General features: G+C 40.0%; 4 protein-coding genes, 2 non-coding genes and 1 pseudogene across 6 annotated transcripts; 3 read left to right on the forward strand and 4 right to left on the reverse strand.

The window, feature by feature from the left end:
- Positions 1 to 4,451: 4,451 nt before the first annotated feature.
- PAK2 (p21 (RAC1) activated kinase 2) lies at positions 4,452 to 97,324 on the reverse strand. The gene is made up of 15 exons (XM_037037719.1): positions 97,018 to 97,324; positions 53,763 to 53,971; positions 39,829 to 39,929; positions 36,471 to 36,618; positions 34,642 to 34,673; positions 33,387 to 33,488; positions 31,923 to 32,052; positions 31,382 to 31,445; positions 28,114 to 28,162; positions 27,299 to 27,411; positions 24,370 to 24,487; positions 21,669 to 21,768; positions 18,841 to 19,037; positions 9,173 to 9,310; positions 4,452 to 8,750 (listed from the first exon to the last, which is right to left on the reverse strand). The coding sequence occupies exons 2-15, from the start codon at positions 53,947 to 53,949 to the stop codon at positions 8,664 to 8,666; spliced, it is 1,566 nt and encodes a 521-aa protein (XP_036893614.1). The 5' UTR covers positions 53,950 to 53,971; positions 97,018 to 97,324; the 3' UTR covers positions 4,452 to 8,663.
- Positions 23,219 to 23,325, forward strand: LOC118980997 (U6 spliceosomal RNA). The gene has a single exon (XR_005065249.1). It is a non-coding gene; the product is annotated as a U6 spliceosomal RNA (small nuclear RNA).
- LOC118980973 (60S ribosomal protein L18-like) lies at positions 25,557 to 26,209 on the reverse strand (annotated as a pseudogene).
- LOC118980989 (U2 spliceosomal RNA) lies at positions 51,240 to 51,439 on the forward strand. Its single transcript, XR_005065244.1, has one exon. It is a non-coding gene; the product is annotated as a U2 spliceosomal RNA (small nuclear RNA).
- Positions 97,325 to 110,111: 12,787 nt separating the features above from the next.
- Positions 110,112 to 145,006, reverse strand: PIGX (phosphatidylinositol glycan anchor biosynthesis class X). The gene is made up of 8 exons (XM_037037476.1): positions 144,996 to 145,006; positions 141,673 to 141,952; positions 141,373 to 141,568; positions 136,518 to 136,581; positions 126,856 to 126,997; positions 115,196 to 115,409; positions 113,467 to 113,567; positions 110,112 to 110,526 (listed from the first exon to the last, which is right to left on the reverse strand). The coding sequence occupies exons 1-8, from the start codon at positions 145,004 to 145,006 to the stop codon at positions 110,383 to 110,385; spliced, it is 1,152 nt and encodes a 383-aa protein (XP_036893371.1). The 3' UTR covers positions 110,112 to 110,382.
- On the forward strand, positions 141,563 to 148,143 carry CEP19 (centrosomal protein 19). Its single transcript, XM_037037487.1, has 3 exons — positions 141,563 to 141,931; positions 145,462 to 145,658; positions 145,981 to 148,143. The coding sequence occupies exons 2-3, from the start codon at positions 145,529 to 145,531 to the stop codon at positions 146,337 to 146,339; spliced, it is 489 nt and encodes a 162-aa protein (XP_036893382.1). The 5' UTR covers positions 141,563 to 141,931; positions 145,462 to 145,528; the 3' UTR covers positions 146,340 to 148,143.
- Positions 148,144 to 210,004: 61,861 nt separating this feature from the next.
- On the reverse strand, positions 210,005 to 240,696 carry NRROS (negative regulator of reactive oxygen species). Its single transcript, XM_037037533.1, has 3 exons — positions 240,474 to 240,696; positions 216,752 to 216,872; positions 210,005 to 212,203 (listed from the first exon to the last, which is right to left on the reverse strand). The coding sequence occupies exons 2-3, from the start codon at positions 216,857 to 216,859 to the stop codon at positions 210,233 to 210,235; spliced, it is 2,079 nt and encodes a 692-aa protein (XP_036893428.1). The 5' UTR covers positions 216,860 to 216,872; positions 240,474 to 240,696; the 3' UTR covers positions 210,005 to 210,232.
- Positions 240,697 to 288,358: the final 47,662 nt, after the last annotated feature.

Raw genomic sequence — 288,358 nt, forward strand, 5'->3', positions numbered from 1 at the left:
GAACCATACATTGACATTTCTCTCCCTCTCTCCTTCTCTTCCCCTCTAAAGATAAATAAAATCTTACAAAAAAAAAAAAAGAATTCGCCTTTTCTGGTCACCACTCTCCCCTTCTAATTGCTAAGTTCACAAAGAGCTGCTTGCATATTGTATATTCAAAGGTGAGAACTGAATCCTAATGACTAAAAGCTTACCAAACTGATACCCACATCACTACATCATATTCTGGACCTTACCCTGAAATAAATGCCTACTCATAGCATTTTAAAAAGGCTAGGAATATATCCTGACAGGGTGGCTCAGTTGGTTGGAGTGTCATTCACATACTACAAGGTTGTGGGTCTGATTCTCAGTAAGGGCAGATACCGAGGATGGGGGCTTGGTCCCTGGCAGGGCGGCATACTGGAGGCAACCGATCAATGTTTCTCACATTGATGTCTCTCTCCTCCTTATTCTAGTATCAATAAACATATCCTTGGGTGAGGATTAAAAAACAAAACAAAAAGCTAGGAATAAATGCCCTGTATTTCACAAGAATCTTAGAAATTCTCAGAAACACCAGTGAGCACACTGGTTAACAATTGAGGGAGTCATCTTTTTGATGTTTTGAGAATCTCCTAGAAATTTAGCAGTCACTGGTGATGTTGATAAGTAGAGTTTCAATGACATGTTGAGGACAGATACAATATGCTAACAGAAAAACAGTAATTCTGATCTCCTCTCTCTGGAAGTTTAGGTAAATGAAAGGAAGTTAGTCTAAAAGGAAAACATGTAAACATGTTTTTGCTGAGGGACAGATGAGTCTGGGTAAGTAAGTAATCTGAGGACATGGGATGTGGTGAAAGACAGATCTTTGGTGGGGTTCAATGCTGAGATGAACAACATCTTTCAATGAGACAAAGGAAGAAGGCAAAGAAACAATCCCAGAAAATTCTGGCACTAGGGTATTACAAAGTGTTGAGATAGTAGAATAAAAGAGTTGGGAGTCATCAGAGAGAGCCTGCAGGAAGGAGAGGAAAAAATGTCCTAGGAGCAAAATGATTGACTGGTGAATAGCACTAAGAATCCAGTTGAGATCTGAGAAAAATTAATATGGAAATGAGTTAGCAATTGTTTAGTACAGTGCCAGGCTGTTACAGTAGTGTTGTTACAGAACAGCATTAATCTGTAAGTATTCACCAGACCTCTGTCAAAAAAAAAATCTTTATGTGAGAGTTAAAAACAAAAAGCCCTGGCTGGTTTGAGCGCAGGCCTGTGAACCAGAGGATCGCAGTTCGATTCCCAGTCAAAGCACATGCCTTGGTTGCAGGCTAGTTCCCAGAGGGAGACACATGAGAGGCAACCATACATTGATATTTCTCTCCCTCTCTCCTTCCCTTCCCCTCTAAAAATAAATGAATAAAATCTTTAAAAAGAAAAAAAATACATTAAGAAAATAAAAAGAACCTAGGAAAAACAGTTTGAAACTGGAAAAAAAAGAAAACCAAACCCTCAAAAAAAAGACCTTTATGGCTTCAATGTTTGCACCTCTCCAAATTTATAGGTTGAAGTCCTAATCCCCACTGTATTGGAAATTGAAGCCCTGGCTGGTGTGGCTCAGTGAACTGAGCGCCAGACTGCGAAGCAGAGGGTCACTGGTTTGATTCCCAGTCAGGGCACATGCCTGAGTTGCAGGCCAGGTTCCCCAGCGTGGGGATCGCAAGAGGCAACCACACATTGATGTTTCTCTCCCTGTCTTTCTCCCTCCCTTCCACTATGTCTAAAAATTAATAAATAAAATCTTTAAAAAAAAAGGGAACTGAAGATGAGGTCTTTGGGTGGTAATGAGGGTTAGATGAGGTCATGAGGGTGGGGCTTCATGATGGGTTGGTGTCCTGTGAGACACCAGACACTACTCTCTCACTATGCATGTATATAAAAAAGGTGTCCTGTAAGCACACAGCAAGATGGTGGCAGAATGAAGCCTACCTTGTCAGCATTTTGATCTTGGACTTCTGCACCTCCAGAACTGTGAGAAATACATTATGTTATTTAAACCAGTTGGCCTGAACAGACCAGGAAAAAACTCTTAAAATACCTCAGGAAAGATACTGAATTTATGGAATAAGAACAGAAGGCTACAAGAAGGGAGACCAGAAAACAAGAATGAGCTTTTGGAAATTAAAAACGTGATACTCGAGCCCTGGCTGGTGGTGTGCTTTAGTGGACTGAGTGCCAGTCTGCAAACCAAAAGGTTACCAGTTCGATTCCCAGTCAGGGCACGTGCCTGGGTTGTAGACCAGGTCCCCAGTTGGGGGTGTGCAAGGCATCTGATCAATGTATCTCTCACACATCAATGTTTCTCTCCTTCTTTTTCTGCCTCTCTTCCATTCTATAAAATCTTTTCAAAAATGTGATATTTCACATTACGTTAAAAAATGGATCAGGTAAAAGGAAAAGATCAGAGGTCAGATCAAGGAAATTCTCTCAGAAAGTTAAAAACCAAAGGTAGAAATCAGGAGAGAAAGAAAAATGGAAGATCAACAATGGAATTCCAGAACAAAAAGACGGGGGGCAGGTGGTGGTGGAATGTGGCAATTATTATAGAAATAATACAAGAATTTTCCAGAAATGAAGGAAATGAGTCTGACCAAGACAGCCTGCCAACTGCCCAAAGCTAATTCAAACACACACCTTCACCAAGGCATTCCATGGTAAAATTTCAGAAGAAAATCTCCTGAAGCAGAAAAATGGTTACGCACGAAGGTGGTATCAGAAATGGCAGATTAAAAGATAATGAAGCAGTGGCATCAAAATTCTCAAGGAAAATGATTTCCAACCAGAAATCCTGTAGTATAGCAGTTTCAACATAAGCTATTTTTAGACATGCAAGTTTTTGGAAATCTTACCTCTACGAACCTTTTCTCAGAAAGCTAGTAAAAAATGTTCTTCTCTAAAATGAAGGAATAAACAAACAACTAGATATGGTGTTCAGCAAACAAAGACTCTAACTTAACTCAGGAGAAAAGTGGAGTCTGAGATGCTGGGGCATTTGCAGGGGCATTTGCAGGGGCATTTGCAGGGGCAGAAGGCCTGCAAAGCAGGGGCCAGTCCAGACCACAGCCCTAGGCAAGTTCCAGGAAAGGAGGTTCATTATCTGAGGCTGTATAGAAAATAAGTTTTCAGAGGGCTTTTGGAATTTTTTGGTGATTTTGAGAAGACTCAGTGATAGGAACACAGAAATTTCCAAAGGAAACTAAAAGAAATTAATAACAGGAAAAGCAAAAAATTTTAAAAGAAATGACATATAACCATAACTTGACTCAAATGAACAACACTCCCACTTAGTCATGAGGTAAAAACCATCTACGAATTGAATAAAAAAACTGCCCTCTCTCCTAACTGGGAGACTAAAGGGATCTAGATATGGGAGAATGGGAGGGTAATGATAGCACCCAAATTCCTAACTGCCATAACAGGAAGTTACTAAAGTAAAATTTAGAAACATCAAGAAATACCTGTATAAATACAGAATTTAGAAAGGTGAAGATCAATGCATGCCAGAAACAGCTCAGAATTAAAAACACGCTTTTATGGAGCAGGACTGGGCAGTGGGGAAGTTTAAAGCTGGGATATCACACTGTTCATTACAAGTACTTTAAGATTAGTATTAGTTTTTAATCTATGTACATTACTTGGTTAAAAACCTAAAATAACTAGACCTAAAAAGGTCTTTTCCCTTCATTGCTCTTCTCCCCCTGCTCTTTAAGACATAAAACTTGAGGTTGGGAATCTAAGACAGAAAACTGTACTTGAACAATAATTAAATAAATCTAAAAAAAAAAAAGACATGGTGGGGAGCATGGGGGGTGGGATGGGATGGGAGTAATAGACAGAAAACTGTACTTGAAAAATAATTAAATAAAAAAAGAAAAAAAGACATAAAACTGGTTAAATAATTCAGCATAAAAAGTAATTTCTTAATTTAAAATGCCACAAATATCAGCCCTGGCTGGCGTAGCTCAGTGGATTGAGCACAGGCCTGCGAACCACACAATCGCGGTTGGATTCCCAGTCAGGGCACATGCCTGGGTTGCAGGCCAGTTCCCTGCAGGCCAACTCCCAGCAGGGGATGCACAAAAGGCAACCATACATTGATGTTTCTCTCCCTCTCTCCTTCCCCTCTAAAGATAAATCAATCAATCAATCAATCAATCAATCAATCTTTAAAATGCCACAAATATCAAAGTAGTAGTAAAGCATGCTTTTAAGCTCATACAAATGGTGCTTTACAAAATCAATCTTTTACAGGCATTTTTGTAACTTCTTAGGCAACTATTTTAAGTATTTGCTATGATTCTAAAAATACAAATATAATAGCACTGAACAGCTTCACAACAAATGCATTTTACGTAGTCATTGCTGATGCCTCTAACTGAATGCTAAAAAAAAAAGTGTAATTTTGGTTTTTCATAGTGAAACTACACTGCAACTGTTCTCTGTCAGGGTATCCAACACTGGAACTTAAAGTGTATAATGAAGTGATGCCTTAAAGTACTGCACTTCTAAAGTTTTCTTATGCATTCAACACAGAAATGCTAGTAAGATGCTTATTACTTTAGCCAGGTAAGCATTAGAATTTCAGGCCAAATTACTGGAGGTATCAAAAGTCAGAAGTGTGTTCCTTGGTCTGACAGCCAGAACATTTCTAAGAAGTTTACTCAGAACCTGGTTTGGAAGGGGGAAGGCTCATGCTTACCACTCCTAAATTTCCGGATACCTTTTTCATTTGGGCTTTGTAATACATTCAAAATAGTGCCATGAGATGTTTAAAAGACATATCCTTAAAAATACTAGAATGCTCTCTGAAAATTTATTACACTTACTCTTTTAAGGTATTCTAACTTAAAGAAGTTTAGAAAAGGGAAAAATGAACATAAAAAAGTTTATTTCTAGCCCTGAAAGAACAAAGTTATTGAACAAAGTCATCAAATACAGCAGTTAATGTCAATGTAACAATTAAATAATTAAAAGGGATTAAATTAAAAATGTCAATATAAAATTTGAAGACAAAAGCTGCTTTCACTTAATTACATTTCTATCTACCAACAAACACAGAAAGCCCCCAAACCCAAAATAAAACACATCCCTACTAAAAACGTTCAATTCTAAATATAATTCTCTGCTTTTCTTAATACAGAATGAAAATTTGCTTGCCACATTTTCTTTCTCCCTCTCATGTGGCGACACTCTAGAACGGTCAGAAAGACTTCCATTCTGTCAAGGTCAGGCCAGTGTTGGATTCTCTTTTGTAGTTCCCACAATACCTACCACAGTGTTTCTGCCGGAGTGGTCAACAAATATGTTGAGAAAAAAATGTATTTGTCTGTGTATATTTTTCCTTTCTTATACACATGCATATACAGACACTGTGAAAAAACGAATTTGGATTGTTTAAATATCTGTTGTGGAAGTAATGAAGACAGTCTTTTTTATATTACTATGAAATCCACTGTAAACAAAACAAAACAAAACCAAAACGAGCACTAATCTGGATTTTGTCTATATTTTAGAATTAATTTTTTGACATTTCACTAGATACAGATCTCAGTATATTTAAAACATTTTAGATTAAAAAAAACTGATGCAAATTCTTTAAGTACTCATATTTTTTATTTCTAACGATAGATAGCTACTGCTTGATCAGATCTAGACTTATCCTGGCTAGAATACAGTATATTTAAACAAACATATTTATGTGAGATAGCCCTTAAAGAAATACTCATAGGTAGTTTTAATTTGCTTATTAAAGGCACAGGTTCATTTAGGGCTGGTGGTAACTAGATAAGCAGCTTAATATTTATAAGTGAAAGGGAAGAGAATTATGTGCCAGGCTTTCAACATATGAAGAGAGTTGAAGAGAGTTGTGTCAGCCTTAGTTTCTGACGCTGACACAATCACTCTACTTGTTTACAATTCCAGGTAGAATAAAATAGTCAATATTTTCATGGTTTCCCGGTTTTAACTGTCCCTAACAGCAGCAAAAGGAACAAAAGGAGAAGTAAAATTTAAGACTGCTAGAGTCTAAAATATAATAAATAAGTACTATAGTAATACTGCCCTAATAATATAAGAGGACTAAGGTAATTTTTAGATTTCAATGGGAATTTTCATTCTAAAGTGATGACAAAAAGGGTAAATACAAAAAACAGTTATTTAAAAAACGTGAATCTTGATTCAGATATAAATTTTTCTTTCAACAAGATCTAAGCATTTTAATTTAAAATTAACTAATATAATCACAATTCTGTACTGCTTTTAAGGTTATTCTGTTTAAAAATGACACATTTCAGAACCAAAGTATATTTCTATTACAAGTTAGTTTATCCAATTAAGTAAAGAATAAACCACAGTGTAGTTCCCTTAACCTAGGAGTCAGGTTTTAATGACAAAGTCCGTTGCCAGCAATGGACATGCAGGTAACCATCCAAAGTTGTAAATACAAACCCCAAACTGCTTCTATAAACCAAAAAGACCTTGGTTGAGTTGTAAGAATACAAACGGGGCATTGGCACTGAGGTCGATGAACATGGTCTCTATGACTACGCACGAGGTGCCAGCTACAGCGGTCATGATCATCAGTCTTATCATCTAGTTGGTTTTCACTGGTAGCATCTTCTTCACCATAATTAATCCAGAAAACTATTTACAAAGAATGTTCAAATCTGGAATTCAAAGAGGCAGTGTGGCTTTCCACCAGAAATAAACCAGCTTGTTCCTGTAATTCAGTAATAGCTATAGAGGCCAATAAAATCCAGAGAAACATGAAATCAAGAATCGAATTGAAAAAAGAGACCATTAAGTGCTCTAGATAAAAATTTCATTAACTCTTTTACTCATTTCTGTGAAAAAACTTCCTGCATTATCAATAAAAAACCAGCCATTTCTATTCTTATACCTGTATCTTATACACAGATGACTGGAATGATAGGAAATAAAACTGTGTTATGCTCCCGCCCCCCAGGTACTCCCAAACATCACAACTGTTTTTATTCATGATCTGTACTATTACAGGTTGGCAAGCAGGCGTGAAATAGGAGAATGGTGCAAACATTCCCATGTTCCAAAACAAAACCATGGATTTTCCTCTTTTATGTGGCTCTTGGCATGTCAGAAAGGACAATACTGCATCCAAATACAAAACAATAAAGAAATAAGGAGAGAGGAAAAGGAGAGGAAGAGACCAGAAGCAGCGGTGTAGGTGGGGGGAGGGAGACTCTAATAATTAATGCTACAGGTCACAGACCTTTTAAAATCTTTAAAATAAAAAAATCACTATCAATAAGGACATTTCATTTTTTCTTCCTTTCTCCAGTTTTATACCTAAACATCATTTACTTATTTAAAAAATACAAAGTAACTCAACATCTCAAATGATCCACGAATTTATCAAGAACTATGGTCAGTTCTCAGACAGTGAAACGGTGGTAATGGTTTAGGTACAATGTTTTTAACAAATCTCTACAGTTTACTGGTCGGCAGCTGCATCTCCATGTAACTGACAAGTCTCTTTCAAGAATACAATCTCCTCTAGTCATCTGACAGCTCAACAAGGTTCAAGGCTTTTCCACTTTGTCTCTACTAGCTCCAAATATTTTCTCCTTTAAATGGAAAAAGAGTTAATTCTGAAAATTCAATGGTTATTACATTATTTACTATGGTAGTGAGGGGGAGTAGGGTGAGAGAGGGTTAATTAAAAAACAAACTAAAATTACAACATATACAGAAACTTATTTCCAAAATGATGGGGAAAAGGGGAAGAGGAAAGTAGGGACACTAACAAAAATTGGAAGAACAAATCCTGAAGCCAAATCTGAAGAGGAAACAGTCAAAAAGAAAACAAAATCATAAAGATGTACAATCAACAGGATTCTTTTTCTGTCTCAATGATTTAGTTATAAATATAGATTATTAGTCTTCTCTTTATACATGTAACAAATGCCAAGCACTTCACTACCATGATATTTCTAAAACTGACTTTCACATTTGTTAAAAAAGGTAAAAATCACATACTTTTCTTCCCTTCCCCCAGTTCAAATTCTGAACTGAAATATTACAACAGCTGGTTCTAAATGCTATACAAAGCTAAAATCATATTAATCTCCTTTGCCAATATAAGGAGTTACATAATTTCTATCAAACTTGCCTCAAATTTAGGCCTAAGAAAAATTTCTCAAAGCAACTCAAAAAGAGCAATTCAAGAAAAAAGAAAGCTACGAAGAGAGAAAAGAAGACCAGCAGATGAGACAAATAACTGAACAACTCGAATCTATCATTCAAGTACTGAAAATACCCCAAAAGGGACAATGAATGGAATCTATTACAATGAAGTCAGCAAAATAAAATGCAAATCTCAAGCATGATAAGTGGCCCTGATGGGCTGTCTGCTGAAAGAAGGCTAGTGATTCATTCCACAATTCCTTTTGGACCCTAAAGAAGGGATTCAATAGAAGGTTGTCATTCTGTTTTGCAATTTTTCTTGGTTGTCTTCAGGAAGTAGTTGTTTGTTTTTTCCTCTATGTTGCACAGGTCATTTCCTTAAAACCCGAAAGAGTAATAATTTTCATATATTAAAATACTTCTTTTAGAAAATGGAAAAGGAACATGAGGCCATGGCAACAATGTTAACGATTACTCTTCATTGCTTCTTTAGCTGCCATAATCAGTGGTGTCAAGCTAGATAATGGTTTGGCCAGTTTCAGGAAAGGATGCTGCCAAAAAGAGGAAAAAAAATTTTATAAATGTCACCAATTTAGAAGCTAAATATTTCCTTTCAATAAAGCCCCAAAGATTTTAAAGGGCCATGGTTTATTTAATAAACACGTATTTCAATACTTGCATAAAATCGGCATAACCAACACATCACTTCCTTTATAAAACGTCAGTTAAATGACCCAGATACCCATGCCAGCAATGAACTGGTCTGAGAACTGATAATATGCAAAAATTCACATACTTATTATAATATGATGGGTATGTTAGTCCCAGCAAATGAAATCCTAAACTGTGGCAACTGCCATGCTTCTGCTGATGAATGAGCATTGAAATGTAACTAATAAACCCTATGTAAACTTTCTGCTGGTTACTCAAAAAAGTCTACTTTTTCCAAAGATAGTATAATTTCCAAATTCACCTGTAACAATTCTTTGGCCGAACCCCTTTTCTCCACATCCATCTCCAAACATCGATTTAAGAAATCCCGAAATATTGGCGAAAGTTTCTCTGGGTTCTGAAGCTCTGGAGTTCCATTAGTCGCTATCAGGTACAAAGCCTTTAAGAAAGAACACCTGTTACGCACCTCGGGTAGCAGCTCAGCCCAGAGATAAAGCGCTTTGTAACATTCATTGCCCTTTCACTTCGGTAAAGACCGTCACCAAGAATACTACCATGAGGCCAGGGTTCTTTCTACCCATCTGGGATAGACATTTTTCCCTTTGTTTTAAACATCACATTTCCCTAACTTCTTTCTCAAAAACTACCTTCATCTTTTTGGTGGGTGGGGGCAGGGGTGGAAAGTAGAGGTTATATGTAATACATAATGATAAAAGAACTGTAATATGTAAAGGAATAAAGAAAATGACCACAATCCCACCATTAACATATATAATAGCATTCCCTTTACCTGTCTCAAGCTTTTTTCAAGTCACACCACATTTCAAAACAATGTAATTTATTAAAACTGTTAAAAAAAACTAGTTATATCTATGTAGCTAGAGATGAAGAGGCAGAGGACAGAGGATTTTGGAACAGTGAATGCACTGTATGCTATAATAAGGGACATAAGTTATTCATCATACATTTGTCCAAACCCACACAATGGGCACTACCCCAAGCAGGAACCCGAATGTAAACTATGGACTCCGAGTGATGATGATGTGTCAGTGCAGGGTCACTGACTGGTAAGAAACGTAAGCTCTGGTGAGAGACGCCGACAGTGAGGCTCTGTACGTGTCATGGGAGGTGAGGTGGGTATACAGGAAATCTGTGCCTTCCCCTCAATTTTGCTGCGAACTGAAAACTCCTCTTATAGAAAGTTTAAAGGAAAAAGCCAAAAACCAAAACTAGCTATATCATCCCTAGCTTCATCATTACTAATAACTGATTAGAGCTAGAAAATTATTTCAATGGTTGAATTGACTAGTGTCTTTAATTATATGAATGTTTTATAATTTTAATCAATCACCTTTGGAAAATCCTTGTATTCTCTATGTACTCTTCTGATTATTTTCTTTAAATTTCTAGAAATGGAATTTTAAAAAATTTAATGAACTATTTTTATAAGTTTTAGGTTTATAAAAAACTGAGTAGATAATAGAGTTCCCATAACCTACCCCACCCCTCAGTATCTTACATTAGCAGATGTTGGGGCTCACTCTTTGTACTGTACAGTTTTATGGGTTTTGACAAATGCATACTGTCATGTAACCATCATTTCAGTCTCACAAAGAATAATTTCCCTGCCATAAAAATCCCGCGCTCCCCATATTCATCATCCCCATACCCTCAGGCCCCCGGAAACCACTGATCCTTTTCACTCCATAGTTGGAACCATACAGTATATGCAGCCTTTTGAAACTGGATTCTTTCACTAAGCAATATGCATGTAAGGTTTTTCTAACTCTTTTTGTGGTTTGATAGCTAATTTCTTCTAATCTTTTTAATGTTATGGAACAACATTCCATTGTATGGATGTACCACTGTCTATATACTAATTTTTTTATACAGTATATTTATACATTTCACAAATTGGTTGTTTCCAGGTTTGAGTAATTCTGAACAAAGACATAAATACTTGTGCATAATTTTTTTTATTAAAGGGAGAGAAACATCAATGTGTGGTTGCCTCTCATGCGCCCCATACTGGGGACCTGGCCTGCAACCTAAGTATGTGCCCTGACTGGGAATTGAACTGGCAACCCTTTGGTTCACAGCCCGCGCTCAATCCACTGAGCTACACTAGCCAGGCTGTATGTAATTTTTTGGTACGGATCTAAGTTGTCAACTCATTTGGATAAATAATAAGGGGCAGGATTTGGGGTCATATATTAAAAGCATGTTTAACCTTCTAGGAAACTGTCAAATTGTGTTCCAAAGTGACCCCTACCATTTTGCATTTCCACCAGCAATGAATGAGAGTCCTGTAGCTCCTGGTCCTTACTCGCATTTGGTATTATCAGTTTTTTGGATTTTAGGCCATTCTAATAGGTGTGTAATAATATCTTTGTTGTTTTACTTTTCAAAAGATTTCCTTTAGCCCTGGCTGGTGTAGCTCAGTGGACTGAGAGTGGGCTGTGAACCAAAGGGTTGCCAGTTCGATTTCCAGTCAGGGCACATGCCTGGGTTGTGGGCCAGGTGCCCAATGGGGCCACGTGAGAGGCAACCACACATTGATGTTTCTGTCTCTCTTTCTCCCTCCCTTCCCCTCTGTCTAAAAATAAAAATAAATAAAATCTTTAAAAATATATTTCATTTATTTTTAGAGAGGGGGAAAGGAGGGAGAAAAGAGAGGGAGAGAACCGTTGATGTGGAAGAGAAACACTGATCAGTGGCTCTCACATGCCCCCAACTGGGGCCCTGGCCTGCAACCCAGGCATGTGCCCTGGTGGGGATTCCAACTGGTGACTTTTTGCTTTGCTGAATGACCCAACCCAGAGCCACACCAGGTAGGGCTGTCTTTGATCTTTTAATTTAGCAGTTCTGTAACAACACAGTGCTGACCATCTTTTCCTATGTTCATCTGGTATCTGAGTATTTTCTCTGGTGAGTTGTATGCAGATCTTTTGCCCATTTAAAAAATTTTTACCCATGATACTTTTATTCAGTCTAATTATTATGTGTGCAATGTAAATTAATCTCCACTTCATATTTTGTCAAAATCTTTTGTCCATTTTAAAACTGGACAAAAGATTGTTTCATTTCCTTGCTGTTGAGTTTTGAGAATTCTTTGTATGTCTGGATAACAATCCCACATCAAACAGATGTTTCGCAAACATTTTCTTTAAGCCTGTGACTTTTTTTCTTCTTTTAATAGCATCTTTCTCAGAGAAGGTGATTTTAACTTTAACAAAGACGAATTTATTCTTTCATGAATTGTACTTCTGATGTCCTATCTAAAAACATCACCAAACCCAAGTTCACCTGGAATTTCTGCTGAGTTATTTAAAGTTTCTGCTATCTTGCCCTGACTGGTATGGCTCAGTTGGTTAGGCGATGCTCCACAAAGTGAAAGGTTGCTCGCTGGTTTGATTCCCAGTCAGGGCACATGCTTAGGTTGTGAGTTTGGTCCCAGGTCAGGGTGACTGCAAGAGGCAACCAATCGATGTTTCTCTCCCTCTCTTTCTCCCTCCCTTGTTGTCTCTCTCTAAAAGTAAATAAATAAAATCTTTAAAAAAAGTTTTTTGCACCCTGGCTGGTGTAGCTCAGTGGACTGACTGTGGGCTGCGAACCAAAGGGTCACGGTTCAATTCCCAGTCAGGGCACATGCCTGGGCTGCGGGCCTGGTCCCCAGTGGGGGCCATGTGAGAGGCAACCACACACTGATGTTTCTCTCCTTCTCTTTCTCCTTCCCTTCCCCTCTCTAAAAAGAGAAAATATTTTTAAAAAAGGTTTTGCCATCAAAAAAGGATACGAACTGACACTTGAACCATCAGTACATGAGTGTGCCCATTTCCTTGTCAGTTAAAATTCACTCTTCTTTATAAGACATTTTTCCCCAAATTTTCATTCTAAGAAATTATCACTGAGATATCCATTGATTTCAAGTTAAGATCATAAAACTACTGTGAGCCTCAATACATCCATTAGAAGGGATTAAATAGGGAACTCCATAAAAACAAGTACTCAACCAAATACTCAACAACCTTTTTCTACTTTAGGATAAATCTTATTACACTCCACCTTCATTTATGTTTGTGATTATAAGCAACCACCACTCCCAATCATTTCCTCAGCTTCTCCATTCTAATGCCCATGTGACTCTGCACATTCTCCTTTCTAGCCTTAATTTTTTCATACTCGCTCTCCCTCCTTCTCAAACATCCTCCTTATTGAGGCCTGGCTCTCCCTTGAGGAATGCAATCCTTCTGCAGCACTCTCCAGTGGTAGCTTTTCCTCTCCCACACCTTTGCATGGCTCTGGAGACCAGTGTTCTTTTGGCTCCTTATTACCTCTTGAGGCCTGTTTCCCTCCTTTGTAACTCCTGGGCTTTTAAGCTCCTATCTATCTTTCCTTGCTTCAAATATCTACCAAACACCGTTATCATCTCTAACATTATTCATAATTAATTCATGGTGATTTCAATAGTCATAAAGAAGCTTGTTACGATTCCTGATTTCTTCTCCGATGCTCTTGTCCTTTAGCCTACCTCAGCCATGCACACCCATGCCCACGTTCCACACCTTATCAGTACCAATAACTGCAACTCTTGGATCTCAGTTGTACTCCCTCTCTTTTCTTTTCACTCCTAGTACCGTAAAGCCAGTGATCCCTGAACTCTGCTGGGCCTGAATCAATCCTACTGGTCTTCCAGTGTTTGTCATTCTTTTCACATAATTATTTCTTTGACCCTCCTGCACTTCATGACATTCAGTGGCTGAAACTCTGCCTATACCTTGTCTGTACCTACCCAGCTAAGTATGGTGAAAGAGAAAAATATCTCTCTCCTGACTGGCATCATTAACCTCATACCCCTGGCGTCTCCAACATTCATACCAGATTTCTCTCACTCTCTCACTCTTCTCTTTTTGTTCTTATGACATTTCTGTGGGCTCCCCTTGACTGTTACAATTTCTTGAACTTAGCTTTCCTTCTGATGACCCTGAAAGTTTGAATGGGTACTGATCAGTTATCACAAGATGCCCGTCTACTGGAATTTGATGTTTTCCTCATGTTTAGACAGAGATTATGGGTTTTGGGGAGGAAGATCACAGTCAGAGTGCCATTGTCATTGCATCCTATCAAAGGTGCATCCTATCAACACAACTTAGGACTGTTCATGTTCACCTTGTCACTAGCTAAGGTAGTATTTGTCAAGTTTCTTGACTGCAGTTACTTTTATCTCCCCCTTTCACACTAGGCTCTTTGGAGGGAAGTCACTGTGCATAGCCTACATGTCAGGAGTGGGAGTTACACTCCATCCCCTCCTGCAGGGCAGGGCATCCACAGGAACTATCTGGAATTCTTCCGTATAGGAGATCTGATGCTTCTGCACCATCTGTTTATTTATTCAATCACTTTATTTATACCAGTATGGATTCATAAATATCATACTTTGGGTCATAATCCCAATACTGCTTTGTTAAAACTACTGCACTCCGGCCAGTAGAGCTCCTTCAGTTTGGCTCTTGTGCTCCTCTGACACCCCCCCCACCCCCACCAGTGGGCTTTACTCTTTTAACTCCATGTTATCTACTTATTAAGTTTTAATTAAAAAGCTGAATGTTTTATTACTAAACTTCCTTACTTCCCTGCAAAGCTTCCACTTTGTTATAAAAAAATAGCACCAGCAAACGCAGTACACTGCAAAATTAAGATAGCAGTACTAAAAGAACTCACTCGATTCCACTCAAAGAAGACAAGCAACCCGATTAAAAAATGGGCAAAGGACTTGAACAGACATTTCTCCAAGGAGGACATACAGAGGATCCAGAGACACATGAAAAGATGCTCGATATCGCTAGCTATCAGAGAGATGAAAATCAAAACCACAATGAGATACCACTTTACATCAGTCAGAATGGCTATCATAAACAAAGAAACAACAAGTGCTGGAGAGGTTGTGGGGAAAAGGGGACCCTAGTTCACTGTTGGTGGGATTGCAGACTGGTACAACCATTATGGAAATCAGTATGGAATTTTCTAAGAAAACTAAAAATGAATGTGCCTTTTGACCCAGCAATTCCACTATTTGGAGTATATCCTAAGCACCCTGAAACACCAATCCAAAAGAACCTATGCACCCCGATGTTCATAGCAGCACAATTTACGATAGCCAAGAGTTGGAAGCAACCTAGATGCCCATCGGTAAATGACTGGATCAAAAAGCTATGGTACATTTACACAATGGAATTCTATACTGCAGAAAGAAAGAAGGAACTCCTACCCTTCTTTCATGAGATCAAGAAGGATCTCTGTTGAATGCTCAATGGGGATTTTCCATAAATCCTGGGTCTTGTCTCTGCAAAGGTTTCTCCACTCCTGTACTCTGTGTCTTGTGAACTCCAGAGGCTGGGGTCGCCCCAGACTCTCACATCCACGCCCTCAACTCAAGGAGTCCCTGTGCCCTACCTGGATTGTCCCTCCCTGTGCATGGCTTGGAAACTCTCAAAACATCAAGCTGTAACAATTGTAGGGCTCACCTCATGCCTTCCCTGTTTTTAGATATCATTATTCTTCATAGTCTGATCTCCAAGTGTCTTGAAAACCATTGTTTCATATATTCCAGTAGAAGGGTTAATCTGGTTCCTGTTATTCCATCTTGACAGGAAGTAGAAGTTCCTGTTTCCCAAGTTCCACCAATTACATACACAGTGCCAATTCCAATGCTCAAGTCAAAGTTTTCATCTTACTTAATTGTAGCTTCTGACAAGCTGATATTTCCAACACTTTCTGGATGTAGATTCCAGGGCATATGTTTATTTGGTTTAATCTACCTCTCTGGCCATACCTTTTCAGTATCCTAGTCTGACACATAACTCCTAGTCATGGAATGTCTCAGGGTGTAAACTGAATCTCCTCTATGGTCTGTCTATGCCCACTGGACCTGGTGATCCTATGTAGTCTCACAGCTTTATAGTAAGTCTCAATGTTATATCTCTAGCCTGGATCCCAAACTTGCACACCTAACAGTCTATTCAATATACCCACTTGGTATCTTCACAGGCATCTCAACAAGTCTAAAACATGTTAACATGTGATCTCCTGATCTCCTACCTGCCACCCTATCCAACCCCACTCTACCTGTACCCTTCTGCATTTCAGTTCAGGTGAACTGAGTTCAACTTCATCTTTTCAGTTGCTTAGTCCCAATTCTTGTGGTCATCTCTCTCTCTCATGTAGGCTCTCCTTTCAAAATACATCCAGAATCCAGAATACCTTTTCCCACCTCCACTGATATCATCCTCGTCTAAGCTACCATCTTTTCTTCCTGGATTATTGCAGTACTCTCCTAATCGTTCTGCTTTTGCCTTTATCTCACTTGAGTCTTTGCGACACACTAGCCAGGATGATCCTGTTAAAATATAACTAAAATCATTTCACTTTTCTGCTCAAAACTGTCCATTGGTTTCCCCATCTTACTTGTGTGGAAGCCAGAAACCTTAGAGGCCACACACAGTGCGGACTCATTTCTTCACTATCTACCTTTTTTTCTCTTGCTATGTGTTCACTGACTGTGAACTATGCTGGACCCCCCAATGGTTTTTTAATACATCAAGAGTGCTCCTGCTTTAGTGCCGTTGTATATGCTGTTCCTTCTGATTAGAATGTTCCTCCTTTAGGTAACTCAGTATCATCACTCTCTTACTTCCCCTGTTCAAATGTCAACTCTGTAAAGCTCTCCTCAAAGCACTCTTTTGAAAATGAACTCAACTTCTGACTTCCTGCCTACCAGTCCCGGTACTCAAGAGTCCATCATCATTTAATATACTACATATGACTGTTACTGTTTATTGCTTCTCTCCTTCTACTTCTACCTCTCCTTCGTACTAATTTATGAGTACAAAAATTACGTCGGTTCTTTGAGATAATGCCTTGAACAGTGCCTAACAGAGCAGATCTTTGAGTTAATATTTACTGAACAAATCAATAAAATTAGAAGATTTTAGCTCTGCCTGGCGTGGCTCAGTTGGTTGGGAGTCGTCCTGCAAGGCACATGCCTGGGTTGCGGGTTTGGTCCTGGTTAGGGCGTGTATGAGAGGCAACCAATTGATGATGCTCTCCCTCCCATCCCCTCTCTCTAGAAATGGATAAATCCAATCTTAAAAAAAAATTAACAGGTTTTAAAAATCATTCTGAAAAGTGTTCTAAAGTTCTTTACCTCTATAAAAGTACTTTAATTGCTTACTTGACTGCAATTTTTGCAAGAAGATAAAAAGCATCCAGGAAAAACAATTAAAATTCATGTCATCTACACAGGGAATCTCTTACACATACCTGTTACCTTGGCCTCAGGAGCCCATTTAATAGTGTGTCCAACTTACTTGGAAAAAAATTCTTTTAAATTTCTGGCAATAAATTGTAGTCATATACAGCAATTCAAAATCACCCTTTATTTATTTTTTTAAAAGGTTTTATTTATTTATTTTTAGAGAGAGGAAAAAGGAAGGAGAAAGAGGGGGAGAGAAATACCAATGTGTGGTTACGCCTTGCACGCCTTGCTACTGGAGACCTGGCCTGCAACCCAGGCATGTGCCCTGCCTGGGAATTAAACTGGTGACCCTTTGGTTCTCAGCCTGCACTCAATCCACTGAGCTACCCCAGCCAGGGCTAAAATCACCTTTTAAAGTGTACAACTCAGTGAACTGAGTTATAGTACTGATGGCTGTGAGTTCAATGTTAGTCAGTCAACAATATATGCTAAGTAGTGTGTCTTGAAACAGAAAAATACATAAAGCAAGGTTGACAAAAATGTGATCAGAGGCTTACAAAAACTTAACCCTGTCTTTCCCCTAGACACAATGGTTCAGCATTCATTAAGTCAGTGTTTGCAGCTTTACAGAACTAAACTACCGTAAGAATCAAATATAAATGGAATCATATGATGTGATCTTTAGGGTTTGACTTCTTTCATTTAGCATAATGTTGTCAAAGTTCAATGTTGTATGTATCTATACTTCATTTCTTTTATCTTGGCTAAAAAAGATTTCATTGCACGGATATACCACTTTTGTTTACTCATTCATCAGATGATAAGACATTTGGGCTATTTCTACATTTTGATTATTATAAATCAAATAAACATTTGTGTACGAGTTTTAGTGTGGATATATGCTTTTAATTGTCACAGGTATATACCTCACACTGGAATTGCTAGGTTAACTCAATGCTAACTTTTAGAGGAACTGTCAAATTGTTTTTCAAAGTGCCACACACACCACTGTACCACCTTTCCAACTAAGAGTTCCAATTTCCCCACAGTCTCACAACACTTATTACTGTTTATCTTTCTGATTACTGTCATTCTTATAGGTGTGAAGTGGTATGGCACTGAGCCATAGATAATAATTTAAAAGCAGAAGCAGCAGAAAAAAAGATAAAGAAACAAAAGGGAGGAAGTTAGGAAGCAGGGAAAAGAGGAAAGGGAGAAAGGGAGGAACCCTGAAACTCTCTGTACCCTCAGCGGCTGAATATTCAATTGTTTAAAGTTGACTGACTGCACCTGTATCTCAGGACCCTCACTCTCTTGTTTGAATACGGGCTTTAACATTACCATTTGCCTAACTTTAACATGTGATCTTGCTTTCCTCTTCTCTGTACCTAGTGCTACCAGGGGCCAAGGTTCAAAGTTAATAACCTGAAGGGTGTATCTAGGGGCCCTTAACTATCTAGAAAAGTGAGAAAATTGTTACTTATTGTGTCAAATTAGAAACCATTCAACTTGCTAAAAAATCTACAAACTCTTTACCTAACACATTCAACTCACCCCAGAAGCAAATGATTTTTTAGGAACAGAGTGAGGAAAATGACTAGGCTTTTATCAACTTTGCATCCTAAATTCTTGACCAGTGCTTGGTATAAGCAGGTACCACATAAATGTTTTAAAGAAACGTGTTTTTCTTAAGATAAGGCTGGTGTTTGTCTTACCCTCAAGGGATTTTCATTGAGGTATGGAGGCTCTCCTTCTACCATCTCAATAGCCATGATACCCAAAGACCATATGTCCACTTTGGGGCCATAAGCTTTCCGTGTAACCACCTCTGGTGCCATCCAGTACGGCGTGCCAACCATGGTACTTCGCTTGCTCTGCTCAGGAGTGATCTGGGCACAGAAACCAAAATCAGCTAAAAAATAAAATAAAATAAAAAACATCTAGAGTTAATGGTGTCCATGGGTATTTTTATCTAGAGTTCACTTTAGATGACTATAATTGCATTTGACTACTCAGCCACTCGTTTCTTAAGATTATATTAATAAAGCCAACCGCATTGGGTTTACAAATATTTTGATGACATTACATATTCTCACTTTCTCGCTTTTACTTCCCATAAGCAGAGAGCCAATTATCAGGAAATATTTTATTCTAAACAATTAAATCTAACCAGAGGGAAAAAGAGGTGGGGGACGTATGAGACTATAAAGAAGAGATAAATAGTGATGGAAGGAGACTTGGCTTGGGGTGATGAACACACAATACAAATACACATGATGTGTTATAGAATTGTACCCCTGAAACCTATATAATTTTATTAATCAATGTCACTCCAGTAAATTCAATAAGAAATTCTATCCTATAGATTTTAATAAAGTTGAAGAAGGTCTAAAAGCCAAAACGCTGTCAAAAAACAACTAAAATTCAAACTAAAACTAAATTCACTTCAAAATGAAACTAAAAGTCAAAACTAAACACTGTGAATCAGGCAAAGGTCAGAAAATGGTAACTATGTTAGAAAAAAAATAAACAGAAGCTAATCACTAAACATTCAACTTAGCAAACTATAGAAAAAGAGAACATTTAGCTGCAACTGCACCTACAAGATGCTCACCAGCATTACTCCAATCACCTCATTTTAAACTAGCATCTAGTTTAGTATCTAATACTTTTCATTTACTGGCAAAGTCAGGATAATAATCTAGAATTTTTCCTACCCTTCTACTGTTAAACCCATTCTCTTCCATACATAACTACTATTAACATTTGTTTCTAAGCTTTCTGTTATATATTTACACACATACAAATTATACATTTACACACATACAAATAATACCTGTGAATGGCTTGCTTCTTTCTACTTAGTTTTAAAACTGTTTTTTAAAAACAACTTTTAGAGATCTTTCCACATTAATACATTGATGTACCTCATTATTATAACTACCCTGGCTGATGTTGGCTCAGTGAATTGAGTGCCGGCCTGGGAATTGAAAGGTCACTGGTTTGATTCCTGGTCAGGGCACATGCCTGGGTTGCGGGCCAGGGCCCCATTGGGGGTGTGTGAGAGGCAACCCATCAATGTATCTCTCAGACATCGATGTTTCTCTCCCTCTCTCCCTCCCTCCTTTACCCTCTCTCTAAAAAAAATAAATACATAAAATCTTAAGAAACAAAATATTGTAACTTATTTAACAATTTCCATACTGCTAAACATTTAAGATATTGTTTTTTCTTCACAGTGCTGCAGAGAACATCTTTGTACTTACGCACATGTTTCGAATAGAAGCACATAGAAGCAAATCATAAAAGAGTAATTGTTAGGTCAAATATGACTACTGACAGCTAAAATGAAAACTTATAAAAAAACAGATATTGTTTCTAGTACCTTATAAGAATTAACACATCTAATCCTCATGATAATTCTATTAGATAGGTACGTTGTTATCATTCCTGTTTTATAAATGGGGAAACTGAGGCATTTAAATTTTTAGATAACTTAACCAAGATCACTCATCTAGTAAGCGAAGAGCCAGGATTAAACATTATCCAAAAAAGTCTAATTCAGTTTGTAGGTGTATTCACCAAAAATTAGACATTTTTAACTTGCCTACTAAGATTAAGAGTAATAATTTTGTATTCTGACCATCTAGTTTCTGACAGAAACTAGACCTTCTTTCTTGTGGTTGAGGGTTTGATTCCTGGCCAATCTCACAGAGATGTTAAAAAAGGAGCAAAACTCGGTATAATTTTTTTTACAGAAATTCTTAAATCATATAGAGGGCATAGATGGAGCTGAGAAATTACAGCTAGCAGAGGAAAAAAAACTTGTGATTTCCTCCCCATGACTCGTTTTTTCCCTCATCATCTCTGAGGTCAGGGTCACATAGCCCTCCCATGATTAGGCCACACTGCCAAATACAATGAAAGCTGAAGAGCACGACAAAAATCTACCCTGAAAGACAGAGACAAATTCAAGTTTATCTTTTGAAGACAGCACCAAAATTATGACAGTCCTAGGTACTGTTCCCCAGTGTTTCAGATTTAAAATAAATTTAAAACAATATATACTTACTAACTTTAGAGACAAAGGAAGGAACACAGGAAGGAACCATCAGTTGGCTGCCTCCCATATGTGCTCCGACTGGGGACTGAACCCACAATCTAGGTGTGTGCCCTGACTGGGAATCAAACACGACCTTTCTGGTGTATGGGATGATACTTCAAGTAATTGAGCCACACTGGCTGCAGCTCAGCACTTTAGATTTTTAATCCTCAGAAGAATTCTTTGAAATAGATACTATAATTTATGTATGTTTAAATGAGAAAATAAACACAGAGATTAAGTAACTCACCTAAAATTATTGAGTAAGCACAGCAGATTTGCTATTTGCTGTCCAGCTGAGAGACCATAATCTTTACCACTATTCTCCCTCCCTCTCCACATACTGTCATAGAAATATTAATAGCAGAAGTGGTTTCTGCTTAAACAAAAGGTAGAAAATTATAATAACAAATAAATGTTACGTGCTTATCTTTTACTCACTAAGTTTAACTGATCCTTCCATCCCCAAAAGCACATTGTCACTTTTGATGTCTCGGTGGATCACTTGGTTAGCATGTAAAAACTCCAGCGCCTGTAAACACTGAACAGAAGAAAAAAAAAAACGATCCATGAAACAGTCTCTGGGAAAGTGCAAGGAAGGCTCACATGTGGTGAACTTAGGGCCTGAGCATTCCTTCTAGTATCTAGCAGAAGATACTCCAATACTTACACTTATAAAGAAAAAACATTCTTTCATGTACAAAGTTATAAAAATAAGACACCTTAATAAGATCCCCCATCTCTCACCCTCTGGTCTTACCCAGTGATAATTATTAAATGATATCTTAACTAGTCCTATCATTCAGTCTTCAATATTTTCATTTATAAAATAATGGGTAGATCTATATAATTTCTAGGACTTTTTAGGTTTAAATGCCTCAATGTATACAGCACTTGGCAAACACATGCACAAGATTCTTTAAAAATCACTTCAACAGTAAAGGATAAACTTGTGATTATTCCCATATGAATCTCAGATACTCAAGTTCAATCAACGTGCCAAGAAAAGCGGGCAAGATCCTGGGTAGTCTGGTTCTATCTGGCTGTTTATCAATGTGATGTAAGATGTCTTCATTTCTTCTATGGTGAATTTTATATAAAGACATATTTACAAAATTGACGCCAATGATAAAGAAATAACTTTCTTCTTACGCTAATGTTTCAGAAAGCACTGAATTCAAACTGAGAAAAAACGCCTCTTCCTTAAAAGTAAAAATGAGGCTGGATTTTAAAAATCTGCATGTCCGTATGTTTTTAAATATAAAGTGTGCATAAATTATAAAAAAGTTGTTTTTATTTCTCACCATCAGAGTAGAACAAAAAAAACCCTGTATATCATTTAAAGAGTAAAAATATCATTAAAAATATTCTATTCAGCCCTGGCTGGTGTAGCTCAGTGGATTGAGCACAGGCCTGCGAACCAGAGGATCGCGGTTCAATTCCCAGTCAGGGTACATGCCTGGGCTGCAGGCCAGTTCCCTGTAGGCCAACTCCCAGCAGGGGATGCACAAAAGGCAACCATACATTGATGTTTTTCTCCCTCTCTCCTTCCCCTCTAAAGGTAAATAAAGAAATAAAAATCTTAAAAAGAATCTAAAGAACTTGAGACACGTGGTTATAAACTAAGGGGGGGAGAATGGTGGGGGAGGGAGTGTGCGGGTGGAGGGGAATAGAACAACTGTAATGGTATAATCAACAAAATATATTAAAAAAATAAAATAAATAAATGATTGCAAAAAAAAAAAATTCTATTCATTCAAGGAAAAAACATATAAACTATGTACATTGTTACACTACATTTACCAAGCATTTAAGCACACTCCTGGAGAAAAAAAAAAACCCCAAACAAATTCCCAGAAAAACACTTGTACAAATACAAACTTGCCACAGTTGAAAGAACTCCTAAAATAATTTTATAACAACTAAGAAAAGCTACTAGAAAAACAAATTAAGTATAAATACATAAATTCTTATTAAGATTTACCAGCTTTGTGCTCACTTCGGCATCACATACTCTAAAATTAGAACGATACAGAGAAGATTAGCAGGGCCCCTGTGCAAGGATGACCCGCTAATTCGTGAAGCATTCCATATTTAAAAAAAAAAAAAAAAAGATTTACCAGCTTTTAAGTAACCAACATTTTTTTGTTAGGAGAAATGTTATTAAACTATTATATTCATTAAGGAATTCTTATTTCCTGCCCTACTAAAACAACCAAGCAAGCTGTGCCCCTTAGGTGGGAAACAATTAAATCAGAATTAAAATTTTCCAAAAAAAAACCCCATTATATGTACTGTTCCTACCTGAACAAAGTTTCTAATTCATTTATGTATCACTACAAAAATGCTAAAAGCCAAACCACAGAAAACATTAACTGTCTTAAGAACTTTCATAATTTTGTCCTTTGTGACAATGATACCTAAGATATTCAAAAGCAGTATCACAGATTCAATGACAATAGGTAAATCATTAACCTAAGTCTTATTTGTAGAAAATGTTAGGTGAAGGAAGAAGGCTTCTTATTTGATTAGACACAGGCAATTTAGCAGAATTTAGGATTTAAAAGCAAACAGCTTCTTCACCTTCAATAAAGCCAGAAGCAGATGTATTAACACTTGAAACTAGCATGTGTGCTGCTTTGCCTGAGAGTCATTTCCACTGTTGAGTATTGCATTAAACATTTTGTTTAGACAATGAATTATTATGATCACAGCACTGAAATTCACCTGTGAGTTCAGCACTTCAAAGGTCCATGCTTCATTTCAAAATTATCTTACATATAAAGGGTTGAAATGCTCATGTAGGATGAAATGGTATGGGGAAAACTTGCAGAGAATGTGTACAGAAAAAGTACATTACATAATAAAATTAACCTGTGTGACCCTGGCTGGTGTAGCTCAGTGGATTGAGCACAGGCCTGTGAACCAGAGGATAGCGGTTCGGTTCCCAGTCAGGGTACATGCCTGGGTTGCAGGCCAGTTCCCAGCAGGGGACGCACAAGAAGCAACCATACATTGATATTTCTCTCCCTTTCTCCTTCCCTTCCCCTCTAAGATAAATAAATAAAATTCAATCTGTGTGGAAAACTTTCTCTTTTTTTATCTCCTGCTACCCATAACTTATCAATGGGAGCAAACTCACCTCTCTGCATACAGCAGCAATCTGTGCTTCATCCATGCAGGTTTCTGTTACAACATCAGTAAGTGATCCCCCAGCAAGGTACTCCATTACTACAAACAATTCATCTCCCACCAGGTAACTAAAAAAAAAGAACACAAAATACACTCATGCTTTTACTTTTTCTAAGCACATGGCACTGTATGTTGAAGAATTCAAAGTTTAGATATTCTCATAAGAAAACTAGAAAGCTGGTAGCTTTGAGTGAGAGGAAGACAACTGGAAAGCTGCTATGTAACAGCACAGAAAAATAACTGAGGGTGATTACGATTTTCCTGAATAATTGTAAAGTTTGTCAACAATTGTAACTTGAGGTAGCTTTGTTCATCCTGTTTTTACAGATGAACAGACAGAAGTCTGGAATGGTTAAATTTGGAGAGCTTAAGGTCACATAGTAAATGACAGAACCAGAATCTGAAGCCAAGTATAAACTGATTTCAAAGCTCATGGCTTTTCTTTCGGCATCCAAAATTTTTTTTAATTGATTTTTTTAGAGGAAGGGGGAAGAGGGAGACGAGAAGGTGGGGAGAAAGGGAGAAAGAGGCATCAATTTGTTCTACTTATTTTTGCATTCGTTGGCTGTTTCTAGCCCTCACTAGGGATCAAGCCCATAACCATGACATATGAAGACAATGGTTTAACCAACTGAAGTACCAGGTTTGGCCCACCATCTAAAATCTTCTTTTTTTTTGAAAATATCCTCACCTAAGAACATTTTTTTATTGCTTTTAGAGAGCGAGAGGAAGGGAGAGACAGAGAGAGAAACATCAATGTGAGAAACATCAATTGGTTCTCTCTCATAGGTGCCCCAATTGGGGATCAAACCTGCAACCTGGGTATGTGCCCTGACCAGGAATCAAACCCGTGACCCTGTGGTCTACTGAATGATGCTCCAACCAACTGAGCCACACTAGCCAAGGGCAAAGAAAATCTTTTTATTTATTTATTTATTTATTTATTTATTTATTTATTTATTTTTAAGATTTTATTTATCTTTAGAGGGGAAGGAGAAGGAGAGAAACATCAATGTATGGTTGCCTTTCGTGCGTCCCCTGCTGGGAGTTGGCCTGCAGGGAACCGGCCTGCAGGGAACCAGCCTGCAACCCAGGCATGTACCCTGACTGGGAATCGAACCGCAATCCAAGAAAATCTTTTTAGTAACAAGGTAGTATCTGGGGTTAGTTTTTCTAGCCATGGTGGGCCCACTGGCCTCTTGGGTACTCAAACATCCAGCCCTGGGATGTAGGAAGGGTTTGATGTGGCTGTGAGGGATACTGGGGTCTTGCCAAAATGACTATACATCTCTCGGCCCTTCTGAGGACCAGAAAGCAAGATGGTGTCATAGCCCTCGGGGGAGTCCAAGGCCAGCAGACTGAAGGTGAGGATCTTGCCCTTGGCCTGGAGAATGTGGCTGCTCACATGAAGTGCATAAACCTTCAGTCTGGGTACCTTCTGGACACGCACATAGGTTATAGTCCCTACAACCTCAGTGGTTCTACCCTCCCTACTGGGAAGCTTCATTTTCCTGATCATCTGGGAAAGGGACAGAGGTGGTTGGTTGGTGCAACCATGAACAACCTCTTCAGCACCATTTGGTTGAAGGTGAAGTTGTTTCCTTCGGCCAGAGACCTGTATAGCTTGTCCAACAGCCTTAGGCAGATGTCATGGCTCTTGGGCTATCTGTGCTGAAACTTTCAGTCTTTGTTGTGGTGAATGCTGACTCCCATGATGGCGCCTTCTACTCCCACCACATCTGGAAAACGGATGGTTTTTCTTAACTACCATGATATACTGACTTAAAATACTATTTTTTAAAAGATTTTATTTATTTATCTTAGAGGGGAAGGGAAGGAGAGGGAGAGAGAGAGAGAGAGAGAGAGAGAGAGAGAGAGAAATATCAATGTATGGTTGCCTCTCATTCATCCCCTGCCGGGAACCGGCCTGCAACCCAGGCACGTGCCCTGACTGGGAATTGAACCGCAATCGTGTGGTTCGCAGGCCCGCGCTCAACCCACTGAACTACACCAGCCAGGGCTTAAAATACTATTTTAAAAATGTTCCTGGAAAGTTTATTTCTATGGGCATGGTCCTAATTATTAGGGCTAAAGTCTAAAAATGGGTTATCATTACTCCATTCAAAACAAATTTAAATGTGGAAGAAAATCACCTATCTCCAAAACAATCACTATTATAGTTTTTATTATTTTTATAACTATTTCATTTATATACATGTAATTGCTTTAGAAAACACATATAGTAGTAAAATATACTTTATAAAGAAAAAATCCTCACTCAAAGATGTTTATTAATTTTAGAGAGAGGAAGGAAGAGGGAGAAAGAGGAACAGACAGAAATATTGATGTCAGAGGAAAATATCAATCAACTGCCTCTTGTATGTACCCTAACCAGGGACTGAACGGGTGACCTTTTTGGGGTACGGGATGACATTCCAACTGAGCCACCTGGCCAAAGCATAAAATATGCTCATTATTAACATCATTCCTAAATTAAATGTTTTTGATAAGACATATTAGTTACCCACGAGAGCATCTAAAATAAAAATTCATCCAAAAGTTTAATAACTGTGTGACCCATCACCTCTGTTAGTCAAGATATGAATCACCTTACTGTTTCTACTTCTGAACATTTGTAACTAACATGAGCACCAGCAGCAATGTCCTTCATTTAATTGCCTTCTCTCACTTGCCAAGTGGTGCCTATGTAGAAAAGGGGACTGTTCAACTGCAATGTACAACTTTTACCTCTCTTTCAAGCTTACTTTTCAGCACAGATATTCCACTCTGGTCCAACTAAAGTGGCTACCCACCCGAAGCCACAAGATTTAACATTTCCATATTTTTGTCTCAATACTTGAGCAATATTCATTATTTACCTGTCCAAGAAGTTAACTATGTTGGGATTCTTCAATTCTTTCATCACCAAAATCTCATTAATGATCAATTCCTTCTTTGGTTGTTTCTGTAAATTAATCTGTTTGATAGCAACCTATAATGGAAACAGAATAAAAATAATCAAACAAGTTTCCTAATTCTCTTAACAAAATTACAAATACCAATCAGGTAATAATAATTCAATTTACTATAAATATTACACAATGAAATTATAATTTACTAGTTGGCAGTACTCTGATTTCCATACTGCCTATGACAATGCTTTATAATACATAGAGCCCAAATATTTTTAAAGATTTTATTTATTTATTCTTAGAGAAACAGGAAGGGGGAGAGAAACATCGATGTGTGAAAGAAACTTCGATTGGTTCCCTCTTGCACATGCCCTGACTGAAGACCGGACTCACAATCCAGGCACGTGCCTTGACCCGGAATTCAACCAGCACCTTTTGCTCTGTGGGATGACACCCAACCAACTGAGCTGTATCAGTCAGGGCGAGCCCAAAAATTTTTTAGATTTCTCTTGAAACTGATTAACCAACCCAAGGATAGCTCAGTGCCTACAATTAATTTTCCTTTTCATTCAAGCTGGGAAAAAATTTTGCTTCTTCATAAAACAACACATTAAGTCCTTCTTTTTTCTCCTTAATAAGTGTCATAAAATTACACAAAATAATTCTTTCAACAGATTCAACTGAAAAAGATATTTCTATTGATTATTCATTCACAGGTTTGTCTAGCGTCCTCCTACACTAAAAGCTAATGATAACACCCAGAACAATGAAAAAGTAGCTACCTCCTGTCCCAATGCCACATCAGTAGCAGTGAACACTGTACCAGAAGCCCTAGAGGGAAAAGAAGACACAGCCAGATTTAAGGTTTCTAAATCACTACCATTTATAACATCCAAAGGCTCTATATTAGAACAAATGAAAAAGGATTAAGCATTTAAGACTTAACATCTATAACAAGAGTAAAAATAAAAACAAAAGCAGAAAAAAAATAAGAAAAAGGCAATCCATGTGGTCAAAACTTAGGTTAGAAATGTCACAAATTTCATACCTTCAAAAATATAAGAAAAAGATAAAGGAAGTAAAGACAAAAAGTAACATATACTCATGGATCTGTCTCCTTGCTTAAGAAAAACAAAGAATTACAAATAAACTCTAAGGTTCTTGTGTGGCATTTCCAAAGGCATCCTCCTTGTTTCCCCAAAGTAACCTGTAAGTATTGTTCACATTGCATTTCATGTACGTCAGTTCCACCCATCTCTCTATACTTTATCTAATTTCACTATGTATTTTTCAGCAATTTTTAAATTTAATATTGGATTTGGGATGATCATCCATATAAAAGAGACGTTATTCTTATTTTTTTATTGCTTTTGTTAGATGCCATTCTTGTTTATTCATAATTATTATTACATATATTAATCAATATATTATAATTTATCCATTATTGTAAAAATGTTAAGATAATTCTCAAAATCTTGTTTTTAAAACCAATGCTTAATGTGAATTTAGTTTTTGAAAAGAAATTCATAAGGAAACTTTCAGAGAAAGACTTCAGCTCTTTCTAAATTCACAGAACATTTTCCAGAAATTAACAACATTAAAAATCCCAGATGTTCGTTTCCAAGCAACAGAAAAAGCTCAGTTAATATAATTAACAATACAAATCTGTATAGTTAAAAATACAAATTACTTGAAAAAACACAGTAGACTTAAGATCAGTAGACTCAACATCAACACTTTATGGATGTGATGAAAATTCATGTTTTTATTGCCCATACTCTTACGGCACAGGTGTCAAACACAAGGCCTGAGGGCCATACCTGGCTCTTCAGGTTGTTTTTATCTGGCCCGGCACCTTGTTTCTACCCGGCGGCAGCACTGAACTCCTTTCCCCTAGTTAAGGAGTAGTTACATTTGTACAGTCCTAAAATGACATTTGGCCCGTTGAAGGCAACCCCAAGGCTGATGTGGCCCCTGGTGCAAATGAGTTTGACATCCCTGCTCTTACAGTCTTAAGTATTTTTTTAAATATATTTTACTGATTATACCATTTCAGTTATTCTATTCCTCCCCTTCATTCCCCTCCACCCACACACTCCCTCCCCCACCATTCTCCGCCCCTTAGTTTATAACCACGTCTCAAGTTCTTTAGATTCTATATTTCCCCCACTATTCTTGCCCTATCCATTTTCTGCCTACCATCTATGCTATTTCCTGTACCTTCTCCCCCCTTCTCTTCCTCCCACTCCCCTGTTGCTAACCCTCCATGTATTCTTCATTTCTATGGTTCCACTCCTGATCTACCTGTCCTCTTGGTTTGCTTCTGTTTTAGGTGTGGCTGTTAATAACTGTGAGTTTGCTGTCCTTTCACTGTTTACATTTTTCATCTTCTTTTTCTTAGATAAGTTCCTTTAGCATTTCATATAATAAGGGCTTGGTGATGATGAACTCCTTGAACTTGCCCTTATCTGAGAAGCACTTTATCTGTCCTTCCATTCTAAATGAAAGTTTTGCTGGATAAAGCAATCTTGGCTGTAGGTCTTTGGATTTCATGACTTGGAATACTTTTTTCCAGCCCCTTCTTGCCTGGAAGGTCTCTTGAGAAATCCACTGACAGTCTGATGGGTACTCCTTTGTAGGTGACTGTCCCCTTATCCCTTGCTGCTTCTAGGATTCTCTCCTTCATTTTCATCTTGGCTAATGTAATTATGATGTGCCTTGGTGTGTTCCTTCTTGGGTCCAGCTTCTTTGGGACTCTCTGAGCTTCTTGGATTTCCTGGAAGTCTATTTCCTTTGCCAGACTGGGGAAGTTCTCCTTTATTATTTGTTCCAATAGGTTTTCCACTCGTGGCTGTTTCTTTCCCCCTTCTGGTACCCCTATAATTCGGATGTTGGAACGTTTAAAGATGTCCTGGAGGTTCCTAAGCCTCTCCTCATTTGTTTGAATTCTCATTTCTTCATTCCTTTCTGGTTGGATGTTTTGTTCTTCCTTCTGGTCCATTCCATTGATTTGAGTCCCAGTTCCCTTTCCATCACTATTTGTTTCCTGGACATCTCCCTTCATTTCAATTAGTTTAGCCTTCATATGTTCCTCTAATTTGTGACTATAATCAACCAGTTCTGTTAGCATCCTGATAAACAGTGTCTTGAACTGTGCTTCTGAGAGGCTGGCAATCTGTTGGTCGCTTAGAGTTATCGGCTCTGGGACTTTGAGTTCTTCTCGCGCCATCTTTTGGGCTGTTCTTGCCTGTTCCGTAGCAGGATCGGAGCCCTAGGTGTTCACTAGAGCAGGGCAACTAAGTCGCTGGGGTGTGACGCTGTATGTGGGGGCGGGGTCAAAGAGGAACAATGGCATCCCTCTGCCGCCTCCCATTGCGGCCCCCACAGGTGGCCGGTGCCGCAGCTGCCACCGTCACNCGTGTTTTGTCCCACTGCACGCGAGTGTGCCACCGCCATCAGCCCTCGCCCCCTGGGGCCTGTGTGGTCCCTCTCACTGTGCACGAATGTGTGGCCGCGGTCAGTCTGCCCCACACCCTGACTGGGTCCGGGCCACTTGCGCGCCTAGGTTGGGGGATCTGTCCTGCCTGACCCTGCTGTGCTGCTGGCTCCGCCCCTCTTATCGTCCCGGTTGAACGGTTAGTTGTTGTCAGACTTCTGTATAATTCAATTTTCTGTTCTTTGGCTGTGTCTTTGTTCTCCAAACCTTTGTTGTATTCAAACTTGGTTGTGGGAGAAGGCACAGTGTTTCCACCTATGCCTCCATCTTGGCGGAAGTCCCAGTCTTAAGTATTTTTAATGAGCAATTTTTCCAACCATCTAATCTCTTACCACCAATAGGCAATAACACTTAAGAAGAAACAATGTACCACCGTGGCTAAGTAGTAGTTTTTTAGAAGCATCTAGAAATAAATGCATTACTTATTTACACAAATCTAAGGATATCACTCATAGAAGTCTGAGCGTGCTCAATGTCAGCAAGCTAAAGCAGTAATCATGCAGTACACCTAGGAAGTATTGAATACTGTGATAATGTAAGTCACAAATACTTACCCTTGCCCAATTTTTTCATATCTTGTGTATTTTTTCTTAGGGTCACCTATGCTTACAATAGTTCCTATTTAAAACAAAACAAAAAAAATACAAAAAAAATTTATAAGCTCCATCAAGCATTTGAAAATTATAAATTAATTCTGGCATCATTATTCCTTTTAATAAACTCCAATATTTTGTTTAGTTACTTATGGCCATTTTGTATTCTCATATGGAGAAGCTATAGGTATGCATAAATATATACAAACTTCCTTTGAAAAAGTTTCTAACTATGACCCTTAGATTCGGCCCTTTGGGAAAAAGAGTTGCTCCCAAAAGTACTGAGTGTTCTGGAGACGTTACTCATTAGTCAACACATAATAAATAAGCAAAGAAGAGTGTTTTGGGGCTTCACCAAATTTTAATTGAAGCTATTGTTCCTAAAAGAAAACAATTTCTTTGTCTTAAGCCAAAATATAGGGTATAAATTAAAATCTATTTGGGCCAAAGGTTACAAGAGCAGTTAACAATTCTAGAATAATGTAAAATGCAGAAGACATACTTAATTTCTCCATGATCTCTTCATCTGTCATTTTAGTCTTCTTTTTCTGTTTGTCAGAAGACTTGGCACCATCAACATTAGAATCACCAACTGGGGCAGGAATAGGGTCAATGACAGACCGTGTATAAATCTGCAGAGAGAGAGAGAGAGATAATTACTGATATTTGAGAAAAAACATTTTTATGTATTCTTATTGGCACACCATTCAGTTCTTTGATTTTTAATCAGAGCTAAGTTGTCTCCAGTGTTCCAAATAAAGAGAGTATTTCCAGACCTGTCTTATAAAAGACTTGTAACTAAAGAGAACAAATGTGAAATTTTTCTGTGGCACACCATACCTAACTTTTAAGTTTTTGTAGCAAAAGAGCAGGTCTGTGAAAGAAATTTAAGTGTAACCAGATCTAAAATGATATGCAAGCAATGAAGCAAAAAGAAGTTTAAAATCATGTTTTTAACAAAAAAGAGCAATAAAGAGCAAAATAATACAAACCCTGATATTAAAATAACTACTAATCCTCCCTAAATTTTAGTACAAATATGATTTCTATCATTTCCTTTCCAACAGCCAGTTCATAGGAGAGAAAGAAAATAGAGGCCTCTACCATCAGATCAGGAGGCTATGGCCAGCCTCAGAGCCTCACCTGCTGACTGCACCAGCACTGCCTCAGAGGCCAATGCACAGCACCCTCCCCCAATTTACTTATAAATATCAGCACAAGAAAAGGAATCTGTCTCTAAGGTCACTACTGTTAAAAATTCTCTTATATCTATATCTGGTTTGGAATTTATTCTTAGCAGCCTCTTGAATGACACCAAGGCTTTGAGAGAAATGTAAAATCAGAGATAAAATATATAATTTGGGTATGAAGACCTAAGTTTTAGACACAGCAGTTATCTGAATTGAGATAAACAGAGAAAGTCAGAGCAATATACGAATTCTCTGGAAGAAAGGTTTAGTATAGGTAGAAAAAACAATATGAAGTGGAGAGGGGCTTGCAGGGCTGGGTGAAAAAGGTGAAGGGATTAAATAAAGCCCAAAACAAACAAACTCACAGACACAGACAGTGGGGTGATTACTAGATGGAAAGGGGGCGGGGAGGTAGAAGATGGAAAAGGGGGATGAATTGTGATGGAAGGAGACCTAGGATTAAGTAGTTACTTCTGATGTGTTCCAGAATTGTACACCTGAAATCTGTAACTTTATTAACCAATGTCATCCCAACAAAATCAATAAACGAGAAAAAGAGAAGTATTTTAAAGAAGCCATTCAATTTTAACTTTCCAAAAAGCTAGTGTTTTCCCAAGTGGTCTTCAGGTAAAGATCTCCTAGTCAAATTTCCCTACACTAAAATATTTTAAGCATGAAGGCTTTTAAAAATTGATCACTGGATGTTAAATACAGACTGCTTTTTAAAACACACATGCACAGACACACACAGCCCAATTCACCAGTAAGACACTCACTGATTTTGTATGATCTGGTCGTGGGGCAATAACAGGAGGAGCAGCTTCTTCATCATCATCATCTTCCTCTGTTGCTAATGTTTCTGATCCCTTGGTACTCAGCTGTATTTATCAATGAGCCAAGTTGAGAAAGACAAGTCAAATATAATAATACATTAACATATGACTCTTTTAAAAAATATGTATCTGAAAAAATATATTGTAACAGCTCATTTCATAATGATAAATTCTCACTGGCTCTACTATAATTATTTAAACAGTGAACACAATTTTCTAAGTAAAGAAAGTTTATGAAATAAATATGATAAATATCCAGTATTCTTGAGAGAATTTACACCCAAATTTATATAGAGAATTTTATACCCTTTAAATAAACCCTAAAAGTAAACAATAAACCCTGGCCAGATAGATCAGTTGGTTAGAGAGCTGTCCTGATGCACCAAGATTGCAGGTACGATTTCTGGCCAGGGAATATACAAGAATCAACCAATGCATAAACAAGTAGAATAACAAACCGATGTCTCTCTCCCCCTCCTTTCCCCTCTCTCTCTCTAAAATCAATCAATAAAAAAATTTAAAGCAAACAATGACTATTTGTTAAGACCAAAAATAAAGATCCTCTAGGGTCTGAATAAGTCAGAGTCATTTTCAGGAATTTAAAACAGCTACATTCACCAGAAAAAAAAAAAGGTGGCTAACGAAGCAACAAAGGAAGGTATTAACCTTTACATAGATAGAAATTACTATAAGCCATGTGTGTATCTAGGTGGGTACTTTATAAATTATCCCATTTAATCTTCAGATAACCCGGGACGCTATTTCCTTCTAACTGAGGAACTGAAAATAAAACAGTGACTTTGTAGGAGCATGATAACTTAGATAAAGTTTCAGAAACTTTGAAGACTGATAAGGCTTCTCTATTGTTCTGTATTTCTCCATCATCTATATTCAGTAGAATGGTGCCAGAGGAAAAGACTAGCGAGTTCTTTGTATTCATGTTTATATATGGAAACATTACCACAAGCAGCTAACCTGCTCTCGAGTGTAAGTTTTAGACACTTTGAGTTTATATTAGGGACATTCTATCTGTTTCACATGGCTTTCTCAAATAATCAAGTGGCTAGCTAAAATATATATGAAGGAGTGTTTTATTTCTAATGGCTGTAATTCATTTTAGAAAGCAAAATAAAAACTGAAATTTGTTTTGAGTAACTTAATGAGAACAAGAGCTTTAAGAAATAACATATTAACTCACTGCTGGTGTTCCAGAAGGGAAGCCATCTTTCTCTAAATGTGAAAAAGAAAATAATGCTAAGTTAATATTTCAAATCAAATAAATGTCTAAAAAAAGAAAGATGATAAAAAGCAGAGCAAGTAAAATGTTTAGACTGATTTTAAGTTGAATTAAGTCTTGAGAAAAATAACAATATCAATATTCAAACAAGAATTTGTATTAGATTGAGTCAACAAATCTCCAATCTTAATGAAACTAAGTTTACTAAAAATTATTGAATTGTATACTTCAAATGGGTGAATTTTACTAGCATGTAAATTATACCTTAATTAAGTTATTAAAAATTTACTTGAAGCTACACCTGTCAATCTGTATTTATTACTCTAAACAAATTTATTTATAATACTTTCTCCAGAAAACTGCCTATTGGAGAACTTAAAGCAACCATGAAGACAATGACAAGTGTGCAAAGAACAATTCTTGACATAAACTGTGACCAATATGACTGCCCTGGCTGGTGTGGCTCAGGGGATTGAGTGGTGGCCTGTGAACCAAAGGGTTGCGGGTTTGATTCCCAGTCAGGGTACATGCCTCAGTTGTGGGTAAGGTCCCAGTAGGGGGCATGTGAGAAGCAACCACACACTGATACTTCTCTCCCTCTTATTCTCCCTCCCTTCTGCTCTCTAAAAATAAATAAATACATACACACATAAATCTTCAAAAAAGAAAGAAAGGGAAACCAATCCCTGAGGGTCAAACAGTTCATGAAGACTAAATGTTCAAACACTCCTTCTGGAGTTTAGAACATTAAGTTGTGTTCTGTTTTACATTAAAAGTAATATATATGTAGGAAATGTATGATTTTCTGGTGCAACATTGATTTTTAAAAAAGATTACTAATTTACAAACTTACTAGTTGACAGAAAAATTCTGGGGACAAGTACAACTTTTTGCTAAGATGTACTAACAAGGTAAAAAAAGGTCAAAATCACTTGCCAAGTGGTTTTTCTGCAATGATGCAATCAAATTAAGTACAATAAAAACCACATGTATGACTTTAGCTCAATCACATTGTTTAAAAATATTACATGTATGACTTCAGGAGACAGAGGAAAACATTAAATGTCATAGGATGTAGTTAGTAAAATCCATGCTAGGGGAACAAGACAAATGATCTCATTTCTTTAACAACTGCAAGGAAAAAGAGATCATGAAAACCAGCATGAGATAGGAGAAGAGTAAGCATAAATATCAAAAAAGATTCAAGAGATATAGCAATCAACTGAAACGTATAAACTTTATTATGATCCTGATTCAAACAAATAAACTGTTTTTTAAAATCTACTATTCTCCAGTTCTTACCTGATATTTATATTTTGAGGTACGTATTCTTTTAGTCTAATGCTTATTTTGCTTATATATTTGGTAAGTTTCAATTTTTGAGTGGACTTCAACATTTTTACTCCAAATTCTGTGCATTTATATGGTAAAACAACTGTCCTCCTGTCTCACTAACAATAAATATATTTCCAATATGAACTATCAGAATCTTTCCCCTTATTTCTGGTAGTCATTCAAAAGCAATGAAGAGGAAAATAAAATAAGCAAAAGGCTAAATCATCCATTTCTGTCTAAGAGAATAATATAATTCCCAGATTCCAAATTATGCACAAAAGCTGCTCCAATTAGTTTATAAAAGGTAGATCTATGCAAGGGAAAAAATGGAGACAAAAACCATAGCTTAGTTTTCATTTTGTTTTTTTTTAAGAAGGAATTTTTAAATCTAGAACAGCATCACAACTCTGCAATCTCATCTGAATTAGGCCTTTTAGAGCTGACTGATGTCTTACCTGGAGGAGTAAAGCTCAGATATTTTTGCTTCACTGTGTTGGAGTCATAGAACTTTAAGACATCTAACACAGCCTGAGGATTCTTCTTTTGCTCTAGTTTGGTGATATTGGAAGTCTGTAATAATCGGGCCCATTGTTCTGGCATGCCCTAAAAACAAGATAGTCAGAAATTAGTTAATCTGAGTTGCTCTAATAAAATCAATTTCCTGAGGCAAATGACAAAACACAATGGCAAATCAATCTACATAACTACAGGTTTGACTTAATTCTTCAAAGCCTAGTTTTTGATCATCACTTCCATGCAAGATGGCGGCACACTTCAACACAGCTTGCCACCTCCCACAACCACATCAAAATTACAACTAACTACGAACAACCACTGTTTGTAACTGCCAGAAATAGAGTTGAATGGAAGTCCCACAACTTCAGAAGTAAAGGAAGCAAGCACATTGAGATTGACAGGAAGGGTAAAAATGCTGAATGAGCTGGTCCCACACCCACATGTGCTGGACAAGAATAGGGAGGGATATCTCAGGAGCAAGGGGTCCCAGCCCCACAACAGACACCCCAGCCCAGGATTCCAGTGCTAGGAACACAAGTCCCCAGAGCTTCTGGCTGTAAAAACTAGAGGGGATTGAGGCTGTGGAAGACAAATTGCTAGAGTCCCAGGCAGTTCTTTTTACAGGGCTTGCACCTAGACTTACTCTGGTTTATTTCCTCTGAGCTTCGGCATGAGGGCAACAGATGGAAAGGCACCAGAGACATACAGGGAGGAACTGAAGTGTCTGGCATCTGGGTGAGAGGTGGGGGGCAGCTTTCTCCCAGACAGAAATGGTGGCAGAGGCCACTGCTCCTTTTTTGGGCACTCCCCCGACAGGGCTGGCTGGTGGGTGCCATATATGAGACTTCATCTACCTGACTCACACTGTTTGCTGCACCCTGTCATTCCCCAAGGCTCCATTACCCAACTTTCGAGGCCACCCAACCTGTTTCCAGTGGCTTTTCCATATGAATGGCTTTCTCTTGAGTCACACTTCAGATTCTCTTAAATCAGGGATATCAAACTCATTTTTACCGGAGCCCATATCTGCCTCTAGGTTGCCTTTAAAGGGCTGAATGTAATTTCAACACCTTAGCAGTTAGGAGTAGTTACATTTATATAGTCCTAAAATTATTTCGGCCCTTTGAAGGCAACCTTGAGGCTTATGTGGCCCCACTAAAAAATGAAGTTTCATACCCCTGTACTAAATTCTCTCAAACAAGCAGCATCTAGCCTCAGCATGCCCTGTGCTAATTGCTAAGTGGCCCTAGGCCTGGTACTAGCAGCAGCTGGCCTTGGGTCACCTCCAAACCCAGCACGAGTAGCAGCCAACTGCAGATGGCTTTGTAGGTTATGCCGGGTAGCCTAGGGCCGAACACAGGTGGTAGCTAACCTTAGCTTCCACCTCCTGTGAGGCCCCAGAGCTTGTGCACCCTGGTCTGTGGACAGCTACAGACCAAACTGGAGCACCACCTCCATGAGTGACAGTCAAAAAGGTAGACTCAGTGGGCACCAGAGTCCTGCTAAAGTAAGTCCTGCTCAGCATGGGTCTCTACCCAGCTGGTCCTCGATGGTGGTCAGAGACTGGTGGTCAATGGTCACTGCCAGTCCTTAGTCCTTACAGTTGGTTGGCCCAGATAAACCACTCCCATTGATCTGCCAACAGAAATCAAGGCTCAACTACAACATAGGGATGAACATCATCCACATGGTGAGCACACCTTGAGTACCCAGCTTGGGTGGTAGGGGACACTGTACCACTGGACCCCACTCTTCCAAGACAGGGAGTCATAGCAGTTCTGCCTAATACACAGAAACAAACACAGAGAAGCTGCCAAAATAAGGACACAAAGAAACATGGGTAAAATGAAAGAACAGAACAATATTCCAGAAAAAGAACTAAACAAAATGGAGATAAGCAATCTACTAGAGCGGAGTTCAAAACACTGGTTATAAGGATGCTCAATGAACTTAGTGAGAACTTCCAACAGCATAAAAAAGGGCACGGAAACCATAAAAAAGAACCAGTCAGAAAGGGAGGATACATTAATTAAAAGAGAAAACAATTTACAGGGAGTCAACAGTAGAATGGATGAAGCTGAGAATCAAATCAACAATTTAGAATATAAAGGAGCAAAAAACACTCAATCAGAACAACAAAAAGAAAAAAGAACCCCCAAATTGAGGAGAGTGTAAGAAGTCTCTGAAACAACTTCAAGCATACTAATTTTGCATCATGGTGTTGCCAGAAGAGACAGAGAGCAAGAAATTAAAAACCTATTTGAAAGAACAATAACAGAAAATGTCACTAAGTTGATGAAGGAAACAGACATACAAGTTCAGGAAGCACAGAGAGTCCCAAAGAGATGAACCCAAAGAGGCCCACACTGAGACACATCATAATAAAAATGCCAAAGGTTAAAGACAAAGAAAGAATCTTAAAAACAGCAAGAGAAAAGCAGTTAGTTACCTACAAGGGAACCCCCGTAAGACCGTCAGATGATTTTTCAAAAGAAACTTTGCAGGATAGAAGGGACTGGCAAGAAATACTCAAAGTGATGAAAAGCAAGGACCTACATCCAAGATTACTCTACCTAGCAAAGCTATCATTTAGAATCAAAGGACAAATAAAGAGCTTCCCAGACAAGAAAAGGCTAAAGTTCATCATCACCAAACCAGTAATATAGAAGTGTTAAAGGGCCTTCTTTAAGAAGAATATCAAATATATGAATAAAATGGTAATAAATATGTATCTATCAATAATTAAATCTAAAAAACAAAATAAACAAAGAAGACAAACAGAAATCACAGATACAGAGAGCATTCTGATGGATGCCAGATGGAAGGGGAGTAGGGTAGATGGGCAAAAAAGATGAAAGGAGCAGGAAGTACTAATTGGTTGTTACAGGAGAGTCACGGGGATGTAAGTACAGCATAGGGAATATAGTAGCCAAAGAATATATATATGCATGAACATGGACAATGGTGTGATTACCTTAGGGAGTGTGGGCAATAGGGTCTGGGCAGAGGGAGGCAAACAGGGAAAAAACTGGGACAAGTGTAACAGCATAAGTAATAAAATATAATTTAACATAAAAGGCCTAGTTTTATAAAGGCCTATTTGTCCAAATCTATTTTGCATAATTATAATTAATAGGCCCCGCTCCCTAGGAAAAATATACATCCATCCACAAACATTTTTAGAAGAGAAATGCATTAAGAACTCAATATGTACACTAGAAAGTTACTTTCAAACTTAAAACTGAGTGGAAAAGCTTGAGTGATGACATAAAAGTGAGTCCCAGCAGGTAAACTTACAGTGAATTCCCCAGTAACAGCATCAAAGCCAACATGGATGGTGTGCTCAAAATCAGATGGAGGAGAAATTTCTGGCCGTTCCTTCTCTTTCTTCTTACTTCCTAAGGAGCATTAATAAAAATGAATAAGGCTATTTAAACAAAATAATGATGTTTATATTTTTTCTAAAACAGATTAGGAATGAAGTTATTCTAGAAAAGAAATTTCCCTTAAAGACAGTGCAGTGATTGATAGAAAACGGATAAATGAAGCCAAGTAACCAATCCTGTCATCAGGCGGGGGTGGGGACGACCAGTGTCCAGAGTAAGAAGCACACAGATTCCCAGCACTAGGCCTGATTAAAAGGGCTCAAGGCAGAAGAGACAGCCCCTTAGGACACTGGTTCGTTCATTCTCTCATAAGTAAAGGGTTATAAACACTGAGTAATTTGGAAAATGTCTATCAAATTCTACTTCCATTTGGTTATATTCATCCAGAAAAAGCAACTTATATTACTATGACAATATAGATTAATAGGCACTGTATACTTTAGTTTACAAAGATCACATCAACCTTTTTTTGTGCAACTCTAACCCTTTTTTTCCTAGAGGAAATATTTATTTTATTTTTAGAGAGAGTGGAAGGGAGGGAGAAAGAGAGGGAGAGAAACATCAATGTACAAGAGAAATATAGATCGGTTGCCTCTCCCATGCCCCCAGCTGGCACCTGGCCTGCAACCCAGGCATGGGCCCTGGCTGTAACTGAACTGCTGATCTTTTGCTTTGCAGGATGGAGCCCAACTCACTGAGCCATGCAGGCCAGGGCCAAGCCTTCCTCCTTTTTACTGAAATCAGTAATCGCTTCATTTTAAAGTTTCCATTTTTCTGTGGTTCCACCAATTATTTTTGCAACATTTCCACAACACACCTATCAATATTCTCTGTAAATTTGTTTCCTTTACTAGTCATTTCACTCTCTGCTCCCTGTTCTTATCCGCAGTCACTTATGCCTAGGTTTCTGGTATAGCTGTCGCCCTGGCCCTTTTCTCACCTTTGTCCTGTGCTAAAATCTACGGTATTTTCTGGGTCCCGTTTTTTCCCCTCTTCTTGCTTCACTCCTTCGTAATTTCTGACTATACATATATTTAGGTGAAAATGTTTACCCTATTCAAAATTTCTTTTTTTCAAAAAATTTTTTAAAGATTTTATTTATTTATCTTAGAGTGGAAGGGAAGGAGAGAGAGAGAGAGAAATATCAATGTATGGTTGCCTCTTGTGTGTCCCCTGCCAGGGGCCGGGAACTGGCCTGCAACCCAGGCATGTGCCCTGACTGGGAATCGAACCGTGATTGTGTGGTTCGCAGGCCCGCGCTCAATCCACTGAGCTACACCAGCCAGGGCTCAAAATTTCTAATTTCCAGTGCCGCCATATGTAACAGGTCAATGCCATTCTGAACCACTGTTGGCTCTATTTCTGGATGCTAAACTTTATTGCAATGTTCTCTTTATCTGTATGCCAATGCCAGACTGCCTTGATTACTGAAGTTTTAAAATAAACATTGAAACTATGTGGTATGAGCCTTGTAACTTTTTCTTCTTTTCAAAGCTTCTTGGCTAGGTCTTTTGCATTTCTGTGTAAATGTTTGAATAAGCTCAACAATTTTATTAAAAAGCCTGCTGAGATTTTGACTGGGGTTGCACTAATCTATTTTGTTCAGTATTAATATAGCCAGTCCAGGTTTCTTTTCACTGTTAGCATACTTTTAAAATTCTTTTATTTTAACCTACTTATGGGTTTTATTTTTTAAGTGGATTTCTTGTAGACAGCAAGTCATTAGGTCTCCTTTAGCAATTTAATAATGTCTGTGTTTTAAGTGGGATGTCTAGATCAATTACATTTAATTATGATTATTAATATAGTTGGGTTAAACTCACCATCCTATTATTCACTTTCTAACAGTCTCTATCCAGTCTTCATTTTTACTTTCCTCCTTTGGATTAACTATTTTTAAAATAATTGCCTTTATCTCCTTTGTTCATTTTTTCAGCTATAACTCCTTAACCGTGCACAGGTCGCAGCTGATGTGAGAGATACAAACTCTTTTCTTAAATACTGTTACATACAGCAGGTGTATAGGTTCCAGGTCATGGCTAACTGTGCGTCTGTGACTAATGTTAAGCCATAACATTTAAGCCATCGCTTTGGTCACAATATGTTTTTCTTAAGGGTGTGTGATATTCGATTGTAAATTGTATCTGAGAGAAATCGTGAACTCCAAAGCCAGTATTGATGTTGTTTATTTATTTATTTTTCTTTGGTGAACTTGGAAGTCAGTGTTGTGCTGTTGCTTTTTTTTTTTATTTACCGTTGGAAATAGCTAGAAAAACACATCGATTTGATAATGCAAACAATGCTGAAGAACTTCAGCAAATGCAACTCGAGTCCAATCATGAGAATGAGTGTTGAACATGAAAATGAAAGTGATTTAGAAGATGGAGATTATGTGGAGGTTCATTCAGAAGATTAGGATACCAAGCAAGATATTTCTAGTAAAGAACATGAAGATGAATTAGACATAAATGAAGAATATTTTTTGGAAAGGATAAAGAATCAAAATGGAGGAAAAATCCAGTAAGAAGAAAATTTAGAAACAGTTGCAGAATATTTTGTATAAACTTCCATTAGTTTGGCCAAACGCAAAAAATGCCAACCCAGTAAATATGGTAATGCCAATTTTTGCTATGGGCAATTCAAAAGTATTTTACACAGGAAATCTTGAAATATAGATACTGGTAAGCAGCCCGAAAGCCGTTACTTGATTAGTAATAAACCAGCAGGTGAAATCAAGAGACTTGCAGACCCCATTTACTCACCAGGATGTAGTATTACAGCAGGTAAGCGTTCACAGATACAATTCTCATCTCTGACTTGAAAAAGGAGCAACTTTCACATGTAGGTACTGTTCATAATAATAACCCCTAACTGCCTCTGAATTTGTGTCTTCTAAAAACAGACCAGAAAAAATCCAATTTATTTGCTTTTGGTGCAGATTACACACTTATATCTCACATACCCCCAAAAGGGAGAAACATAACTTTGATGTTATGCATTTCGATGACATGATAAATCCAGATCTGCAAAACCTGACATGATACAACATTGCAATCAAATGAAGTCAGGAGTTGACACTGTGGACCACGTGGTAGGTACACAGGCCAGGAACACCAGAAGATGGCCTATGGTTACACTATATACACCACAGGTGACAAACACAAAGCCCAAGGGCCGAATCTGGCCCTCTACCTTGTTTTATCCGGCCTGGCACCTTGTTTCTACCCAGCGGCAGCACCAAGTTCTCGCTTACCTATTAAGGAGAGTTACATTTATACAGTCCTAACATCACATTTGACCCTCTGAAGGCAACCTCAAGTCTGATATAGCCCCCAGTGAAAACGAGTTTGACACCCCTGCTCTACACAATTTTGAATATTGCGGGAATAAACGCTCAGACTATTTACATGCTACTCAGCAATGTGAAAATAAGGTGCAGAATATTTATTAGAAATCTCGTAATGCAGTTATTGTCAGGACAAATAAAAAGGCATTCAGAAATCACCACAGGTGTGCTTAAGACCTTACACCTGAAACTTCATCAATTTCAACACAAATTGAAGGAAATTCTAACATAGATACAGCTTCCTCAACAAGCAGAAAAAGATGTGTTAGGTGCTGTGCATTTGAAATGAGTCACCTATCACAATATTTCTGCAAATGTTGTGAAAAGTATTTATGCCCCGAGCATAGCAATATTGCTTGTGATGACTTACAAATGTTTTGCAAGGCCAAGTATTAGAGATTTTGATTAATGTTAAAAGATACTTTTTGGTTGTTTTTTAAGCAATATCCATGTTTCCAAGATTTAAAAAGAAAATTATTTATGTTTTTATATTTCTTTAACAATGTCTAGATTCTTAACTAAAATAAATAAAAATAATGCATTTTAGCATATAAATATAGTAAATGCACATTTTCAGTTAAAATTTTTTTCCCACATTTCAGCACATACTAGTAATGAGTGTATCTCTTGGATAAACATGACCCACATGTAATATTTTTGACTATAACTTCTGTGGGATTAAGTACCATAAAGTTCACTTGTTTAAATTATACAATTCAATGGGTTTTAGTATATTTATAGAATTGTGCTGCCCCTACCATGATCTAACTTTGAAACATTTCCATCATCCCTAAAAGAAACCTTATGCCCGATAGCAATCCCTCTTTTTTTCTTTATAAGTTTTTAAAAAACATTTTATTTTGTTGTTTTTTTAAAATATTTTATTTACTTATCTTTAGAGGGGAAGGGAAGGAGAGAGGGAGAGAAATATCAATGTATGGTTGCCTCTCGTGCATTCCCCGCTGGGAACTGGCCTGCAACCCAGGCACGTGCCCTGACCGGGAATCGAACCCCAATACTCTGGTTTGCAGGCCCGCGCTCAATGACTGCTACCAGCCAGGTAGCAATCACTCTTGATTGCTCCCTCTTCTCCACCCCAAACTCTGGGCAGTCACTAAACTATTTTCTGTCTCCACATATTTGCCTGTTCTGGTCATTGCATATAAATGGAATCATATGACATGTGATTATTTGTAAATGACCTTTTAACTTAGTCTTTAAGGTTCATCCATGCAATAGCATGTTTCTGTGCTACATTTCATAGAAACTCAACTGATTATCTTTTAAAGAGATTCACCTGCATACCTTTATGTTTCCCTCCTTCTTTCTTTGAGGATTACTGCTTTAGAGATTTTATTGAGAAAAAACAATCACCATTCACATTGATTTTCATTCCTTTAAGCAGATGCACATTTCAATCTGACACCATTTTCCTTTTGTTTAAAGCATTTGGTTTGTTTCTTGCACAGCAACCCTGCTGGTAGTAAGTTTTTTCAGCTTTTATATATTTTTAAGTCTTTGTTTCCCCTTCATTTTTGAAAGATATTTTCACAGGATATAGAATTCTAGTTTGACAGATTAAAAAAAAAAGATTTTATTTATTTATTTTTAGAGGGGAAGGGAAGGAGAGAGGGAGAAAGATATCAATGTATGGTTGCCTCTCATGTGTCCCCTGCTGGGAACTGGCCTGCAACCCAGGCATGTGCCCTGATTGGGAATCAAACCGCAATCGTGTGGTTCGCAGGCCCACGCTCAATCCAATGAGCTACAACAGCCAGGGCTTAACAGATTTTTTTGTTGTTGTTCATAAAGATGTTGTTTCTTGGCTTCCACCTTGCATTGTTACTTACATCAAGTTTTTTGTCATTTTTTTTGTTCCTCTATTGTAGTGTGTCTTTTTTTTCTGGCAGATTTTAATTTTCTGGCTTAAAACAGTAAGCATTTTAAAAATAAGACTTTATATTTTTATAGCAGTTGCAGTTCACAGAAAACAACCAAGAGTTGGAAAGTTTTAAAGATTTTTCCCTTTATCACTGGTTTTAAACAACTTGGTTGTGTGCCTTGGGGTAGTCTTTTTTTTTTTAAGCTTCTTTGCTAGATTTTAGTCTCCTTGAGGGTTGAAACCACATCTTATATTGTATTCAACTTTGAACATATTTGGAACTAAGAACATATTTAATTAATATCTACTTTAATTTAGGTAGTTTTGATGTAGAAGATATATAATTTAAGATATAAGCAATGAAATAGATTGATATATTCCCTGGCTGGCGTAGCTCAGTGGATTGAGCACGGGCCTGCGAACCACACGATTGTGGTTCGATTCCCCGTCAGGGCACATGCCTGGGTTGCAGGCCAGTTCCCGGCAGGGGACATACCAGAGGCAACCATACATTGATATTTTTTTCTCTCTCTCTCTCTCTCTCTCCTTCCTTTCCCCTCTAAAGATAAATAAATAAAATCTAGAAAAAATTTTTTTAAAAAAAGAAACACATTGATATATTTACTCTCTAGTTGGGAACCTAATTTCAATTAGTTTTCATTTGCAAAATAATTTTCACTAAGACTTTATGGTAAAATGAAAATTGAAGGAGTTGGCATTTTAATTTTTTTCCTGCTTTATTTTTTAATAGTTCATTTATTATTATTTTTCCCATGACCATTTATTCCCCCCTACCCTTTCCCACCTCAACCCCCTTTCCTTGTTTTCTGTACTTGAAATATCGAACTCTTGAATCTGAGTTTAGTTTCCATTAAATGTGGACATTTTTTTAAAAGTATTTTTTTAACTTTTCCCTTTCCACTTCTTTGGAGACTTCAATTACACTTGTATTAGTCTGCCTAAGCTGTCCCATAACTGTTCATTTTTGTTTTGGGTTTTTCCCTCAGAGTTTTATTTTGGATGGTTTCTATTGCCATGTTTTCAAATTCACAATTTTTTTAATGCAATGTCTAATCTACTGTTAGCCCCATCCACTGTATTTTCCACCTCTAGAATTTTGATTTGCTCTTTTTCAAATGTTCCATTGCTGCTTCTTAATATTCTGAATTCTTTTGAATTCTTCCACATATCGGACACAGCTATTTAACTGTTTTAATGTCTTTACCTACCAATTCTATCATTTGTGCCATTTCTGGATTGATTCCAATTGGTGAATTTTGCTCATTATGGGTCTCTGCCATGTATGAAAATTATTCACTGGATGACAGACATCGAAATTTTATCTTTGTTAGGTGTTAGATGTTTTTGTATTCTTACAAATGTTAGTGAGTTTGGGGACACAGAAAGATTTTTTTTGCTGTTCCCTCATATAGAAGAGAAACAAATTTAGAAAGTTGATTCTTTAAGGTTATTACTTTTAAGGTTTCCTTAGGCAGGACTGGAGCAACATTTACCCTAAGGCTGATTCTACCCATTACTGAGGGAAAATTCTGTCATATAATGTTTCACAGTCTGAATGGTGAGAACACAAAACACTCCAGCCCCTGTATTCCCAGTGGCCCTCACTCTAGCTTTCGATAGTTTCATCACATACTCAATACACGTGCAACTGAGGGCACAAGGGTGACCCTCTGCAGATCTTTCTCTCCCTCTCTCTAAATGTTTAGCTCTTTACTTGCTGGTATCTGTACCATCGACTAGCTACTTTTGCATTCCCCACTTCCCAGCGATTTCTCAACTCTAGGAGAACACCTAAGTGGCCCCCTCCTGTACTTCAACTCTCCAGACAGCAAGCTCGATTAATCATAGGACTTACCTCACTTGTTTTCTATCTCTTAGAAATCTCTTTCCTTTATTGTCTCATGTACAATGCCTTGAAAACCGCTGTCTTGCATATATTTTCCCCCAGTATTTTAGTTCTTTCAAGTACAGGAGTAAATCTAGTCCCTGTCACTTCCTCTTAACTGGAAGTAGTAACAGGTTTGGCCACCTTACCTGTAATGTAATGTAACTTTAGAATGTGATTTGATGTGCTCTTCGTTCATTAGTGAAGAACACATCCAAGTGTGTGCTGAGTACTCAGTGAGCGCTTCTATCTCGAACTCATATTCTCAACACCTAGAAACTTTTTTCTATTATTTATTTCCTTCTATTTTCTTGGTTCATTATTAGTTTTATCAGTCCATCTTGGTCTTATTTTACAACTGTTATCTTTTCTCTCATCTTTCTTTCATCTCATCTCTCATCTTTTTCTCTCTTCTCTCATCTCTCATCTCATCTCTATTCTTTATCTTTGCATTATTGTTTAATGATCTGGGAGAATTTTATTAACCATCTCCCACTCTTTACCTATGAACATGTTGTTTGTTTTGGTTATTTGAAAAGTTGATTTTCCAAAAATTATTCTTTATTGTTCTCTGCTGATTCTTTTTTTGAGAATGCTTATCTTGTTTCATGGATACAATTTATCTTGTTATGTGGTTTATGTGTGTGTGCGCGTTGGGGTTTTTTCCCTCCTACATTGCCTGTTTCTTCTACATTCTTTTTTTAGCTCCTGTTGTTTTAGCTTCTATTATGTTAAGGGTTTTTGGTAAATGCTTGGTAATCCTTCACTATCTATTCCTATATAAAAGTATTAACAAGTTAACTGGGAGATAAGTCAGCCTTTTCAATAAAGATGGGGGCAGGATGTGGGAAACCTAAAGTATTTTTTTCCAGGGCATTCTGTTAATCCAGAGAAAATCTTCCCAACTTTTATCTGAGAATTTTGAGTCAAGCTATAAGTATTCTGCAAACAGGGCAGCAAAAAGGGGTTTAGTGTGTTAATTTCCACTGAATCCACTTTTTTTATTCTGGTACTATCTTTTCCTGACTCCTCTGACAAGAAGAGGCCTCTCAGATTTAATTTCTCCTCAAATAAATGTAAGTTTGTTCTTTTGTGGTCCCAGAGAATGGAAGTTACATTTGCACAGCTAGATGGGGCACAAGAGGATTCTAAGGTCCCCTTGACACTTCTTATATAGATTTTCAACTAATTCCCTGCTTTCAACCTGTTTATTATGCCCCCCCCCCAACACGCACACAAAATTGTGTGCCTCTAAATCCTGAGCCTCTGAGATTTTTACAAGGTTCGCTTCTCACAGACATTCCACTCTGTAAGTGCTTAGGAAATATCTTCCTCCGTTTTGCTTAGTTCCCCCTTCTCCACAACTTCTACCTTCCAAATATGTATTGAAATCTCTTGTGTAGTACTATTCCCTCTCCAATTCACTTTGTTCTTGTGATATAATTTTCCCCTATTTTTTTCACTTATCATTTTAGTTGGGTCTGGGGAGGGAGAGTAAATACAGGCATGTGGTTACCACCCTACTATGTTTAATTAGAAGGTTCTCCTAATACAGAAGAGCTAAAAGTCAAGCTGCTTCATAGGTCTGTACATGTAAAGTTAGAGTATGTTCTGTTCACTATCCTTTGTTTACAAAGTTGCTACTGACCTACCATAAGTAGGAAACATACTATTCTTTTGGATTAGTGATGATAGATTTGTGCTCAGATGTCCATGTCCTCTCTAGGTCTCCTGGGCACATACAGTATTTACTTACAAGAGGCCTAGCTATGGTAAATGGGCAGGGCACACTGGTCACAAAAAGGAGCACAGGAAAATGCAACAGTTAAGCCTAGTATAAAAGTTGCTATCTTTACTGAAATGCACCATTACACCTATCATAAACAACCTCTCATTTCCCAGTGGAATTTGAGTAATCTGAGGATGCCTTCTATTTCTCTTTGTGTCTCTTGACTTCTCAGTATCCTGCGTAAGAGAAAATATTTATTAACCAACTCTAAGCTACTAGCTTACTTTTCAGGCAGTTCTGAACTGCTTACCAAAAAATTATACCATTTCATGTACTGTACTAGTGATTGTTTTTTTCTTTAAAAACAATCTGCTCTGCATCCTATTTCTGATATGCCCATGGTGGGGAATGAAGCTATTTTCTTATTTATGACCCTGATCACAAATGACTTGTCCAAGGCAGCTGTCTGTCTGAGCCACGTGAGCCACAGTTCCCCACATACTCCCTGCCAGTTAGACTGGTTCAGGGGTGAATACCTGAACTAAGCGAGAATCGGTCTCTTATAACTAAATAAAATTACAAGAAAAAAGCACAGTAACTGTTGCAGGCCATTATTTCCCAACACACAGGGGAAAAAAAGGCTGAAATAAGAAAGAAATATGATCAGATACACAGAAAGGGAAAAAACAAGACATATAGCAAAACAATTCTGGTTCCTGTTGTGTCTAAGGCCCAGCCATATTTTTCAACTCAGGACCACTAAGTTTAGAGATATAGATTGAATTAAGTTTCATACATGTTAGGAATATAGAATAAAAAGTTAAAAGAGGTAGAAAATAATTAAGAACTTGAAACATATTTACATGCATTAATCCACTTAAAAGAAAAGGACACCATATCCTAAAAATCTATTTGATTACATTTCTTTTTACATAAAACACATATATAGCCCTATGTTCTAGTAGTCTGAGTATGGTAATATTTTTTTTAAGTATCTAAAATAAAAACCTACTGAAGCATGACTCAAATCAAAGTGCTGGAAGGATACTGCTATGTAACGGAATCGCTGCTTAAACTCTGGAAGCCAAGAAGTAGAAAGGCGACCACCACCAACAAATCCACATTTTATCCACAGAATTCCACCAGGCAACTGGATCTCTTGGTGGGAAGTAATGGACCAATGGACATACAACTTGTTAGTGTACTTGGAGGAAAAGAGATTCTTAGAATCATTTTCCAACTTCAGGAGATCACAAAACAAGCTGGTGGGCAAACTTCAGCCACCGCATGAGCTCTCTAAGCTGTGTGTTGCACAAAAGGAACTTAAAAGAATCAGGTATGCCATTCCCACATCCTTTAAGGTCACAACCTTTAAGGCTACATTTGAGCTAGAGTCTAGGGTAAAAAAACAAAACGCCCACCTCTTTAAAGGAAGACACTTCTATCTCTCATCTAAAACCACCAGTGATTGATTACCCCTTTGTTCTTTTGACCCCAAACAGCTTCAAACTGGTGAAACTAAACTTGTTCCATCACACGGAAGGCTATTCTCTGGGAAATAGGCAGAGGTGTATGGGCTACTATTATTAATGTTAGAATAAGATTTTTAGAACAAAAGGGATATTTACAGTTTTGAGTCTATCATCTTCATAGGCAACCAAGGTGCTTGCTTATAGGCTAAATAATTAAGCGTGAAAATTGTTTTAGTTAAAAAACACTGTACCTCTCAAAACTAACTAACCAGAGCTTTTAAAAATAAGCCAAGATAACAGACCATTGTCAGTTTCACTAACAAAACCTATTTTCTATACAGCTACAAGTATCTCTTCAAGACAAAAATGTGACCAGGTCTTTCTTGTTTAAAATTCTGTAATGGTTCCCCAGGAAACAGTAAAATGTGAGCTTTGTAGCATGGAACACAAGGCCCTTTATGACCTGCTTCTTGCCTACCTCACCTCCACAACCCCTTTTTGCTGTCTGTAGTTTCCTGCATTCATACCATATAACTCTCTCTCCGTCTCTGCTTTTAAATCTCACTGGACTGTACTCAGCTCCATGAATATGCTACGATCACTCCTGCGTCTGGACTACTAAAATTCTTTTCTGGGCACACTTTTTAATTATCAAAATAAGTCCTATTTTCACATAGTCCTACCATCCGTTAACCTTCGACTTAAATGTCACTACTTTAGGACAGACATCTCATACTGTCCTTATCATCACGGTTCAGTTTGTAATTATGTGCTGTAGTTTTTGATTTGTGCCAGGAGGACAGGGACACCATCTGCTTTGCTTATCACCGTATCTCTGATGAGTCACGGTACGTATGATACATATTAGAAGGGGTGGGAAAAGATTTGTTCAATTAAATTGCCACAAGAGGCATAATTTCTAGTCTCTTAATTTACCCAGTGACACTGATTAAAACTAATAATGAATAATTAAAGATAACCCAAAGTATCGCTTCTTGGCCTTTTGGCTAAGATCAAGTGTAGATAATCCAAAGTCATTCTTTTTATTTTAAATGAAAATATTAGCTGTTTGCTACCAACAACAGGATCATAAAGGGATGTAAATTTGAGAATAAATATCTCTAGATCAGACTTTATATTAGAGATGGCAAAAATCTTACAGAGTCATTTTTATTTTTCAATCCTCACCCAAGGATATGTTTATTGATTTGAGTGGGGAGAGTGAAAGAGAGACACACAGACAGACAGACAGACAGAGACATCAATTAGTTGTTCCACTTAATTTACGCATTCATTGATTGATTCTCCTATGTGTCCAGACTGAGGATTGAACTGGCAACCTTGGTGTATCGGGACAATACTCTAATCAGCTGAGCTACCCTGCCAGGGCATATCACACACGTTTTTAACGGCATCTGGAATGGTGACTCCTTTTCAAGGGGTTTCCAATTTACTTTGCCCAGACCCATCAGAGGACTCACTATTGATCGCAGCTAGAGACTTACAAAATGTATTTTTTAAATCCTAAGCCTTAAGGAATAATAAGAGGAGTAATCAGAATTATTCCTTGATCCATGGGCTGCAGAATGGATGTTGTGTTAACAGGTATAAAAACAATATTAACTTCGTTGTACATCTCCATCAGAGCTCTGGGGTGACCAGATGCACTATCAACGAGCAGTGGTATTTTAAAAAGAATCTTTTTCCCTTAGCAGTAGATATCAACAAGTGGGCTTAACTATTCAGTAAACTACGCTGTCAGTGGGTGTGCTGCCCACTAGGCTTTGCTGTTCCATTCAGAGAGCACAGGCAGAGTAGAGTCAACATGAATCTGAAGGGCCCTAGATCTACAGAATGATAAATGAGCACTGGCTTCAACTTAAAGTCACCAGCTGCACTAGCTTTTAACAAGAGAGCCAGCCTACCCTTTGACGCCAACACTGACTTCTCTCTAGCTATGGAAGTCCTATATAGATGGCACCTTCTTCCAATATAAGACTGTTTCATTTACATTGAAGACCCACTGTTTAGTGTAGCCACCTTCATTCATTATTTCAGCGAGATCTTTTGAAGAATTTGCTGCAGCTTCTACCACAGTAGTTCCTGCTTCACCTTGCACTTAAACCTCATGAAACAACCTCCACTAGCTTCAAACTCTTCTTTTGCAGCTTCCTCACCCCTCTCTACCTCCGTAGAAGTGAAGAGAGTCAGGGCCTGTCTCTGGATTAGGCTTTGGCTTATGGGAATGCTTTGGCTAGTATGGTCTTCTATTGAGATTACTAAATCTTCTTCCATATCAGCAATGAGGCTGTTTCGCTTTCTTATTCATATATTTACTGGAGTAACACTTTAAATGTCCTCCAGGAACTTTTTCTTTGCATTTACCACTTGGTTAACTGTTGGGCACAAGAGGCCTAGCTTTTGGCCTACCTCAGGTTTTGACACACCTTCCCCACTAAGCTTAATCATTTTTAGATCTGATTTAAAGTGACAGACATGCAACTCTTCCTTTCATTTGAAAATGTAGAGGCCACTGTGAAGTTATTACTTGTCCTGATTTCAATTATGTTGTGTCTCATGAAATAGGGAGGTCCAAGAAGAGGGAGAGAGATGGCGGAATGACTAATATGAATACACACAACATTTATCTATTAAGTTGTCATCTTACATAGGTATGGTTTGTAGCACCTAAAAACCATTAGGTTAGTAACATTAAAGATCACCAACAACATCACCATAACAAATAATAATAATGAACAAGTTTGAAATAGTGTGAGAATTATCAAAATGTGACATGTAGACACAAAATGAACAAATGTTGTTGGAAAAATAGTGCTGACAGAGTTGCTCAATGCAGGGTTGCCACAAACCTTCAATTTCTCTTAAAAAAGCAGTTATCTGGAAACAAAATATAAAGAGGTATCCCTGGCCCTGGCTGGGTGGCTCAGTTGGTTGGAACACCACCCATGCACCAAAAGGTTGTGAGTTCGATTCCTGGTCATGTGTGCGTGAGAGGCAACTAATAGACGTTTCTCTCTCCCTTCCTCTCTCTGAAACCAATGAACATATCCTTGGGTGAGGATTAAAAGAGGCATGTCTCTACAAACAAAACTAAAACAAAACAACTCTTTGTTGAAACAACTCTTTCACTGTGTGCAATCACACTGAAGTTGAAAAACCTTGGACTAGACTCTTATTTGCTGAATGAACATATGTTAACACGCTGACTACTGAGTGATACCTCAGATGCTTCTGTGGGCATTACAGAACATATGATAAAAAGACAGTACTACTCTCAAAAATCATAAAACCTCAATTCCAAAACACAGTTGGCTCCAGGGATTTTAGACAGGGGGCTGTAGACTCTATTATCACCATTCTTATAATAGTAGCTCTTTCTGAAATACCAGAAATTTCACTAATGTTGGGAAGCCGCAACTGTAGCCCAAGTCTCTGAAAATGAAGGAGAGTACATAACAAGTCAGCTGAGCACCAACTTCAGCTATTTACCTTTCTCTGTGCCTGAGAATATAGAGATGATTTTATTCCGGGGCTTTTTTTCCTCTGGAACAGAGGGCAAAGGTTTCAGACTGTGATTAGCTGACAAAGGGTCTTTGCCTCCGGTGCTAAAAATGGTACTGCTCATTCTCACGGGAGGAGCCGGAGGCTTGTCTTCCAGTTCTCCGTTATCAGACATGATTCAGAATTACGGTTACGGCCTGAAACAGATAGGCAAAGATTTACAGTTAATAACAAGGTAAAAAATTGTAGGGACAAGCACAAAACAGTAATAATCCCCTTCCAATTCTGAATTAGAAAATGTTATCTATTTAGAGTAAAACATGCAAGATCTGTAAACTCAAAGAGTAGGAAATGAAACTGGTCACCCATGAAGTATGGGCAACCTCCTCTAACAAACTTAGTGAATGCTGAGGGAATGTCTGAAAAGCCATCCCCAGATCAGAGGACACGAAGACACTAATATATCGAAAGATTTATCTAATCGATTAATTCTAAGAGTAAATGTTTTTTAATGAAAACAGACAACGTAAGTCTTAAAAAAAAGGAGAGAGATTTCCAAAGAGGAAGGCTATTTCCTAACCAGCCAATCAAAGCGTAACAGATGTGGAACAGGGTTCAGAACAGGGTGTTGGCTGAGAAGCTTGGGGGAGGGGGGGCGGAGAGAACGAAACTCCAAACCTCCGCAGACATGGCTGGGGATGAGGAAGCAGAGGGCACAGTGGAGAGGGACTCTGCAGATCACTAACAGCTGGCCAGTGTTATAGTTATGCTGAATAGCTGTGCTGCCAGGGAGGTGGGAGTGACTTTGACTCAGGACTAGCTGGAGGGGCTAGAGGCAGCTGGCAGCTGGAGGAAGGCAGAAAATATGGGAACGCAGATGTAGCCTACCGTGTGGGAGAAGTCAGAAATGGGGTTACGAAGGAGGTGCAGGGTGAGGATTTAAACTTAAGTGCAGCACCCATTCTTGCGCATGATCATGTGGTGTGAAAGAGAGCAGTGAGTGGGGAGAAGCAAGCAGGCAGCTATGTAGTTTACAGTGAGGAAGGAAGCTACATGGCCTGGACTAATAAGGAAGGAGATGCTATTGCTATGACGCTGCTGTGATTGTGCCTGCTCGGGCTGACTCGGAGCCACTAAGGACTGCCTTGCAAGACCCCGTCCTGCTGCAAATGTCCTATCTGGATTTACGCTGGACTATTAAGATCCGTGCCTTTCCCGAGTTTCGCCATGATCCAGAGTAACACGGCACCTGCTTTTCTGGTCTATTCAATGGAAGCTGATGAACATGTACCCCAGATCCTGCAGGAGAGAGCTGCTGTGTGAGGATAGTTACTTTGGAACCCTCCTGAGGGGCTGGAGAACTATTTTTGCAGCTGGATTAAGAAAAGGAAACAGGGAACTTCCACTTTTTGGGCTTCTGGCTTTTAACCTGGTGGGGAGCATGGGAAGTGCTAGGTCTCCTGGGAAAGGAGGGCTCCAAGCTGAGGTGGTCTAAGCTCCCCCAAGGTTGGAAAGTTGCAAATAAAGACCTGCTCCTTCCAGCATTAATTGTTGGGTCATTCACCAAGGCACCACACAAAGGCCCCAGTCTGCTCAGTAAAAAAGGATACATCTTTGCCATGTCTCCATTTCTACAGGAGACAGATAGGACATTTGCCATTAAATAGATCAACCAATTCCCCCCCCACCTGGGAATCTGATTCCCTGACCACTAACTAGCTTTGTGATTACAACTTACCATTCATATAAACCTTCCTAAAGGATACAAATGTGCCACTACAAATATGCAGTGTTTGGTTTCTCAGAAAATCTGACATTCCAATAACACACCTTAATCCCTTGCAAGTTTGCAGATAGGGCCATAGAACTCCATCGATCCACTTGGAGGACTGACAAAAGTAAATCCAGAGCTTGGCGAAAAAGCAGAGTATGGCCACATCCCAAGGGTCTATCGTCCTGTGGTGCCCTTTTCAGGCAGTCAAGTAACCCCTCTTAGCCACACACAAGGCTAATTTAACCTTGTTACACATATGTATATATTTTATATCTATAAAAAAGTAGATTATACACATTTAAAATCAGTTAAGGGGAGGGGATGCCTAATTTACAGATGAACTGATACAAAACAACATATTTTAGGAAACACTACACTTCTCCACTAAACAAGGTTTTGAATGGTAATTAAATCCTCATTTATTATAAAGTTATCTAATGCTTGTAAGTGAACAAAACTTTGTAATATATACAATGACCAAGTATGCCAACTGTATTTACATAAAGTTAAAAACAAAATTATTTTTTAAAATCTAGTGTGAATGCTAGTACCCAAAGAAAAGCAGGTATAATTTGGGAAGAACCGAGAAATGAAGACACTATTGTACCTACTTCTACTCCAAACCGGACAGCTTTTGTTTTCTTTGACAGGTTATGCCACTAGAACTGCTGTGTATTTTATCTGCAATAATGACAGTTGTTTTACAGCCTACAAAAGGAGAATGAGAGAAGGGGAAGGGGGAAAACATATATTTCTGGGAATAACTACTACAGAAGGGCTGGGAAAAAGGAATAAAAAAAGATTTATGTCTATGTGTGAGGAAGACTCTGCCTGAAACGAAATGAAACTATTGGTGGTCAAAGGAAAAGAGAGATGGAGGTGAGACCTAAGAAGGTGGACATCTAGCCAAATGATTCTTCCAAACCAGCTGGTCCCACCCTGTGGGGTCTGTTCTGTTTTGGGGGTGGGATGAGAGCAGGGTGTGACTGGCTGTCCTTAAGGGTGTGTGGGCTGTCAGGTGTGGATTACCAGACAGGACTTACCTATTGCTACAAATGCAAGAGAGAGGGGCTTAGTAACAATATTTTGAGGATTATTTGATAAAGAGATAAATCAAGACTCGTTTTTATCTCTTATGTGGCCATAGCATTAGACGAAATAGATAAACCTAGAGCAGCTTACTTTCATCTTTATCACCAGTGATGAGAACAGAAATGACAGGATCAGATTCTGGTTACACTTTGACCAACTATCACCTATATGAATGTGTATCAAATTTAAACTCAGTATAACAAAATTTTAAAATACATTTGTATGCACACATAGAGGGAAATGCACCTAAATATTAAGTTATCAGTACTTTTTACAATTGTGGTTAAAAAGTCAATATAAAGTCATCAAGGTACAGTAATTATTCAGTGTAAACTGACTACAATTCTATCCTCAAGGCTGGCTCGTAGATGGAACATGACTAGAAACTGCCAATGTACCTTCAGCTGTATGTTGTCTAGTGTAGTTAAGAGCATGAGTTGTGAAATCAGATCATTTTGATCTGAATCCTGGTTCTATCATTAATTTAAGGGTGACCTTGGACAATCACCCTTGGACAATTTACTTAACAGCGAGTGCCTCAGGGCTCCTTGGAGAAACAGATGGTTCTGGGCCAAGAATACGAAAAATAAAAGATGTGTCCAGAGCAGCAATTTTCCGTCTTTTTCATCTCATGGAACACATAAACTACTAAAATTCTGCAGCACATCAAAAATTGTATTTTTTGCTTATCTGACAAAAAATATGGTTTTGACTCATTCACACTGGGTGGCTATCGTGTTGGCTGCTGTCATGTTTTTACTGAGCAATCAAAGAAAAAGACATCAGTGCCCCTGACTGAATAGTCAGATATTGCACGTTTTACATGTTTTAAAAATTCTTGCAGCACACCAACTGAAAATCACTGGCCTAGAGCATCTTATAGTGACAGAAGGTAAGGAAATACTTAAAAAGGATAAGGGCATGTCAAAACACACAGAAAGGAATTCCAAAAGAGCAATGCTGGAATGATGTGAGCAACCAAATTAATAAAGCAGTATTGATCATAACCCAAAGAATAAAATAAATACGTATAATTTGTATTAATACAAATAAATGAAGAAATAATCTGGGGATGGGAAAGGAAATCTTCCTTACAAAAGAATTACAAATAGTACATGTAGATAACCCCCTCTAGGAGTTAAAGTTTAACTTTCCTCTACACTTGAGTGTAGGCTGGACTTGGTGACTCATTTCCAAAGAACATGGAAAGGGAAAAATAACTTCAAAGTGGAAAAATCTGACAGTGTGTTGATGTAACAAACATCCAAACCTGCAGAGAATGCTTATAAAAAATTTAAGCCAAAAAGACATACCTGGAAGCAAGTTCTCAACAGATTGAGATAAATGCTACAGGCAACAACAATTTGCAGTTTCTTTTATGCATTTGAGATTAAGGAGGAAACAAGATTACATAAAGGTGGGAGGAAACAATTTGGGGTTGGGATTACAGGACAGTCAAGGTATGTGCTCTCTGGGGTAGTTATGGTTTATTTCAAAGTTGTATTAACCTAGATGCACAGAAACAGGGTTTGCCTAAGGCAAAGATGAGCCTTTTATTAAAAAGTTACACGCCTGGGGCGTGACTACACAACATGACCTGTTCAGTTAGGAATTTATGATCAGATCATCCTCTGAGGTTTTCCACAGAACTGTTTTTTCCTTTGTCACAATTGCATTAATCATATGGTTAACATAAGTCATGTCGGTATCACTTGCCCCCTAACCTAACGTGATGAGAAAGAAGCACACGTCACCTCTGTGAGCTTCTTCCCCCAAATCTGTAACCCAGTCCGATCACGGGGATAGCATCAGCAAACTCAACCTGAGGGACATTAGACAAAGTTCCTGACCTCAAAACTGTAAAGGAAATGAAAAAGAAGACATGACAATGTGGTATCCTGCAACAGAAAAAGGCACTGGTGAAATCCAAATAAAATCTAGATTTTAGTTAATAATATACCAACGCTGGCTTCTTTGCTTTGATGTACATTTTATGGTTTATGTAATGTTAACATTAGGGGATGATGGGTGACAGACAGCTATACAGGAAATCTACTAACCTTGCAACTTTCTGTAAATCTAAAATTATTCCCAAGTAACAAGTCTATTAAAAAAGAAATTACTAAGTTCTTCAAAAAGTTAAATATGTTATTTACCATATGACCTAGCAATTCCACTTCCAGTATACACCTAAGAGAACTAAAAACGCATGTCCACATAAAAACTCATATAACAGCCCGGACAGGATAACTTAGTTGGTTAGAGCATCATCCGGATACACCAAGGTCGGGGGTTTGATCCCTGGTCTGGGCACATACAAGAATCAACCAATGAATGAATGCATAAATAAAAGGAACAAAAAATCAATGTTTCTCTCTCTCCTCCTCTTTCCCTAATTAATTAATCAAAGACAAACAGCCCTGGCTGGTGTGGCTCAGTGGATTGAGAGCTGGGCTGTGAAGTGAAAGGTCACTGGTTCGATTCTCAGTCAGGGCCATGCCTGGCTTGCAGGCCAGGTCCCCAGCTGGGGGTGCGTGAGAGGCAACCACACATTAATGTTTCTCACCCTCCTTCTCCTCCCTCTAAAAAGAATTAAAATTGAAAAACAAGTGAAAAAAAAAACCAACCACCCTTATATATAAATGTTCATAGCAGCATTATTCTTAACAGACAAAAGATGGAAACAACCAAAATATCCACCAATAAGTAAACAGACAAGGCATGGTATATCCACATAGTGGAATATTATTCAGCCATAAAGAAGTGCTGATATATGCTATAACATGATGAATCTTGAAAACGTAAGTGAATAGCCAGACATGAAAAGGACCATATATTACACGATTCCATTTATAGGAAATAGCCAGAAGAGATAAATCCATGGAGAAAGTAAAATGGTGGTTGCTAGGGGGTGAGGGGAATGGGAAGTGACAGCTGATGGGTGTGGACTTTCGAGGGAAGGAAAATGTTCTGGAATTAGACATTGGTAATGGGTGCACAATCTTGTAAATATGTTAAAACCACTCACTGAATTGTATACTTTAAAATAGTAAATTTTAGCTATGTAAATTACATCTCAATTTTATAAGAAATTAATAGTTACTACATAACATAAAGATCAAATGAGTTAATAAAAATGAATGTTGCTGCTTCTACTATCATGATTATTATTATTTGTAAGATCCTGTGCTAGAAGCTGGAGAAATAAAAGAGGACCTAGTTTTCCAGGAGTTCATAATCCACACATTCATTATAAATTAGGTCATGCATGCTCTCTATCAATCTGTTCTCAACACATGCATTTGAAAAGACACTTTGTTTCTTCAAAGTAGCACTGCTCAAAACATTTTTGCCTTAGGACCCTTTTAGAATTCTTTTTTAAAAAAATATTTATTTATTTTTAGAGGGGGGGGGAAATAGAAGGAGGGAAACATCATTGTGAGGCTGCCTCTCACGCACTCTTCACAGGGGACCTGGCTCACAACCCTGGCTCCCATGTGCCCTGGCTGGGAATTGAACCAGTGACCCTTTGGTTTGCAGGCCACTGGTTAAATCCACTGAGCCTTACCAGCCAGGGCTGGAATTCTTAAAAATATTAGAGAATCCCAAATAATTTTTGTTTATGTGGAATTAAAACAAGTTAAGTATTTATTTTATTAAAAAATAAACCCATTACATGTAAATATAAATGACACTCTTAGGAACTATAATAAAATGAAATGAATTTGAGAAGAGTGGAATTATTTTATATTTCTGCAAATCTTTTAAATGTCTAGCTTAGTAGAAGACAGTTAAATTCTTATTATCTGCTTCTGCACTTAGTTTATTGTTATATTTTGGTTGAACTGTATGAAGAAAATCCAGTCTACATAGATATGTAGCTAAAAAAGTATTTTTTAATTAAAATTTTTTAAAAAGCATTAGCTTTCAGATAATTGTAAATATTTTTGGATATTACCCCAAATTCAATCTTCCTAAAAGTTAATTGTGGAATCTGAAACCACAGCAATAAAATTTTTTGTACTCAGTTATGTTAAACACATTCACTTTGCTTGCAGTGTGAACGAATCTTTTACCCAGGCACAAATTTTATGTGAGAAATTGATTATTTAGAAAATATCGATTCACCAAATTATGAAGACATTCCATATGTCTATCACCACATCAGTTGTGATACTAATGTTTTTTTAAATCACATTAATATCACCACTGATAGCATAAGAAAAGTCTAAGTATTGGGAAACTTAATAAAGTAGATAAAAGTTTTCTAAAATTCTAATTTTCACTTGAAAACTTGAATCACTTTGTTTCTGAGAAAATGTCTGCCAAATACCTAAACAACCAGAGTTTGTGGGACAGTTGTTCTTTCAAATAAAAATGGTATTCCATTAAAAAGGGGTAGTTTAGGTCAGTCACTGAAGTGGTTTGCTGCAAGACAACCCTTCCTACTTTGTAACTGCCTGATGAGTACTTCCCACTTTGCCATATGAATATTCCAAAAGTGAACTGAAAAGTTCACTGAAAGTGAACTTTTATTGAAGTGGCAAAAGACCCACCGTTATTTTACCAGTGAACTTTTCAGTGAACTGAAAAGTGATATAAAAAAACTAGTGATTTCACTGATTCAAGTGCATTCTTTTTTTAAAAAAATTCATCTTCCAGCACTCTTTAATCAAAATTCCATCATCAGAAAAGTCCTGGTAGCACACGATGATGCTGGAATGGGCATGTCAACTTGTCCTACAAATGGAACTGCCACAGGTTTGCACTTTAAACATGTATGAAAAACAAAACATAATATTTAGCTTTATAGATGTCCCCATTTAATCACTTTATCTTTAAAATAATTACTACTACCTCTGTCCAATAAATTAATTAACCTGGAGTCACTAGGCAAGTATCAGCCCGATGACACCGATGTCCTAAACCAGTTCTGAGGGAAACACTTCAGACACTCAAATGCTCACAGGAACCAACATGAATTAAAACTGGCAAATCTTGAGACTTCCAGCCAAGATGGAGGCATAGGTGGAAACACTGTGCCTCCTTGCACAACTAAGTTTAAAGACAACGAAGTTTTAGTAACAAAAATGCAGCCAAACACAAAATTGAACTGTACGGAAGTCCAACAACGAACCATTCAGCCAGACCGGTAAGAGGGGCGGAGTCAGCAGCAGAGGCGGGTGGGGCAGGAAAGATCATTTGCTCGGATAGACCCAGGAGCCCAGGCCTCGGCAGTTGGTGGATCCCAGGCGTGGGGTGGCGACAGGCAGGCCCAGGAAGGGCGCAGGGCGGCTGGCTGACCGTGGTCACATATTCGCGTGCAGATAAACCACGCAAAGGAGCAAACAGCGACACAGACTGCTCAGGCCAGGGCCCCAGAGACGGGAATTAGAGCCTGAAAGCACCAATTGGAAAGACTTTCGGGATTGAGGTGCCGGGAAAGGCTCCCAGGCTCACAGAGAGTTTATTAGGAGAGACCCACAGGGTCCTGTAGGGTACACACACCCTGGAACTAGCACCAGAAGGGCCCAATTTGCTTGTGGGAAGCCGCAGAGGGGACAGAAATCTTAGAGAGAGCGCAGCAAAGTTTTTTCCCCCTCTCTAACCCCGCCCCCACGTACAGCATCTCAACCTAGCGACTGGGTCGCCCCGCCCTGGTGAACACCTAAGGCTCCACCCCTCATACCTAACAGGTGCGAACAGACTGAAACATTATGGCTCAAGAAGACTTCAAAGCCCCAGAGCCAATAACTCTAAGCGACCAAGAAATAGCCAACCTATCAGATGCACAGTTCAAAACACTGGTGATCGGGATGCCCACAGAACTGGTTGATTTTAGTCACAAATTAGAGGAACAAATGAAGGCTAGACTAATGAAAACTAGTTAATCTCTCACAGTGAGGTGAGACATCAAACATAGGAGCCTGCTAATGACTGTTCTTTTACATTGGGAAAAATAAATTCCCCAAACCATACGGAGAGGCGGTAAAAGCTGCAATGGAACTTTTGGCACCATTCGAGAAGAGAGGCCTTTCAAAGTCATACTCAGTGACAAAGGATTAGTCTGACAGAGAGGTGACAGAGGGGAAGGGACAGCTGCCTCAGACCTTCTCCATTCTGAGTTCCCCCTACCGGCCCCCTCTTTGGGGCCACAGTTACCCCCTCCATCTCAGAGAAGGCAGGGCACTGGCTGGGCAGCCTGCACTCTTCAAGCTTACAAGTTCCTCAGAGGAAAGAACTGTGGGGGTAGGATTGGGGCAGGGGCTGCTTTGCTACATGCTCAATGGACAGCAGAAAGTACTCAACACATAAGGGACACGGCCAATGCAGTGGATGGCTGCACAGCCTGAAGTGCATTCTTAAGTGAACATGGCTTTAAAAAAACCCCCACAGCCTGACGGCCAATGTCTTCCTCTGTGTTAAAGTACAGGAAGTTGAACTCACCACTGCTTTTGCACCATCAATGTAAATATCAACACGGTGTAAAGGCAAAGATGTCTTAGTATTATTATGAAAATAGGTTTTGACCCCACAGACCAGAGACCACACTTTGAGAACCCCAGCTCCATACCTCACCTTCATACCCCCAATTCTTTCTGATATTTTATTGAAGTGGCAAAAGACCCACCGTTATTTTACCCTATACTCTACAGAACATATTTTTTATTTTTTGTTCTCTCTCTCTTTCTTTCTTTTAAAGATTTTACTTATTTTTAGAGAGAGGGGAAGGGAGGGAGAAAGGGGGAGAGAAACATCAATGTGTGGTTGCCTTTTGGGGGCCCCTCACCAGGGACTTGGCCTGCAACCCAGGCATGTGCCCTGAGTGGGATTCAAACCCAGAACATATTTTTAATATAGGAAAAGTAATCAATGGCTTAATAGCCAAGCTAGGGCACAAAACCTAACCAAATCTCTAACATGGATGAAAATCTATGTATGTGCAATGGTATCTACTATATTGTTTTTTGTAACAAAAACCAGTAAAATCATCACACTGTGGGCTAGCCAGATAGACTAACTGCTCTTTAAATGAAAAACACCACCAAATTCTAAGCAAATGACCTTACACGGCAACTTTCAGAACACAGACTCTCCTTATATACTTTGGTTATCACTCCCACCAAAAAAAATTTTTCCCTTCACTGCTCTATTTTAATATACTGCATAGTACCTTTTTTATTTTCTGTAGAAACTAAAACAGAACCAAAAAGGAGTTAATATGTTGTCTGTTTCAGAACTTTCTTCTTGGTGACTGTGTATTATAAATTTGAGTTAGCTATCTCTCAAAGAAATCCCAATGAACATAATATACTCTGTAGGTAACATACACTGAAACGAAACCCAAATTTCATACTCAACGTATGAGCCACAGATGTCCCTCCTGAAATTACTCAAGATGAGAAACATGATAGCAAAAATTCTAAGTTATTTGCCTCATAAATGATTAAAATTTAGTGTAAGCAAAATCCGTGATACACCATTGATGACTGACTACTCAGCCACCAGCTTAGCTGAAGACTTTTATTTTTTATCACTTCATCGCAGGGTTTCTCTTACTAGTCTCTATGTCTTCACCTGCTACGCAGAGGAAGAGGTTAGAAGAAGCTCTAACTGGCTTCCTAAGGAGTTTCTATGCACTGAGACTTTGTTTAGAGAAAGAATCAGAATTGGTTAAACACATAGCTAGCTACCCATAACCATCAGACTGAGGCGTCAACACTGGCATTTAGGGACATTCACTACTAAATCAATCTGATCTCACTTGAATGCAGTACATAAATCCTACATTTCACGTTCCCCAAATATAACAAAGTCTTTCCTGGCCTAAATCATCTTTGTGAATATATTTCCCCATTCTCAAATTTTCTTCATCCTTTTCTTTATCCAACCAAATCTTTCAGTGTCATTTAAAATAATTTTCTATACAAGGTCATTCCTGTTTGCCTATACCTTCTTAAAACAACCCCTCATGTTCTCAGAATATGACTTACATAGAAAAATAAATTCAGAGAGTAAGTTGGAAAAGGATTAGAATTTATCTGGTCCATCTTCCTTATTTTATTATATGTAAAGAAACTGATGCACAGAAAATGAGCAGTCTGCCTGAAGTCACAAAAATCTAATTACTATAAAAATTAAGACTAGAATTCAAGTTTACTAACAATTCTTAATCATATGATTTTTTTCTTAGTTATGTTAATACATTGGACCATTCCTTGGCAATGAATTCTAACTGTGCATCATTAATTATAACTTTAGGGGTCCTTCCTCCAATGCTTCAAGCAATTTAAAGGCAAGGACTATACTACTATATCTATTATTATTACTATTACTACTGCTACTATTGATATACTATTTTACTATCTTCTACAATGGTTAACATAGATGACTGCATGCATTACACAGTAGGTTTTACTGATTTTATGGTACACACTCTGCCCAGATGAAATATTACACTTCCTGAATTTATTCTCTTTTCAAAGAGCATTTCACTAACACAACATATCAACTACCCTAATATTAAAAAATTGGGGGGGGGAAGATTTAGAGTTTTCCCCTAACAACCAATTCACGGCCTTAGTCTTTCCATAAAGCAGTGTGTGTTTTTGTGTATTGTTTCTACTGATGGTGTCAGCTGCCTAGAAAGTGCCAGATGAGGATATGATAAGGTTTTTTACATATCACATTTAGCTCGAAACAAGGAATGCACGAACAATTCATGATAAAGTACTGATTTACCTATATTTTGTTCTATCATTACTAAAAAACGTTTTATAAAAAATGGACAAATGAATTAAGTAGTGCCTCTCTCCAAATTTGTTCAAACATTTTTTACTTTTTCTCCTCTTCAGTGAAAAACAAGTTGGCCGAACAAAAAGTTGCCCAAAACACACTGTACCCTTCTAACAGGCCCATTGTTTAACTGTGACACAACTCAAAGACAAACAATTCCTCGATTGTCAACTGAAGGAGACTAGGGGAAGCTAAATAAACAACAGAAATACAAAAAGGAGTGGTGTCTGGAACCAGGCAGTTCAACCTGTATAAATGACTAAATTTATTATCTAGTTGGATCAATTATGATACTCCGACTACAAATCATGTACTGCTGAAAAGCATGATTTAAAAGTACCATTTTGTTTTCTTCTTTTACTTACATTTTATATAAGCAAATGGACCTTAATTTTCAATACTGTATGGATGTAATAATACAGCACTATTTAATAAGATGTCTAACAATCTTTCAATAAACTATGAGAGCTCCAACACTGCTGGCCTTTTACTCTCCCTTCCCTCCCAAAAAAGCTTCAAATGCCTTTGAGAGCAAAAGCAGCAATAAAAATGTCCCAAATCGAAAACAAAAAAAGAAGGAAAAAAATCCCAAATCATTTTAAGTTGGACAACACCCATTGTAAAAGGGAAGTTCACACATTACAATGAAAATGTTTTTATTTGATGGCAATGCCCACAACATCAGGCCTACTAATAGCAAAGCCAGAAAGGAAAAAGGGAAAGTGGGGAAGAGACGTAGAAAATACAACTGGGGGACTACTAAAGAAGAAAAATGAAAGGAAACTCTGATTCCCACTCAAATAAACAAAGGACTGGATAACATCAAATCTTTAAACATACAGCCATTAATTTTTTTTAAATGCATGGATAAGTAAGTTAAGATGAAAGAATATTTCCATACAGCCCCCAAAGGAGTGAAACCAGGAACAGAGAGTAAGCAATTTACTGATGTTGTTATTCTTGAGGAATTTTTTACTAAACTCGGGAGACCATAAACTTCTGCTTTGATAGCTCTCACAGGGGGCAGGTGAAAAATCCACCAAATATTCCTAAAGAAAAAAGGGATAGGACCTAAAAGGTCCTATATAAAAATAAACCAGAAATAAATCCCTCTGGGTAAAAGAAAACAAGCAAACCTTAAGTATTTTAAGCCCAGTGATAATGAGAAAGAGGGGAAAATCTGAGAAATTTTAACAAAATGCACATTTATGATCTGAACTCATTCCACCTATGGTATCCCCAAAAATCCCAAATCGGTTTCATTGAATGTGGCAGTACTCCCTAGTGAATGGCAGAATGAAATATAAATATTAAGCCTCCCTGGGAGAAAACAACTTCAACACAAGCCTCAAATAACACCCAAAGGTAAAACTCCAAGAAAAGGAAGACCTCATAGTAAAAACTGAAGACAGACAAGGTACCATGAAGGAGAACTAGCTAAAGCAGACTGGTGAAACAATGATCTGACACACAGCATGCTCTAAGCTTGGTGCTGGCAGGAGGAGGCAGAAAAAAAAGCAAATATAAAAAATGATACAGAACTTTCAGTAAGAAAAAAATACCTGAAAATTAAAACCCAACATTTGAATTAAAAAGCAGCAGAGACTCAGCAGAAGAGAGAATTACTGCAGTGGGAGATGTATCTGAAGAAAGTACCTAGAATGCAGGACAGAGACTAACAGAAAATATGAAAGAGAAGTTAGATGAATAGGTTGAATGGTCTAAGAACATCTATTTGGAGTTCCAGAAGGAGAATATAGAATGACTGAGGGAATGGTTCATCAGATAAACTAATAGCTGAGAAATTCCCAGAACTGATGAAAGGTACAAATTCATAAGCTGAAGAAACCTAATGAATAAAAAGCAGGATAAAAAGTAATTTATGAGCCCTGGCTGGTGTAGCTCAGTGGATTGAGCACAGGCCTGTGAACCAGAGGATTTCAGTTCAATTCCCAGTCAGGGCACATTCCTGGTTGCAGACCAGTTCCCAGCAGGGGATGCATGAGAGGCAACCATACACTGGTATTTCTCTCCCTCTCTCCTTTCCTTCCCCTCTATAAATATATAAAATTTTTTTAAAAAAGTAATTTATGNACAAATTCATAAGCTGAAGAAACCTAATGAATAAAAAGCAGGATAAAAAGTTTATGAGCCCTGGCTGGTGTAGCTCAGTGGATTGAGCACGGGCCTGTGAACCAGAGGATTTCGGTTCAATTCCCAGTCAGGGCACATTCCTGGTTGCAGACCAGTTCCCAGCAGGGGATGCATGAGAGGCAACCATACACTGGTATTTCTCTCCCTCTCTCCTTTCCTTCCCCTCTATAAATATATAAAATTTTTTTAAAAAAGTAATTTATGCCCAAAGTGAAGATATAGCATAGTGAAATTACAGATATCAAAGAGCAAAGAGTTCTTAAAACCAAAGGAGAAAAGGGGGGAAACTTCACAGACAGCTGGATCTTCAGCTTACTTTTTGAAACCGACAACGAAAGCAAGGACACATGGGAATATCCAGCGTAGTGAAATAGTTGCCGAGATAAACTGCCAATTCAACAAAACTATCTTTCAAAAATTAGGTTGAAATAACATTTTGATACAAAAAAAATTTGGAAGAAATTGTAATTACCCAATACTTCTAACCAAGATCAATTACGTTGGAAATCAGTAACAAAAAGGTAACTAGGATAAAGCTCCCTAAATTTGGAAACTTAAGAGACCTCTAAAAAATGTATGGTTAAAGAAAGATCACAGAAATTAGAAAATACTTAGAATTGAATAAGAATAAAAAACTGTGTAACAAAACTTGCAAGACTGAATAAACAATGTGGTATATACATATTGCAGAATACTATTCAGTTTTATTTTTTTAGAGGGAAGGGAAGTGAAGAAGATAGAGGGAGAGAAACACAGATGTGAGAGAGAAACATCGATCAGCTCCCTCTCACACATGCTCTAATCAGGGACAGAACCCGCAACCCAGGCACCTACCCTGACGGGGAATCGAACTGGCAACTTTTCACTCTGCAGGGATGACACCCAACTGAGTCAAACCAGTCAGGGCTACTGGTTCAGTTTTAAAAAGGAATAGATTTTATTTTATTTTATTTTTTATTTTATTGATTATACCATTACAGTTGTTCTATTCCCCCCCTTCATTCCCCTCCACCCGCACACTCCCTCCCCCACCATTCTCCCCCCCTTAGTTTATAACGTGTCTCAATTTCTTTAGATTCTATATTTCCCCCACTATTCTCGCCCTCCTCCCTATCTATTTTCTACCTACCATCTATGCTATTTTCTGTGCCTTCTCCCCCCTTCTCCTCCTCCCACCCCCCTGTTTCTAACCCTCCATGTGTTCTTCATTTCTATGGTTCCACTCCTGATCTAGCTGTCCTCTTGGTTTGCTTTTGTTTTAGGTGTGGTTGTTAATAACTGTGTGTTTGCTGTCAAAAAGGAATAGATTTTAATGCCTGCTCTAACAAGGATGAACTTTGAAACCGTTAAGTAAAAAAAGCCAAACACAAAAGGACAATTACTGTATAATTTCAGTTATTTGAGGTATCCACAGGGGTCAAACTCATAGAGACAGAAAGTAGATAGAGGTCACTGTGGCCTGCGAGTGGAGGTAACAAGGGGAGTTACTGTTTAATTGGTACAAAGTTCCTATTTGGGATGATGAAAAAGTTTTGAAAATAGATAGTGGTGACAGTTGCTCCACATCATGAATGTAGTTAATGCTAATGACTTATACACCTAAAAAAAATAAATAAATAAAAATGGCAAATTTTATGTCATGTATAGTTTACCACACAAAACTTGCAGGATGTAATTAAAGCACTTGAGGGCACTTATAGTTCTAAATTTTTACTTAAAATTCCTCTAGCAAAATTAATCAAGAAACAGAGAGAAAGCAAAAATAAACACAAATTGTAATGAAAAAAGATTCTACTAGTATTTATAAAAGCTGTGTTTTACAGTTTTAATACACTGAATTTCCCAATTACAAAACTATGGAACCAAGAAGAGCTTGTACTTTGTTTTGCTCAGTTTTACTCATCACTTGGAGTATCCTGTCACCAAAAGCAGAATGCCCATGCTGGCTGAGTTATCAGTGGCAGTATACCCTGCACAAGATTGCTCTGTGGCTAAGCCTCTGCACAGATACAGGCTTATGAGCACTTCAAAATGACTTTTAGAGTAGTTGTGATCATGTATTTGCAAACAGAAATATACAGGGTCCGGGAGAAGTAAGGCCTGCACGAGTGTGGTTGGGAGGGTAACAATATGGGTGTAATAATTTATAGTTTTAATTTGAACATTTTACCTAAAATGTCATCTGGAGTGCTTGAGTGTGATATTGTTATGTTACAAAATTACATGCTTATGATTTTGTAATTAAAAAGAAGGGCGTTATTTGTACTGGAACCTGTGTATTTTATTATAGTTTTCCTCTTATTCTCCATTATATATTCATTTTATCCCTGAAAATTGATTTAGGAAATTGAGTTAGGGCATTATATTGACACCCCCCCACCCCCCGAGAAAAGAGAACAGGTTAAATAAACCTATTATTTGTCTTTCATAGGAAAGCAATATAACATAGTGTTTTGGAGCACAGGTCCAGATACCCCATTTCTAGGAATCTATTCCAAAGACACACTAGCAAGAATACAGATAGACACATATACTAAACTGTTGCTAAAGTACTACCTGAAACAACTAAAGACTGGAAGTATCTTGAATGGCCATGATTAGGGGACTTGTTGAATTAACTATGGTACATCAGACCGCTGAAGTATTATGAAGCTATAAAAATGAATGAGAAAATCATTCTACATACTTCCATGGAGGGGTCTCATGATATTCTACTAACAAAACTGCAATATGGGGGGAATGTCATGTCAGTGCAATCTGCATGCTACCCCTTGTTTAAGGGGTGGTGGTGCTGCTGCTGGAGAGCGTATCAATACACATACATTTTTTACTGGAACCATAAACCATAATTTTTTAAATGGTTACTTGGGGGAGAGAGGGAACAAAATGAAGAGGACTGAGCTTTGCTAGACTTCTCTGAATACATGTTGCTTTGTATATTTGATGTTAGAACTCTGTAAATTACATATAATCATCAGTAAAAGTAAATAAATATACTACTTATAATAAATATACCACAGAGATGTAATCTAATTACCCATTGCCTGTAACTATATCTGTGTATTTTTCATTTTGCAGACAATACATGAATCTTAGTTTTACAATTAAACTGAACAAAGACCAAAAACACTGAACACAGTATTATGTGTAAATTGGCAGTGGTTAAAAATTCACATTTTATTCTGTTCTTACACCTTTAGGGATTACGACACCTACGAGAAGTTTCTACATTATTCTATGTATTCTATTCACACTTTTGGCAAATATTCATGAGCCAGATCATGACCTTGCCTCGATTATTATAACTGCTATAATGTATCATTATTTTTTCAGGTTGTTTCCTTTTAAGTATCAATTTTGAAAACATTTTTTAATGTTGTTCAAGTACAGTTTTCTGATGATGTATCATTATTTCCTCTACTGAACTCTACTTTGTGAGAAAGTACTAATAGTATATCTTTTTATTCCCAAACAGCATCTAGAAAATGTTCAGAGATCTGTGGATTTCCAGCCAAGATGGAGGCGTAGGTAGATATACTGTGGCTTATCGCACAACTGGAAGGACAGCAAAAAAATTAAAAACAAAAACATCCAGAACTGACAGAAAATCAAACTGTATGGAAGTCCAACCACCAAGGAGTTAAAGAAGACACATTCATCCAGACTGGTAGGAAGGGCGACAGGCAACCGGGTGGAGAGGAAGCATGGCAAGGCGGCAGCTGGTGGACCAGGCAAGGCGGCAGATTGTGGACTGCATGGTCCCACATCCATGTGCAGATAAACTGGAAGGGACAACTAGGGAGTGAGACAGACCAGGCAACCCAGAGTTCCAGTGTGGGGAAATAAAGCCTCAAAGCCTCTGACTGAAAACTCCCGTGGGGGTGGAGGTAGTAGCGGGAGACAACTCCCAGCCTTACAGGGGAGTTCACTGGAGGGACCCACAGGATCCTAGAACATACACAAACCCATCCACCAAGATTAGCCAAGATTAAAGATAAGGAGAGAATCCTAAAAGCATCAAGAGAAAGGAGAGAGTTCCCTACAAAGGAGGTCCTGTAAGACTATCAGCTAATTTCTCAAAAGAAACCTTACAGGCAAGAAGGGGCTGGAAAGAAGTATTCAGAGACATAAAAGGCAAGGACCTACATCCAAGATTACTCTATCCAGCAAAGCTATCATTTCAAATGGAAGGGCAGATAAAGTACTTCCCAGATTAGGCCAAGTTCAAGGAGTTCATCATCACCAAGCCCTTATTATTTGAAATGTTAAAAAGACTTATCTAAGAAAAAGAAGATAAAAATATGAACAGTAAAATAACAACAAACTTAGAGTTATTAGCAACCATACCTAAAACAAAAACAAACACAAACAAAGCAAACAACAAAAACAAGAACAGAACCACAGAAATGGAGATCATATGGAGGGTTATCAGTGGGGGAGTAGGAGTGGGAGGGGTAGGGGGAAAGGTAAAGAGAATAAGTAGCATAAACAGTAGTTAAGAATAGTATAGGAAATGTTGAAGCAAAAAAACTTATATGTATGACCCATGGACATGAAGTAAAGGGGGGGGGAAATGGGACACCTGTAATAGCATAATCAATAAAATACATTAAAAAAAAAGAAAAAGTATTTATATACATCAACTCAAATTATTTTGTAAACAAAAATGTTAGTCAGTTTAGGCAAATAAACTACTACCATTAATCAAGTTGTATACGGAAAGCCAAATCATTCATCTTTCCGTCCCTTGATTTAATCACCTAGAAAATGGAAATACCTCAATTACTGAGGTATTACTCAATTACTCAATAACTACTGTTAACAGTGAGTGGGGATGGGAGAATACAGCACAAGAAAGGTGCTTGAAAATTTTTAGTCTCAATTTATTATCACTTTTTTCTCCATTATTTTGCTATATTAGAAGAAACAGGGATCATTAATTGCAAATGATAAGACTGCCCACAAAATGCAAACAATACTATGATAAACCCTCCTTGGGGCATGTCCACTCGAATTTCCTTTTTAAGTGAATGTGCTTCCTCCTAAACCCTGAGGGCCCCCACGAGGACTGCAACCAGGGTGGCAGTAACTAGTCCTGAACTAACACCCTGGACCTGTCTCCAAAGCCCCTTTTCCACTGACTCTCCAAGGAGGTGACAGCAACCCCACCCTGCCTCACTCCTTCCCCAGACTGGTCCTGGAGAGCCAAAGCAGCCCACTGAGGCTCTCTGCTGTTGCTTCTTCTACCCAAGGCCCAGGCTTGTATCACAGTCCCCAGTTTTAATACAGATACTCTAAAAAAAAAAAAAAAACAAGCAAGAACTATGATAAATTATTAGCATAAATACAAATTTAGCAAATTGGCAGAATAAACAGGAACATACAGAATTCAACTGTACTTTTGCATACTAAACAGAAAATGAAATTGGAGGGGGGAAATACCATTAATATCATAAAAAAATACGAAGTTCCTAGGACAGAAATTCCCAAACTTACTTCCTTTACTCTCAGTAATTACTTCACAGTGCTCCAGGCCAACAGAAATTCCTAACAGTTTCATTAATTTATTAGCTAGGTCTGAATGACTTCATTAGTATTCATTCATGTCCTAAAAACTTAGTGATTATTTTAAAAAGCATACCCATAAACTGAAAAAAATATACTTTTATTTCTTTCTTAATCACTTACAAATGGGAAATAGTCATCTGATGGCCAATATTTTCTAACAATGTATATTCGTAAAAATGCAAAGATACTGAACAACATCTGAAACCCTGGACCCCGCCCAACCTTACTTTCTGTGCCACATTGATTTTCGTACTTTCATTCTCAGCCAACTGTTTCACAAAGATAGATATTATCAAATGTAAACTGTGGAACTTCCTAAAGCTAGGAGTCCACAGTGTCCAACAGATGTGAATCACTGTTTCTCTCTAAAATTTAAAATATCGGTGTGATGTGGCTGAGCTCAGAGGCGTACAGCACTCTAAGGAAAAGACTGATAAGTGTGACTACATTCTACATCATAGAACAGACAAGCTACAAACCAGGAGCTATCTGCAACAAAAGGTCACTGAAGAAACTGTATACAGAATATATAAAGAATTCCTACAAAGAAATAAGTAAAAGACACATAACCCAACAAATAATAACCAAATGACACAAACATTCATTTCATAGATTCCTAACAGTAAATAAATACATAAGAACATGAGCATAAGGAAAAGTGAAAATGTGAATTAAGTTCATTAACAGGTACCATTTACACCTTTTGTATGGGCAAAAATTAAGAAGGCTAATCAAAATCAAGGGTTAGCAAGGATGCAGAGCAAAGAGGTTCTTTTTATTTTATTTTATTTATTTATTTTTAGACAGAGGGGAAGGGTGGGAAGAAAGGGAGAGAAACATCAATGTGTGGTTGCTTCCCATGCATCCCCTACTGGGGACCTGGCCTACAATCCAGGCATATGTCCTGACTGGGAATTGAACTGGCGACCCTCTGGTTCACAGGCTGGCACTCAATTCACTTAACCACACCAGCCAGGGCAAGCAAAGAGATTCTTATACACAGCTGGCGAGAGAGTAAATTGCTACTACAACTGGTATTAGTTCTAAAGTTAAATCTCTGTCTGTATATTCTGCAACTCAACAATTTTAATCCTGGTCATAAATCCAAGAAGCTCTTGCACATGTGCAAATAATAAGAATATTCATAACAGCACTTGTCATAACAGCAAATGACTGAAAACAGTCACTTGGGAAAGCTAAGCTAGACTAGGCTAGTCTATGCCTCAGTAAAAAACATGTTCCCAAACCCCAATGGTTAATACGACAAAGGTTTTATTTGTGGTGGACACTAAGCATGAGGAAGTTAGCTAGCTATTCTCCTTAAGGAGATTTAGGGATCTGGGCTATTGCCTTTTTTAAAAAAAAATATTGATTTTCGAGAGAGAGATGAAGAGGGAGAAACATCGATTTCTTGTCCTACTTATTTATACGTTCATTGGTGCCTCTCCTATGTGCCCTGAAAGGGGATCAAACCCTCAGCCATGGTCTATTGGGGACGATGCTCTAACCTACTGAGCTACCTGGCCAAGGATGAGGCTGCTGCCACGGTAAGTTCCACTATCTTAGTAAGTCACCACCCAAACAGGAGGGACTGAGGGTCTATGTGGCTCTTGACTGTCTCAGTCCACAGGTGGCATGCCTTACTTCCTCTTATAGTTCAACACAGCCTGGGAGGCAATAAAAAAAAAATCGATTAAATGAATGCATGAGTACAGAGGAGTCAGAGATCACTTCTTCTAACACTTCAACACGATTTGTGAAAGAGTGTGGCTGTGACTTGATAAACGATATAAAGGACAGTTTCCATGGATAAAATGTGGTGGAAGGACAGCCCATGTACTTTCTGTAAGTCACGAAAGTACTCTGAATGATCCAGAGTAGCTGGCTGCCACATCTTCCTGCAGGCTGTGATGGGAAGAACACAGAGGCTGCATTCCACTTACGGGAGGGTTTGAAATAAAATAGGCAGAGACAGACAGGAAAAGAGAAAAGAAAGAAAAGAAAACAAAACAAAAAACCACCTTTCTTCACTTAAGAAAAATGTTTTGTTTTTTTTTAAAGTGAGAGAAGTTTTTAAAAAGAATGTTCCTGAACAGTATCAAATTGCAGACAGAGGTTTTTTGTAAAAGGGAACACAAGTTTCCCTTTACATCCACCACCCCTCCCTTAACCCCAACTAGATTAAACTGCTAATAACAGGAATTATATTTTATTAATCTTTGCCCCCCCCAGCACATAGTACATAGCTTGACACACATATGTCCTCAACAGATGTGAATTAAAGTGAACTAAGACTAGATGTGTAAATAGTTATGGAAACAGACATCACTGGGGAATATGGATTTTTAAAAGATAGAGAAGAAATTTATCTTTGTCAAATTTTTGTAAGTACATCAGTGACGTATTGAAAAAAAATCCCAGTATTGAATTATGGTATTTTGGGAGTGCTATATCATGCAGACAGGCCAACCCTGAATGAGAATTTGCTCCTAATGTTATATTCAAATATGTGTCTTCTTTAAAATATTTTGCTTATGAAGTAACCCTTCTGTAAACTGTGCTATCTATTATGGGTGGCCATGATAGCCATACATAGCTACTTAAACTTAAATAAATTAAAATCTAATAAAAATGAAATTCAGTTTCTTAGTTGCACCAGTTACAGATTTCAAGTACTCGGTAGTTACCACATCGGATGGCACTATTCTAAACCTTCCATACAACTGCTCATACAGAGGAAGGATGGTTATTTCTAAATCAAAGACTGTACCTAAAAAGTTTTAAAACTGAACTTTAAGTTTTAGTTTTTCTTTAAATTTGTCAAAAACAGGACAGCAAACAATTTACTTCTGTGCTGACTTGATACTAGTCTGAAAAACAGCCTAACATTATATATCCTAACCATTTATATGAACTCAGCTGTAGGCTAACACCCAAGAACTCTGTTTTCATCCTCTAGAATTACCATCCAATTTTTAATGTGTAAGCTCCAATAAACAGTGATAAGGCTATATAAAGTCTTTGTCTTTCATGAGGATCCTATAGTCTTTGGTATCTGGGGAAAGATTAGTCCCTATACCACAAGGGCAAAGTTCAGCTTGTAGTTTGTTTCCCCAAGTGAAGTCTGCTACAACCCTGTTCCTGAGAGGAGCATTCACATGAAAATATTTGAACAAAGGAGAGAAAAGCAAGCTAGACTTCTAAGATACAACATTCCACCAGTGTGATTTCAACAGAAAATCCCTTCCTAATGGCAAGAGCCCTAAACTAATGTCTCGTGATTATCTATTTGACATGCTACTTAAAGAAGTTACGTAAATAACACTGAGGGGCCCCTTAACCTCTCTTTGGACCTCTACTTCCACACCTTGGGTTCTAAAATAAAACAACAATGTTAGAACACACACACACACAGAGTAGTTATGTAAATAAATGTCATATAAACACTACAGAAAGTTCCTCAAATGCCAGTTTATATTATTTAGCATTATTATAACATCTCAATGCCATTTTTTCTGTAAACAAAGATACAAAAGCAGCAGCAAGCATCATCATAAAAAGCTTTCCCTTTCTACTATAACCACAAACTAGCAATGTTTTATCAAGCGATTAACACTGGTGTCTTTATGGATAATAAAACTGAGTGGTTTTCCCTTATTTCTACAATATAAATGGTAGACAAAATATTTATATTCTAATTTTAATAAAATTAGCATGTACTGTTTTTGTGAGGAAAGGCAACTGAGCCATCTTCAATTAGAAAGAAACCTACTCATCTTACAAGAGCTCTGTAAAATACCACTTCTCCTTTAAAAAAAAAAGATTTCATTTATTCATTTTTAGATAGAGGGGAAGGAGAAAGAAAGGGAGAGAAATATCAATGTGTGGTTACCTCTTGCATACCCCCCACTTGGAGGCCTGGCCTACAACCCAGGCATGTGCCCTGACTGGGAATTGAGCCCGCAACCCTCTGGTTTGCAGCCTGCACTCAATCCACTGAGCTAGACCAGCCAGGGCCCACTTCTTCCGTTTTTAAAAAATATTTTACTTATTTTTAGAGAGAGGAAGGGAGAAAAGGAGGGGGAGAAACATTGATGTGTGAGAGAAACATGGATCAGTTACCTCATACACACCCCCAATCAGGAACCAATCAGGGCCATGTGCCCTGACCACAAATTACCCCTGCGACCCTTCAGTGTGCAAAATGATGCCCAACCAACTGAGCAACACCAGTCAGGGCAACCACTTCTTCATTAACTGTTATAATCTAATATGATCTCTACTTCTTCTCTGAGCTCCTAGAACACTAAATAGCATTCCCATGACATTTTGTAATTCAGTGTTTCTCAATTCCAAATTCATCCTTTTTGCCTACACTGAGAATGGATATAGACCTTTAAGGTTTTTTTTACTTTGCCAGCTGGTATTGTTAAATTTTATCAGTAGAGGGCGCAGGAGAGACACTGCAAAAGAGGTTTTATTTCCTGGTTTCAATGCACTTGCTCACCAGGCTCCTCCTCCCAGGCTTCTACAGGGAAGGTGGCCAGCACTGCTTTGTGAACAGCTTTCCCTGGCACCCTAGAGGGCAGAGATCTGCCAACACAGCATCACGATACCTTCTCTGCCATTAAATGATCCACAGTCTCCAACAAGGTCTGGATCTCAGCTCCTGGAGGAAGGATGGCTCTTCCCTGTGTGCTCTATCTACCTCAGCCCTGGCAATAGCAGAGGCCTCTATTTCTGCCATTGCCATGTTCTTTAGAGTTACATTTACTTCCTACTAGGTAATTCCTAATTATTCCATTCTCCCGTTAGAGTCAATAATTCTTTCCCTGTTCAAATTACCCTGCGGTTTCTTTCCTGATTGGAGCCAGAATGATATGGTCCCATCCATTAATATGACACATACTTCCAACTTTAGTCAGCGGAATTCTAACTTTACTTCTCTTTCTACAAGATTACAAACTCCCACCAGGAATTTGAGGGAACACTTCTCATACTTCTCTATCTGACATCAACATAACGTTGTTGTCACAGAGGTACCAACAAATGTTTAAACACACATTTCAAATGATTCCTACTCTATATACCTTCATTAGTTTAAGGACACTATAAACAACACTTGTCTCTAATAACCTACTTTATTCCAGAATTTTTACCACCAAAAGCATAAATAATTAGGATAACATGAGAATGTATTCCTCAGTGTCCTAGACTCTAAGATTTCCAAGACAAGATCAGCCTGCATGCTTAAACCTCACAGACCTTGTAAAGTAAGAGATAATGAACTGCTCACCCTCACAGGCTGTTCAGGCTACAGGGTCATAATGGGGCTGAGCATGAATGATGCCTATTTTCGCCTAACTATGTATGAACAATGAGGTAAGAAATTATGTCCCCAACAATGATGTTACAGCCAGGTGACAAATCACTAACTTACAAACAAATAAGACAAGTATGTTGGAATTTCGGGGTGACATGGTTGGTAAGAACTTTATGGTAAACTCTGTGCTTTTAAAAACCTAGCAGAAGACCGCCTTCAAAAAGCACAGTATCAGCACCCAGCTTACCTCCTATGAGGAAAACTGGAGGAGGTTCAAAAGGCCATCCTCACTGTTCCTGAGCCCAATTTGCATTGTCACCTTTTGCTCAAAGGGTATCCCTCCAGCTTATCCCAATAAAATGTAACTAGCTTGTTTAAAATCTGTATAAAGCAGTACTTGCTTTCATCAACCCTCAAAACCAGCCCTCTGTGAAATTATCTCAATAGTAAATTAGAACTGGGAGCCATACCTGAAAGCACAGAAAATCCAAGAATCAAGAAATTGCCCCGAGTTCAAACACTGAAAAAGCTGCTCTATTTTCAAATGCCTTTTAGTAACTAAAGCAGAGCCACAGAAACAGTGGAATGTGCAGTACTTACTACCAGTACTCAATGAGATACAAAAACCAAGAAAAAGGATTTAGAAACTGCTCCGACAGAATAATTTGCTGTTGACTCTAACAAATGGGACTTGATTTTGTATGTCTGGTTTTTCTTTCATTTTCATTTTATGGCATCTTATAAAAGTGATTATAGTTCATTACAGAAAGTTTCTGAGGTACTGATCAAAAAGCTTTCCTAAAGGATTTGCACATACGTTTCTCCACAGATATATACAAATAGCCAATAAGCAAAAGACATTCAGCATGATTAGCCACCAGGGAAATGCAAATTAAGACCATAATGAGACTCGACTTCACATCTACTAGAACGACTGTAAAATCAAAATGACAGAAAGTAAATTTAGCAAGGACATGAAGAAATCAGAATCCTCACACAGTTGGTGGGACTGCAAAATGGTACAGTAACTTTCAAATATGACCTGCTCAAAGGTTAAACATGGAGTTATCATATGACTCAGTGATTCCACTCCTATGCATACAACCTAAAAGATATAAAAATAAGTTCACAGAAACCTATACACAAATGTTCACAGAAACACTATTAGTAACAAAAAATAAAAGGGAGCATTTCAGATCTTGTTTCCTGGCATGTATCATCAGTTTGGCTCAAATAAACTCTTATAAAATTCCTCCCAAAACCCCTCAAAACAAAAAGCAAACAAAAAAGAAAGCAACCCCCAAATTTCCATTAACTGATGAATGGACAAATAAAATTCGGATATATCCACACAATGGAATATTATTTAGCCATAAAAAGGAATGAATTACTCACACACGCTACAATATGGATGAACCTTGGAAACACTGTGCTAAGGGCAACCAGTCACAAAAGACTACATATTGTATGAATCCACTTAGATAACCCACTCATATATCCAGAATTAGACAAATCATAGACAAAAAACAAATTAGCAGTAACCTGGGACAAGGGGGCACAGTCTGGGATCAAATGAGTGACTGCTACTGCATGAAAAGAGTTCTGAGGTAATGCAAATTTCTGAAATTAGTGCCGATGGTTGTATGACCTCATAAATATGATTTAAAGAACAACTAAAAACCATTTAAGGGTAAATTTTATCATACATGTATTATATCTCATTTCTTTTTTTAATTTAAGGAAAAGAAGGAAACCATGGTGGGGCATATGTAGACACAGAGGGCAAGGAGGACTGATGGAGCCCTGACCTGTGTGGCTCAGTCGGTTGGGCGTCATCCCATGAAGCAAGGGGCTGCCAGTTTGATAGGACACATGCCTGGGTTGTGAGCCAGGTCCCCCAGTGAGAAGCATGCAAGAGGCAACTGATCGATATTTCTTTCACACATCAATGTTTTTCTCTGTCTTTCTCGCTCCCTTTCCCCTCTCTCTAAGAATAAATAAAATCTTAAAAAAAAAAAAAAAGAAGAGGACTGATGGAAGCAGAGGCAAGGATGGAGAGTTTGCCTCTGGTAAAGACGACAGATACTGAAGAATATGCTGCAGTCTCCTTGAGTAATTCAAAGAGAAGAGTACTAAAAAAATGACTTGAAGAATGGAAACATCACTGGAATAATCACATGACCTTTTAAACAGGACTACTCTGGAAGCGACAAAACCGTTTATAGGTTTTGTTGTGTTCAGGAAAAGAATCACTTGCACGACTTTACAGCCATACCACCTATATTCTATGCTGTTGTTCATATCTGAAAAAGACTGATAGTCATTACTTTTAAAAAAACCACCCTGCTGTCTGGATTACTCATTCTTCTAGTAAAATTTTTATCTGGTAACAGAAAAACATGGGAGTAAAAAAATATGTTCTTTTTCCATTTTAAAGAAATTAATGTACTTGGAGGAAAACATTTAAAAAATCTTTTGTTTCTATATTTCTTACCTCTATCGTAATACCCAATTTCCAAAACTAGCCATGCCTCCCAAAACAGCCCCCTGGAACTTCAAAAGTCACTGCTACCCAGGACTTAATCATTGTTACTTAATATCCCCAAATCTACTTAGTCCCTCAAAGTCTATTTTCCCCACTGCAGGGAGAGACCTTAAAACATATTAAACTCTGGCACTTCGGGTCTTAAGATAAAGCCATTAACTCCCTAGCTTTTCACTCATCTCTCTGTAGTCTTTCCCTCCACAGGCTTTAACTTTTATCCATTTTTTTATTTTCTGTAAATAGCCATCTCGGGTCTTTACACATGACCTTACTGGAATGATTGCTGTTGAGCGACCAATGATTCCATTTGCCTGGGACTGAGGGATTTTTCTGGGGAACATGGATTGAATCAGTCACTTTTCCTGTCCACTACCTTCGCCTGTCTAATACTTCAAGTTTTGGTCTAAATATCACTTTCTCAGGAAACCTTCTCTGACATACTTCCTCACTCCCAATTCGTGCACATTAGCTTATTCCCTTTTGCCTTGGAATTCAACATACTGGATTTGCTTTTTAAATGTCTTCTACATTATAAACTCCACAAGCATGGATCAAGGGAGTATTTTGTGGACATTATGTCACTAGCACCTAGCACTGTCTCTAGTCCATGTATCTATGAGATGAACAATTATTTGTTGAATGAATAAATTAATCAATGAAAAGGTTTATCTGTGATGGAATCTTTACGCTAGGGGAGACCCAGGAAAATTTGAAGATACACTCACTATTCCATTTAAGGTTTCTATTTTAGAAAGCCAAGACAATTAAATGCTCCACTTAGCAACCATATATTCAGGATAAGACCAGCAGGACATTAAAAGTCTAAATTCTCACTCGTCAATCTCTACAAGTATTACAAGTATTCCTCAATTTACAACAGGTCATATTCCTACCCAGAAGATGGGATTCTACACAATAGGAACAACTAAGTATGACCTAGCTCATGAGATAGCCAAGGAGATACAAGGGCATAAGGCAGCAAGAAGTAGAGAATAAGATTATTGAGTAGGGTTGGAAAGACGCAGATGCTGGGTGGTGGACACCTAGAAATTTGAGAGATTTGGTTTTAAGTTTGTTTTTTTTTTAATTCTCATAGTAACAGTACCTGAGGAGGGAGGAGGTGGGGAGAGGTAGAAGAGGGTATGGAGGGGAATAAATGGTAATGAAAAAAACACACAAAAAAGTTAGTATATGAGCATTACAAAAGATAAAACAAAACCAGAATAAAATATACACTAAAAAACAATCCATAATTCCACTTCCCAGAGGAACCTGCTTTTTATATTTTCACATTAGAAGCAGGGAAACTAAATCTAAAAAAAAAAAAACATAGTAAGTTTCTACTAATTTGAATATTTATTTAGTGTTTACAGCGTGTCACAAACTGGAGATCAGAGATGCTAAGGTTTAGTTCTCATTTCAGCACAGCACCCCGCAAGTGGGAACACAGTAACACAAGAAGAGCACAGGGCCACTGACATGAACTGATACGAATGAGTGAGTGGATCGCAATGGAAAAGAGGGCCCAGAGCTCCTACGTATATGAGAGTAATTAGGCAAAGAAACCAGAAGAGGCTTTTAAAGGATGAAAAGGAATCTGCCAGGCAAAGAAAGAGAGGAAGACCTCTGTATAGAGAGGAAACTGTGTAAAGAAACTCTGTAATCTATATGTAATCCTTCTTTTTTTCCTTCTCCCCCGCCTTGGCCTCCACCCAATCATTACACTAGAAAAGTGAAACAAAGACCAAGCAGGAGACTTAGTAAATGCTTCAAACTGCCTCTAAAGTAGGAAACTGGAAAGCAGGGAACAAAAAGTAATCAAAGATTATAAATAAACAAATAAAATGTAGTAAGAAGAAATAAGTTCAACAGTATGAAGTTTATATTTCTCCAAAAGGCAATTTAAAAATCAAGGGGTAAAGGTAATAAATATGTTAAAAGTGTTCACCTTGCCCTGCCTGGTGTGGCTCAATGGATCAAACGCCAGCCTGGGAACCAAAGGGCTGCCGATTTGATTCCCAGTCGGGGTATGCGCCTGAACTGCTGACCAGGTCCCCAGTAAGGGGATGTGCGAGAGGCAATCACACAATGATGGTCTCTCTCTCTCTCTTTCTCCCTCCCTTCTCCTTTCTCTAAAAATAAGTAAATAAAATCTTTAAATATATATATTAGCTAGGTCCTGACTGGTATAGCTGGGTGGGTTGAGCGTTGTCCTGCAAACTGAAAGGCAGCCGGTTCAATTCCCAGTCAGGGCACATGCCTGGGTTGCAGACCAGGTCCCAGGTTGGGATGCATGTTGAGAGGCAACCCACTGATGCTTCTCTCTCATGTCGATGTTTCTCTCTCTCTCTCTCCCCCTCCCTCTCTTCCTTCCCCCCTCTCTAAAAGTAAATAAAATCATTTTTAAAGATTTTTTTATTTATTTATCTTTAGAGGGGAAGGGAAGGAGAGAGGGACAGAAATATCAATGTGTGGCTGCCTCTCGTGCGTCCCCTGCTGGGAACTGGCCCGCAACCCAGGCATGCGCCCTGACTGGGAACCGAACCCGTGATCCTCTGATTCACAGGCCGGCACTCAATCCACTGAGCCACATCAGCCAGGGCAAATAAAATCTTTTTTACAAAAGGTGTTTAGGACAGTTCTAATCACTTTTTCCCCTTGTTGTCACTGACTATAGTCTTTTAAAATATCTTAAATTTATTGAGGGTTTCTTTGTGATTTAAAGCATAATCTATTTGGCAAGCATTCTTTGGAAACTCAAAAAGAATATTTTCTGTGTGCAGGGTACCGTGTTATTTATCTGTTAATTAAACTTTATTCAGATTATCTTTGGTTTATTATTTAATAGTTCTTATTAATTATATGACTTCATCCTTATTAATTTCTTAATCTTAATCTGTCAAACACTAAGTGGCAGCACTGTTTCCAAGAAGCCCGTTTTCAAATTGGGAATTTTTGTCTCTTCTGTCCGAATACTATCTTCCCCTCATATGTAACAGTTTGGAAGAGGTCTTTCTTGATCAGCCATCTAAAATGTCTAAAATGGCCTCAACCTAATTCACTAACTTCTTGCACTTCCGTGTATTTCTCATTTTTTTATTCTAATTATATTTTGATTATGCATGTTTTTCTTTACAGCACTTCCATCTGAATTTATTTTTTAAACTTACCTATTGTTTTGTTATTACTCTATTCAGAGCTTAGAACAAGTAGGTATACAGTAAGTGTGTTGGCTGAGTAAAAGTATCAGTTTCTTTTATTTCTAGTGATTCAATTTTTAAAAAAATTAAAGAAATTTTAGTTTCCCAGCAAATCTGAGCAAAAATATAGAGTTCCCACATACTTCGAGCTCCCTTTTCCCGAACCTCCCCCATCATGATCCTACAATGTGCGACATGTTTGTTGCAACTGAAGAACCAACAATGACAAATCAGTATCAACTGAAGTCTGTAGTTTACATTAGAGGTCATTTTGGGTGTTTTATAGGCTGAGTGTGGATAAGTGTATAATGGCATGTATCCACCATTATGCTATTATTGAGAATAGTTTTCCAACTCTTAACATCCCTTGTGCTCAAACTATTTATCTTTCTCTCCTCACTAGAACTCCTGAGAACCACTCATGCTTTTATTGTCTCCACAGTTTTGCCTTTTCCAGAATGTCATATAGTTGGAATCCTAAGTATGTACAGATTTTTATGAACTGTAAGACGCACTGGACCATAAGACGTACCTAGGTTTTAGAGGAAAGTAGGGAAAAATTTTTTGAAGCAAAAAAACTTGGTAAAATATTTAATAATGTAAATAACATAGGCTGCCCAACAGCAAGCCAGGCAAGCTACATTCAGACTATGAGATGTACCCCCTTTCTCCTCAAATTTGGGGGGTGATTCTTATAGTCCAAAAATATAGTAACTTTCTCAACTTGACTTTTCTCTTAGCAATATGCATTTAAGTTTCCTCTGTATCATTTCAAGGATTGATGGCTCATTCCTTTTTAGCACTGAATAATATTCTATTGTTCAGGTATACCACAGTTTGTTTACCCATTCACCTCCAAAAGAATATATCGGTTTGCTTTCACATTTGGTGGTTACAAATTAAGCTGCTGTCAACATTTTTATTTAGATTTTGTGTGGGCATACATTTGCAGCTGATTTGAGTAAATACCAAGAACCACGAGAGCTGGATTGTATGGTAAGAGTATATTTAGTTTTCTAAGAAACTGCTAAATTGTATTTCAAAGTGGCAAAATAGTAACTTTGCTTTCTCAGTAACAGTGAATAAAAGTTCCTGTTGACCAGCCATTTGATGCTGTCAAGTGTTTTCTACGTCAGCCATAGTAGTAAGTGTGCAGTGGTATCTCATTGCTTTAATTTTTTTCTTTTCTTTTTTTTGAAATTGTGCCCCCCACCTTTTAAGATTTTACTTATTTATCTTTAGAAGGGAAGGAAAGGAGAAAGGGAGAGAAATATCAATGTATGGTTGGTTGCCTCTCACGCATTCCCCACTGGGAACTGGCCTGCAACCCAGGCATGTGCCCTGACTGGGAATTGAACCGCGATCCTTTGGTTTACAGGCCTGTGCTCAATCCACTGAGCTGCACCAGCCAGGGCTCACTGCTTTAATTTTTAATCCCCTACTGATATATGATGTTAAGCATCTTTTTGAACATTTCTTTGCCATCTGTAGTATATGTTATCTTTGGTGAGTTATCTCTTCAGATCTTTGGCTCATTTTTAATTGGGTTGTTCATTTTCTTATTGTTGAGTTTTAAGAGTTCTTTGTGTATTTTGAGTAACCATTCATTATAAAATCAGATATTTCTTCTGAAAATATTTTCTCCCCATCTGTGGTTTATGTCTTGTTCTCTTGACTTCAATGCTTTTTATCATGTGTTTCATACAGCATTATTTGGTGCATGTATAAGTTCTATACCACTAAAGATTTTCATTATGATCCCACCTCATCAATAAAAATTACTGTCATATTTAATTTTTTAACCTTGTACTTTACTTGCTGTAAATTCCTTTCCATACGTTATTTATTCACTTATTTACTATCCAACTTTGTCCTTCCATGCCATTTTTAGTTGTATCTTTATAAAATCACGTGTTTACTTCTGTTTTAATCCAAAATGAATGTTAAAACATTCATATTCATTGCTAAAATAAATTCTCTTGGGTGTGTTTCTGTCATTTTATTGAATGCGTATTGTTTTTTAATGACTGATCAGTACTTAACTGATGTAAAATATACATAACACAAAATTACCATCTTAACCAATTTTAAGTATACAGTTTTTTGGCATTAAGGACATTTACATGTTGTACAACCATCATTAACAGCCATCTCCAGGACTTTTTCATCTCTTCCAAGTTAACATCTACACTCATTAAGCACTAACTTCCCATTCCTCCATAATGCAGCCCCCAGTTCTTCCATGTTGTAGGATGTATTACATACCTCATTCCTTTTTAAGGCTAGATAATATTCCACTGTATATACTACATTTTCTTTATCCAGTTATCTCATGTTTTTTATTTGTTTATAGATTACTTGATTTGCTTTTATCTCCGATATTTGGAAATGTATATATCATTTTTAAAGTACATTAATTTATAGTTTAAATGAATTTGAGTATGTATCTAAATTTTTAAAAAGTAAACTTTTCTGATTTGTCAACCTGAAAAAGAAAATTTTACTTGACTACCCAAATATCTGAAGACTTGTTTTTCCCCCCACTAACCCATCCTAGGTTTATTTCCCCTTCCCTCTCTATGACCTCAGAAGATGGTCAGATTATTTTGGGTACATGTCATGCTTTTAACTTCATCTTCTTTCAAGACTTACCCTGGTAATTACAGTCAATGTTAACACAAATTATTTAGAAACACTTGAAATTTTGTTTCCTAGTAACTTTCATCAGTTTGGCTCAAATAAACTAAAAAAATTCTCAAAAAATTACTTAAACATTATTGAGATGGATTCAGTATTCACTGCCATTTTTCTCAATCTTAATCTTTAAATTGATTCATTTACATCAGCTAGCATATATTTTTAGCTAATTTTTAAAAGACTTTATTTACTTTTGAGGACTTCCGCCAAGATGGAGGCATAGGTGGAAACACTGTGCCTTCTCCCACAACCAAGTTTGAATACAACTAAGGTTTGGAGAACAAAGACACAGCCAAAGGAGAGAAAATTGAATTATACGGAAGTCTGATTACATCTAACCATTCAACGGGGACGGTAAGAGGGGCGGAGCCAGCAGTGAACAGAGTCGGGCGGGACAGATCCCCCAACCTAGGCGCGCAGGCAGCCCGGAACCAGTTGGGGTGCGGAGCAGACTGACCGCGGTCGCACATTCGCGCCCAGTGAGACGGACCACGCAGGTCCCAGGGGGCGAGGGCCGACAGCAGTGGCACACTTGCCTGCAGTGGGACGAAACAAGTGGACCCGGTGACGGTGGCAGCTGCGGTGTCAGGCGCAGATGGGACACCATTGTTCTTCTTTGACCCTGCCCCCACATACAACGTCACAACCCAGCGACTTACTTGCCCTGCTCTAGTGAACACCTTAGGGCTCCGATCCTGCTACAGAACAGGCATGAACAGCCCTAAAGATGGCACAAGAAGAACTCAAAGTCCCAGAGCCGATAACTCTCAGCGACCAACAGATTGCCAGCCTCTCAGAAGCACAGTTCAAGACACTGGTCATCAGGATGCTCACAGAACTGGTTGATTATAGTCACAAATTAGAGGAACATATGAAGGCTAAACTAATTGAAATGAAGGGAGATGTCCAGGAAACCAATAGCGATGGAAAGGAAACTGGGACTCAAATCGATGGAATGGACAAGAAGGAAGAACGAAACATCCAACCAGAAAGGAATGAAGAAATGAGAATTCAAAAAAATGAGGAGAGGCTTAGGAACCTCCAGGACATCTTTAAACGTTCCAACATCCGGATTATAGGGGTACCAGAAGGGGGAAAGAAACAGCCACGAGTGGAAAACTTATTTGAACAAATAATAAAGGAGAACTTCCCCAGTCTGGCAAAGGAAATAGACTTCCAGGAAATCCAGGAAGCTCAGAGAGTCCCAAAGAAGTTGGACCCAAGAAGGAACACACCAAGGCACATCATAATTACATTAGCCAAGACTAAAATGAAGGAGAGAATCCTAGAAGCAGCAAGAGATAAGGGGACAGTCACCTACAAAGGAGTACCCATCAGACTGTCAGCGGATTTCTCAAAAGAGACCTTACAGGCAAGAAGGGGCTGGAAAGAAGTATTCCAAGTCATGAAATCCAAAGACCTACAGCCAAGATTGCTTTATCCAGCAAAACTTTCATTTAGAATGGAAGGACAGATAAAGTGCTTCTCAGATAAGGTCAAGTTCAAGGAGTTCATCATCACCAAGCCCTTATTATATGAAATGTTAAAGGGAGTTATCTAAGAAAAAGAAGATAAAAAATATGAACAGTGAAAGGACAGCAAACTCACAGTTATTACCAACCACACCTAAAACAAAAGCAAACCAGGAGGACAGCTAGATTAGGAGTGGAACCATAGAAATGAAGAACACATGGAGGGTTAGCAACAGGGGAGTGGGAGGAGGAGAAGGGGGAGAAGGCACAGAAAGTAGCATAGAGGGTAGGTAGAAAATAGATAGGGGGGAGGGCAAGAATAGTGGGGGAAATATAGAATCCAAAGAACTTGAGACACGTGGTTATAAACTAAGGGGGGAGAGAATGGTGGGGGAGGGAGTGTGCGGGTGGACGGGAATGAAGAGGGGGGAATAGAACAACTGTAATGGTATAATCAATAAAATATATTTAAAAAATAAAAAATAAAAGACTTTATTTACTTTTTAAAGAGGGAAAAGGGAGGAAGAAAAAGAGGGTAACATCAATTGGTTGCCTCTCACAGGCACCCCAGCTGGGGATGGAACCCTCAACCCAGGCATGTGACCTGACCAGGAATGAAACTGCTGACCTATCACTTTGCAGGACAATGCCCTACCAACTGAGCTGCACCGTCACAGCCTAAACACCTCTTGAGTCAAGGAGAAAATCAACCTAGAACTACCAATTACTTGTTTGGTGACTATAAGAATATCATTCTTGTAAATTAGAATGCAGCCAAAGCTACACTCAGAGGTAAATTAAGAGCACTAAATGGCTTCACTATTTAAAAAAAAAAAAAAAAAGAGTATGAATCTGAGTTTTAAAAAAAGGTATAACAAAAATAATGGGGAAAAAAGCAGGAAGAGCAAAATAAAGAGAAGAATAGAAATCAGGGAAACCAACAGAATAAATCTCAAAGCTAATTATAAAAATATAAATCAAGAAAAATAACAAAATCACTAATAAAAGATAGAAACATCAGATTTTAATAAGAACATATAATATACATCTATATACAAAATTAGAAAATTTTAAAATAATGTACCATCTTTGGAAGAAATTACCAAAACTCACGAATAAGATTCTCAAAAGGCTACAGAAATAACTGCGAAAGTCCTGTATACTCTCATTAAACTAAATTTCTAGGACATTCTCTATCCTTTCAATAAATTCTGTACACTTGACTAATATGAGTGGGATTTTGATTCCTCATATGCCTTTGGTTACCAGCAAATTTATTATACAACCTATCAGCAGTTAAAAGAAGAAAAACTTTATCATCTCCTAAGTGTTAATTTTTTTTTGAAAAAATTCAGAAGTCATTCTTATTTTGTGTGATGTAGGAACAGAAAAATAATAAAGACTCTCTCTCTAAAACTAAGGGCTGTCATCACTGTTAATTTTAAGAACACCAGAGATCTTATATTCCAGGACAATCTGTTTTATTTAACCATGTCTTTGAGATTCTGCCCAATGTAATCAAGACATAAAACAGAAATAAACATTGTGACTACTGGAAAGGAGGCAAAAGTTACTATTATTTTCACAGACAATAAATCAGGAAAACAAAAGTAAATAAAATTTTATTGAAGTCCAGAAAAAGAATAAAGATAACAGTAAACACAAATATCTATTACATCTATGTACTTTTCAAAAATAAAATAAGATTCACATTTCTAGTGATAGTACACATCAAACCTCTCTGAGGGTTAATTTAAGACTTTTAAATTCCATACTTTTTAAATCAGTAATTCCATTTCTTCAAAAATATTGTAAAGTTGTAATCAGGAATATTCACCACAGCATTGTTTATATAAAATATTGGAAAAATGCCCTGGCTGGTGTGGCTCAGTGGACTGAGTGTCAGCCTGCGAACCAAAGGGTCACAGCTTCAATTCCCAGTCAGGGTACATGCCAGGGTTGCGGGCCAGGTCCCCAGCAGGAGGCACACAAGAGGCAATCACCCACTGATGTTTCTTTCTCTTTCTCCCTCCCTTCCCCTCTCTAAAAATAAATAAAATCTTTTTAAAAAATAAGTTACATATTCAGCAACAGGAAAATAATAAAACTAAGACACAGCTTTACAACAGTATGTTACGTAAACATTTAAAATCATTTTTAAAAAGAATTCTTAGAAGTAACAAAGACTTTCAAGATTTAATGTTAAGTAAAAAGAGCAAGATAACAAATTACACAGAATATGATTCCAATTTTATAAAAGTAAACTATGTGTCCACACATATATATACAGAAGAAAAAGTACTATCAGGTAACATACCAAAATATCAACAGTAGTTATCCACGGATAATGAAACAAGTATTTTTTTTAAAAGTTTAGGAAAAATTTACAACAGACATACTTTATCAAACATCTGGCTATACTTCTAGTACTGTATCTGCCAATGTAATGTCCTACTAATAATTTGCTCTCTAAAGCACCTGAAATTTTTGTCTAAATGCTTTAGCCCATCTCTTAGTGCTTATGTGTTTATTATGTAACAATTCTGCTTCATTTGCAAGTCTGTAAATTACTAAATAATCTTAAAATTAAAACAGGAATTTCTAAAAGCCAAGATTACATCTTAAAATACAGCTTGCTCTTATGAAACAAATGCGAAATAAAAACTATCTTTCCAGAGCCTTTTAAACATTTACATAAAAAATATAAAAGTACCCTGTACATATATGTATAGATGTGGATAACTGGGGTTTTCTTTTTTTTTTTTAATTTTTAGAGAAAGGGGAAGAGATAGAGAAGGGAAGAAGCATCAACGTGTTGTTGCATCTTGCACGGCCCTAACTGGGGACCTGGTCTGCAAACCAGGCATGCGCCCTGACTAGGAACTGAACTGGCAACCTTCCAGTTTGCAGGCCAGTGCTCATCCACACCAGCCAGGGTCATGCGGATGAGTTTTACCCAACACTACTGAGTATTCTTACACCTCCCTCTTAGATTAGTTTCAACTGGCAAAAATTGAGAAACTTGTTTCGAGATAAATAACTCATGTTTTTAGCACATTACAAATTAAGGTTACAGATCAGCATGTTAAGAAAAAAATAAGAACAGTAAGAAAAATATAAGAACACTAAGAAAATCAGCTTTTGAAGCCGATTTTAGAGAGAGAGAAAGGGAGGAAGAGAAAGAAACATTGATTTGTTGTTCTACTTATTCATGCATTCATTGGTTGCTCCTAGTATGTGCTCTGACAGGAGAGCCAACCCACAACCTTGGTGTATCTGGAAAATGCTCTAACCAACTGAGATACCCAGCCAGGGCCAAGAATATCAAAATCATAGTGGAGATCAGGAAAGACTCCCAAAGAGAGCTATAATGAGATTTGAAGGATGAGGATAAACTAAGTAGGTGACAAGAGATGGGTGGAAGGAGTATTTTTTTTTCCTTTTCAGATGTGATGCTTACAGTAAAGCTATTACCATATTACTTTCTGAATCCATATAATGCAACTAATCTTCACACCACCCTCAAACTCCTAAAAAATTTTTTATCTATATTTTATTTCAGTAGCCAAACTATTTTATATTTTTATAACTCTCTGCCTTGGCCACGTGTCTCAGTTGGAGTGCCTTCCTGTACACCAGAGGGTCGCGTGTTCGATTCTGATCAGGGCACATACCTAGGTTGTAGGTTCCATTCCCCTCCCCAAGCATGTATGGAAGGCAACCCATCAATGACGTTTCTTTCTCTCTCCCTCCCTTTTTCTCTAAAATCAATTTCAAAAACAAAAACATGTTAAAGAGAGAATCTTAAAAGTAGCAGGAGGAAAGGAGAGAGTTACCTACAAAGGAGTTCCTGTAAGACTGTCACCTGATTTCTCAAAAGAAAACTTACAGGCGAGAAGGGGCTGGAAAGAAGTATTCTAAGTCACGAAAGGCAAGAACCTACATCCAAGATTGCTCTATCTGGGCAAAGCTATCATTTAGAATGGACGGGCAGATAAAGTGCTTCTCAGATAAGGCCAAGTTCAAGGAGTTCATCATCACCAAGCCCTTATATGAAATGCTAAAGGGACTTATCTAAAAAAAAGTAAAAAAATATGAACAGTAAAATGGTAACAAATTCCCAACTATCAACTGAACCTAAAAAAACAAAAACAAGAATTAAGCAAACACCTAAAACAGGAACAGAATCACAGAAATGAAGATCACCTGGAGGTTTATCACGGCAGAGGGAATGGGGATGGGGGAAGAATGGGGGGAAAGGTACAGAAAATAAGAAGTGTAATTGGTAGGTACAAAATAGACAGCGGGAGGTGAAGAACAGTATAAGAAATGGAGAAGTTGCCCTGGCTGGCATAGCTCAGTGGATTGAGCGCGGGCCTGCGAACCAGACGATCGAGGTTCGATTCCCAGTCAGGGCACATGCCTGGGTTGCAAACCGGTTCCTTGCAGGCTAACTACCAGCAGGGGATGCACAAAAAGGCAACCATACATTGATGTTTCTCTCCCTCTCTCCTTCCCCTCTAAAGATAAATAAATAAATAAAATCTAAAAAAAAAAAAAAAGAAATGGAGAAGCCAAAGAACTTGTATGTACAACCCATGGACATGAACTAAGGGGGTGGGGATGGTGGAGGGAAGGAGGTGCAGGGCTGAGGGGAATAAAGAGGAGGAAAAAATGGGACCACTATAATAGCATAATCAAGAAAATATATTAAGTAAATAAAAGAAAAAAAACATGTCCTCAGGTGAGATTAAGAAAAAAAAGAATTAAACTCTCTTACTTGCCCTACCCAAGAACAAACAAATGCCCAGGACTAAGATGAAAATACAACAATTATTAAAAGTTCAAGACAATAAAGAGGAACAGGTTTTTGATAAAGGGGAAAAAAGAAAGTTCTTAAACAGAAGGCAAATGATTAATATATACCGTGTATAAACAGCATCTACGATTCAATAAGTACAGCTTTAAAAAAAACTTTCATTATTTTATAGAGGGAGGGGGAGAGAGAAAGAGAGAAACACTGATGTGCGAGAGAAACATCAATCAGTTGCCTCCTGCACATCCCCAAGTAGCGTGCGCTCAACCCACTGAATCACAGTAGCAAGGGTTAGACAGCCTTTCAGGAAGGCAATTTGGCATCTATTGAAACTTGAAATGTACATTTTAGAATTTTTTAGTGGAAATACTTGCTTACATATGCATGTGCACAAAGTTATAAGAAGTTCATTAAGGCTTTAGTTTTAGTTGCTCAAAACTGAAACTAACCTAAGTGACGGTGAGTAATTAAGGCACAACTATACAATGGAATATCTCATGAGTGGTGAAAGATGAGATTATAACTATCTGTATCAATATGAAAAATAATGGAAATTAACCAATTTTTAATTTTAAAAAGGTAAAAACTACACACATGGTACTTATTTCTAACTACATAGATAAAACAAAATTAACAGTGGAACTAGAAAGTGAGAAAAGACTAATAATTTTCACTTTTTACTCTAAATAACTGACTTGCTTGAGCCTTTTACAATAAGCACGTTCCTCTTTTGGATTTTAACTTTAAAACAAAGGAAAAAACACTGGTCTGTTATAATAGTTATCCTTGAGGGCTGAAAATAAAGTGATTTTTGTCCTGTTCCTTAATAATTTTCATTACTTGCAAAATTTTCTATGAGAAATTATGCTTATTTTTAAAATATGAGTAGCCTATAGTCCAAAAAAACTGTATCTTATTTCAGTGGTGAAACTAATTTTTTTCCTGAAAAGATAATTAACATCTTAAATAATTATGGTCTCAAAAACTTGGTCCTGAGATTCCAACCTCTTTCAGAAAGTAGTCTGAAATCTAAGTTTAGGAGTAGAACATTTGCTGTAGAAGCAATTAAATGTAAAACTCATTTTAGAATGGAATATTAACTAACATTTATTAAGCATACATTTACTAAGTACTTCACCTGCATTATCACATTGCTCTAGAAAGCCCTATGAAATCTGTATTATACCATTATTATTCTTCCCATTTTACAGATTAAAAAATATCAGGTCTCGAAAAGAATGTATATCTTGGCCAAGATCAAACGGGAAGAACCAGGATTTAAACCCAGGGCCCCAGCTCCTAACCACCTGGGATACATGAAATGTGTAAGTACTAATGAACCTCAGAGAAAACAAATTAAAACTCAAATCCTGCGTGAGTGTCCAGATTGACTCCTGTTAATCAGGTTAGTGATCCTAAAATGAAGAAGTAGGGAAACTCAATTCTGATCATAGAAGAAAACAATCAGTATTCCTTCAACATACAGGAGTTATTTTTTCCTTCTCTTTTTGCTTCTACCAAGGTACAAGAAAGATAAAAGGGACAACTCAGGTGTAAAACACCACCTTCTCTCTGGTTAGTCTGGAAGTAGGCCTTTGAAAACAAATTGATCAGAACCCTGAAGCTTTAAACAGGGCCCAGTTTCAAATGTTCATTGCCCAAAGAAACCTTATACTTGATTATTAGAATAATCAATATTAACAGATTAAACATAGGAATAATTTAATAGTACCTATTTATTTTATCCTTATCTATCTGAGTAAGTTCTCTTTTTTAAAAAAGTATAATTGAAAACTTATCCTTAGCTACCTGAACAAGTTCTAAGTTTTCTCTTTAAAGAAGTATAATTGAAAAAGAAATATACACCCTGTTAACCATGCGTACTTGGAAACTGGCCTATCGCAAACATCACAGAAACATAGGAACTCCTATTCATTGTTCAGTAGATATACTCCAACTACAAACTCACTGTTACTTTATGAATTTGGTATTAAATGTCACAAAGTCCAGAAGAACTCTCTCTTTGAACAATTGGTAAACCAGGAATCAAGGCCCTAAGGGAAACACCACACACAGGCGCCCTTCCTTACTAAAGATATGCTTTATAGAAAGAACTAGCAGAGAAGCTGCTGTCACAGACCAAGTTTTGAATGCCAACATTCCATATCTTAATGCCTCATGCCAACAAGACCTCTCATTAGGTTGAGGACAACTGACAGTACCAAATAATGACAGTACTGAAGCTCAGTACTAAGTCTAAGGTAACAATGGACTGTTTAGTGAAAACACAAAATTCACTAAATTTAGGTTAATATCTTTCACCAAAGCCTGAATGTGGGTTCAACATATATTACAGGTGAAAAACATTAAGGTTCACTTTTCACAATGTAAATCAGTGTTCTCTGTAAATCAGATTTAAAAGCCAAGGATGGAAGACCTACCTTAAATCAACACCCTAAATAGGAGACCATAAACAAAGCTTTCATTTAGATATATGTATACTTTTCACATACATATAAAACATAAAAATGAGTATGAGTATGTTTCACAAATGCCACAGGGCATCTGGAAAAGTTGACAAGTTCTAACCTGTTTTAAAAATTATTATTCACCGCCTTCACCCCAATCTAACTTCATTTAATGTTATTCTTTTGGATAACCCTACGAAAACAAAACCCCCAGAACAAATTCTTGTACATTTCAATATCCTGTCTACTTTATAAGAGCGGAAGAGTCGAACTGAGCAGGGGAAAAAACGTGACGTGAGCAACCTTGATCCAAAACACAGCTCGTCGTAGTCTAATTTTAGGCCTAACCATTTTGATTGTCTTTTTACAGAGGTTAAAAAAGAAAACTATAGAGCGCTTGTAAAGCAGAACTGAAATGATTATGTCAATGAGAGCTGGCATTATTTATGAAGGAGGAAACAAATCACGTTCAATCCAGAGTATTCCCATTTAGTAATTAAGATACAAGAAAGAGTACAACCCTATAGCAACTGACAATGGCAATTACTTTTAACACTTCAGTTCTTGGATGAACTTTAAAGAATTGGTCAAAACGTTAAGTCCACTGAGAAATTTGTGGAAACGTTGTGTGTGTGCGCGCGCGCACTGGTGTGTGTTGTTTTGAAGAAAACCAAACATGGTTAAAAGTCAGTCTACACCTAAATTACCTAAAGAAGCAAATAGTCACCTTCTGGCTGAAGATTAGACCAGAAGATCTAAGACCAAAAACCAGAAGATCCCAAAGTCCTGTTCTTAAGGGCAGGCCCTCAAACTCTCGGAAAACTGTACACTTTCACGAATGCGAAATATGGAAGAGATTAGATTTTAGTTTAGAAACAGGACTCGGGACAATATGCCTAAGCAGTAAAACTGGGATGAACAGAGTGGGCTAGTAAGGAGGGGCTGGGACTCAGTAGGACAGGAAAAATCCAGAATAAAAACCGAGACGGCTGGTCGAACACTGAAGTAAAGGGAGAAAAGGAGGTTGAAACGCGAGGGAAAGACCAGCAGAACAGAGCCCGCGGCGCAACACAGGGCAGGGCTGGGTCCAGGAAGAGTTAGCCCTCACCGGCCCAGCAAGCTTCCCACTTCGGGCAAAAGTAGAGAAAAAAAACAGCCCTAGGGAGCAGACAATGAGCCACCGCCCCAGCATCCGCGGCTTCATGCACGCAGGTGGCGGCGGCCCTAGCCCTGAAAAGAGCAGGTCGCCTGCCCCAGGCCGCCAGCGCCCGCCAGGCCGCGAAGAAGGAAAAAGGAAGGAGAGCGGCGCCCCGCATCCCGGCCAGTGTGCACACTTACCCCTGGCGAGGAAAGGTCCCCGCCCAGCGAAGTGCCTCCGTCCGAGTTCCCAGCAAGCTGCGGCGCCGCCCGGGCAAGCGCGCGGGGCGGGGTGGGGTGGGGACGGAAGGGGGAGCAGGACGGGAAGACGAGCCGCGCTGCAGCGCAGCCGCTGCTATCGCTAGGCCGAGCGAGCAGACGCCGGGAGGGGAGGACAGGGAGACTTCGGCAATGGCGACGGCCCGCGCTAGAAGGGAAGCGGAACAACCGCCGTCCCAGCGCGTGGCCACAACCCTGGGGGAGGGCCAAGGAGGCGAGCGGGGAGGGGCGGAGCCAGGACACCCCCACTGCCGGCCTTTAGGCCCCAAGCTCTAGGGGGCGGAGATAGACCTTGCCTCCCAAATGGGCGGGCGCGCGTGAGGGCCGCTGGGAGTTGTAGTCGGAAATGTGAACAACCCCACTTTTTTTCGAGGGCGGGGTGAGGTATGCTTTATATTGAGACAGCCAGCCAGTTCCTCGTCTAATTCAACTTCGTCTGCCTCAGTTCCATACCAACCAAAGATGCTGACAGATGACTGCTATCACATGAACCTGCTCCAGGACATTTGTGGGAATTTATCCATTATCCATGCTGCTTTTTACCTACGAACTCATCTATATTATGCTGCTAAGTTAAGTCTCACCTCCTTAAGGCCTCCATGTTTTATCCTCAGAGAAGTTATCAGTGTATCCACTAACAATACAAGTGTTTGTCTAATATGTGCCAGAAGTCCTCAGGGATATAATGGTGAACACGAGTCACTGCTCATGTAGTTTACAAATATTAAAACACAGCAATAGCCCTGGCTGGTGTGGCTCAGTGGATTAAGTGGCTGCCTGCAAACCGAAGGGTCCCTGGTTCCATTCCCAGTGAGGTCACAAGCCTGGGTTGCAGGCCAGTTCCCCAGGAGGGGGCGCATGAGAGGCAACCACACGTTGATGTTTCCCTCTCTCTTTCCCTTCCCCTCTCTAAAAATAAGTAAGTAATTATTTTAAATAAATTAATAAAGCTATATCTGATATAAGGAGAAACTGGGGAGATTACTTTGGATAGCTCAACCAGAGAAAGAATCTTTTTTTTTAATCCTCACCTGAGGATATGTTTATTGATTTCAGAGAAAGGGTAGAAGGGAGAGAGAAGAAAATCAATGTTAGAAAAGAACAGCCATTAGTTGCCTCCTGCATATGCAGGATCAGGGATTGAATCTGCAACCTAGGTATGTGGCCTGACATACCTAGGAGCAGTATGGAATGGGAAACATTTCTGTGCACAGGAGGACACTCCAACTAACTGAGCAGCCTGGCCAGGGCCAGAGAAGTCATGTTCAAGGAGGTGACATTTAATCTGAGGACAGAGAGCACTACAAGCAGCACCAAGGAGAAAGCATCTCAAGCAGGAGGAAGAAAAGGCTTGCTAATTTCAGTTAAGGACGACTGTGTACCTGAAACTTAGGGCAAGAAAGGTAGTGTAGTATGAAAACACTAGAGTAAACAAGATTCAAATCAGGAAGGATCTTTGAATGCCATGGTAAGGAGTTTGGACTTTATTCCAAGAAATTATTTAAGCAGGGAGGCAATGTTATCTGGATTGCACTTCAAGATCACTAGATTTCTATGTGAAGAATAGAGTACAGAAATGCAAGAATAGAAGAGAAATGGACTAGGTAGGCAGTAATCATGACTGATACAAGGGAGATAGCAGTGGAAATGAAGAAAAGTAGACAGATTGTTCTTATTTATAGTATAGAGCAAAAAACTCAATTGATATGAAGAGGACAAGTAAAAGGAATCAAAGAGCAACATGGCGCATTATTACATAACCTTCAAAACAATCTCATCATTAAAAACAAAAATCTGGATAAACTAGAACATCTTTTCAAAGGCATAACCAAGCTTTCAAGAAAGGAAGAGGAATATCTCTGATAGTCTTCCAAACTTAGCCCAAAGAGGAAGCAAGAAACCAGAGTAGTAATCAGGGCAGTGAAGCCATGGTGGTGTAAAGGGTATCTACTTATCTCAAAAATCTCTTTTGTGTCATGGACTGCAAAAGAGACAGGACGCCAAAGACAGTCCTAACTCCTTGGGCATGTAGGACTAATTCCTAAGGAATTAGGATTGTGTCCTGGGAAACTCAAAGGGCTATACCCCCCAAAAACAAACTGGGGGAAAAATTGCTATACCCATCTGGGGAGACAACATTTCTATGTTTTAGCCTGGACTTGGCAAGGAAGGGATAACAAATTTCCCTTTAGATGGCATAACCACAAAATTTCCTTAATATGAGTTTGAAAGTTCAAGTTTACAGTTCCTGTAGTATATACAGGAACTGTATACTCTATACACGAAACCTGAAGTCAAGAAAGTGGTCCCAGGCTGGTAGTACTTAGAGGCCTGGAAGAAACAAATACAGAGCCTCATTGCACAGGTTCACTCAACCCAGGTCTGAAAGACTTTCCACTGATAAAAAGGGTATCAAACCAAAAATATAATTACAATATTCCTAAGGAATAAGCCACCATGAGTAAATACAAACTACATCCAGAATAATGAAGCCTATGAACTTTATTTTTTAATTTTTTTGAGTATATGAACATACTGTGTATGTATGTATGCGAATACTGTGTATATATTACTTATTTATTTATTTATTTATTTATTTACTTTTAGAGAGAGGGGAAGGGAGGGAGACAGACAGGGAGAGAAACATCCATGTGTAAGAGAAACATTTATTGTTGCCTCTTGCACGCCCCGAACTGGGGACTTGGCCTGAAACTCAGGCATGTGCCTTGACTGGGATTGATCCAGTGACCTTTAGATTTGCAGGCCGCACTCAGTCCAGTAAGCCACACAGCCATGGTGCCCATGAACTTTAGATATTAGAATTATTGTTTATAGAATAAAACAAGTTTCATGAAATGATTAAAGAAAATAAGACATGAACATGAAACAAGAATCTTTTAAATTATATTTCATTGATTATGCTATTGCAGTTGTCCTGATTTTTCCCCCTTTGCCACCCTCCGCCCTCCACTCAGTGCCCCCTACTCCCCAAGCAGTCCCCTCACCATGGGTCATATGTATAAGTTCTTTGGCTACTCCATTTCCTATAGTATACTTTACATCCCCACGGCTAGTCTGTAACTACCAATTTGTACCTCTTACTCCCCTCACCTCTTTACCTATTCTTCTGTCTCCCTCCCATCTGGAAACCTTCTGATAACTAACTTCTTTTCTCTTCCTTTTAAGAGTCTCTATCTTTAACCTTTGGCCTTTTAATAATGATGTGTCTTGGAGTGGTCCTCTTTGCATCCATTATAATTAGGATTCTCTGTGCTTCCTGTACTTGCAAGTTTATTCCTTTCACCAAATTAGGGAAGTTTTTCTTTCACTATTTTTTTCACATAGATTTCCAATTTCTTGCTCTTTTTCTTGTCCTTCTGGCACCCCTATGAGGTAAATATTGGATCTCTTAAAGTTGTCCCAGAGACTGTTTATGTAACAGAGTGCAGCCAAGGGGGGACCCCCAAATAGGGATTTGTAATGGGGTCCAGAACTCAGGGTGTCCAGGAAATATTACAAAATACGTACATAGGATGTCCTCATCCCTGCAAGTCTAAACTGAGGGATGGGACACATGGAGCAGGGCAACTGAGAGTTGTTCTGCATAACAACAGTTCAGCAAATAACCTCAGACATGGTCAATTAACATATCTACAACTTTTAACTGGTTTCATGGATATATTAAATAGCTGTGGCCATGCTTTGAGCCAAGGGAATGGAAGTGACTTCAATCCATGATGCAATTGGGAGGCAACTCCCCCTGGTTACAGTGCCTGTGTAAGACCTTGGAGATGATTGGCTCCACACCATGGGGGCCATGCCTGCCTGGACTTACTATGGCAGCCCAGCAAAGCTGGAAGAATACAGGAATGCTGGCAGTAACTGATTGTGGGAGGAGTCAGAAATGGGGCTGCAGAGGAAGATTGGCACTGGGATTTAAACCCAGGCATGGCAGCAATGTTGGGGCTTTCTTTTTTGGGACCATGCCAGTTTAGAATACTCTCTTTTGCCACGTGGCTTAGGAAGCAGGAGAGACTTTGCCTGGAAAAAAAGGGGGTGAAAGGACTCTTGCTGGTGGGCCATGAGAAGGTGCCACATGGTTTTGGAGTAACTAGAGATCGTAGTGACAACACAGCTGATGGTGCCGGGAACCTGAGCCATGTACTTTCTACTTCTTTTCCTGAGATATGGTACCCCGGACTGGGCAGAGGGAGAAGGAAGGACTGTGTGTGCCTGAGGGTATTCTAAAGGACTTTAGTATTTTAATGAAGACATTAAGTCATTACTCTGAGTCTGTATAACTTTTTAAATAAGTAATTCCTTTCCTTTTCACTAATCTCTGGCATTGAGAGACATCTTTCACTGGCAGAGGGCAAGGTGAACCTAGTATGGAGTGGGGGGACCCCCAGAGCAAAAGGGAGGGTCCTTTCAGTTATAGTACATCATTCACCCGTCTCCCACCCGGTTCTGTTTTGTAATATTTATACTATCATTATTTTTTTCAGTTTCTTTTTTCTTTTGTTCTACATGGTTGTTTTCTGGTTCCCTATGTTCTAAATCATTGATTTGATTTTTGGCTTCATTCATTCTACTGTTGTTTCCCTGTAAATTGTTCTTCATTTCATTTAGTGTATTTGTTTCTGACTGGGTCTTTTTTATGCTGCTGGGGTCCTCACTAACTTCCTTGAGCATCGATATGAACAATGTTTTGAACTCTGCATCTGACGGATAGCTTATCTCCATTCGTTCAGCTCTTTTTCTGGAGTTTTGATCTGTTCTTTTGCTTGGGCCATGTTTCTTTGTACCTTCATTTTGGCAGCCTCCCTGTGTTTTGTTTCTATGTATTAGGTGGAGCTGCTTTGACTCCATGTCCTAATGTAGTAGAAGGTGTCCTATAGGGTCCAGTGGCACAGCCTCTTCTATCATCCAAGCTGGGTACTCAAGGTGCACCCTTCATGTGGGCCGAGTACACCCTCCTCTTGTAGTTGAGCCTTGGTTGCTGTTGGCAGGTCAATGGGAGGGATTTACCCAGACCAGTCAGTTGCAAGAATTGGCTGTGACCACTGACCATCAACCTCCACCCTCTATGGAGGATCAGCTCTGCATGGGCAGGATGGTGGTACTCTGACGTGGTCTGTAGCTGTCCACTGGATGTGTTGGCCCTGGGGTTTCCCAGGTGGTACAGGCCAAGGTAAACCCCCACCTGTGTTTTGTCCAGGGCATCCTCCCTGAGCTGCAAAGCAATCTGAGATGGCTGATACTTGTGCTGGGCTTGGAGATTGGGAGAGAAGCCAAACTGTGACTCTAATCTGGCTGCTGTTAGGGCTCACTGAAGCCCTGCTGTTGCTTATTTGATAGGATTTAGGAGCCAAGACCAGCTATTCTTATGGAAAAGCAGCTTGGGTGGGTCAGTAAGTTCGGTAGGGTAGAGCTCCTAGGAATCTCCAATGTGAGTCACACTGGGTTAGCTAGGTTGATGGAGATTCAGATGTGGCACCAGCCTACTGGCTCTGTGGGGGGAGGGCTCAGCAGAGTGACCATGGCCTCTGCTCACGCTGACGCCAGACACTTCAGTCTCTCCCTGTATACCTCTGGTGCCCTTCAAGCGGCCACCCCAGTGCTGGAGCTCAGGGGGAGTGAATCTGAGTAGGTGAGTCCATGTGTGGGTTCTCCAAGAGGAACTGCTAAGTGCTCTAGCAGCCTCCTCCACCAACTCAATTCCCTGCTGGTTTTTGCAGCCAGAAATTGTGGGGACTTATCTTCCTGGCACTGGAATCCTGGACTTGGAGGTGTGGTGTGGGTCTGGGACTCCTTGATCCTGAGATATGCCTCCCAAATTTTTATCCACGTGGGTGTGGGGCCATTCTGTTCCACATTCACGCCCTTCCTACCAGTCTGGATGGAGTGGTTTCTTCAATTCCATAGTTGTCAAACTTCTATCCAGCTAGATTTCTGACATTCCTGAGTCATGGTTGTTCTAGATTTTAGTTGTAATTTTGGGTGTGCAAAGCGGTGAGCCATGCCTGCCTACGTTGCCATTCGGACTGGAAGCCAGAATCTATTTTTTAAAGCTGATCAAGTGGATTTGAAAATGAACTGAGTAGAACTTCAAGAACTTTATTAAATACTTTATTTAATAAAGTATTGTATTCTTTATTAAATAAAGAATATAATACTTCAGCCCTGGCTGGTGTAGCTCAGTGGATTGGGTGCGGGCCTGTGAAGCAAAGGGTCGCCGGTTCGATTCCCAGTCAGGGCACATGCCTGGGTTGCAGGCCAGTTCCCAGCAGGGAACTTACGAGGGGCAACCATAGATTGATATTTCTCTCCTTCTCTCCTCCCCTTCCCCTCTAAAGATAAATAAATAAAATCATTAAAAAATAAAAAATAATAAAAAAAGAATATACTTTAGGCTCTTGCCGGGTGGCTCAGTTGGTTAGACCATCATCCTGATGGACCAAGGTTGTGGGTTCAATCCCCAATCAGGGCGCATACAGGAATCAACCAGTGAGTATATAAATAAATGGAACAACAAATCAATCTCTCTTTATAAAAATCAATTTAAAAGATGGTTTCTTAAAAAGAATATAATAATTTAAACCAAAGCCAATGTTTGGGTTAAATCATGGATCATACACAGTTAAAGAGATAATTCATAAAGTGGAAGACAGAGCTAAGGAAATAATAACTGAGAGCAGTCTAGAGATAGAGAAAATATGAAAGAAAGATGAAGAGACATGGGAATAGACTGTGATTACCATAAGCCTAACGAGAATTGCAGGAGGAAGAAGAAAACAAAAATGGCAGTTTATGCCCTGGCTGGTGTAGCTCAGTGGATTGAGCTTGGGCCTGCGAACCACACGATCGCGGTTCGATTCCCAGTCAGGGCACATGCCTGGGTTGCAGGCCAGTCCCCGGTAGGGGACTCATGAGAGACAACCATACATTGATATTTCTCTCCTTCCCTCCCCCCTCTAAAGATAAATAAATAAAATATTTTTAAAAATGGCAGTTTATGATCAGATAATAGAACTTTCCAGAATTTATTAAAGACAAGAACCCTCAGATTCAGGAATCAAATGAATTGCAACCAGGCTAAATAAAAGAAATCTTTTCAAACACATCAAAGTGAAATTGCAGAACACCAAAGGTAAAGCCACCAGAAAGAAAAGACATACTTTATTAAAAAAACAACAACTTAAATCCACCACAAATTTCTCAACTGCAGCAATATTGTCCATTGACAATGAAACAATTATCTTCAAATTATCAAGAGAAAATAACCAAATTTAAAAATGTACACCCAGCTAAATTATCAGACATGCCAGTGAAGGGAAAATAAAGACATCATTAAACAACAGATACGTTACCAACAACAGAGACTTACTAAAGGAACTCCTTAAAAACATATACTTCAGAAGAAAAAGGATTCTAAAAGTAAGGTGCCAGATAAAAAAAATCAGGTTAATAACTAAACCCACCATCCTATCACCAATTACAACAATGCTGAAGAGCATACTTAGTCCATATTATTTCACTGTCTCCCAGCCTACCAAACCCTTCCATATTCAATAACCTGACAATAGCATATTTTGTGAGTTAGGTATTGGTTGCTTGACTCCAATTTCTTTATCTCCATATCAATCAGAATCAATTATCAAAATATAGATGAGTAGCTTGAAAAAAATAAAATTTCTGAGTAGAATAATCCTTAAACTCATTATATTTTGAAATAATTAGTGCTGTCATACATTTTTCTAGTTCCCAAGCCATGTATTTACCAATTTCCATAAGAAATGGCTAAAATAGCTAAGCTGCTCATAGAGTGGCTGAAATACACTCACACACACACATCTCTGCTCTCTGACCTTTGAGTTATCCTATTATTTTCACCCAAAAGAACATAATAATACAATATGTTAGTGGTTCAATGGATTGAGTGCCAGTCTGTGAACCAAGGGGTCACCGGTTCAATTCTTAGTCATGGCACATGCCTGAGTTGCAGGCCAGGTTCCCAGTTGGAGCATGCAAGAGGCAATGAAGTGATGTATCTCCCTCACATCAATGTTTCTCCTCTTCTCCCTTCCTTACCCTCTCTCTCTAAAAATAAACAAACAAAAAAGAAAAATAAGCAATAAAAATTAAATACTGAAACATAAAAACCAAGGGAATAGTGCCCATTTTCTTGGCCTTAAAACAAAAAGGCAATGCACAGAAATACAAAACTGATTTTAATAAAGTACTTACTCACTTTTAAAATAGCCAAAAAAGATAAGTCCAAAATCAGAAGTAATGTTTTTCAAGTATATTTTATTATGCTATTAGAGTTGTTTCAATTTTCCCCCTTTGCTCCTTCAGCCTGGTACCCTGCTTCCCTCCAGCAAGACCTCCCTCCTTAGTTCATGTCCATGGATAATGCATATATAAGTTCTTTGGCTTCTTATATTTCCTATACTATTCTTAACCTCCCCCTGTCTATTTTGTACCTACCAATTATGCTTCTTATTCCCTGTACCTTTCCCCCACTTCACCCCTTTCTCCCTCCCAGATGATAACTCTCCAAATGATCTCCATGTCATTGATTCTGTTCCTTTTCTAGTTGTATGTGTAATTTGTTTTGTTTTTTTAAGATTCAGTTGTTGATAGTTGTCATTTTAATGTTCATACTTTTTGTAAAAGATTTTATTTATCTTTAGAGGGGAAGAGAAGGAGAGAGGGAGAGAAATATCAAAGTATGGTTGCCCCTTATGCGTCCCCTGCTGGGACCTGGCCTGCAACCCAGGCATGTGCCCTGACTGGGAATCGAACCTTGATCCTCTGGTTCACAGGCCCATGCTCAATCCACTGAGCTACACCAGCCAGGGCTAATGTTCATACTTTTGACTTTCTTTTTTGTAAGTCCCTTTTAACATTTCATGTAATAATGGCTTGGTGATGATGAACTCCTTTGGCTTTAGCTTGTCTGGGAAGCACTTTATCTGCCTTTCCATTTTAAGTGATAGCTTTTCTGGATACAGTAATCTTCATTGTAGTTCCTTGTTTTTTCATCACTTTGACTACTTTCCATCCCTTCTTGCTTGCAAAGTTTGAGAAATCAGCTGAGAGTCTTATGGGAAGTCCTTTATAGGTAACACTCTTCTCTTGCTGCTTTTAAGATTCTCTCCATCTTTAAACATTTATTTATTTATTTATTTCCAGAAAGAGGGGTAGGCACAGAGAGGGAGAGATACATTGATGTGTGAGAAATATATCAAGTGGTTGCCTCTCACACACCCCCAACTGGGGACCTGGCCCACAGCCCAGGCATGTGCCCTAACTGGAAATTGAACCACCGACCTTTAGGTTTGAAGGGCAGCACTCACCCCACTGAGCCACACCAGCCAAGGCAAGATTCCCTCTTTAACCTTTGACATTTTAACTATGTGTCTTGGTGTGGCCCTCTTTGGGTTCAAGTTGTCTGGGACTCTCTGTGCCTGGACTTGTATTTCTGTTTCTTTTGCCAAATTAGGGAAGTTTTCTTTCATTATTTTTTCAAATAAGTTCAGTTTCTCGCTCTCCCATGTCCGACATCCCTTTGATTCTGATGTTGGCACTTTTGGAGATGTCCTAGAGTCTTCTATACTGTCATTTAAAAAAAAATTCTTGTTTCTTCATTCTGTTCTGGTTGAATGTTTATTCCTTATGTTACAAATTAATTTGAATCCTGGCTTTCTTCCCTGTAGATTTTTCTTTTTCACTTAGTGTAGCCTTCATTTCTTCCCTTATGTTTTTGCTGGACTCTAACATTTCTCTGAGCATCCTTATCAGCAGCGTTTTGAATTCTCCATCTGATGAGTTGGCTATCTCCACTTCACTTAGTCCTTTTTCTGGGGTTCTGTTTTCATTTGGGCTGTATTTCTTTGTTTCCCCAACTTGGCAGCACCGTGTTTGTTTCTGCGTATTAGGGAGAGCTGCCTTGACTTCCTGTCTTGGCAGGCCAGTTAAATTGTAAGGGTTGGAGCCTTAGGTATTCACCAGGGTGGGGCAACTTGCTTTTCTTTGTGGCACTGTGAGGGGAATGGAGTTGGAGAGGGGACAATGCCGCTGCTTGACCTCTAGAGGTTTTCCTGGCACTTGTTCCATTTCCAGTCTCACTTCACCCACTTCCTGTATGTGACTGGCTCCCTTCTAGCTGCTGTCCTGTTGAAGACTCCCATAATGGGTAGGTTTGCATACCCTCTAGGAATGGCAGTTTCTTTAAATGGACTCTCTTTAGAAACCTTAAGTTTCTTCTGCCACCCCAACCCCCACTAACTTTTACAGGCAGAAGTTGTGAGGCTTTTATCTCCCCGGTGCTGGAACCCTGGGCTGCGTGGTCTGGCCTGGGCTGGAATCACTTGCTCTCCAGGATATCCCTCCCAGTTTTTATCTGCTACACATGAATGTGGGACCACCTGTCTTGCCACCACCACCACCCCTCCATGCTCACCTCTATCCTCTCTGCCCCGCTACCCATCTAGATGAATGTGGCTTCTTTAAATCCTTGGTTGTCGGACTTCCACACAGTTCGATTTTCTGGCAGTTCTGGGTGTTTTTTGTTTTGAGGTTAGTTGTGATTCTTCTGGTTGTGCAATGAGGTGAAGCATGTCTACTTATGCCTCCATCTTGACTGGAAGTCTCAAAAGTAGTGTTTTCTGCAACCACTTACTAGGCAAGAATGGTCATATCAAAGTATTCTTCACTTACCTTCACTATTTTTTATATTTTTGAATATCTGCATAAATGAAAAAAAGTCTGAATCATGAACCAAGCCATAATCTCAGATAGTACCTTTAACACTTGTTTAAATACTGATGAAGTTTGGTTCTGATGTGCAAAAGAAAATAAAGATACACAACACACACACACTCTTAAGAGGTTAAACAGTATCATGTTAAGCCTACCTGTCTAACCATTTTATGAAGTGTTGTCTATTGCTGTTACTGAATTTTAACTGACACATAATCCATTTCAATGCCAATTTGTTAATCCCATTGTGAAAAAAATGCTAAAATGCCTGTAAAACATGGAATTCTTTCTCACAAGAAAACATTAAACAAATATAAAACCAGACTAGGTTGAAATTTTAGTCATGTTAAAGATTTCTAATATATGTTTTTATGGTACTGGGTTGCCGTTTTTAATATCTAAGTTCTCAAACACAACTCCAAAAAAAAATGTTATGACAAGTCATACATGTCAAATTATGAAAGATTTATTTCCATAAGAACACCAGAAAGTTTTAGAAAATTAAGCTGTTATTTAATTTACAAAAATTTATATCTGAATTCATATATATAATATATATATAAACATATAGCACATCCTATTACACTATTTAAAACAAACAATGCCAACATACCCTGGTTCATTGGCCTCTGTTTTGGAACATGCTTGCCCTTTTATTTTTTAATTAGTTTATGCCACTTACTTTATTTTCTAATATTTTCCCAAAGAAAAACAATTAAGGCCACTTTAAAAAATATCAGCAATATTATTTTAAATACAGATGTGGTACATATTATTTAATTACAGCATGGCAGATATTCTAGTTAAATAAAATTAAAAACCTTTATTTTTCCCCACATAAAGTTACTAAATTAATGTCTCCAAAGAAAATATAACATGGTGAAAGCTTTAAATCACACCATTATGCACCAAAGGATTTATGATTTACCAATTACATATTCCATCCCTTTGGCAAAAGGATGAATTTTTTAAAACCACTCATAAACATAACATAGCAAAGACTGTATATATTGGGTTGACCAAAAAGTCCATTTAGTTTTCTCTGTAAAATAAAAGATACATTTTCATTTTCACCATTAACTTTATTGATCTGGATATTTTGAATATGTCAGCTATGTCGTGTTATAGAACATTGATTGTTCTGAATTAATACCTCAATTTGATTGCTATCGACTTCAACAGATCTACCACACCATGGAGCACCACACAGCAAGAAATCTCCAGTTCAAAACTTCGAAAACCACTGTTAACACATTCAATTAGCCACGGCACCTTCTCCATACACTGCATAAATCCTTTTTTTTGAGTTTCAGTTATATTTTTACCTTTCTTGAAATAACAAAACATAACATGCCGAAAATGTTCCATATTTTCTTTCATCTTCAATATTAAAAGGCTACACAAAAATTCCCCAGTTTTGATTTTTTTTAGAATGCATGTGTACATAACAGCTATCACAATACAATACAGTTGTTTCAAATGAAGTTAAAGATAACTAAGCACTAGTACAGCCATCTTATGGATAAAAACAAATAAATTTTTTGGCTAACCCAGTATCTCCATATTGTACTTTTTTATATATATAAGAATAAAACATTAAAGTCAAATGTCCTGTAAATACTAAGAACAGCACAAATTTGTCACAATTAAACTTAATAAAGAAGCTGATAAGAGGAATATTAAAAATATAGAAATGTAACACATATAAGTATACAATGCCAAGATTGTATCAATAAATTTTATATACAGAACAATATACTACACTATTTTAAATTTTTTAGATTGTTGTGTCTATTAGTACATGTCTTTGCTTCTAAATCAAGACCTTTTTTTAATAAAGAAGGTCACTTGAAGATACAAAAGATTTTTTGTAAATGTACTTTCTGACCTGTCTTCCTGGCAAATTCAGCACTAAATCACAACTAAATCTTAATACTTAGTTTCACCAAGCTCTTTGACAATTCCTATATTCAAAAGCAATATAAAATATAAAAGGAGAATGAAAATATTTTAAGCAATAATCAATTTTGATATTAATGTTTTCTTAGCTATTCTATTATACTTTAATAATTTTCTTTGAAACACTAAATAATTTCAGTATTCTCATAAAACTAACAATAAACTCATTCATCCAAATTATTTTATACTATTTATGACTTTCTCAATTTTTATCTTAGATTGAAATGTTTCTATTCACAAAATGAGAATAATTTGTCTCTAATACATAAAGTACTCACTTTTATAACTCAAATGAAGATAAAGTCACTTCTCACAAAATAAATAGACACTTAACAGAATTAACTTTCCTCTTTTGGCACTAGATGCTTCAAGATTATCAAAGATCTACATAATAGCACAATAAATTTTGGAATTAGTTGAGAATAATACAAAATTTCTACTAGCAAATATAATTTTATCCAAAAATGAAGACAAAAGTAATGACAATTCTAAAAGAACACTTGTAGTCACAAATGATTAGGTCTTACTTGGGTTTATGGAAAGCATTTAATTGCATAAAACTTATAGGGTAGAATGGCCATGTTTGAAGACAGCCACAAGAATCAAAGTAGAACAAAGGATGGTAATAAGCAGAGTCACAGAACATACTAAAGAGGTATGTGTAGTCAGTCCCACTGGAACTTGTAAAGTCACATTCTCATATACCTATAAAGCGAGATGGAGAGAGAAGTTAGAAACATTTAAAATGCATGCTATAAGTGAGAACACTATTTCTTTGTTTTTACGTTTTTTAAAAAGTATCTTTCAGCCAATGCTACACTATATATAACTTTATTGTTTGAATGATTCTTTTGGATTGAACATTTCATTTAGTATAATAAAATCAGACTCATCTCCCACAATAATTCTTAAATTCTCATTAGTTTTAACTTTTTGTACCTTTTACATAGAACTGAGTCTATTCTTTTTTAAAAATGCAGGCTATATCCCAATGTCACCTCTGTAATCAATATAATATATTTCATATTAAATTACAGAATTCTAAATTGAAGCCTTAAAGGAAAAATACTAAAACAACAATAAAACTAAAGTATCTATTCATTTTGTTTTGCTGTTTCTCTTTCTAAATAGCTTTTAAAAGTTTGTTGTTCAAAAATTATATAATTGAATATATCTTTTATTATTAGCACAATATTAAATAGTTGTGACTATTTAATAGTCACACTATTGCTAGTCATGACTAGCAATGAAAAAGTGCTCCTATGTTCAACTTAATTTATATTTTCTATTTGATTTTGAACATAAAGGGTTCAATTAGAAACTTTGGAAATTTTTATGGTTTAAAAATGGGTTTTTAAATACGTTAAAATTGGGTAATTTGGGAATATATTTATTTTTGGCTTCTTTTTATAAATACCGACATTATAACTTCATATACATTATAACTTCATATCCAAAAAAGATTATGATACCAACACAATCTGTAACAAAGTACTATTTGAAAATTATCTTTCAAAAAATGGCATCTTAAACAAACAAACCTTGGTATACATCACCACCTTACTAATGGTCACCTGTTTTCTGCTATACATAAAGAAGATATGTAGCACAAAGTAATTTTTAAAAATCAAACTGCTTTTTAAAAAAGATTTTATTTAATTATTTTCAGAGAGAGGGTAAGGGAGGGAGAAACAAAGGGAAGGAAACATCAATGTGAGAAAGAACACCAATCAGTTGCTTCTTGGATGAAAACCAAACCTGCAACCTAGGCATGTGCCTTGACTGGGGATTAAACTGGTGACCTCTCACTTTGCAGGACTATGCCCAACCAAGCCACACAGGTCAGGGTTAAAAAATCAAACTGCTTAATTATGACCTTATTTGAAGTTACATGGTTTTAAAAGGAATTGAATTAAAAATGTTTTAACAGGGTAATTACTTATTTTACAGCAATGCACATCACCAATTGTTAAAATAAATAATAAATAAACATTGATCATACTCTTTATTTTTTTTAAATTTTGTTTTTTTAGAGCGAGGGGAAGGGAGGGAGAGAGAGAGGAAGAGAAACATCAACGTGTGGTTGCCTTTCACATTGCCCTCACGGGGGACCTGGCCAGCAACCCAAGCGTGTGGCCTGCAACCCAGTCAGGCCCTGACTGGGAATCGAACCAGCGACCCTTTGGTTCTCAGCCTGTGCTCAATCCACTGAGCTACACTAGCCAGGGCTCATACTCTTTATTCACACAAGAAAATCTAATGCAATTCTCCAGATGTATTTTAGAATTTGAAGAAATTCAAGTAGCATGTGATACTGTGATTTATATAAGAAATACGTATTTGGTTTTCATTCCCCTTCCTTGCTTAAACCTCCCCACACTGTTGGAATTTCTTAAATGTTGAGAGTGACCATGGTGCCTTTTATGATGATGAAGTCACTTTTGAAAAGCACCTAAGGATGAAAGCTGCTTGCCAATGGAGCCAACCACAGGATAACAGAGTAGGAACTCTAAGTCACACCTCCTGACTTCCAGGAAGAGGAGAGGGACTGGAGGTGTTGTAAAGACTTAACCTTTGAAGAGAGGAAAGAAGTAGACTATGTTAACTAAAGAAGGTAAAAAGAGCCCTGGCTGGTGTGGCTCAGTGTACTGAGCACAGGCCTGCACATCAAAGGGGCATTGGTAGGATTCCCAATCAGGGCACGTGCCTGGGTTGCAGGCCAGGGCCCAGTGCGGGGTGTGGGAAAAGCAACCATCCGTTGTTTCACTCCTCTTTCTCCCTCCCTTCCCCTATTTAAAAATAAATAAATAAAATCTTTTAAAATAATTAAAAAAAATAAAGGTGAATAGAAAACTGTAGACTTCTTAGACAAAACCAGTATTAATCAATTATTAATACCTAATTTAGTAACTAAAAACAAGTTAGGAGGTCAAAACTATAAAAATGGTCTGAAGCAGGCTAGATTTAAATATATAATAGTGCCCTAGCCAGTGTGGCTCAATTGGCTGGGCACCATCCCACAAACAGAAGGGTCACAGGTTATGGCACAGGCCTGGGTTTCTAGGTCGGTCCCTAGTCGGGAACGTACAGAAGGCAACCAATGGATGTTTCTCTCCCTCTCTTTCTCCCTCCCTTCTCCCTTCTCTGAAAAAGAATAAAAATAAAATAATAGATATATAATAGTAATACAACTGTCTAAAACTGAATCACAGTTGAAATGATTCTACTTTAAGTTTTATTTTCCCTTTTTCACTTGTTCTGTGTAACACAATGAAGGTAACGACTTTATTTTGCTGTTCAAAAAATGAATAAAAATTTCTAAATAAAGTTTTAACCAGATGGATATACTACTATTTTTCTTAGCCATTTCACACCTTTAAAAAGCCTATCAGCTCCACTTAAGATCTGGACCAATGAGGTATGGGATTAATGCCCAATTACCAGCCCTCAAAGTAAATGATTCAATGACTCTCTAAAGGAGAAACCACTGTTGCCATCAGTAGCAAAGAAACAACATTAATAACAAAAAGACCCCAGCTTTCTATGGTAGAACATAAAATTCTAATCCCTTAAATGTGGCAGAAACATTATAGAAAGAATTTTAGATGAGGCATTACGATCTAAAAACATAAAATATTAACTTACTGATTTATATTTCATATTGTTCCACTGGCAAATATCCTTACTCTTCAAAGCACAAGGAGCTGCCACTTTTGACTGAGACCAACATTTCAAAATTGGAAACTCTAAGAAAAGTGGTAAAAGATGGTATTAGAAAACCTGTATCCAGACTAGAGGCTAGGCCAAACCAATCAGTTCTGTTGATGATATTCAAATATTTTAATACACAACATACATGATTTGGATGTATTACATGCTGTTTTATTTTAATAGCCTATTCTAAGTGAATGCGTGAGAAATTATAAAATTACTTCTTAACAAATCTCAAACTAGGGACTACTTTAAAAAATTTTTAATTTAAACTATTTCTTGAAGTAGGTAAAACATACTTAGAACAGTGCACAGAACCTAAGCATACAACTCAGTAAATTCCCAAGACTAAACTCATCCATATAAAAAGCACTCGGACCAAAAAACAAAAAAATGCCAGAACCTCAGATTCTTTCTCCAGAGGGCACATTTTTTTTCAAACTTTACTTCAGATATGTCAAAGGTTCAACTAAGACCTGGCCAAGTAGCTCAGTTGGTTAGAGCATTGTCCTGATAAGCTGTGATTGTGGGTTCGATCTCTGGTCAGGGCACATACAAGCAGCAGTCAATAAATGCATAAATAAGTGAAACAACAAATTGATGTTTCTTTCTCTCAGCCTTCCTCTCTAAAATCAAAACTTTTCTTTTAAGGCACTACTAATAGAAACAGAAAGCTAGGTTGGATGAACAAAGCTAACACAGTTGAACATGTTTTTTATTTCCTCATTATGAAAAATATGATGGCAGCAAATGTATGGATTAAACATTTCATATCTGTCAGTCTTTAATAATCATACTACCAACTTATGCAAACATTCTAATCAGCCAAAATCTGGAAACACAAAGAACCAAAATCTGAAAGGAATTTCTTAAAGTCTTGATTCTAAGAAAACCAAAAATGGTGAAAGCATAGTTTTTATTTATTTAAATCTACACATAAATACAGAACTATACACAGAACCAAAAACTCATGGACTATGTTTACAGCAAAACTAGGTGATAAAGTACCCCCTCAAAAACTAATAGCTGCAGTCCTGCAATATCAGCACGAGTAAGTGGAAAGCAGCCGAGGGGAAATGAGGACCAATGTCTGAAAAAAGAAACACACCAGACATCATATATCTACTCATAAAAGAACACGGCACCATTCATAGTCTTGCCAAAAGAAGTACACCTGAATCAATCACACCTCTGGAGCCAGCTGCCAACTTCCAGGAAATAAAGAAATCAGATGAACTACATGAATACTGTCACCAAAACCCCACCTCTGAGAAAACTTTTTAAATGGGTAAGACTAAATGAGTGTCTGAGAATGTCCATGTGGTTGATAAAAGTATAAGAAATATAAGGAAGTGATTAAATGTCAGGATAGTGGGTTTAGTCTTAAAAGACAGGAGGTAGCCATGACGGAGACAGGAAACATGGAACTGTTGCTGGGGTGGCTGGCAAAGTTCTATTTCTTGACCTGGGTAGTAGTTAAAGGATATTTGCCTTATAATCATCCACTGAACTATGTATTTGTGAAGTTTTTTATATTGTGCTTTATTTTATAATAAAAAGTTAGAAGAAAAAAAGAAACACGCTTTGTTATCCCTTGACTTCAGACCTGCCACCATACCTTTATTTTTATTTTCAACCTTCAGAAAAGATGTGCAGCCCTCACCTTGGTCACAATACATCAGTAAATCAGGGTTGTTGACTACAATAAAGACTTCTCCATCTTCACTATGTGGCTGATGATAGCGGTAGTGCACAGGCAAAAGAGCTTGGAAACAATCAGTGCACTGTGAATCCCGTCTGGCATAAATGAGAACTTCAGATTCCTCAGATAAATAGTTGGGAGCTTCTATATTAAAATCTTCTGAAACCATCACTGCCTGTCAAAAAGAAAATAAATATTAACCCAATAGAAGAAAAATGAATGAGGAAGATTTAAAACTCAAAACCAGAAGACTGCTGGTTTTGAGAAATGTCAAATTCACCCCCCTTATAAACAATTCCATTGCCCTTCCATCTTCAACTTTACGAAAATACAAGATATGATGATCTGTGTTTAATAAAAGTTTGTTTACTAAAAGTAAAGTGAAGAAACTATACTGATGCAAAATTTTCCCCTAACAAAAATTATTTCTATATAATTTATCAATCTTTGTTTAGGTGATAGAACAGACACCAAGAAAAATTTTGTGCATAAATATAGCATTACTTGATAAGTATGAAAACCATTATATAAAAAAGTTAACCCAGTATTGGGTTAAAATGATTGGTATCATTCTAGTCATTTCCTGTTCTTCAGGGAAGCAGGTAAGATGGTAGTGAGATAAAGCACTGTGTCAGGAAGTCAAAGCAAAGGTCAGTACTCTTTCTATATTAGTTATAAAAAGGTAATGGAAAAAATGGTAATAATTTCTACAAGAAACAATATGGTAAAAACCATTTTAAAATAAGTATTCTACAGTAAAAGTAAAAATGTACATGTGGAAGAAATTAGTCCTATATCATAATACGCATGTTTGTATATTATGTATGTATCCATATATGAACACATATTGATACAAGTATGTAGGCATTACATACATATTTGTGTTTGTGTATGGATGTATTCACACATACAACTTCTCTCTAGATTATCTATGCAAAGCCCTGACATATCTCAGAGAACAAAGCACCATTAACTTCTTCCCATCCCAGCAAAAATACTAATTCTCCTGTTTGATGACACCAACTGCTGTACTTTGTTCACATGCTGTTGAACTCAATGGCAAAGGTCAAGGGATTATAAAATCTTATGAGTCATAAGGAAACTCAGATGTGATCAAATTAAACTGCTGTCCCAACAAGGATATTTTTCAAGTATCCAACCACTGTTTGATTATTTTCAATGACTGAGTTATTTCATTTTATCTAATGTTAAAAGGTTATTCTTTTCCTATGAGTAGAAACTTGATGCTCTGGCCTATAACATTCACCGACTGTCCTTGCTTACAATATCTGCAATAAATCTGTTCCTCATTTCACTAAGGATCTTTAAACATCAAAAGTCCCCCACCACGCTGCCTCTACTACATTTTCTCCTCCCCAACAAAATATTCAGCTCTCTCCCTTTCTCAGAACATGGCTTCCAAACCATTCATCATAATAGGTACCTTTGGAAATACTCAGGAACTAGGATAACAATATTACCTTTTTTAGCCAAAAATTACATTAGCTTTGTAGCAGCCCTATTTCAGTGTGATATCTAGCTAGCTAGCTAGCTATAGATACATTTTTAAAAAATTAATAGACTTTAAGAGCAGTTTTAGGCTTACAGAAAAAATGAGCAGAAAATACAGCATCCACATATAGCCTACTCACCCTTCATACAGTCACATAATTTTTTCTATTATTAACATGGGTGTAGTATAGTAATTTTCAACTGGTGTGCTATGAGAATTCTTTTTTTTTAAAGATTTTATTTATTTATTTATCTTTTAGAGGGGAAGGAGAGGGGGAGAGAAACATCAGTGTATGGTTGCCTTTTGTGCGTCCCCTGCTGGGAAATGGCCTGCAGGGAACCGGCCTGCAACCCAGGCATGTGCCCTGACTGGGAATCGAACCGCGATCCTCTGGTTCGCAGCCTTGTGCTCAATCCACTGAGCTATACCAGCCAGGGCGAGAATTCTTAAAACATGCAACACCTAACTATTTAGTCAGGGGCACAGACCTCTTTTCCCTTACATTGTCAGATTAAAAAAATGACAAAAGCCAACACAACAAGAACTGTCCAGTGTGAATTAGTCAAAATTATACCTATTTTTTGTCAGACTGGCAAAAAATTTAATGTATCTTTCGGTGTGCCACAGAATTTTAGTAATTATTTTATGTTTGCTACCTCTGGTGTAGTACATTTGTTATCATCGATAACCCAATATTGATATGTTATTAACTGAAGTTCATAGTTTTAAAGTCAGGGTTCACTATTTTGTATAGCCTATGATCAACAAATGTAAAATGACACATATCCATTTATTGCAATATTATACAAGATAGTTTCAGTGACCGTATGCTTTATCTACTCATCCCTATAGTTTTCATTTGAACTTTTTGCAGAAAACTTTAGGTAAGTTTCATCCTACTTTTTCAAGTAATTAACTCAATCAATTAAATGCAGGGCTTTAGACTGATCTCTATTAAATTTTATCTTTTTGGCTACATACAGTCTGTCTTTTTCTAGACCGTTGAGATTTAATTGAAATCCCAATCTGTTAACCAACATTTACCTAATATTTATGAACATGGTAACTATGTCTTCAGGATTTTTAATCTAAGGACAAAAATGATGACCAGGAAGGTCAAGAGAAAAGTCCTAAGGAATATTACTAAAGACGTTCCACTAGAAATTTTTAAACAAACTCTTTTGGTACAAGATACAAATTAAAATAACACAGCCCAAATTTTTCTATCTTGTCTACAAAGATGTATATGTGACCTGATATCAATAAAGGTACCTTTCTTTGAGTTCTTAATATTAGTATTTCGCAAAGTGGTTTATGTACATTATATCCTTTAACTGTCACAAGAACTTTATCAGGAAACTATTAACTCTCTTTTGTGTGTGTTACATGCTATTGAATTAGCTTCAACTCCTGGTGACCTCTGAATGAGTGACTTTCACAATATCCTGTCCTCAACAGCCCTGCTCAGCTACTGTACAGTCAAACATGTGGCTTCTTTTATGGAGTCAATCCATCTTACATTTGCTCTTTCTCCTTTCCTGCTGCCTTTTATTTCCCCCAGTATTACTGTCTTTTCCAAAGAACTCTGCCTTCTCATAACGTGCCCAAAGTAGGGTACTTTCAGTTTTGTCATTTTTGCCTCCAGCGATGATTTAGGATTAATTTGCAATACAACCACTTGTTTTATACTCCTGGCAGTGCAGGGTATCTGTGAAGTCCTCCAACACCATATATTTCAAATGAATCAATGTTTTTCTTATCAGCCTTCATCACTGTCCAACTTTTGCATCTGTATGCAGTATTTGTGAATACGAGGATACAGATATCTTAGCCATGGTCTCTAATGATACATCTTTGTTCTTGGTGATCTTTCCTAATTCTTTCATTACTGCCAAGATTTCTCCTGATTTCTTTCTTTTTAAAAAGATTTTATTTGTTCATGTCTAGAGAGAAGGGAAGGGAGGAAGAAAGAGAGGGAGAGAAACACTGATGCATCAGATGTGTGAGAGAAACATCAATGGTGGTTGCCTCTCACACACCCCCAACCAGGGACTGGCCTACCACCCAGGCATGTGCCCTGACTGCGAATTGAACCAGTAACTTTTTAGTTTGCAGGCCAGCACTCAACCCATTGAGTCACACCAGCCAGGGCTCTTTCTTTTTTTAATCTCATAGAAGGACATGCTTACTGACTTTAGAGACAGTAGAAGAGAGGAAGAAAAGAGAAACACCAATGTGACAAGAGAGACATTGATTGCTTGCCTCTTGTATGCACCCTGAAAGGGGATAGAACCCACAAGCTAGGTATGTGTCCTGACCTGGAATTGATCCCATGACCTTTGGGTTTACTGGATGTTACTCCCACCAACTGAGCCACACTGGCCAGGGCTTCCTTTTTTAAAAAATTTAATCTTTATTGAATATTTTTTCCATTACCATTTATACCCTTGTATCTCCCTCCCCCTGGCAATCACCACACTGTTGTCCATGTCCATGAGTCTTCCTTTTTGCTCAATTCCTCCACCCTCTAACCTTGCCCCTCAACTGGCTGTCATTTACTTTCCATCTATGAGTGTGTTTCTGTTTTGCTGGTTAGTTCAGTTTGTTCATTAGATTCCACATATGAGTGACATCATATGGTATTTGTCTTTCTCTGACTGGCTTATTTCACTTAGCATAATGTTCTCCAAGTCCATCCTTACTGTTGCAAAGGGTAAAAATTTCTTTTTTTATGGCTGAGTAGTATTACATTGTATAAATGTCCCATAGTTTTATCTACTGATGGACCCTTGGGCTGCTTCCATAGCTTGGTGATTGTAAACAATGCTGCAATGAACACAGGAGTGCTTATGTTCTTTCAAATTAGTGTTTTGGGTTCCTTCGAATATATTCCCAGAAGTCAGATCACTGGGTCAAAAGGCAGATCCATTTTTAATTTTTTGTGTTATATTCATACCTCTTCCCACAGTGGCTGTACCAGTCTACCTTCCAAACAACAATGCAAAAGGTTTCCCCTTTCTCCATGCACTTGTTATTTGCTGATTTATTGATAACTATTCTGACTGGTGTGAGATGGCATCTCATTGTGGTTTTAATGTGCATTTCTCTGATTAGGAACATTGAGCATTTTTTCATGTCTGTTGACCATCTGTGTGTCCTGTTTGGAGAAATATCTATTTGGGTCCTTTGCTCATTTTTTAATTGGGTTGTTTTGGGGAGTGTTGAGTTTTGAAAGTACTTTGTAAATTTTGGACATTAACCCCTTACCAGATGTATCAGCAAATATGTTCTCCCATTCTGTGGGATATATTTTTATTTTGTTGATGATTTCCTTTGCTCTGCAAAAACTTTTTAGTTTGATGTAGTCCCATTTGTTTATTTTTTCTTTTGTTTCCCTTGCCTGTGGAGGTATATCCAATAAAAACTGTCATGAGCAATGTCCAAGATTTTGCTGCCTACATTTTCTTCTATGATTTTTATGGTTTCAGGTCTACCATTTAAGTCTTTGATCCATTTTGAATTTATTCTTGTGTGTGATGTAAGAAGGTGGTCTAACTTCCATTTTCTGCATGTATCTGTACAATTTTTCCAACACCACATATTGAATAAACTATCTTTAGCCCATTGAATGTGCTTGATTCCTCTGTTAACTATCAATTGACTATAAAGGCACAGTTTTATTTCTGGGCTCTCTATTCTGTTCCATTGATCTATGTGTCTCTTTTTATGCCATGACTATGCTGTTTTGATTATTATGGTCTTATAGTAGTTTGATATTAGGTAGTGTGATTTCTCCAACTTCATTCTTTTTCCTCAGGGTTGGTGTTACTATACAGGGCCTTTTATGGCTCCATATAAAGTTTTGAAATATTTGTTCTAGTTCTGTGAAATATGCAATTGGAATCTTGACAGGAATTGCGCTGAATCTGTAGAGTGCTTTGGATAGTATGGGCATTTTAATGATGTTAATTCTTCCTATCCATGAACACAGTTATGTGCTTCCACTTATATGAATCTTCTTAAAATTTCTTCAGTGCCTTCTAATTTTCTGAGTATAGGTTTTTTGCATCCTTGGTTAGGTTTATTCCTAGGTGTTTTATTCTTTTTGAAACAAGTGTGAATGGGATTGTTTTCTTAAGTTCCTTTCTGTTAGTTTTTTATTGGTATTTAAAAATATACCTGATTTCTGGATCTTAACTTTGTATCCTGCTACTTTGCTGAATTCATTGATCAGTTCTCGTAGTCTTGGTGGAAACTTTGGGGTTCTCTATGTACAGAACCATATCGTCTGTGACTAAAGACACTCTTGCTACCTCCTTTCCAACTTGGATACCTTTTATTTCTTCTTGTCTGACTGCTGTGACTAGGACTTCCAGTACTATGTGAATAAGAGAGGTGAAAGAGGACATCCCTGTCTTGCTCCGATCTTAAGGGGAATGCTTGTAGTTTTTGTTCACTTAGTATGATACTAGCAGTGAGTTTGTCTTATATGCCTTCATTATGTCTAGGTATATTCCCTTCAATCCCACTTTGCTGAGAGTTTTTATTGTAAATGGGTGCTAGATTTTATCAAAAGGTTTTTCTGCATCTATTGATATGGTCACGTTTTTATCCTTCATTTTATTTATGTGGTGAATCACAATTACTGATTTGTGAATGTTATACCAACCTTCTATTCCCAGAATAAATCCCACTTAATCATGCTGTATGATCTTTTTGATGTATTGCTGTATTCACTTGTTTGCTAGTATTTTATTGAGGATATTACATCCTGATGTTCATCAGGAGTATTGGCCTATAATTTTCTTCCTTTGTACTGTCTTTTATCTGGTTTTGAAATTAGCATAATGCTGGCCTCATAAAGTGAGTTTGGGAATCCTTCCTCCTCTTGAGTTTTTTTGAAACAGTTTGAGGAGAGCTGTTATTTTTTTCTAGGAATGTTTGGTAAAATTGAACTGTGAAGCCATCTCGTCCAGGGCTTTTTTTTTTTTTTAACTGCTTCAATTTCATTAGGTTCAATCTATCTATTCAGATTATTTGATTCTTCCTGATTTATTTTTGGAAGATTGTATGTTTCTAGGAATTTATCTATTTTGGACAGGTTGTCCCATTTATTGGCACATAATTGTTCACAGTATTTTCTTTTTTTAAAAAAAATTTATTTATTTATCTAGAGGGGAAGGGAAGGAGAGAGGAAGAGAAACATCAATGTACAGTTGCTTCTCGTGCATCCCCTGCTGGGAACTGGCCCCTGCCAGGAACTTGCCTGCAACCCAGGCATGTGCCCTGACTGGGAATCAAACTGTGATCGTCTGGTTCGCAGGCCTGCGCTCAATCCACTGAGCTACACCAGCCAGGGCTGTTCACAGTATTTTCTTACAACCCTTTGTTTCTTTAGTGTCAGTTGTTATTTCTCCTCTTTCATTTCTGATTTTATCTATTTGGGTCCTTGTCTTTTTTTTTCTTGATGAGCCTGGTTAAAGGTTTGTCAACTTGTTTATCTTTTCATGACCTTTTGTTTCATTTTTTAGACTTTATTTCATTTATTTCTGCTCTGATCTTTATTATTTCCTTCCTTCTACTCACTCTGGGCTTTGTTGTTCTTTTGCAAGTTTCCTTAAGCATGAAATTAGATTGTTTATTTGAGCTTTTTCTTGTTTTTTGAGATAGGCTTGTAATGCTATGAATCTCTCTCTTAGGATTGCTTTCTCAGGGCCCCATATATTTTGAGTTGTAGTGTCCTCAATTTCATTTGTTTCAAGGTATCTTTGGATTTCTTCCTTGATCTCATTGTCGACCCATTAACATGTTATTTAGTTTCCATGTCTTTGTGTTTTTTTTCATTGTTCTTGTGTTTGAATTTAGTTTCATAGCATTGTGGTCAAAGATGCTTGATGTGATTTCAATCTTTTTAAATTTATTGAGACTTGTTTTGTGTCCTAACATGTGGTCTCTCCTAAAAAATGCTCCATGTGCACTTGAAAAGAATGTATATTCTACTGCTTTGGGGCGAAATGTTCTGAATATACTGATTAAATCCATTAGATCTAATGTGCCATTTAAGGCCACTCTCTCCTTATTGATTTTCTGACTGGAAGATCTATCCACTGAAGTCAATGGGGTGTTAAAATTCCCAACTATGACTGTATTTCTGTCTATCTCTCCCTTTATGTCCATCAAGATTTGCTTTATATATTTAGGTGCTCCTATTTTCGATGCATAAATGTTTACTAGGGTGATATCCTCCTGTTGGATTGTTCCCTGAATCATTATGTAGTATCCTTCTTTCTTGCTTATAGTAGCCTTGGTTTTATGAAAAACGAGGCAGGTAGAAATAGCAATTTGGCCTTCAGAGAGGGCTCTGCTGCTCAAGGATTATTTGGTAATGATCAAAAAAATTTTATTCCCAGTACCTTAATTTAAAAAATTATCCTTATAAGGGGTTTCTTTTCAGGTGATAAAAATGTTCTAGAATTAGATAATGGTGACAGATGCACAACTTTATGAATATATTAAAACCTACTAAATTGTACATTTCAAAAGTGTGAGTTTTATGTTGCATGACTTATGTCTCAATTTTTAAAATAAGGATAATTTTTTAAAATGAACCTTAAAAGAGACCCAAATCCATCTTAAACCAAAGTCAATTAAGAGACAGCAGAAGCTAATCCACAGACAACAATCTGAGGTCTTGGAACCAACTTAGGTATTTCAGGTATGAGTTTCTTTGAAACCTAGTTTAAACAAGGAGAAAGAAAGAAATTATACAAGTTGGTACACCAATTGACAAGTGATCAAAAATTCAGACAGTGGAGGTATGGATATCACTTTAGATTGAAAACAACAGAAAACCATTTTTGGAAATCATAACTTGACAATCAAAAGTGATTTGGACAATGACTGGATGCTGGAAAACCTCCCAAACATGTGAGAAACCATTAATGCAATCCCCAAAAGTACAGTGACTATATGTTGATCTACAAAAATGATAATTCATTATTCCATTTTTCACTTCAGATAAGACAACAGCAATAGCATGTTACCAAGAAATTGAAATTATGCATTAAAAATCAATCCTAAAGCACATGCATTGGTTAACAGACATGGACCTACACATTTTCATGACAACACTCAACTACATGTGTCACAAACTGACCATAGCAAAGTTAAATGAATTAAGCTACAAAATTGCTATATGTACATTTGCAAAATCTTTTTCTCATGGACTAGAACTCTAAAAAAAATCTCCAATTAAAACATAGTAACTGGTGCCTTTGAACTTATACATATAATCTAAAAATGTAAAAATTTATAAAAACGAAATATATAATATTTTTCTGACACTGGGATGTTAATTGTTGGATGTTAATTTCAAGTGGGAGAATATCTGGTACCTGTTCTCCAAGTTGGGCATGGCAGAAATCCTAATACTACATATTTTGATTGAGTAAAACTTATGATTTCAAAAATACAGCATTTCCATTTTGACCATAAAATGGTAATTTCATATTTCAATATAATATAATGCTGTTTCAAAGAATGTGAGATTTTGATTAAATATATCTGTGTAATAGACCTACCTAACAAATGAAATGATGTTGCTCACAAACTATCACAAGCTCTTTAAAAAATATATTTTATTTATTTATTTCTAGAGATTAGAGAAGGGAGGCAGAAAGAGAGGGAGAGAAACATCAATGTGTGGTTGCCTTGCATCTGTGCCCCATTGAGAACCTGGCCTATAACCTGGGCTTGTGCCTTGATTGGGAATTGAACTGTCAGCTCATTGATTCATAGGCCAGCACTCAATCCACTGAGCTACACCAGCCAGGGCTCAAGCTCTTTAGAAAACATTTTGTTGTCACATCACCCATTTGATACAGACTCACTGTTCTATTCGCAGCAGCCAAAAATTTTATGTCATGGAAGAGTCAAGATATCAAGCTAAATACATAAGCATCAATCTATATGTAAATTCTCTTCTTTCCATTTAAATTCATCACATAATACCACTTCTCATGATAAATTTTCTTTACACAAAGAATTGAGCCACAGTCTCAACTCAGCTAGGCAGAAGGAAATAGCATCTAATAGAGCAAGAAATCAATTTCCAATGATCTATATGTCATAAATAATACATCTATTTTTCTAAAAATTACCAAAAGAAAAAGTAAATTCACTTAAATGCCTTATAATTTAGGATTAAATTAGGAAGCAAAAAAAAAAAATCAAGAAAAAGAGAAGCCCTGGTTGGTGTAGCTCAGTGGATTGAGCATGGGCCTGTGAAGCAAAGAAAAAGAGAGTTATCAATCAATCTATAGTGGCACCCTTTACCCTCTTTATTATCTTTGTTATACAGTCAACAGTACACATCCCAATCTCATCCCAATCAAAGGTGTGGGCATGTAACTTCTTTCTGGGTACTTCTATGCAAAAAAAATTCCATTTTCTGGCCCTGGCTGGTGTAGCTCAGTGGATTGAGCGCGAGCCTGTGAACCAGAGNAATAAATAAAAATAAAATAAAATAAAAATTCCATTTTCTTAAAATATAGAAGACAATTTTATTAAGTAGATTTAAATATAACTCTAACACATGTCACTACAAGCCAAAAACTGCATTTAAATTCAAAGCCTATTATTTGAAGTTTCAAAAGCCTCATTCAGAATTCATGACTCAGAGAAGAAACAAATGAGAAAAAAAGCAACAAGATCTTTCCACATGTGTATATGTATCTAAACTGGTATATATGTGAACATGGGTATCAAAACTGCTATATATACACAAAACAGAACACAGGAAACACCTTGATGAGTGGGAATTAAGAGAGGTGGAAGCTTATCATTATGTACCTTTTTATACCTTTTGAATTTTGAAGCATGAGAATGTAATTACCTATTCAAAAAGAAATTTAAAGAAAGAAAGAGAAAAAATTGGCCTAAACAGAATTAGAAGTAAATTGCCATCATGAATGACTCCAAGTGTATCTATATTTTCTCTTTAAAATTCATATTTTGATTATAATCTTATGAACTAAGACAGTGTTTCCCAAAATTTCTTAATAGGAATCACCTGAGTCATTAAAAGTAGATTGTGAGGTCTAGACCTACTGAACTAAAGATTTAGTAAACCAAAGGGTTGCTGGTTTGATTCCCAGTCGGGACACATGCCTGGGTTGCAGGTCAGATCCCCAGCTGGGGGCATGTGAGAAGCAACCACACATTGATGTTTTTCCCCCTCCCTTTTCTTCTGTCTAAAAATAAATAAATAAAATCTAAAAAAAAATCCAATAAATATTAATTTCCTTTCCTCTCATACTCAAATTATACAGATGTTGGGGTACATCTCTCTAATTTAACAAAGTTGCTTCCCCCGTGTGCCTCAGTGGATTGAGTGCCGGCCTGAGAACCAAAAGGTTGCTGGTTCGATTCCCAGTCAGGGCACATACCCTGAGTTGCAGACCAGGTACCCAGTCAGGGGCGCTGAAGAGGCAACCACACATTGATGTTTCCCTCTCTTTCTCCTTCCCTTCCCCCATCTCTAAAAATGAATAAAATCTTTTAAAAATAATTTAACAAAGTTGCTACTGAAACAGGATTAATTACTCATTAGTCTTCTTAGATACATATATAATTTTTCTAGTCACTAAACCAGGAACTAACTTGCCAAAAAGCATTTACTAGTTCAGTTTAGGTTTACTGACAAGTACAAGTATCACTCACTTGTTAAAGAAACTCCTATCCCAGAGGGCAGGGGGGAGGGGACAGTAGGGAGAAGGGTTTTTAGGAACTACTATAAAGGACACATGGACAAAACCAAGAGGGAGGGTGGAAGCAAGGGAGAAAGGTGGGATTGGCTGGGGTGGGGGGAAAATGCAGACAACTGTAACTGAATAATGATAAAGTAATTAAAAAAATATATATATATAAAAGAAACTCCTATCCCAATTAAAAACTGTTACTTTTTATGCTTACAAAATGAATTTAAAAAATACCACAGTTTAGTTTTCTTGCACACTAGTTTGCCTTAATCTTGCATACTAGCTTCCTCAAAAAAATAAACCTCTAAAAATTTTTTCTAATATTTGTAAAAATCCTCTAATAGTTGTACCTCTGTTATGTTTCTCTCTCGTAATGAAGCCAACTCATATGGGTCCACAAAAAGTCCTGCTGGGATGTACTGTTTAATTAAGAGTCGGCAGGTCTGTAAGTTCTCCATGCTTTCTCCAAATTTCACTTTTATTAAAAGATCTCTGTAAGACAAATATGTTTAAAGTAAATCCCTTCATTCAATTGTTAATGAGATAGCATAATACTGCATTAAAATGAGTAGAAACACTGTATTTCAAAGGTTATAAAGTCAAATGAAATATTTATATAATGTCAGAATCACCCATTAGATCAGGGATGCCAGACTCATTTTCACCAGGGGCCACATCAGCCTGGCATTTGCTTTCAAAGGGCCAAATGTAATTTCAGGACTGTATAAATGTAACTATTTCTTAACTAGGGGCAAGGAGCTCGGCCCTGCTGCTGGGTAGAAACAAGGTGCCGGGCCGGATAAAATAAAGTGGAGGGCTGGATTCAGCCTGCAGGCCTTGTGTTTGCCACCTATGCATTAGATCTTTCATATATTTATGTCATAATCCACAGTATTATATTAGTGCAACAATTTTCAATCATTGTGCCACAAGAGGGATACTGCTATGCTGAAAGAATTTTTAAAACATGCAACACCTGACATTTTTTTAGTCAAGGACACTGACCTCTTTTCCCATAGACTGTCAAATAAAAAAAAAGTCAATACAATAGCCATCCAATGTGAATAAATCAAAATTATACCTATCTTTTGGTGTGCTACAGAATTTTGGTAATTAGTTTAGATGTGCCATGAAATGAAAAAGGTTGAAAATCACTGTATTAGTGTGAAATCAGACAAAAGTCAATAGAAAGAGATAGAGTCCATAAATGGTCACACACATATTATCTTTCTCCTAAAAAAATTCTATTAATTTATTTATTTTTAGAGGGAAAGGAAAGGAAAGAGAAAGAGAGGAAGACAAACATCTATGTGAGGGAGAAACATTGACTGGTTTTCTCTCAAATGTGCTCTGACCGGGGACTGAACCTGCAACCAAAGCATGTGCCCTGACTGGGAATCGAACTGGCGACCTTTTGCTTCATGGGATGATGCCCAACCAACTGAGCCACACCAGTCAAGGCTAGACACACACATTTTCAAAAACAGTACCAATATAATTTAATGGCGAAAGGATAGTCTTTTCAAAAAACAACACTGAAACAACTGGATATCTATATAGAAAAAATAAACCTTGACCTAAACCTCATACCATATACAAAAACTAATTTGAAATAAACTACAAGCCTAAACATATAATTGTCTTAGCTTTGTGTCTGGAGGCACATTTGGACCAAATGCAGGAAATGAGATCCAAAGCACACCATGACAATTTTGCTTAGGTGAGAAAATAGATATAAAAGTTAAGGAAAGCTGAAGTGGCTGGAAGTCATAACACTAAGCTCCAGAGAGGAGAAAACTCTGTAGGAAAAGCTTAGAGATATGAACTGGGGAGTCCTCTTGAGTTTTTGTGGAATACTAAGATACACATGAGTAAGGCATAACTCCACAAGATGGGCAAAGGATGACCAGGAACCAAAAGATGAGAAATTCATTTTTAAAAAAATATATTTTATTGATTGTACCACTACAGTTCTTGTTCTATTCCCCCCGCTTCATTCTCCTCCACCCTGCACACCCCCTCCCCCACCATTCCCCCCCTTTAGTTTATGACCACGTGTCTCAAGTTCATTAGATTCTATATTTCCCATACTATTCTTGCCCTCCCCCCTATTTTCTACCTACTGTCTATGCTATTTTCTGTACCTTCTCCCCCCTTCTCCTCCTCCCACTCCCCTGTTGCTAACCCTCCATGTGATCTCCATTCCTATGGTTCTGCTCCTGATCTAGCTGTCCTCTCAGTTTGCTTTTGTTTTAGGTGTGGTTGTTGATAACTGTGAATTTGCTGTCCTTTCACTGTTCAATTTCATACAAGGTAGGAAGATATTTCCACACACCAAAGCAAAGAAATCCCAATGGGGATCCCAACTAAAGCTTTCACTTGAAATCCCACAGGTAAAGCCTTAGTAGCTAAATTAACCTTGCAGTAATGAAGGGTCATTTGTAACTTTAGACCCATACAAAAAAAAAGGTTAAAAGGATAAAGTTTATAAATAAGTTACTTAAAACTGCCAACAGCCCTGACCAGTGTGGCTCAGTTGGTTGGACATCATTCCACAAAGCAAAGGGCTAATGCTGGTTCGAGTCCTGGTTGGAGCACATGCCTGAGTTGCAGGTTCAGTTCCCAGGCAGGGTGTGTATGAGAAGCAACTGATCTACATTTCTCTCACATCAATGTTTCTTCCCCTCTCTATCTCCCTCCCTTCCCTTCTCTCTAAAAATAATAAAATCTTTAAAATAATACCTTAAGGGACTTCCGCCAAGATGGAGGCATAGGTGGAAACACTGTGCCTTCTCCTACAACCAAGTTTGAATACAACAAAGGTTTGGAGAAACAAAAGACACAACCAAAGGACAGAAAATTGAATTATACGGAAGTCCGACTACATCTAACCGTTCAACGGGGACGGTAAGAGGGGCGGAGCCAGCAGGACAGGGCCCCCGACCCAGGCGCACAGGCAGACAGGAACCAGTTGGGGTGCGGGGCAGACCGCAGGTGCATATTCGCGCACAGTGAGACAGACCACGCAGGCCACAGGGGGCGAGGGCTGATGGCGGTGGCACACTCGCGTGCAGTGGGACGAAACGCATGGGCCCGGTGACGGCAGAAACTGCGGCACCGGTGAGGGCCGTAGCGGCAGGCGGCGGACAGGACGCCAGAGTCCCTCTTTGACCCCGCCCCCACATACAGTGTCACAACCCAGCGACTTAGTTGCCCTGCAATATCAGTGAAAGCCACTGTCCCTCTTTGACCCCGCCCCCACATACAACGTCACAGCCCAGTGACTGAGTTGCCCTGTTCTAGTGAACACTTTAGGGCTTTGATCCTGCTATGGAACAGGCACGAACAACCCGAAAGATGGCGCAAGAAGAACTCAAAGTCCCAGAGCTGATAACTCTAAGCAACCAACAGATTGCCAGCCTCTCAGAAGCACAATTCAAGACACTGGTCATCAGGATGCTCACAGAACTGGTTGATTATAGTCACAAATTAGAGGAACATATGAAGGCTAAACTAATTGAAATGAAGGGAGATGCACAGGAAACCAATAGTGATGGAAAGGAAACTGGGACTCAAATCAATGGAATGGACCAGAAGGAAGAACGAAACATCCAACCAGAAAGGAATGAAGAAATGAGAATTCAAAAAAATGAGGAGAGGCTTAGGAACCTCCAGGACATCTTTAAACGTTCCAACATCCGGATTATAGGGGTACCAGAAGGGGGAAAGAAACAGCCACGAGTGGAAAACGTATTTGAACAAATAATAAAGGAGAACTTCCCCAGTCTGGCAAAGGAAATAGACTTCCAGGAAATCCAGGAAGCTCAGAGAGTGCCAAAGAAGTTGGACCCAAGAAGGAACACACCAAGGCACATCATAATTACATTAGCCAAGACCAAAATGAAGGAGAGAATCCTAGAAGCAGCAAGGGATAAGGGGACAGTCACCTACAAAGGAGTACCCATCAGACTGTCAGCGGATTTCTCAAAAGAGACCTTACAGGCAAGAAGGGGCTGGAAAGAAGTATTCCAAGTCATGAAATCCAAAGACCTACAGCCAAGATTGCTTTATCCAGCAAAACTTTCATTTAGAATGGAAGGACAGATAAAGTGCTTCTCAGATAAGGTCAAGTTCAAGGAGTTCATCATCACCAAGCCCTTATTATATGAAATGCTAAAGGGACTTATATAAGAAAAAGAAGATGAAAAATGTTAACAGTGAAAGGACAGCAAACACACAGTTATTAACAACCACACCTAAAACAAAAGCAAACCAAGAGGACAGCTAGATCAGGAGTGGAACCATAGAAATGAAGAACACATGGAGGGTTAGAAACAGGGGGGTGGGAGGGGGAGAAGGGGGGAGAAGGCACAGAAAATAGCATAGATGGTAGGTAGAAAATAGATAGGGGGGAGGGCGAGAATAGTGGGGGAAATATAGAATCCAAAGAACTTGAGACACGTGGTTATAAACTAAGGGGGGGAGAATGGTGGGGGAGGGAGGGTGCGGGTGGAGGGGAATGAAGGAGGGGAATAGAACAACTGTAATGGTATAATCAATAAAATATATTTAAGAAAAATAATAATACCTTAAGAAAAACTGCTAATGAAATTGCTAACTCCTTTAAAAGAAGATAAAATCCACACACTCAAAAACATTTATATCTATAATATTCAGCATCCAATCAATAGTTACTAAATATGCTAAGAAGCAGGAAAATGAGGCCAATAATGAAGAAAAAATCATTCAAAGAAAAAGAAGTAGAAATGACAGTGACAAAATTAGCAGAGGACATTAAGTCATTATAAGTATATCTCTTAACACATCAGGGATTTAAAGAAAAACATGAACTTTATGATGGAAAGTGAATAAATATATATAGGAATGTAACTTCGAGAGATGAGAAGGACAGTTTCTGAAATAAAATCTATCCAGATATGATTAAAAGCAATTAGACACTGCAGAAGAAAAAAAAAAACCAGTGTGGGAGCCCACCAGGCCGCAGGGAACCAAGGACAGAGCCCCCACTGTGAAAACGGTGGCGGGACTTGGTTTCTGGTCCCTGGAGCTGGCGGGTATCTTGACATCTTCCGGACCTTCTCCTTCTCAGCCTTGAAGGAAAGAACAAGGTCTTGGCATGTGCGTCATGTTCCAGGAAAGAGATAATCTTGAGGACACTGTTATCTGTGGGCTAATGTTCTCAGGATGTGAGAACATCTTGCCCTCTTGATAGCCTTCGGGAATGTACAAACTTTTGTAAAACAGCATTGTTCTCAGGCCACTGTAGTTCTGCATATAAGCCAGCAGCTCCTTGAATAAACTCGCCATTTGCCACCAGGAGCACTTGGACCTCTCCATTATTTTAATTAAGTTAAGTCCATCGCCTCACCTCGAGAACACCTTGCTGCCGCGGGCGGCGGCAAACCAGTGTCTTGGAGATACAATAACAGAAACTACAAACTGAAGCATTCTAAGCGAAGAAGAATGGGGGTGGGAGAAACAGTTTCAGAGATCTTTCAACAATCTCAAGTAGGGAATATCAAAAGAGGCAGAGAGAAAGAGAGACAGACAGAAAAAGAACGTGACAAAAAGAAAATTTGAAGATGATATAATGGCTGAAAATTTTCTGATTTTCATGAAAACTGTAAGTTAGTAAATCCAAAAAGCTCAAAAAATACCAAGCAGAATAAACACACACAAAAATACCCCTCCCCTGGCTGGTGTAGCTCAGTGGATTGAGTGCAGGCCTGCGAACAACAGGATTGTGGTTCGATTCCCAGTACAGGGCACATGCCTGGGTTGCAGGCCAGTGGCCAGTTCCCGGTTCCCGGTTCGCAGCAGGGGACGAATGAGAGGCAACCATACATTGATATTTCTCTCTCTCTCTCTCTCTCTCTCTCTCCTTCCCTTCCCCTCTAAGATAAATAAATAAAATCTAAAAAAAAATACCCCATACTAAGACATATTATCATCTAGTCACTGGAAAAAAAAACTTTAAGCAATCAAAGGAAAAAAGGGACTTTATGTGTAGAGTAACAAACATAAGAACACACCAGAGGACAATGGAACAATGTATGTAAAGTATTAAAAGAAAAAAAGCTGTCGATTTAGGATTATATATCCAGGAGGTAAATCCTTCAAAAATAAAGGTTAAGACAAACACAAATTAATAGAATATGTCACTGCAATAAATAGTAAAGGAAGTTCTTCAGGCAGGAAAAGGAAATCAGATGGAAACTTAAATCTACAAGAAAGACAGAAGAGCAAATGGTAATGTGTGGGTGAATATAAAAACATTTTTCTCGTGTTTCAATTGCTTTAAAGTATGATTGATAGAGAAAATGAAACCCCTGTGCATTGCTGATGGCAATGTGAAACGGTGCAACCAGTACTGAAAACAATATGACAATTCCACAAAAAAATTAATATAAATGAAACTTGAGGACATTATGCTATGTGAGATAATCCAATCACAAGTACTGTATAATTCCACCTATATGGGGTATCTAGCATAATCAAATTCAGAGAGATAGGAAGTACAATGATGGTAGCCAGAGGCTGGGAAAAGGGGAGAATAGAGAGTTGATGTTTAAGAGGTATATTGTCAGTTTTGCAAGGTGAAGAGTTCTGTAGATAGATGGTGGTGATGGTAACACAACAGTGTAAATGTTCCTAATTCCCCTGAAGTGTACAATTTTAAAAGTTTAAGATGCTATAGTTTATATTATGGGTATTTATCAGAATTAAAATAAATAATAATGTAACATGACTTTTCAAAATAAAAATAATAACAATATACGGTGGGGTTTACAACATAAGTAAAATGTAAAGTTAACAAAGGTATATCAACAATAGCATAAAGAAAAAGAAAAGGAAATAAACTATTTCGATGTAAGAGTCATACATTATTCATGGTGTAAAACAATACTATTTGAAAGTAGACTGTGATTAAGTTAAAATTGTAAACTGTATATTCTAAAGCAACCAACTAAAAAAAAATACAGTTAGTAAGCCAAAAATAGAGATAAAACTACATGCTTAGAAAATACTTAGTTTATCCAAAATAAAGTAAGAATAAAAAGACTAGATGGGCGGAATAGAAAATAAGTAGCCAGATGGGTAAGTTTCAGCCAACCCAACCAAACCAAACCCAATATTCACTAAAAGTAAATGGTCTGATCACTCCAATTAGAATGTAGAGATTGACAGACTAGATAAAATAGAAAATTTAAATTCAATGTCCTATTGGAGATCCTAGCTAGGTAAAAAAGAGCATAAAAAGATATAAAAAGTGTACAGATTGTCTTTACTTACAAACCCATGATCATCTATGTAGAACAGCCCAAGGGTCTACAAAAAGGCTATAAGAATTGATAAGTGATTTCATAAGGAATCAGGGTACCACAACACGATATGAAAATCAATTGTATTTCTATTATTAGCAACGAACAAGTAGAAATAAAAATTTTACACCAAAAAACATGAAATATTTAGGAATATGTTTCACAAAATATAAGACATAGACTGTGAAAGTTACAATATCGTTAAGATTAAACTGATAAAACCTAAATAAATGAAGATGCCATATTCATGCATTAGAACATTCAACATTCACAATCAGTTCTCTACAAATTGATCTAAGTTTCAACAGAATCCCAAACAAAATTTCACAAAGCTTTTTTGAGGAAATCTACAAGTTGATTCCAAAAGTTATATGGAAATGCTCCAGCATTTCTCTGATCTACCTATCTAGTAGCTCTATAAAGAAAATAGGTTTTTAATAAATAAATTTAATAAATAAGTTTTTAATAAGTCTAATTCCCAGAGACCTCCACTTCCTCCTGTGTGTACAAACCATCCTTTTAATAATCTGGTCTAGAATTTTGCCCAGAACCTACATCAACTAACTCCCAGATTATCCAAAGATTACAAACAGATGTTCAGCAATCATTCAAGCAAGTTCTCCCACTGAAATGAGATATAGTTCATCAGAGAGGGGAGACCCTACAGTCATTGATAGTAGTAAGGTCCTTTTGTATACTTCCCTTACACATTCTGCACTTCAGTTTCCTACTACCAAAGCTTGCTTGACTCTTTCCAAAGTGGAATTCTTCTTGACCAAGAAGATAGAAATAAGAGGACCTATCAAATTTTACTTTCTTTAATGTTAATATTTCCTCATCCACCTTAGCAGCAAGACTATACATGCTCTACACATAATTAAAAAGCCTTTTTAAAACAATGATTACTGGTATATTCTGAAGGTCTCAAATAACAGACTTCTAGTTTCTGAAGCTATACTTGTAGGTTCTGCCTCTTTTCATATTTGGTTTTATTTCCCGCTTTTTATCTGCAATATTTACAATTGAACAGCTACTTCTGCCCTCACAATAGACTGTCCAGGCACTTCTTTCTTCCTTATTAGAATCAGTTATGATATACTGTCATCTTTACATTATTTATTATCTCCCAGTTCTCTTGAGAATACATTCCAACTACTTTAAAGAGAGAAGCTATACACTTGGCACAATTACCTTGACACTGCATAAAATGTGCCAGGAACTCTTGTCAAAAAACTCCTTTCAGAAGGAACTTCCCTTCCAAAGTCAGTTTTATTACTTTATAGTCATATCTCCTCTTTGACTGAAACTGTATTTCCCTGCTTGATCACCTATCTCAATATTAATAATAATACCCAGTCTTTTCTAGGTGTGCAGTATGTGACAAGCCCCATATTAAAGGGCTTTCCATATACTACTGTCTGATTTAGTTCTCACAACCTTAATGAGAAACTACTATCATTATCCAGTGTTACTGATAAGGTAGTAAAACTTAAGTAACTTGATTAACACCACACAGATATTAAATAACAGAGCTACATTTTGAGCCCTAATCTGAGTTAAAAAGAAAACAACAAAAAATAACCCCACCCCAAGTTCTTTCTATGATACCTCCTAGTCATTGACATGTAGGCCAACTTTGAAGAGGAGGGTGAGATATTTTAGTTTAAGGTGAATTATAAATAAAGAACCAAAAGAGTTTTTGTTTAAATAAAACAAACACTCAATGAAAGAATACCTAAATAATTAGAAAATAAAATTTCAAAAATATTAAAAATTTATAAATAAATTTTTAAAATAAATATTATAAATAGATTTTAAAAATAAATATTATCAGGCCCTGGTTGGATGGCTCAGTTGGTTGGTGCATCGTCCCCTAAACCAAAAGGTTGCAGGTTCAAAAGGTATAGGAGGCAACCAATTGATGTTTCTCTCTCATGTCGATGTTTCTCTCTTTCTCTCCCCTCTAATTCTTTCTCCCTAAAATCAATAAACATATCCTTGGGTGAGGATTAATAAACAAATAAATAAATGTATCAGAATTTTTAAATCAAATACCTGAGAATCATTTCAGAGTAATCACCTTAAGAAACTTTAAAGTTTGAGAAATTTTCTTATGGAGCAGTTTCTACAACTTTTTACCAGTCTTTTAAATATCTTCAATACTGGCAAATACTAATTTTTGAGGATAATTTGTATTTTGGAAACAGCTTGGTCATTTGGAACCAAGTCTTGAAAATCACAAATAGTGACTTAGGGTGGGATAATATCTTAGCACTACTTGTACACATAGCTTTGGAACACAGTAGTCCTAAGTTGGAGCCAGATCTGGCTCTACCACCCTACCCACTACTACATTATTTAAATTCTCTGTGCCCTACTTATTTCATCTGAAAAATTAGAAAGGTATCATCCATCTCACAACCATTGTGAAGATTAAACAGGATACTGTATATATAACTTCTAACTATATAGTAAATAATAAACATGTTTTCTTTTCCACTGTTAGTTTAATCGTTATTTCAAACTGCAACCATATATAATAAATCTACACTCATAGCTGGAAAACAGCAAGTGATTTTTTTCAGTTCAACCATTTTCAACCATTGATTTTTTTGCTCTAAATTATATGAAACAGTACTTTGACAAAAATACAAGTATAGGCAATTTACCTGTGGAAACCATCCTTCAGAACTTCTTGCTGCAAAATAATTTCAGAGCAAGTGGCCCTTATGCCTGTAAGAACCAAAAGAGTTTTTGTTTAAATAAAACAAGCACTCAGTGAAAGAATACATAAATAATTAGAAAATAATTATTTTAATAAGCTTTACTTGAATGGAAAAATGTAACCAACCTCAAAATAAAACAAAAACTTTTAAATCTTAAATTGAACTACAAATTAATCTACTTCTAGTATATATACATGGGGGTTAAGAACATTGACTTTGGAGTTATTGCCTATCTTCAAATCCCAGTCTGTCATTTAATAGCTGTGTGACTTTGGTTCACTGCTCTGCTAGCTGTCATGAAAAAATACATGTAGAAGGACTTAGAACAGGTCTGACCACATAGTACTATATGTAAGTATTTGTTACTACTATTACTTTGTTCAGATGATCCCAGGATACCAAAAAGAACAGAATGGCTAAAAAAGAGCCAGAAAATCTCAGTTTTAATTCCAGCTCACTGAAACTGTGTTTTAGATTCATACTGGCAACTTCTGTATTCTACCATCTACACCTATAAAATTGAAAAAACAGTACCATTATGCCTTTTGGAGATGTTGGGAGGGTTTAAAAAATGAAAACAGAAACTGGAGTTTTTTCAAAGGGTTCCTCTATAAACTTAGAATAACCAGAAATCTCACTATACAGACTCCATGCAGATTTCAGACATTAAAACTATTACTTAATATTAGCATCATACCATTAAAAATTCAATTACTGATTTTCACATCACCAACTCTGCCAGGCATCTTGCTATATAATTTCATCCCATTTTCAAAAGCTGGCAGTGTACAGAAAGAACATTAAAACAAACACACTAAAACTCATATTGTATTGTATGTTGCTAGGTCCATTAGATATATTCCTGAAAATACACATGAAGAAACGCGACATGGAGATGAAAACATCTGAAATATACAAGAGAAGGAAGGGAAAAACTATGGAAAAATAACACTTCTTAAATAATATTTATATGACAGATACTCTACTTGAAGCTTTGACATGAGTTTTAACTTTCACAACCTAGCAAAATAGGCAGCCAAAATTATTGCCATTTGTACAAAGGAGGCTTATAAATAGTTACTAACTGGCTCTGGGTCTTACAAATAAGTGACTGACTAAAAGCCAGATTTGCCTGACATTTAAAGCCTCAAATATTCCACCTTCCTAGCTATTTAAAGAAAGTCTTATTTACCACAAACAAATAAATTAGGGTACCCCTTGTACAAATCCAGATGTTTCTCCATCATGTTAATACTAAGGGGGGTGGGGTAGGGAATAAGAGTTTTTAAACACCAATATATTAAATTAGAAAAAAGATCAGATTAAAGGTTTAAGAACCTTTATACACTACAGAGTAGTAAATCACATTCATCTGGTGATGGTAGGAAGGCTAATTTAAAAACAATATAGCAAATACTAGACAATTTATGATTTTTAAGGCAAAAGTACCATTTTCAAAACAATTTTTTTGCATCTAAACTCACCTTATATATTTTTTCACTTAAGTATTAGTTTATTTGGTTATTGTGGTCTTTTTGTACTCCCTCTGGATATTGACTCCTTTTGAATCATAAAATGCCAGTGTGAGAACAGTCTAGTATGATATTACCAAGTCCAATGATTTAAAAAACCTTTTTGGACTTCCGGCCAAGATGGAGGCATAGGTGGAAACACTGTACCTCTTCGCACAACCAAGTTTATGAACAAATATTTAAAAACCAGAACACAACCAAAACAAAGAGAAAATTAAACTGTACCAAAGTCCGACAACAATGAACCATTCAACTAGACCGGTAAGAGGGGCGGAGTCAGTGGCTGGCAGAGAGGGGTCCCACAGGAAAAAGCAGCCAGACCAACCCAGGTGTGCAGGCGGCAGTTGGCAGACCCCAGGCAGAGGGTGGCAACGGGCAGACCCAGTGAGGGTGCAAGGCGGCTGGCTGACCCTGGTCACACATTCACACTCAGATAAACCGGGCAAAGGAGTGAACAGCGAGACAGACTGCACAACCCAGGGCCCCAGTGCTGGGAAATAAAGCCTAAAAGCACCAATTGGAAAATCTTTGGGGGGTCAAGGTGCTAGGAGAGGCTCCTAGGCTCACAGAGAGTTCGTTGGAGAGACCCACAAGGTTCTGGAGGGTGCACAAGCCCATACATCTGGGATCTAGCACCAGAAGGGCCCAATTTTCTTGTGGGAAGCAGCAGAGGGGACCGAAATCCAAGAGAGAGCGTGGAACCAGCGCCATTGCCCCTCTCTGACCTCGCCCCTACATACAGCATCATGACCCAGCAACTGGGTTTCCCTGCCCTGGTGAACACCTAAGGCTCCGCACCTCATACGTAGTAAGTGCAAACACACCAAAACATTATGGCTCAAGAAGCAGAACAGCTCAACACCCCAGAGCCAATACTTCTAAGCAACAAAGAGACGGCCGACCTATCGGATGCACAGTTCAAAATACTGGTGATCAGGATGCTCACAGAACTGGTTGATTTTAGTCACAAATTAGAGGAACAAATGAAGGCTTCACTAAGTGATATGAAGTAAAATGCGCAGGGAAACAATAGTGATGAGAAGGAAACTGGGACTAAAATCAATGGAGTGGACCAGAAGGAAGAAGAAAACAACCAAACACAAAAGAATGAAGAAACGAGAATTCAAAAAAATGAGGAGAGGCTTAGGAAACTCCAGGACATCTTGAAACGTTCCAACATCTGAATTATAGGGGTACCAGAAGGGGGAAAGAAACAGCCACAAGTGGAAAACCTATTGGAACAAATAATAAAGGAGAACTTCTCCAATCTGGCAAAGGAAATAGACTTCCAGGAAGTCCAGGAAGCTCAGAGAGTCCCAAAGAAGGTGGACCCAAGGAAGAACACACCAAGGCACATCAGAATTACATTAGCCAAGATGAAAATGAAGGAGAGAATCCTAGAAGCAGCAAGGGATAAGGGGACAGTCACCTACGAAGGAGTTCTCATCAGACTGTCAGCTGATTTCTCACAAGAGACCTTACAGGCAAGAAAGGGCTGGAAAGAAGTATTCCAAGTCATGAAATGCAAGGACCTACATCCAAGATGGCTCTATCCAGCAAAGCTTTCATTTAGAATGGAAGGGCAGATAAAGTGCTTCTCAGATACGGTCAAATTCAAGGAGTTCATTATCACCGAGCCCTTATTATATGAAATGTTAAAAGGACTTAGCTAAGAAAAAGAAGACAAAAAATATGAACACTGAAAGGACAACAAGCTCACAGTTATTAACAACCACACCCAAAACAAAAGCAAACCAAGAGGACAGCTTGATCAGGAGCAGAACCATACAAATGGAGATCACATGGAGGGTCAGCAACAGGAGAGTGGGAGGAGGAAGCAGGGGAGAAGGTACAGAGACTAAGCACAGACAGTAGGTAGAAAATAGACAGGGGGGAGGACAAGAATAGTATGGAAAATATAGAATCTAAAGAACTTGTGACACATGGACATGAACTAAAGGGGGTAATGGGGGGACTGGGTGTGCAGGGTGGAGGGGAATGAAGGGGAGAAATGGTACAACTGCAATGGCATAATCAACAAAACATTAAAAAAACCTTTTTGGCCTCAAAATTTTTTCTTCATATAAATTTTGAAACATAATAAATATGTAAACATACAAAAGCAGAACTGCATTGATTGACAGACACCAGTCTAATATGCTCATTTTCCAGATGGAGAAACTCACGTGGTTTTTTTTCCTTTCCTTTCCTTATCAAAATCATAATTTATCTAATTATCACTGCAGGAATCTGTCTCCCCCACCACAATGAAAGCTCTAGGAAGGCTGGAACCACAACTAGTACAGCACTCCAGCCACGTTCTGGGGCCCAAAGAAATCAATCAACTCGCTTGCCTAGACAGGAATGATAAAGAAACCCTACCCCAAAAGTAGAGTGTAAGCAATGGAGTAGCTAAAGGACTTCCATGCATGACCGGTGGACAGGGGACAATGGGATGGGGAGATTGCCTGAGGGAATAAGGGGTGCTGGGTGGAGGGGGGAAAGGGAGAAAAACTGGAACATAATCAATAAAATATAATTTAAAAATAAATAATAAACACCTGGGATGAGTGAAAAAAATTTTTTTAATGTTTGTAAAACAAAATTAGTCAGTCTTCCCACTCCCTTAGTCTCTGTATTCTGGATTGGGATTCTCACTCCTCACAGGGCACGGAAGCCTTGCTGGACCCTTCCTGTTAAGAAACTTCATGCATCCCAAGACGCTTCAAGGCTGTACTTCCTTCACAATATTCTAGTAACAGAGTGGCCAGTCCTGCCTCGGAACAACAGATCCCGACTCTCCAGAGNAAAAATTTTTTTTAATGTTTGTAAGACAAAATTAGTCAGTCTTCCCACTCCCTTAGTCTCTGTATTCTGGATTGGGATTCTCACTCCTCACAGGGCACGGAAGCCTTGCTGGACCCTTCCTGTTAAGAAACTTCATGCATCCCAAGACGCTTCAAGGCTGTACTTCCTTCACAATATTCTAGTAACAGAGTGGCCAGTCCTGCCTCGGAACAACAGATCCCGACTCTCCAGAGTCCACAGAGCTGTGCGGGCGTGAGTGCAGTGACAGAAGAGGAGATACGTGGACTCTGTTTTTAACCTCTTCCAGCTCAGCACACAGTTCTAGGGTCGCGCGCCGGGTTACAGCGACCGACCTTTGCAAACTGCTTAAGGGAGAGGACTCCGGAGTGCGAGCTGCGGCCCACCCCCTTGGCCCTCAAATCCGGCCCCCATTCCCGCAGACATGTCCTTCCCTTTACCCGCGTCGGTAGGTGCGGCATTGAGGGTGGTAGCTGTTGTGCAGGTGAGCCCAGCCGACTCCCAAAGGAATATCCAAGCCAGCACTCGGACCACCACGACCAAGGCAGGGGCAGCCAGGACGCCGAAGAACTCGCGCCGGAGAGGAGCGCGCCCAGGCGAAATGCGGAAGGAGAAACCCGCATACGCTTCACGCGGCTACTAGAGCGCGCAGCTAAGGAGTTAGTGACTGGGACGGAAGCCTACGAGCACACACGCCTTTGGTGTCCGCACGCTTTCAGCCTCCCGTTCCCCGCCACTACTCCTCGAAGGCCCGGCGCCCGAAACTTCCAGACTCTCCAAAGGCGACACTCGGAGACCCGCGCTTCGCTCTCAGCGTTCGCGAGCCCCGCCCCCTGCTGTTCCGGTTGGGGGCGGGGCAAGGAGAGGCGCAAGCGCCTTTGAGAGCACCGGGGCTTTTTCGGTGGGAACGGTTTCTTGGGCCCGGAGCCCGACGGTGGCCTAGGCACGCTGGCTGCGGATCGGGATCGCCTAGTTGTTGTCCTCGACCTCCACCTCCAGGTATTTGTGGATTCGGGCCTCCTGCTGGAGAGTTTTACTCCACAGTCGTGTAGGACTGTGGCTGTCACCTCTTACTGCAGTGCCAGGCTCTGCCGGGTGTCAAAGTTGAGTCAGGTGCTTCTCAGTGCACTGTAGTTGGATGGAAACAACCCCCTCACGGAGGTTTTAGATGATGTCCTGCTGGAGAAAATGCATTTACTGTACTTCTCTAAGGGTAAAAAAAAAATCTTTCACTGGGAGAGACCTGAGCAGGGAGAGGATCGTCTGTCTTCACAATGGCAGAATCCGTACACTGTGGGGGATGCTTGGCTAGATTCTGGCAGTCACTGTTCCCTGGGACGGGGCGGGGCGGGGAGTGGGGGAGGGAGAGTCTTAGTGTCTAGGAAGAAGCGTTCGTTTGTCTTCATCCATTGAGTTGAATCTGTAAGTAGGCCGAGAGAGTGTCCATTGCAGGTTGGAGCAGAACAGAGGGCTGTAGGACGAATGTCTCAAAGAGGAAAGATGTCAGAAAATAACTGAAAATAGCAGAATAAGCATGCTACGATGAACTATAGAGCTAAATTTCGGAAGAAACTCTTGAAAGAATTGAAACTGGTTGTCTATAGAGAGGGGAAGAGAGGAGGACAGTAGATTTATTATAGGTCTCAGACTTATTTTTACATTTTAGACAGAATACAAACATTAGTAAAAATGAATTTCTTAATTTAAAAATATACAAACGTCTGTAGTCAAAATTACATTGAGTATCAATTGTATACATCATGAGTACAGCCATTTGCTTGAGTGTGTAGAATTTGTGCTCAGTGGAATCTCCTAGAAAATTTGCTAACGTACCAGATTTTAGTGAGATGAACTGGGATTATTTGTTTGTTGTTTGTTTCAAAAAAAGAAGAAGAAGAAGAATCCCTGACTGGTGTAGCTCAGTGGATTGAGCGCAGGCCTGTGAACCAGATGATCTAGGTTGGATTCCCAGTCAGGGCACGTGCCTGGGTTGCAGGCCAGTTCCCAGCAGGGGACACACCAGAGGCAACCATACATTGATATTTCTATCCCTCTCTCATTCCCTTCCCCTCTAAAAATAAACAAATAAAATGTAAAAAAAAAAGAAGAAGAAAGAGGGGGTCGAGTGGGATCATTGCATTAAGTCAGGGGCAGAGTACAGAAATTTGAAAAAGCTTTTTTTTACATAGTATTAATTTTCTTTTCTTTTTTTTTAAAGATTTTATTTATTTATCTTTAGAGGGGAAGGGAAGGAGAGAGGGAGAGAAACAACAATGTGTGGTTGTCTTTTGTGCATCCCCTGCTGGGAACTGGCCTGCAGGGAACTGGCCTGCAACCCAGGCATGTGCTCTGACTGGAAATCGAACCGCGATCGTCTGAGTCGCAGTCCCGCGCTCAATCCACTGAGCTACACCAGCCAGGGGTACATAGTATTAATTTTCTAAGTACAAAATTCTCACATCCAGCAATAAGGGGTGAATATTAGACATTTTGGTATATCCATAGGAAATTTGGCAGTAATATAAATATTCACATTTTAGTAGAATGTTTAATGACAAAATTACATAGGTTATTAAATTTGAAAGGTTGTTTAAATTTAATAGTATGTGAAATATAAAAGAACATACTATAGTTAAAAAAATAAAACTAGGTCTAGAAAAAAGACTGGAAGGAATCAAGGGTGCTTATTTTATATATTTCCTCCACCCCCTGTTGATGTGTACTCGAGGCCTGCGGGGTACGTGTGTTGTGTCTGGGACGAACAAATTTACATGAACTAGAGGAGTCTGTGGAGAAGAAGGGATGGCATGGCCGCTCTCTGAGAGGAGAGCCCCGACCCCTGCCTGGACAGGCTTTTATTGCTTTTCTGAGTACATTACATTGAGGCTGGTCTTCATTTACTATGCACAGGTTCACTTTAGGTGGTTACCTTTTACAGATAACAAAGGAAAAAATGTTGCTAATTACTTCAAAGAAAAGGATTTTTCAGATGCAAGGGGAAGAGTGGTTGCCCTAGTTATACTCCATCCTTGGGAGGTTTAGCATAGATTTTAGGGAGTTTCTTTAAAGATATGCAGTAAACGTTTGTCGCCTCAATTCAGGATGAGGGAGTTTTAGCAAAAAGCAAACCTCGTAGCAGCCTAGGTACAATGCAGGCCTGATTCCCCATGGAAAAACAAATCCATGGGCTTGGTTCCTGTGTGCTAACTTGCTCCCCCCTGGGTTTTCCGAGTCAGGGGCTGGGTTACATTCGCCATGCCATGTGGATAGGTTCCCTGTACTCCATCCCACCATCACTTCCAGTTTTCTATAGTGAACATGTATTAAATAACTATGTTCCTATAGCGATTCAGTGACGGAACTGAGTGTATGGTTACCCTATGTTGCTTTACTTCTAGGTTCCTTGATATTTGCAAATTTTCCTGGGAATAATACAGTCACATCTAAAATAGTCCCTATAATTAAATATACTTTGGCATTGGGGGAAGGGGAGGGAAAAGGGAATAGAAAGTATTAACCTACAAGGTAGTTGTATTTCTTGTCACTGAAAAAAATCATATAATGAGACAAATAGGTTGAACTAAAAGTCATGTAAACCTTATTGCCATGTATAAGTATAGGCTGATTTTGCATTGGGCCTGCCTTTTTTATCATACTTACAGACTGTAAAAACTTACAGGATGTACACGGGCTGTCTTATTTGAATATGTTGAATTAATTATGTACAGAATGCCTACAATATTCCAGGTATTGCACTGTGATATTGTGGTAAATAGTGGACATAATCCCTGCCCTCTTGGAGCATATAGAATAGAAGGGAAAAAATGATTAAATAAGCAGTTACAGCCCTGAATGGTGTGGCTCACTGGGTTGGGCATTGTCAAGGGAAAGGTGGCTGATTTGATTCTTATAAGGGTACCTGCCAGGTTTACAGAAAAGGTCCCTGGTTGGGGGCGTGTGAGAGGCAACCCATCAATGTTTCTTTCACATATTGATGTTTTTCTCCCTCCCTTCCCGTCTTTCTAAAAATAAATAAATAAAATCTTTTTAAAAAAGTAATTACCAAAACTCCATGAGTACAATAATTGGGAAAGTGCAAGGTAAACAGATTTGGTCTGGTGAACCCCTCCAGACATAATGTTTAAGATTATAGAGCATGCTTGTATACACTTGTTTAATTGGTAAATAAAAAAGATCCTATAAGTCAGTTCTTGGGCTGACTCATGGGTTCATATATAAACTTTGGATAAGAGTACAGTACACTAAGAAATCAAAACTGAGCTGCATTTCTAAGCTCATGTGTGACTATAGCTACAGCCCTCAATGAGTCAGGGACCCAACAGACTAAGGCTAACCAAGGGCCAAACTGAACTTTCAGGGGTAATTCTTGAAATATCGAGCTTGATAGGCTGATCATCCATCTCTAGAACTGATCTAGATCTGGACCAGAGCCAGATATGCTGAGGAAGAGGGATAGGGAGGAGTATGATTTATCCAACACTTCTGGTAATTTTTTTTCTCTTTTTCAGGAAGTCATTATGTGACTAACACATCTTCATCAGATTTCCTCTGATTTACACTGAAGAGTGTGTGAGAATGACGTGCACTGCCAAGAAATGTGGAGTTAGATTCCAGCCTCCAGCTATTATCTTAATCTATGAGAATGAAATGAAGGGGAAAAATCGCCAGCGTATTATGCCTGTACGAAACTTCTCAAAGTTTTCAGGTACTGCATGTTTTATCATGCCTCCTGTCTTAAATATTCTCTAAATCACTTAATAAGAATGATTTGAGTCTTATCTTATGGTATGACATGGCATTCAGAGTTAAACAGACCTCTTAGGTTACAAAACTAAAAAATACATCCCTCCTTTCTCTGCCACACTCAAAGCTCAATATAAAAGAATAGTTCTGCAGAATAAATTGTTCTCAAAAAGCCACTTTGCTACTTGGCTATAATGGCAGATAATGCTGTCAGTAGTTTGCAGTGCACCAATAGTTTGTGGTGTATAGGTTCTGTGTGGAATATAGTTTTGTTTCTCTCTTAGATTGCAACAGAGCTGCCGAACAATTAAAGAATAATCCACGACACAAGAGTTACTTGGAACAGGTGTCCCTGAGACAGCTAGAGAAGTTATTCAGTTTTTTACGAGGTTACTTGTGGGGACAGAGTTTGGCAGAAACAATGGAACAAATTCGACGGGAAACAACTATTGATCCTGAGGAAGACCTGAACAAACTAGATGACAAGGAACTTGCCAAAAGGAAGCGCATAATGGATGAACTTTTTGAGAAAAATCAGAAGAAGAAGGATGATCCAAATTTTGTTTATGACATCGAAGTTGAGTTTCCACAGGATGAACTGCAGTCCTGTGGCTGGGATACAGAGTCAGCAGATGAGTTCTGATCGCCAAAAGAAACATTTATTGGGCTAACAGAAACTCCATGTTTATACAGAGAATATATATCAGTTCTAGAAAAATCTGTAAAGAACACTAAATGTACACGTTGGGTCATATTTGGATTGACCATGTAACTTTGCAAAACCAAGACGTGTTGAAAATCTACTATGTAGGTGCATGAGGAATATAGAAAAATCAGAACATAGGAATCTGACTTTAAGGAGCTCACAATCTAATTGGAAGATAGGTAAAAAACTTGTGAAAACCTAATTAACAGAATTAGGCATCAAAAAAGATTAAAACCAGATGATTGATAAAAAATGAAAAAGGGTCAGAGCCTAGATTACTGAGGGGCAGAATAGTCAGGGAAGACTTGGTCCTTCAGTGGCAAGATGGGACTTTGCCTGGCCCTTGAAGTGGTAGTATTTGGATAGAAGCTTATAGAGGGTTCCAGATGAGAGAAATTGGGAGGAAAAAGAGGGGAAGGGTACAGTAAGCAAATTATAATTTGATAAGATTAGAGGGTGTGTATGGTTACAAGGGGATTATCTGGTATACATTATGTCTTTATATACATTTAACTCTGTTTTACAAGTGTTTAATTCTGGAGTAGAAGAGCAAGTCCATGTAATTTGATGGACAGCAGGGGGATTCTGCCCTTCTGGTATCTGGAAATGTAAACCAAAGACATTCTGAAACCCTGAACCTCTTCCCATAAGTCAGAGGTTTGTTTGTAAAATGGGAACTCTACCCATAATAAATGAACAATAGGTACTGCCAGTTTGGACCTGTTCATTAATTTGTATGTACAAAGATTTTTGTTGAACGAGGTTATATGTGTATAGATCTTTCTTCTTGCTATATTATTATTATTTGATTGTTAGAAATCCTGTGTTTTCTGCAAGGAAATTAATACTAAATGAAGCTATAAAAATTAGTTGTTCTTTCTGTCTGTTTCTACTCTCTTTACCATTAAAAGCCCCCATTAAAGGGATCATTCTTACAGTGACACCACCAGGGACTTAAGATGGTCATGACTCACGTATATTTGCCAAAGGTGGCAAAAGAATTTTCAAAATTGGAGATTCTTTTACATCTGCATAGTATTTTAGTTTATAGATGTAGATGATATATTTTAAAAGTTGACTTTAGATTGTTTTCTCCTTCACTGTTACAAACAATGCAAATAACCTTGTACATTCTCTATTTTATATGTGTACATGACTATAAATAATGCATAGAGGGGAATTGCTGGATATGTGCATTCTAAATTTTCATAGATACTGCTAAGTTTTCCTCCAAACAGGTTCATTCATTCATTCATTCATTCAGTACTCTGTACCATATAAGAACCTACTATGTGCTGAGCATGTGCTATTCTAGAGCCTGGGGATGCAGCAGTATGTACAACAAAGTCCTTGCCTTTATAAAGTTTACAGTCTAGTTGGAGAGGACACAGTAAACAAATACACACAGTAATGTCCTATGATAAGTGGTCAGAGAGGATGGAAGCCACTGGTTTTGATAGGGTGACCAAAGAAGGTCTCATTGAAGAGGTGACATTTGAGCAAAGGCCTGAAGGAAGTAGGGAAAAATGTGCATTTCAGGGGTAGTGGAGAAAGGTAAGTGCATAGGTCACAGGGTAGTGTGCTTGGCATAGTTGAGGGACAGCAAGGAGAGTGATGTGGCTAATACAGATGAAGCAAGAGAAAATGGTAGAAGATCCAGTTGGAGTACATGAAGGTCTGTCTGAAAAAAGTGTAGCCACTGTTTATGTAATGAGAATGGTTTGTGCAACACCAACGTAACCTGGCAGCCAAGGAGAGTGGACTGGAATGTGCATGTGTGAACAATGACAACTTCACTGTACTAGTCAATGGGGGTGGGAGATGCTGCTGAGTGAGCATGTGTACTGTGTGGCCGTCACATTCAAAATGACTGAGTGAGTAGAGCAACGAATCTGCATCAAATTTTGTGTTAAGCTTAAACATTCCTCCACGAAACTATTCAGATGATTCCAAAGGCTTTCTGGGACAATGCGATGAGTGCAGTGCAAATTAAAGTGTGGCACAATGCTTCAGATGATCGAGAATCTGTTGAAAGTGATCCATATTCTGGAAGGCTTGCAATAAGCAGAACTCTTGAGCAGGTTGAATACCTATGGGCTGCAATCAACAAAGATCAGAGAACTGTGTGAGGTCCCAAGGTGCCTACTTTGAAGGCAACTGAAGCATTATTGTCCTATGTACAACATTTCTTCTATCTTGTATCTTCTTCAATAAATATATCTATTTTTCATATTACATAGCTGGATACTTTCTGAACAAACCTCGTATTTTACCAATGGGCAGTACTTACCACAGAAGTTGTACCAACTTAAATATCGGCAATACATGAGTCCTGTGTCCCTTACACGCTTATCAAGTTAACAAACTTGTTGATCTGTGCCAATTTTATAATTTAAAAAATGGTATTTCATAGTTTTAATTTGCATTGCTTTTATTATGAGTGGCAGTGAGTATAAGATCTATTTTTAATAAAATAACTTATTATGTCCTTTGCTCATTTTTCTTTTCGGTTACTGGTCTTTTTCTTGCTAATTTGTAAGAAGTTCTTTATTAAGGAAAACAGTTCTTGGTCTGTTTTGTCATTTGTTTTGACTTTGCTCATATTTTTTTCAGTCAGATGTTTTTCAAGTCGAATTGATCGATATTTTCTCTATACTTCTGCATTTTGTGTCATATATAGAGAAGCATTCCTCATTCCAAGATTTTTTTTAATCCCATGATTTTTTCTATACAGGAATATATTTTGGTATAAGATGTGAGATGTGACCCCGACGTTACTTTTTTCCAGATGCCCATCGAATACCACTGTCTATTAAATTACCTATCTTTCCTCATCTTCATTTGAAATGCACTCTTTTCTATATACTAAATTCCCATGTGTATCAAAATAGTTACGTTTTGATTATATTAATGTCATCGGCAGCACACTTCCCAATCCATGTTTTCTTGACTAAATTAAATGTATAGAAAGATACAAAATGTGCCATAATTTTTGCCTTTGAGATGTTAACATAGTTGAACTAAAGCCACAAAACTAGCATATATGAGGCAGAGGTACTAGCTACATACAGGGAAAGCAGAAGGGGGAGCTCATGTGAGCCAAGCAGTTGCGGGTATTTCCCTCCATGTGTGATGTCCAAAGCTTATTCTTTTGCTCATATCTTTTACATTTTTTCCACTAGAAAATTAATACATGTTCAATGTTAATTATTTTAAAAGTGTAGGCAAATACCAGAGTGTAAAAGTGAAATGGGAAAATTATCCCTTCAACCCAATTCTCACTCTGCACAGAAATTGGCTTTCCTTGGTGTTCCATTTCTTCTTGTGATCACACTTTATCATTCTCTTACTCTGACCCTGTCTTTCTCATTTCCTGCTGACTCATTCTCTGCAGTCTGTAAATACATGTAAGACCCTGCCATATTAAGTAAATACTTGAAATCACCTTGTCTTTTTCTACCTAATTCTGTATCTAATCAAATTTTATCTAGTTGTTAGATGTATCTGCTTCCCCTGACTCTGGCTCCTTCCACTCATCTATCCTTGAGAGCAGATCTAGAGATGCAATCTTAGCCCATGAAACTCAGTACTTCAAGAGCTGCCTTGAAAGTTCAGTTTTGCCATGGGTTATCCTGAATCTTTTGGATCCCTAAGAATCTCTGGTTCATTGAGGGATACCGGTTTGATCACATGTGAGCCTGGAGTGGAATTCAGTTTGGACCTCTTAGTGTACTGTACTCTTAACCAAAGATTATATATGAATCCCTGGGTCAGCCCAAGAATTAATTTGAAGGGTCTTTCCTATTTACCAATTAAGCATGTATTATCAAGCATCTTCATATCAAGGTACTGTAAGCGATTACATTAAATATGTCCTGGGACTGATCTGTCTCCCTTGTATTTTTACAATTATTTTACTTGTCAAGTTCATTATAATTATTTAATCATGTATCTAATATTTTGACAATAGTAATGGATGAAAATTGAGGAAAGGGGGTTTTGCCCAAGATGGAGGTGTAGGTAGAAACCCTTTGCTTCCTTGCGCAACCGAAAGGAGGATAACAACCAATCTAAAATCAATGAACAACCAGAAGTACCAGAAAATCAAACTGCAAGGAACTCTGACAACCACGGAATTAAAGAAACAGTCAAAGAGAACAATGAGACCAGTAAGATGGCAGATGGAGAGAACACGTTGCAACAAGGGGCAAACCCTATGCAGGTGGTGGTCTGCATGGTGGGGCTGACTTAAGGGGAAACTGAGACTCAAAGCTGACTGTGGACTACAGGGGTTGCCATGGTAGGAAAAACTCCCAGTCTCACAGGAGAGTTTGTTGGAAAGTGAGCTAGAGATGAGCAGGCAAGCTGTATTGTTCTCTCTGTGGCCCCTCTCCCACAGGCAGTGCTGCAGTGCAGCAAGGAGGGTTGCCCTGCCCTGGTAAATACATAAGGCCCCTCCCCCTTACAACTTAACAGGTGCCCTGAACAAAGAAATAGGGCCAAAATAACAGAGCAAATCTTCAGAAAGAGAGCTGAGTGAGGAGGAGATAGCCAACCTATCTGATGGAGAATTAAAGTCCTGGTAATCAAACTGCTCACAGAACTGAGCTTGGTCGAGCAATGAAAACAAATGAAAGATACGCAAAATGAAATAAAGCAAAATATTTAGGGAACCAACAGTGACAGGAAGGAAATCAAGACTCAAATCAATGATTTGGAACAAAAGGAGGAAATAAACATCCAACTGGAACAGAATGAAGAAACAAGAATTCAAAAAATGAAGAGAAACTTAGGAACCTCTGGGACAACTTTAAATGTTCCAATATCCAAATTATCAGGGTGCCAGAAGTAGAACAACAGCAAGAAAATGAAAACTTGTTTGAACAAATAATGAAGAAAGACTTCCCCAATCTGATGAAGGAAATAGACTTCCAGGAAGTCCAGGAAGCCCAGAGAGTCCCAAAGAAGTTGGACCCAAAGAGGAACACACCAAGGCACATCATCATTAAGTTACCCAAGATTAAAGACAAAGAGAGACTCTTAAAAATAGCAAGAGAAAAGGAGATAGTTACCTACAAAGGAGTGCCTATAAGGCTATCAGCCAATTTCTCAAAAGAAACCTTGCAGGCAAGAAGGGGCTGAAAAGAAGTATTTGAAGTCATGAAAGGCAAGGACCTTCATCCAAGATTATTCTACCCAGCAAAGCTATCATTTAGAATGGAAGGACAGATGAAGTGCTTCCCAGATAAGGCCAAGTTCAAGGAGTTCATCGTCACCAAGCCCTTATTATATGAAATGTTAGAGGGACTTGTCTAGGAAAAGAAGATAAAAAATATAAATAGTAAAATGATAAGAAACTCACAACTATCAACAAATGAACCTTAAAAAAAAACAACAAAAAGTAAGCAAACAACTAGAACAAGAACGGAATCAGAAAAATGGAGATCACATGGAGAGTTTTCAGTAGGGAGGGAAAAAGGAGGAATAGGGGAAAAAGGTACAGGGAAGAAGAAGCATAATTGATAAGCATTAAATAGACAGGAGAGGTCAAAAATAGCATAGGAACAGAGAGCTCAAAGAACTTATATGTACAACCCATGCACATGAACTAAGGTGGGGGGGGTAAATGCTGGAGGGTTGGGAGGTACAAGGCAGAGCAGGGAAATTGGGAAAACTGTAATAGCATAACAATAAAATATACAAAAAAAGAAAAGAAAATTGAGTAGAGGCCATTCATTGACTTTGGCAACTAGGTTTCTGTTAACATTCTAGAATGAAACTTGAAGGGGCCAATTAGCATAGAAATTGCAGGATATGCAAAAGGTAACAGAAGATCTTCACTATGTGAGGTGATGGGTAGGTTAATTAGTTTGACTGTGGCAATCATTTCACAATGTATATGTAGTGTATCAAAATGTTGTATACCTTAACTATGTTTAATATTTGTCAATGATACCTCAAGAAAGTTGGACAAAAAATAAAAATAAATAAAAAAAAATGTAAAGGAAACAGAAGATCATATGCCTGAATGAAAAACATAAAACTATACAACTTTCAGAAGAAAATAAAGGGGAAATTTTTATGACTTTGGCACATTAGCTCAGATTGCCACAACAAAATACTATCTAAACTGGAGAGCTTATAAACAACAGAAATTTATTTCTCACAGTCCTCGAAATTAGAAGTTTGAGATCAGGGTGACAGCCTGGTCAATTTCTGGTAAGAACTCTCTTTTAGGCTGCAGGCTAATGACTTCTGGTATCCTCACGTGGTGCAGAGCAGAGCAAGCAAGCTATCTCATGACTTAAAAAAAATTCTCACCCTCAGATATGCTTATTGATTTCAGAGAGAGAGGAAAGGGGTTGGGAGAGAAACATCGGTGTGAGAAAGAAACAATAATTGAATCTAACCCGCAGCTTAGATATGTGCCCTGACTGGGAATCAAACCTCCACCCAACTGAACAACCCAACCAAGGCTCTCTTGCAACTTTTAAGGGCACTAATCTCATGCATGGGAACTCCACCTTTATTAGTTCGTCTAATCCTGATTGCCTCCCAAAGGCCTCACCTAACAGCATAATGTTGGGAGTATGATTTCAACATAGGAATTTTCAAGGACAGATCCAGTCCATAGAGATGGTGTCTTAAAAAATTGTATACCCAAAACCTGTGTAATTTTATTAATCTGTGTTGCCCCATAAATTCAATCAAATAAAAAAGATTCAGTCCATATCACTTGGGCTAAGCAAAAAGGTTTTATAATTGACATCAAAAGCATGATCTATAAAAGAGAAAAACTGATATGTTGTACTTCATCAAAATTTTAAAATTTTGTCCTCCAAAAACATTGAGAACATAATAAGATAATCCACAGGCTGAGAAAATATCTGTAGATCATGTATCTTAAAAAGGACTTGTATCTAGTGTATATAAAGAACTCTTACAACTTAATAAGAAGAGAAATAACCCATTTTTTAATTTGTAAATTTATATTTAAAGAACCCAATTTAAAAATGAACAAAAGATTTGCACAGACATTTCACCAAGGAAGATAGGCAAATGTTAATAAGATCATGAAAAGATGCTCAACATCATGGCCATTAGGAGAATGCAAATTAGAAGTACAATGAAATGCTACTTCATATCCACTAGAATGTCTATAATTTAAAAAGATATGTGTTAGTGAGGATGGGGAGAAATTGGAACCCTCCTATACTGCTGATAAAAATGTAAAATGGTACAGCCACTTGGAAGTTTGGCATTTTCTTGAAAAGTTACACATAAATTTACTACCCAGCAGTTCCACCCCTAGGAATCTGCATAAGAGAACTGAAAACATACATCCACCCAATGACCTGTACTTGAATGTTCATAACAGCTATTACAACATAATAAGAAGAGAACCCAATTTTTTATTTGTAAATTTATATTTAAAGAACCCATAGGCTATTATTCATAATAGCCTAAAACTGAAAACACTCCTTTATCCATCCATTGGGTGAGTGGAGAAACAAAATGAGTAACATTTGTACAATAAAATACTATTTAGCAATAAAACATATGCTAGCTGAAAGAAGCCAGACAAAAGAGTGCACACATAGCATATGATCCATTTATAGGAAATATCCAAAAAAGGCAACTCTAGAGACAGAAAGCGGATTAGTCATTGCCTGGGGCTGGAGTTGAGGAATGGGAATTGATTACAAATAGGCGTGAGAGATATTTTGCAGTTGATGGAAACACCCTAAAATTGGTTTGTATGATGTTTGTACAATTCTGTAAATTCACTAGAAATCACTGATTTGTACATTTAAACACAGGTGAATTTTAATGCTCACTTCAGCAGCACATATATTAAAAACAGTTGAATTTTATGGTATATATGCTGAAGTATAGAAGTTATACTTTAATAAAACTGGAAGAAGAGAGCCAAGATGGAGGCATGGGTGGAAACACTGTGCCTCTTCGCACAACCAAGTTTAAAGACAACAAAGTTTTAGTAACAAAAACTTAACCAAAACACAGAAGATTGAACTGTACGGAAGTCCGACAACAATGAACCATTCAGCCAGACTGGTAAGAAGGGTGGGGTCAGCGGCTGGTGGAGAGGGGTCATGCAGAAAAAAGTGGCCAGACTGACCCAGGCACACAGGCAGTGGTTGGCAGAGCTCAGCTGTGGGGTGGCAATGAGCAGACCGAGTGGGGGTGCAAGGCAGCTGGCTGACCGCTGTCACACATTCGCCTGCAGATAAACCAGGTGAAGGAGTGAGCAGTAAGACAGACTGTGCAGACCAGGGCCCCAGCAGCGAGAATTAAAGCCTAAAAGCACCAATTGAAAAAACTTTAGGGGTCGAGGTGCTGGGAGAAGCTCCCAGGCTCACAGAGAATTTGTTGGAGGGATCCAAAGGGTCCTGGAGGGTGCACAGGCCCACACACCTGGGAGCCAGCACCAGGAGGGTCTGGTTTGCTTGCGGGAAGCAGCAGAGGGGACCAAAATCCAAGAGAGAGCAGAACAAATGCCATTGCCCCTCTCTGACTTTGCCCCCACATATAGCATCACAACCCACCGACCTGGGTTGCCCCGCCCTGGTGAACACCTAAGGCTCCGCACCTCATATGTAACGAGCACAAACAGACCAAAACATTATGGCTCAAGAAGAACAGCTCAAAGCCCCAGAGCCAATACTTCTAAGCAACCAAGAGATAGCTAACCTATCAAATGCACAGTTCAAAATACTAGTGATCAGGATGCTCACAGAACTGGTTGATTTTAGTCACAAATTAGAGCAACAAATGAAGGCTAAACTAATTGAAATGAAAGGGAATACACAGGAACCAATAGTGATGGGAAGGAAACTGGGACTCAAATCAAGGGAGTGGACCAGAAGGAAGAAGAAAACAACCAAACACAAAAGAATGAAGAAACAAGAATTCAAAAAAATGAGGAGAGGCTTAGGAACCTCCAGGACATCTTTAAACATTCCAACATCTGAATTATAGGGGTACCAGAAGGGGAAGAGGAACAGCCACGAGTGGAAAACTTATCAGGACAAATAATAAAGGAGAACTTCCCCAATCTGGCAAAAGTAATAGACTTCCAGGAAATCCAGGAAGCTCAGAGAGTCCCAAAGAAGTTGGACCCAAGAAGGAACACACCAAGGCACATCATCATTACATTAGCCAAGATGAAAATGAAGGAGAGAATTCTAGAAGCAGCAAGAGATAAGGGGACAGTCACCTACAAAGGAGTTCCCATCAGACTGTCAGCTGATTTCTCAAAAGAGACCTTCCAGGCAAGAAGGGGCTGGAAAGAAGTATTCCAAGTCATGAAATCCAAAGACCTACAGCCAAGACTGCTCTACCCAGCAAAGCTTTCATTTAGAATGGAAGGGCAGACAAAATGCTTCTCAGATAAGGTCAAATTCAAAGAGTTCATCATCACCAAGCCCTTATTATAGGAAATGTTAAAGGGACTTATCTAAGAAAAAGAAGATAAAAAATATGAACGGTCAGCCCTGGCTGTTATAGCTCAGTGGATTGAGCGCAAGCCTGTGAACCACACGACCGAGGTTCGATTCCCAGTCAGGGCACATGCCTGGGTTGCAGGCCAGTTCCCAGCAGGGGACTCATGAGAGGCAACCATACATTGATACTTCTCTCCTTCCCTTCCCCTCTAAAGAAAAATAAATAAAATCTTATAAAAAATATGAACGGTAAAAGGACAGCAAACTCACAGTTATTAACAACCACACACAAAACAAAAGCAATCTATGAGGATAGCTAGATCAGGAGCAGAACCATAGAAATGGAGATCACATGGAGGGTTAGCAACAGGGGAGTGGGAGGAGGAGGAGGGGAGAGAAGATACAAAAAATAAGTAGCATAGATGGTAGGTAGAAAATAGACAGGGGGGAGGACAAGAATACTATGGGAAATACAGAATCTAAAGAACTTGTGACACATGGACATAAACTAAAGGGGGGAATGGTGGGGGTGGGGTGTGCAGGGTGGAGGAGAATGAAGGCGGGGAAATGGGACAACTGTAATGGCATAATCAATAAAATATATTAAAAAGAAAAAAGTTATACTTTAATAAAGCTGTTTAAAACAGGAAACAGAATAGAATCAATGTCTGCAGATCATTGGTTCTAAGAATGAACAAGAAGGGTCACAGATATGTGCAAAACCTCTTTGAACACACATAGAGATGGAGACTGAAAAAAGGTTATAGAAGGAAGGAAATAAATGCATTTATTCAATAAACACTTTTTGAGTATTTACTCTATGGAAGCTCCCCAGGACATCTGGAATGGGACAGCTTTAAAGGAGGAAAAATGAGAGAGAAGGTTGACAGGTTTATGATTTTAGTATTCTCCTTAGAGAACTAGGTGGAGCCAACTGATTATAGTAAGAGAAGGAAGAGCTAGGGGAGAGAGTGAGGAGACAGGTGAAAATGAGAGGTGAACGGAAGAGCCTTTGTTAAGACAGAATGGGATGTTGGATGTGTTAACATTCATTTTTTTTAAAAAGTAGACTGTGGAGGTCACATTAAAATCTGAAATCAATCTAGAAGTTACAAACTAAAAAGGATTCCCCCTATCCTTACCTCCTCTCTTCTAAAAATAAATTAATGAAAGAACTTCCCATGATTATATTTATAGGAACATTAATGGCTGAATTACAAATTGAACTTCAAGCTAAAATATTTTAGCTTTTGTGGCTATATGGCTCTCAGTGGTTCACATATCACACTATAGCAGATACTGTTGATTACTTACCCAACATCCCCTTTTCCTTCTTTTTTTGCATGCCCAATATTGTTTTTGGGGGTGTAACTCCTCCCACATAAGTCTCAGATCCAGAGGCAAGTTCTGATTCGTCTCAATAAATCCCAGCAATCCCATTTCATTGTCCATGATTGGTTTAGAGATGGGCATGTTGCGCAGTTCTAGTCAATGAGATGTGAAGGGGGGTCTATTGTACAAGAACTTGTGAAAAATGTGTTCTCTATTTGTTTACGAAAAGAAAAATCCCCTCTATTTCTATGGACATGGTTCTATCTGTATGTGACACCTGGAAATACTGCAGTCATTTTGTGGCTAACCTGAACATTTGCTAATTATTAATGAGGGCGGAACAAAGAAAAACACAGAAAGACTAAGCCAGAGCTCTGGCATGCTGCACCTGGAGCCTGCCCTACCTTTGAACATTTTGTTATGAAATAAATTTCTCCATTTTTAATCCAGTTTAAATTGATGTTTTTCTGTCTATGCATCCACATACTCCTAACTATTAACAAAGAAGTAAGCCTCTTCCATTTCTGAGCCCAATATGACCCAACTGTTTCAAGGATAGGCCCAGAGACCTCTGGAAAGAGATTGACACAGTGGATAAAGCAAAGCATAAGAATTTGAGGAAGGCCAGGCAACTGGCAAGGGAGCACAAAGCAGTGGACCTTGGACTCAAAGGTTGGATGGAGCCCTGTGGAACCAGGAGGAAGCTGAGTCAAAAGGGAGCAGCTGAGCAATGAAAAACAGTAGAAAGGGTAGCACCAGAAGTCAGCTCTGGCAAGTTGTGACAGGTGAGCTTGGGAGAAAGAAATTAAAGCAATTGTATCAGAGAAGGGAAATGCTGAGCTAAGGGATCTCAGGAGTTTAGCAAGAACTTGGTGTTGATGACATACAACATGTGAACTTTCCAGACTGAGACAGAGAGGGAATTCAATAAAACCAAAGTATTTACGGGGTTTAGAAATTAAGGAGGATGGAGGAGCAGTAGCTCAGATATTAAAAGATCCTGGGAACACCGATGAGGGGCAAAGAGGAGAAGAAAATCAGCCAGACCCTAAAGTCATTTGGGTAGGTATAAAATGCTTACTATTGTTTTTGGCAATTGCATCTATAATTTGAAGAAGAAAATATGGAAGGGTGTTTAGAATGAGGGAGATGAAAAGTACAGAGGAGAAAAGTGATAAAAGATTAGAGGGTTTGTTGGTTGGTTTGTTTAAACAGAAAAAGGTTCTCGTATGTGCTGTACCAGAAGGAAACAACAACAAAAAAGCTCAACAAAATTGGTAGGACATGTTCAAGACAGACAGAATAACCTTGAAATTGAATGAATGCTCCTTGTGCCCAACCTGACTATGACCACCCTAATATATGAATTTTTCAGTTTCTGGTAAAAACTCTTAGATTAGGAAATTACATTAGGATTGCGTTCTTGACCTTGACCTTGTCAATAGTAGCCTTAGGTAGTTGGGTAGACAATTACCACATGCCTCAATGCTTATAAGGAAATTTTAATCAGAGCCAAGCATCTGTCATCACTACTATTAAGAATTTGTTGATTTCCTTGTCCATCTTCCCTATTATTAGATGCTGACTACTATATTATGATACTATATTACATAAACTTTATATAAAACATATATACAATTTATATAAAAATATATAATATATATAAATGTCTGTTAAGAAAAATTACCCATGTCTTCTGGTGAAGATGGCAGTGTAGTTATCTCCTACAACATCAAAATTACAACTAAACTGCACAACAATCATTCAGAACCCCCTGAAATCTGGCCAAACAGAAGTCCTACAACTAAGGTATTAAAGCAGAAGCCACATTAAGACTGGTAGGAGGAGTAGAGACGCAGAACGGGCAGGTCTCACACCCATGAGCGGCAGATAAAAATTGGGAGGGATATCTTGACTACAGAGGTACCCTCTGAGGAGTGAGGGGCCTTTGCCCCACACCAGGCACCCCAGCCCAGGGTTCCAGTGACAGGAAGACAAGTCCCCATAACCTCTGGCTGCATAAAACAGAGGGGATTGAGGCTGAGTGAGATGGAGCACTTCTAGAGTTCCAGGCCGTTCCTCCTAAAGGGCCCACACACTGACTTACTCAGACGGAGTTGCACCTGCACCTGGAGTTCCAGCTCCAGAACTGGAGAGCAGCTTAAAAGGCACTAGAGGCATAAGGGGGTAAAACTGAATGGTCTGGCATCAGGGCAACAGCTGTAGGGGCAGCTTCCTACCACACGGGAGTGCTGGCAGAGATCATTGTACCTTTGATGGGCCCTTCTACCACAGAGCCTGCAGGCAATGCCACATCTGAGGCCCTATAAACCTGGCTCACATTGTTTTCCCTACCTAATACAACTTTGGGGCTCACTCAAGCTGTTTCCAGTGGCTTGTCCATAGAATGGGCTGTCATGGCTTATGCTTCATATTTTCCTAAAAGCAAACATGACAAGCATCTGGCCTCATTGTCCCTGTACCTCTCACTAAGTGGTCCCTGCCACTAGCGGCAGTTGGCCTAGGTTCACAGCCTGGCCTCTTCGGGGCACCTCCAAGACCAGCATAAGTAGCAGCCATCTACAGATTGTTTTGTAGCTCGTGCCAGGTGGCTCGAGGCACAAGACAGGCGGCAGCAGCCTGTGGCCTGTACCTCCTGGGAGGTTCCAGAGCTAGGGCATCCAGTGGATAGCTTCAAACAGTGTCAAAGCACCACTCAACCATCTCCATAAGTGACACACTCAAGGAGGGGACTCAGAGGGCACCAGAACCCTGCAGAAGTAGGAGCTGCTCTGTGGGGTGAGCCCCTGTACAGCTGATCCTCCACAGTGGTTGGAGGTCAGAGGTTGGAGGTCAGTGGTTGCAGCCAGCCCATGCAGCTGATTGGCCTGGGGGTAATTTCCTCTCATTGAGGTGACAACAACAATTAAGGCTCAACTACAACAGGAGGGTGTACACAGGGCACACCTCAAGTGACCATCTTGGGTGATGGGGAAAGCTCTGTGGGGGACCCCTGGACCCTACAGAACACTTAGTCATTAGGCCACCCTATTAAGCCTGGGAGACACAGCAGCTCTACCTAATACATAGAATCGAACACAGGAAGCCTGCCAAAATGAGGAGACAAAGATTCATGGCTCAATGAAAGAACAGAACAAAACTCCAGAAAAAGAACTAAACAGCTCTGGTCGATGTGACTCAGTGGATTAAGCACCAGTCTGTGAACTGAGAGGTCACCGTTTCCATTCCCAGTCAGGACACATGCCTGGGTTGGGGCCAAATCTCCCACTGGTGGGGGGGCGGGGTATGGGAGGCAACCATGTCTCTCTCACACATTGATGTTTCTCTCCCTCTCTTTCTCCCTCCTTGCCCCTCTCTCTAAAAAAGTAAATAAATAAAATCTTTAAAAATAAAAGAACTAAACAAAATGGAGGAAAGCAGTCTACTAGATGCAGAGTTCAAAACACTGGTTATAAGTATGCTCAATGAACTTACTGAGAACTTCCAATGGCATAAAAAAGGATCATTCAGAAATGAAGGATACACTAACTGAAATGAGGAATAATTTACAGGGAATCAACAGTAGAGTAGATGAAGCTTAGAATCAAATCAGTGATTTGGAATATAAGGAATCAAAAAAATACCCAATCAGAGCAGCAACATGAAAAAAGAATTTTTTAAAAATGAGGGTAGTGTTAGGACCTTCTGGGACAACTTCAAGTATACTAACATTTGCATCATCGGGGTGCCAGCAGGAGAAGAGAGAGAGAGCAAGAAATTGAAAACAACCCTGGCTTTGTAGATTAGTTGGCTAGAGTGTCATCCCAGTATGCCAAGGGTGCGGGTTTGATCCCAGTCAGGGTACATACCACAATCAGTCAATGAATGCATACGTAAGTGGAACAACAAATTGATGTTTCTCTCTCTCTCCCTTCCTCTCTCTCCAGAAAAATAACAGTAAAATGGCAATAAATACATACCTATCAACAATTGAATCTGAAAAACAAACAAACATGTACAACAGGAACACATATAGATAGATATTATAACACATATAATAGATACAGAGAATATGTTGAGAGTTGAGAGTTGAGGTGATACAGATGTGAGGAGTGGGAAGGTGGGTAATAAAGGTGGAGGCATTAAAAAGTACAGATCAGTTGTTACAGACTAGTCATGGGTGTGTAAAGTACAGCACAGAGAACATAGTCATATGTTATTCTTACTAATAACTATGTGTGATGTCAGATAGGTGCAAGATTTATCAGGATGATCACTTAGTTTTATTTTCTTTCTTATTTTATTTTAAATTATTTATTTATTTTTAGAGAGAGGGAGGAGAGGGAAAAAGAGAGGGAGAGAAACATCAATTTGTGGTTGACTCTCATGTGGCCCCCAGTGGGGACCTGGCCTACAACCAAGGCATGTGCCCCGACTGGGAATGGAACCAGCGACCCTTTGCTTCACAGGCCCATGCTCAATTCACTGCGCTATACCAGCCAGGTGTAGATTATTTGTCTTTAACAAAGCCAGGGCAGATTATTTGTCTTTAACCTTAGCCATTTTAATTATGGCAAAGCCATAGGTGTAAGGGGCAGAGCCTTAGGTGTTCACCACGGTGGGGCAACCAATGTTGCGTTATAATGCTATATGTGGGGAAGGGGTCCCAGAGGGAACAATTGTGCTTGCTCCACTCTATGCTAGATTTCTGTCACTTCCCCTGCTACCCACAAGCAAATTGGGCCCTTCTGGTGCTGATTCTCAGGTGGATGGGCTTGTGTATGATCTAGAACCCTGTGGGTCTCTCCAGTGAACGCTCCTGTGAGGCGTTTCTTGCACTGCTGCCTCAACCCCCATTGGTGTTTTATTTTATTTTATTTATTTATCTTTAGAGGGGAAGGGAAGGAGAGAGGAAGAGAAACATCAATGTATGGTTGCTTCTCATGCATCCCCTGCTGGGAACTGGCCCCTGCTGGGAACTGGCCTGCAACCCAGGCATGTGCCCTGACAGGGAATACGAACCGAGATCTTCTGGTTCGAAGGCCCGCACTCAATCCACTGAGCTACACCAGCCAGGGCTCCCATTGGTGTTTTCAATCAGAGGTTTGAGGCTTTATTTCCCCTCGCTGGAGCCCTAGCATGTGTAGTTTGTCTTGCTCCCTAGTTGTTCCTCCAGGTTTATCTGCATGTGAATGTGGGACCACCTCCACCAGCTGCCACCCTGCCTGCCCCAGTCCTTCCGCCACTTCCTTAACAGAGTCCTCTCTGCCCAGCTGCCTGTCTCCGCCCCTCCTACCGATATGGATTAATGTGTCTTCTTTAACTCCTTCGTTGTCAGACTTCCATGCAGTTAAATTTTCTGTAAGTTCTGGTGTTTTTTTGTCTTTAAATTGTTGTTGTCCTTCTTTTGTTTGTTCGAGGAGTCATAGTGTGTCTACCTATGCCTCCATCTTGGCTGGAAGTGCCTGATTACCAGGATTTTGAACTCTGCTTCTGATAGGTTGTCTGATGCAGACACTTGTCCTCAGTGTCCGAAGCATTATGGATGAGATGAGACAAATTCACACCAGACTGCAGAATTCCTGTGGAGAAAAGGGGATGGCATGGCCACTCTCTTGAGTGAGAAAGGGCCTTGACCCTTGCCTATACAAGCTTTTATTGCTTTTCACATTACATTGAGGATGGTCCTCATTTACTATGCACAGGTTTGCTTTAGGTGGTTACATTTTACAGAAAACAAAGGAGAGGATATTGCTAATTATATCACAGAAGAAGGATATTTTTAAATGCAAAGGGAAAAGGGGTTGAACTGGTTACACTCATCCTTGGAAGGTTTAGCATAGATTTTAGGAAGTTACTTTAAAGATATGCATTAAATATTTCCTGCCTCAATTCAGGGTGAGGAAGTTTTAGCAAAAAGCCAGTCTGAAAGTGGCCTAGGTACAATGCAGCCCTGATTCCCCATGGGAGAAACTATCTGTGGGCGTGGGTCCTGTGTGTGGGACCTTGCTCCTCACTGGCTTTTCCAAGTGGGAGTTGGGTTACATTTCCTATGCTACACAGAACAGTCCCCTATAGTTGTCTATCTCCTTGTCACTTAGTTCCTTTTCTGGAGTTTCAATCTGTTCTTTTATATTTCTTTGTCTCTGTACCTGTTACATTGTAAGGGGCAGAGCCTTAGGTATTCACCAGGGTGGGGCAACCCATGTCGCTGTGTTGTGAAACTGTATGTGGGGAGGGGTCTAAGAGGGAAGAATGCCACTTGCTCAGCTCTTGCCCCACTTTCAGTCATTTCCCCTGCCACCCACAAGCAAATTGATGCTGATTCATCAATGTGATGAAATCTGATCTGATGTGATGAACGTGATGAAAACTTCTGATGCTGATTTCTGTGTGGGTATGTGTGTGTATGTTCTAGGACCCTGTGGGTCTCTCCAGTGAACTCTCCTGAGAAGCTGGGGGTTTCTCCTGCCACCACAACCCCCACAGGGTTTTATAGTCAGAGGTTTTGAGGCTTTATTTCCCCACACTAGAACCCTGGGTTACATGGGCTGTTTTGCTGCCCAGTTGTCCCTCCTGGTTTATCTGTAGGCAAATGTGGGACTGCTTGGTCTGCCAGCCGCTGCCCGGCCTGGTCCGCCTCCTTGCTCAGCACCCTCTTTACCTCGGCTGCCCATCTCTGCCTCTCCTACCAGTCTGGATGAATGTTTCTTTTTTAACTCCTTGGTTGTCAGACAACTATATCATTCAATTTTCTGGCAGTTCTGGTTATTTTTTGTTTTTAAATTTGTTGTTGCCCTCTTTTTAGGTTGTACTAGGAAGCAAAGTGTATCTACCTACATCCCGTCTTGGCTGAAAGTCAAAGAAAGATCTCACATGTCTTTTCAACATTGTACTGCAGCATTATTTAAAAATTTTCCCAAAGACTATTTAATTTTCTGGGACAATATATTTGTGTTTCACTTTGCTGTTTACCATCTGAATAGAACCTAGACACTGTATTGTTAGTTCCATGTTGATTCACAATTTTCTGTCCAGTAGAGATGACCTATAGGTGTATTTGCCTATAAGACATTAACCACTTTTGTATCTAACCTAGCTATATTATTCTAATATTTCTTTGTGAAAGCCTATAAATACTTATTTTTTCAAAATACTTTTTGAACTAATGTTATCATCTTATTGTCCCCTTCATCAATGGGTTAATAAGACTTAGACATGTACTTACTTCACATTGGTATGAGAATTACTTTTTTTAATTTTGAAAATTATACTTTGACATGTGATAGCCCATATTAACCACATCATAAAAGAATCCACATCATAATATCCTTTTAATCTTAGGGCATGCTTTTGATATAATGGGCTGACATATTTTAAACTTTACATTTTTGGCATTTCCACCTATGAGAGGAGCTGGGAACAGGAAGTCAGAAAGAGCAGAAAGCTTGAGGCAAAAGAGAAAGAGGCCAAATTGAGAAGTTAGAGAAATAAAGGACATTTGCCATATGAGGGGTCGCCTTTCCTTTGGGTCACAGCTGGCTTAGGCAAGCAAACTGTATCACCATCTTCTGATAAGCCTTTGAGAAGGTCCACCTTGGCACTGTAAAGTTAGCCACTGGGACTCTAGAGTAAGAGGGCTTGGGGCAGCAAATTGGTCGGAAGGGTTGGGGCTACGGGCAGTAGCTAGGAGCATTGTTTTGAATATGTAGATGCAAGTGCGTTGTGCATCTTAATGTCCCTCCCAGGCTACTCCATTTCCTGCAGCCATTACCTGGTCATAAGGGAATGAGGATGTACAACTATCGCTGCTAAAATTAAAAAGAAAAAAAAAACCCACTACCATCAGAGGGCAGTATTTGATTTTTAATTTATGAAAAGGTAGCTCTGGCTCAGCACTGAAAGGATGTTAGTAATATTTTCTTTAAATTAAAACAACGTGCCTGTGTCCACATCTAGGTAAGTGCTGGGGTAAAACCTGGCTCCACTTTTACATTGTTTTCAAATAATCTTTCTTAAATGCTAGGTCTTCTGTGTTATGCTTAGATTCATTCATTTTAAGCACTTAATGTATGCTAAGCACTAATCTAGGTAGTAGAGATATAGAGGAGAACAAGACAGGACTCCCCTTTCATGGAGCTCACATTTCAGTGAGGAGAAGTAAATAAATAAGGAAAACATCATACATGCTGTGTGGATAAATTTAAGTAGAATGATATGGGGCAAATCCTTCAGTCCCTCCTGTATAATCTAAAAAGGAAGACAAGAAAAAACATTCTATCAGCCTGATAAATCCCCAAATGCAAATTTCAAGGTCATGTCACTAAAACACTTGTACGACCAAGTCACATTCTATAGCATTGTATGCCCAATAAGCTTTATTCTTATAATCCAAAACTTCATCTTTTTCTGTTTTCAGTTTTTGTCCATTTCTATGCCTGACCCCACTTTTTCCCTAAAGGCTGATGAGCTGTCTCCCTAAGGAGAAGGAGCCAGGAGTTCGTTGTTCTGTTCTCCCTCCCTTTTGGTCCAAGCCTTCCAGCCACAGCTGAGGGTGGATCGTGGGGTGGAGCTTACACAGCTTGTGTACTTAGGAGCATCTATCCGCTCAGTTGTCACTGAGACTGATGGCTGAGAAAGATCCATCAGAGAATAGGATACCTTCATCTTCATTCCTTGTTCTCAGTTTCTTCATGTAAAATGAGATATTCACACCTGTTTTCACTGGGCCAGTGTGAAGATTAAATAAGGTAATGTGTATATTGTCTGGCGAGGAGTAAGTATTCAGGAAGTACAAATAAAAAAAATCTCTTGCATCTACCTTGCTCTTAAGCTCCAGGTGTATGTTATCAGTCTTCCGGATGTGCAAAAGTAACACTAAAATTCAAGGCAACTAAGGCTGGGGAGTTATATCCCACTGAAGAACTGAATGAAGATTTTATAAGATATTAACATTTTATTTTTTAATTACAGTTACATTCAATATTGTTTTGTGTTAATTTCAGGTGCACAGCATAGTGGTTAGACAATTTATAATATATTTTTAAAAAATTTTAAAGATTTTTATTTATTTATCTTTAGAGAGAAAGGGAATGAGAGAGGGAGAGAAGTATCAATGTGTCGTTGCCTCTCATGCGTCCCCTGTGGGAACTGGCCTGCTACCCAGGCATGTGCCCTGACTGGGAATCGAACCACGATCCTTTGCTTCACAGGACCGTGCTCAATCCATTGAGCTATGCCAGCCAGGGATGACAATTTGTGATATTTTGAGTGACTGGACTAAAACCACCAGGATGAAATATTATGAAGATAAAAGTAAAGTCCGGCACCTACATTGAAAAATGTCAACTGCAGGAGCACAGGATGGAAAAGAATTTACTTCACAGTATTAATGTGAAACAGAGGGAATTTAATGGACAGCAGATTCACTGTGAACAGACTGTAGAGTGGCTGCCAAGGAAGCTAATGTAATTCTATGCTGCACTAATTGAGGTTTAATGTCCAGATCAAAAAAATGAATGGCCCATTGTACACTGCCCCGGCCAGATCCTATCTGGAGCCATGATCTCTTTCAGGAGCCTCATATTAAAAGGGACATTGACAAACTGGAGTATGTCCACCAGAGAGTGACCATGTCACATGAGAATCTATTGGAAGACATGATGAGGTTTTTGCCCAGAAAAGAGAAGATTGCTCTTAACAAATATTTATTTAAGGACTTTTCATGTAGAAAACTGTAGGACTACTTTTAGAAGGAAAAAATTAGGCACAGTGGGGGAAACTTTAGGGAGCAGCTCTCACCTCATTAAAAGGAAGAATTTTCTGAGGATCAAAGTTTTTAGCAACAGGGAGATGACTTTATGAAGTAGCGATCTGGATGTCCCAGAGAGCAATTGAGCAAGGCACTGGATGGGAGGTTAATCAGATCAGTGTTTTTCAAACCACTTTCTGTGGAGGGGCATCCCAGTGAGCCAGGATGGGGGCTAGGGGGTGATAATTTTTCCAGGATATAGAAGGGAAGGAGACTAAGGAGAAACTGGACCTTTAACCACAGAAGTTCAGATCTTATGTTTTAAGTTTCTCATTGTTGGAGTTCCGCTTGAGACACTGAAGGGCTCTGCTCCTAAAATCAAATATTGAAAACCACTGGAGATGATGGCTTTCTCACCAACTCAGGTGGTGACACACCTCCTCATTCTAGAGGACAGGCTGGGAAAGACTTAACTTTGTTTGAGCTCAATCATTCCTGAAGCTTTCTAAATGGTCCCCGCCTTTCCCTTAAAATAAATAAATAAGTAAAATAGAGCAGCCACAGTCTTTTGGTTAGTAGCCCTTGACTCTGTAAGGCCTGACAATTTTCTGTACATAGCACTAATATTTAAGCCATGCACCCTTCCTTCTGTTTTACCGCCTCCATCAGACTCCACCTCTGCCAGACAAGGCTTGCCCCTCCACCCAAGGGCAGAGAAATCCTGGCATCAAATTTCAGTCAGAACTCTATCCCAGGACGTTTGTATTTCCGCCCCAGCAGGCCCTCCAGGAGATACTTAACCAGCACAGGCCATTGGAGGGGAGCTCACCAGGTAGAAGGACCCCTTTCTGCTAGCTAGGGTTTCCCAACCTCTGGCCTGTACCACCCCCTTTGGCACTGAGCCCACCTTGCCTTGCGTAACTATTGTCTTAATGTACCCCCATCTTTCCTCAAAGTGAAAGACCCTGTGTCACTTTGTTAGCATAGGTAGCTAAATATTAATAAAGGAAGGAAGCACAGGTATCAGACACTATTAAGCATAATCAACTAGGGAGCATAAGCCTGATGAATCAATCAGGAAGTTACGACTTCACACACTCCCCAGGGAACCACCAGTCCAACTGCAGATTACGGAAGAGAGGGATCAACCATAAAGGGGGAAGTAAGCACATGTGCAGTAGAAGCCAAAGTGGTGAACAAGGGAGGCGCTTGTATAAGGCATCGGTAACAGGAGGCAAGATGGTGACCATCGAGTTCTATCTCTCCAGCCTGGGAAAGGAATCAGGTTAGATAGGGGACCTGAAGCCCTGAGGTTAGGGGGTAGACCCATCCAAAGCCTGCAAAAGCTTGAGAAGTTGAATGGTTATTTTGAAAAAGCACCTGTTGTCTGTTGGGAACAAGAAAAATAGTCTCAGCCCCAAGGAGCCTGCGTCCCTAGCAAACATCCTGTAAGTTGATTGCCATCTGTTTAGTTTCAAAATTTTCCTTTCAGTTGAGTCAGACCCCACCCTGTTCCTTCGTGCAGGCTCTGCAAGCCAATGGCTAACCGCCACATCTGCTTCTGTGCAACGCTTGCTTGCTTGCCTCTATATAAGGACTTAGCTGTAAGCGCTGCGTGCAACTCTTGTTTGCAGCCCCTGCGGGCACTGCGTCTCTGGACGCTTTGAGAGTTCACCCCTGCGCAGGTTAAACTTGGCCAATAAAGTAACATCTTTGAAACCCTGAAAGTCTCCGACATTTGTTCTCGCGGTTGGTGGATGCAACATTGCCCCTCTCTCTTTCTCTCCTGGTAACACTGGCTAGCTAGGCCTGTTCATGCTTCCTCTCTCCATAGCAACCATGTGGCTCTAGCAGCTGAGGTGGCAGTGCATGGACTCCAAAGGTTGGGCCCAAGCAGGAGCAAGGGATCACAGCCAGGAACAGTGCTAAGCCACCTGGACTGGGACAAAGACTGCTGATACGGGACCATGGCACAGAACTTTTAGGCCGTGGCCTCTGTTTTGGGCTTGATGAAGACAAGATTGGACTTTTTCAATAGCAAGATGGATGCAGATGAGACCTTGGGGACCCTGGGTCACTCCTTTGAATCTGCTTCTGGCACCACGAATAAATCTTACCACACCACAATCTCCCACATGTGGGTCTCATGGAATGCTTTCCTGCATTAATGAAAGAACTGCAAGAACCCACGTGCACCAGCAACAACTTCGATTTGTTTCTCCATTTCCCACCACCAGGTCCAGATTGTAGCAGATGACAACAGAATAAAAAATGAGTAACAGACATCTAGAGTTCTCTCTGCTTGCTTTACATTTGCTGAGACGTTTGGTTGCCAAAGTTTCTTCTTTGCTACCTTTTCAGATTTCCAAGTTCATCAGACTTACCTGGAGAACTTGTTAAAACACAGACTGATAGGCCCCATCCTCAGAGTTTCTGATTCAGTAGGTCTGGACTGGGGCCTAGGAATTCACATTTCTAGCAAGTCCTCCAGACTGTACTGTGACAAACACTAGGCTAAACTCTTGCTTTCCTTCTTTTATGTTGTTGGGTGTCCCTTTTTAAATCTACAGTGTCCTTATATTCATATTAACTCCAAAATATTCTATAGTATCTCTCTGCGTATAGGCCTCCCCTCTTATAATGACATGATTTTTATGGGATTCAGGTATGTTGTGGGTTCCCTTCCGTTTCAAACTTTCACACAAACCCTGGTTCTCTGGCCATTAGGCTGCGGCCCCGGGGCTTACCCTCACAAGGTGCTGTGCTCTTAGAAGGTGTTGTGCATTCTTGCTGAAGAAATTGGGAGAAGAGAAGGATCGATATCGACTGGAACAACTGGGAAAACTTCTAAAAAGGGATCAGACAGAATTCAGTTTACCCTAAAAGAGAGATTTGTCTACTTAGAAGGGAAGGAGCATTTCTGAAAGGGAACCACATTGCCAGTGACTCCTGAAAACAGGAGCATACATTGGGACACACTCAAGAAACAGACTCACCATGGAACACGCATCTCTTCAAAGTGGTGAACATGCTTTTCCTTCAATAAAGGAAAGCATCCCATCTGTTGCCAGAACTGTGGTAACTTATTAAGTGCAATCAACCACATGGGAGGCAAAGTGATGCTGATTTTGTCTCATCGGGTGGTTAAGGATCTCTGAAGCTCCAGGGGCAGCAATGCTGTGTAGGCCAGCAGCTTGGGCCTCCACCTCTAAGTCTCAGGACCCATAATTCCATATCTTCTTTCTGTGGAAAAAGCCCCACCCCTGCAGGGTGTGGCAAGAGCTGACCTGAGGAAGAAAATTGCTTAACAGGAAATGCGAGATGATGGTGAAATGAGGAAGCCCTGCTAGGCTTCGGCTTGATGGTTTTGAATTACAAAATGAAAAAGAATGTGTAAAAAGTGAACACAATAACGGAAAATTGGAAACAACCCAAATATCTGTCAATGTAAGAAACATCTAGAAGCAGCATGGTCCTGCTGCCACTTTAACGTTAGACTTCTCCAGAATTGTGCCAGAATAAACTTCCATTGTCGAGAGAAAGAAAGAAAGAAAGAAAAAAAAAAAAGAAAACATCCAAACCTGTAGAAAATTTTTATGAATTTATTTGTGCTAAACTGACAACTTATGCTGGGAGAAAGATCTCAATGTTGCAGAGAGTAACAGTTTTGCATCTTCTTTTATGCCTGTTAAATTAAGGAAGATTATGTGGAGTTGGGGGAAAGCAAGGTGGAGACTGAATTACAGGATACTTAATGAGATTACGTGTTCTCCGGAAGGTGTGTTAACCTAGATGCACAGGAAGAATGAACAAGGCTTGCTTAAGGAAAAGATAAATCTTTTACTAAATTGTGTGCCTGGGGCTGACTACCCACCATGACCTGCCCAGTTAGGAATTTATGATCAGATTACCCTGCGAGGTTACTTTCCAAAGAACTCCTTTTTGGTCCACATATCCATCAATAAGACATTTGCTAGATAAAAATCAGGCTTATTCATGCTGTGCCATATTGTGACCCCCATAGGAAAAAGGAGGTAAACACCTGGAAATACTTCCTAGTTACATAGTTACCTGAGAAAAACAAATTGCCAAAGTAAGTATATGTCAATCCATGATTTAAAAAAGATAGTACAAATTATTGAAGGAAGATCAGAAAGTTATTTTCCTGTGGGGAGGGAAATGAAGTTAAGGTGAAGAGGGAGGAGCTTAAATGAGATTTAAACATTTTTTTAAATAAATTTCTGAATGGTTTGATGTTTTTACATGTAATTGTAATAAATACAAGCTAGTCCTTACTAACTGCCAGACACTATTCAAAGTGTTTCAGACCTATTAACCTATTTAATACTGTCAGCAAAGCTATTGAGGTAGGTACATTAGTTTCTCCCATTTATTGATAAGGGTAACTGAAGCACAGAGGACACAAGGTAATAATTGGAAGAGCTAGGATTCGAACCAAGGTCATCTGGCTCCAGAGTTTGTGCACTAAATCCCCTCACTATTATGTGTTATGTTTCTCAGTGGACTATGTTGGTCCATTGAATGTTAACTGTAAACGTAAAATGATACAAATTAAAAGATGAACTATGCAGAGAAAAAAATGGAACTCAAGTTCCTGAAGCTATTTCCTTAAAACACTGATCCAAAGATTCACTTTGAATTCCAGCTCAGGTGAAATAAGTGAGGCATGAAAAAAAGTTGTTCAGAGCACAAGCCAAAGCCTTTCTTCTCTCTTACCCCAAACTGCTGGTTAACATTTTTTGAACAAAGGTCAAATGTTTTTACCATGGAAATACACATAAGTTTTAATATGCAAATATCTCTCTGATTTAATACTACTAAGGTCTAAATAGCACTTGTGCACAGAGAACAAGTTGTGATTTGGGAAGGGAAAAGATAGACAAGAAGGAGAGAGCCTGAGAGCACCACAGAGGTCACATGGGGAAGGCTGGAGGTGGCAGATTATCATACACTAGCTATTAATGACACTGCCTTATGGTGAGTCTGGCCTTACTTCCGTAAGCCATGAATTTTACACATTTGATCCTTCCTTTGAGTTAGGGAAAAGAGATACACCCCATTTTACAGAGAAGGAAATCAAGGCTCCAGGAGATGGTGGGATGGTAAATTACCAAGTTGGAGCTGGAACCCAAATTTTCTAATTTTCCTTCCAGGACCCTTGAATCACACCCAGATACCTTAGCCATATCATAACTTAACCAGGGTTAGACCTGAGTGAGCATCGGTGGAGGTGGAGCAGATGAAAGACCCACATGTTAAGGGTAGTGGTGGGGCCTTGGCCAAGACCCACTGAGGAATGGCCAGGTGCACTGATAGAGCAAGAGCTCTAGTCAACCAAGGGGCAACCCACTGCCAAGGTCACAGGTTAGGAAAAGGCACACCAAGTCAGACAAGGAAGGACAGAGTCGATTTGGCATCTATATGCCAGGACTTTCATTCCACCCCACCTCCATTTCTAGGATCTTTCTCCTACTCATCTCTTTGCTTCCCTCTCTTATTCCAACTGTTACTGAACAGCAAGCGGGGTCCTGCTGTACACTGCCACCCTCTAGGCAAAATTTGGGAGGCAAAGGTTTGGTGCTAAGGAAAGGAGTCTTTTTTCAAAGGCTACTCAATTTTGGAATAACAGCTTTCCACTTGCATTAGTCACTTAAGACTTAATTCAGGCTAACCTCTTTAACTGTTTAGTTACAGCTTTGATCATTTAAGCCTATCAGTTAAGGCTAAAATCTTTTTTCTTTTTAAGATTTTATTTATTTATTTTTAGAGAGACAGGAAGAGAGGGAGAGAAACATCAATGTATGGTTGCCTCTCATACACACCTCACTAGGGTACTGGCCTGCAACTGAGGCATGTGCCCTGACTGAGAATCGAACCAGTGACCCTTTACTTTGCAGTCAGCTCTCAATCCACTGAGCCACACCAGCCGGGGCTAAGGCTAAAATCTTTAATTCCTGAGTTCTCCCATCATTCCCCCCATTAGTTTAATTATCTTATTTCTACAGGGCTAGTTTACAAACTAAAACAATCTAAGATACAAAAGCTACACAATTTTGGAAGAATGGCAGGCTTCTGCCTCGGAGCTCATCCTCTCTGGGACACCCAAAGAAGAACTCTGTCATGGTCTAACAGGCCAGCTCAATCCTACATAGTGCCCAGAGATTCTTCTCCCATCCAAAATCCACCCAAAATACCACCCTTTGGGAAATGCAGGCAGCTGCAGCACAATTATTCAGGTGTCCTTCAGGAAGAGAGCCAGAGAGCCAGTGTCTGCCCTCCTTTTCTTTCAAATCTTCTACCCATAATTCCAGAGGCATTCAGTTTTTTTTTGTAGTGTTCCCACGTTTTATTTATTTTTATTTTTTAAACATATTTTATTGATTATGCCATTACAGTTGTCCCATTTCCCCCTTCATTCCCCTCTGCCTTGCACATCCCCTCCCACCCACATTCCCCCCCTTTAGTTCATGTCCATGTGTCATAACTTCTTTAGCTTCTACATTTCCCACACTACTCTTGCCCTTCTCCCTGTCTATTTTCTCCCCACCGACTCTGCTACTTATTCTCTGTACCTTCTCCCCCCTTCTCCTTCTCCCACTCCCCTGTTGCTAACCCTCCATGTGATCTCCATTTCTGTGGCTCTGCTCCTGTTTTAGGTGTCCCCTTGGTTTGCTTTTGTTTTAGGTGTGGTTGGTAATAACTGTGAGTTTGCTGTCCTTTCACTGTTCATACTTTTTATCTTCTTTTTCTTAGATAAGTCCCTTTAACATTTCATACAGTAAGGGCCTGGTGATGATGAACTCCTTGAACTTGACTTTATCTGAGAAGCACTGTATCTGCCCTTCCATTATAAATGAAAACTTTGCTGGATAGAGCAATCTTGAATGTAGGTCTTTGGATTTCATGACTTGGAATACTTCTTTCCAGCCCCTTCTTGCCTGGAAGGTCTCTTTTGAGAAATCAGCTGACAGTCTGATGGGAACTCCTTTGTAGGTGACTGTCTCCTTATCTCTGGCTGCTTCTAGGATTCTCTCCTTCATTTTCATCTTGGCTAATGTAATTATGATGTGCCTCGGTGTGTTCCTTCTTGGGTCCACCTTCTTTGGGACTCTCTGAGCTTCCTGGATTTCCTGGAAGTCTATTTCCTTTGCCAGACTGGGGAAGTTCTCCTTTATTATTTGTTCAAATAAGTTTTCCACTCGTGGCTGTTCCTCTTCCCCTTCTGGTACCCCTATAATTCAGATGTTTAAAGATGTCCTGGAGGTTCCTAAGCCTCTCCTCCTTTTTTTGAATTCCTGTTTCTTCATTTTTTTCTGTTTGGTTGTTTCTTCCTTCTTGTCACAACATTGATTTGAGTCCCAGTTTTCTTTCCATCACTATTGGATCCCTGTGCATTTTCCTTCATTTCACTTAGTGTAGCCTTCATTTTTCATCTAATTTGCGACAAAAATCAACCAATTCTGTGAGCATCCTGATCACCAGTATTTTGAACTGTGCATCTGATAGGTTAGCTATCTCTCGGTCACTTAAAAGTATTGGCTCTGGGGCTTTGATTTATTCTTCCATTTGAGCCATTTTTTTTGGTCAGGTCCCATCTGTTAAGTAGTGAGGGGCAGAGCATTATGCGTTCACCAGGGCGGGCAACCCAGTTGCTGGGTTGTGATGCTGTATATGGGGGGTGGGGTCAGAGAGGGAACAGTGGAGCTTGTTCCACGCTCTCTCGGATTTCAGTCCCCTCTACCACTTCCCACAAGCAAATTGGGCCCCCCCCAGGTGGGTGGACTTATGTACATTCTAGGACCCTGTGGGTCTCTCTGGTGAACTCTCCTGTGAATCTGGGAGTTTCTCCCAGCACCTTTTCAATCAGTGTTTTTGGGCTTTATTTCCCGTCGCTAGGGCCCTGGGTTGCGTGGTATGTTTCACTGTCCGTTTTTGCCTCGTTCATTTGTGTGCGGATGTGTGACCCTGGTCAGCCAACCACCTTGTGTGCTCTGCTCGTTTCCTCCCCACGCCCATGGTCTGCTAGCCCTGCGCTGCCTGTGCTCCTGGGTCCAGCAGCCACTGCCTTTTCTTGTCACAATTTTCTTGTCCTCTCCACCTACTCCACCCCTCCTACCCGTCTGGTTGAATGGTTGTTGGACTTCTGTACAGTTCAAGTTTGTCTGTTCTGGTTGTGTTTTTGTTTCTAAATCTTTGTTGTCCTTAATTTTGGTTGTGTGAGGAGGCATAGTGTTCCCACCTATGCCTCCGTTTTGGCCGGAAGTCTAGCCAGTGTGGACAGTTTCTTAGCCAGTCCCGTCCTAGGCTGTTTAGCATTACCTCGGTCAATCTCTTACTACAGCCCCTTCTTCCTCCTCCCCAGTGAGCTGATCAGATCTCTGTGCATCACAATTCCACACTCACATTTACAGTCCTGACAAGCAGGGAAATACATGACTATTCCCTTGAGTGTAATCAAAAACCCTCCTAATTCTTTGAACTTCTGCTTTATCACCTGTTTAGGATGGGTGAAGTTTTATGACTCAATTGCTTCACTCCTTAATTAAATCTAATTAATCTATGTACTGCTATATTCAATCTTAAATTCCTTCATACTCTGTCTACCTGCTAGTGCTACAGCACCTTTAGATATTAAATGACCTGCAGCTGGGTTTTGAATACCTCCCCCAGCTTGGCCCGACTTTGTGTCACACCTCCTGGAAAGGTGCCATGCTGATGACACAAAGACATGGATACGTTCCACAGATTGTGTGATCGAATGAGAACAAATACACTGTAATTCCCCTGGGATAATTGAATGACTCCTGAAATTCGCTGCAATGTGTTGGGCTGATGATAGCAGTAGGAGGGAAAAAGCACCGAGGAGTCAAGAATATTCACAATTGAAAAGCTAGTGTGCATAGCCTAGTGATGATTACTACACTTACTTAGAACAGCACTAAGCTTCAGACGTCTGGGCATTTAAAAATTTATTTTATTTTATTTTATTTATTTTTAGAGGGGAAGGGAAGGAGAGAAGGAGAGAAATATCAATGTATGGTTGCCTCTCGTGAGTCCCCTGCTGGGAACTGGCCTGCAACCCATGCATGTACCCTGACTGGGAATCGAACCACGATCCTATGGTTCGCAGGCCAGCACTCAATCCACTGAGCTACACCAGCCAGGGCAAGTCTGGGCATTTTTCTGCCTTTCATAGGTCATCTTTCTATCACTTTATTTCCTTTTTATCTTTTATCATTTATTTCTTTCTTTTGCCCAGGTTAAAATGGTAAATCCCTCTCCATGAAGGGTAAGATTATGATATCTGAGGGCTGGGAGTGGGGAGGGGAAAGCTAGTGTGCATTACAAGGAAGGCATTTCATGACTCTTAAATTTCCACATTTTATTTTAGCCCTTACCACTGCTTACATAATTCTTAAAATAGCCACCAGGGGACAGGAGTATGCCAACTTCAGATGTTAGAACCGGCTTGCTTTGGGTTTCCTCTGGGAGGATTTCCTCACAGAACAATTACTGTGTCTATTACACAGATTAAGAAAGTAAGGCCAAGTGAAGTAAATGTAGGCAATTTAGCATCCTGTGAGTGGCAGAAGTGGAGTTGGAACAGTGGTTTTGGTAATCCTTCTGGCAGGCTCTTTTAGAACTCACCTGAGTTTGTAGCAACGATTCCCATGTTTTTTCAATGCTAAAAACCTCCTTTAATTAAAGGCAAGAAATTAAGAAAACATTGAACAATGTTAATATAACTGCTTCCTTATTCCTATTTTCCAACTTAAACCTAATTTTTATCATTCATAATCCTTCTTTCATCTCTGTGCCCAATGTCAAAAGGAGAGCGTATTCCGTTCCACTATCCTTGACTTTTATGTCCCTCGGTCAAGAAATTATTTCTGCGAGCTTCCGTTCTGTTGTCTATAATTCACGGACTGCAGCAGAATCCCAGTGAGATAAATGTGTGTGTGAATTGGACTTGATCTGCAAGTTAGGAATGGCTAGATGTCCTAAGAAGGAACGCACACTCTATGGTGGTGAGCAAAGGCTGTCACCAAGTGCTTTCAATATTTCTTTTTCCAGTTCACACCAGAAGCTTCATTAACTAGAATAATGGGTATCAAAAATGTTTCACTGAAGTTAGCAACATCTCAAGATGTGTGAATTCTCTGGAAATATTGAGGAGCATCCCTAACATTAACCCCATCTGTTATCCACCAAATAGACCCTCATAATTATAAACCCCAACTGCCTTAAGTTATGTTTAGTTTACAGCTTATTTGGAAGGAAATTCCTGCAGAAATCATATCTGCATCTCTTTCCTTCTTCCATGAGGGAAAAGTTGGGGGATGAGAATAGTCACCTATATCCTTACCATTAACTACTGGCTGGAGGAAACATCTTTTCCATCCTTTCTGTTATTCAGAAGCCTGCTTCCCACAGCTCCTTTATTCTTTTTTGTCTTTCTGGGAGTACATTTGCGTTAGGTAATGAATAAGCCCCTTGGTGAGCTTTCCTACGCTAGGTTGTGACACTTTGGCAACTCCCTTTTTGAGAAAATGTTTGAAATTATAGTCTCCCTTTAAATACAACATAAAATTGAAAACAAATACCTGTATTTAGTCATTATGGGGTGGCTATTTTTACACTCACTTTCTAAGGAGATCTCTGCCGATTGCACTAAGTCCTGAAGAGTCAACTCAGAAATTAGGACACCCCAGCCCCTGCCACGCCACGTCGATCTCCCACATTCATTGCTTATGACGAACTTTCCTCACCTTTTGTCCACATTGCTATTATTGTCCAAATTGGTTACTATTGTTCCACAGTTCTTTTTATTTTATCGAAATGTAGCAAAGTACATGAATTTAAAGTGTACAGTTTTTTAAAGATTTTATTTGTTTGTTTGTAGAGAGGGGAAGGGAAGGAGAAAGAGAGGGAGAGAAATATCAATGTGTGGTTGCCTCTAGAGTGCCCCCAGTTCGGGGACTGGCCCGAAACCCAGGCATGTGCCCTGTCTGGGAATTGAACCAGTGACCCTTCAGTTTGCAGGCCCATGCTCAATCCACTGAGCTACACCAGCCAGGGCTAAAATGTACAGTTTGATTAATACATATGTATACACCCTCAATTTTCAATCTTTTTCATTTCATGGCACACATAAAGAATTATTAAAATTCTGTGGCACAAAAAATAAAGGTGTAATTTTGATTCATCCACACCAGGTAGCTCTTTATGAGTTGTTACTTTTTCATTTGACAATCTAAGGGAAAAGAGGTCAGTGCACCTGACTAAATAGTCAGGTATTGCATGCCTTAAAAATTCTTGTGACCCACCAGTGGGTCTGCTGGGGTGCGCCAGATGAAAATTGCTTGAATCAAAGTCTGTCCCGAAAAAGTGCAGCCATTGTGAATGGTTTGCACAACAGCGATGTAACCTGGCAGCCAAGGAGAGTAGACTAGAATGCACATGTGTGAACAATGACAACTTCACTGTGCTAGTCAGTGGGGGCGGTAGACACCATCGAGTGAGCATGTGTACTGTGTGGCCATGGCATTGATGACTGAGTGAGTAGAGCAATGAATTTACATCCAAGTTTTCATTAAGCTTGAACATTCCCCTTCAGAAATTGGGTGATTCAGAAGGCCTCAGCTATGGGTGACTGGTAGGGGCAGTTTCATCATGACAGCACTCCTGCTCATGTATCACATCTCACGCAGAATTTTTTGGTGAAACATCGAATCACCCAGGTGACTCAACTTCCCTACAGCCCAGATTTGGTGCCCTGTGACTTTTGGCTTCTCCCCAAACTCCAATCACCTTTGCAAAGAAAGAGATTTCGGACCATCGATGAGATTGAGGAAAATATGACAGGGCACCTGATGGCAATTGGAAGAACCCTGTAAGGTCCCAAGGTACCTACTTTGTAGGGGGCTGAGGCATCACTGTCCTATGTACAATGCTTCTTGTATTTGCTCAGTAAATGCCTCTATTTTTCGTAGTACACGGCTGGACACTTTCTGGACAGACCACTTTATGTGTTTATACCCATGTAATACCACCAGAGTTCAGCTGTCTTGTATATAACTATTGACATACTTACTCATCAGCAGTTGGTAAAGCACATCACTAGCAGCCCAGAAGCTTCCCTCATGCCCCTTCCTTGTCAATACCCAATCCTCTAAAAGTTATAACTACTCTGACTTCTACCACCACAAACTTTTTTTATCTTTTCTTGAACGTAATTGAATCATACAGTATGTACCCTTTGGCATCTGGTTTCTTTGCTGAGTTTAGGGTGGTGAGATTAATCCACTGTGGCATGTAACAGTAATTCAATCTTTTATGTTGCTGTGTGGTATTCTACTATACGAATAATAGTTATCCAGCCCTGTATGGATATACTTTTGTTGTTGCTAGTGTCTGGCTGTTATGAATAAAACGGCTAGAAGTGTTTTGCACATGTTTTTTGATGGACTCATTTTTGGTGCATGTATACTAGGAATGGAATTGCTGGATTGTAGGATAGGCATACAGTTAGCTTTAGTACATACTAGCCTACAATTTCCCAAAGTTGTATAAATTTACATTCCCACCAGCAATGGATAGAGTTCAGTTGTTCCATATACAATTGTTAATATACTCATCAGCAGTTGATATCTGTCTAAGTTTGAGCCATTGTAAGTGAATGAATATTATAAATTATTGTGGATTTAATTGCATTTTCCTTATTTGAGCATCTTTCTATTGTTTATTTGTCCATTTGGATATCCTCTTTTATGAAATCTTTGTCTTGCCCATTTAAAAAAATTAGGTTGTCTTTTTTATTAATTTGTAGAAATTCTTTATATAGTCTGGTAATGAGTTCTTTGTGAACTATATACAAATCTTTCTGAGTTCTTTATATTGTGAAAATCTCTCAGTACAAGGCTTAATTTTCATTCTCTTAATATTGTCTTTGATAAATAATCTTAATTAGTCTAAAGCACGATTATTTTTGTGTGTGTATTGCCTTGTGTCTTCTGTCTAAAATCTTTGGCTACCTCAAAATCATGATGATATGCTCTTCTTTTCTTCTTTTTTCTTTAAAGATTTTATTTATTTATTTTTTAAAGAGTGGGGAAGGGAGGGAGAGAAACATCAATTAGTTGCCTCTCATATACTCCCTACTGGGGGGACCTGGCCCGCACCCCAGGAATAGAACTAGCGACCTCTCAGTTCTCAGGCTGGCACTCAATCCACGGAGCCACACTAGCCAGGATGATATGCTCTTATTTTCTTATAGAAATTATGGCATATTGTTTTAGGTTTACAATTCAGGTCTATAATCCATTTAATTTTTAATTTTAAATGTAATTTTAATTTTTTAATTGTTGTTCAAGTACATTGTCTCCTTTTCCACCCACCATGCCCCCCATTAAATATGTTATATATGGTATAAGATAGGGAATCCATGTTCTTTTTTTTTTTCTGTAAAAATGTCCATTTGTTCTAGTCCCATTTATTGACAAGACCACTCTTTCCCCAATAAATTTTTAGTGTTGATTTTGTCATACATCAAGTGACTGTATGTGTTGAGTTTATTTCTGATCTCTCTATTTTTTTCTGTGGTTGTATTTATTCGTCTTTATGCCCACACAATACTATCTTGAGTAATTGTAGCTTTATACTAAGCCTTGGAATCTGGTAGCAAAACTCCTCAAATTTTGTTCTTCTCAAATAAGTCTTTTCTCTTCTAGGTCCTTTCCATTTCTATATAAATTTTAGAATCTTCCCATAAATTTTTATAAAAAGTATTTCTGGAAAAAACTAACAAAAATATGTTTTAAAACCAAAAAAGAAAACAAACATTAAAAAGAGCAAAAATATAAATTTCTGGAATGTTGATTTGGATTGTATGCTGTGTGATCAGTTTGGTGAGAGTTGTCATCTTAGAAATATTGAGTCTTTTATTCCACAAAAATCATGTATTTCTTCATTTATATGTTTTCTTTAATTTCCCTTAGAAATATTTTGTAGCCATGGCTCAGTGGATTTAGTGCTGGCTGGTAAAGCAAAGGGTCATTTGTTCAATTCCCAGGCAGGGCGCATGCCTGGGTTGCAGGCCAGGTGTCCGATTGGGGGCTTGCGAGAGGTAACCACACATGCATGTTTCTCTCCCTCTCTTTCTCCCTCCCTTCTCATCTCTCTAAGAATAAATAAATAAGATCTTTTTTAAAAATGAAATGTTTTGTAGTGTTTAGTGTAGGACTCATGCACATCCTTCATTATATGTATTCTTATATGTTTAATGTTCTTATGTTATTAGAAATTATTTTCAAGACTTCCGTTTCCTAGTTAGAAGCGTAGAGAAATACAATTGGTTTTTGTTTACTGATATTCTATTGAGTAACCTATAAGTTTTAATAGTTTGTAGATTCTTTCAGATTTTCTATGTCTATCATCTGTCATCTGTGAATGACAGTTTTGCTTATTTATTGACAATTTTTATGTCTTTCTTCACTTACTTTATAGTTATTGCTAGAATCAGTGGCACCATAGTGAGTATTGATCGTGAATTAGTCATGTTTTTGGTGTCAGGGGAGAGTGTTTAATATATAAGCATTAAGATGGGTACCATTTATTAGATTTAAAAAGTTTCTCTCAATTATTGGGTTGATAAATGTTTTTTATCATTAACAGTTATTGAGTTCTGTCAAATGATTTTTGTATAGTAAATAATTACATGGTTATTTTCCTTTGGTCTGTTAATGTTAAATTTACACTGATGGTTTCCAAATGTTAGAGTAATCTTGCATCACTGAAACGAACCTGGCATTGCTGATCAAGATTTGATTTTTTTTGTATATTGCCGCATTTGATTTGCTAATATTTTAGTTAGGGTATCTATATATAGGTTCATAAAATATATTGCCTAATGATTTTCCTTTTTTGCTTATGTCTTTTTCAGGTTTCAATATTGAGGTTATCTTGGTATCATAAAACAAGTTGATAAGTATTCCCTTTTCCTTTCTTCTCTGAAAGTATGTGAACAAAATTGATATATTTTTCCTAAATATTTTGAGTAACTAGAGACTTACAGCCAAGATGGAGGCACAGGTAGACACACTGTGCCTCCTTGCACTACCAAAATAAGGGCAACAACAATTTAGAAACAAAATAACAACCAGAACTAACAGAAAATTGAACTGTATGGAAGTCCAACAAGTAAGGAGTTAAAATAGACAAATTCATCCAGACTGGTAGGAGGGGTGGAGTTGGGCAGCCAGGTGGAGAGGGGTCAGAAAAAAAAGTGGTGGCACCAGGCACGCAGGGCAGAAGCTGACAAACCCTGGGCATGCAAGCCAGCAGCAAGCGGACCTTAGGCATACAGGCAGCGGCTGGCAGACCCCGGGCATGGGCTGGCAATGGGCAGATCAAGCAAGGCGGAGATTGTGAAGTGGGGCACAATGCTCAAGGTGATTGTGAAGTGAGGGGAAGGTGGCTGACTGAACAGGCGATCCCACATTCACATGCAGATAAACCAGGTGAAACTGGGGAGCGAGACAGACTGAGAAACCCAGGGTCCCAAGGTGAGGAAATAAAGCCTCAAGACACCAATTAAACACATCTATGGGTGTTGAGGTGCAGTGAGAGACCCCCAGCCTCACAGGAGAGTTCATTGGCCAGACCCACAGGATCCTAGAACTTATACAAGTGCACCCACATGGGAATCAGCACCAGAGGGCCCAGTTTGCTTGGGGGAAGCAGCAGAGGAGACTGAAATCCAGGAGAGAGTGGAACAAGCACCGTTGTTCCCTCTCCAACACCGCCTCCACACACAGCATCACAACCCAGCAACTGGGTTGCCCCACCCTGGTGAACACCTAAAGCTCCTCCACTCATATGTAACAGACATGACCTGACCAAAAATGGCTCAATCAGAAGGACAAATCAAAGCCCCAGAGCCAACACTTTTTTTTTGTTTTTTAAAGAGACTTATTTATTTATTTTTATTTTTAAAATATATTTTATTGATTATACCATTACAGTTGTTCTATTCCCCCCTTCATTCCCCTCCACCCACACACTCCCTCCCCCACCATTCTCCACCCCTTAGTTTATAACGTGTCTCAAGTTCTTTAGATTCTATATTTCCCCCACTATTCTTGCCCTCCCCCTATCTATTTTCTACCTACCATCTATGCTATTTTCTGTGCCTTCTCCCCCCTTCTCCCCCTCCCACCCCCCTGTTTCTAACCCTCCATGTGTTCTTCATTTCTATGGTTCCACTCCTGATCTAGCTGTCCTCTTGGTTTGCTTTTGTTTTAGGTGTGGTTGTTAATAACTGTGTGTTTGCTGTCCTTTCACTGTTCATATTTTTCATCTTCTTTTTCTTATATAAGTCCCTTTAGCATTTCATATAATAAGGGCTTGGTGATGATGAACTCCTTGAACTTGACCTTATCTGAGAAGCACTTTATCTGTCCTTCCATTCTAAATGAAAGTTTTGCTGGATAAAGCAATCTTGGCTGTAGGTCTTTGGATTTCATGACTTGGAGTACTTCTTTCCAGCCCCTTCTTGCCTGTAAGGTCTCTTTTGAGAAATCTGCTGACAGTCTGATAGGTACTCCTTTGTAGGTGACTGTCCCCTTATCCCTTGATGCTTCTAGGACTCTCTCCTTCATTTTGGTCTTGGCTAATGTAATTATGATGTGCCTTGGTGTGTTCCTCCTTGGGTCCAACTTCTTTGGCACTCTCTGAGCTTCCTGGATTTCCTGGAAGTTTATTTCCTTTGCCAGACTGGGGAAGTCCTCCTTTATTATTTGTTCAAATACATTTTCCACTTGTGGCTGTTTCTTTCCCCCTTCTGGTACCCCTATAATCCGGATGTTGGAACATTTTAAGATGTCCTGGAGGTTCCTAAGCCTCTCCTCATTTTTTTTGAATTCTCATTTCTTCATTCCTTTCTGGTGGGATGTTTTGTTCTTCCTTCTGGTCCATTCCATTGATTTGAGTCCCAGTTTCCTTTCCATCACTATTGGTTTCCTGTGCATCTCCCTTCATTTCAGTTAGTTTAGCCTTCATATGTTCCTCTGATTTGTGACTATATTAATCTAATTTGTGACTATAGTCTATCAGTTCTGTGAGCATCCTGATAAATAGTGTCTTGAATTGTGCTTCTGAGAGGCTGGCAATTTCTCGGTCGCTTAGAATTATTGGCTCTGGGACTTTGAGTTCTTCTTGCACCATCTTTTGGGCTGTTCGTGCCTGTTCCGTAGCAGGATCAGAGCCCTAAAATGTTCACTAGAACAGGGCAACTAAGTCGCTGGGTTGTGACGTTGTATGTGGGGGCGGGGTCAAAGAGGGACAATGGCTTCCCGTCTGCCTCCTGCTGCCGAGTCCCCCACTGGTGCCGCAGCCACCACCGTCACCAGGCCCACGTGTTTCGTTCCACCAAACGCGAGTGTGCCACCGCCGTCAGCCCTCCACCAATGGATTCGCCCCCTGGGGCCTGCGTGGTCCATCTCACTTTGCGCGAATGTGCAACCGTGGTCAGTCTGACCCACACCCCGACTGGTTCTGGGCTGCGTGCGTACCTAGGTCGGGGATCTGTCCTGCCCGACCCAGCTCCGCTGCTGGCTCCGCCTCTCTTACCGTCCCCGTTGAACGGTTCATAGTTGTCGGACTTCCGTATAATTCCGTTTTCTGGTCTTTGGGTGTGTCCTAGTTCTCCAAACCTTTGTTGTGTTCAAACTTGGTTGTGGGAGAAGGCACAGTGTTTCCACCTATGCCTCCATCTTGGCGGAAGTCTCAGCCAACACTTTTAAGGGACCAAGAGATAGCCAATCTATCAGAGGCATAGTTCAAAATACTGATGATCAGGATGCTCACAGAACTGGTTGATTTTGTTTACAAATTAGATGAAAAACTGAAGGCTACACTAAGTGAAATGAAGCAAAATGCACAGGGAACCAATGGTGATGGAAAGGAAACTGGGACTCAATGTTCTGGGCTAGAAGGAAGAAAGAAACAACCAAACTCAAAAGAATGAAGATACAAGAATTCAAAAAAAAAAAAGGAGGAGAGGCTTAGGAAACTCCAGGACATCTTTAAACATATGAATTATAGGGGTACCAGGAGGGGAAGAGGAAGAGCAACAAGTGGAAAACTTATCTGAACAAAGAATAAAGAAGAACTTCCCCAACCTGGCAAAGGAAATAGACTTCCAGGAAGTCCAGGAAGCTCAAAGAGTCCCAAAGAAGTTGGACCCAAGGAAGCACACACCAAGGCACATCATAATTACATTAGCCAAGATAAAAATGAAGGAGAGAATCCTAGAAGCAGCCAGAGATAAGGAGACAGTCACCTACAAAGGAGTTCCCATCAGACTGTCAGCTGATTTCTCAAAAGAGACCTTCCAGGCAAGAAAGGGCTGAAAAGAAGTATTCCAAGTCGTGAAAGGCAAAGACCTACATCCAAGATGGCTCTATCAGCAAAAGTTTCATTTAGAATGGAAGGGCAGATAAAGTGCTTCTCAGATAATGTCAAATTCAAGGAGTTCATCATCACCAAGCCCTTACTACATGAAATGTTAAAGGAACTTATCTAAGAAAAAGAAGATAAAAAGATGAACAGTGAAATGACAGCAAACTCACAGTTATTAACAACCACAGCAAGAAACAAAAACAAAAACAAAAGCAAACTAAAGAAACAACTAGAACAGGAACACAACCACAGAAATGGATATCACATGGAGGGTTATCAACAGGGGAGTGGGAGGGGGAGAGGGAGGGGAAAAGGTACAGAGAATAAGTAGCATAGATGGTAGGTAGAAGATAGACAGGGGAGGTTAAGAATAGTATGGGAAATGTAGAAGCCAAAGAACTTATATATATGACCCATGGACATGAACTAAAGGGGGGAATGTGGGTGGGAGGGGGTGTGCAGGGCGGAGGGGAGTGAAGGGTGGAAAATGGAACAACTGTAATAGCATAGTCAATAAAATGTATTAAAAAGAAGAGGTACAAATAGGTAATTACAGAATAGCCATGGGAATATAATGTACAGTGTAGGAAATGGAGTAGCCAAAGAACTTATATGAATGACCAATGGGGATGAATGATAATGGGGGGATTGCCTGAGGGAGTGGGGTGGTGTTGGGTGGACAAGGGGAAAATCAGGACAACTGTAATAGCATAATCAACAGAATATAATTAAAAAAATAACAATAAAAAGTTTTTAAAAATCCACCCTCTGGTAATGCATATCTTGATCATTTGGTTAAAGCAGTACATACCTGCCAGTTCTCTCCACTATGAAGTTGCTATTTTACTCTCTCCATACTCTGTGTTTTGGAAGTGAGCTACTAAATTCAGCCAACACTGAGAAAAGCAAAGGGGCCCTGACTGGTGTGGCTTGGCTGGGTGTTGTCCTGCAAAGTGAAAGGTTGCTGGTTCTATTCCCAGCTGGGGTGAGTGCAAGAGGCAACCTATTGATGTTTCTCTTCCTCTCTTTCCCCTTCCCTTTCACTCTCTCTAAAAAATAAATTTAAAATATATTCACTGAAGATGGCAGCAAAGTAGGTGAGAGTGGATTCCACTTCTCCCTGCACAGGGGTGAAAAACCTAGTCTATCTATGGAGGAACAGAGCAAACAGCCAACAGTACCCCAGCATACATGAAGATAGGAGACCAAAAGTTGTAGAGGACACTGAAAAAACAGATGTGAGATAAAAAAACCTGGAACTGTGAAAAGACCAGAGTTGGACCCAAAGAGGGGGCATCCCAACAGCTGAGATAGTGAGACAAGTTTTACTTTGCTACTGCAGAGAACTTGCAAGTTATTGCATATTTGTATTATTTTTTTAATATTATTCTTATATATTTTATTTTTAATATATTTTATTGATTGTGCCATTACAGTTGTTCTATTTCCCCCTTCATTCCCCTCTACCCTGCACACACCTCCCCCAACATTCCACCACTTTAGTTCATGTCCATGTGTCATAAGTTCTTTAGCTTCTACATTTCCCACACTACTCTTGCCCTCCCCCTGTTTTCTCTCCACCATCTATGCTATTATTCTCTGTACCTTCTCTCCTGCTCTCCTCCTTCCATTCCCCTGTTGCTAACCTTCCATGTGATCTCCATTTCTGTGGCTCCACTCCTGTTTTAGTTATTCCCCTAGTTTGCTTTTATGTTAGGTGTGGTTGTTAATAACTGTGAGTTTGCTGTCATTTCACTGTTCATCTTTTTATCTTCTTTTTCTTAGATAAGTTCCTTTAACATTTCATGTAGTAAGGGCTTGGTGATGATGAACTCCTTGAATTTGACATTATCTGAGAAGCACTTTATCTGCCCTTCCATTCTAAATGAAACTTTTGCTGGATAGAGCAATCTTGGTTGTAGGTCTTTGGATTTCATGACTTAGAATACTTCTTTCCAGCCCCTTCTTGCCTGGAAGGTCTCTTTTGAGAAATCAGCTGACAGTCTGATGGGAACTCCTTTGTAGGTGACTGTCTCCTTATCTCTGGCTGCTTCTAGGATTCTCTCCTTCATTTTTATCTTGGCTAATGTAATTATGATGTGCCTTGGTGTGTGCTTCCTTGGGTCCAACTTCTTTGGGACTCTCTGAGCTTCCTGGACTTCCTGGAAGTCTATTTCCTTTGCCAGGTTGGGGAAGTTCTTCTTTATTCTTTGTTCAGATAAGTTTTCCACTGTTGCTCTTCCTCTTCCCCTCCTGGTACCCCTATAATTCGGATGTTGGAACGTTTAAAGATGTCCTGGAGTTTCCTAAGCCTCTCCTCCTTTTTTTTTTTGAATTCTTGTATCTTCATTCTTTTGAGTTTGGTTCTTTCTTCCCTCTGGCCCAGAACATTGAGTCCCAGTTTCCTTTCCATTACTATTGGTTCCCTGTGAATTTTGCTTCATTTCACTTAGTGTACCCTTCATTTATTCATCTAATTTGCGACCAAAATCAACCAGTTCTGTGAGCATCCTGGTCACCATATTTTGAACTGTGCATCTCTCGGTCACTTTAAAGTATTGGCTCTGGGGCTTTGATTTATTCTTCCATTCGAGCCATTATTTTTTGGTCAGGTCCCACCTGTTAGGTAGTGAGGGGCGGAGCATTATGTGTTCACCAGGGCAGGGAAACCCAGTTGTTGGGTTGTGATGTTGTATGTTGGGGCGGGGTCAGAGAAGGAGCAATGGTGCTTGTTTCATGCTCTCTTGGAATTCAGTCCCCTCTGCCACTTCCCGCAATCTGGCACCTTTTCAATTGGTGCTTCTAGGCTTTATTTCCTCTTGCTGGGGCCCTGGGTTGCGCGGTCTGTCTTGCTGCCTGTTTTTGCTTAGGTGTTCACCAGAGCAGGGCAACCCCGTTGTTGGGTTGTGATGCTGTCTGGGGGCCAGGATCAGAGAGGGAGCAATGGTGCTTGCTTCATGCTCTCTCAGATTTTGGTCCCCTCTGCTGCTTCCCACAATCAAATGTTTTTTTCTCGTGCTCATTCCTGAGTGGGTGGGCTTGTGTACTGTTTAGGACCCTGTGGATCTCTCCAACAAGCTCTCCTGTGAGGCTGGTAATCTCTCCTGACACCTCAACCCCCACAAGTTTTTTCAATCAGTGCTTTTAGGGTTTATTTCCCATTGCTGGGGCCCTGGGTTGTGCAGTTTGTCTCACTGCCCATTTTTTGCCTGGTTTATCTGTGCACAAATGTGTGTCCTAGGTCAGCCAACCACCTTGCATGTCTTTCTGTGTTTGCCGGTCACCAACCACCATCTTTTCCTGCCAGGACCCCTCTGCCAGTCTCCAACTCTTCCCCTCTTACCCATCTGGATAAATGGTTCATTGTCATCGGACTTCTGTACAGTTCAATTTTCTGTCTGCTCTGGTTGTGTTTTTGTTTCTAAATCTTTGTTGTCCTTAAATTTGGTTGTGCCAGGAGGTACAGTGTTTCTACCTACGCCTCTATCTTGGCCGGAAGTCACATCTTTTATTTTATTAGTATTTTTTATATCTCTTCTTTCTGTTTAGTCTTCTTCTCTTGATTTGTTAAATTGTATTGTTTGACTGTTTTTTCTTTTTTTCTTTTAAATATTTTATTTATTTATCTTTAGAGGGGAAGGAAAGGAGAGAGGAAGAGAAACATCAATGTATGGTTGCTTCTTGTTCATCCCCTGCTGGGAACTGGCCCCTGCCGGGAACTGGTCTGCAACCCAGGAATGTGCCCTGATTGGGAATCAAACCGCGAGTGTCTGGTTCACAGGCCCATGTGACTGGTTTTTCTTGTTCTCTCTTTCATAGTGTATTGTTAAGTTACTGTCTTTCACTTTACTTGTATTCCATTAGCACACTACTCTAGGTCCTATACTTCCTATTCTTGTTATCCAGGTCACATAGATTCTGTCATATAATTGTTGCTCCATTATTATTGTAAATAATAGCTTTTTCATACAATTGTAAATACTGCACAGCACCCTTCCCAGATCTTAGCCCGCTTCATGGTTTCCTGGACTCTACTGTTGTGGTTAACTCTATTCTCTCACATACACACCTATTTTATATTCTTTACTCTCACTTTGCCTCATAATCTGACCTCCCACAAGCTCACTGCTTTCTATATCCAACTCACAATTCTTCCCTCCGCAACAAGAGTCTTACCTTCTTTCCACTCTTTCTGAAAAGTGGCTGATTGGGTGGAATATCATGGTTAACACTATGCATATCCAAAGGACCTCCTATCTCTTCTCTACAAGCTGGTACTGTAAATATCATCGAACACACTCTTGCTGTCTTAAACAATTTTGCCTTCCCCCTCCAAATGATCTCCAAAAAAAGAGTAGGTGGAAGCTGTGAACACCAGGATACCTGCTGGAAGAGGAAACCCACCAACAAAGGAATCACCAACAGATACCAAGAGAAGAAAGTGAAGGTGGGAGTGGAAGCCACACTAATTCAACTCAGGACCTATGTGGAAATACAACTAAATAATGGAGAAATTACCCAGAACAAACAACTGAACAAGAGCAAGAGAGAAGCCTCAAAACCTTGTACACATGGAAGAACCAGTTTCAACACAACCTGCCCACACCAGCACAACAAAATACAAGAGGTAGTGGATAGAGTGACCCTCAATTTTTTTAAAGATTTTTTAATTTATTTATCTTAGAGGGGAAGGGAAGGAGAGAGAAACATCAATGTATGGTTGCCCCTCATGTGTCCCCTGCTGGGAACCGGGAACTGGCCTGCAACCCAGGCATGTGCCCTGACTGGGAACTGAACCGCGATCATGTGGTTCTCATGCCCACGCTCAATCCACTGAGCTACACCAGCCAGGGCTAGAGTGACCCTCAATTAACCAGCTGGAGGGAAGGACTCACCAAAGACCCAGCAACAATCAAAACCCAAAGACAAACACAGAGCCAACTTAAACAACAGCTCAAGACCAGTGACCTTGCGAGATCAAGGAAATGGTATCACTGAATCTCACAGGTATTCTACCTGTGAAGAACTACCATAGAAGTTCACACCATAAACCCAGCGAGTCAGAACAGATAAATTTAAGAAGTAGAGGCTAACAAGAAGAGTCTCACAAACAATGGGGAGACAGAAACAATCCCCAAATGAAAGGAAAGGAGGGAGTCTCAGGAAGAATGCTAAATGAAATAGAGGCAAATAAACTATCAGATATTGAGTTCAAAGCAATGGTTATAAGGAAGCTCAATGAACTCACAGAGAATTATCAAAAGCTATAGGGAAACTATAATTAACTCACTGCAAACTGTATCATCATGAAGAAGGAAATAGAGACTATCAGCAAGGGCCAAGAGGAAATGAAGAATACAATTTCTGAACTGAAGAATACAGGAGAAGGAATCAAAAGCAGGATCAATGAAGCAGAGGATTGGATTAGTGAGCTGGAAGACCAGGTAGGGAAAAAACAAAACAAAACAAAACACCCGGAATGAGTGAGACAAGAAAAAGAGGCTCAAAAAGAATGAAGAGGGATAAAGGAAAATGCAGGACAATATGAAACATAATAATATTTATATAATAAGGTTACCAGAAGGCAAAGAAGAGCATGGGACAAAAAAAAAATCTGCTTGAAAAGTAATGATGGAAAACTTCCCTAATTTGATGAGAGAAAAAGTCACACAAATCCAGGAAACACAGTGAGTCCCAATCAAGAGGAAGCCAAAGAAGCCAACTTCAAGGCATAACGTAATTAAAATGGCAAAATTTCAAGACAAAGAGAGAATCTTAAATGCTGCAAAGGGAAAACAGAAAGTTACATACAAGGAAGCCCTGATAAAACTAGCAGCTGGCTTCTCAATGGAAAGGCTCCAAGCCAGAAAGGAATGGCAAGGAATACTTTAAGTAATGAAAACCAGAAGGCTGCAACCAAGCCTACTTTATCCAGCAAGGCTCTCAATTAAAATGGAAGGTCAAATAAGAAGCTTTCCAGACAAAAGAGGCTTCAAAGAATATACCTCCTCCAAAGCAGCTCTGCAGGAGATGCTAAAGGGTTTGCTTTAAGAACAGGAAGAAAAACAGTGAAAGAGAGAGGAATACAGGTACAAAAAATGGCAATGAATAAGTACCTATCAGTAATAACCTTAAATGTAAATGGATTAAATGCCCCAATCAAAAGACACAGAATAGCAGAATGGATAAGAAAATATAACCCACACATATGCTGCCTATAGGAGACCAACTTCAGAACAAAACACCTACATAGACAGAAAGTGAAGGGCTGGAAACAAATATTCCAAGCAAATGGACAGGGAGAAAAAGCTGAGGTAGCAACTCATGCTAAACAAAATAGATTTCAAAAAAAGAACCATAAGAAGAGAACCATTAAAAGAGACATTTCATATTACTCAAGGGAAGAATCCATCAAGAAGACAAATATAGTAAATATATATGCACCCAACATAGCACCCAAATACATAAAGAAAATCTTGGAGGACTTCAAGAAAGATATTGACAGCAACACAATTATAGCTGGGGATTTTAACACCCCACTGTCAAAAATGGACAGATCTTCCAAACAAAATATCAACAAAAGTATTGCGGCATTGGACAACACCCTAGATGAAATGAACTTAACTGATATATATATAGCCCTTCATTCCAAAGAAGCATAATATATATTCTTTTCAAATGCACATGGAACATTTTCAAATATAGACCACGTGATAGGACACAAAACAAGCCTCAACAAATTCAAGAAAATTGAAACCATATCAAGCATTTTCTCTGACCACAAGGGACTGAAACTAGAAACCAACTTCAAGGAAAACACCCCAAAACACTCAAAATCTTGGAGATTGAATATCATGCTATTAAACAATGAATGGGTCAAGAATGAAATTAGGGAAACAATCAAAAAGTTCTGGAAACAAATGAAAAGGAACCCACAATCCCAAACTTACAAAACACAGTGAATGCAGTCCTGAGAGGGAAGTTCAAAGGATACAGGCCTACCTAAAAATGATAGAAACATTTCATATAAACAACCTAACCCTACACCTACAAGAGAAACAACAACAAAGACAATCCAGAGCAAGTAGAAGGAAGGAAATAACCAAGATCAGATCAGAGTTAAATGACGTAGAGACTAAAAGCACAATTCTAAGGATCAATGAATCCAGGAGCTGGTTTTTTTAAAAGATAAACAAAATTGACAAGCCTTTAAGCAGACTCATCAAGAAAATAAAGAGAGATGACCCAAAGAAACACAATCAGAAATGAAAGAGGAGAGATTACAACTGATACCACAGAAATACAAAAGATTGTGATAAATTACTATGAAGAACTATATGCCAAGAAATCTGAAAATCTAGATGAAATAGACAGATTTCTAAAAAAATACAATGTACCAAAACTCAATAAAGAAGAAACAGAAAGCCTGAACAGAATAACACCTGATGAAATTGAATCAGTAATTAAAAAGCCTTTGACACACAAAAGCTCTGGACTGTACAGTTTCACAGGAGAATTCTACAAAGCATTTAAGGGAGAGCTAACCCCAATCCTCCATAAATTATTTCAAAAAATTTGAGAAGATGGAAGACTCCCAAACTTTTTTTAAAAAGTATTTTATTTTTAGAGAGAGGGGATGGGAAGGAGAAAGAGTGGGAGAGAAACATCAGTGTGTGATTGCCTGTCATGTGTCCTCTACCAGGGACCTGGCTTGCAACCCAGGCATGTGCCCTGACTGGGAACTGAACCAGGGACCTTCTGCTTCACAGGCTCATGCTCAATCCACTGAGATACACCAGCTAGGGCTCCCAAACTCTTATTATGAAGCCAACAACATCCTAATCCCAAAACCAGATGAAGACATAACAAAGAAAGAAAATTGTATGCCAATATCACTGATGAACATACATGCTAAAATCCTCAAGAAAATACTGGCAAACTGCCTCCAGCAATACGTTAAAAAGATCATACACCATGACCAAGTGAGATTCATCCTAGGGATGCAAGGAAGATACAATATTCACAAATCAATAAACATAATGCACCACATAAGCAAAATGAAAGACAAAAATCACGTGATCATATCAATAGATGTGGAAAAAGCATTTGATAAGGTACAGCACCCATTCATGACAAAAACACTCAGCAAAGTGGAAATAGAGGGAGCATTTCTCAATGTAATAAACACCATATATGAGAGACCTACATCCAATATCATGTTCAATGGACAAAAACTTAGAGCTTTCCCACTAAGATCAGGAACAAGACAAGGATGACAGCTTTCACCACTCCTATTCTACATAGCACTGGAAGTCCTAGCCACAGGAATCAGACAAGAAAAAGAAATAAAAGGCATCCAAATTGGAAAGGAGGAAACAAAACTGTCACTGTTTGCAGATGATATGATAGGGTAGGTAGAAAATCCTGTAGACTCCACCAAAAATCTACTCAATCTAATAAGTGAATTTGGCAAGACAGCCAGATACAAAGTCAATACTCAGAAATCAAAGGCCTTTTTTATGTCAACAATGAAACATCAGAAACAGAAATCAGGGAGAAAATCCCATTTGATATAGCAACAAGAAAAATAAAGTACCTAGGAATAAACCTAACCAAGAAGGTAAAAGACCTGTACTCAGAAAAGCATACAACACTGAAGAAAGAAATTAAGGAAGACACAAACAAATGAAAGCATGTACCATGATCATGGATCGGAAGAATTAATGTCATTGAAATGGCCATACTACCCAAAGCGATTTATAGATTCAATGCAATCTCTATTAAAATACCCATGACATATTTCACACCTATAGAACAAATATTTCAGAAATTTATATGGAAACATAAACGACCCTGAATAGCTGCAGCAATTTTGAGAAAGAAGAACAAAGCAGGAGGGATCACAATACCTGATATCAAACTGTATTACAAGGCCACTGTAATCAAAACAGCCTGGTAGTGGCATAAAAACAGGCATATAGACCAATGGAACAGAACACAGATCCCAGAAGTAAACCCAAGTCTCTACAGTTAATTAATATTTGACAAAGGGAAAGAAGAAGCATAAAATGGAGCAAAAATAGCCTCTCTAACAAATGGTGTTGGGAGAACTAGACAGCTACATGCAAAAAAATGAAGCTCAATCACCAAACTTACACCATACACAAAAATAAATTCAAGATGGATAAAGAACTTAAATATAAGTCATAACACCATAAAAGTCCTAGAGGAAAACATTGGCAGGAAAATCTCAGACATTCCACGCAGCAACATCTTCACAGATATGTCCCCTAAAGCAGATGACATGAAGGAAAGAATAAACAAATGGGACCTCATCAAATTAAAAAGCTTCTGCATGGCCAATGAAAACAGCATTAAAATGAAAAGAGAGCAAACCATATGGGAAAACATATTTGCCAATGACACCTCGGACAAGGACTTGACCTCCAAAATATATAAAGAACTCACATGACTCCACTCCAGGAAGACACACACACAAAAAAATTTAAAAATGGGCAAAAGACTTGAACAGACACTTCTCCAAGGAGGACATACAGAGGTCCCAGAGACACATGAAAAAATGCTCAGCATCACTAGCCATCAGAGAGTTGCAAATTAAAACCACAGTGAGTTATCACCTCACACCCATCAAAATGGCCAATATAAACAAATCAACAAACAAGTGTTGGAGGGTATGTGGAGAAAAGGGAACCCTAGTGCACTATTGCTGGGAATGCAGTCTGGTGCAGCCACTGTGGAAAACTGTGGAATTTTCTAAGAAAACTAAAAATAGATTTGCCTTTTGACCAAGTAATTCCACTGCTAGGATTATATTCTAGGAACCCTGAAACACCAATCCAAAAGAACCTATGCACCCCAATGTTTATAGCAGCACAATTTACAATAGCCAAGTGTTGGAAGCAACCTAGATGGCCATCAGTAAATGAATGGATCAAAAAACTATAGTACATTTACACAATGGAATTTTATGCAGCAGAAAGAAAGAAGGAGCTCCTACCCTTTGCAACAGCATGCATGGAACTGGAGAGCATTATGCTAAGTGAAATAAACCAGGCAGTGAGGGACAAGTACCATATGATCTCACCTTTAACTGGAACATAATCAACAAAAGAAACAAACAAACAAAATATAACCAGAGTCATTGAAAATAAGGACAATCTAATAATAGCCAGAGGGGAGTGGGGAGGAGACAGAGGGGAGAATGGTTTTTAGAAACTACTACAAAGGACACATGGACAAAAACAAGGTGGACAGTGGAAGCAAGGGAGGGAGGCAGGTTTGGAGGGGGTGGGGCAGAAGAAAATACAACTGTAGTTGAACAACAATAAAATAATTTTAAAAATAAAAAATAAATTTAAAAAGCAATGAAAATAAGAGGAGACTAAGCTTTATCTCGTGGAGTGGAGAGGGTCTATATGCAGTATTTGGAATGCTTCTGTAAGGAATATTTGTCTCTTCTTGCCCATCTACTTATTTAATCATTTCTATATATCAATATAGATGGATACAGAGTAAGTGAATGAAGTGTAAAGAATGGATATGAGAGTAAACAGACAGTTGACTGGCATCAGGGCCAAGCCAATATTCCTTAACTTGTTTTCTAGTTTCTTTGAGATTCCAAGGCTCAGAGCCAGGACTAAAGTGTCTTTTGGATGACTGGATCTGGGATGGATGGATGTTCTGTGTCACTCAGCTTTGGAACCAAGAAAAAGGGCCACTGTGTAGATTTCTGTCAAATGCATGGTTGACACAGGAACAGAAACTGATTCCTCAGAAGCACATTAAATTGAGAAAACTGAAGAAGACACAGAAAAGAGCTTATGATACACGTATGCCACCCTTTCTGTAACTGCCCAAATTATAGCAAGGGGGTCCTCAACCCTGTACTAACCAGAATAGTTCTGTACTCAGCCCTCAAGAAGAGAGTCAAGAACAGTGGAGAGTCTGGGAAATGGAAGTGAAGAAAAGTAATTTACAAGTAACAAATTATGAGAAGAAGTGTATCTTTTTATGTGTCCCCAAAGCTAAGTAGTATCTGGCACATAGCAGTGTTCAGAAAATATTTGCTGAATGAATAGTTGTCTTGAAGATCTGTTCTCAGTCCCTAAATAAAACAATGAAGGGCATGAAACAAAGAGTAAGACATTTCAGTGCATAGCTTATGTCAAGTTCAAATGCACTGAACTTGGCTGGCTGGTGTGGCTCAGTGCATTGAGTGGTTCCCACTGATTCTCAGGCAGGGCCTGGGTTGTGGACCAGGTCGCCGATAGGGGGCATGTGAGAGGCAACCACACATTGATATTCCTTTAACCTCTTTTTCTCCCTCCCTCCCCCACTCTCTAAAAATGAATAAATACATCTTTAAAGAAAAAGTTAAACCTAAAAGATGTTGAAATCATAGAGAAGACACTGAGCTGTAATTCCCTGATTAGGACATCCAGTTGAGGATGTGGGGGTGGGGTGATGAAGCTGGTGTGTGTTTTTTTTAATGCTCCTGTTGACTGATACCAAGAAACCTGTGGGCAGTTCTCCAGCAAAGAGCTCCTTGTCATGCTCAGTAACTTCTAACTTTTCTCTTGCCCCATCCTCCTCAGTTGCTGTCAGTTAGTTTGTGGTGGAGGGGAATTCCAGCCCATTTTAGGGAAATTAATAAGGAGGTTTCTAGTCAGTATCCCTTAGATGGATCCTGGGACCCTAATGAGAAAAGTAGGTCTAAGACACACAGTTCTCAGAAAGCTATGGGGCCAAGAATGGGTATGAATTAACTAAAACCCTCACAGACAACAAACAAAAATCTGTATAGGTGTCCTCACAAACCTGGAAACTCAAAGATTTAAATAATCATATGAAAGAGGGTAACAGAAGTGAAGTCTGCTTCACCATCATCTTTGGGCCATCAGCAAACCAGGCATCTCCACATTGCTCCATTTCTTAACTAAGTTCTTACTACTTTCAGTTAATTTAAAATGAATTAATTTATTTTACATACATATATAATTTGTTTTTTGAGTACGTGTATTAAAGAAGGGAACAGTGAAACAAGAAAGGGCTTACAATAGAAGTAACAGGAGAGAGCCCAAGGGGGCCGCACTGGCTCACTGGGAAACCAGAGAAAAGGGGCGCTGGAGACGGGTTGAGGGGGTTAGCCTAGGATGAGCTGTCGGGCTGCACACTGCACCCTGGTTGTAAGTCTCATGGAGACCCTTATTGTTCAGGAGATGCACATCTGTGGGGGAAGAAGAGCAGGGAAGGGGAAGGTACAGGCCTGTTCCCATAAGGAGAGCATGCCTGTTCTTACATTTATTCTTTAAAACAATTTTTTAATCCTCCCTTGATGACACTTTTTCATTGGTTTTAGAGAGAGAGGAAGAGGGAGAGGAAGGGAAACAAACACTGATCTGCTGCCTCCTACAGGCACCCAGACCAGGGATTGAACCTGCAACCTTTTGGTTATTGACTGATGCTCCAATCAAATGAGCCACACTGGCCAGAGCCCTATTTTTATTCTTAATTAATATCTTATTTATAAATATTTACAATATTTGTCTACTTCACAGAGTTGATCAGAAAGTTCCTTCAAATCGTAGGGTGTTAGATTTGCAAGGTGCTGAAGCAATGATCCAGTTCAACCTCCTCATTTTATAGGTGGAGAAAGGAAATGTCTGGTTTAAGGGTATGTATCGAGTTAGAAGCCAAGAGGGGACTATGATCTCAGCTACAACTCCCAGTCTAAGGCCCTTTCTGTTATTCTAGGGGTGCTCCTCTACCTTCAGTAACCTCATAGTAGATTTCCTACCTTCCCACTCACCAAGCTCAGGAACAGACAGTGGAAAAATATATGAAATGATTGGTTTAAAACAGTTGTATATACAGAAAGGAGAAGCTTGAAACTGTGACAAATAATATGTCCCATGAAAGATACAAATTGTTAACCTTTGAGGACTCAAAGGAATAGATCCATTTAACCACCAACCGTCCCTCATTTTTTTAACTGATGAGAGAGAGAGAGAGAGAGAGAGAGAGAGAGAGAGAGAGAGAGAGGAAGAGAGAGAAGGAGAGAGTAGGGACATCAACTTGTTTTTCCACTTATTTATGCCTTCACTGGTTGACTATTGTATGTGCCCTGACTGGGGATCAACCTTGGTGTGTTGGGACAATGCTCTAACCAACTGAGCTCCCCAGCCAGGGCCACTATCCTTGTTTGATACAAGCCCACAAAGGAGGTGACACTTAACCATCTCAAAGGAGGTGATGAGCATTGTCACTCACTACCAGAAATTAAGCAGGAGCTAAAATTTAATATTGAAACCCAAGAATGTGAGAACCTGGTATTTTTGGCCAGCCACCCAAACTTAAATTGTCCCCTGAAAATGACCAAACCTCATAAACATGAAAGTTCAGGCACTAGTTAACTTTTAACAGACAAGCCATTGCAGTCACCATCTTGGTCACCATGTAACAGGAATACAGCTTTCTAAATAGTTAAGTCAGCCCTGTCTGGGTAGCTCAGTTGGTTAGAACATCATCCCAATACACCAAAGTTGTGGGTTTGATCCCCAGTCAGGGCACATAAAAGAATTAACCAATGAATGCATCAATAAGTAAAAAAACAAATAGATGTTTTTCTTTCTCTCTCCTTCTCTCAAATCAATAAATTGTCAAAGGCCCTGGCTGGTGTGCTTCAGTGGATTGAGCACTGGCCTGTGAACCAAAAGGTCGCTGGTTTGATTCCACGCCAGGGCACGTGGCTGGGCTGTGAGCCAAGTCACGCCAAAGGCAACCAGTCAATGTTTGTCTTGCACACTGACGTTTCTCTTCCTTTCTTTCTCCCTCCCTTCCCTTCTCTCTGAAAACGAAATAATAAATAAAATCTTTAAAAAATTAAAAAAAGAATTTAAATGGTTAATTCATTATAACTACAAACAAAATAAAAAAGGAACAATAAGTTCCAACATTTTGCAAGGGCACAGAGACTGCATTTATGGAAAAAGAGATCAACAATAGAAAATTAAGCTACCCTTCCTGACTGGTGTGGCTCATTTGGTTGAGCATCATTCCACAAAGTGGAGTGTGACTGGTTCAATTCCCAGTCAGGGCACAAGCCTACGATTCAAGTTCAGTCCCCAGTTGGGGTACATACAGGGGTGCTGATCAATGTTTCTCTCTCATATCAATGTTTCTCTTCTCTCTTTCTCCCTCCCTTCCCTTCTCTCTAAAAACTAATAAGTAAAATCTTTTTTAAAAAAAGGAATGAAGGAAGGAAGGAAGGAAAGGAAAGGAAAGGAAAGAAAGAAAAAAAACTAAGCTCCTCAAAAAAAGTAAAATTTGGTCATGAATTCTCAAAAATATATCCAAGGAAAGCAGCTAAAAAGATGAAAAAGAGGGGCTGAATGGGGGCAAACTGGGGAGAAAAAAATAAGTCAAAGAGGAAAAGATAATAAATTCATTGATGACCCAACAGAATTCAATACTCATCACTAGTGGCTGAGTTTCTTAATTAAAGAAGTATCAGCAATATTCTTCCTTCGAGACCTGAAAAACATTGTACCTATTTACAAAATCTTAAATGCCAAAAGGGGACAGTACTCAAGTTACTAGCTATCAAAAGGAAAAAAAATCCAATTGTTGAAAGATTTCACCACTGGTCTCAATAAACTCTAAAAGTACAAACAAAGATGGTGGGAGAGAGTGGAAAGTGGGAGACCTAAAACCCAGAGAAAGCTGAATAGCCGCACGAACCCCTCCTCATCTTGAAAACCTCAGTAAAAGTACCAGTAGCTAAAAGTAAATAAAGCACATTTTTGAAAGACTGTGCTTTCATTTCTTTCACACACAGCACTATATTCCAGGGTTCGTAAATATCAATTTCTCATTTGCAAACACATTCATTATGCAAATGGTTCTTTCATTTTGAAATGTACTGTCTTCACAAATTCAAATATTTTACTTTCTTCCCCTTTTTAATCTTGTTTCCTGTAATTAATTTGCCCTATAGACTATATCTCCACTGACCTAGTCCATACTTTCATGCATTTTAAATTTCTCCTGTTCTACTAAACTTTTATTCCTTTAATATTTACAAAATGGTGATACCTCATTCTTTTTCCATTTTTGGACCCTCTTTTTTTTTGTATAATTTCTTCACTCATCTACCCTCACACACATATTCAAACGGCATTTAAGTTCATGTGAAACTGGAACTTAGGTAAAGGGCTATGTTTCTTTGCCTTATCTTAGTTTAGTTTCTCTAGAAATTAGTTTCTAGGGAAACGAATTAGTTTCTCTAGAATTTCTCTGGCAATTAGTTTCCCTAGAGCCATTAAACAGATTCATTCTCTAGATCCATTAAATGGATTGATTTTGCTCAATAGTTTGACAGGGCTCACATGCTGCATTGTATTTTCACTTCCACCTCACTCACATAACATTAGAACTCTTTTTACAGCCCAATCATTCCAGGGGTGTCCAACCTGCGACCTGAAGGCCGCATGCAGCCCAGGATGGCAATGAATGTGGCCCAACACAAAGTTGTAAATTTACTTAAAAAAACTTCTTTTCATTCATCAGTTTTTGTTAGTGTTTGTGTATTTAATGCGTGTGGCCCACGACAACTCTCCTTCCAGTGCAGCCCAGAGACCCCAAAAGTTGGACACCCCTGAAAGCTTTCAGTTCCCAGGTTATCTGTATACAGTCTGTTCTTTCTTAATGAACACTTACATTGTATTTGTTCTGATTAATACCATAGTAAAATTGTAGCCATTTTTGCAATTAATGTCAGTTCTTTTTCCAACTGTGAAAAGGAAAAGAAAACTTAATTCAATCTATGTTACAATGCTCCTCACACCCAGGAAGAGCCTGCTGGCTAAGCAGAGCGCCTCCCTCTGCACATCAGATTGTTGTTACAGGACGCGACGCGTCGGTGAGGTGTTTTCTCTGGGATATGACACGGGCTGCAGGTTATACGACAAGCCTTCATGAAAATCAGCCCAGAAGATCATTTAAATATCGTTGGAGCTTCTGGGAAGCTCCATGGGAGCCTCCCACTCTTCCGGGAAAGAAGAGTGAAGCAGGAAAACATCTTTAGAAACCAAGCTGGATATAACAGAAGGAGAACCAAGGCAGTGTTATGAATAAAGGTGTTAGTGCCTGCTTGTCTGGGCCTCCACCCAGGAGGCCCTCAGTATTTGCCTGTTTGGAAACGGCAGGAGTTAGGGATGCAAAAGGCACTTGTATTTCAAGGGGAGAGTTTAACATTTTTGAAATGGTAGAAAATTGGAGGGTGTTTTCTAATCAACCATTATGATCAAAGTGGAATTGTTTTGTTGTTATCTCTCTTTCAGAGGAAGGATGTTCTATCATGCGAAACACAGGCAAAAGAGGAAGACACATTGGTAAAGACATCTAGTTCGAGAAAGTTTGCTTGAAAAGCTTGAGAAGTTTTTTGCAGAATTTCAAAATCTTAGAAGAGGTGGCATTAGCAGTTCACAACTTGAAAAATCTTTCCCACAGATCTCCAAAAAACAGTAACAGAAGGGCATGGGCCAAATCACATTTTAACTGGGATAAAACTGGCCTTTTGAAGAAGAGAAGAAAAAAGTCACTGATTAGCAGTGTTTCCTCTGGGATATGACACATGCTGCAAGTTATACAACAAGGATAGGCTGTTTTGTTAATTTAAAGTTATATGAGTGACATAAATAAATATATGTATCTATAAATGCATATACATATGTGGTAACCTGCTGGTCCCACCTGTGCATTTGACCCTGGGGCCAGGTTGTTAATTTCAGCTAAATCTCAGGAAGCATCTCACTGACAGCTTAGATGCTTATAGCAGCAAAAGAAAACATAACCTGATGTTAAAATGATTCTTTCCAATGCTGCAAAACTTTGGGGTAGTGCCTTATAAACAGGAGGATATTAAGGGCATTAAGCAGGGGATATATTTATTTCTTTGGCAGCACAACCTTATACGTATTTTCTGATTCTTCCTTTCAAGGTCTCCAACTTGGGTCTGTTCTGCTGTTTCTCAAAAATGCCCTTTTTATACAGAGAGATTATTTTCTGGATCCTGATGGGTTTGAGAACTGGCTGACATTTAGGGTGTGCCTTTTCCTCTACATCTCCAGGAAAAAGTTAGCTGTGTCTTATCCTGGAGGCTGGCATCCCTGACCTAACCAGAGGACCTTCACATTTCCCCCCCTTTTCCTCTTTTTTCTTTATTTCTAACTTGCATTTTGCAGCATTGGTAGAACAACAGGAAGCTCTGGGTTTCCTCTCCAGGGCATTCAACTGAAGGGGTGTGCTCACCACACTGATAGCAGTAGCCAGAAAAGGAACACACCCACCCTCCACACCCTCCAGAAAGCATGGCCCTCCTCCTCACTCTTTCTGCCCTCCCATGCTGGCCCACTTCCACCCCCCACCACCACCACACCCCAGTCCGAGAAGCCTTGGAGGCCCTATTAGAGTCGTGCAATTCAGGCCACTCCGGTGTTCAAGACAATTTTATCCCATTAAGATTTGTTTGGCCCATGACCTTACTCATGCCCTCCTCTTAGATAGTGTTTCAGAGATCTGCGTGGAAAGACTATTTTCAAATTGCAATCTACTATTTCCATCTCTTTTAAGATTTCAAGATTCTGCAAGAAACTTCTGTTGGTCTCAGCGCCCTGTGAGATACTGTTGTCTAAGTTACCGAGGGTCAATCATTGTGACAGACTAAATTGGTATCATCATTGCTATGCATGTTCTTATATGCAAAACAGTGTGTTGTACTACCCTTTCTAAGCTAAACGTCCTTGAAATAAACAAAGAGAGGAATTATTGGTTATTAACTCAATGTGTCCAGGGATAAGAGTTTTAATTATAACAGAAGTCTGGATTGAATTTTTTCATGTTAAAGAATCTGGGGGTGGCAGAAACACAGGACTGAGTGCTTCAGGAATGACCACAGGACCAAGAACAGCCAAAAAGCACTCTGAGTGCACTCATTGCACTGACATGAAGATGAGATGATTAAATTGAAAGCTGTGTCAAGGATATGAGCAAAAGACACAAACAACTCTTGGGAACACTCACTAAAGACAGTTTTTAAAGAGCTTTGAGAAATAAATTTGAGAGAGAATCCGTTTGGGAATTCAAGGTCTGTATGTTGCAGTCCTCCTGTGATTTAGCTGGTCCTTGTCTACCATTCATGGTCTGCCTGAGCTCTCAGAGGTCCTGGCGTGAATGGACCAATGTTTTAACAACTCATAAGTTGCTGAAGGAGTGCTCTGTCTGTGGATGTTTAACCTAATTTTTCTTCTCAGAGATATTACACCTGTAAATTTGGGTTCTGCATTTGAGCATCTTGGATCAGATGGTTATTCTCCTGGGCAAGACAGTTTCCCTGAGCAGTCCCCTCACCCACAATGAACTTTTAAAATCTTGGCAAAGAATAGAGTCCTCTTGCATTGACCTTTTGTCTTGATTCTGAGCAGGAAGATGCTGCGTGGCTGAAGGAGGAAGGAATTGAGTGAGATTATTCTGTTGTAAATGGCCTCTAAACTATCACCGAACCAGCTGCTGCCTTCAGAATAGCCTCAGAAAGACGGGCAACCTCCAACTACAGCAAATCCTCACCAACCTTGTCAGTAGGTCATTGGAACTGTGGCAGAATGATGTATAACACAACCAGTTTTACCACAGGCTAATTGATATACACAAGAGTTAAGTTCCTATGGTATCACATCAATATTCTAGAGAAATGACATTATTTGATGACCTGTTGTACTCTGGACTTCCTCGCCTATGTTTGATAGAAACCTCTCCATGTTTGCTTTTTAATAAGCAAACGTGCTGTTTAGCAACCACTAGCCACCTATAGGTTGACAGTTTGATAGACTTGATAAAGATGATTAAGTTGCTGCAGCTGCTTTTTTTTTCTTTACTTAGCGCCACCATCTTTACCACAGTTCTGTATGACCTTGAGCAAATACGATCTGCTCTCAGTCTAGGCTTTTCCTGAGTTAAGTAAAATTTTCTATGTAAAACACTTAGCACAAAATAAGTGCTTGGTAGTTTTTTTAAACACCAAAACAGTTTAAAATTATATATGATGTATGATGTTATATTCATTTCAGATGCATATCACAGTCATTCGACATTGACATACCTTACAAAGTGATCACCACAATGAGTCTAATTCCCAGCTGGTACCACACATGGTTGTTACAATACTGACTGTATTCCCTATGCTGTACGTTAGATCTCCGTGATCGATTTATAACTGGCAGTTTGTTCTCCTTAACCCCTTTACCTTTTTGTCCATTCCCCAAACCCTTTCTATCAACACCCATCAGTTTTTTCTTTGCATCTATGAGTTTGTTCATTCATTTATTTATTTTTCCTGATTTTGAAACCTGATTTCACATACACGTGGAATGAAAAAGAACAACAACAAAGGGATTTCATTTACATATGGAATAAAAAAAACCAAGTCTTTCTCTGTCTGACTTATTTCACTTATCACAATACCTTCTAGGTCCATGCATGGTGTGACAGACAGCAAGATGTCATTCTTTTTATGGCTGAGTAATATTCTGTAAAGTATATACCCACTTTCTCTATCCATTCCTCTACCTGATGGATTCCTAGGTTGCCTCCATATCTTAGCTAGTGTAAATAATATTGCAGTAAACTTAGGGGTGTATATATGTTTTCCAATTTGTATTTTCAATTTCTCTGTTAAACACCCAGCGTAAGTCCTATGCTTGGTGATTCTTGATGAGGATGGTGTAGAAGCTGACTAGTTAGTGAAGAGTATCTTTCATTTTCATTATAACACTTTTTTCCTTAGCCCCATTGTCTGTTTTCTGTGGCTTGAGCCATCACAACACCCATACTCTTTTAAAGGAGGTCTCCAAGGTTGGGAACTTCTCCTCTCCACTTTGAGTTACATCCGAATATATCTGTAATATGACGATGTGTGACAGCTCACTCATGTCCAACTTCTTCCTCATGTTCACCCATAAGGAATCAGGGGGACAATCATTTCTGGGCAATTTGTCCTTATACCTGTGTCTGAGTGTTTATCCCCTGTGACTCCCTGATACAAGTATGAGGATTTCTCTGGATCGATATTACTAAATAAATGATCACCACGTACCGGGGGGGTCTCAGCAGGAACCAGCTAGGCAAACTAGGAACACCATTCAAACAAAGATAACTGAGGAGGATTTACGAAGGGGTGGTTTACAAATGGGGAGGCAGGGAAAGGTGCACTATGAGGGATAATGCAGTTACGCAGGGCTGGTAACGACAGAGCTGTGTAGTGTCCCTAACCTCAGAGGGCAAGAACCTCGGGAGTGCTCCCTAGAACCCCTCGGCACAGGGGTTCTATGTAGAAAGGGCTGCCTTGAGAGGGCTGTGGTCTTTGTTGCAAGTGCAGTCAGTGTGAGACAAATCCACAGGGAGGAGTCAGGATAATAAATACTCCGATCTCCCTTTTCTCCTTCCCTCTGATTTGCCAAGACTTTGGCTAGTGCAGCTGGATGCCAGAGGGCAAGGGAGGCCCCTGTGGTGGACCTTCTGTGGTAGGACAGGAGGGGACGAAGAGTGGATTCAGAAGGGAAAATGGAAGATAACTGGCATATTAAGTAGATAAAAGCAGACCATGAATGGGTCAATTATCACCAAAGATGACCAATGATATGAACCAGAGACTATAGTATAACCAATTTCTTAGAACTGGGGTTGTCCTTAAAAAAATCACTTGACCCCTAATAACTTTATACCATAGGAAAAAGCTTTTGTTTCATGACTAGATTTTCAAAATCTGAATTATTATTACTCTTGTTAACAGTCCAGTCTCTGACATTATTTATGTTTGATTTATCTTTGAATATTCTCCTGTCTTAATATTCTGGTATGAAGCAGCTGGAGGTGGCCCCCACTTCCCACCCACTGAGGAAGAATTACTTGGAGCTCAATCCAGCTGTGTGGGAAGCCTAAGGCAGAGCCATTCTGGTCCCCACCGGGAGCTCTGGGAGCAGGCTCTGTGGGTCCTCCCCACTCTAGCACTCTCAGAGTGGACATTAGAAGATATTCTTCTCCTGTAGGTGGAGGTAGGGGCGAGCAAAGGACAAAAGTGTAGACTTTTCCAGAGAATCCACAGTTCAGGACTAGACACAGAAATGGACCTGCTCCTTTTAACTTTCTCACCATAGTGAAAGAAACCTGGGAAACAGCCTTTGGGCCCCAGCAATGGACTAACCAAGGAAAGCCTAGAGCCTTCTGAAGTCACTGCCGCAGGCACGGGGAAGGCTTTCTCAATAAGCATTCTACAAGGCTAGGCCCTAAGAATGGATAGAGTGGGTGGTGAGGCAGGGTTGGCCAAAAAGTTTGTTCAGTTTTAAATAAAAGTAAAAGACACATTTTTCATTTTCACCAATAACTTTGTTGAACAATGCAGTCACCATTTTGTTCTACTACCTTCTACCATCTTTCAGGCAACTTTGTAATTCCATCTTTCCACAACTTTTTTATTTTTTTTTGAGCAAAGAACTGTTCCTTTTGCAGTATTTCAAGGAATCAAAAATTTTTCCATTAAGAGAATTTTGTAAAGATCGAAATAAATGGAAATCCAAAGGTGCTATGTCTGGTGAATATAGTGGATGAATCAGAATTTCCCAGCCAAGCTGTAACAGTTTTTGCCTGGTTGTCAAAGAAACATGGTCTTGCATTATCCTGATGGAAGAATATGAATTTTCTGTTGACTATTTCTGGACCCTTTTCATCAAGTGCTGCTTTCAGTTGGTCTAATTGGGAGCAGTACTTGTTGGAATTCATTGTTTGGTTTTCTGGAAGGAGCCCATAATACAGACTGACTCCCAGTCCCACCATACATACAACATTGCCTTCTCTGGATCAAGACTGGCCTTTGGCGAGGTTGGTCATTTCATTTGCCCAGGGATCTCTTCCATTACACATTATTGTAAAGTATACACTTTTAATCATCTATAACAATTTGTTTTTAAAATGGAATGTTTTCATTACCTTTAAGTAGAGAATCACATGCAAAAATACGGTTAAGAGAATTTTTTTTGCTTAATTTATGTGGAACCCAAACATCAAAGCAATTAATATAACCAAGCTGGTGCAAATGATTTTCAGTGCTTGATTTGGATATTTTGAGCATGTCGGCTGCCTCCCACGTGGTATAACACTGATTATTCTCAATTAATGTCTCAATTTGACCGCTGTCAACTCCAACTGGCCTACCTGCCCATGGAGCATCATCCAGTGAGAAATATCCAGCACAAAACTTCGCAAACCACTTTTCACACTTTTGATTAGTCACAGCACCTTCTCCATACTCTGCACAAATCTTTTCTTGCATTTCAGTTGTGTTTCTGCCTTTCTTGAAACAATAAAGCATAATATGCCAAAAATGTTGTATATTTTCTTCCATCTTAAATATTAAAATGGCTACACAAAAATTCACGTTTTGATTTTTAAAAAAATGCATGCTAATATGACAGCTGTCACAATACAATATAACAAAATTGTTTCAAATGCAGTTAAAGACAACTAAGCACTACTAGAGCCATCTTACGGGGAAAGAAGAATGAGCTTTTTGGCTTCAGAAGGGCTGTCTGACCCCCACTATCTGCCTTGCTGGCCTAAGAGTCTGCCTGAAGTTTCCATCACTTGGGTAATTCCTTTATGCTGAGAATTTGCTTCAAGAAATCCTCTGCTGAAATGTGCATGCTGCCTAAAAGGGTGTGGTGCACATTTGTCTTTTTCCTTCTCAACATCCAACTTCCCTTTCTGTTTTGAGAACTCCGCCCCTTATGAGAATTTCTAGGAAGCAGAGCCTGTTTTCTACTATAAACACCTCAGCAGAAAATGCAGCAGTTGCTGTCTCAACCCTTCTCATAGTCAGGGCGGGGGCATGTGTCCTAGCGTTGACCAGCCAGGTTCATCTGCTCCAGACCGCAGATCGGGAACTGGTGACACAGGACAGCAGAATTTGGGAGAGTGTTTATTTCAGCAGTGATTGCATCAGCAGAGGCAGTGACCCTGGGGCAATGGCCTTGTCCAGAGCTGTCAGTGGCAAATGGCGGCACCCAGCAGTAAGGGCTATTTGCAGTCATGTTCTGACAGTTATTGTTGATGGTTCGACCTGGGCTGCAGTCCCAACTTCTGTGTAGGATCCCCATCCCTGCCCATTTCCCAAGTCTGTTCCTCAGCCTGCCCAGAGAACCTCGAGTTCCGCAGCATCCTTCTACTGAATCCCCATGCTGCTCAATGAGACAGAGTCATCCTCAGTTGCAAGGATCTAAGAACACTGACTGACACAAGGGGTGACACACTGACTCAGGAAAAGTCATGAATGTATCAGCCACAGATAGATTCATTTGTCTGTTGGGAAATGACAGGACCCCAGGAAAGAGCTGAGGGGAGTACAAAATTAGGAGAGTCTAGTCTTATGGATATTGGCTGATGGGGCTCTCCTAGCAGGACATTTGGACATGGTTTCAAAGCAACCAAAGGGACATCCAAGGGACCAGGCTGTGGCAGTGCAGGATGGAGACAGACAAATTGGCGGGAAAGATGGAGGTGCAATCAGGGCAATTAGCACAGCTTACGCCGGTGCTGCTGAGCGTGGAGCCTTGCTGACATGGCCTTGCTTGCACCCTGTAGAGCACCCAAGGGGAGCTTCTGCTTTATCAGAGTAAGACCCCTGATTTTGTCTCTTTGATTTGCCTGAACATTTCCACTGACATGAGGATTTATGGTAATAGTAAGCAGTTTGTGGGATTTCTATCCTCTTCCTCCTGCCCCCCAACAGCATTTAGTCCCTTTATGATTCAATACTCAGGGATAAAAAGTGCAAGGACAGTGTAAACTCTAAACTACCCAAAAGGGTAAGAGCTGCATCTTTATTATCTTTTCCTCAGAGAGGAGCATAGAATGTGTTCACTACTCAATAAGGGAAAGGAAGGAGGAAGGAAACGAGGAATGTAGTGAGTACAGATCTGGAACAACCACTAAGAAGTTGTTGGTGTTTTTTGTGTGTGTGAAGAGAAGTAATCCACAAGTCAACAGAATTCACTCCTTTCTGCATTCCTCTTTACTTCTGCTCAGAATTAGGACTGTGCTGGTGTTCCATTCATTGCACAGATAAACTCAGGGCCCTGTTACTGTTCTAACTTTTCTACAGAAGAGCCACGTTTGCCTGCCAGCAACTCCAGTAAACCCGGGACACCCTCAGAGCACCCTCTCAGGCCCCCTGGTGATGCAAGCCAAGATAGGAGGTGGCAGTTCTCATGTCTGATCCCCCAGCTTGGCTCTGAAATTCTGGTTCTCGGTGAACTCCCAGGGCGCTGACTCTCACACATCCACTGGACCTGCTCTTCAAGCTGTTTCTGCTGTGAGGTGGCACTGAGCTGCTGCCCTTTTCCACCAGCTCCACGGATGTCATTAAGGGAAGGGCAATGAAAAATAACCTCAGTCACACTACCAAAAACACTGAAGAAAGAAACCACACAAGCTGGGTTTGACTTAAAAGTTTTTTTCTGAGACATGTTTTTTATTTTTGTAGAATATCAGTTAATAAATATTTTACCAGGATGATAATGATGAATCATGATGATGGTTCTAAGGAACGGAAACATTTTATACTTTAATTTATAGATCAATTCATCAGCCTTGTCTTCTGCATCAGATCTTGAAATCTGGCAGAGAAAGTATCTTTCATGCACAGGCTGAACTTCTAACCTTGAATCGTAGCCAGGTCAGTATATGGAAGGCCAGTGGCAGCGGCTCTTGATCACCTGAAGCAGAGGCTTCTTAAAAGTGAGGAAGATGACAGTGCAGGCCACCAGCAGGGTGAGGCAGCTGGGAAGAATGAGCACAAGGTACAGCAGCCCCATGTCCACCCTTTCCCACTTACAGTCCTGAGGCACGCCTCTGGGCAGGTCCGTCAGGCGAATGACCTTGGAGGACAGGTTGCAAGTGATCATGGCCAAGTCTGCGATGGTGTGCAGATGCTGCAGGGCCTCCCAGCTATCCACCCCGCAGCAGTCATATGGATTCTGACTGAGGTAGATGGTCCGCAGACTTGGCATGAGCTGCGCAGTCACAGCCCTCCGGGGAAGGGCTCTGAGAGAGTTCCTGCGGAGATCCAGGGTCCGTAGGGCCAGGCTGCCCGTGAACCTTGGGAAATGGGTCAAAGAATTTCCTGACAGATCCAAGTCCCTCAGATTCCTAAACCCAGAGAAGTCCAACTCTGTGAAGCTGGAACCAAGGCCCACATTCCTGAGAGACAGGACCTGTAACGTGGGAGCAATATTCTGGAAAGGGGCAATGCTCCCATTGAGAATCCCCCAGTTTCCAGACAGGTCTAAGTGGGTGAGGGCCGTCCCCTGGAATGAGCAGTCTTGTAATGCTCCCAGCGCACAGCCCTTCAGAGAGAGGCTCCTCAAAGATGCCATGTTCCTGAAATCCACACAGCTGGGGGGGCCCACATGGTCTAACCCAGCTGGCTGGGGACAAAGTGAGATCTGGTTGTGGCTCATGTCAACTGTAGTGATGTTACTGGCATCAGCGAAAAGGCCAGCAGGGACATGCAGAAGCTGGTTGGAGCTCAGGTTGAACGACCGGAGGCTCCTCAGGCAGCCTGGGAGCCCCGGAGTCAAGTGCAGCTCCGACAGCTGGTTCTGGCTCAGATCCAGCTCCATGAGCGCTCCTGGGGGCTCGTGCTCCCGGATGTGGAGCGTCATCAGGCAATTCTGGTTGAGGTTCAGGTGGGAGAGAGAAGGCATTTTTTTTAGGAAGCCATCAGGCAGGTACTGGAACTGGTTCTGGCTCATATCCAAGAAGCGAAGACCTGCAAGATCACTGGAAGCAAACTCTTCCCAAAGGTTAATCGTGGTGATATTGGTCACATTGCCATCCACAAGGAGGAACTGGGCCACCATCTCCTGTGGTGACGAGGTGTTGTACAGGTCCCTGTAGAAGCCCATGTTGTTGTCCCGCAGCAGGAGGGTGTGCAGCTTGCTGGATTGGGGCAGGAGTGGGAAAAACAGCAGCTGATTGTGAGAAAGGTCCAGCGTCTCCAGCTCAAAAGCAGCCTCTTCCATTGATGCCAGGAACCATTCCAGGGCATTATAGCTGACATTGAGGGACTGCAGCTGCGTGAGGCTGAAGTCCACAATGCAAGGGAGGTTGTTATAGGCCAGGTTGAGGTGTCTCAGCTTAGTCAAGCCTTCGAAGGCTCCACCCTCAATCTCAAAGATGTAGTTCCTCTGCAAATCCAGCTCCTTGAGGTGCTCCAGGCCTTTAAAGGCAGAGTCATCAAGCCTCATAATGGTGTTCCTTGCCAGGGACACAGACTCCAGTGAAGACAGGTTCTGGAGCATGAGGGCTGCCATGTCTTCTGTCAGGGAGTTTCCTGACAAGTCCAACCTCCTCAATGCCTGCAGGCTGTGAAAGGCAGCTGCCGTCTCCCGGTAGCTCTCTGAGAGGGAATTGTCAGGTAGTGCCAGGCTGCGCAGGCGGGCCTGCCCTAGGAAGGTGTCGCAACCAATGTGCTCCAGGTGGCAGCTGTGCAGACTGAGGCTCTCCAGGAGAGGGTAAAGCTGGAGGGAATGATTCCCCAGGGTCTTGAGAGGATTGGCATCCAGGATGAGCGTCTGCAAGTGGGGAGGGAGATTGCTGGGCACTGAAGCAAGGTTCTGCCCTTGACAGTCAGCGACTCCATCCACCTAGGTTTAAAAACACAGTGGTCAGCAGGGAGGAGGCCTCTGAGGCAGAAGTCTAGGTGTAAAAGTTTAGTTCATTCATCAGACTGTTCCTGCAACTTTTGGGAATGGCTCTAGAGATCATTAGTTTGTTTTTTTTTAAAAAAGGGATCAGAAACTGTAGGAAAAAATGGAACTTTTCTTTCTTATTTATCTTCACACTAAAACAGTCAGCTAGGAGCTGAGTTCCAGGCCTCATTTAAAACACACAACATAGCCCTGGCTGGTGGCTCAGCTGGTTGGAGCATCTTCCTGTACACAAAGGGGTTGTGGGTTTGATCCCCAGTTAGGGCACATGCTGAGGCTGCAGGCTTGATCTGCAGTCAGGGCATGCACCGGGGTGGGCGGGGCAACAGATCAAATGTTTCTCTCACACCAGTGTTTCTTTCTCTCTTTCTCTTTTTTTCCTCTCTCTCCCTTCTTCTCTCTCTAAAACTCAATGAAAACATGTCCTGGAGCGAGGATTTAAAAACAAAAGCAATAAATAAGCAAATAAAACACACAGCATTTAAGAGAAGATCTGAACACCTGTCCATTAGGTCCTGAGTGCTGACAGCTGTGCTTGCCGTTTGGGCTCAGCTCGGAGAAGAGTTAAGGGCCAAGTCTCTGCGTGGGTTGGAATCCTACCTATGCTACTCATTTCCATGTGACCTTGGGCAAATAATTTAGCTTAAGTGTGTTATTTCCTCTGCAAAATGGAGGTAAATATAGTACCCACTTCAGAGGATTGCAGTGAGATTAGACAAGAGGCTGCACAGCGCCTCACACGCAGTGGGCACCATTGATGTGATTGGTCCCTATTGCGTTGTAAACATTTTTTACCATAACACCAGTGTGTCTAACAGGGACACTGCCCGACAACTGGCAGTGCTGTGGCCTCTTCGTTTCACCCAAAGAAATTTTGTCTGGGATATTCCTCTACATTCTGGATTGACATATGTTACAGCTCAACAGGACTTCAGAGCTCATCATTGTCTTCAGTTGCACAGAGTCGGGTCTGGAGAGATGTGGAGAGCTGGCGGTGGAGCTAGGGCTGGACCCACAGCTCTTAATGCCCAATTCATTGCTTTTCCTGGGTGTTGTTCTATCACAATTGTGCTGCCTAAGGAGGCAGGAGGAACGGGATGACCCTGGTCTCATTGCAGAAGTCACTCAAGCCTCAGGATAAACTCAGCCAAATGGCTTACAAAATTGGCAAAAATAATCAGCTACAGGGTGTTAATTAGATATCCAGAAAAAAAGTTTTAAGTGACAAATAAAAGAGCAATGGCCTTCCTTTGCACAGATTGGCCAGAAAGACAAGGCCTGTGATTACCTAGAACTGTAGGCACAATCCCAATGGGCAAGTGCAGTAATGGAAAAGGGGAGACAAACCCTGACAGAGAGGAAGGATCCCAGGTGTGGAGAGATGACAGACCCAAGTCTGAGTCTCGGCTCTGACGTGTATTAGTTTTGGACCCTGGACAAGGAATTAACCCTTCACAGTCCCAAGTTCTCTTTCTGATTATTAAAATAAAACCTTCTAACAATTTAAAGTGTATAAAATATAGGAATACAGAAAATTAAACTCCTTTGTAATCTCAGCCTCTCCATCAAAGAAACGCCACTAACCTTTTGTTACATTTGCTTCTGGACTTTCCTAAAGATATCACCAACCTTTTCTTGAAAAAAATTTTTTTAAATGAGACTGCACTCTAAAAATTATTCAGTAATCTACTCTCCCACCCTATCCCAGTAATATGTGATAGACATATTGCCTTGGTAATAAAAATAAATTAGATTACATTTTATTTAGCAACTCTCTAAACATTGCGTGAATAGAACAGTGGTTAAGAGCAAGAGTTCTAGGGTAGCCCTGGCTGGTGTGGCTCAGTGGATTGAGCACGGGCCTGCAAACCCACACGATCGAGGTTCGATTCCCAGTCAGGGCACATGCCTGGGTTGCAGGCCAGTTCCCAGTGGGGGACTCACAAGAGACAATCATACATTGATATTTCTCTCCTTCTCTCCTTCCCTTCCCCTCTAAAAATAAATAAAATAAAATCTTAAAAAAAAAAAAGAGGAAGAGGCCCTGGCTGTTGTAGCTCAGTGGATTGAACACGGGGGACTGAGCACGGGGGACTGAGCACGGGCCTGCAAACCACACAATCACAGTTCGATTCCCAGTCAGGGCACATGCCTGGGTTGCAGGCCAATTCCCGGCAGGGGACGCACGAGAGGCAACCATACATTGATATTTCTCTCTCTCTCTCCTTCCCTTTCCCTCTAAAATAAATGAATAAAATCTTAAAAAAAAAGAAAAAGAGCAAGAGTTCTAGGGTTAGTCTATGCTGATTTTGCTTTTTAACATATTGGTCTGGTTACCTAACCAGTTGGGGTCTTCAGTACCCCACCTGTAAAATGGAAATTATACTTGTAATTTTTTCATAGGTTTTTTTTTGTAATGAGGATTCATTGTGATTATTTATGTAAAAGACTTAACAGAACTTGGCACATAAATGCTTAATAAATGTTAACTATAATGATAGGCATGAACTAATCAATTAATCTGTTGAGCTTTGTGTTGTATCTCATTTCCAGATGAATTTGTCAAGTTCTTTCCATACCTCCCTTTCCCCCTAAAAGTCTCTGGAATTTTGACTGGGGCTACACCACACTCATGGATTCCCTAGCCAAAGAGCAGACATGTTTACAAAATTAAATCTCCCCATGCAGAAACAAGATGTGTTTCTTTACTCGAGTAAGCCTCGGTCTTCCCTACACAGGGACTCTCTGGAGAGTGTTGTGGCCAGGGGCTTTCGGAAAAGTGTGAGACCCTATTCACCACAGCTGCAGCAGTCCTGGGGGTCACACTCCTGCAATTTTCTCTGGCCCGCCGAAGTTCTGCAAAAGCACCATGGGGCCATCAGAGTCCAAGAAAAACTCAGGATATCCATTTCATGATAATGTCACATGGTTAAGGCAAGGAGGGGCAATGGAGGACACCTGGATTATCAAACCCCCTCAGCCCTCAATTCAGAAAAGCCACAGGAAATTGACTCTTTGCATTCATTGGCAGCGAAGTCCCTACTCTTGCTCACCAGGCTAAAAGAGGGTCAGGCAGGGAGTTTAGCCTGAATCTTGAAAGACCAAAGCATTCCTGCTTCATGCCCTCCTCTTCCTGTGTCTGGTAACTCCTGAATTAGCTACTGCAAAGTTAACCTTTCACTGAGCCTGTAAGGGAACAATGGAAAGTTGTGTAGCAGAGACTAATAGTAGCAACAACAATAATGGATAAAGCCCATAGCACTTACTGCATTCAAGGCACTGTCCTGAGTGCTTTACATACATTAACTCATTTAATCATCGTAACAGCTCAGTATTATGGCATCGTTGGTTGGTACTATCACCACTTCCATATTTTACAGATGAGGAAACTGAGACCCGGAATGGCCAAATGTCACCAGCTAGGAAGTGGTGGAGCTGGGATTTAAACCTGGTCTGACTCATCACCTCTACCCCATACTGGAGTATGCTACAGCGCAGCAGCTAGAGGTTGCTGAAAGTAGTTAAGAACTATCACCAGCTGGAATTTAAGATTCATCAGCCTTAGGAACATATTTTTAAATATTCACCCTGGCATCCAATTTGTCTTCCCAGTACCTGGGATATAACAGGGCTCAAGGAACACTTATTAAATGTTTCTCAGGTGTATTTTTTATATCAGTGAGTTACAGGCAAAGCAGAAAATTTCCAGAAATGTGCTCAGCTGTTATGAGCCAATCTGTTTCCACATATCAAGTCCTGCAGAAAGTCCTGAAGAGGGTAGACCAAAAAAGCTCAGGTATCTCCTTCCTGGATTGTCTTCAACCTAAGCACCAGCAAGGATGTTACTGTACAGTGAGTGCACCTGGGCAGCATGCTCTTCAGTACAGCTTTTTAATTTTTATCTTTATTTACCAATTTTTTTAGAGAGGAAGATGAAGGGAGGGAGAGAGACACACTGATTTGTTGTTTCACTTATTTATGCAGTCATTGGTTGCTTCTTGTATGTGCCCTGACTGGAGATTGAACACACAACCTTGACGTATTGGCAGGATGCTCTAACCAATGAGATACCTGGCCAGGGCATTCATTACAGCTTTTTAAAGTATTTGCTCTTGACTCAATCTCAAACGTTGAGGCAGGGCGTCTCCAGCTTTGATTTGCCCCACCACTATCAGATTCTGATAGCATTAGTGGAGCTCAGTCATCCAGATTTTTATGAAGGTGCTTTTGTTCCAGGTGGCTAATCTAGGCTTATCTCTAGGGCCATGTATCTTCAGAGGATATGAAAAAGGTGGGGTGGAGCCTTTCCTAGGCATCATCTTAAACCTTTGGTTAAAGGGCAGGTTGCACATGGCGTCATGCTAGGGTAGGTACAGAGTGATTCAGATTCATTCATTCCCCGTCCTCAACCCATCATCTTTCCAAATAGGCCAAACCTTGTCAGAACAGGAGCAACAGACAACTCAGAGTTTCTGGAAAACTCACCAACTTGCAGCCCCTTGGCGAAGTAGCCGTGGCCATTCCACTGTGGTATCTCCATTCCACTGTCAAGAAGTGAAAACCAAGGCAGAGCCAAAGGGGCAGCAACTCCATCTCAAGCGCAGCACTGTGGACACAGGGCAAGGGAGACGTAAGAGAAGGACGGAGGTCCCAGGGGGCTGCTTTGTACTCTCAGTAGAAAGTGCCCCTTCCCAGTTACGTCTGGTCTTGGAAGGTCACAGCTACAGGCAGGTGGAAGCCCAGACTCTTAACATAACTCAAGTTAGCCAATACTTTTAACTTTTCACTGCAACTGTCAATAACAACCCATTCTCATTTTGCCTGTACCATCTGATGGAACACTGAAACTGCCAGAGTCCGGCAACAAAAGTGAGAAGCAAAGGATTCGAAGAACCAGGTCCCAGGTCACCAACAGTTTCCGTGTTTTTTTAAAAAAAACTTCTGTTGAAGTTTTTTAGTTCTGTTGAAGTTTTCTTCAACAGAACTAAAAATGTACCGAAGCTCAAATGTACCTGATGTACCACCCGAGCTCAGTAAGTATGTTTTGAATGAATGAGTGGTGAACAGTGTAGAAATATTGTTTCCTCTGGTCCCATAGAGCTACTAATTGTTTTGCTGACATGAGGCTATTTAAAAAGAGAAAACCTCATTGGTTAACTCATTTGAGTATAGCCCTTTGAAAACAGAATTTTGACATTTTACCTGGATTAAGGAGAAAATGGAAAAAGCAATCTTCAGCATAATAAAGGATTATTGTTGAAGAGTGGTTACCAGTGCATGTGGAACAGAAGACACGAGACGGCTTAAGATTCTACATAAACCAACAGAGTTTTAGAACCAAGAGGAACCATAGTGGAAATGTAATATATCCTCTACCATCACATTTTTACAGGTAAACACACAAAGAGATAATAAATGACTTATTCAAGGCTCAAGATCAACTTAGTGGCAGGGCTGGAAATAGCCAGCAGGTCACCCTCCTGGGGCTCCACAGTGAGAAACCAGACTAATTTCTCTCACTGCAGGTGCTGTTGAATTGACTACCCTGTGGGAGAGTTTATAGCTCAGTGGAATCCCCTCCCAGCTCCACATTCCTCAGCATCTGAGGCAAACGCCTGGCCCCAGTGTTCCGCCTGCCCCATCCTCTTCTTCATGTCTCCCTGAGAAAGGCCACAGGGTCTGCTCTCCAGTCTTCTCTTGGGCCAGCAGCACGGGCACTAACAAGAACCTCCTCCCTCTCCCATGGACCCTTCTTCCTGACACACCTCGCCTATCTAGGGCCCCTTCCTCTTTCCCTTTCTTTGAATACGTTTACATAATCTCTAGGGCTAATTTTAACTTCCTGGTCAGATTTGAATACTCACCAGGGAAAACAGACTAACAGAAAAGCTAAGTGAAACCAGGTAAATCAACTTCAACCTTTTCCTCAAATCAGGTCAGCTCTCCTTCCCACAGAGGGAACCTCCCATTCAGATTCATCAGTACTTGCCCAATACTAGGAATCCTCTTCCCAGGCCCTCCTTCTGCTTCTGCACCCGTGTAGGAATTATCACCTCATGGCGTGTGGGGGGCACAGATGGCAAAACAGAGCCATATGGGCTGCTGTTCTCAGTGTCCTCCCAACACACACACACACACACACACACACACCTGAAACCTTGGGATCACCGCCCACCTTGATATAAGGTTGTGGGACTGAGCAAATTCCAAGATTCCAGTTGAGTGTCAGATACACAAGAAATAACATTTTAGTGTAAGTATGTCCCATGCAATATTTGGGTTGTTTTGTATTTTACGGAGGAGAGGCAAGGCGATGGGAACCATGGACCCGTTCCCTCCTCTCCTCCTGCACCAACTCTGTCAGACTTGGGATGGCACTTGCCATGTGACACTGACCCTTCGAGAACAGCCAGCCCCATAACAGTCAGTATTGTAATCCTGACAACAGTCAATATTGTAATACTGACTCTAGATGTGTTCAGGGAGAGAGTGTGATGTCTTCAGGGAGAATGTAGGATGGGAATGATAGACAGGCCAGTGTCACTTATGTTTAAACTGTAATTTAAATTTCTGGGTCAACAAGACAATTTTTGAAAATTTAAAACATATTTTCTCCTTTCTCTTAAACTTAGTCAAACAGCTCAGAAAAACTCTTCCTATACCCTCTGGGCAATTCCTTCTGTCATGAGATAGCATGGGAAGATTATGGAATTTAGAACCAGACAGACCAGGATTTGAATTCTGGTTATAGTATTTGTTATTTGTCCTTGAGTAAGTCACATCAAGTCTCTGAAACTCAGTTAATCCTTCTATGAAATGAGGATAATAACAACTATTCAGAGTTTTAATGAGAATCAAATACAATAGTATATGTGAAAGTGTTTAGTTAACTATGAAGGTAGTTGGTAACATAATTATTATTTATGAGTTCAAAACACTGAGAGCTGGCTGTGTGCATTGTTATTCCCATGTAAAATTGCCAACATAATTTAGCACCTACACAAAGAAGCCAAAATAAGGAATATATCATTATATCAACTAAATATGTGAAAATATGAAAAAAGGTTGAGTTAAAAATTTGACATTAATAAATTCCAGAACAAGACTAATCCTGGGAACAGAGGACTATGCTGTTTGAGAGCTCTTTCTCCTCAAATCCATGGTTTATTCTCACCCTACCCTGCTGGATTACCTATCCTCACTGACACCTCCACCTGCTTGACAGAATCTTGGGGAAGCACTTGACCTGGGGAGGTAAAGGCCTGCTCTGATTTGCATGAAGCTAACATCTGAATGCTCTATGTCCAAGCTCTAGGTGTCAGTTGGCCTCCAGCTGTCTTGATCAATGGGGGGCACCCCGGGAGGTTAGAAGGCAGAAAGAAGGAGAGAATCCAGGGTATTTCTCTCCCTCTCTCTCTGCCTGAGACAGAGACGTCCTTGAGCTTCTTCTGGTGACTCCTAGGCTCTGGTAACACCCTCCTCCCTTTATCATTTTTCTGTGTAGGGGAGGTCACAGCTTCCTGAAGTTACTGTTCTCTGAGATGACTGTCTGCTGTCTGGTTGATATCTCAACCTCTTCCATCATGTATAGCCAATTTCTGCATTAAATTCCCTCAGTTTTCAATAATCTGTATCTTTCAATTTCCTGGTTGGATTCTCACTAATACAGTGTTAGAAGTGAAAATTGGATTGAAATAGTACTAAACAAAAAAGGGTCCTGGCTGGTGTGGCTCAGTTGGTTGAGCTTTGGCCCGTGAACTGAAAGGTTGCTAGTTTGATTCCCGGTAAGGTCAGGTCACAGGCTTGGGTTACCGGTTCGTCCCCCATCAGGGCATGTGCAAGAGGCAACCATTGCATGTTTCTCTCTCACACTAATATTTCTCTCTCACTGTTTCTCCCTCCCTTCCCCTTTCTCTAAAATAAATAAATATTTAAAAATAAAAATAAATAAAATTTTAAACAAAAAAAAGATATGTAACGGCTCTAAGAAGAAATAAAAGACTCAAAATAATAACAATTTAGGTTGAGAAACACCTCCTGGAGTGTGTAGCTGCAGCAGGCTTCCTCGGAGCCACGCCACTGAGTTTGGATGCCAAATCTTACCAGGGAATTTCCTGAAGTCTCTCCTGTGTGCACAGGACGGCTTCTCTCCGCCCACACTCAGCCTCAGGTGGGTGACAACCACTCAACAGTATTTCTAGCTGTATGAGAGTGTCTAAGCTTGAGTGTTCAAATAGTAACTGTCTCATTTTGCTCCTCTTTCTCTGACATCTCCTGAAACATACACTTCCATTTTTTAAGCCAAATGTTGCTCATCTTAGATACGTTTTTGGCAGAGAAAGGGAAAACAATTATGGTGAAGGGCATGCAGGGCAGTTTGACATAAAAAATTTAAGTGAGGAGCCCTGGCTGGTGTAGCTCAGTGGATTGAGCACGGGCCTGCGAACCACACGATCGCGGTTCGATTCCCACTCAGGGCACATGCCTGGGTTGCAGGCCAGTTCCCAGCAGGGGACACATGAGAGGCAACCATACATTGATATTTCTCTCCCTCTCTCCTTCCCTTCCCCTCTAAAGATAAATAAATAAAAAATCTTAAAAAATAAAAAAAATTTAAGTGAGGAAACCTAGAACCTCTCCTTATTCTAAATAAAAGGACTTAGATCTATGGTTCTTATTTCATGGGCTATGAACCACTGGGGAAGCCATGGAGCCAACACAAAGGAACTACAAATCAACTCATGTTCTGAGTAGGAACTGAATAGGAACTACATGTCCTCTAGTTTGGGTTACGATTGGGAAAATACTCCATATAAGACTTGAAATCCTGACATGAGAAGCAGATGGCACTAACAGACTCTGCTTGTATCCGTTCTTTCTAAACCAGATAATGAAGTCGAAGATTTCCTTCCAAGAGAAGAGGCAGTAAATAGTAAGTCCCATTCTCTTTCTTATACAGCCTATAAGTCCTATGTTCTTTCACTCATTTAATAATTTCTATAAAGCTTCTCTACACATACCTTTCCTCCAGTCATTGTTGTCATGATTATTACTAACACCAGAGACTGTGAGCCTCTAAAGCCTTGAAAGACAAGGCACCATTGACCCAGGGGCTGGCAGGAGACAAGATTCTGTCTTGTGTCTGTAACACATTTGACTTGGAGATTTTAAGATTATAAATCCTACCTCATGTCTAAATGAAGTCCTCTTAGTGCTTCATTTATATTTTTTCTTTGTCTTCTAACTATTCTGTTTGTGTCTAGTTGTCACAAAATGTCCTTGCTGGTTCTTTTCTGAGAAGTTCTTGAAATATTAAGATTTCAGATGCTCAATGGCATCTCATTAATTTTTAGACTATGCATTCTAATTGGTTATCATGGAAATCTGAGTTTCAACCCTATATCCATCCCTTATCTATAAAGAGTATTCCTTTTTTCTGTAGAAAGACAATATAGCTTTTTGTCTGGCTTTTCTCTCTTAATCTGGTCATAACAAGTAAGTGGTGAAAACAGATTCATTTCATAAAAACAGCATGAATCAAGACTCTTCTGAAATGAGAGCACTAGCATGAGGAAGAAGAGTGCATAACAGATGAAAAATTCCTCTCTTTAAAAAATGATGCTTGTTCACTTTTTACTTACTTATTTTGTTTGTTTGCTTTTTATATTTTCACAAAATAATAGAAAGACACTCCTGCTTCATTGACCCAAGTAAGTTATAAGAAGACTGATCGATGGCCCATGGTCTGTGTAAAACAACGAGAGGGATGGGACTGTTTACTTCCTCTGGAAAGGGCTTCCTGATCCTGCTCTGGTGGCCTGGCTGTAACCTAGGGCAGTGCTTCTATACCCATCTCACATCCACATCAGTTCTGGGCCCAGGATGCTTGGATGGGGCGAGATGGCCCCATGCCAGCCTAGCAGTGGCTCCAGTGCCAGGGGCATGTGGGTGATACTTGCTTTGCAATGGGCAGGGAAGAAAGGGTAAGTGAAAACTTTTGACTGGTCTCTGCTTCTTGAAGTACTGAAATTTCCGTCAAAATAGTTCAGGAATGCAGTAGCATTCCTTTTTTGTCAGGCCCTCTGACACGTAAATCAGTACATATACCATTTTTAAATGTATGTAGATTTACCTATGCTAATAAAATATAACTTCTTTTTGATAAAGGATTATTAAGTTCAAGTTGTTTTCTCTCATGATGTAGTACTGAGTAAAACACAGCTACCAGGTATTTTTGTCCATAACAAGATCTCCTCATACTCAAAGTTTGGGAATACTAAGGAGTAACTCTGATCCAAGTTTTGGGTTAGTTTTTTTAGGGTTTGGGGATTCATTTTGGGGAAAGAATGATGGATTTCTATATTCAGGGGCTTCCTTCCTCTCACCTCGTCACCAACCCCTTCTTTCCCCAGCTATTCCTACGACAGCAGCTGCCACCGGGGCTAGACTGCAAACTTCTTGCTAAAGGCTCTGTTAGTGTTAAGAGTGTTACACAGTACATATATTAGCATGTGATTGAGAATTTTCTCCTCAAAGAGGCTGAAAAAGCTTTAAAGAAAGAGGTCTTTGCTGAGAGTGGGCACCTCCCAGAGGTATTTGTTGTTAGAAACAAATATGTATAAACGGGTCTGAGGAAGGAATCTCTAGGAGCAGAGTATGAGCAAATTGCATGTGGAAATGTGTGCTGGTGACTCCAGAACACGAAAGACACAGGTGCTGGATAGAGGGCTCCTCGGAAAGGGCCTCTGCCTTTGTTTAAAAGCAAAGGAGCAAATCCTACCTGGGAGACTGGGAGAAAGGGAAGGGCAGCTGGTCACAGACCACAGACAACAGATAAGAAAGAACAGAAGCCTCAGCCGTCAAAAACAATTCCTGCTACCAGGAAGTATTTGAAAGCCTCAGGCAAGCAGCTTTGGTCTCTTTGACTCTTAGCAAAAAAAAAAAAAAAAAAAAAAGGGTGATCTCAACTTTCACCAAATGTTCAAAATTAACATTTCCCATGGCAAGACCACCTGCATCCTGAGCCTCCATGTGTGATGCCTTCGGTGCTACAGAACTCCACCGTGGTAGTACTCGAGCTAAAAATGTTTGCCCTGAAGCCCAAAAAACAGAGAAAACAGAAATGGTGTGTGCGTATGTGTGTGTATGTGTCTGATTATAGGTGACTAAGAATCATAATTACCAGGTCCAATGTATGTACCTTAAATGGATTTGGGGTTTTTAAAAATCTGTAAAAGAAGAATTGGATACAACTGGGGAAATTTACATGTGTACTAAATAATGTGTTTTCAGATGGTGTTCTGTATGGTTGATATTATCAGGTTATTACTAGTTTTCTTAGATATGATAATAATGTTAAGGTTACATAGAAAAGGGCCCTTATTCTTAGGAAATGTATGCTGAGTATTTCGGGGTTGGAACTTCATGATTTCTACAATTTATGTAACCTACTTTCAAATAGGGAGAGAAAAAAATTAAAGCAAAATATTATCAGCTGGCAAATTTAGTGTCGTACTTTCTTTTAACTTCTCTGTAATCTGAAGCTTTTTAAGATTAAAAAAATGAGTAAAAAGGGATAACAGTTTGAGTTCCTAAAGGGAGAGGGGAAATTGTACTAGTTTTTTGTCCCCAAATTTCCAGGAATATACATTTTCAAATAATCTTTTAAGAAAGGTTCTCAGTAAACTTTAAATTAAACATGCATATACACATAAACCTTTAAAATATCTGGGAAATTTAAACATTTTGGCATTCAAATTAGAGTTTGGGGACAGCTTCTCATACCTGGAAAGAGCAGAGAAGTGTCAGACCACGTGTCCTGACTGTGGTTCAAGAAATATGGTTGATGTCCCAACTTGCACTGTCCAGGTCAACTGCTCTGCCCACAACACTCAGTCCCTCTGCAGAGCCAGCTCTCAGGAGAAGCACCTGACCTCACTGACACCTCCGCCTCCTTGGCAGAATCTTGGGGAAGCACTTGACCTGGCAAGGTCAGTTCTAACCTGCAGCCAGCTCCCTATGAATGATCCCCGTGCATAGAGACAAGGAAGAGAATTAGATAATTAGCAGTGAATATTGGAGCTAAGAGACACAGAGAGAGAAGTGGAGTTGAATTTTTAAGGGATGTTGTCTTGAGGAATAGAGCTATGAGGCAGACAACAAGACCTATGAATAGAAAATAATGAAACAGTCAACAGAGGGCAAAGATCAGAAAAGACTGAGTAATAGGAATGACAAGGGGGTGAACCATACAGCTGGGAGACAGGGAGGAGGGAACAGGCTCTGAGGCTGCCTCAGGGTTTTGGACGGCTCTTTTCAGGGCCTGGTCCATTGCCAAGCTCAGTGTTTCCTCAGGATAGCCACTCACCGACACCACCACACCCAGTGGCTAGCCCAAGTGTTGCCAAGAAGAAGAACCTAACAAAAACAAGACTTGTGTTCTTTAATAAGCTTAAACACAAAGGACAAAGATGAACATAATATTTTTATGTGCTTGTAAGCTTTATGATGCTATCTGAAAACTGGAGAAAGTGGCTGAAAACTGAATCGAGGAATGTATTTCTCAAAGTACCTTTTAATTACAGGCAAGAATCATCAAGGAACGATAAAACTAAACAGTGAAAATTTGTTGGGAGATAAAATACTAATATAGTCTCAAAGTATATTATTTATGCAAGTTACTTGTTAACTTTACACACATGAAAATATCTTTATAGTGGAAAAACTGGCAGGCACCTCTTTAACCAAATGACTAAATTACTTAAGGGGGGTACTACTGGGGTATGGGCAAAATTTGCATATAGATAATAGATGAAATAATAATATTATATCAATGTCAAATTTCTGGATTTTGACCACTGTACTATGGTTATGTAAGAGACTGTCTTTTTTCTTAGGAAAATTTACACCAAAGCAGAGGTATCCAGCCTGCGATCCGCATGTGGCTCAGAATGGTTATGAATGCAGCCCAACACAAAGTCGTAAATTTACTTAAAACATTATGAGATTTTTTTGTAATCACAGGTCACAATGTATTTAATGTGTAGCCCAATACAACTTTTCCTCTTCCAGTGTGGCCCACAGATGCCAAAAGGTTGGACACCTCAAGAAAAAAGGGGGCATGATGTTTACAACATTACTAATGTACCAATTTCTCCTCATCCTCATCAGCGCTTGTTATTTCTGTTGTGTTTATTAGAGACATCCTAGGGGGTGTGAACTGCTATCTCTTTGTGAGTTTCATTTGCATTTCCCTAATTAGTAATAATGTTGAGCATTTTTCACATGTTTATTGACTATTTGTCTTGTTTGGAGAATTGTCCAAAATGCATGCTTTTAAATCCAAAAATTGCTTTAATAATGATTTTGGAATTGCATGTAAAAAATAAAAATAAGTTATAAAAGTAAAGAATTAGTTCTATTCTTTGGTCAAAGTAATGCATTCCAAAATATATTGCAAAGAATCTATGTTCAAATGGTGGGTGCATTAAAAAAGAACTTGCCAACTGAAGATCAACATACGAGAGCATTTAGAATTGTGATGTGTGCATTCAGACCTCCTTATTTGCTCCCTGGCTTTCTCTCTTAATGATGAAGTTGTTAAAATATAGACACCAGAATGGCTTCTGAGTCCCCATCTCCCCAAAACTGTCTCATACCCTGCAAGTAGGGGAGCAAATTGACACACTTTTTCTGAAGGACAATTTAGCATAATTTATCAAAGACCTTGAAAATGCAGATCATTTTGGACTCAGTAGTTCTACTTCTAGAAATTTATCCTAAGGAATACCAATGTATGTAAAAGTATTTTTACACAAATATTCATTGCAACATTAGTAATAATATTTAAAAAGTGAAAACCACCTTAAAATCCAACAGTGGAAAGATTGATTAAATACATTATGATACAATGATATGGTAGGAATAATGTGCTGCATTTTTGTAGCAATATTTATTGACCTGGAAAGATGCTCACAATAAAACATTATTAAGAAAAAAAGAAAAGCACAAAACAATGTACAGTATATCCCAAGTTTGTTAAAAGAATATGCAACATCTGCACATGCATAGAATATATTTGAAAGGATCCACATCAAAATCTCAACAATGGAGAGAAACACCCCTGACACTTACTTTTAACATATCTGTATTTTTTGTTTCTTTGTATTTTCTAATTTTCTAACAACCCACTTCAATTACTGTATTAAGACAAGTTTTAAAATAATAGAAACAATCTACTGAAATAGAAAATTTCTTATAGGTATTTAGACTGAAATTATTGTGAGTATGCTTATAACAGTCATGTTTGGAGCTAATGGGAGAATAAAATATCATTGGCTAATGACTAAAATAAGTTTTGATAGGCTTCCAGCCAAGATGGCAACATAGGCAGATATGGCTCACCTCTTTGCACAACCACATTAAAATTACAACTAAAATCTAGAACAACCATCACTCACAAATGTCAGAAATCTAGCTGAATGGAAGTCTGACAACTATGGAATTGAAGAAACCACTTCTGCCAAAATGGAGACTTCTGCCAAAATGGAGGCATAGGTAGAAACACTGTGCCTTCTCCCACAACCAAGTTTGAATACAGCAAAGGTTTAGTAAACAAAGATGCAGCGAAAGAACAGAAAACTGAACTATACGGAAGTCCGACAACAACGAACCGTTCAACCGGGACGGCTAAGAGGAGCGGAGCCAGCAGCGAAGCAGGGTAGCAGGGTCGGGCAGGAAGGATCCCTCAACCCGGGCGACCCGGGCGACCCGGGCGACCCAGGCGACCCAGTGAGGGTGCGGGGCAGGCTGATCGCGGTTGCACATTCGCGCGCGTGCACAGATAAGCCAGCAAAGGAGTGAGCAGTGAGACAGACCACGTGGCCCCAGTGGCGGGAGAAGGCAGAGAGGACCGCCATTGATTTCCGTTGACCCGGCCCCACATATAGCGTCATAACCCAGCGACTGAGTTGCCCCGCCCTGGTAAACACCTAGGGCTCCGCTCCTCATACGTAATAGGCACCAACAGTCCAAAATATGGCTCCAGAAAAACTCAAAGCCCCAGAGCCGATAACTCTAAGCAGCCGAGAAATAGCGAACCTCCCAGATGCACAGTTCAAAATACTGGTGATCAGGATGTTCACAGAACTGGTTGATTATAGTCACAAATTAGAGGAACATATGAAAGCTAAACTAATTGAAATGAAGGGAAATGCACAGGAAACCAATAGTGATGGAAAGGAAACTGGGACTCAAATCAAGGGGGTGGACCAGAAGGAAGAAAAAAATGACCAAACAGAAAACAATGAAGAAACAAGAATTCAAAAAAATGAGAAGAGCTTAGGAACCTCCAGGACATCTTTAAACATTCCAACATCCAAATTATAGGGGTACCAGTAGGGGAAAAGAAACAGCCACGAGTGGAAAACTTATTTGAACAAATAATAAAGGAGAACTTCCCCAGTCTGGCAAAGGAAATAGACTTCCAGGAAATCCAGGAAGCTCAGAAAGTCCCAAAGAGGTTGGACCCAAGAAGGAACACACCAAGGCACATCATAATTACATTAGCCAAGACCAAAATGAAGGAGAGAATCCTAGAAGCAGCAAGAGATAAGGGGATAGTCACCTACAAAGGAGTTCTCATTAGACTGTCAGCTGATTTCTCAAAAGAGACCTTACAGGCAAGAAGGGGCTGGAAAGAAGGATTCCAAGTCAGGAAATCCAAAGACCTACATCTAAGATTGCTCTATCCAGCAAAGCCTTCATTTAGAATGGAAGGGCAGATAAAGTGCTTCTCAGATAAGGTCAAGTTCAAGGAGTTCATCATCTCCAAGCCCTTATTATATGAAATGTTAAAGGGACTTATCTCAGAAAAAGAAGATGAAAAATATGAACAGTGAAAGGACAGCAAACTCACAGTTATTAACAACCACACCTAAAACAAAAGCAAACCAAGAGGACAACTAGATCAGAAGTGGAACCATAGAAATGAAGATCACATGGAGGGTTAGCAACAGGGGAGTGGGAGGAGGAGAAGGGGGGAGAAGGTACAGAAAATAGCACAAACACTAGGTAGAAAATAGATGGGGAGAGGGCAAGAATAGTAGGGGAAAATATGGAATCTAATGAACTTGAGACAGGTGGTCATAAACTAAAGGGGGGGATGGTGGGGGAGGGGGTGTGCAGGGTGGAGGGGAATGAAGGGGGGGATAGAACAACAACTGTAATGGTATAATCAATAAAATATATTTAAGAAAGAAAAAAAACACACCAAATGCCAAACAGGCTGGCCCCATACCCACATGGATAAAAATTTAGGAGGCATATCTCAGGAGTGAGGAGTCCCAACCCCACACTAGGCCTCCAAGCTCAGGATTCCAGTGCCAGGAAGATAAGTCCCTATAACTTCTGGATGCAAAAACCAGCAGGGGATTGAGTTGGTGGAGGAGGCTGCTAGAGCACTTAGCAGTTCCTCTTGGAGAACCCACACATGGACTCACCTACTCAGATTCACCCCCCCTGAGCTCCAGCACTGGGGTGGCCGCTTGAAGGGCACCAGAGGTATACAGGGAGAGACTGAAGTGTCTGGCATCAGCGTGAGCAGAGGCCATGGTCACTCTGCTGAGCCCTCCCCCCACAGAGCCAGTAGGCTGGTGCCACATCTGAATCTCCATCAACCTGGCTAACCCAGTGTGACTCACATTGGAGATTCCTAGGAGCCCTACCCTACCCAACTTACTGACCCACCCAAGCTGCTTTTCCATAAGAATAGCTGGTCTTGGCTCCTAAATCCTATCAAATAAGCAACAGCAGGGCTTCAGTGAACCCTAACAGCAGCCAGATTAGAGTCACAGTTTGGCTTCTCTCCCAGTCTCCAAGCCCAGCACAAGTATCAGCTATCTCAGATTGCTTTACAGCTCAGGAAGGGTGCCCTTGGCAAAACACAGATGGGGGTTTACCTTGGCCTGTACCACCCAGGAAACCCCAGGGCCAACACACCCAGTGGACAGCTGCAGACCATGCTGGAGTACCACCACCCTGCTCCTGCAGAGCTGATCCTCCACAAAGGGCAGAGGTTGATGGTCAGTGGTCACAGCTAATCCTTGCAACTGACTGGCCTGGGTAAATTCCTCCCATTGACCTGCCAACAGCAACCAAGGTTCAACTACAAGAGGAGGGCATACTCAGCCCACACAAAGGGTGCACCTCAAGTACCCAACTTGGGTAATAGGGGAGGCTGTGCCACTGGACCCTACAAGACACACCTACTACATGAGGCCATGCTACCAAGACATGGAGTCATAGCAGCTCTACTTAATATATCGAAACAAACACAGAAAGGCTGCCAAAAGGAGGAGACGAAGAAACACTGCCCATATGAAAGAACTCATCTGGATCGAAACTCCAGAAAGAGCGCTAAACAAAATGGAGATAAGCAATCTGTCAGATGCAGAGCTCAAAACACTGGTCATAAGGATGCTCAAGGAACTTAGTGAGGACCTCAGCAGCATAAAAAAGACCCAGTCAGAAATGAAGGATACATTAATTGAAATAAAGAACAATTTATAGGGAAACAACAAGAGTGGATGAAGCCAAGAATCAAATCAATGATTTGGAACATAACGAAGCAAAAATCAACCAATCAAAACAACAAGAAGAAAAAAGAATCTAAGAAGACATGGATAGTGTAAGGAGCCTCTGGGACAACTTCAAGTGCATCACCATTCACATCATAGGGGTGCCAGAAGGAGAAGAGAAAGAGCCAAAAATTGGAAATCTGAAAAAACAGTGAAAGAAAACTTCCCCTAATTTGGTGAAGGAAATAGATATGCAAGTCCAGGAAGAACAGAGTCCTAGTTATGATGGCTGCAAAGAGGCCCACTCCAAGACACATCATAATTAAAAGGTCAAAGGTTAAAGATAGAGACCCTAAAAAGCAAGAGAAAAGAAGTCAGTTACCAGAAGGTTGCCATATGAGAGGCAGCAAAGGGAGAATGGGCGAAGAGGTGAGGGGAGTAAGAAGTACAAATAGCTGGTTACAGACTAGGCATGGGGATGTAAAGTACAGTATAGGAAATGGAGTAGCCAAAGAACTTATAGGTATGGACATGAACAACGGTGGGGGCATTGCCTGAGGGAGTAGGGGGTGCTGGGTGAAGTGGAGGGGTGCAAAGGGGGGAAAATTAGAGCAACTGTAATAGTATAATCAATATAATTTTTAAAAATTGAGGGGGAAAATAATTTTTATTATGGGTATTACTTTCCTTTTCTAGGGTCCAGGGACAATAATACCTGGGGTTGCATGTTTTTAGCCCGACCCCTGGAACAGAGGCGGTAAAAGGTGAGGGAAGAGCCCAGGCTAAAGGAACACATGGAACAGGTTCCAAGCCTGGCTCTCACCTGGGGAACAGCACCCAACTTCTTGCCCTCAATTTCCTCCGAAGTAAAATGGGAATCATAATGCTTGTGTTGCAAGGTTGTTGCTGTATTCAGACACACTTTAAAATAATGCTCAAACAATATTCTCTGTCATTACAATGTCTTTATCCCCAGCAGGCTGTCAACCTGCTTATTCTTCAACACACCCAGGATGGAGTTCACTGCTTTCTAAGTGTCTGGTTGTACTATTGGGGTCCCTTTACATTTGCTTCTAGGAGTTGGTCCCCACCCTTAGCCTGCACAAATTAGTGAGGAGTTGTGATCTCCTAAACTTGTTGGAATTCTCCTTAAATATATGGTCCTGGGAATTTGTGTGAGAAAGAACAGTTCCATCACATATGTCTTTTCTGGCAAATGCACTATCATTCAAATTTAGTAACTGACCATTTTTTCAGGAAGAACTGTAGCATTTCTTTTTTTCCCCCATTTTTAAAATTTTTATTGTTGTTCAAGTACGGTTGCCTGCCTTTTCTCCCCACCACCCCAGCCATTCCCACCTCCCTCCCTTGATTCCACCCACCTTGGTTTGGTCCATGTACCCTTTATGTAGCATTTCTGAAAGGACTACCTACCACTATTCTGGAGGTGAGAATAGTCAGGCTAGAGAGGTGAAATTATATGAACAAGGTGCCACAGGGAACACACTGTAATGGTTTCCAAGTGCTGTTCCTACCCCAGGGCTCCACCCAGCCTTGTGAGAAGAGTCTTGTATGGGAAGGGTGGAGACTCTGTGTCTTCCCAGAGGGAGGCTGGAGGCCACAGCAGCTCTCCCTCCCTTGGGCTCTCCTCCCTGTGACTCCAGGCAGCCAGTGTGTGGAGTGCCTCTCTGAGCACTACCCTGCTTGACTTTGTCTCCTCAGGGCTACGAATGAGTCAGCTGGCTTCCCTCTGTGGCCAGGGTCAGCCCTTAGGACCAACAGAGGTCTTTTCATTAGTTCTAATCCATGGCCACAGGCCACATCTGGCCACATGTCTTAAAAAGTACAAATCTGCTCCCCTGGGGAGATAACCTTGCTCTTACATGGCTGGTGGTAGTTCTGTGGTGTCACTTTTGTATACAAGAGACCCACATATCTGTGGATAGTCACCTAACCAAACTTGCCATTTGTTTTTAGTGTTGTGGGTTTGTTCTCTTTGGTCCCTTCATCTCAGTGTTGGCCATTAGTGACAATAATACCTGACTTGCCAACCTCAGCGGGTGTGTTGAGACTGAATGAGAGATGTATGTGACAAAGCTTTGTCAATATAAGGAAATGTTGTAGATTTCATTAGTAAGCCATGCAGTATCAGAATTAAAGGAAAGGCAGAGTTCCTCTGTGCAAACGAGGAGCTGGTGTTGAATAAAACAGAGGAGTTGCGGCACTTTCTCCCACCTGTGTGAGCTGCAAGGTGTGAACTTTGGGGTGTGGGACTATGGGCAAGAAAGGGGTTACAGGTGATAACTGAGGCTTATTGCCCAGAGTGGAAATATATCCCCCCGACCCACTCCTTCAACCTTGTTCTTGAGAAAGAGTACACCTGAGAAATTAAGCGATATGGATTCCTGATCACTGACAAGCTGAATGGGATGGTACTCAAGACCCCAGATTGCTTTCCAGACCCTTAATTGTAAGAGCGGATGTGTATGGAGTGCTTGCCTTGGGATAAGTGCTATGACAGATGCTTTACACATAATAGGGTTCTCGCAAAACCCTCACCGGCAAATATCATCCTCATTTTACATGTGGTAAATTAAGACTCTCCCATGTCAGAGTAGCAATTCAAACAGTCTGTGGTTGAGTCCAGTAAAGCTCAACTTCAATACCACAAGCCCCAGTCACCCAGGATGCTTGCTATCCTTGACTAAATCGGGCACTTTCATACCCTGTTCCCTCTGTGGGAAAGGCCCTTTCCCCATTCTTCTCCAACTGTCCAACTTCTATTCACCCTTCAGAACCCAGTGCATGTGTCACCTTCTCATGACAGCCTAATAGTTCATAATGCATATAATATGCTAGTATAATATAGATAGTTACAGTGCTTGTGGGAGATTTTTAACTATTTGATTTTTATGTGTGTAAAAATGAATATGAAGCCCTGGCTGATATAGCTCAGTGGATTGAGCGAGGGCCTGCGAACCAAAGGATCGCGGTTCTATTCCCAGTCAGGGCACATGCCTGGGTTGCAGGCCAGTTCCCAGCAGGGGACGCACGAGAGGCAACCATACATTGATATTTCTCTCCTGTCCTTCCCTTCCCCTCTAAAGATAAATAAATAAACAAAAGATTTAAAAAAAAATATTTTAAAAAATGAACATGAGCAGCTACTTTTCTTTTTATTTAAATGTTTTTAAAATATAGCATACTTGAAAGAATGCAAAGTAATCACTCATACATCCACTATGTAGATTTTACTATTAAGTTTTTAGCAGTTTTTACCACATATCTATCCATCTATCCCTTTTTAAAAATAATTTTATTTATTTTTTTAGATTTTATTTATTTATCTTTAGAAGGGAAGGGAAGGGGAGAGGGAGAGAAATATCAATGTATGGTTGCTTCTCGTGAGTCCCCTGCTGGGAACTGGCCTGCAACCCAGGCATGTGCCCTGGGAATTGAACAGCGATCCTTTGGTTCGCAGGCCCGTGTTCAATCCACTGAGCTATGCCAGCCAGGACCATCTACCTCTTAATTTTTTTTATTATTATTATTTTTTTACATCAATGTATGGTTGCCTTTTGTGCATCCCCTGCTGGGAGTTGGCCTGCAGGGAACCGGCCTGCAACCCAGGCATGTGCCCTGACAGGGAATCGAACCGCGATCCTCTGGTTCACAGGCCCGCGCTCAATCCACTGAGCTACACCAGCCAGGGCTTCCATCTACCTCTTTAAAAAAAAGAACGATTTTATTTATTTATTTTCAGAGAGAGGGGAAGGGAGGCAGGAAGAGAGGGAGAGAAATGTCAACCTGTAGTTGCCTGTCATGTGCCCCCACTGGAACCCAGCCCACAACCTAGGCATGTGCCCTGACCAGGAATTGAACTAGTGACCCTTTGGTTTGTGGGCCTGGCACTCAACCCACTGAGCCACACCAGCCAGGGCTCCATTTATCCTTTTAACCATCTATTCATCTTATTTTTTTTTATGCATTTCAAAACAGATTGCAGTTATCAGTATACTTCACCCTAAATACTTCAGAATGCACATAAAGTGATTTAACTTACAAAAAAGTTCCTACATTTTCAGTCTTCTGGGTCAATTTAATTAACTTAATTTAAACTTAATTGAGACTGCAAACTCAGGTGTTTTATTTGGAGAAAATATTTCTGTCTTGTAAAAAATAAAAAAAAGACTTGGCAATCACCATCTTACTATTTTCAGCCAAAATAAGGAGAAGAGCAGTTTACACTAATGTGTAAATTACTGATCTCCTCTTTTATGCACTATACTTTAATGGGTCTTTATATAGATAATGATTAAAAAATAACAAAATTTCAGGCTGTAGTTTCTGGATGGTAGGGGAGGCAATTTGTTCTTTCAAGATCTCTCAAACTGTACTGGCAAGGAGACTATTCTAAAGCTAATTTTTTTCTCTAAAACTCATTTGAATTCAGAGAAAAATATCCCCTTCTACCCCCCAAATAATGATTTTTAGGGAATCCTTGAATGAATCCAAGACAATTGGATTATAACTTAATACTGTTGGTTAATAATAATAATAGTAATAGCACTTGAGGTTGCAAAGGCTTCTTACAGGCATTTGATCTCATTAATACTCATAACATAGCTCTACATGGTAGGCATTATTATGTCCATTTTTTTATTGTGGCAAAAGATGCATATAATTTACCATTTTAACCCCCTTCCAGGAGCATTAAGTACATTCACACTGTTGTGCAACCTTGCCATTGTCCATCTCCAGCACTTTTTCATTGCCCCAAACTGAAACTCTGCCCATTAAATGCAACTGCCCATTCACTCTTCCCTCCCTTCAGCCCCTGGTAACCACTATTCTTTCTTCACTACACATTTGCCTATTCTAGGTACCTCATGCAAGTAGAATCATATAAGAGGAATCATGCAAGATCTGGTATTTTGTGTCTGGTTTATTTAATTTAGCATAATGGGTTTTTTTATTTTTATTTTTATTTAATTCTTGTTCAAGTACAGTTTTCTGTCTTATATTCCCAGCCCTGCCCCCCCAGTGCTCCCCACCTCCCTCCCATTTCTGCCCCCCACCTTATTTATTTAGCATAATGTTTTCAAGGCCACTCCACATTATTGCACGTATCAGAATTTCATGCCTTTTTATGGCTGAATAATATTCCATTATATGTATATACCACATTTCATTTATGTATTCACTGTCAGTGGATAGTTGGGTTGTTTCTACCTTTTGGTAACAGTATGTAGAGCTGCTATAAATATTAGTGTACAAGTATCCATGTTCTAGTCCCTGCTTATTATCTCCATTATACAGATAAGAAAACCCAAGACTTGAAAAAGCCAAAGTGTATTGCTCAAGTCACGTAGTTTGTAGACAGCAAAGCTAAAACGAAATCTGACTTTCAGCCCAGGTAGGAGATGTTCAATGTGCACCTGTCTGAGAGGAATGTACATTGAATGAATATTCAGCTGGGTTGCATAGGTATATATTTATTCGTAAATAGCTACCTCATGGGTACCCCCTTGGCTGCCTGGCCACCCTCTTAAAACTCCAAAGGTCCCCACCATGATCCAGCAACCAAGGAAATAACACCTGACTCAGCAGGTATTGGGAACTGCCCTGCCTGGTTTCAGAAGCGGTAACACCCCCGTGGCTAAGGCTGAGTGAGCAACCTTCAGACCATAAGCCACTAAGGAGACAAAGCTTGTCTCCCTGGCAGGGGTGCTGCTTCTGCTCCTTTTACTTCACCCTGCCGGGCCCCCAGTGCTTGGTCGGTTAGCCAATGATGGGTAAGATTCCCCAAGGGGGAAATGACCTAAGATAGGCACGATCATGGGGGAGGCCCCAGGGAAGGACTTGGGGGGCTATGGAGAAAGGGGGTGATGGACCCTTGCCCCTCAGCTTTGACATAGCCTGAGTCCTCATTTGATCTTCAAGAAGTCTCCTAATCTCTTGGCTGCCTTACTTCCACAGCCTGACGTAAGCCTGAAACAATGACAGAGGGTGGTGCATCCCTGTGCTGGAAAGGGCGGGTTCCTCAGGTGATCAGGCCTAAGAAAGAATATATAAAATCCTGTGAAACCTGCTTTGTTAAGAATGCTCTCAATTAAATGATAAAGGTCCGAGCAGGAAATGAGTTTGTTTCTCAAAGTTTTGTAGCCCTTTAGCTAACAGACCCTGACACAGAATAGGCCCTCAGAGTTCTTTGTATATTATCTATTGTTTGATCCTTACTGCCTAACGATGATTAATGAGCTTTACCTGTATTCCTGTCCAAATTGAACCCAATAAAAGCCCATTGAGGAAAAGGCTCTGGGCCCTTCTCCTTTGAGAGATCAGCCACTTTTCCTCCCCAAGCAGATCATGTCTTGGTAGACTTATTCTCATCCATTGTGGCCTGTAGGGCCCTGCGGATGGAGCTCCCCCCCATAAGCAGGGGCCTCCAGGCCCTTGCTGTTAATGAAAATGTCCATTCTGATTGGTCAGTGCCTGTACAATATGGTATTTGCTATTCTAAGTAGCACCCCTGAGTGTTCATGGGGCCATGGTCTTCTGTGGGATGGAGCAACCTGTCAACACCAAGAAGTGAAACTATGACAAAGATGAGGGCCTTTAGAGGTTCTGCAAAAGAAGCTAGAAAGCCTAGGAAAACTGGGGGTTGAGAAGAAAATAAAAAGCCAGATTATTAGCTAAGATGAAGCTAAGAATACTGGGAAGTGTCAGTTTAGGGACCTGAGGGAGGGTGCAAGAACCTAGAACAAGAGAAAGGCCATTGTGGGGAGTCCCATGAGGGGATCTTAGGGTACCGGGCTGGGCAGTGACAGGGAGGCCATTAACATATCTGAAGCTGAAGGAGGTACCCCAGGGTTAGGCAGGGTAAGACCCTCTTGCCACTGACCATGCAGGCTGAGGGAAAGAGCTCAGCCTTGGCGTCTGGTGGGACCACCAAGAAGAGACACTGGAAAGGCAGGAGAAGCCTGAGGGATCATGGCTGCACCAGGAGAGGAGTGACAGTAGGGAGGATCAAGAGGAGCTAGTGTCCAGCCTGACATCTAAAATGGAGTGACATGAGGTTATCAGAGAACATGATATGTATTCCAAGATGAGTCCCTGCTGTCTGTGTGGGTGCTGGGCTGCCTCAGACACATGCTAGCCCTGCCTGAGAAGAGCCAGGGTGAAAAGACAGAGCCCCAGTGCCATCTCCTGAGAAGAAACCCCCTCCCCATTCTTCTCTTTCTTCCTTGGCAACGGAAAGTTACTTAGGGGGCATGGCGCGGCACCTGACCAAAGCAAACTTCTGGGTTGAGCATGGAGGTAGGGGGTCCCTGTGTCCTCAGGGCTTTGTAGCCATATTTAGCCCATTATGGGTACCAGCCCTGTTCTTCTTGCCCATCTTGCTGGTGAGAACCATGACAAGTTTCTACTTCCTCCTTTATTCCCTTGTTCAGTGTGAAACCACTCATGCATTAAAGTGAGAAGACACATGTGGTTTAGCCTCAGCACCTGACTCCATTTGCTCTGGAGATCAGTTGGTTTTGCCTACCCACATTCATTTCTCTTTCTGATAGCAATTCCTTAATTCCCCTTTGAAGAAACCACCCCTTCCTTTCTTTTCTTTATTTATTATTTTAATTTTTAATTGTGGTAAAATAGACATAACATAAAATTTACCATCTTAATCATTTTAAGTGTATGGTGCAGTAGTGTTAAGTACAAATTTACATTGTCATGCAACCAACCCTTAAGAAGTACATGTTTGGATGAGTCTGACCTTAACTCCTGGATCCAAGGGCTATGAACAAGGCTGGGCCCATCGGAGTCTCCTATTTCACCAACCACAGTGATTGGTTTATTATGGGTTCACAGAAGCCATGAGAATCAACCCAAGGATTGTTGCTAGAACTATTGAGGAAGAGGCTTCTCTTCCTGCTTCAGATGCTATACTGGTGGCAATTAAGCTTGAAGCTGCAGGCACCCATCTTGGCCACCAACTTTGGGCCTGCCTGATAGCAAAGCTTACGCAGAGGAAAGCAATACTGAGGAATGGAGATAGATGGGTTCCTAGCAATGTTTGAACACCTGGATCCAGCCATGCCTCAAGCTATTTTCCATAGACTTTTTGGTTATTTGAAACAATCTACCTGAGTGGGAGTGGCTCACTTGGTTGGAGCATCATCCCATAACTGAAGAGTTGTGGTTTGATTTCTGGTCAGGGTACATACCTAATTTGTGAGTTCAGTCCCCTGTCTGGGCACATATGTTTAGCCCAGGTGCAGAAAATCCCTGGTCCAGGCGCACATGGAAGGCAACCAATCGATGCTTCTCTCTCGCCTCGATGTTTCTCTCTTCCTTCTTCTCTCTCTAAAAGCAAGGAAAAAATGTCCTCAGATGAGGACATTTTTTCCATGCTTTTAGAGAGGGAGAGAGAGAAAAACATCAATGTGAGAGAGGAACATCAAATGGTTGCTTCCTGTATGCACCCGAACCAGGGATTGTATGAGCCCAGACCAGAGAACAAACCTGCAACCTAGGTATGTGCCCTGACTGGGAATTGAACCTGCAACCCTTCAGTTATGGGATGACACTTCAACCAATTGAGCCACACCAGCCAGGGCTTTGTCTTGTTTTTGTTTTTTTGCAGCCAAGCTAATTAGGTTTTTGTCATTGGCAACTAAAAGACCCTAAACTCAGACTTACAGTTACTTGTGAGGCTTGGTGAGATACAAGTATAAATGACCTTTGCTTTTCCTCCCCTTGACTCTTTGAAGTTCAGAGATGGTCTTTTAACATAGTCCAGAGCCTTCCACACATCGAGCCATGACAATTTGTTCAATGATGAAATTGTTTGGGGAGAGTAGGGAAATGAGTGTAATAAGGAAATTTTACCAAAGGCAAAAAATATTTGTCACTAATGTGTGTACACATCAGTGAGTATCACTGAGCATGCAACAAGCATGTCCTGAGAAAGATAATGTTTCATTCATGGCTGAAATGCTCCCCCTCCTAATTTATGTGGTTATAATGTGGATCTGAGTACAATGTGAGGTGTATCAGGTCCATCCAGGAGTCTGGTTGACACCTCATGGCATGGACATACACTGGCAGCCAGAACACAGGTTATAATGAGTACTGGTGTCCGTCTTCCCTGACAATAAAAAAACGGAGACATATATCCCTAACACGAGACCCCGGACAAAGACACCAGCAGCCTGCTGTCTGTTTGGGAGGCTCCTGCTCTTGGGTGATGGGTTGAAACACTATGGGCATCAGGTCTATATGGGTGTTCATGAGGTTCCCATGAGAACACCCATTAGATAAAAGCCCCTTCTTTGTGAAACAGGTTTTTGTTTTTTGCTTGTTGGTTTTTTCAACTTAAAGTCAGGAGTTGAGCTTTCTCTATTTTTTTCTTCTGGGCCCATGATTCTATAATTCCCTCTAGGAACTCTCAGACATAGGTGTAAAAAGCTGTGGGGTGTGTGAGGCAAATAATTAAGTCTCAGAGCAATAAAATACAGCAACCCATAAACATCCACAGAAATAATCTGTGCAGCACAGCCTGAGTGAAGGGAGCATAGGCGATCTCAGAAGATCAACTCTATAAACAAAATATTTCTACTGTCCAAACCCATAATAGCCAGTACCCATCACAGAAGAAACCTCCATTGGGGTCCCTTCACTTCTCCTGGAAGTGCAGCCTTATCCTGAGACCAGCCTTATCCAGGAGGCCCGTCCTTAGGGTCTTGCCTCAGCCTCCTTGAGACCCAGCCACTGCTGGGCACATGGTCACCTTCTCTCAGGGACCAAGCGAGCTGGCAGCCCATTCTGAGAGCAGGCAGTATGGAGCCCAGTCAGTGACTCCTTACTTATGTCAGGTCCTGAGTGCACGGTAATATGTGCTGAACCCTCCAGAATCCAGCCCACATAGAGAGGCCATGAGGGCTGAAAAAGAGCATTGAACAGGGGGTCAGAAAGGCCTAGGACTTAGTCTCCCTCTGACACTTCCTAGGTGTGGGTCCAAGTAACAGAACCCTAGTGGAGTTCCCAAGAACACCATGTGGGGAAGGGGCTTTGCCTGTCTTCTTCACGGCTCTGCCCCCAACACCCTGAATGGGCCTGCACATGGAAGGCATACGTAAGCATGTGTGGCTGTCAATGAGTATGTGTCTTCATCTAGAACATGGTGATTCTCAATTCACTTGTAGGACAGGAAAGAAGATCAAGCATCAAGCATGCTGAGTGCGCACACAGTAGTCTTATTGCATCCATTCACCCAAACCAGGAGGAAGTACGATTGTTTCCATTTTGCAGATGAAGAAACTGAGGCTCAGAAATCCTCCCCACACAACCAGGAATCAAGCCCTCAAACCAGAAATCTGAAACCCTTGTCTCCACTACACCACACCACCTCGTTCAGCTCTGGGTGCTCCTAGCGGGACCTGTCTCCACCTACCCAGAGCTGGAGCCTCTACACTGGGCACAAAAGCGGTAGAGCTTGAATACAGCAAGCCACAACCTCCTGGACAGTCCCACACCTGGACCAGGGACACTGACCTACCACCCAACCTGACCCGAGCTTGTCCACCTCCAGAAGGGTGGAGGCTGCCCACCACACCGGAAATACTCACGGCTCCCGCAGGCCCAGGCGGCTCCTCCGGGTGCATCCTCTCCCGGGGCTCCGGCCTCCTTGAGAGCTGGGCTGCCTCCTCTCTCTGGAGCATCAGATTATTTTTGCACTTGCGGAAGGAACTGACGGAAACTGAAGTCACATGGAGAGCGAGCTACTCTGCGACTCAGCACTCACAGAGATAGACATCGCATGGGAGAAGGAACTGCCCCGCGGGTAGATGCTGAGGGGGAAGGGAGAGGGCAGCCAGCGGGGAAACGGTGGCCGCAGGACTACCTGCTGGGTTAGTCACGAAGGAGGGCAGCTATTTTTCTGCCCCACCCCCACCCCAGCAGTGCTAGCCGAGGCTTCACCAGCTTTCTCTCCTTGGAGATTTTGAGGGGTGGTGAGCTGGGAGGCTCCGCCTGTGGGCTCTGCTGACCCCAAAAAACTCTTCTCCAAGGTTATGTTTAAGAATCCATCTGGGACAGGATTTGGGATTGGGTAAGAAAAGTTTTCTACCCAGGAGAAAGTCCACGTTCTGAAAGAGCCATTGAGTCAGCTAGTCTTTATTAATAATTTCCTTTTATGTGTCCAGCACATAAAAAAAAAAAGAAGAGAAATGGAAACTGCTTTGTGGTGGACTGTCAGAATGCCATAAACTTATTGATCATAAACTGCTTGGATAAATTTTTGTACCTGATGTGTACAAAATTCCTGGCTACCGCTTGCCAAGAATTAAAAATAATAATAATTGAATTGCCAGACACTATGCTAAGAGCTTTATTTGCATTATTTCTTAACTCCTGTTCTCAAGGAGCTTACCATCCAGTGGAGGAGGTAAGATGTGGACAGAGTCTGCTACATGCTGAATGGGTAATGTGGACAACAGTGCTAGCGGAGTCAAAGAAGGGACCTCCAGTTCTGCTGTCTTCCATCAGATCTGGGGATTCAATGTGTCCTGAGGGTTGGTTTGCATCTCTTGTTCCTTGTTGATTTGTGATTCTGTATTGCCTTATTATCCTTGGCATGTCCATCCTAAAAGAATAGGAGCAAGTCTTTCCTGCTCCGAACCTCCAGCAAATTGTCTGCTCTATCCCCTCCTTATCCCGTTTGTAAGTTTTTGTACGTTCAGGTTCTCTATAGCATTTCTTTTGAGAAAGGCAGCTGTTACCCTTTAAGAAAAAAAAAAAAAAACTTAGAAAACCAGTGGTCTCATTGGATGCATGGGGCCAAGCCAGTTTGTTGGCTCACAGCACCAACAGCTCATCAGCTATCAGTAAGCTGGCTCAGCAAGGGGAACCTAAGACTTGCAGCCAAAACCAATGTTGATTTACAACTGAAAACAGAAGACTTTTCATGCCAACAAGGCTGTAACCCTGACCACACAGTTCAGGATTTTTCCAACTTGGTTGGGGGCTGTGGTTCTTCTCCTAACCATGTAGCACAAGGCAAAAGCAATCAGGGCACTTCCCTTGGAACATAACCCATGGTGCATCCCTTTACTGGGTGGTGAGAATCTGGGGGACAGTGTGCCTCTTTCTTTGAACTTGCTCTATGGATTGGGAAATGTGTACCCATCCCCTGCTCAAGCCAGGTTCAGTGTCAAGCAGCACATCGGGATCTCTGAGGAGATCTGAGGCGAATGCCAGGAGCAGGGCAGTTCCCAGCTAGAGGACAAAGACGAAGCCAGACCTTGCCTCCAGCCTCTTTTCATTGTGGTCCATAGTGGGTTGCATCTAGTCCCATCTGCTCACAATTTCCCTAAATGCATAGCAAATGCTCCCCACTCTGTACTTCCTCTGTGAGAAGGACCCCTTGCTGGGAATGGCCTCTTTTCTGCCTACCACAACCTCCCCACCCCGAAGGCATGGCTTGGGTTCCCTCACCTCCACAAAGCCTCAACCTCTTCCTCTGAACACTTGGTACCAAAGGTCCATGATATCCACTGGCTTCATGACATCTCTTGTATTGTGATTTAACTTTTAGGATTTTGGTCATGCTTCTTCAGTGACACTAAAATCATCTTTAGGGAAGGGGTCATGTGTTATTACAAAAAGTCCCTTCTGAGGTTTTTTTTTCTCCCTAAACTACGCTTTAGGGTAGTTTGTCATTGGTAGGAGGAGGTCTCAGACTCACAAAAAAATGAAAGGCACTTGGACTTCTGTCTCCCTTCCCACTGCATTTTCAGATGATAAGCAGACACTGTGTAGGACCAAGGGGTGGGGAGGCCCACAGCAGAGACTGAAGGGAGACATTTGGAGTGGGGGTGGGGTGGGGTGAGGGCAAAGTGTGCAACCTTCCAAAGACAGAAACGAGGGCCAGTTTATTTCCTCTAGCTGGGTCTGTGGGAGGACAGTTCATCGCACCCGATGTCGATGTAAGACATGTCAGTGCAGAGATTTTTTATGAGTTTACTTGAGCCAAACTGACAACAACTACTAGGAAGCAAGATCTCCGTGGACTGAGAAAATGCTGTGGAGAACAGGAGTTTTACAGCTTATTTTATACACGAGAATCAAAGGGGGAGACAAAAAGAGGGTTACATAAAATCCGTTGCTGGTAGATTAAGGGGATGGTAGAAAGCAAATTGGGGAAATCTGAGATTGGATAAAGAGTAAAACGAGGGACACACCCTTCTTTTACATGGGTGGGTTGAGGATAGTTAACAGTATTTACAGCACAGAGAGATTAATCCTATGTGGGGAACAAGATAACAACAAGGGGTTCTGTGACCTCATGCTCTGTTGTGAGGTTGCCCTCTGAGGGGTTTGGGAAAAGGGGATTACTCTGACATTTCACAGGCAGGTGTTTAGATGCAAAAAGACAACAGATAGGCTTGCGTAAGGTAAAGACTGACCTTTGTCAGGGAAGCTACAGGTCTAGGATGTGACTACCTGCCATGACTCACTTTTGGTTAGTAATTTTGATGGTCAGACCATTCTACGAGTTTTTAAAATCCACCTGCATGGCTACCCCTGAGCTTGTCAGGTTCAGTGTGTGGCATCTTTTACTTCCACACTAACAATGCAGTGGCAGGTCTACCTCTGGACCAGCAGCGCACTCTAGGTCTAAGATGCTGGCCCTCTCACTCTCAGCTGTGGTGTTCCCTGGGTTCTCCGCCCCTGGCCACAGACGGGGCAGTCTTTTCATCAGGCCCTTTACCTTGGTGGTTGGGCCTAGCCAAGCAGTGAACTAGTGGCCCCCCCACTTCTCCAGCCTCAGGGCATAACAGGGAGGGGATTTCCTTTGGGGCCTTAACTGGGAATCGTCCTCTTGCCCTACGTCAGCTGGTTGCTGGGGGAGAGTCTTTAGTAGTTTCATTTCCCTCATTTGGGATGTAGTTTTTAAGAACCAAAAATCAAAAAGCCGAAAGAGGAGAGGCCTCCACCCACACTGGTACTGCTCAACCCCTCATGATGCCAGTTGTGGAGAAGCTGAGGGGTGAATGCAAAGACCGAGGGCAAGTGAGAGTGGCTTGCCTAGAGGTCCTTCTTACGGCTTTACTCCTCTAACCATCTGGGGGAGAGAACTGGGTCTCAAATCCTGTTGCCCGGGCAGTTCACAAAGGTCTTCCAGCAGGAGCCCATGGCCTCCCTCAGCCACCAGTTGCAGTGACTGACTCCATGGGGGCAACGTCTCTTCCTTTTCTGTAAACACAGACAGTATTTAACATATGGTCAACGATTTTGCGTTGTGCAAAGATAACAAGATGCTTACAGAAGTATCCTGTCAGTGCCAGGGCGTGACTGGCAGTGGGACATCCAGGGGAAGGGACACATATAACTAACCATCATTCAGTTCAGGGAAAAGTGGAAGGGGATCATGGGAAAACGGGAACCAGGGGATGGAAAAGTCTTGGGAAAAAGCACAACTGATGGGAGACTTCAAAGAAAGCTCTCTGGAAGAGGTGGCAACTGAACTGGATCTTCACGAGGTGGGACTGGGTGTGGGGTTGAAGACTGAAGAAGAGATAAGTAAGATGATGACTTGTGATAAGGACAAATCAAGGAGGAGAGACTGTAGAAGAGATGTCGGCATCTCTTTGTGTCTCATTCATTGGGACTTTGTTTATGGTTCTGTCCAGTGTTGCCCAAAGGTGCAACCTTGTTCCTAGGTGACAGTTCTGCCTTTCTTCCAGGGCAGTGAGTCTTGGCTGGGAAGCAGTGTGATTTGTTCACATTTGTATATGTTCTCAGCAATACCTAGTCTAGCACCTAGAGGGTGCCCAGCAAAGATTTCTTTCTTTCTTTTCTTTTTTAAAAAAGATTTTGCTTATTTAAAGAGAGAGGGAAAAGGAGGGAGAGAAACATCAATATGTGGCTGCCTCTTGTATTCCCCCAGCTGGGGACCTGGCCCGCAACCCAGGCATGTGCCCTGACTGAGAATTGAACCAGCAACCCTTTGGTTCACAGGTCAGCACTCAGTCCACTAAGCCACACTAGCCAGGGCCCAGCAAAGGTTTCTTAAATGAATTGAACTGTCGCTTGCTCTAGAGCAATTGGAGAGGTTAAGAACTTGGAAAAAGTCAATGGTGGGCCATTGAGAACCCCTTTTTCATAACTGACAGATATAAACACAAATCCTTACCATGGTCTCAAGGCTGCACATGATTGGGTCCCTCTGATTTCATACCTCCCGCTTTCCTCCTCACTTACTCCACCCAAAGCATGAAATCCTCATTTAAGCAGCAACTCCTTGTTTAAGCCAAGTTGGCTTTTTTCATTTGTTCTTTTCTAGGCCAAGAATGCTCTCCTGTCCCCCAGATACCTAACTTGCTTTAGGCCTCTGCTCAATTGCCACCTCCTCAAAGAGGCCTTCCCTGACTGCACCATCTAAAATAGTGCACACCCCATTACTTTCTTTTTCTTCATAATGTTTTTTATGTATGTCACTGCTTGATATATTATTATATATTTACTTGCTCCTTGTCTGCCTCCCCAACTAGACTGGATACACTTAAGGGAAGGAAATTTGTTTATTTGCTGCTATATCTCAGTGTCTAGAACAGAGTCAGATTGCCAGGTGTTTGTTAATTAGTGACCAGGGGTATAGAAATAAACATAGGGAGAGACAACTGCAGTTTCAAGAAACAAGGTCATGAAGGGAAGGATCGATATGTATCTTTTGTAAAATGTGAAGTGCCATATAAATATAACTATTTTCCTTGGCAGAACAGGTCAGGGAGAGATGAGTAGAAATGGAATCAAGTGCTTAAGTGGGATTAGCCTTGACAAAATGGCAAAGTCTCTGTATGTGGTGGAAGCCAAGGCAATGTGATGGGGGAGGGAAAGACAGACCTGAAAGGGTTATTGGTCATCCTTGTTTACAAGGGCCCCCTTGTGAAATAGCAGGCAATGTGTGGGAGACTCTTGGTCTGCACTGCTGTGTAAGACAGTGGGCAGCCCAGGCCTGCTAGAGGAGAAAGTCCAGGCACATATTCAATTTCCAGAAGAAAAATTGGGCTCACATTGATCATGTGTTTTGCCCAAGGCCGTACATTAGAAAGGGTCACTTCCAACTTATTTTTAGTAAAAACAATTACAGGTTTAAAATTTTTTTTCTTTTCATTACAAAAGAATTACATAGCCCTGGCCAGTGTGGTTCAGTGGATTGAGCACTGGCCTGCGAACCAAAAGAGTGCTGGTTTGATTCCCAGTCAGGGCACATGCCTGGGTTGTGGGCCAGGTCCCCAGGAGTGGGGGTGGTGTTCAAGAGGCAACCAATCAAAGTTTCTCTCATACATCGATGTTTCTCTCTCTCTCTCTGTCTCCCTCCCCGCATCTTCTTCTAAAAATGAATAAATAAAATCTTTTTTTTAAGTATTACATAGACACTGAAAGGGGTTAAAAGAAGAAAATCAACCACAGACCCACAATACAGAAACAACTCACTGTTAACTTTATGGTGTATTGCATTCCAAGCTTTTTCGATGCATATGTAATATTTTTTAATAAAGTTGAGATCAGATTCCATATGCTCTTTCGTAAGTTTACATAGATAGTTTATAACAATAATTGGAACTGTTTTCCTAGGTCTTTAAATTTTCATGGGCATGATTTTGATTAGTTTCATATTATTCTGTCACTTGTATGTCTAGTAGTTAATTATCCTGCCCTGTTTTGTGTGGCATTATAGAACAGGTCCAAAAAACCTTACCTTAAAATTTGGGGGCCAAAAGTGGCTTAAAAATCATAATTTTTCATTGCTTACATATACTACCTACTATTACATAATTCCTCCAATGAAGTCTAGAATCAATATTCCAAAATCAACTCAAATATTTTGGCAACAAACATGAATAGTCACATTAAGTGGACAAAAGAAAAAGTGGAAAAAGAGGCTTTTGTCAGTTCAGGTCATGTTTTGTAACCAAATGAGTTTGTGCAAAACCCACAACCCCCACCCCCCAAAAAAAAAACCCTTTTGAAGCTGGTTTGTCTCACAGCAGTGTCTCCCAAGAGCTGTGACGCTCTAGAATGGCATCAGAAAGGCATAGCCATGAGGCAAACTTCTGGCTGCTCAGGGAGATAAAGGAGCAAAACAGTGGTGGTGGGATTGCTCAGCATGGAAGGGTGCAGGCCTGGAGGTCAGCTGTAGGACAGGGAGCATTTCCTTAGAAGTGAGGGAGTGTCCTGGGAGGAGGAAGTGTTGGTGACTGAGACCAGAGAGGTCTTGGCAGTGGAGCAAGGTGCAAACTGTCACAAAGCACAGGTCAAAAGCTCCTATGTTCGTTTCATATCCACCGACCCCCAGAAGATCTGTAAGTTAGGGATAAGGCCACCGGAGGAGGAATGAGGAGTCCTTGCTGTGGGAGGAGAGTGAGCACTACCTTGTTGATTTAGTAGAGGCCTGGGGCAGTGGGCCCCGTCACCCTTCCTGTTCCTGTCAAATGTGGTTTGCTGTCAAGTAGTAGCAGGTTCAGCCACAGTCAAAGGAGGTAGAGGCGAGAGGCCTCCAGAGAGTGAGAGGCCCTGCAGTGGGTGCCCTGCATCTTGAAGGTGATTTGCTGGAGCCACTTTCAGCTGGGGAGCAGAATGAATGGTGGGGACTGGGGCTTCTGGGTGGTGCAAGGCATGCTGGGAATTGTGGGTTTTAATTGGCAGTTGGGCAGTTTAGCCACAAGCCCAGGGCAGGGTGGGGTCGTTAGAAGGGGGAGGCTGGTAAGGCAGGAAACAAGGAGGAGTGCTCTTGTTTTTTTTTTTCTCTCTCACATCAGGAAACCAGAAGAAGATTGACCTATCAGAACCAATTATTAGCAGCCTAGCAGTGAGTTCAAAAGCTGAATTTAGACCTTTTACTACTCTGTAGGAGATTTTTTTTCTTTCTTGCTTCTAGCCATAGTTACCAGGATCAGTTGAACCAACGATGCATTTTCTGTGCACATCTTGCAAATTCTCACCAATGGGAATCGCCTCCTCTCTCCCAGGTTGCTGACACTACCCACCTGAGGATTTCTCTGAAAACTCACCTCCCAAAACCACCCCAACTAATCACATCCTGTTCAACTTATTATCTCTAGTTACATAAAATGGCATCTAATTCTATTAGAAATCAGATTTCTGGCAACTATAATGACTTAAGACACATCAGAAAGCGGTAGAAAAGAAAAGAAAAAAAAAGAAAAGAGGAAAAAGAAAGCTGTCTCAATGCCCTAGCACCTCATTTGTGGGATAAGCTGAGTTACCGCCCCACCTCTACCTAGAGTAATGATATATATACTTAGAGCTGTGAGAACAAGAGATGATAGCAGAGAAACTTAGAAAAAATATAGATATAAATATTCGAGGACAGGGTCATGTAACTGGGTTTTTTTTTTTTTTTTTAGTTTTTCCTGACAGCATTGGGTTACCTTTTCATTTAGGGCTGACAGCCCAGCATGGGGTCTGGGACGCATAGGCTCTCCGCTGTAGCACAGTGAACCTCAGTCATTGGTGATCATAAGAAGGCTCTCAGTCATCAAGAATTGATTAACTTCTATAGAGAATTTCTACAACTCAATAATAAAAAGACAAATGGTCCAATAAAAAATAGGCAAAGGATGTGAATACATACTTCTCCAGAAGATATACAAGTGGACAATAAGCTCAACATAATTTGTCATCAGGGAAATGCAAAGCAAAACCACAGCGAGATACCATTTCATACTCACAGGCAGCTACAATAAAAAAAAAGACAAACAACAAGTACCAATACACTATTGTAGGAATCTCAAATGGTGTAGAAACTTTGGAAAACAGTTTGGCAGTTTCTCAAAAGGTTAAACATAGGGATATCATATGACCCAGACATTCTATTCTTAGGTACCCCAAAGAAATAAAAAGTATATGTCCACACAAAAACCTGTACATGAATGTTCATAGCAGCATTATTCATGATAGCCAAAAAGTGGCAACAATTCAAATATCCATTTAGGAGTGAATGGATAAACAAAATACATTCAATGGACTATTCTTCAGCCATAAAAATATAAAGTACTGCCCTGCCTTGAGTGCTGGCCTGTGAATCAAAAGGTTACCAGTTTGATTCCCAGTTGGGCACATGCCTGGATTTCAGGCCAGGTCCCCAGTTGGGGCTGCACGAGAGGCAACCTATAGACATATCTCTCACACATCTATGTTTCTCTCCCTTCCCTTCTTTCTAAATATAAATAAATAAATTTTTTAAAATGAAGTCCTGATACATACTACAACACAATGAAACCTTGAAAACATTATTTTATTAAGTGAAAGAAGTCAATGACAAGAGACCATATATTATATGATTCTATTTATATGAAGGATCTAGAAGAGACAAGTTAGTAGAAACAAAAAGATTAGTGATTACCTAGGTCTAGAGGTTTGGGGGAAGCTGGGGAAAGACTGCTAAAGGGTATGGAGTTTCCTTTTGAAGTAACGAAAATGTTCTAAAATTGGTTATGGTGATGGTTGCACAAGTCTGTGAATATGCTTGTAAAAAAGACATTGAATCACACACTTAGTATGTGTTCTATAATTGAGTTATAGCTTAACAAAATTTCTATATAAAAATAAAGTTAGCAGGAAAAAAAGAACAAAATCTGTAGACTCAGTTTCTTATATAAGAAAGGGAAGTATATAATTTGTTTAAGTATATTTTAAAAGTCAGAATGAAAATCTTATTGCTTAAATTGATACTCTCTGGAAATATGTTTATGTAAAACATCTCACTTCCCAACTGCAGCAATCTAGAGCAGATGGAATATTAGAATAACTACCAAGGTCTTAATGCTTGAAAACGTTATACTAAGTGCCAGAATGACATAGCATTTTTACCATTGAATTGGTGGTTTCTTTTTCTAGCTGTTAAGTGTTCTCTCTCTCTCTCTCTCTCTCTATATATATATATATATATATATATAGCTTTTCAAAGTAAAAATTTTTCACTGCTGTTGAACTTCCCCTTTAACACGTTTGAATGGTTTTTTTTTTTTAATGTTTTGAAGATTTTGAGGCCCTGGCCACATAGCTCAGTTGGTTAGAGCATCATCCTGATACGCCAAGATTGCGAGCTTGATTCCTGATGAGGGCACATATAGGAATCAACCAAGGAATGCATAAAGAAGTGGAATAACAGCCCTGGCTGGCGTAGCTCAGTGGATTGAGCGCGGGCCTGCGAACCACACTATCGCGGTTCGATTCCCAGTCAGGGCACATGCCTGGGTTGCAGGCCAGTTCCCAGCAGGGGACTCACGAGAGGCAACCATACATTGATATTTCTCTCCTTCCCTTCCCCTCTAAATATAAATAAATAAAATCTTAAAAAAAAAAGAAGTGGAATAACAAATCGATGTTTCTCTCTCTCTCTCTCTCCCTAAAATCAATAAATAAAAATAAAAGTAAAAGATTTTGAAGTTACAGATTTCTTATTTAAAATATACTTATCCTTAATTCTATGTTGGAGATGGTTGCTAAGGAGATCATTACCATAAATTAAACTATATTCAATTATCATATTACCATACAACATGTTATCATAATATAAAAATAATAAATATGAATGTAGTAAATATAAAACATAAACATAATTTAAATATATAAATTATTTATTGCACATCAATTGTATATTATTATGTACCAGAAAACTTCAGGCAGCTGGTATTACTTATGAAAAAGAAAAAGGCACTCATGACATGTAAAGCAGAAATTGGTCCCTTCCTCTGTTTGGGGAAAAGAGGATTATGCGCCTAGGGCTCGGGTCTGTGATAGTCAGTATTTCCTGGGTTGTTTTTGAAGGGTGCAGAGCCCTCAAACCCTCTTACTGTTTAGATGATTCCCTTGCATCATCTTGGTAGGAAGCAGCCCTCTCCTTTGGAAATGGGGGCATGATTACACGATCCAGCCTGAATCACCTGAATCTGTGCAAAGAATCATGGGTCTGCAGCAAGTGATGCAAAGAAGCTGACTGCTCCCAAAGTGGCTGCAGCAGCCTCTGATGTCTGAGACAGTGGTGGCAACAGTGCCAGGGGCAGTGTTCAGCAGCCACAGTGACACAGCCTTGGAACCAGGCTGTCACCATGATGTGACCATGGCTGTGGTTATAGCTTCCACCTCCCCATGTTTCTGCCCATTCATTCATCTGTATCTCCAGCCTTCATGTTGTCATCTACCTACTATCCTTCTAAGAATTTCTTTCCTTGCCTGCTCAAGTGAGCCAGAATCAGTTGCTATGCTTGCAGTTAAGAACCCTGACTCATTTTCCAAATAGGAAAAAGAAAAATACAGAAAAATTAAAAAATAAAAAACAAACAAACAAAATACCTCTTGGAGTTGAAAAGATGATGGGAGAAGAGGCAGGGAAAGAAAAGAGCTATTGGGATTTGGAAAGGTAAAATAAGGGGGTTTTTTTGGAATTAGCAGAAAGCAATAATTGCAACAAGTCTTATAAAACCACCTGCAGCTATGAGCAAAGCTGCTGGACTCCCAGGGAAACCAGGACTGCAATTCAATGGGCACAAGTCAAAACTGACAGTCCCCTACCCTGGAGAAAACTGAGTGACAAATGACAGAGTGAGAATTCTCTCTGAGATTCTGAAAGTAGTGTCTGATATTCTGAAATGTTTCTTAGTGGGAATAGGAAACACTTGAAAGATCCCTTGAAATGAATTGAATGATAACCAAAAAAAGTTGGTAATAATATAGGAAGAATTAAAATGTTAGGCAAAAATATTAGTGGCAACATTAATAAACAAAAGGTTTTTATAAGTGAGATAATCTCAGTTGACCAAACTTAAAAATAAGAATGAAGAGAATTCACTTGTGATTATATGATAGAAATACTTGCAGTTTGAATTATAATTACTGCTTATGCTATTCTGAAATCACAATCCTATGTAATTAAAGTAACAAATATTATAATTGGAATTATTGACAAGAAAACAATACTTTCTAAGTTTATAGTGGTTTATAGTTAAATGTGGTAATACTGAATTTAAAATCATTTTAGTGAGATGATAATTCTTTCAATCTTAGGATTCCTTCAGTCATATGGATTATTTGAAAATATTGAAGAAAGTTTGTAAAAGACACAGATGCATATGGGCTTTTTTTCTGATTCAGGAGCAAACTGGATAATTATCAGCAGAAACAGGCTGCTCAGTAGTTTTGTGGCCTCTCTGTGCCTCAGTTTCCTCATCTGTAAAATATTGATTATAATAGTACCTACCGTATTTTTCAGACTATAAGATGCACTTTTTTTAGCACATTTTTTGCTTCAAACATGTTTTTCTTTTTTCCCCCTCTAAAACCTGGGTGTGTCTTATGGTGCAGACCCCAGATGCACCTAGGTTTTAGAGGAGGAAACTAGGGGGAACATTTTTGAAGCAAAAAATGTGGTAAAAAAAAAAAGTGTGTTTTATAGTCCGAAAATATGGTACTTCATAGAATTATTCTGAGGAAATTAAGTAAGTTAGTAGTGTAAGTCCTTAGAATAGGGCCTGCCACATATTAAGAGCTCAATTAGTGTTAGCTGCTTTTATTTTGATGATTGGGCTTTTTGATGATGATGAACTCCCAATGACAATGGAAAGGAAGACAGGCTTGGGCAGCAATTTAACTAAAACAACATAACTTTTAAAAAAGTGGCATTCCCCAAACGTATCCAACTTTAGGGGAAAGAAGAGAAAGAGCAGGACTGTTTACCGGAAGATCCGCAAAGGATAACCATCGTGCCTGGGAACCCATCACTAACCTCAAGTGGCCCCGAGAGGTGTGTCACCATTATCTGTCTGCCAGCCATATACATATGTGTGCAAGATGGTTCACTGGCAGGAGGAAGCAAAGGTGTTACAGAAAAGCTTCTTTATGTGACTTGTCAGGGGAGGGGGTGAGGACATCGGGGAGGTAACCACGAAAACCCTCTTAGGAGTGGAGAGGGTGTTGGGTTGTAGGTCATGAGGCTGGAAAGCTGAGGGTGGAAGGAGGGGAGGAATCCAGAAAAGATGTTGCAGTGGGATTACTGCAGCTCCCACAGTCAGATGCAGGAAATATACCACAAGCCACCCCACATCCCAAAAGCAGGCCAGAGGCTGGAGATGCTGCCCGAAGATCTTGACATCCTTAGGCCTGCTGGAAGTCTATCCAGCCCAAATCAGACTATGCAACAAGCTCTTTGTAAATAAATAAATAAATAAATAAATAAATAAATAAATTTATTGGGATAACGCTGGTTAACAACATTATACAAAGTTCAGGTGTACAGCTTCACAATACTACATCTGTATACTCTATTGTGTGTTCACCACTGAACTTCAGTCTCCTCTGTCACCACGTATTTGACCCCCTTTACCCTCTTCATCCACCCCCTGCCCTTCTTCCCCTCTGGTACCTCTAACTAGAGACAGAACTTGGATCTGGACTCAGACTCTGACTTTGATGCTCATGCTTCCCAACTTTCCAGATGGATGAACTTGGGCAAGACACTTAGTTCCTCTAGGCCTCAGCTTCCTCAGAGGGAGGGTGCCTTTCATACACCAAGAACTCAATAGACTTTAGCTATTAGCATTGCTTGCTGACAGTTTTATCTTCCAGAAAGTAGAGGAAGTAATAAGAGGAACTGCCACTCTGAACCTAAATTTGGCCAAAAGGAGAAATTGGTTGGCAGGGTAGAAGTGGCAAGAACCTTGGGAGAAAGCAACTGTGTCTTCTTGAAGTTTGTGATAGTGAGGGCAATGGTAGAGCATGGTCAGATGTATTCCCTAGGTTTTAACAATTAAAATAATACTAATAACACAGCTTGAGATTTTAGAAAATACTCAAGAATTGAATAACTCTTAAGAACATTTGCTTTACCTATGAAATTTTAAGTTAGTACAAAAGGGGAAGGACTTAAAAATCACACAATTATATAAATGTTTGTTTGTTGGAAAATAAGAGAAAGTTAGCCTAAGAGGGACAGAGGGCGCCCAATCACTGGTGGCCATAAGAAGATGGAATAGATGTCTATGGACTTTTGAGAAAGTGAAAGCCCCCCCTCGAACTGAGGCCTGTGAGGACCTTCATAAAGTCACACTCAGAGCAAAAAAGGGATACAATTTTTGCGGTCAGTGTTGTCATGCTGGTGGGTGACAAAGAGAAAGCAGAACTCCTCAATTTGTATCTTGCTTCTGTTTTTCTTGTCAAAGGGAACGTTCTTAGAACAGAAACACCCAGAGGAAAAGTTAACCCAAAGTGGGAGAAAATATTACAAGAGGCAACTGCGGGGTCTTTGTATGAATTCCAGGAATCTGACCAGAACAAGTTATTTTCCAGAATGTGAGGAGACTTGCAGATGAATCACCCATGAGGCATTCTGTAAAGGACAGGCCTCTGGTGGCAGGTACTTATTACAAGTTTTAAAACAGTGAGGAAATTCAGTTTCACATGCCACAAGTCATTGTATTTATTGTGAGTCCCAGAACCAACACTGAGTGCTGAGATGGCTGGTGGGAACCTCAAAGGGGCAGTGGTCACTAGGAGTCAGTGTAGGAGGATGGACAACATTCCTATCACTGCCATTTTGTCCCCAAGGAGGATTTCAGTATAAACATTTCAAATGAATTATGTCAATATTCTTTTTTTTTAATGTATTGATTGATTTGAGAGAGAGAAGGAGAGACATCAATTTTGTTGTTCTACTCATCCACACATTCATTGGTTGCTTCCTGTACGTGTCCTGCCGGGGGATGAAGCCTGCAACCTTGGTGCAGCAAGTCAGTGCTCTAGCCATCTGAGCTGCCTGGCCAAGGCAACATTGATTCATTTTCATCAGGAATGTGTTTTCTGGAACAAATGCCACTAAATCAATTTAATTCTTTCATCATCTTTCTGTGACACACACTTGAAAGATTTCCATTTTTATCTATTCTAATTTTTTCAAATAGAATATGTTTCACTAAGATCAATTATCTTTCACTTACATTTTAAGTTAAGTTTTGCCACCTTGCTTGGTTTATTTATCAGCATCAGCTAGATACTAAATCTTACTAAAGTTTTTGCCTTATTAGAAGACATAGTGGTCGTCCCTCTCCTGCCAATGATATCCATTTCCTTATTCCTGGTGACCGCCACAACTTTCACCCAATAACCATATTTCCACCAGGCAATCCAGGGGCTCTAAGGAAAGCCAACTCCACTCCTGGCTAACGCAGGGACCATTGCTCAGGCCTCGGCTCATCAGAAGATAAATTCCATTTGCAGTGAACCGTTGTCATTTCAGGGAGTAGGACATGACTTAATTCAGGCCAGTGATGTTGGAAAAGATGTTTGGTCTCCTGGGAACGCAGTTCTCTTGCCTTCATTTAACTAGTGTTGTATGAAGATGTGAAGCCTGGAAGCATTGCAACCATTTTGCCATCATGAGGGAAGCCTGGCTGAGAGCTAAGCCACCACACAGAGACCTAGAGGACTCCATGGAAACTGAACTGAAGTCCTGACCAAGCTGTATCTGTAAGAGCTATTTATACACTTTACAGTTAAGTTAAGTCCCCTCCCAGTCCCTTCCCCCCCGGCCCAGCCAGTTTAGTTGAGCTTTCTGTTCCTTACAACTGAAAATACCTTAGCTGATACACCCACTGTGGATTTTATTTTATGGCTACTATTTCTACCAAGTCCAGATTTTCTAATTCAAGTTTCCCCCAGTTTTTAGCTAAAAACAATTTTTTAAAGTGTGTCAGTATTACCTGTTGTCTATTTATCTTCTTTTGACTGTGTTTGCCAGTGATATTCATTATGAATTATATGAAAGTTTAAAGATCGTTTATATTTATTTCTTGGCTAAGCCATGAGAATATTGCAAGCAATAAGTCAGAAAGGAGAGAGGGAGAGATTGAAATTGCTGCAGGTATAACGTACGAACCTAAATGTATAAAAGAAGGATGAAGTTGGAGGTGCTCAAAATACCATGGTTTATTCAGAAGAGATTTGGACATGGTATTTGGGGCTAGCTACAAACTAAGCAACTATTCAGAACTTCAGAACCCCCTAACTCTGAGACCATGATTCTATGGAGATTAAACTGCACAGTGGAATATCTGTGGAAGGATTTGTTGGTAGGTAGGTAGCACCACCAGCAGCTCTGGTCCAGGGCTTCCGCTGTGTCCTCGTGTAAGTCAGAAGGGTTGCCTCTGTAACCAGACACAGCCCACAGGTAAAACAAAGGCTAGCTTCCAGCCCCCACTCCTCCCCTCTGCTCAGGGCTTCTTTGCAGTGATCCAGTACAACTATATGGTGTAGTTCTCAGCTTGGCAGAAGCTTTGGCCCCTGGGCCACATGACCAGGAGCACCTTTGGATGGGGATCCCCGGTCTCAGGATGATCAGTCTGGGTTCTGAAAAGTTACACACTGAGTGCGAAGCAATGACTGGCTGAGTACGTTGGCTCAGGGCTGTGCAGCTTCCAAAGATTAGGACAAGAAGTAAGAGGCCCAAGGATTGATCTTATGGTGTAAAATCGTGTGTCCAGTACGGCAGGATGAGATCAGGGAATATGGAGCCAAGGAGAGAGTCTTTGTTAGCAGCAACCTGCTCTTCTGCCAGGAAGGAAGATCATTCCTATCATTCCAGCTTCATCCTGCCTAACCAGGGTCCTTGTCTTCTGGTTCCTTACTAGCTTCTGCCACACTCCATCCTCTAGGCTTTCTGCTTCCAGACCAAAGCGGGGAGGGTTCTCTGCCACTCCAGGAGAAGTGACTGGTAATCGGGATCCTTGCCAGAGTTGTGAAGCAAGACAACACCCTTCTCTACTGCCCCCGGGTAACCCAGATGGCTGACTTGGTTCCCCAAAACTTTAACCTTCCTTATACAACACACTCTTTCGCTAGTCTGGAAAAGCCTGTGCCCTCACAATCATGTTTTTAAATGTAGAAAACGCATAGGATTGTAAAAGAAATAAACTATATTGAAATAGAATTTTATCCACAGACTCCTTGGGTCCATGGACCCTAGGTGAAAAAGTCCTGAGAGAGTAGTAGATAGTAGTTTGGAATTTTATAAAAGGAGGTAAAAGTATTACTGAAGGTATTTATTTTCTGAAAAGTCAACTAAAGTGAAAAATAAAAAGCTAACTCTAGTTTGTTTATGTTCATGTTTTATTTCATTACTAAAGATAAGAATTTCCTGATCAGTTCCCTATTTTCCTCTCTCACATCTCAATATTAACCTAAAAATTCTTAACTTCTGTACTCAAACCACTTTTTAAATTGACTTTTACTTTGCAATTGTACCTCTTTGGGTAATGAATCTTACAAGTGTACAATCTTCTGCATGAAGTTCAAGTAATACTTCATTTTATTTGTTTAAACTCTATCTCCAAGTTCAAGATGTGCTCCCAACACTGCTATTCTATTTTGTAATCTAATCTGTAAATTAGTCACTTACAAATGTTATGCTTGAGCATCAGATTGTGATTTCTCCCCACACGACAGCTCTCTCATCCTAGCCCCTTGATCACTTGTTTCTCTCCTGTAGATTTTCCTCACTTTGCTTATGTATTTTTTGAGGGTCAGCAATCACAGCCAAATGAAATTTTCCACATGAATGCTATGTGTATCAGACAGGGCCCTAGACACAAGGACTTGGCACATGCCCGTAAGGCAATTTGAGGAGGTAATATGGGGACTAGTACAAAGATGTGGCCATGGTAGTGCAGGAACCCAGGGTTTGCCATAAAAGGCTGTTAGTGTCCCTAGGTCTGAGAGGAGGCCACAATAATCAGAACCGAGAAGATGGCACAGAGAGAGGGGGCCTTTGATACAGAGAAGCAGCCACCTTAAGGAAACCTTGAAAGAGGAGAACCAGAAAAATAAATATCCCAACTGCCCTCTCCTCTCTACCTACAATCTCTTGTCAGGGCTCCTTGTTAGGAATCCCGCCTAGAAGCCGAATAACAGAGGAACCATTGGTGCAGTCCATATACGTCAGCTGCCCTGAGCAGGGAGCAGTGTGGACGAGGACGGAGAGTGGGTCCCAAAAGCCAAACAGAATAAACCCAGAATTCTACACAAGTTGGAAGGAATCACGTTAACTGTTAACTGGGGTGGTTTTTTTTTTTAATTACACTGTTCCAAAATGTTGTGGCAACAGTAGCATCTTGGCACAATAGTTCTTTTTTCTTCTTTTTTATTGAATTTATTAGAGTGACATTGGTTAGTAAAATTATATAGGTTTCAGATGTACAATTCTATAATACATCATCTGTATACTGTATTGTGTGCTCACCACTCCAAGTCAAGTCTCCTCCTAGCCCCATTTATTCCCCTATGCCTTCTTCTACCTCCTCTGCCCCTCTTGGCACTATAGTTTGTTGTTATTTTTTTAAGATTTTATTATTTATTTTTAGAAAGAGGGGAAGGGAGGGAGAAAAAGAGGGAGAAAAACATCAATGTGAGAGAAAAACATTGATGGGTTGTCTCTGGTACTCACCACAACTGGAGATCGAACCTGCAACCCAAGCACGTGCCCTGACCGGGAATCGAATTGGTGACTTTTCACTTTGCAGGATAACACCCAACCAACAGAGACACACTGGTCAGGGCATGGCACAATAATTCTTAAAGAGCCATTAATGCCTCTCATTTTCGTCTTGAAAATTGTCATACTATAAACAGAATTTAAATTATTATTTCTTATTTGTGTTCCCAGTCATTTGCTTACAATGACACCTATGCTTGTCAGTTTTCTTTCTTTTTTTTTTTCAGATTTTTTTTTTAGAGGGACGGGAAGGGAGGAAGAAAGAGAGGGAGAAAAACATTAATGTGAGAGAGAAACATCCATCAGATACTTCTCCTATGCACCCTGACCAGGAACTGAACCTGCAACCCAGGCATGGGCCCTGACCAAGGATTGAATCAGTGACCCTTCGATTTCTAGGATGATGTCCAACCAACTGAGCCACACCAGTCAGGACAAGTCACTTTTCTTATCACTAACAGTCTCACGCAATTTCCCTACAGAATTATTTTCATCAGTTTGACTTTTTATTATCTAAAAGAGTTCAATATCAGTCTCACTATTTGCCCATTATTTTCATACCCTTCTCTAGATTGTTTACATAAATATTTTAAAGTACTACCTATCTGGTGGAACTATCTGGAAAAATAAGGATTTTTTCAATCTTTAGTGATAGACCTCCAACTCAAACTGGCTTAAGCAAAAAGGGGAATTTATTGGCCTCTATACTTAAAATATCTGATCTAAGTCAAGTCTGCATCCAGGTGCTCAAACAGTGCTTTCAAAAATGCATCTCTAGACTTCCGCCAAGATGAAAGCATAGGTGGAAACACTGTGCCTTCTCCCACAACCAAGTTTGAATACAACAAAAGTTTTGGAGAACTAGGACACACCCAAAGACCAGAAAATGGAATTATACGGAAGTCCGACAGCTAAGAACTGTTCAACCGGACGGTAAGAGAGGCGGAGCCGACAGCGGAGCTGGGTCGGGCAGGACAGATCCCCCGACCTAGGTGCTAGGTGCGCAGGGAGCCCAGAACCAGTCGGGGTGCGGGGCAGACTGACCAAGGTCGCACATTCGTGCACAGTGAGACAGACCACGCAGGCCCCGGGGGACGAACCCAGTGGTGGAGGGCTGACAGCGGTGGCACACTCGCGTGCAGTGGAACGAAACACGTGGGCCTGGTGACAGTGGTGGCTGCGGTGCCAGTGGGGGTCTCAGCAGCAGGCAGCAGAGGGAAGCCATAGTTCCTCTTTGACCCCACCCCCACATACAACGTCACAACCCAGCGACTGAGTTGCCCTGCTCTGGTGAAAACCTAGGGCTCCGATCCTGCTACTTAACAGGCACGAACAGCCCAAAAGATGGCGCAAGAAGAACTCAAAGTCCCAGAGCCAATAACTCTAAGCGACCAACAGATTGCCAGCCTCTCAGAAGCCCAATTTAAGACACTATTTATCAGGATGCTCACAGAATTGGTAGATTACAGTCACAAATTAGAGGAACATATGAAGGCTAAACTAATTGAAATGAAGGGAGATGTCCAGGAAACCAATAGCGATGGAAAGGAAACTGGGACTCAAATCAATGGAATGGACCAGAAGGAAGAACAAAACATCCGACCAGAAAGGAATGAAGAAATGAGAATTCAAAACAATGAGGAGAGGCTTAGGAACCTCCAGGACATCTTTAAACATTCCAACATCCGGATTATAGGGGTACCAGAAGGGGGAAAGAAACAGCCACAAGTGGAAAACTTATTTGAACAAATAATAAAGGAGAACTTCCCCAATCTGGCAAAGGAAATAGACTTCCAGGAAATCCAGGAAGCTCAGAGAGTGCCAAAGAAGTTGGACCCAAGAAGGAACACACCAAGGCACATCATAATTACATTAGCCAAGATTAAAATGAAGGAGAGAATCCTAGAAGCAGCAAGGAATAAGGGGTCAGTCACCTACAAAGGAGTACCCATCAGACTGTCAGCAGATTTCTCAAAAGAGACCTTACAGGCAAGAAGGGGCTGGAAAGAAGGATTCCAAGTCATGAAATCCAAAGACCTACAGCCAAGATTGCTTTATCCAGCAAAACTTTCATTTAGAATGGAAGGACAGATAAAGTGCTTCTCAGATAAAGTCAAGTTCAAGGAGTTCATCATCACCAAGCCCTTATTATATGAAATGCTAAAGGGACTTATATAAGAAAAAGATGATGAAAAATATTAACAGTGAAAGGACAGCAAACTCACAGTTATTAACCACCACACCTAAAACAAAAGCAAACCAAGAGGACAGCTAGATCAGGAGTGGAACCATAGAAATGAAGAACACATGGAGGGTTAGAAACAGGGGGGTGGGAGGAAGAGAAGGGGGGAGAAGGTACAGAAAATAGCATAGATGGTAGGTAGAAAATAGATAGGGGGGAGGGCGAGAATAGTGGGGGAACTATAGAATCTAAAGAAATTGAGACACGTGGTTATAAACTAAGGGGGGGGAATAGTGGGGGAGGGAGTGTGTGGGTGGAGGGGAATGAAGGAGGGGAATAGAACAACTGTAATGGTATAATCAATAAAATATATTTTTTTAAAAAATGCATCTCTCCAGCTCTCAGCTGTGCCCACCTCTGTGTGGCTCCACCATCTGGAAGATTCTTTCCAAATGGCATCTAGGATGGCTACTGGAAGCTCCAGGCCAGTGTCCTACTAGCTTAGCAATACCAGGGGAAAGAGGGCCTCTTTAAAAATAAACCAGCAAAAATCTCTCTGTGTATGTCTGTCTACGTATATTGTAAATATGCATCTCCTCGGTGAGACCTGGGCTCAAATGCTTCTCCTCTCCCACCATCACCAGTCACGGTGGCCGGAGGGCAGAATGTGCTGGTGTTTGCTGACTGGGTCCTATGTCTACCCCTGAAATTCCATCCCGACGACACCAACTAAACGTGGAAGAGGAGTGGTACCCTAAACAAAATCAGAGTGCTTTCATCAGAAGAGGGCTAGGGAGATAAAAAAATAATAGTAATAGTCATCCTCTGAAAGTTTCGTGTTGATTCCTTAGAGATGCTACAAGCTACACTTCTCTACTCCTTGTCTCAGTCCTAAGTCAGCTCCCAATCCACCCATCCCAGAATATGAGTACTGGCTTTTAGAATATAAAAAGCTTTTCACTATGTAAATAGAGTACATATAACAAACGCATGAGAATTTCTTCATAGTAAATCTTCAGTAGAAGAAAATTTTCTCTTAAGAGTTTATCTTTTGACTTCTGGCCAGGATGGAGGCATAGGTAGATGCTCTGTGCCTCCTTGCACAACCAAAATAAGGACAACAACAATTTAGAAACAAAATAACAACCAGAACTGACAGAAAATTGAACTGTATGGAAGTCAGGCAGCCAAGGAGTTGAAACCGACAAGTTCATCCAGACTGGTAGGCAGGGCTACTAGAGCCGGGTGGTTGAGTCAGGACTCAGGTGACGCAGCACAGGGGGTCGTGCACAAGAAGTGGTGACACCGGTGCACAAGGCACCTCAGGAGCGTAAGACGGCAGCGGCTGGATCCTGGGCTCAGGGTGGTGATTGTGAAGCGAGACACTGTGTACAAGGTGGCTGGCTGACCAGGTGGTGGTCCCACATTCACAGGCAGATAAACGAGGCAAAAACTGGGGAGTGAGACAGACTACATAACCCAGCGTCCCAGTACCAGAAAATAAAGCCTCAAAACACTGATTGAAAATACCTATGGGGGTTGAGGCACAGGGAGAGACTCCCAGCCTCACAGGAAATTTTGTTGGAGAGATGCACAGGGTCCTAGAACATACACAAGCCCACCCACCTGGGAATCAGCACCAGAAGGGCCCAGTGTGCTTGGGGGAAGTGGCAGACGGGAGTGAGGTTCCACAGAGAGCAGCTCAAGCTCCATTGTTCCCTCTCGGGCCCCACCCCCACATAAGTGTCAAAACCCAGAGACTGGGTTGCCCTGCCCTGGTGAACACCTAAGGCTCTGCCCCTCATATGTAACAGGCACAATAAGACAAAAAAAATGGCCCAAATGGAAGAACAGATCAAAGCTCCACAACAAATACAACTAAGTGACCAAGAGATAGCTAACCTATCAGATGCACAGTACAAAGCACTAGTGATCAGGATGCTCACAGAATTGGTTGAATTTGGTCGCAAATGAGATGAAAAAATGAAGGCTATGCTAAGTGAAATGAAGGAAAATTCACAGTGAACTAATAGTGATGGAAAGAAAACTGGGACTCAAATCAATGAAGTGGACGAGAAGGAAGAAAGAAACAACCAAACACAAAAGAATGAAGAAACAAGAATTCAAAAAAATGAGGAGAGGCTTAGGAACCTCCATGATACCTTTAAACATTCCAACATCGAATTATAGGGGTGCCAGAAGGGGAAGAGAAACTGCAACAAGTGGAAAACTTATTTGAACAAATAATAAAGGAGAACTTCTCCAATCTGGCAAAGAAAATACACTTCCAGGAAGTCCAGGAAGCTCAGAGTCCCAAAGAAGTTGGACCCAAGGAGGAACACACCAAAGCACATCATAATTACATTAGCCAAGATTAAAATGAAGGAGAGAATCCTAGAAGCAGCAAAAAACAAGGGGACAGTCACCTACAAAGGAGTTCCCATCAGACTGTCAGCGGATTTCTAAAAGAGACCTTCCAGGCAAGAAGGGGCTGGAAAGAAGTGTTCCAAGTCATGAAATCCAAAGACCTACAGCCAAGATGGCTCCATCCAGCAAAGCTATCATTTAGAATGGAAGGGCAGATAAAGTGCTTCTCAGATAAGGTCAAGTTGAAGGAGTTCATCATCACCAAGCCCTTATATAAAATGTTAAAAGGACTTATCTAAAAAAAAAGAAGGTAAAAAGAATGAACAGTAGGCCCTGGCTGGCATAGCTCAGTGGATTGAGCACTAGCCTGCGAACCAGAGGATCGCGGTTCGATTCCCAGTCAGGACACATGCCTGGGTTGCAGGCTGGTTCCCTGCAGGCCAACTCCCAGCAGGGGATGCACAAAAGGCAACCATACATTGATGTTTCTCTCCCTCTCTCCTTCCCCTCTAAAGATAAATAAATAATCTAAAAAAAAAAGAATGAACAGTAAAATGACAGCAAACTCACAGTTATTAACAGCCACACCTAAAACAAAAACAAAGGAAACAACGAGAACAAGAACAGCACCACAGAAATGGAGATCACACGGAGGGTTAGCAACAGGGGAGTGGGAGGAGGAGAGAGGGGGAAAAGGTACAGAGAATAAGTAGCATAGACGGTAAGTAGAAAATAGACAGGGGGAGGGCAAGAATAGTATGAGAAATGTAGAAGCTAAAGAACTTAAGACATATGTACATGAACTAAAGGGAGGGAATGTGAGTGGGAGAGTGTGTGCAGAGTGGAGGGGAATGAAGGGGGGAAATGGGACAACTGTAATAGCATCATCCATAAAATATATTTAAAAAATGTAAAAAAAAGCAACAAATTAAAATTGTCTGGAAATAAAATCTGTTAATTTTAAAATTAAAAAAATAATAAAAGAGTTTATCTTTTGCTGTAATTTCTGTTTCCTGAGGAGTTCATTAAAATAACCAGTAAAGGAGCATTTGAGAACTTGCTCTCCATTCTCCTCAGTGGTGTATGTCATCAGTTTGGCTCAAATAAATTCTTATAAAAACTGTCTACAGTTTTGGATATTCCTTACACTGGTATTTACTTGGTGTTGTCGGCAGGATTTCCAAGAAGCCCGCCCAGAACCACCTTGCGGACTAGGATTCGGGTGCCAGGTCCCAGCCAGGGCCTATCATGCCCCGCAGGGTCCCCACTTCACATCGGCTGAACATGAGAAAATTTCTTCTGGAATTCTGGGCTTCCTTGCTTTAAGTAGCAGGCCATGGCTTTGTTTGCACTCTTCTTAAAAAATTCTAGAGGTGGATAAGGGTTGACATAACCCACAAAAAGAAAAAAAAATAGATAGCTGCTTTAAATTTCAGCTTTTTAAATTGAGTTGCTTACTGAGAGTCTGAACAAAATGTTTCCTGTTTAAATGAGAGACTGAACTCCCTTTAGCTCCAAAAGAAAAAGGGCACTTGTTTTCCCAGCCCAAATAGCCAATGGAGTGGTGATAATTGTTCAGACCCCTAAATCTAAAGGGTGGGGATGGGCACTAGGAGTCTTCCAGTGTGGTAGCACAACCTAGTTTGGAGAAGCCTGTGGGAGAAGAGGAGGGTGCCCAGGACTGGGTTCACCCTGAGAGAGGGGACCAAGTATGTTGGGAACCACCCTGCCTGGTTTCAGGAATTGTAACTGCGTCCTGTGGCTAAGTGACTGACCTCCAGAATGCAGGCCACAGGAGACAAAGCTTGTCTCCGGCAGCAAGTGCTGCTTCTGCTTCTTCCCCTGACCCCAAAACATGGTCGATGTCCATGGTGGGTACGACCCCTCAGAGAGGGGCAACCTAGGCCAGACATGATCACTTGGGAGGCCATCATGGAAGGACTCAGGGGACTGGGACAAAGAGGGAGTGATGGACCCTCATCCCCTGGCTATTGTGACATAGCCTGAGTCCCCATTTCCCTCTGGGAGAAGTGCTGCCTGGCTCTAATCCAATTAAGCCTAAAAACCTATGATGGGGAAGGTGGTGCAGCCCTGTGATAGAAAGGGTGGGTATCCGGGGTAAATCAAACGTAAGAAAGAATATGGAAAAATCCTGTGAAACCTGCTTTGTTGAGAACCAGCAAACCCTGCTTTGTTGGGGAACCAGCAAACTTCCCCAATCTGGCAAAGGAAATAGACTTCCAGGAAGTCCAGGAAGCACAGCGAGCCCCAAAGAAGGTGGACCCAAGAAGGAACACACCAAGGCACATCATAATTACATTAGCCAAGATGAAAATGAAGGAGAGAATCCTAGAAGCAGCAAGAGAAAAGGAGACAGTCACCTACAAAGGAGTTCCCATCAGACTGTCAGCGGTTTTCTCAAAAGAGACCTTCCAGGCAAGAAGGGGCTGGAAAGAAGTATTCCAAGTCATGAAATCCAAAGACCTACAGCCAAGACTGCTCTACCCAGCAAAGCTTTCATTTAGAATGGAAGGGCAGATAAAGTGCTTCTCAGATAAGATCAAATTCAAGGAGTTCATCATCACCAAGCTCTTATTATATGAAATGTTAAAGGGACTTATCTAGGAAAAAGAAGATAAAAAATAGGAACAGTGAAAGGACAGCAAACTCACAGTTACTAACAACCACACCTAAAACAAAAGCAAACCAAGAGGACAGCTAGATCAGGAGCAGAACCATAGAAATGAAGAACACATGGAGGGTTAGCAACAGGGGAGTGGGAGGAGAAGGGGGGAGAAGAGACAGAAAATAAGTAGCATAGATGGTAGGTAAAAAATAGATAGGGGGGAGAGCAAGAATAGTAGGGGAAATATAGAATCTAAAGAACTTGAGACATGTGGGCATAAACTAAAGGGGGGAAGGGTGGGGGAGGGGGTGTGTAGGATGGAGGGGAATGAAGGGAGGAATAGAACAACTGTAATGGTATAATCAATAAAATATATTTTAAAAAAATAAAATAAAATTCTCAGAAATATAGGAACTAACCCAAATGTTTTTCAAGTCCATGTGATCTAAGATTAATCCTTAGTAAATAAAAGCTACCTTAAATTTGTTGGTTTGAGCAAGACGAATATATCTTTATTTTGCAAAATTAAGTTCATATTAATAATTGACTTTTAAGTCTATGAAAAATATTTCCAGAGATATAAAATATCCAAGCTAAAGAACGTTAATTGATTATTTGTTGGTTTTCATTAGAAACTTAGGTTTTAAGGATTAAATCTCAGTATATGTAGAAACAACTTTATGATGTTCCCAGAAAAGCCTCTGTAACACCTCAAAATATTTTTTAAAATTTTATTCATTTATGTATTTTTAGAAAGAGGGGAGAGGAGGGAGACGAAGAGGGAGAGAAACATCGATGGATGAGAGAAACATTGATCAGTTGCCTCTCACACTTGTACAGCTGGGGACCTGACCCACAACACAGGCATGTGCCATAACTAGGACTCAAACCAGCAACCTCTTGGTTCCCAGGCTGGACTCAATCCACTAAGCCACACCAGCCAGGGAAGATTTTTTTTTTAAGCACTGCAAAATAAGTGATGAGACTCTTCTAGGGTATATTGCATAGGCAAACAATGGTTGTAAATTAAAGAAATAATCGGGGCTATGGGAAACACATGATGGCCACTTAGATGTTCCCTGTTCCTTTCTCCCTGGCTCCCCATTTTTGGCTTTTTCATTTCTTCATGCATCACAGTGCATTGAAGCCAACTTAGATGAAGTAATTTATAAGCTGACATTACTGAAAGAAGATATCTTACACTATGGCCAAGGTTTGACAGAGTCACTTCAATAAATGCCAAGTTGATAACTACTTCCTTTCGCAGCAGCTCCCAGGAGACAAAGAATTTAAAGATCATTGACTGCCAGCTGGGGATTGTGTTGATTGGAAAGGACATCAAATAAAAAACTCCAACCTAACTGGAAAAAAACTTACCAGGCACTACCTCAACTGGGCATCTACCCCTATCTCTGACATCAACTCCATCTTCATGAAAATCTCCTCTAGGATAGGAAGCTGCTGAGATCAGAGGTAAAGAGCTAACCTACAATATCAACAAGGCCTGAATATCTACGTATTGGTCTTAAACTCAGAACTTATGTATTTTGTTTATCTTTACTTGTCTGCTGATGATAGTCCAAATAGTAAAAAGATAACCAGTAGACTTGTAGAGCTGAATTACAATGCTGGTGAAATAGAGAGCACTGGATAGCTCTGTGGCTGACAGTGGGCCCCAGTTTGTCCACTAGATGAGAACTCTAAAGCTGTAAGAGCTTAGGATTCTATTATGAGATCTGATTCATCAAAGAAGCACTGGGACAGAAACAGGGAAGAAAAGTTAAGGTTCTTCTGCAGCAGCAAAGAGCCGAAGATAGGAGGAAGGACTGCAGCTCAAGTTTCATTCACGTAAAGAAGTTTACCCGTGCCAGAGGACACAATCAACAGAATGAAAAGGCAAACAATGGAATGGGAAAAAATATTTGTAAATCATATATCTGATAAGGGGTTACTATCCAGAATACAGAAACAACTCCTACAGTGCAACAATAAAAAAAAAACAAAAAACCAATTTTAAAAATGAGCAAGGACTTAAATATACATTCCTCTAAAGGAGATATACAAATAACCAACAAGCAAATAAACAATGCTCTACACCACTGATCATCCGGAAAATGCAAATCAAAAGTACATTGAGCCCTGACTGGTATAGCTCAGTTGCTTGGAACATCATCCAGTACACAGAAAAGTGATGGGTTTGGTCCCTGGTCAGTCCCTGTCAGGGCACGTATAGGAAGCAACTGATCAGTGTTTCTCTCCCATTGATGTTTTCTCTCCTGTTGATGTTTTTCTTTCCCTCTCTCCCTTCCTCTCTTTCTAGAACAGGGCTCCCCAACCTCTGGGCCTTGGGCCCTATACCAGTCCTATTTGGAATGGGCCTGCACAGCAGATGAACTTGAATGTAATGCACTTGAATCATCCTGAAACCATCTCCCCACCCTTCCTCCACATGCCTCTTACCCCCGTCCCTGTCTGTGGAAAGCTGTCTTCCATGAAGACACCAGAAACTCTCTCTTCCATGAGACAGCCCTTTTTTGGCACCGGTCCCTGGTGCCAAAAAGCAAAAACTTTGGAGACTGCTGTTCTAGAATATATATAAAATATAAATATAAATATAAATATAAATATAAATATAAATATAAATAAATAAACCCCACATTGAGATAGCAGCTCACAACTATTTTGATGACTTTATCAAAACAAAACAAAAACAGAAAACAAATGTCAAGAGTATGGAGAAATTGAAGCCCTTGCACTTTGCAAGTGAGAATGTACAGCCTCTATGGAAAACAAAGTTCCTCAAAAAATTAAAACTAGAATTATCGTATTATCCAACAGTATCACTCTGGATATATAATAAAAAGAATCAAAAGCAGGATCTCCCAGAGATAACTTGTATCCTCATGTTCGCAGTGCATTATTTATAATAACCAAGAATTAGAAGCAACTCAAGGGTCCACTGACAGATGAATGGATAAGCAAAATGTGGTATATGCATTAAATGGAACATTATTCAGTCTTAAAAGGGAGGAAATTCTGACATATGCTATAGCATGGATGGACCTGGAAGAGATTATGTGCTAAATGAGATAAGCCCATCACAAGACGACAAATACTGTATGACCCCACTTATATGAGGTACCTAAAGAATTCAAACTCGCACAAACGGAATGTAGAACAGTGGTTGCCAGGGGCTGCGGGGAGAGGGTAAAGTGGAGTTGTTTACTGGGCACAGAGTTTGAGATTTGCAAGATGAAAAGTTTTGGTGATAGGTGATGGTGATGTTGCACAACATTGTGAATATAATTAACACTTCTGAGCTGTACACTTGAAAATGACTAAGATGACCCTGGACAGGGCACTCAGTTGGTTGGAGCATCATCCCACACACCAGAAAAGGTTGTAGGTTTGATTTCCCAGTCAGGGTGCATATGGGAGACAAATGATTGGTCTCTCTCTCTCTCTCTCAAAATCAATATGCATACACTCAGGTGAGGATTTTATTTTTTTTTACAAGTTTTATCATACAAGTTGTATTTTATTTGATCACATTCTATTATATTTGGGTGTTTGTTTTGCTCACTAGACTAATCACAAGCACTGTAATCTGTTTTTATGCATACTTCTAACTTTTTATGTAATTTATATAAAATATGTGTTGAGTGGCAGGTACTGTGTTCGTCAAAGATCACATGTGATCTTTGCTCTTACAAAGTACACAGGGTAAAAGATCTCTGTACCTGAAACATTCTAGGTGTTCAGTTAAGTTAGTGCACCAGTTCACTTGACCAATTATTTTTTTTAATATATGTATTTTATTGATTGTACCATTACAGTTGTTCTATTCCCCCCCTTCATTCCCCTCCACCCCCACACTCCCTCCCCTACCATTCTCACCCCCTTAGTTTATAACCATGTCTCCAAGTTCTTTAGATTCTATATTTCCCATACTATTCTTGCCCTCCCCCCTATCTATTTTCTACCTACTGTCTATGCCATTTTCTGTACCTTCTCCCCCCTTCTCCTCCTCTCACTCCCCTGTTGCTAACCCTCCATGTGTTCTTCATTTCTATGGTTCCACTCCTGATCTAGCTGTCCTCTTGGTTTGCTTTTGTTTTAGATGTGGTTATTAATAACTGTGAGTTTGCTGTCCTTTCACTGTTCCTATTTTTTATCTTCTTTTTCTTAGATAAGTCCCTTTAGCATTTCATATAATAAGGGCTTGGTGATGATGAACTCCTTGAATTTGATCTTATCTGAGAAGCACTTTATCTGCCCTTCCATTCTAAATGAAAGCTTTGCTGGATAGAGCAATCTTGGATGTAGGTCTTTGGATTTCATGACTTGGAATCCTTCTTTCCAGCCCCTTCTGGCCTGGAAGGTCTCTTTTGAGAAAACCGATGACAGTCTGATGGGAACTCCTTTGTAGGTGACTGCCCCCTTATCTCTTGCTGCTTCTAGGATTCTCTCCTTCATTTTAATCTTGGCTAATGTAATTCTGATGTGCCTTGGTGTGTTCCTTCTTGGGTCCACCTTCTTTGGCACTCTCTGAGCTTCCTGAATTTCCTGGAAGTCTATTTCCTTTGCCAGACTGGGGAAGTTCTCCTGTATTATTTGTTCAAATAAGTTTTCCACTTGTGGCTGTTTCTTTCCCCCTTCTGGTATCCCTATAATTCAGATGTTGGAACGTTTAAAGATGTCCTGGAGGTTCCTAAGCCTCTTCTCATTTTTTTGAATTCTCATTTCTTCATTCTTTTCTAATTGGATGTTTTGTTCTTCCTTCTGGTCCATTTCATTGATTTGAGTCCCAGTTTCCTTTCCATCACTGTTGGTTTCCTGTGCATTTCCCTTCATTTCAAATAGTTTAGCCTTCTTATGTTCCTCTAATTTGTGACTATAATCTACCAGTTCTGTGAGCATCCTGATGACCAGTGTTTTGAACTGTGCATCTGAGAGGCTGGCTGTTTCCTGGTCGCTGAGAGTTATCGGCTCTGGGGCTTTGAGTTCTTCTTGAGCCATCTTTTGGACTGTTTGTGCCTGTTACATAGGAGGATCGGAGCCCTAGGTGTTCACCAGAGCAGGGCAACTCAGTGGCTGTGTTGTGACGCTATACATGGGGGCGGGGTCAAAGAGGAGCAATGGCGGTCTCGTCTACTGCCTCCCGCTGCCGCCGCCGCAGCTGCCACTATCACCGGGGCCCACGCGTTTCGTCCCACTGCATGCGAATGTGCCACCGCTGTCAGCCCTCCACCACTAGGTTCACTCGCTGGGGCCTGCGTGGTCCGTCTCACTGTGCGTGAATGTGCGACCGTGGTCAGTCTGCCCCGCACTCCGACTGATTTGACTGATTCCGGGCTGCCTGCGCGCCTGGGTCTGGGGATCTTTCCTGCCCGACCCTGCTCCACTGCTGGCTCTGCTCCTCTTACCGTCCTGGTTGAACGGTTCGTTGTTGTCGGACTTCCGTATAATTCAATTTTCTGTTCTTTGGCTGTGGCTTTGTTCTCCAAACCTTTGTTGTATTCAAACTTGGTTGTGGGAGAAGGCACAGTGTTTCCACCTATGCCTCCATCTTGGCGGAAGTCCCCTCAGGTGAGGATTTTAAAAAGATAATTAATTAAGATGGTTAATTTTATGTTATGTGTATTTTACCACAATTGAAAAAAACTTCAAAAGAAATTTAAAGTGGAAAGGAACCTTAGAGATCTTTTAGTTTAAACTCTTTGACCTTACAGTCAGAGAACTAAAGCTCTGAGTGTCAAATGGTTTTACACAAGAACAGAGCACAGTAGCAGAAGAGGGCCTTCTCTATCCATCACAGCTGGGCCTTTTCTTTCTCTGATCAATTATGACTTTAAAATACACATCACTTGACATTTGTCTGGTGCTGTAATACAACAACCACACAGATTCTTTCTGATCATAGAAGAAAAAAAACCCCAATGAACTGTCAACACCTAGTCCAGGGGTTAATTTTAGCAGATATGTCTCCTCATGTAAAGCAACACGAAGTCCCAACATCACCAAGAATATATCTTTGCTAAAAAAAAAAAAAAAAGTTTAACTTGAATTGAACCAGACCCTAAAATCTGCCTTACCATTTACAGAAAATAATCGGCATAGAAGAACACCATAAGGAAGAAGTCAGATAAATCCAGAAGGTGGGACACTTCCTTCCACTTATCAGCATCATAATTAAAAGAGCCTTAAGTACCATAAAAACTAGATGCAATGCATAGTCCTGGATTAGATAGTGGTTTGGACAAAATATCAGTGAAAGACATTTTGAGGACACTTGGGGAGACTTTGGATATGCATTAAGTATTAGATAACATCAAGAAATTAACATTGATTTTGCTGGGTGTTATATTTTTATTTCTGCTTTGTAGGAAAATATTCTTGTGTTTTAAAGATATATACTGAAGTACTTGAGAAGTGGGCTGTCATGTCTTTAAATATACTTTAAAAAAAGATTTTATATATTTTTAGAGAGATCAGAAGGGAGGGAGAAAGAGAAGGAGAAAAACATCCATGTGCAAGAGATACATCAACAGGTTAACCTGGTCCACAACCCAGGCCTGTGCCCTGACTGGGAATCACACCAGCGACCTTTCTGTTCACAGGTCAGCACTCAATCCACTGAGCCACACAGCTAAGGCTCATTATATCTTTAAATATACTTTTTTAGCATTTTTCAAAGATTATATTTATTTATCTTTAGAGGGGAAGGGAAGGAGAGAAGGAGAGAAATATCAATGTATGGTTGCCTCTCGTGAGTCCCGTGCTGGGAACTGGCCTGCAACCCAGGCATGTGCCCTGACTGGGAATTGAACCACGATCATGTGGTTCACAGGCCCGCGCTCAATCTACTGAGCTACATCAGCCAGGACTATATCTTTAAATATACTTTAAAAATTTCAGTAAAAATTAATAAAGTGAGCCCAAAGGGGAAAAATTCTTCCTTAGAAGACACTAGGCACACAGGTGAAGGAAAAGGAAGTATGTCAAGGTTGTAGTAAACATTAGGGTAAACTACCTGCTTCTCCTTCGCAAAGGAAGGGCCCATTAACAAGCCTTTGGTCTTAGCTTGTTAAGAGCTAAGGTTCTTCCCGCTGAGGTTCCAGTCCTGACTTCCTTTGGGTTTGTAAGTTTCTGAGAAACTCAGGCCTTTATCAGGACCTCTTGGGGGTGGAGGTGGGGAGGTCAGCCTGGAGACTAAGGCATCTGAAGGGCTGTCTCATGGAAGAGAGAGTTTCTGGTGGGCCAGTGGGGATGGCTGGAAGAGGCAGGTTTCAGCTGGATAAAAGGCACAGTGGAGCTGATTTCTTGGGGAAGCAGCAGAATTTTTATCTCTGGAAGTATTAGGTGCAGGCTGGAAGATGTGGGAGTGTTGGCCTTGATGACTCCTATTAGCCCCTTTTAGCCTCACAAGCCAGAGCCCAGGAAAAGGGAGGGTGGGGCTAGAGGTGGTGAGAACAAGACAAAGCTGTAGGAAAGGGTGGGGACGGGGGCTGGACCAGGCACTGGCCTGGCTGGGTCTTGAGCCAATTCTCTGGTTTCCCTTTCTGGCCCCTGCTTCTCAGTACTGCTTCCTGTTTCTTGCAACCTGGAGAAGCCTATTTTGTTCTGTGGCAGATTTCATTTGTTAACGAACGTGAGGAAGCACAAGCCATTCCATTGGGCCTGTCCTTGACCGGAAACAGTGAGCTCATTCTTGTTGATTTTTTTTTAAATTAATCTTCACCTGAGGATATTTTTTCATTGCCTTCCTTAGGCTCCTGGGGATGGAACCTGAAACCTAGGTTTGTGCCCTGACTGGGAATCAAATGCACAAAATTTCAGTCAGGGGACGATGCTCCAATCAACTGAGCCACACCGAGTAGGGTCTGAGCTCAGTCTTTACAGTTTCTGAAAGGACAAAACCAGCTATATTTGTAATGTGGCACCATTTGCCCAGCAGGCCTGTGACCTTGTTGAACATGACTGCCAATTTACTCTTCTGAGCTTGTCCCCAGGACTGGAAATGACTGGAAAGCAAGAATGGAATGAGACTGACTTCCCCACAGCCAGAGGCAGAAGATAACACTGGAGCAAACTACTGCCTCGTGTTACAACCAAGGGCCACTTTTTTAATACAATTATAATCCAGTAAAAACTCAAAGTCCCCACCCTCCGTCCTGGTGTATCTCTCCACGTCATGCCCCTCTTTTTTCTAGTAGAGTGAATAAAATCTTTATTCTCTACACTTTCTTCTCCTTGTGAATTCTTTCATAGCCCAGGCTACTGGCCACCCTAGCAGTTCCTACCCCCACCCCAATCAGTTCCAAAAAGAGAGAGTTAGAAGACAAGCAACAAGCCAAATCACTGCAAAGTTTGTTTTGAACTTTGCAAATACTGAATTTAAACCTGATAAAGAATAGCAACCAACATACTTCTTAACTCTGGTGAGGACAGAACAATACAGTTCACATCAAACCAAACCCCAGGGCCACTTTGTGCTGGGCTTAGATGGAAAACAAAGATGAATAGATACTTTCCCTGCCTCCAAGGCAGCCAAAAGGTGAAAATTAAATATAAAGAAGAACTCATTGGAAAAGATACTTAGTTCTGAACTATTGGGAGAGGATATGGAATTTCCCTGGATACACTTAAGAAACAGACTTTGCCATATTATTTCCTACTCATCTGGGGTAGTTTAGATTCAACCTTAGGAGAGAGGCAGAGTGATGGCCCAAGACCTATAATTCTTTGGTGGTCTTCTCTGGACCAGAATTCTAGCGGCAGATCTCCCTATTAGTCTCTCTTGGCCCACCCCAGGGAATGAAAGAAAAACTCTCCTCACACAGAAGGCCAAAGCACCAAGTACCAAGAAATAGTCCCACTCTGTATGTCCTGTGCTGTCTCTCAAGAGTCCCTGGAACACTTAAGAATCTAATATGTCTCAATACCTAATTCTGTACCCATAAAACAGGAGCCAAAGTACTCTTGAAAAAGAAATAGTCAGCAGAAAACTTGAGAATTGTACTTGAAAAACAATGAAAAGAAATTGTAAATCAAGAAATAAATAAAAAAGAAATTTAAAAAAGAAAAAGAAAAAGAAATAGTCATGAGGAATGATGTTTTGAAAGCATTCTATTGTTTATAAAACCTTTTCATTTCATTGTCTTACTTGACTGCCTCAATTCTGTGAGGTAGTTATGAAGGGCATCATTAATATCCACTTGAATATGAAAAAAACTGAGGCTCAAAAGTAAGCAACTTGCTTAAAACCACACAGCATTAAAAAGCCAAGCATATCGCCTATGGCCTAGTCCCACTAGGCCGGAGGTAACAAACTCACATCTGCTTTCTCCTACACCACACTGCCTCTCATGGAATATGACGGAGGAGAGAGAGTGTGTAAGAGCATTGTAACAGTGGATTTGGGCAAAAAACACTGAGAAGGTATTAGGGCCGTATTCTTTGGGGACCCTTGCAAAACTATCCCCCACCACTGTGCTTTGGTCCCCATCCTTACATGTTCTGTCTCTGGGATTATTTCCCTGCATGGCATGCAAGTGTGGGCCTAGTTACAGGCCACATAGCAGGTAGGTACCCATGTTCTCATCCTGTCTGGGCAGAGGATCCAACAATGAGTGGGAACGTGCAGGTGTGTAAGAGATTGCTAGAGGCTTTCATTAGAGGTCATTAAAGTCTCTAAGATAAATGTGATGCCTCTGGTGGAGGAGGAGGGGGCCAGTCAGTTTTGCACCTTCCTCCAGCTTTATCCCCTAGTACCCCAGGGTCCAGGTGCCAATGTGGTGACTATTTAGACTGGACCATGAGCACATCACAGTGGAGGAAAAATGGAGGAAACAAAAGAACGAGAAGAAGAAAGCTGGAGGAACTAGAACTTGTATGGATAAAAGCAGAGGATAAAAAAATGAGGAAAAAGGAAAAAAAAAAAAGCCAGGTTCTCAAACATCAGTCTTTTCCCTCAGGAAGAAAAGACTGTCAGCATCACACAAAACATGGAGTTTGTGGCTCACCTCACCACAGGGTGTGGGTTTAGCTCTGAAGTGGGACTGAGGTGCTGGTTAGCTTTTCCAATCTATGGGTTTCCTCCTGCAAGCTCCTCCCTAGGGCCTGCCCCAGAGCACAGCACCCTCCCCTGAACACCTGAAGTGTGCCTCTGCTGCCCTCTGCTGAGAGAACACTGCTGGACCGGCCACAGGGAGAAGGTTACCTCTGGAGGGCAGCCTCTTTCCACATCAGAGGCGGGAGAGGAGGACACTCTAAGGAGTGAGCAATAAAACAAAGTATTTTAAATAATAGACTGAAATAAAAATCAATCTTTGTAAGAAATATCTGAAACATCTGGCTTAGCACCAGCAGATAGGCCTGTTAAAAGAGGTCAAGCGAGAGCAAGATGGAGAGGATCCACCTGAGACAGGCTTTTAATGATACCTGGACTACCCGTCTTGTCCCTTCAGCCTATCAGAATCACATTAACCTTTCTAAAGCACAGTGAAGTTGTGTGTGTGTGTGTGTGTGTGTGTGTGTGTGTGTGGTGGGCGGAGGAGGGTGTAAAAATCTTCAAAGACTACATAGCTGAAAGAATAATGTTCAAAATCTTCAACTATCTTTTCATAACCTCTATTCCTAAGTCCCCAGATTGGCCCCGACCTCCCTTCTCAGCCTCGGCTCCTACTAGTCTTCCTTTCACAGGCTGCACTCTGATCCAACTGAACTGTCTGTTGTTCCCAAACCCTCCCTCTCTGCTTCCCACTCTTATTTCTGTGCCACTGCTTCTCTCCTCCCCGCCCTACTCTTCGAGCTCTATGAATAACGTGCAGGGTACAGACACAAAATTATGACACAAAAACTGACAAAGCCAAAATAAGAGCAGGTAGGTATTGAAGAAACCTGATAACCTCTTCATGATATTTTGTATCTTTTGATTTTTGTACAATATGCCTATATTGCACAGTCAAAAATAATAAATTAAATAGTTTATTTTTACTTTTTATATTGTATGGCTACAACTTTATTTTTTATGATTCCTATACTTTTAAATAAAATCTATTGCAGTGATATTGGTTAATAAGGTTACGTAGGTTTGAAGTGTCCAATTCTATGACACATCATCTGTTTATTGCACTATGTGCCCACCACCCAAAGTCAAATCCTCTTGGTTTATTTCTTGATCATAAGAAAATTGAGTTAGAAATCTTGGAAATATAATATTTATTTGATGACTTAAAAATGTTGTCAGGCAGGAGCACAAAGAGAAAATTTATGAATTAAAACATGACAGAGAAGTAAGCACTATAAAATTTCTTTAAGTAAAAAAAAAAGTAATAGCAGCCAAGTGACATGAAGAATAGATTGAGTTTCTAATCTAATTTCTTTTAAAAGTCTCAGAAGAAAACAATATAGAGAATGATGGAGAAGAAATTTAAAAAAATAATAGTTCACATGCATATTTGCATGCAGAAGAGTAAAGTTGGACCCCTACCTCACACAACAAATAAAAATTAACTTCAAAGAACCACAGACCTAAATCTAAGAGCTAAAACTATAACTTTTAGAAGAAAAGAGTAAATCTTTGTGAATTTGGACTAAGCAATGGTTTCTTAGATATGATACTAAATGTCCACTGACAAAAGAAGAAACAGATAAAATCAAATTAATTTTTTTGTACTTCTAATGAACACCATCACCATATGGGGTATATAAAACTCTTACAATTCAATAATAAAAGACAAATTTTTCATTTAAAACTGGACAAAGGCTTTGGATAGAGATTCTTTAAAAAACATATATAAATGCCAATAAATACTTTAAAAGATGTTGGACAGCATTTAAAACCACCAGATACCACTTTACACCTACTAGAATGGCTAGAATTAAAAAACAAACAAATGAGTGTTAGTAAGGATATGGAGAGATTGGAACCCTCGTACACAGCTGGTAGAAATGTAAAACGGTGCAGATGTTGTGGAAATAAATAACTTTTTTAAGTTTGGCCATTTCTTAAAAATGTAAACATATAGTTACCATATGATCTGGAAGTTCTACTCCTAGGGAATTTCACCCAACGAAATTGAAAGCATGTGTTCGTATAAAAACACAGACACGGATGTTTCTCACAGCATGATTCATAATAGCCAAAAAGTGGAAATCAAATGTCCATCAGCTGATGAATGGATGAACAAATGTGATATGTACATGCAATGGAATATTATACAATCATAAAAGGTAATGAAGTTACTAAAACTCTCCGTTGCCTCAGTTTCCTCACCTAAAAGAAGAATAATAGTAGTACCTATCTCATGAGATTGTTCCAAGGTTGGTGAAAATGAGGTCATCATAGACAAATCAGTGGGATTCCTATATAACCATAATAACCAATTAAAATGTAATAAGAAGCTAAGTCCATTCTCCATTTAAAAACAAACAAACATCGTAGGTACCCATAAGGAAAGAACAATTCTTCCCTTTTTGGAAGACTTCCATGCGTTTGAAAGCAGCTCTACTTCTATGACACTCTCAGTCTCTCCACCACTTTACTCATTCTGCTTCAAGGAGGAGAGTGATGTCAGTAAACTTAGGAAGAATAATTTGGGCTGGCTAGGCTCAGTTCAGTTATCTTCTTCTTGGGAAGCAAACTGCTGACAGTGTCCTGTATGTAGCAATATCTATTAGATCATTTGTATAAATCTTTTGAATGCTTACTAATATTTGCTGGCTTGATATACCAAGCACTTGCTACCTGAGCTAAAGCCACAGGCTCTAACCTGATCTACATCAGCAGTATAGGTAATATTTTGGCTTCTCAGGCACAACTCCTTTATTTCTCAATTTGTTCCCACCCCCAGTGGGGAACCCTATCTAGTTATTGTACCCACAAAGATAACATTAAAAGATATAAAGGATGGTAAGATATACCATCATCACAGATGAGAACACACTTTGTCATAAAGATATTAGTTCTTCCCAAATCTATTAGAGTATATTGAGTTATAGTTTCTATTTTAATACAAATCACAACAGAATTGTTAGGTAATGTGATAAGCTAGGTCTAAAATTCATATGAGAGAGACTGAGACTTCCAGCCAAGATGGAGGCATAGGTGGAAACATTGTGCCTCCTCCCACAACTAAGTTTAAAGACAATGAAGTTTTAGTAACAAAAATGTAGCCAAAACACAGAAAATTGAACTGTACAGAAGTCCAACAACAACAAACCATTCAGCCAGACCAGTAAGAGGGGCGGAACCAGCGGCGGAGCAGGGTTGGGCAGGAAAGATCGTTGGGTACCAACCCAAGAGCATAGGTGGTGGCGGTTGGTGGATCCCAGAAGTGTGGTGGCAATGGGTGAACCCAGTGAGAGCGCAGGGCGGCTGGCTGACTGCGGTCACACATTCGCACGCAGATAAACCAAGCCAAGGAGCGAAAAATGAGACAGACTGCTTAGGCCAGGGCCCCAGTGATGGGAATTAGAGCCTGAAAGCACCAATTGGCAAGACTTGGGGTTGAGGTGCCAGGAGAGGCTCCCAGGCTCCCAGAGAGTTCATTGGAGAGACCCACAGGGTTCTGAAGGGTACACAAGTCCACACACCTGGGAACCAGCACCAGAAAGGCCCAATTTTCTTGTGGGAAGCCATAGAGAAGACAGAAATCTGAAAGAGAGCAGAGCAGAGCCCCATTTTTTCCCCTCTCTGACCCCGCCTCCGCATACAGCATCACAACCCAGCAACTGGATCACCCTGCCCTGGTGAACACCTAAGGCTCCACTCCTCATACATAACAGGTGTGAACAGACCAAAACATCATGGCTCAAGAACAGCTCAAAGCCCCAGAGCCTATAATTCTAAGCAACCAAGATATAGCCAACCTTTCAGATGCACAGTTCAAAACACTGGTGATCAGGATGCTCACAGAATTGGTTGATTTTAGTCACAAATTAGAGGAACAAATGAAGGATAAACTCATTGGAATGAAGGGAAATGCACAGGAAACCAATAGTGATGGGAGGGAAACTGGGACTCAAATCAAGGGAGTGAACCAGAAGGAAGAAAAAAATGACCAAACATAAAAATATGAAGAAACAAGAATTCAAAACAATGAGGAGAGGCTTAGGAACCTCCAGGACATCTTTAAACATTTCATCATCAAATTATAGGGGTACTGGAAGGGGAAGAGGAACAGCCACAAGTGGAAAACTTATTTGAACAAATAATAAAGGAGAACTTCCCCAGTCTGACAAAGGAAATAGACTTCCAGGAAATCCAGGTTATCCAGGAAGCTCAGAGAGTCCCAAAGAAGTTGGACCCAAGAAGGAACACACCAAGGCACATCAGAATTACATTATCCAAGATGAAAATGAAGGAGAGAATTCTAGAAGCAGCAAGAGATAAGGGGACAGTCACCTACAAAGGAGTTCCCATCAGACTGTCAGCTGATTTCTCAAAAGAGACCTTCCAGGCAAGAAGGGGCTGGAAAGAAGTATTCCAAGTCATGAAATCCAAAGACCTACATCCAAGATTGCTCTACCCAGCAAAGCTTTCATTCAGAATGGAAGGGCAGATAAAGTGCTTCTCAGATAAGGTCAAGTTCAAGGAGTTCACCATCACCAAGCCCTTATTATATGAAATGTTAAAGGGACTTAACTAAGAAAAAGGAATTGAAAAATATGAACAGTGAAAGGACAGCAAACTCACAGTTATTAACAACCACACCTAAAACAAAAGGAAACCAAGAGGACAGCTAGATCAGGAGCAGAACCATAGAAATGGAGATCACATGGAGGGTTAGCAACAGGGGAGTGGGAGGAGGAGAAGGGGGGAGAAGGTGCAGAGAATAAGTAGCATAGACGGTGGGTAGAAAATAGACAGGAGGAAGGGCAAGAATAGTATGGGAAATACAGAACCTAAAGAACTTGTGACACCTGGACATAAACGAAAGGGGGGGAAGGATGGTGGGGGAGGGGTTTGCAGGGTGGAGGGAAATGAAGGGGGGGAATAAAACAACTGTAATGGCATAATCAATAAAATATATTACAAATAAAATAAAATTCATATGAAAGACCAAGGGCCAAGAATAACCAAAATAATTTTTAAAAATCACAAGGGACTTGCTCTTTCAAAAATGAAGACTGATTGTAAAGTAGGGATAACTAAGGGTGTATGATGTAAGCCTATGTGTAGAGAAATAGACCAAAGGAGTTGAACAGGGGACCCAGAAATGACATGTGTATACGCAAACATGGTAAGTGACAAAGGGGGAGGAAATCAGTGGGGGAAAGCATAAACTGTTCCATAAATAGGACTAGGGTAACATGTTCATCACATTGTTTAATAAGGAAATTTCTACTTTCTCTATAACAGAAAGTACATTCTAGATAGATTAAAGACCTACATTTTAAAAAGTTGTTTTAACTTCTTATCCCTACAGATATATGGACAAGAAGTCCCCAAATACTTTTTTTGCCTTTCACAGCCCATGATGCCAGCTCATCACGGTGTTGTCAACTAATGCATGTCTTGGGTCAGAAGGCATTTGTTTCACGAGCCCCCAGGGTCAGAGATGTACCTTAGAGAGATAAATCAGCTTGCCAATTGGAGGACTGTTGGGAGCCTTTCAGATAGCCCAGCAATGAGCTGGCTCTCCAGGGAGAGCTGCAAAGCCTCTGGTCTATAAATTCTCTGGTGTTTATTTGTAATACATTTCTCATGCTAGGAAACCTGCAACCTTAATCGCAAAGGTAGCTTTGTCTGATGATCCTGATTCCTCCAGAATCCTCTAGAAATGTGAGAGGCAACAGGAAATTTGTAGTCCCTTTCCTCAAAACAATGCATGATGTGCCTGGCTGTGCCTGGCCTCAACACACTTCCACCTGAAAAGGTCAGAATCTGGGGCACGATATGCATCCCCTTACAGCTGCAAGTTGAAACATGCCTGTACTATGCATTATCTGTGGGGTCTGACCTTCATCTCTGGCTTAATAAACAGAAATATTCCTGGTAAAAGTGAATTGATCAAAATATTTTAACAATTAGGAAATACCTAACAAAGGTGAAGATGAGCATAACTTATAAACCAAGAATGCCATTTTTAGTAATATATTCTGGAGAGACTGTAGCCTGTGTACAGATACATTCCAGCTTTATTTGCATTAACAAGAAATTAGAAATAACCCAAATGGCCATCAACAGAAGAATAGATTGTAGTATATTTATGAAACAGAATATCATACAATAATTAAAAATGAATGAACAGCTCTGTATTTAAGTATGGATAAATCATAAGGGGATATCATGTCACAGGAAGACAGAAACACTATTATGATATATTTGGGAGTGGGCAAAAGTGGGGTTACAGTTGTTCATATGGGAAAAATACAATAATTAATAAATAACAATACAGGAATTAACCCTGTGTTTTGTGTACTTAAAACTGTAAACCTACTTTTGTCCACCCTTGTACATAGTCTGTAAGTACGGACAACAATGCTAAACCTGCTTTATGGATCATGCACATGTAAAGAATTAAAAACTAAGCGTGGAAATGAGAAGTGTCAGTTCTGGAGAGGAAGAGAAAGGAAAGGAATCAGATCACAGGTGAGGCTATATGGAGGTTTCAACTGGAGGTTATTTTGTTTCTGGGAAAAGGTGATATGAAGCAAACATGACAAAAAGTTAAGATTTATTAAAGCTGAACAGTGGGCACATGGGTGTTTGTTGTTACTCTCTACATTTCTGCTCATTTCACAAATGTTAAAATTACAAAGGAATAGTCACAAGACAGAAAAAGCCTCAAGCCTGTGTCTGCAGAAAGGAGTACCTGAGGGAATCAAGCCAGTGGAGTCACAGAAGCCCACCAAGGTAGCAAGATGGATTTAAAATTGGGTAGAAGGAGCCTTGACTGCTGTGGCTCAGTGGATTGAGCACTGGCCTGTGAACCAAAGGGTCACTGGTTCAACTTCCAGTCAGGGCACATGCCTGGGTTGCAGGCCAGGTCCCCAGGAGAGGAGGTGCGCAAGAGGCAACCACACATTGATGTTTCTCTCCCTCTCTTTCTCTCTCCCTTTCCCTCTCTCTAAAAGTAAATAAATAAAATCTTTTTAGCCCTGGCTGGTATGGCTCAGTGGATTGAGCAAGGGCTGCGAACCAAAGGTCGCTGGTTCAATTCCCAGTCAGGGCACATGCCTGGGTTGCAGGCCAAGTTCCCACTTGGGGGCACACAAGAGGCAACCACACATTGATGTTTCTCTCCTTCCCTTCCTCTCTCTAAATATAAATAAAAATAAAATCTTTAAATAAATAAATAAATAAAATTGGGTAGAAGGGAAGAGTGAACTTTATAATGTTGTTGACATTTGGGACATGAACATCACCGGAGATTTTTTAAAAATAATAATAAACAAAATATTTGGAAGCCTTGGTGAAAACAAGGTGCTGTAAATTCCATGCAAAGACTTAATGTTCAACAATTAGTTATTCAGAAAACTGAAAGGCATTTAAATACTACTTATCCTTTGAGGGGCTGCTCAGAAAACACCTCCTCCATGAAGCAGCTTGGATTGAATCCCTCTCTCACCCAAATATGCCCTCTTCTTCCTCTGAAGTTCCATAGCACTCTCTCTTCACTTCCCTCGATGTTATCATTTTCTACCCTATGTTATAACTAACTATATAGATAAATTTCGACTTCCTTGCTGGGCCATGAGATCCTTGAGGGTAAATTTTTATTCATCTCTGCCTGCCTGGTGCTATGGGCTCAAGCTACATCCTCAGTAAATACCTGAACAGAGGGAAAAGAGGGACTGAGGAAAGGATTAAACTAAAAAAGCCACAAAGTGAGTTGCCCCACCCTGGTGAACACCTAGGTCTCTGCTCCTCATACATAACAGGCACAAACAGTCCAAAACATGGCTCAAGAAGAACTGAAAGCCCCAGAGCCAATAACTCTAAGGGGCCGACAAAGAAATAGCCAACCTATCAGATGCACAGTTTAAAACACTGGTGATCAGGGTGCTCACAGAATTGGTTGATTTTAGTCATAAATTAGAGGAACAAATGAAGGATAAACTAATTGAAATGAATGGAAATGCACAGGAAACCAATAGTGATGGGAAGGAAACTGGGACTCAAATCAATGGAATGGACCAGAAGGAAGAACAAAACATCCCACCAGAAAGGAATGAAGAAATGAGAATTCAAAAAAATGAGGAGAGGCTTAGGAACCTCCAGGACATCTTTAAACGTTCCAACATCCGAATTATAGGGGTACCAGAAGGGGGAAAGAAACAGCCACGAGTGGAAAACTTATTTGAACAAATAATAAAGGAGAACTTCCCCAGTCTGGCAAAGGAAATAGACTTCCAGGAAATCCAGGAAGCTCAGAGAGTCCCAAAGAAGTTGGACCCAAGAAGGAACACACCAAGGCACATCATAATTACATTAGCCAAGACTAAAATGAAGGAGAGAATCCTAGAAGCAGCAAGGGATAAGGGGACAGTCACCTACAAAGGAGTACCCATCAGACTGTCAGCAGATTTCTCAAAAGAGACCTTACAGGCAAGAAGGGGCTGGAAAGAAGTATTCCAAGTCATGAAATCCAAAGACCTACAGCCAAGATGGAAGGACAGATAAGTGCTTCTCAGATAAGGGCAAGTTCAAGGAGTTCATCATCTCCAAGCCCTTATTATATGAAATATTAAAGGGACTTATCTAAGAAAAAGAAGATGAAAATATGAACAGTGAAAGGACAGCAAACTCACAGTTATTACCAACCATACCTAAAACAAAAGCAAACTAAAAGGACAGCTAGATCAGGAGTGGAACCATAGAAATGAGGATCACACGGAGGGTTAGTAACAGGGGAGTGGGAGGAGGAGAAAGGGGGAGAAGGTACAGAAAATAGCATAGATGGTAGGTAGAAAATAGATAGGGGGAGGGCAAGAATAGTATGGGAAATATAGAATCTAAAGAACTTGAGACACGTGGTCATAAACTAAAGGGGGGAATGGTGGGGGAGGGGGTGTGCAGGGTGGAGGGGAATGAAGGGGGGGAATAAAACAACGGTAATGGCACAATCAATAAAGTATATATTTTAAAAAGCCACAAAGTGAAGGGTATTTATGACAGTCTGTGCTTTGAATTTAGGCCACAGACTTTTGCTGTTTCAACACTTTCCCCTCTTGGGCCATTTCCTTTGAGACAATGTTCTGCCAATTTCTACCTTCAGGCTCTGCCTACAGTGCCAACTTACCAGTGTGGTGCCAGGGGGGTGCTCTCAGAGGAAGCAAAGCAAGAAAATATAGTGAAAGCTTTTCTGTGCAGCAGCAGAACACCCAGCTGTCACGCTGGGGCACGTCCCGCAGCAGATGAGGAGAGCTCTGGTGGGACCAGGAGCCCAGAACAAGGCCACTCACAGGATACAATGTGGAAAAACAAAGCCAAGGGTTAAGAAGGGTAAGGCTGTTGACAGTCAGGAATGGACAAGAGGCCTCTGGCTGGGTTTTAGACTTGTTCCGATGTGGCAAACAAAAATATAAGATACCCAATGAAATCTGAGTTTCAGGTAACTCTTTAGCATAAACACATCTCATGTAATACTGGTGCACACTTACACTAAATAAAGAAATCATTTATTAGAAATTCACGTTTCACTGGGTATCCTGCATTTTGTCTGCCCATCCAGACAAAGGTCTGGGTTGCAGACAACAGCCAAGAGGGACAGTTCACAGAAGTGAGGAGGGAAGCAGAGAGAAGCCGGCCCAGACCCTGAATATGTCCTGAGGGTGGGGACACGTGCTCTTCCCATTGTTTCCCTTGTCCTGACAAACACTGACTCTCCAGACAAGTCAGACATGCCCCCAGCCCTCTTGCCTGCCTCTTCAAGAGCACTGGACTTCTTATAGGATATCTATCGGTTCACATGTCTGCCTCCCCTTGAGTCGAAAGTGACCAAGCTTTTGAGTCAGAGATCTAGGTTCAAATCCAGTCTCTGAAACGTAAAGCTGTATCTTCTGTAAACCTGTTTTCTTTTCCATAGAACATGGACCATTGAGAGTTGCGATAAATAAATGAGACAATGTAGGTGAAGCACGTAGTAGGTGCTCCGAAACACTGAGCACAACATCTATGAAACCCTAGTCCTAATACCACACTGCACACACTAAGCCATGCTTAGCAGATGGTGAAATCGAAGAGAGAAGTGTGAGCTCTATATTGATCCTCTAGACTAGAGGTTCTTAATATTTTATTCTTGCTGCCAGTCATGATTCTGATGGAAAAAGAGATAAGAAAGCTTCAGTTGTAATTTTCCACCAGCCAACTCTGATAAGGCTCTAAGAGAGATGCACAGAGGACAAGCCCTTGTAATACCCTTGATCTTTACCATATCCTGCGCTTCCTCATGGAAGAGACTCTTGCTGGGAACAGCCTTGAACTCCTTGTAGGGGGTCCCCAAGTCAGGAACTTGGGGGTGAGGGTGGCAGGGCACAACAGGTCATGAAATCAGGAGACACGTACACAGGCTTCAGTGGGGAGGAGTACCGAGGGTGCAGTAGGTCCTCTTAAGCCCCCTGTGGGCAAATGGCTGGCTCCGTGTTCCCACAAGAGCTCCTTTTCTCCGTCAAGCTTGTAGCTCCAGGTTCCACTCGATGAGAAGCAGGAACATTTCATTTGGTTGAAGCAGTAGATTTGAACATATAATTCTTTTGCTGTCTGTCATGAACTGGATGTTTGTGTCCACCCAAAATTCATATTTAGGAATCCTATCCCCTGATATGATGGTATTAGGAGGTGAGCCTGTGGGAGTGATTAGGATTAGTTGAAGTCAAATGGGTGGAGCTCTCACGAATGGGATTAGTGCCTTTAAAAGAGTCTGTAGAGCTTGCTTGCCTTGTTATGCTTGCAGCCAAGTAAGGGTGCAATAAGTCTGAAGTCTGAAACCTGGAACAGGGTTCTCACCAGAAGCTGACCAGGCTGGTACCCTGACTTTCTATTTTCAGCCCCCAGAACTGTGAGAAAAAATGTTTGTTGTTTGTAAGCCACCCGTTTTATGGTATTTTGTTATAGCAGCCTGAGCTAAGACACTATCTCTTCCCTAAGATATTTCCTCAGTTCATCTCATCACCAAACTCCCCTCCAGGCCGTCACCCTTCACTTTAGTACCCCAAAAGCAACGAAAATTATCTCTGGGATCTCTGGGAAAGGAATCCAGTGAACTATGTAAGCATCATGCCTACAGAGAGGGAGAAACTTATTAAAAAAGCAGCTATGTCGTTTTTAATGCTCATAAAGAACAGCCAGTGAGTGAGCAGTTGGGTGCTAAGGACTCAAGATCAGCCAAACAAAAAAAGCAGATCACTGAGCTTTCCTTTGAATTTCAAACTTCATCATCCCTCTCTCTCTCTCTCTCTCTCTCTCTCTCTCTCTCTCATAAAGCAGGGACCAGAAGCATCCCTTATTTTTTTAAGATCCCCAAACCCGGAAATTCTTGTTCTTGCCTTTAACAAACCAGCTCCTGCTAACGCCCCCACCCCACCCCCCAGTAGTGTCTGTTGCCTCTCGGAGCCGAGTCTGCTGTTGAAACACCTGTCCTCTCCCTTGAGATGCTGTCACGCCAGCCTGCTGGGCCTCCAGCCTGCTATGGGGTTGCCTTGTTCTCCCTTCTGTATCTTTTTCTCCTCACCCCTTTGAGCCTCTTTGTCTTTCTTCCCGCAGATTCCCTAAAAATATTGCTCTTTATATGGTCATGCTTTGAAATAAAAGCATATATGTTAGCACCTTTGTGTAGTATCCTGCCTCTTTTCTTTGTGACTGCCTTCCACCTAACTCCCCCCTCTGACTACCACCAGCCAAAGGACCATAGAGCTGGAACCCTAGCCACTTCCTAGGTACTATGTAAACCCACTCTCAGTCCCATGTCATGACCATGGCTGATAGGACCAGTAGTGGTAAGTGGAGACCCTATCTTTGAAATTTGGTATTGGAGCTGAGAGTCCAGTCTCATCCTGGGTTGACCTCTTGACAGGAGGAGCGGCATGGGCAGCCTACAGTGAACATCCTCATCCTACAATGAGGATGCTCAGGGAAAGAATGAGGAGACATCTCATTCCCAGGCTCCTGATGACTTTCCACCCCCTTGTCCAAATCCCTCATAAATCCAAAGGCAACCTTGCCAGTGACCTCTGAGATACCCTTCTACCTCCATAATCAACTCCTTTTGTTAAACGACCTCAAGCCTCTGTTGCTTTGAATGTTTTTAAAAATGTTTTCTATTCTTAATTTTAGGACCAAATGAGTTAAAGTTTTTTATTTCACGCATAGACGAAAGAATCTGCCTCCCTTTCTCCACCACACACACAATGCTTTTCTCTCATGGCTGATTACTGATGGTAGTTACCTGTTTTACAACAGTTCAGTAAGAATGATGAGAAGGGTGAATGTTCCTGGCACTGTTCTAAGTAGCTCAATGTGCCTTTCATTTAATCTTCATGACATTCTTTAAAGTAGGTAGTGCTACTCCCCTCAGTTTACAGACAAGGGAACTGAGGCACAGAGAAATCATTTTTCCAAATTTACAAAGCTAGTAAGTGGTAGAACAGGTGGTTTCGAATCTAGAATCCACGCCCTTATCCACTATACTATGTACTTTTTAAACTCTGGATTACAAATACAATCTGACAAAAGACCTTCCAACAAATCTGTAACAGTCTGAAGTAGTTCCTGTCCTTACCCCTTGTTCCAGTGAAGAAACACAGTGTAGAAATAAGAGAA

This window comes from Sturnira hondurensis, unplaced genomic scaffold, assembly GCF_014824575.4.
Source record: "Sturnira hondurensis isolate 20B ecotype Veracruz unplaced genomic scaffold, ASM1482457v3 Scaffold0023357, whole genome shotgun sequence".
Classification (NCBI taxonomy): domain Eukaryota; kingdom Metazoa; phylum Chordata; class Mammalia; order Chiroptera; family Phyllostomidae; genus Sturnira; species Sturnira hondurensis.

Bases quoted from the DNA above. Each gene is read 5' to 3' on its own strand.
- NRROS (XM_037037533.1), bottom strand. From the start codon at position 216,859: ATGGAGTTGCTGCCCCTTTGGCTCTGCCTTGGTTTTCACTTCTTGACA. The intron at 212,204-216,751 runs GTGAGTTTTCCA...TTTTAAACCTAG, and splicing joins CGCCAAGGGGCTGCAAGTTG to GTGGATGGAGTCGCTGACTG.
- CEP19 (XM_037037487.1), top strand. From the start codon at position 145,529: ATGACGTGCACTGCCAAGAAATGTGGAGTTAGATTCCAGCCTCCAGCT. The intron at 145,659-145,980 runs GTACTGCATGTT...TTTCTCTCTTAG, and splicing joins AAACTTCTCAAAGTTTTCAG to ATTGCAACAGAGCTGCCGAA.
- PAK2 (XM_037037719.1), bottom strand. From the start codon at position 53,949: ATGTCTGATAACGGAGAACTGGAAGACAAGCCTCCGGCTCCTCCCGTG. The intron at 31,446-31,922 runs GTATGTCTTCTG...TGTTTTAAATAG, and splicing joins AGAGATCATGGAGAAATTAA to GAACTATTGTAAGCATAGGT. The intron at 19,038-21,668 runs GTGAGTAAAAGA...TTTATTTTTTAG, and splicing joins GGAAGGATCAGTTAAACTTA to CTGATTTTGGTTTCTGTGCC.
- PIGX (XM_037037476.1), bottom strand. The intron at 126,998-136,517 runs GTAAATTGCCTA...TTTGTCTTACAG, and splicing joins CTGAAGGATGGTTTCCACAG to AGATCTTTTAATAAAAGTGA. The intron at 113,568-115,195 runs GTGAGGGCTGCA...CACTTTTCTTAG, and splicing joins ACTGATGTATTGTGACCAAG to AGTTTCCAATTTTGAAATGT.